General features: G+C 39.4%; 3 protein-coding genes across 5 annotated transcripts; 1 reads left to right on the forward strand and 2 right to left on the reverse strand.

Annotated features, from left to right (window-relative positions):
- Positions 1-38,384: 38,384 nt before the first annotated feature.
- Positions 38,385-147,590, reverse strand: PIBF1 (progesterone immunomodulatory binding factor 1). Of its 2 annotated transcripts, none has more exons than XM_060769414.2 (18): positions 147,440-147,590; positions 145,109-145,385; positions 143,552-143,652; positions 141,368-141,566; positions 138,899-139,018; positions 130,847-130,980; positions 129,424-129,532; positions 127,825-128,006; positions 126,317-126,442; positions 116,114-116,212; positions 83,472-83,637; positions 83,084-83,234; positions 74,290-74,380; positions 64,829-64,931; positions 61,520-61,650; positions 58,236-58,320; positions 40,011-40,184; positions 38,385-38,653 (listed from the first exon to the last, which is right to left on the reverse strand). In XM_060769414.2, the coding sequence occupies exons 2-18, from the start codon at positions 145,358-145,360 to the stop codon at positions 38,597-38,599; spliced, it is 2,280 nt and encodes a 759-aa protein (XP_060625397.2). In that variant the 5' UTR covers positions 145,361-145,385; positions 147,440-147,590; the 3' UTR covers positions 38,385-38,596. The 2 variants fall into 2 exon arrangements, with proteins under 2 accessions (XP_060625397.2, XP_060625396.2); XM_060769413.2 differs by having other exon boundaries at positions 145,109-145,404.
- A 205-nt stretch (positions 147,591-147,795) lies between these two features.
- Positions 147,796-168,396, forward strand: DIS3 (DIS3 homolog, exosome endoribonuclease and 3'-5' exoribonuclease). Its single transcript, XM_060769412.2, has 21 exons — positions 147,796-148,207; positions 150,421-150,578; positions 151,019-151,212; positions 151,780-151,853; positions 152,440-152,604; positions 153,097-153,267; positions 154,102-154,215; positions 154,306-154,443; positions 154,929-155,075; positions 156,220-156,336; positions 157,199-157,300; positions 157,785-157,849; positions 158,161-158,245; positions 159,153-159,280; positions 160,283-160,369; positions 160,934-161,090; positions 161,639-161,853; positions 162,924-163,092; positions 164,310-164,468; positions 165,529-165,651; positions 167,878-168,396. The coding sequence occupies exons 1-21, from the start codon at positions 147,956-147,958 to the stop codon at positions 167,944-167,946; spliced, it is 2,889 nt and encodes a 962-aa protein (XP_060625395.2). The 5' UTR covers positions 147,796-147,955; the 3' UTR covers positions 167,947-168,396.
- Positions 168,397-170,714: 2,318 nt separating this feature from the next.
- BORA (BORA aurora kinase A activator) lies at positions 170,715-197,723 on the reverse strand. 2 transcript variants are annotated; one of them, XM_060769417.2, is made up of 12 exons: positions 197,518-197,723; positions 195,582-195,743; positions 192,987-193,093; positions 192,749-192,794; positions 191,736-191,817; positions 179,288-179,353; positions 177,558-177,614; positions 176,020-176,243; positions 175,054-175,207; positions 173,741-174,336; positions 172,931-173,062; positions 170,715-171,536 (listed from the first exon to the last, which is right to left on the reverse strand). In XM_060769417.2, the coding sequence occupies exons 2-12, from the start codon at positions 195,732-195,734 to the stop codon at positions 171,447-171,449; spliced, it is 1,707 nt and encodes a 568-aa protein (XP_060625400.2). In that variant the 5' UTR covers positions 195,735-195,743; positions 197,518-197,723; the 3' UTR covers positions 170,715-171,446. The 2 variants fall into 2 exon arrangements, with proteins under 2 accessions (XP_060625400.2, XP_060625399.2); XM_060769416.2 differs by having other exon boundaries at positions 197,514-197,723.
- Between the last annotated feature and the right edge of the window lie 90,635 nt (positions 197,724-288,358).

Raw genomic sequence — 288,358 nt, forward strand, 5'->3', positions numbered from 1 at the left:
GGCGCAGTGGATTAAACCCCTGTGCCGGCAGGACTGAAGACCGACAGGTCGCAGGTTCGAATCCGGGGAGAGGCGGATGTCAGTTCCAGCTCCTCATGCGGGGACATGAGACAAGCCTCCCACAAGGATGATAAAAAACATCAAATCATCCAGGCGTCCCCTGGGCAACGTCCTTGCAGACGGCCAATTCTCTCACACTAGGAGTCCCTCTGAAACGACGGTTTGGACTTAACGTACATAGGCAAACTTGGGCCCTCCCTCCTGGGGTTTTGGACTTCAAGTCCCACAATTCCTAACAGCCTACTGGCTGTGCACTATAAGAATTCAATGCTGTTCCTAGGGGTGTGTGAAAATCCCACAGTATTATAATAATAATAATCATCATCATCATCCCAGATGACATTAGGTTTGAAGAGAAACAACTGGAAAAGCCGACACGATACGAGGATTTAAAGATCGAACTGCAAAGACTCTGGCACAAGCCAGTCAAGGTCCCATTGGTGATGGGCACACTGGGTGCAGTGCCTAAAGACTTTGGCCTGCACTTAAACACAATCGGCACTGACAAAATTACCATCTGCCAGTTACAGAAGGCCACCTTACTGGGATCTGCACGCATCATTCACCAATACATCACAGAGTCCTAGACACTTGGGAAGTGTCCGACATGTGATCCAATACAACTGCCAGCAGAGTGATCTTTTTGTGTTTCAAATAATAATAATAATTAAAGGTAAATGTAAAGGTTTTCCCCTGACATTAATTGAGATAAATATAACTTTTATTTATATTCCAGCCCCCTCTCCAAACAAGACTCAGAGCAGCTTACAGAAATTAAGTCACAGTACAAAACTTGGTGGCCAAAAGGATTGTTAATCAGGATTGTTGTTGTGTGCCTTCAAGTTGTTTCAGACTTAGAACCACCCTACGACTAAAGTTTAGTGTGGAGGATTGGTAAATGGCCTTGGAGGACTGTATCTAAACCATGGGCCTTAGTTTGGGGATCACTGGTGTAGAAGATGCACTCCCAGCCTTGTGAGATAATTGAGAGGTATAGATCAGGCTGTTATTTGGGGGATGACTAAAGGACAGGAGGCCCTCCCAAGTCTACGGATTCTGCATCCACAGATTCCACTCTCCACAGCTTGAAAATATTCCTCCAAAGTCCAAAAAACAAAACTTTATTTTCCCATTTTAGTACTCCATTGTATATAACGGGACTCTTGGGCATTTGCAGATTTTGTTATCCACAACGGTTCTGAAATCAAACGCCAGCAGATACTGAGGGCCTACTGTCTCTCTCGTCTGTGTATCGCCTGAAGTGTTTATATGTGCTAGAGGAGTATGTGCTGGAGGCAGGCATCAAATGAATGTCAAATACCACAAAGCAGAAAAATGGTAAACAAAGAAGGGTTTACTTTCTGTACACAATAATCAAACATGACTTGAAGATCATCTTTGAACACATCCCTCTCAGCTTGGACAGAGGCTTAGCTAAGCAACATGCTAGTCCTAACTGCTAAATCTTCATTTGGCCTCGGTCCCTATTTAGTGCTGTTAACTCAATAAGATAACATTAAAAATATAACTGTAATGAATGTGTAGTCGTTTGAGTGTTGGGCCAGGGTCCAAATTCTCACCTAGACAAGGAATTGCACTGCATGACCTTGGGAAAGTCATACTCTCTCAGCCTCAGAGGAAGCAATGGCAAACCCTGACTGAGCCTTCACTTTAACAGTTTCGTCTTAGGGTCACTCAGTAATGATGTAAAGGAACAGAAAAACAAAATCATTAATTGGACATGCAGGTAACTCCTAGCCCACATGCTATTTCCTTGAAAAAATCTATGTTTCAACTCTGTGGTTGCATTTTTTAAGGTTGCCTTATCTGTTGTCCATTTTGTACTGCTGTTGTTGTTTTCACTTAGAGGTGGAACTGTTTGTCCTCTGCAGGAAGACGAAAGGCACTGTGCTATTGCAAATGTAGAAACCTCTCCTATTGTGCCTGATGCAATAATGTGCTTTATTAAATGCTAACATTATCGATCAAAGCTCGGAGCAAAATATTACAGTATTCCCCCCTCACCTTGTACCAGAGTGTCCCTGGTTTAGAGCCAGCCATGTCTTCCTCCAAAATATTCCACTTCCTCTCGATACCCAGACTTTTCCCATTTTTCCCCCAGCAGACATTCAACATTCCTCCAACATCAAGGAGGAATCTCACTCCCACTGAGTTGCTGCATGTGTGTTTGTGTATAATTTCTTTTATTTTTTTCAAATATATACCCTCTCTTTTTTCATTCTAGTTGACACCCATCACCTAGACTTGCTATTAGGAGGAGTAAAAATAGTGGTATCCACAGAGATTAAATTGCCTTTCTTCCTATTAAAAATATGGTGTGAATGCTGTCTTTGAATTACAAGTATAGGTCCATTTCATGGTATGTAGAAACAGTGAGTTGGTCAGAAATAACCCAAGGGCATCACCACGTCTGTTCTGAAATGCACGCCCACACACAAATTCCCATCTTCTCTAAATATTGCCAGAGACACAAGCCATTCATAAGGCTCGATTTGGCCCAGTGGATCTGAAGATACGCAGTTATGACTGGAGGAACACATCATGCCCACTGAAACATTCATTGCCAGCAGAGAAATGAGGAAATGGAGCAAATGGTATACATTGTATTAGGAAGCCATCACACAGTTTCATGCTGACATGAGGCCTGGGTGTTGAAAGGTGAACGTATGCTAGCTCTGTTGTTCCCATCTTCCATATGCAGTGGGGACCCAACCTTGGTACAGACTTCTGAGTGGGTTTTGAAAAATTCTCTCTCAGTGCAAGGCCATTTCCCCCTTACCATTCACTACTGCCTTTCTTGCTGCTCCACAACATCATTATATACCTGTGGGGATACAATTATAGAGTTGAAAGAGACCATAAAGCCATGCAATGCATGAAAAGTACAATAAAAAGCACCCCTGACAGATGGTCATTCAGCCTCTGCTTAAAAAACCTCCAGAGAATAAGACTTCACCATAATCTGAGGCAGCCTATTTTACTGGCAAACAGCTCCTACTGTCAAGAAATTCTTCCTAATGTTTAAACAGAAACTCTTTTCCTGCAATTTGAATCCACTGCTCCATATTCTAGTCTCCAAAGCAGCAGAAAGCAGACTTTTTCTCTCCTCCATTTCTTTCAAATCTTTAAATTTCATCCTTTCAAATTTTTAAACGTAACTGTCATGTCTCCTCTCAATCACATTTTCTCCATTCTAAACATACCTAGCTCTCTCAATTGCAGAAGAGAATGGTACTGTTACCTCCCTCAATCTAGACACAGTGCTTCTATTGATTCAGCCTAGAACTGCATTGGCTTTTTAGCTGCTGCATCACACTGTTAACTCATGTTCAGTTTGTAGTCTGCAAAGACTCCTAAATCCTTTTCACGTGTACTGTTTTCAAGCCAGTGTCACCCATCCTATATCGGTGCATTTCATTTTTATTGCCTTTGGGCCCTTCTACACTGCCATATAATCCAGATTATCAAAGCAGATAATCCTCATTATCTGCCTTGAACTGGATTATCTGAGTCTACACTGCCATATAATCCAGTTCAAAGAAGATAATCTGGATTTCATATGGGAGTGTAGAAGGGGCCTAGGTGTATGTAGTACCATACATGTCTCCCTGTCTTGCTACTCATGAACATAATTATATACCAGTGACACTGGGAGAGATTCGTTTATCGCATTCCATCCTTGTTTACCAAAGGCAGGACGGGAAGTAGTTGGAAATGGTGGTGAGGAGGAGCGTCAGCGAGTTTGGGGTGCTTGGCAGTGGTCCCATTGCACTGGCATTCCCCTTAGGAAGGGTTCAAGCATGACTACCCACAAGTTCTGCATTTGTAGTTGGTATAACTGTCCCCTTTAGGTAAAGGTGAAGGCTTTCCCCTGACATTAAGTACAGTTGTGTCCGACTCTGGGGTGTGGTGCTCATCTCCATTTCTAAGCCAAAGAGTCAGTGTTGTCCACAGACACCTCCAAGGTCATGTGGTCAGCATGACTGCATGGAGCACCGTTATCTTCCCGCCAGAGCGATACCTATTGATCTACTCGCACTTGCAAGTTTTCGAACTGCTAGGTTGGCAGAAGCTTGGGCTGACAGCGGAAGCTCACGCCGCTCCCCAAATTCGAACCTGTGACCTTTCGGTCAACAAGCTCAGCGCTTTAATCCACTGTGCCACTGGGGGCCTTAAACTGCCCCCTTTAGGGCCACATAAAAGCGGGAGTCTGTTTCATTATATGTAATTCCTCAGCCCATTTAGGATGGGAAAAAAATCTGAAAGTCATGTCAAAACTAGAATCCCAGTTTAATGAGTGGCACTAAAAGTTGCGGTAGAAACATTCATCAAACTAACATATACACCCGAAGTCTCTTCTGCCAGAACAGTAAGAAGAAACTTCAGGTGGAGTGTAAAACCAGGATGAAGTATCAATACAGAAGTAGGACGAAAAGTGTGTGACAGTTGAAAGCCTGGCAATCTGAGTATGCGAAGAATGACTTCCAATGTGCTTAGTCACCAATGACAGAGCACCAATTCTCCCATGCGGGGGAAGAGAGAAGGGAAGCTACAAAAAAGGAGTGCAAGTGTTTGAAGATATTTCAGCGTTTGGGTGTGGGGTGGCAACACGGAATTGGACACATACAGTTACTCTGACATTTCTGGTCATTGCATTCCTCAGTACTATATTCATCTGTTAACTAAGTCAGGGCAAATCTCAAAGAAGCATCAAGTTTCATCTGCATGTGCCACCTCAACAGTGCTCATATCAAGTGATCTTGTCTAATTTCATAGCTACTGTCTATAAAATTGTGACAAAGGTTGCAGACTTCGCAAGTTTTGTTGCCAGGGGTGGTATGATATATTAGCTAGCATGATAACTAATATATCATACCATCCCTAGCAACAAAGGTTCACCATGAACTTATAAAAAGATGGTGGGTCATAATATGGTCCTACCTCAAAAGGTTATAGCATCCTGAAGGAATATATATCAAATTATATTATATATATTCCAGCAATTGCTATTGAGACATAAGAATATTGCTGATCCTTGACACAGGACATTCTATTAAATCTAGAAATTCCAAGGACTTCACTGGCAATGATCTATGCTTCATACTATGACAGCAATTGTATTGATGTAGTCCTATCTGAAAAGGAAAACCACAGGGCTTCCTATTAAATAAGTGAGTTTAGGATTTAATGGTTGAACTAAAAACTATATGGAAGTTTCATTGATTTGCTAAGCTTGATTAATCATCTGAAGAATGAGCAATTCATTTTCTTAATCTAGTGAATGAAATGGTCTGGTGTAAGACTGGTTGATTAATCAATATGAGTCAGTTTGAACTGTGTGAAAGCAATGACCTTTCAAAAATATATAGGAAATGTAATAGGGAATATAAACTCATTTTGAATGGCCTAATGATCTGCAACAACTTTGAAAACATTATTTGCAGTTCTTTGCCTACCTTGAAACCATATATACTGGGATTTTGATAATATGAACAGTTATTTTGAACTTCCTAGATTAATTGATTCAAAGATGTGCAATGCTTAATTTCATGTAGTTAATCATGCAAAGATAATCCAAACTTTTGATAAACGGGATCAATTTTTAAGTCTGTTAGCATTTATAGGGTTTACACAAAAATTGTTTGGTCCTAGGAGCCCCTGGTGGTACAGTGGGTTAAACTGCTGAGCTGCTGAACTTGCTGACCAAAAAGTTGCTGGTTCAAATCCAGGGAGCAGGGTGAGCTCCCACTGTTAGCCCCAGCTTCTGCCAACCTAGCAGTTCAAAAGCATGCAAATGTGAGTAGATCAATAGGTACTGCTCCGGCAAGAATGTAACAGAACTCCATGCAGGCATGGCGGCCACATGACCTTGCAGGTTCTACAGACAACGCCAGCTCTTCGGCTTAGAAATGGAGATGAGCAACAACTCCCAGAGTCAGACATGACTGGACTTAATGTCAGGGAAAAAGCTTTACCTTGTTTGGTCCTAGTAATCTAAGTATGTCTATGATCTAAAGAAGTATACATATGAATGCCTCTGTCAATTAAAATCAATCATTGTTTGGGTTTTGAGCTCTGTCTGAATTTGGGTTGAGAAGGGCGGGATATAAATGTCATAAAATAAATAAATAAATAAATAAATAAATTATTATTATTATTATTATTATTACCCTGCTTAATTCACTTGCATCGTCCACCTCCAGATGGAAACAGAAACGCAAGAGCCCATACAATCCAGTTAGTCTGCATAAAATCACTAGAAATGATTTTATGGAAATACAGATGTGCAACTTGGAAATGCCTTTCTAAAATGGTATCACTGGGAGAAACATCCCCAAACTACACTCATCAAGGAGATCCAAAAGGGACAGCAGGCTGTCTCAGATGCACTCTTCTCTCCATCGGCTCTGCAATAAAAGTCGTGTGTGGCAATATTTTTTCCAAATAAAGGCAAAATATCCAAGAGAGAATTATGAAATGTTAAAATAGACTCCCCACAGAATCAAACAAAACACATATTTTAACTGAAGGCTGCAGTTCTAGGCACACTTACAAGGAGTAAGAGCCAAAAATACACAATCAGAAGCCAGCTTGATTCCGTGGAGTGTGATAATCAAAGTAAATGTACAATTGATGGAAAGCATCATAAACAGAGTACTCAAGTATAATTATATTTCTACAGTTTGCAGCAAGGACCCACCAAGCAAGGCATGAATGCAGTTATACACACCCACCTGTGTTCTGGTATTTAGAAGTATTGTTACGGACACTTATGTGCCTTCAAGTCACTTGTCAACTTATGGTGATCCCATGAAATTCATAGGCTTTTTCTTAGGCAACAGATGCTCAGAGGCCTTTTAATGGTTTCTTCCTCTGAAAATATAGTCTACAGCATTATCCAAGTACTAGCTGGAGCTTACCCTGCTTAGCTTCCAAAATCAGACAGAATCTGGCCCCTTCTGGGTATTTAGGCCCTATTCAGTGACATGTCACATGTAAAGATGGAGTTAAAATACAGCCATGAGAACCCCATCTGCCATGATTTTGTCCATTTTAAAGTTGCCCAAGTTGGTGGTCATGCCATTGTTCAATTGTTTCCAGAGGAGGATGGCTAAAATGATCAAAGGTCTGGATCATCAAGCCCTATTAGGAGTGGCTTAAAGAGCTGGACATGTTTAGCTTGAAGAAGAGAAGGCTGAGAAGAGACATGAATGTGTGAGGGGAAGTCCTAGGGAGGGGTGAGCATGCTTGTTTTCTGCTGCCCTAGAGACTAGGATGCAGAACAATGGCTTCAAACTACAGGAAAGGAGAACTTCTTAACTGCGAGAGCTGTTCAACAGTGGAACTCTCTGCCCCAGAGTGTGATCGAGTCTCCTTCTTTGTAGGCTTTTAAACTGAGGCTGGATGGCTATCTGTTGTGGGTCCATTGAATGCCATATTCCTGCTTCTTGGCAGGGGGTTGGACTGGATGAACCACGAGATCTCTTCCAACTCTATGATTCTATGATTAAGTTGTGTGTAAAATGTTTGTCCTGAGTCTACCATCATCCAACTTCATGGGTGACCTTTGAATCTACTATTAAAACCATGAGAGAATGGTTTTAATGCCTTGCATAATCTTACATAGTTCTCAATAGGCCCGTAGCCAGGATTTTGATTCAGGGGGGGGGGGGGGGGGGGTGAGATTGATTTGGGGGGGGGGGGGACTCAGGATCTACCCTAGCAAACCTTTTGTATCATTATCCCAATACCCCCATGCATATGGGATATATTGAGCATGGTGATCAGATCATTATATGAATCAGCATAACAGTTTAAATAATGTACCAGTAAGACCTTCTTGCGGACCGCCCTGAGAATTTGGGGAGGGGGCTGAAGCCCCTCAAGCCCCCCCCCCCCCCCACATGCCTGGGTCTCATGCTTTATTTTTCTTTTTGTTGTGAAATGAAACCAACTCTGAACCTTGTAATCCTTCCTCATACAGGTGTTACAGTGGAATCCTCTGCTTCAGGTACTAAAATAACTTGAATGACCTTGAGGTCTTTCCTACCTTTTTGTGTGAAGAATTTGTTTTTCAGTTTGTTTCTTGCCTTCAGGATGTTTATACTGACATTTCTGAATGGCAACTTATCAAGAAGTTCAGGTCTATTCATCTGGGTCTGAATACAGACAATGGCCTCACAACAAGCGTTAATCTATTCAGCAATGTAAAGATGATTGAATTAGTACTGCTTGCTGCTGCCCTGAAGGATCACTTGCATACATTTCTGTCACAGATGAGACTGCATTCCATTGCCATTTAATTCCAAACATTACACTCCAGCAACCCTGCTTTGTATCAAATGTATTTTGAGTATCACACTCCATACATCTAATAAAGTTGGATCTCAGAAATGTAGGGGACACACATTTTTGGTGGGTACATTGGAATTTGGGGAAAATACCCTGGAGAACATGACAACATTCAAAATGTTGACACCTTCTTTATACACTCTCTATATGCATGTATATTTACTTTCTGTTTTCTCTTAAATATGCAGGTTTTCTCCCAAATCCTCAAAGTCCACCTTTGAAGTATTCCAGACTCTCTCCTTCCCATTCAGGATATGCACTATCACCCATACTGTGGACCTACCACTTTCATGATAGTGAAAATATGAGGTTCTTCACTGGCACTAAATGGTGGGAGATTCTGGGCCCAGAGAAACAATAATAGATCCTACTGTAAACGACCCAGTGTCTGAGGGTGACTTTTTCCTACTCTCTCGCTTGTCCTTTGTCACACTCTGCTTTCTCTGTCTCATATCTGTCTTACTCACAACGAACCACCATTCTCACGGTGGGCAGATAGTGCTGCGCAAAACCCAGAAGTGAGCAAGAACTCCCAGTCAGCACACACTTCTTGTGAGAAACACTTTCATTGACTGGAGTGGCAGGACCACGGCTATGTGTGTCTTGAAGTAATTCCCAATTTATGGTGAACCTAAAACAAACCTATCTTGCCAAGATTTGTTCATAGGGGGTTGCCCTTGCCTTCTTCTGAGGCTGAGGGAGTGTGACTTGCCCAATGTCACTCACTCAGTTTCCATGGATGAGTGGAGATTTGACCCTTGGTCTTCAAAGTTCTTGTCCAGTGCTCAAGCACTATACCATGCCAGCTCTTGAGGGGAATGATATTGAACTATTCTCACTTTCTTCCAATTCATCTATATTTCAGTCCTTAGGAATAGCTCACATTTATATAGTGATCATTCAATTACTGTAATATTTTGTGACTATTTTAAGGTGTGAATGAGTCATGGAGTGCGCTCCCAGCTCACTATGTTTAAATTCAAACACAACACTTTTGAAGGTGTTAATTTTGGTAGTGAGAAAAAAAATGCTTTATTGTCTATTTGGCTGACAATCACTCAGGTCTATAGCAAGAGATCAGTTAAAGCAGCGGTTCTCAACCTGGGGGTCAGGACCCGTAGGGGGGGGAGTCATGAGAGGGGGATCGGAGGGGCCACCAAAGACCATCAGAAAACACAGTATTTTCTGTTGGTCATGGGTGTTCTATATGGGAAGATGGGCCCAATTCTATCATTGGTAGGGTTCAGAATGCTCTTTGATTGTAGGTGAACTGTAAATCCCAGCAACCACAACTCCCAAATGTCAAGGCCTATTTTCCCCAAACTCCACCAGTGTTCACATTTGGGCATATTGAGTATCCGTGCCAAGTTTGGTCCAGATCCATCATTGTTTGAGTCCACAGTTCTCTCTGGATGTAGGTGAACTACAATGGCAAAACTCAAGGTTAATGTCTACCAAACCTTTCCAGTATTTTCTGTTGGTCATGGGAATTTTATGTGTCAAAATTGGTCAGTTCCATTGTTGGTGGAGTTCAGAATGCTCTTTGATTGTAGGTGAACTATAAATCCCAGCAACCTACAAAATCAATCCTCCTCCCCAACCCCAACCATATTCTAATTTGAGCATATTGGGTATTTTTGTCAAATTTGGTCAGGTGAATGAAAATACATCTTGCATATCAGATATTTACATTATGATTCATAACAGTAGCAAAATTACAGTTATGAAGTAGCCACAAAAATAATTTTATCGTTGAGGGTCAGCACAACACGAGGAACTATATTAATGGGCATTAGGAAGGTTGAGAACCACTGAGCTAAAGTGAGTGAATTTGCAAACTGAGTATTTTATGTGCAGGTATCTACATACCACACAATGGCGTTTAAGGTGGCTGACGATCTATTTGTCTTATGGAAAATCTCCTTTCTTGAAGGAGGACAGGGATGAAAAATTCTGTCTGTCTGTTCTGATGAGCATAACAAAATGTACACAAATGGCTTCTTAGTATTCCTTTACAGGAGCAGGTAAAGATTTCTCTGACGCAAGCCAAAAAACTCAGAAGGTACAGTCTGCACTGTACATGACCCAAATATAGATTATTCACATAAACATGTCTTCACAAAGGTCTGTACACACATTTTCTCTGGCATCATAAATTCAGACTGAGTGGAAGACTACATCCTTGCATAATTCTTCCTGGCTTTCTGTGACTCAAATGCAGTAATTGGGATGATTAAATAATATTTCAAAAGTATTCTAATTGTTCATCCATAATCAGATTGTAAAAGGACAAACTAGATTGGACACATACACAAAATAACCTGATCAGGATCAGGGCCAAATATCTCTTTTTGTGTGTGTGTATTTAAAAGGAAAAAGAAAAAGAGCATCGATAACACAAGCACATTATTTTTACAGATTTGGCAAATAGTTTCTGGGACTGACTATTGAATTCTCTTTATGGATTTTTTTAAAGAAAAGGGGGCCAAAAAAGAAGGGGGGGGGGGAGGTGAAAATGTCATTGTGAAACAAATGTCACCTAATAGGTTTTGTTTTTTTATCGTGTCAGAAGCGACTTGAGAAATTGCAAGTTGCTTCTAGTGTGAGAGAATTGGCCATCTGCAGAGATGTTGCCCAGGGGATGCCAGGATGTGTTACGATCATGTGAGAGGCTTCTCTCGTGTCCCCGCATGGGTAGCTGGGGCCAACAGATGGGAGCTCACCCTGTCTTGAGGATTCGAACCGCCAATCTTCAGATCAACAGTTCAGCACAAGAGTTTAACCCATTGCTCCACCTAAGAGGTAATCCATCTCTTAAATGAAGATCTTATAGTGCAGTGATCTAGCCAGAGAAAGTCAGATCAGACCCCTAAAGATGTTCAAACTATAAAAAGAAAAATGAGGATATTACTGAACCAGACTAGTAAAACAGAGAAAAGTAAATTAAAATTTATTTGCAGTTTACCTGGATTGACTTCTAATTTTTATAAAGTGCTAGCAGCTATGTATTAATGCATTGTAACAATGGACTTCTTTCCTTATGTTATCAGTACATTTTTCAAAGACTATTCATCCCAACCACTGCATCCCACCACCCCTGAACCACTGGTGCCACACAAAGCAATATGTGCATGGACTTAAACATTTCAATAGGTTTTCTGTAGCAATCAGAGTTACAATTGTATACAGTGGGCCTTTGGTATCCACTGGGATTTGATCCAAGTTGAAGATGGTTGAATCCATTAATATAAAGGGCTGAGTGTAATATTTTTTAGTTAAACAGAAGTTCAATGTACAGTTTACATTTAATACATGTAAATCACGACTTACCTTAACTAACTATCCCTCACTCATATTCCTAACCCTGACATTTGTATCAAAAGTAACTGAACTGACTCATCTCTGTATTTGACCCTGACTTACTCTCCTAACATCTCAAATTCATATTCTTACCTTTGAGAAACTTGTATCTTTCATGCTTCAACTATTTCATAGAAACCAGTCTTTCAAAAATCCCATGAAAATCAAACAACTACAGTCATCCCCAATATTTTTTATTCTTGCCTTATTACATTTACTATGTGTTACATACATAGCGCTACCTTACTAAAATGTTGCTAAAAAACACAACATTTATACAGAAATCCACAACATTTTATACAAATGCTCCCTGTTACAAATTGCTATGTGTGGCGTTTTTATTCATTTCCATCCTAGGCAATCTATGAATTATAGTAATGCCTTTCAATTCTCAGTGGAATTTAATATGGGTTTCCTCTGTGACTGATGCCATTTAGTAGTGTATCCCATATTCATTCCCCTAAATCTTAAAACCGTGCTATCTCTCACCCAGAAGCAAATCAACTGAGATTATTTGTATCGTATTTTATTATGGGCATGTTTCAGTAACTAGTTATTTAATAATTAATTTAACAATTAATTGCTAACACAAAAGGTGACATCCTGCTCATTTTGTCCAAATTTCTGAGGAGACATTGACAATTGTAGAATGGCGATTCAACATGAAGATTTATTTATTTCGTGTCAAAATCATTGCATAAATAAATTAGTATAAAACTGACAAAATAGAAGGAACGCAAACGGATAAATAATTTTAGACTAAAACCAAGCAACGACTACTGCATTGTCTGTAGCCTCCAACAATTCTTCCTCTGTACATGAGGCAGGACATTGCGGACAAGCATACAGACACTGAGTTGTTTGTTCTGATCCACAATCTCACAATTCTTTTAGGTTATGCCATTTAGCCAGGTTGTCTTTTGATCTGCCAACACCACTTCTGAGTCTATTCAGGGACTTCCACATTGCCCATTCTTGGTTTGCCTCTGGACATTTGGTGGTGGGGATCCAGTTGAAATTGCCAGATTTTTCTGCCCAGAGGGATACTCTTGCTGTTGTCGAGGGAACATTGAGAGGAGTGGTGGTTCTCATGAAACTTGATTTGGGAGGAGTCTGATAGCCATGCAGTGGGTGGCTTTCACAATGTTCAGCCCTATTTCTCTCACAGTTGGCAGCAACTTCCCGTTGCACATGGTGGGGGGGGGGGGGCAATGCCAGCTACCTTATAGAGTCTATCAACAGGTGTAGGTTTGAGACATTCTGTGATTATCCTACATGCTTTGTTCAGTGGTATATTTGCCTGCTTTGCGTAGGCAGGTGAATATAGTACTGAGTATACCTGTCCAAACAGGGCAGGTATACTCAGCAGTTAAATAAGACAAGGCCAGAACTGATGTTCTTATTAATGTTGGGCCTGCACCCCATGCACTACCAGTAAGTTTACGCAGGATGTTATTGTGCTTGGTGTTAATATAGTGTTTCCTAAATGTTAGTGTTTGTTCTAAGGTGACGCCGATATATTTAGGATGGGAACAGTGTTCGAGCATGGAGATAAACCCAATGGATTCAATTGAGTCGAGACTGAAAATTGGATTTAAGCCAATTTGAATGGCTCTTCTTTTTTGAGGGGAGAATCAGAGTAAATGTGAAAAAATACAAAGTCTGATGAAACAACAATGTAGGTTAAATATCCTTTATCTGAAATGCTTGGAATGAGAAATAGTCTGGATTTTTTTCCAGATTTTACAATATTTGCAAACACATAACGAGATGGGACCCAAACCTAAACATTATTATTATTATTATTATTATTATTATTATTATTATTATTATTTGAACTTATATGCCGCCACTCCCCTGGGGCTCGGAGCGGCTTACAAGAATAGCTAAAATCTAACAAAATTTAAAAGCAATTTAAAACAATTTAAAAACAGCGATATCAAACATTAAAAAGCCTGTCGAAACATGGCATTCTGACCATTATATTTGACAGACGAATTGTACATACAGGCTGGAGGTAATTTTATACACAAGACTTTTTTTTAAAAAAAAGTGCATGAAGCAAAGTTTATGTACCTTAAACCATCAGACAATAAGGGAGTCAGATTTTGGGGTATTTCAGATTTTGGAGTTCCAGATAAGGAATGCTCAACTTGTATAGTAGAAAGTGTCTTCAAGTTGTAATCAACTCGAAAGCCCACAACAATAAACCTTTGAGTACACATTAAAAAGACAGGGCTGTAAGGATTTTAAAAATCTTTGTGTCATTAATTTATAAACAAATCTTACAGGCTTCAGAATTATGAAAGTCATAATTTTACCTCTTTCTAATGGGTCTTATTTATGTTTTTTATCTTTTTTTTAAAGTCACTAAAGTACACAGATATCTTTGTTATGTTCTATAACAAGGATATTTGTGGACTTTAGTGATTTTAAACCACCTTACATCTGCCGGGAAGTAGCAGCCTATAGTGAAAGGACCAAGGCAGAGATATCTCCAGCTCATCCCTTGTTTGGGTATCAGCCAGCACATCAACGACTTAAATCAAGAAATAGTTTTCTAAGATCTGCAGAGACACTCACTGGAACACCTCAGCAAGTGGGAGTCCAAAAGTGGCAGGCTCAAACTCAGCACCTCAATCAATGGCTAATACCAAATGAGAGACTCCCCCCTGGGGACACAGAAAACTGGGTGACTTGGAAGGCGCTGAACAGACTGCGCTCTGGCACCACGAGATGCAGAGCCAACCTCAAGAAATGGGACCACCAAGTGGAATCCACAACATGCGAGTGTGGAGAAGAGCAAACCACAAACCACCTGCTGCAATGCAACCTGAGCCCCGCCACATGCACAATGGAGGACCTCCTTGCAGCAACACCAGAGGCACTCCAAGTGGCCAGCTACTGGCCAAAGGACATTTAATCAACTACCAAGCTTGCAAACTCTGTTTTGTCTGTTTGTTAAAAATTTGTTAAAAATGTAATACAATTGTCTGGTTGATACTGACACAATAAATAATAGTGACTTTAAAAAAGAAGAAAAAAACACTATGTAACAAAATTTGAAAAAAAATGCTGTTCATGATTTAAAGGTGTTATACCTGTTTAACTTTGAAAGAAACTATGTTTTTGTGGCTGTCACAAATTATGTTGAATTGGTTGAGACTCTGTGAGGTATTTATTGAAAGACTATAGAAAAATGTGCTGGAGAGTATCCCACAAAAACAAAAGTTTTTGCAGTTTAATAAACTTTTTCCATGTTTTATTTTAGAACCAATTATGAAATGACATTTATAAACCACAAACAAATGCGGTGTTACATGGTGTAATGCAAGGTTTCCTAATCTCAAAGAGCAATTTCATTTTCCCAGGTCCTTATTTCTTTTTCTTCTCTTCTTCAATATTTCCCCCAATTCTCCCCTTTCATCCATGGTAAAATTAATTATACCAGAAGCTCACAGTGTTTTGCTCTGACTGTTTGCCGATTAAGTAAACGGAAAGAGGAAATCAGAATGGGACATGAAAGATGTGGCAGCAACTCTTCCTACTTTCATCTCCTTACTCTGAATGAGGGCTAGTGCCATGGAGATGGCAAGAAGGCAATTGCTCTCATCAATCTACCAAAACAAATGTTTATTACATTACTGGAAGAATGTACTTGGCCCAGAGATATGCCCTATGCATGGAAACAGTTTTTAAGAAACCACCAGGATATCTTCAGTTCCAAAATGTGCCAAATGGAGATGAAGCTGTTTAAAAATATGAAGCCGCAGTTAAGTGGAAACTCAGTTAAATTGCGAAAAGAACAGAAAAAAAAGAAAAAGAAGGAAAAGCTCTGTCTTGAATGCCAGGCAAAGTGGTGCTCTTCAACCACTGTAATGGCATTTCCATCAAAAGACAGCTGTGCAACAATAAGCACTTTAAAGCAGGCTATTGATCTGAATTGTGGGACTGAAACCAATTTCTATGATTTTTTTTTTAAAACCATTAGTCCGGCACAAAACAAAATTGTAAAAATGTATGTTTTTTATATTTCTTACTCTTTTGTCAGTGTTTTGTCAGTCTATTAAGAATGATCTATAGGACTATAGGACCGCAACTATCTAAAGATGAGTTGTCATAGTGATGAAAGGACGATGGTTATTTATTTATTGTATCAGAAGCGAACCAAGGGTACAGTTGTAATGTATTTAAAAAACACAAACTAAGTTTAAACACTTGCCATTATACTAAATGTCCTTTGACCAGAAGCTGGCCACTTGAAGTATCTCAGATCCTCCATTGTTCATGTGGCAGTGCCCAGACTGCATTGTAATAGGTGGTCTGTGGTTTGTTCTTCTCCACACTCACATGTCATGGACTTTCCATTTTGTGGCCCCATTTCTGAAGGTTGGCTCTGCATCTCGTCGTGCCAGAGTGCAGTCTGTTCAGTGCCTTCCAAGTCACCCAGTCTTCTGTGTAGAAAGGGGAAAGTTTCCAGTATCAGCCATTGGTTGAGGTTCCGGGTTTCAGCCTGCCACTTTTGGACTCTTGCTTGCTGAGGAGTTCCTGCAAGTATCTCTGTAGATCTTAGAAAATGATTTCTTGATTTAAGGCATTGGTGTGCTGGCTGATATCCGAATAGAGGATGGGCCGGAGATGTCAATGCCTTGGTCCTTTCATTATTTATTTATTTATTTATTTATTTACAACATTTATATTCCACCCTTCTCACCCCGAAAAGGACTCAGAGCAGCATACAAGTAATATGTAAATGCAATATATTATATTATAACCATAGCACAGTATTAATATTATATATTACTATATTGTACTATACCATTATACTGTAATATTATTAGTAATATTAAATGTAATATGAAATATATATATTTTTTGTCATGTCAGGAGTGTCCTGTTGTGAGAGAATTGGCCGTCTGCAAGGATGTTGCCCAGGGGACGCCCGGATGATTTTGATATTTTATCATCCTTGTGAGAGGCTTCTCTCTTTCAGAATAACATATTTTAACCTGCTTTAGCTTGTGGAAATGATTGTATATTTGTGCAGCCTGCAAGTTCCCATGTGATCCTGAAACCCACTTTTATGACTCCCTGACACTGAAACCCCCAAATCTCTCAAATGCTCCAATAGTTGCAACCCAAAAATGCCCACAAAGCCTCCAAACAGCTACAAAGGTATTTTTTTTTCTCTTTCTCTCAAGCTCCCAGATCAGCCTGGAAACAGCCAATAATGCCAACCAAGAGAGATGCTGTGTTACTTTCATACCATGAATGGAGGTGGCAATTGCCCCCCGGTCCCTGTTAAGCCATTTAAATTATTTTATGGTTTCAAATTTGCATATTTTTTTTACTTGTTTAAATTGATTTGGCTCATCTACATGCTGAGATCTTTCATCAATATGGGGCAAGGTATAAATAAGTAAATGCATAATTAGGACTCGTCCCTTCCGTACTTATTTAGGTGATCCCTCCTTGTGCGAGTATGGTGGCCTTCCAAGTGCAGTGTCTTAGCAGTGGATACATAGGTGACTGTGGAGCCCTTTTCTTGATCCACATGTTCTTCCACAGTGAGGACATTGGTTTCCAGGTGGAAGGCAGTCCTGGCCAGGGTTGGCTCGACACACCTTCCTCTTGGCACATTTCTCCCTTTCACCCTCCATTCACGCCTCTTCAAATTCCACAGCACTGCTAGTCACAGCTGACCTCCGGTTAAGAGTGCTCAAGGCCCAGGCCTTCCCAGTTCTCAGTGTCTATGCCACAGTTTTTAAGGTTAGCTTTAAGCCCATCTTTAAATCTCCTCCCTACTCATTGCTGCCACACACCTGACAATCTTCCACTTGATATTTGTCAAAAATATTTCTCTGTATGTGCATTTATATATGTGGATAAGTCACATATGAGGATGAATCCTGTTTAGTCAGGATGCCCCCTAATATGTAGGATCTCTCCAGAGGCATTGGTTGGGAGAATGCACAGTCACAGCATTTGGTGGGTAGAATCACATAAAGAAGTATGAATCCCACTTTTGGGAGAGAAAATATTTGTAAATAAGCCAATACAATACAATTATCACCTATGGCCTGGTGGCCTCCTCACTTGTGACTTGTCATAAATGATGCCACAAGTGTAGTTTTGTAGATACATGTCACACTAGATTAAGATGGATGGCTACCATTTTTCATTAGGATTTCTAGCACAGGTGTTGTGTGTCCATCCTACTCTCCTCCACTTTTTATAATCATTCTCTTGTTTGTGGCCAAAGCCATCATTTTATACTGAAAATTTTCATGTTTTTATAGTCTATTTATGCATTAAGAACTTATAAACTGGATGCACAATTGGTAGTGGTTGCTGTGGTCTGGGAATGCTGTGAAGTATGTCCACCGCACCACCAACAAATAGTTTGTTTCTCAAACGCGGTTGAGTGTAAACCAAGAGGCAGACTTGGCAAGTCTCCAGGGCATCCCAATTTTGGAGGTACCTGGATGGGAAATGTCTCTGAAGGAAGCCGCTGAAGAAACCTCTCGCCCTCCTGCATTCCAGGAGATGAGATCTGAGACCCTTTTGCTCTCTATGCCCAGGGCGTAGAGACACTTCTAAATGGGAGAATTAAAGTACTGACAGCTGTTAAATAAAGAGAAATGACAAAAGAGTTTCCAAGTCTACTCCCGAAGACATTCAGTGTACTTTTGTAATGCTTCTTCAGCATGCAAACAAGGAAAGGAATGGGGCAGCAGACACTCTTTCCCATACACAAACACACTTCATTCAGAAAAAAAATTTGTTCCTTCTACTGCTTAAGTACTATGACTGTGTCATGGTGTTTTTGTTTTTTAAAATATCTATTAAAAGTCTCCCTTTTAAAATGCAGTTATTTATTTATTTGTTTATTTATTTATTTGCCACACTTATATCCTGCCCTCCTCAACTCAAAAGGGGACTCAGGGCGGCCTTACAAAGGCAACAATTTGATGCCATATGTATAGAAATCATGAATAAATATGTATTTAAGAGTAAAGGTAAAGATTTTCCCCTGACATTAGGTCCAGTCATGTCTGACTCTGGGAGTTGGTGCTCATCTACATTTCTAAGACGAAGAGGCGGCATTGTCCATAGACACCTCCAAGGTCATGTGGTCAGCATGACTGCATGGAGCGCCGTTACCTTCCTGCTAGAGTGGTACCTATTGATCTACTCACATTTGCATGCATGTTTTCAAACTGCTAGGTTGGTAGAAGAAATATTTATTTACTACTATTTTATTTACTATGTTAATATCCCACCTTTCTCGACCCCGAGTGGGACTCAAGGTGGCTTACAGCATAGGCAATAATTCAATGCATTAAACATACTATTAAATAAACATTTCAATTAAAATTTTAAACGAGTTTGAGAGCATTAAAACATATAAAACACTGCAATTACAACTATAAAACTACATTAAAACATTGTGGCTAAATAATTAAATAAACAGAGACATTAAGACATTAAAACCAACCAGTTAAAAACATCACATTAAAACAACAATATAAAATCACATAATCCAGGTCGTAATCCAGGACCATCCTGAGTTGTCAATGTTAATTCATAGTCTCTTATTGCACTGCTTCCATTACTGACCAAAGTAATGAACCACCTCGGAGATTAAGATTGTCTGGGGAGACCCTGCTCTCGGTTCTGCCTTCTTCGCAGGTGTGTCTGGTGAGAACAAGAGACAGGGCCTTCTCAGTGGTAGCCTCTCAACTCTAGAAATCCCTTCCCAGTGATATCAGAGCAGCTCCCTCCCTCCTGGCCTTCAGAAGGAAAGTGACAACCTGGCTCTGGGGTCAAGCTTTTGGTGATTACGATTGTGGATGGCGTGATTTTTAATAGTGATTGTAATGTTTTGTACATTTTAAATGTGCATTTGATTTTAATTTTAAATCTTTAACTTAATGTATTTCAACTGTTTGCTGTTCATAGTTGCCATATGTAAAGCGGCCTTGAGGCCCCTTCAGGGTAGAAAAAGGAGGGATACAAATAAAAAAGTAAATAATAAAAAAGGCCTGATCCCAGAGTCATGTTTTTAGTGTATTCCTGAAGACCAGGAGGAAGGGGCCCGATTTACTACATATCTTTCTGTTATGGTATAGGGCTAATAAGGAGTCAGACTCATGAAGCCAGAGTCCCTCACCTCACACTCATGAAGAATCAGAAGGGCTTTCAGAGTTCAAACCCATCAAAGCAACTATCTCAAATCAAGGAATCCATGGGTAAATTTTATTTAACCTACATTTTATATCCTTTATCTGCCTTTTAACACTATAATCTGTCTAAGATAGTTTATTATTGTTTATGTTTTGGGTTTTGAGATCAACTACAATTTAGGAATTTCCTGGCCAGACTCGTTCAGTGGGCTTCCCCATTGTCTTCTTTTAAGTCCAAAAGAGTCAGGCCTAGTGGGTTTCATGTCTGAGCAGATATTTGAACCCTAGTCTTCCAGAGTCATAGTCATAGTCTTATTTACTTAGGTGATCCCTCTATTCATGCCTCTTTGAATTCTGTAGTACTGCTGGCCACAGCTGACCTCAAGTTAGAGCGCTCAAGGGTCAGGGCTTCCCAATTCTCAGTGTCTATGCCACAGTTTTTAAGGTTAGCTTTAAGCCCATTAAGTCATATTCTAGCACTCAGGCTGCTATGTCACGCTTATCCCAGCTTGCAGTATAAATCATTAAAATAAAATATGAATGAATTATTAAACTCCCTTTTGATCTACAGTATGAAACAGTGAAACACAATGTGAGTGAATGATAACACTGCCATCAACTATTTTAAAACAACCCAGTTGAAATAAAATACTGCACAGTTCTAATTTGTAGCAGCAGCAAAAGCAGTTTAAAAAATCACTTAAAATCAAAGGAAACAAGCCTCCTCTAAAAACATTCAAGATAGAGCCAAGTAGGCAAGATCCTTGGCCATTTCAGTCCTTCCAAATGCAACTAGAGATCAACTACTGTACTTGCATTTAAAACACAAGAGACTTTTTGGCTAAGATAGTGCAAGAGAGGACACTATGTTCTACCAAATTCTACACTGAAACATACAACAGCAATAGTTCATTCACAGATGGTAAGACTACTTAATGGCTACATCTTATCTAGTTACATCACAGCTATCTTTCCAAGTCTTAGGATACCACTACCTGGTAGAATTAATTTAGTTTGATACCACTTTAATTGCCATGGCTCAGTAATGTGAAATCATCGGGCGTGGCTTTTAATAAGGAATTTAGCAGGTGTCTTAAAAATGACAAATCTCAGAACTCCATTGCGATAAGTCAGGGCAGTTAAAGTGGTGTCAAACTGCATTAATTCCAGAGTGCAGATCTTCTTTTGATTTCTTTATTGTGTTTTTCATTTTAATTAACAACTGAGACAAAGTATAAACATTATTTTAACTATTTTGATTTCTTCATCACCCACTGAAAACTATGACATTTGAATTGATATAATATCTAGATCAGGCATGAGCAAACTTGGGTCCTCCAGGTGTTTTGGGCTTCAACTACCACAATTCCTAACAGCTGGTGGACTGTTAGGAATTGTGGGAGTTGAAGTCCAAAACACCTGGAGGACCCAAGTTTTCCCATGTCTGGTTTATATAATAGGGACCATCCAGTTGTACAGATGCTAATAGCATTGGCTACATTGACAATGATTGAGAACTGTCATCTAACAGCACATTTCTCACAAGTTGTAATACAAGTATACAGGTTGTCATGTACAGATGAATAAATCTCCAAGTTCCGTTTCCATCTCTTTTCCTCCCTCTGTATTTTTATATCAACTCTCCAGGAAAGAAATCCCCAGGAGCACATGTTTAGAGATGACACAGCATACTGGAAGCACTTGCCTCTTCTGTACAAATAGAATCATATTTACCACAGTTTCTAGAAAACAAATGGCATGCTGGTTGACTTGTTTTTGTTAACTTCGTTCCCACCTGGAATGATAATCATACTGCAGATCCACAGTATGGTGCTTTTGCAAAGCCAAATAAAAGCTCTGCTTGAAAACAAAGATCTCCACAACCAATTGTATGCAGCCTTAATCAGTTATCTGTGCAAATATCATAAAAGGAGTTTGATAAGAAGCAATTGCACTGCAAGGATGATAGTGGGACAAGAAGCTCTTTACTATTTGTGTGCATTGTGATCAGAGTTAGTATTTGTTCTGAATTTTTTATGTTTCTCAGTGGAGCCCCTGGTGGCACAATGGGTTAAACCCTTGTGCCAGCAGGACTGCTGACCAAAAGGTCGGCAGTTAGAATCCAGGGAGTAGGGTGAGCTCCTGTTTGTCAGCTTAAGCTTCTCACGTGGGGACATGAGAGAAGCCTCCCACAGGATGCTAAAACATCTAGGCATCCCTGAGCAACGTCCTTGCAGACAGCCAAATCGCTCACACCGAAACAACTTGCAGTTTCTTAAGTCGCTCCTGTCACACACACACACACACACACACACACACACACACACATATATACAAGCAGAGTCTTTAAAATTGTATGTGTTTAATTGGCTTTCCAGACAAGTAAGTGTGGTGCTTTTTTTTTTGCTTTTTTTTTTTGGTGCTGCTGTTTGTAGTGGCAATTAAGGACATGTTTTTCTGGAAGCAAGGAAACATTTCTATAATTAAAGGTAGGAAAGGAAAATATTTTTAAATAGTTTGTTAATTGAAGAACATGTTTTTCTCCTCTTTCTAGACTCATGCAAAAATTTAAACAAAATCCCCGTTTTCCATAAGGCAGGGATATACCTTTCAGATGTCTCAGCCCCCATTTACACTTCTGTATAATGCCGTTTCAAACTAAATTATATGATCAGTATAGACTCATGTGCGGTCATTCAATGCAGTTAAAATGCATTATATGAGTATACACTGACCACAGAATGAAGTTTCGAACCGCATTATATGATAGTGTGGATGGAGCCTCAGGTTCCCCATTATAGATGCTCAGATTGGGATGATGTGGGAAAAACATTTGGGCCAGGATTTGCAGCATCAATCCATTTCTTGGTTGTCATATGAAGGTGCCTAGGCAGACATTTTAAAATGTGTCCAAATTAATTTAAAATCAAAACACACTGCTCAAATAAGAGTCATCACACATCTGTGGGGAAGACCCCTCTAAATATACTAATTATGTCTACTTCTTATAGATTATGTTTGTTGGAGTCCTCCTCCCTTAGCCAGCATAGTCTATGTTGAAAGATATTTATTTATGTATTTATTTATTGAACTAGCCGCCCCCTGCCATGCATTGCTGTGGCCCAGTCTGTGTATATGTGTTTTGTTTGTGTATATGTGTGTGTATATATTTGCGTATATGTGTATATACGTGTGTTGGCATATATATATATATGTGTGTGTGTGTGGGTTTTTGTTTTTTGTTTTGCTTTTTAAGTCTCTTCTGCTGTGTTTTTCAGTGTTTTTATGAGTGATAGTCGTTCGTTGGCCTGATAGGTGTCTTGTGTCCAAATCTGATGTCAATTCATCCCGTGGCTTCTGAGTTATGCTAATCCCACAAACGAACATTACATTTTTAATTATATAGATTTATATTCCACTTTTCTCATCCCGGGGCCGGGGCCGGGGCCGGGGGGGGGGGGGGAGGGACGGACTCAAAGTGGTTCACAACATAAACAGTGGCAAAACTCAATGCCTCACATGTATAAAAATATCACATATCAATAAGGAGACACTTAACGCAATGTAATACAAAAATACTGTATTACACACACATTTTAGGTTTTAATTGAAAGCATTGTTTCTCCCCTTCTTTCCCAGTTTCTTTGGTGTCTCCTGTGCCTTTGTTCCTCTAGATCAGGCATGGGAAAACTTCAGCCATCTCGGTGTTTTGGCTGTTTGGAATTGTGGGAGTCGAAGTCCGAAACAGCTGGAGGGAGAGCCATAGAAGCTGGCCCAGGCCTGTGTTAGAGGCCTCGCGAGGGGTTTCATCTGAGTACCCTTGTCCCGTTGACTACAGAACAGCAACACAAGGAAGGCCCCTCCCCTCTTCCCACTTCCTGTCTCATCAGAACCTTGCCTTCTCCAGGTCCTATTAGATCCAATGAGCTGCAGATTTCCTCTTTCTACAAGAATATGGAGTTCACCAGGCAGGCCCGTAGCCAGGATTTTGATTCGGGGAGGCTGAGTTTGATTTTTTTGGGGGGGGGCGGGATTCAGGATCTACACTAGCAAACCTTTTGTATCGTTACCCCAATACCCCCATGCATATGGGATATATTGAGCATAGTGATCAGATCATGATATGAATAAACATAGCAGTTTAAATAATGTACCAGTAAGGCCTTCTTGCGGACCACCCTGAGAAGCCCCTCAAGCCCCCCCCCCCCCGGCTACAGTCCTGTCAGCAGGCAATTGGCCAATTCCAATTCCCTGTGCCAGAGATATCACCGCCTTTGCTTTGGGAAGTAGCTCAAAGAATACAGATCTTTATTCAGCTGCTTATGGACCTTTGGATTTACCTTTGTTGCAGAGCAAAGTAGATCCCGTAGCCTTGAAACCTGCCTAGCTCTACTTTCCGAAGCACCGTTCTTTGCTATCTTATCTGCTTCACATTGGCATCATCCATCCACTCCTCCAACTGTTCTGATTTTGTTTTGACAACAAAAAGAAAGAGCACTACAGCAACAAAGGCACTAGATATACTGGGACAATGAAAGGACTATGTACTCATAAATATGTCGTGTTAAACTAAAGTACATGAGGAAGTATGTAGCACTGGTAATCATCTTTGAAATTATTCTTACTATTTATTATGTAGTCAATTATATAATGGTGTTCTCCTTTAGTTACCATGGCAATATCCTATGGGATGCTGGGGTTTTGTAGTTTGCAGAGGCACTAGAGTTCTCTGACTGAGAAGCCTAAGGACCCTCCCACAATTGCAAATCCCTGGATTCCATAGGATGCAGCCATTGAAATTAAAGTGATATAATTGTGATATAATTGTGTAGTGTGAATAGACCTTGGGATAAAAAGTAACTCAGAAGTGGACAGAATCTTACAGAGACTTGTTCAACCAAAGGACGACATCTCATTTTGTGTTGATAGCACCACAATTTCATTATTTAAATGGCTATAACTAGTGCTATTGCACAGATACAGAGTTTTGTTTTAGTACCCAGGATTAGCAAATAATTCGCCATTTGTGGTGTTTTGCTCTGCTATCAAAAATGCAGAAGTAGTGGTAAAACATAGAGGAGATTTCAAGTTGGGGTAAGGCTATTTTAAGAGAGTTTGATGGAAACTATAACATTAAAAATGTCTTGGATAAAACGTGAAACTCAGCATAGAAACAAAAAACAAACAAAACCAACACCCACACAATGTTTTCACTCAGAGCCTTTCCCCATTATAAGGTCCTAAATGAGGGTTTCTCAGTCAGGGTTCCCTATGAAGGTATCAGGGATGAGTTCATCTTCACTGTAGAATGAATGCAGTTTGACACCACTTTAACTGTAATGGCTTAATGCAATGGAATCCTGGCATTCGTAGTTTGGCAACAGCAATTTTTGGTAAAACTTGTAAAACTAGAACTCCTAGGATTCCAGAACACTGAGTCATAGTCAAACAGCATTAATTCTGCAGTGTAGACATCTAGATCCACCTCAAGAGTCCTGTGATATGTTGTGACTGAAAAAAATGTTTTTATATGAGATGACATAATAATTCCAAGGGTCTCTCTGGGGTAAATGGGTTGAGAAAGGTTGCCCTAACCTGGCACAGGGAGGGAGAAAGAATTATTACTTGCATGCTCCATGATTAAAGCAATATCAATGCCTGTCTGAACTAATTCCTCTTAAAACAGTGGATCTAAAATTATCTCCGTGGACCCCTGGCATGGCAATATCTCTGTGATCAGATCAAAGTGCTATTTTCAGTGAAAGTAATGATCAAACACCCCCATGGATGTCTAGCCTCTCTTAATCTTACCCACTTTCCAGCGCAGACAGGCGGTATTGATAGCATTGTTTGTTCCTCTCCTATTTGCATTTCAGTCAACATTTCAAATCCAGTTCATTCCTTTAAGAGCAAGCAACAGGATTTACATTACACATCTTTACGTTGAGCAGTGTTTCTTCATCAAAGCAGCTGAAAGTATGAAATCTCAGTAGGTATTAAAAATACATACCTGTCTTGAGGCTTTCTTAGCTCATAGCCCCATTCCACATTTTGTATTAGCATGGAACTTCTCTCACGGGGAATAAATAAGGCTAGCATCACTTTTCAGGAGGCTGTGAAGATTGTATCTGTAGAGATTGTATCTTCATTTGAATACAGGTATTTAGATGTCAAGCCCAGCTGCACTATCCCTTTTCAGTGCTTATAGGTTGCATCTGTACTGTAGAATTAGTGCAGTTTGACACCACTTTCACTGCCATGGCTCAGTGCTTTGGAATCATGGGAGTTGTAGTTTCATAAGGTCATTAACCTTCTCTGCCAAGGAATGCTGGTCCCTCACCAAACTACAGTTTCCAAGATTCCATAACATTGAGCTATAGAGCTAAAATGGTGTCAAATAGGTTGCTGTGATTTTTCTGGGCATTTTCCAGAAGCATTCTCTCCTGACGTTTCACCCACATCTATGGCAGGCATCCTCAGAGGTTGTGAGGTCTGCTGGAAACTAGGCAAGTGAGGTTTATATATATATGTGGAATATCCAGGGTGGGAGAAAGAACTCAGCCAGGCTTTGAAGCTGCAAGGCCATTAAATGTTAATCAAGGTGGTCAATTGCAACATTCACATTTGCCTCAAGCAGACAAAAGTTCTTTCTCCCACCCTGGCAATTCCACAGATATATAAACCTCATTTGCCTAGTTTCCAACAGACCTCACAACCTCTGAGAATGTCTGCCATAGATGTGGGTGAAACGACAGGAGAGAATGCTTCTGGAACATGGCCATACAGCCTGAAAAACTCACAGCAACCCGGTGATTCAGGCCATGAAAGCCTTCAACAACATGGTGTCAAATGGCATTAATTATACAGTGTAGATACCCCTCATATGTTACTTCCAAATTCTGGCATGTATTGTTCTAGGAAAAAAAAAATATTTCCAGACTCTGCTTTGCAAGTCAACATGCCGTCACCTCATGACTACTAATTGTGAAGTAAGCTTAACCCAAACCTTTTCTAGAACGGTCTAGCGTGGGAAGGATTTTGTATTTTAAAAAGGGAATGTGAATGCATGCATATATTCTTCAAAGTAAGGATATATTTATGGAGTGGCACTTCATACATCATAATGTATATTTATGATGTTCCTGGAATTCTGTCAGTCTTGACTGAAATGGAAAACAGAATCCCAGATGAGAGTCTGCAAATGTGGGTCTGTGGACATTCACATAAAATAATAATGATGATAAAGTACTGCATTTGGAAACAATACCCAAATATGAATTTCTTTTCTTTTTTTCTCTTTTGAATCAACACATTTATTTTTACAAAAGTCATTTTTTTAAACTTGAGTTTTCTGTTGTAATAAACTCAGCCAGCTCAGAAAAGCTCTTAACACTGCAATGCTTGTGTCCTATCTATCTATTTTCTTAGTTACCTACCTACCTGGCTTTAAATATATACTAGTTTGGGTACTCGGCCTTATCTGGGTTATTTTAAAAAGTCATTTTTTTTATTGTACAAAATGCATAAGGTTGTGGGTGAACTATAACTCACATCATGCCAGATTAACCCCAAGAAACTCCATCAATATTTAAGGTTTGTTATGTTGGACAAGTTTGCTCTAGATGCATCATCGGTGGGGTTCAGTATGCTCTCTGGCTGTAGGGTAAACTACAACTCCCACTATGGTGACTCAGTATCCTCAAATTCCTCCAATAGGTTGAATTAGTCATGGGGATTCTGTGTACCAAGTTTGGACCAGGTTCATCATCGGTGGAGGTCACAGTTGCCATGGTTGTGGGTGAACTACAATTCCCAGAATTCTATCATTGGTGGGGTTCAGAATGCTCTTTGATTGTAGGTGAATGAGAAATCCCAGCAACTACAACTCCCAAATGTCAAGGTCTATTGTCCCCAAACTCCACCAGTGTTCACATTTAGGCATATTGAGTATTTGAGCTAAGTTTAGTCCAGATCCATCATTGTTTGAGTCCACAGTGCTCTCTGGATGAAGATGAACTACAACTCCAAAACTCAAGGTCAATGTCCACCAAACCCTTCCAGTATTTTCTGATGGTCATGGGAGTTCTCTGTGCCAAGTTTGGTTCAATTCCATCGTTGGTGGAGTTCAGAATGCTCTTTGATTGTAGGTTAACTATAAATCCCAGCAACCACAACTCCTAAATGACAAAATCACCACACACACACACACCCAACCCCACCAATATTCAAATTTTGGCATATTGTGTATTTGTGCCAAATTTGGTCCAGTGAATGAAAATACATCCTGCATATCAGATATTTAAAATTGCAATTCATAACAGTAACAAAATTACTAGGGCTGGTCAATTCGTTTCGTTAATTCGTAATTCGTTAAAAAATTCGTTAATTTTTGAATTACGAAACGATTACAAAACTTTTTTTTAAACCTGGAAGTGTTTTTAAATATCGAAACGGCAGGCGCCAAAAAATTTTGTATTTCCGTCCATTTCGGAAATACGTAAGATGGCCGCCTGCCGATGCTTGCTGGGAGCTCTCCTCTCTCGGCGCCGGCTGAGCAAGCGAGCGAGAGGGCGAGCGAGCGGCGAGCGAGAGGGGCGAGCGAGCGGCGAGCGAGAGGGGCGAGCGAGGCATTCTCTCCTGACGTTTTGCCTGCATCTATGGCAAGCATCCTCAGAGGTAGTGAGGTCTATTGGAAGTAGGAAAAAGGGTTTATATTTATGTGGAATAATGACCAGGATGGGACAAAGGACTCTTGTCTGCTGGAGCGAGGTGTGAATGTTTCAACTGACCACCTTGATTAGCATTTGATGGCTTGGCAGTGCCTGGAGCAATCTTTTGTTGAGAGGTGATTAGATGTCCCTGATTGGGTTGTTGTAGGTTTTTTCAGGCTATATGGCCATGGCCTAGAGGCATTTTCTCCTGACTTTTCGCCTGCATCTATGGCGAGCAAGAGGGGCGAGCGAGCGGCGAGCGAGAGGGGCGAGCAAGGCATTCTCTCCTGACGTTTTGCCTGCATCTATGGCAAGCATCCTCAGAGGTAGTGAGGTCTATTGGAAGTAGGAAAAAGGGTTTATATTTATGTGGAATAATGACCAGGGTGGGACAAAGGACTCTTGTCTGCTGGAGCGAGGTGTGAATGTTTCAACTGACCACCTTGATTAGAGGGCCCGCCAGAGTGAGTGCCTGCCTTCCCTCCTTAATAATAATTTTAATTTCTCCTCCCTATTCTACTAAATTAATAATTAAATTTTAAAAATATTTAAAAAATATTGAAAAAAAAGGGCGCCATCTTTACAAAATGTTTTGTAAATATTTACGAAATTTTGTAAATACCGAACTTTTTTTTTGGAAAATTTTGTAATTATTTTAAATATCGAAACAAAAAAAAACCCCAATTACAAATCGATTTTAGAAACAAATTTTTGCGTTGTTACCCAGGCCTAAAAATTACAGTTATCAAGTAGCAATGAAAATGATTTTATGGTTGGAAGTCACCACAACATGAAGAACTGTATTAAAGGGTCACGGCATAAGAAGGTTGACAAACACTGCTTTAAGATATTTAGGTGGGTAGTTGAGGATTTATCAGTATGGATTTAACCCTGCAGCCTTTGGGAATTTGGGTTGTTTCTCTGTCCTCTACCTTCCTTTATCCTCCAAAGAAATTTGGCAGCAAATTTGCATAGCAAAAGGGTTCTGAATTTCTGTGGTCTTGTTTGATAGGATTAATCTTGGAGGAAGCTGAATGCCTGGGAACCACCTAGGAATTCAATTCATTATGCTAATAAGTAGATTTTGCCCCTATCCTGATAGAAAGGTGCATGAGTGATTGACTTGTAGAAAGCATCGTCATTTGGGACTGATAATCTTCACAATCATAGATCTGTAAAGCACAGGACACAGCAGTTGCAGCAGTAGTGGGGTTAATTGTCGAAACAAAACCTCAAAACCTCTGAGGATGCTTGCCACAGATGCAGGCGAAATGTCAGGAGAGAATGCTTCTAGAACATGGCTATACAACCCAAAAAGCCTACAACAACCCAGTGATTCCAGCCATGAAAGCCTTTGACAATACATTGTCCAAACAATGTCTGTGAGTCAAAAATGAATTGAAAACACCTTGCCCTTATTCTCTATAATTTCCCATGATGCCTGCCAACTAAAAATCAAGGTTGTTTTTTTTTTTGCTATTTTTAAAAACTTTATCGTGTCGTTCAAACATAGTCTTTTTCACACTACATAATCAAGCAGTTTGATACCACTTTTAACTACCATGGCTGTTTCATATGATACAGCATATTACACACAAGCCTTCAATCACTGGTTTCAGGAACGAGTTGAGAAACTGCAAGTTGCTTCTGGTGTGAGAGAATTGGCTGATGTCTGCAAGGATGCTGCCCAGGGGATGTCCAGATGTTTTACCCACATGAGACGCTAGAGCTGACAGATGGGTGCTCACCCTGTTCCCCGGATTCAAACCGCCGACTTTTTGGTCAGCAGTCCTGCAAGCACAAGGGTTTAACCCATTGAGTCACCAGGGGCTCAACCATTGGTAAGGTACTAGAACAACCTGGCAGAGAATTCAGAATGCCTACAAATTCTGAATACTGTACCTGCAAAATTTCAAATTCCAGGTTTCCAGGGCACTCAGTTATTTGTATCCCAGTGTAAGCACCAAATTCAGCTTTGGGCTTAAACAACACTTGTAAAGGCTATGGTTTTTGGACTTGTGGGAGATGGGAATCAGCTAACAAATACAAAGTGCTGCAGGCTATATTTCAGAGGAGGAAAGTGGCAAAACCACCTCTTGCATATTCCTTGCCTAAGAACACCCTATTGGAATTCATAAAGTCATCATAAGTCAGCAGGTGACTTGAAGGCATGCAATTGTATGCATATGACCCTATTAATTGTTCTGAAGCCAGGGGCAGGAGCAAGGTTAGACTGCAAAATTGCATGCATTTTGTGAAAGGAACTGGAGATACATACATCTGAATAGAAAGACGGAAATGTTAGATGTTGTAATCCGCCACTGTGTGAACGTGAGACGTGGCTATAGTAAACGATAGTGCAGTTAGTGTGCTTGTGTGGGCTTCTCCAAGAGAACCCACTGTAAAAAAAAAAAAAAAAAAAAAGAGAGAGAGAGAGAGAGAGAGAGAGAGAGAAAGCTTTCATTTTCAAGCCAAAGAAGAAACTTTCTTTGACTGTGAATAATCAAAGCCTCTCTATCAATGGTTCACTTAAAGGCACGTTGGGTCATCAAATGTAATTTAATTGCAGGAAAAGTCTTGGATGGTATCCGTGGCCAAATTTCACTGGAAATCATTTCATTTTTCCTTTCATTACACAATGCCGGATTCATTTAAAATCTTCCAAAGCAGCAGCTAGAACTGATTCCCTGTGCTGTTCTCTGTCAGCCATGTTCTTTCCACAGAGCAATTTTACAGTCCTCTGTTTCTCTGTCACGGTCATTCCCACACTATGTGCCAGCGAACACTGAATGGTATGACTGAATTGCTAGGTGCCATGATAAATTCATTAGAATTAAAAGAACTCGTGAGCACAAAGTCCTGATCAACCAAGAAAGGCTGTCTGCTGGGCTTCAGTCCAACTCTCTTGTGCCTTGTCTTCTTGGATTCATCGTCTACTCAGCATATACCATTTTCACAAGTCAGCATGCTCTCATGTCAACCTTGGGATCCAGTTTACGCTTACAGATTAAAATGCACCCTCAGGAAGCTTTTCTGTTAGAGAGGATTCCAGTGAGGGTGGGTACTCTTAGACTGCAATTCAATATTCACAAACCTGAGAGCAAGCCCTGTGTAGTAGGACTTCTTTTTGAGTAGGATTGTGATATTAGCTTTTCATGTAGCATAAGCATCCATAGATTTTGGGCAGTCCTGGAGCCAGACCCCAACAGAAACCAAGGATTGTCTCTACTTCATTTTTCTTATGGTGGTGAGCAAAGAGTCTCACCTGTCCTCCACTTACTTAGCACTAGGTGGAAATTTTAATTTCCCTTCCCTAGTTTTGAATTCTCATTTGCTTTAAGATTGAAAAATTGTGTATTACTACTTTGTATAGAAGCCCCCAATGGCACAATGGTTTAAACCCTTGTGCCGGCAGAACTGAAGACCGACAGGTAACACGTTCGAATCTGAAGAGAGTGCGGATGAGCTCCCTCTGTCAGCTCCAGCTCCCCATGCAGGGACATAAGAGAAGCCTCCTACAAGGATGGTAAAACATCTGAGCGTCCCCTGGACAATGTCCTTGCAGACGGCCAATTCTCTCACACCAGAAGCGACTTGCATTTTCTCAAGTTGCTCCTGACACAAAAAAAACCCCAAAACAAACTATTGTCGAAGGCTTACATGGCCGGAATCACTGGGTTGTTGTAGGTTTTTTTGGGCTGTATGGCCATGTTCTAGAAGCATTCTCTCCTGACGTTTCGCCTGCATCTATGGCAAGCATCCTCAGAGGTAGTGTGATCTGTTGGAACTTCCTGGACCACCCACAGCAGGAAAAGTTAGCTTTTCTAATTTTGCTGCCAGAAATTTGCAGCCAGGCATCCCTATTGCATTGCGTTATCATCTTCTGATACTTAGCATACTGCAAAGCTCTTTTTCTTCTCATTTCCAACTTTTTTCTCATTTTTTCTCATTTCCCTTCCTATTTTCATTTTAATAAGAGATTGTTCTGTCAAATGGAAATCAGGAAGGCAAATGCTTCCACGATTCTTCATTTTTCTCGGGTTTATGTTGTGCTCCCTGTCCTAACAGTTGCCCGAAAAAACCTACAAGCCAAAACAAACTGCTTTGCATGGGAGTATTTGATAAACATATAGAAATGTTGAAACACCACATACCTTTAAGTGGGAATATCTTTCAGTGACTTCAGCTTTTTTTTTCTGTGTTAGGAGTGACTTGAGAAACTGCAAGTCGCTTTGGGTGTGAGGGAATTGGCTTTCTGCAAGGATGTTGCCCAGGGGACGCCTGGATATTTTGATGTTTTACCATCCTTGTAGGAGGCTTCTTTCATGTCCCCGCATGGGGAGCTGGAGCTTACAGAGACAGCTTATCCGCGCTCTCCCCAGATTCGAACCTCTGATCTGTTGGTCTTCAGTCCTGCCATTGCGCCACCAGGGGTTCCAGTGAATTCAGCTGAGCTTACTGTTAAGTAGACATATATAAGATTACACTGTTGCCACATCTCTGCTTGAAATCAAAAGCATCTTGAGAAATCTAACATCTAGACCAGAATGGTGAGTGAAGTTCTTGGGGTATTGTTGGACTGCAACTCCTATCAGTTTGAGGCAACAAGCCAATGTTGAGGGATGAAAGGAGTGGCATTCAAATGCCACTTGGTTGGCCACATATTTCCAGCCTTTATTTTAGCGGTTCAATACATTTATGTAAACACTAGGGGTAAACACCTGGTGTCTATTAAGATATCCTCGAACTACCATTACCATCAGCCGATGATGGTTATGGATGATTGAGTGTGTAGCCCTACAATGTCTGCATAGCCAGAGGTTTTCTCTCTCCTGGTGTTTTATTATGTATTTATTACATTATTACTTTATGTCCTACATCTCTCCCAAAAGGGATTCAAAGCAGCTTACAGCACAAATTAAAACAGCAGTCAAAACAGTATGTGGTACAAAAATTTAAAAAGCATTACTTAGTACAATTAAGCTTAAATACTGTTTTAGTATAGTATTCATACTAATGCTAATAAAGCTTCCCAAAAAAAGCTGACCAACAAGACTCTGCAAGAGCAAATTGGGGGTGGTGGTCACTGTTATTATCCTAATTTAGTTACCTGTCTCTGGCAGTAATATGCACAATAATGCTTTGCTAAAGCCAGGTTGCAAAACAAACAAGTCTCTGATAAACAGTGATAACAACAGTCTGTTTGCACTCCTGTTGGATTGGATCATGCAGTCCATTCAAAGATTAAACTTCTCCCATAAGATCAAACTCTCCCAAACAGGAATAGCACAATTTTCTAAAGTAGACATTCTTACCTGTGGAAATGGCAACTTCCAAGTCCAGCCACAGATTCACACTCTTAGTGAGGCTTCCACAACCTTCAGTTGCTTTAAAATCACTCCAGTGTTACTTTTGGTCATGTGTTTAGGACTGCTGTCCTATTTGAAGATGAACCCTGGCCCACTTTCAAGTCCTTTGGTGTCTACCTCTACAATTTATTTAGCTCTACACATTTTGCCCTTGTCACTTTCCTGTTTCCTGTGTTTCCCAACCTTCCTAATGCTGCAACCCCTTATTACAGTTCTTCATGTTGTGGTGACCCCCCAACCATAAAAATATTTTTGTTGCTACTTCTTAATTGTAATTTTGCTACTGTTATGTAAATATCTGACTTGCAGGATGTATTTTCATTCACTGGACCAAATTTGGCACAGATACATAATGTGCCGAAATTTGAATACTGGTGGGGTTGGGGGTGTGTGTGATTTTGTCATTTGGAAGTTGTAGTGGCTGGGATTTATAGTTAACCTACAATCAAAGAGCATTCTGAACTCCACCAACGATGGAATTGAACCAAACTTGGCACACAGAACTCCCATGGCTAACAGAAAATACTGGAAGGGTTTTGTGGGCATTGACCTTGAGTTTTGGAGTTGTAGTTTACTTACATCTAGAGAGCACTGTGGAGTCACACAATGAGTCCCCCTATGGGTGAGAAAAGCAGTATATAAATACTGTAAATAAATTATGGATCTAGACCAAACTTGGCACAAATGCTCAATAAGCTCAAATCTGGACACTGGTGGAGTTTGGGGAAAATTGACTTTGACATTTGAGAATTGTAGTTGCTGGGATTTATAGTTTAACTACAATAAAATAACATTCTGAACCCCACCAACAATAGAATTGGGCCAAACTTCCCACACAGAGCCCCCATGACCAACAGAAAATACTGTGTTTTCTATGTTCTTTGGTGACCCCTCTGACACCCCCTCACAACCTCCCCCCAGGGGTCCTGACCCCCAGGTCAAGAAACACTGATGTAAAGGGAAATATCCTCACAATACAATGCTGCCACCACTATGATTCACCATGGGATGGTGTTCTCAATACAATGATCTCTGTTGACTCTGCCATCTATATGACTTAGGTACAGTTTATCTAAAGGGGAGTATCTTCTCATATCAGCCTGCCCAAATGCTAAGATCTTCAGGAGACACTTTGTTGATCCCACCACCTTCACAGGCAGGGGAAGTTCTGTCAAAGGATAGGTGATTGCTCGTGGCCAAGTATGATTGTTTTCCAAGGGTACAGTCTTGGTGTTCATGTCACATTTTTAACGTTAGCTTTAAGTCCATCTTTAAATTTCTTTTGTTGTCCAACAACATTGCATTTTTGGTTCTTAAGTTGAGAATAGAGTAACTGCTTTGAAAGACAGTGGTTGGGCATTTAGACAATGTGGCAGTCTTTGCTTCTTCCAGAATCGTGGCACTTGTCCAGCTGTCTTTCCAAGAGATTTGCAGGATTTTTCAGAGGCAATGCTGATGGATCTTTCCAGAAGTTGAAAGTGACGTTTATAAATGGTTCATGTTTTGCAGGTGTACAGTAGTTGGAAAGACAATAGCTTTATGAACAAACATTTTGGTATCCCTCCGAATGTCCTGATCCTCAAACACAACTGCTGCACTCGCAGAGCTCAGATGGTGTTGTATTTCAGCCTCAATGTCAACTTTTGTGAAGAGGTGGCTGTCTAGATAGCAGAAATTGTCAACTTTTCCTAGCATGACACCATCAAGTTCTCTGGAACATTTCAGTAATTGTGGGATAATTTCTCACATTTCTGCTGTGGATCTATCATTTCCTTCAAAATCACAATTGGCCACTTGGCTGCTTATCTGACCTATTTACAAGATTGATGGGTTTTTGTGGAGTCTTCTCTTCTCTTCCAGTTGAGTCATACTCTCGATTTTGCAATAATACATTTAATGGTGGTCCAGGGGATTTCATAGTTTGGGATTTTATTTTACTTTATAACTGGTGTTTTTGAGCATCTTCTTTTGATAGCTCCTTGGTCTTTGTGGAGCTATTTATTTGATAAACCCTATAGTTTATGAGCCCTTCCAGAAACACATACATTTAATCTGTGGCATTGAAATTGAGCTTATGTGGCACTGAAGTTACACATAGGTGTATGCCATTCAATTCTTTATGTGACTTCTGGAGACAGTGGATTGCAACAGAGCTTCTTTAAGCATGTCACAGTAAAAGGGGTGAATACTTATGCAACCAACAAGTTTATTGTTGATTAACTTTTGTGCCATAACAAAACTATTTTGCACCTTCACCTTGTCAGGTATCTGCCATACATCAAGTGATAACATTGCCAGTGAAATCTATTTCAGTTCCAGGTTGCAACATAACAAAATGTGGAAAAGTAAAAAAGAGGGTTAATACTTTCGGAGGGCAACTAGATAGTTTATGTTAACTAGACAGAAGATTCCAACTGCAGCATATCTTTCTTATCAAGTCTTGTGACAGTCATATGAGTTAATTAAATCGAAAAGACAACATGTAGATTTGTTCCAATATTCAGGTGGCACTAAAACATTATTGCCTAAGATACATTATAGTCATAATAAATCTTGTTAATTGGCATTCATGCCCACAAAGCATACCAATATCTCTTATACAGTTTTCCTTCCAGTGTACTTGTAAGCTCAACGTCCTCGGTCATGCTGGAAAACCTAGGGCCCTTCCACACAGCCATACAACCCAGAATATCACAGCAGAAAGTTCCACAATATATGTTTTGAACTGGGTTATCTGAGTCCACACTGCCATATATTCCAGTTCAAAACAGATAATGCAGAATTTTATTCAGCTGTGTGGAAGAGGCCCTAGAGCAGGGGTCTTCAAACTAAGGCTCGGGGGCTGGATACGCCCCCCCCAGGTCATTTACCTGGCCCTCGCTCAGTGTCAACCTAAGTCTCAAAGGACTTGAAAGCACACAACAACAACAACAACCCTATGCCATCAGCCAAAAGCAGGCCCACACTTCCCACTGAAATACTAATAAATTTACATTTCTTAAAATTGTCTTCATTTTAATCATTGTACTGTTTTAAAGTATTTTTTGCACTACAAATAAGATATGTGCAGTGTACATAGGAATTCATTCATGTTTTTTTCAAATTATAATCCGGCCCTCCAACAGTTTGAAGGACTGTGACCTGGCCCTCTGTTTAATAAGTTTGAGGACCCTTGCCCTAGAAATCCCTAGAAAGAATAAACACCCCCCCCCCCCGGAATTTCTAGGTACTCAAGTGCAATTCCATGGTCATTTCCCTCTGAAATTAACCATAGAGATAACATAAAATTCCTGAAAGTGTTCTCTAAGATAAAAATATAGCAATTTCTTTGTTCATGGCTTTTCACTTTCACGGGAGTCTATATCTTGTTGTATTTTGCTACATGGCCAACACAACTACCCTAAATATGTTTTGTGTAAATACATGGTGTTTCTTTTATTTCTATATTTGATTTTTTTGGGTCAGAGACCTTGTACTTGTCATAGGTGCATGGCAAGCAGAATTGGGATAGGTACTGGTATATAGATAAAAGTTTGGCTCCTGTTTGGATTACTGAAGTGATTTACAAGTGGGACTGGTTTGGCATCAGTCCAGAATGGCACCTTGGTCACTTAGTGTAAAGATGCAGTCTATATTAACTATTAACAGCACCAGGTTGGATTGTCCCAACAATCATTCTATTCTACATATGCCTATCCAGATTTTTTTTTTGAGATTCTTCTCTGGATGCCCCCAATGATATGCAGCAAGGGGTAAGTAGACAGAAGGCATTTCTACTTGTGGATCTTTAGAAAGGATTGCCTAATATCTCCAAAATGAGCTATAGTCTGTCTTCTATATGGTTAATGATAAATCGTAGTTTACCCACAGCTTCCTAATTTGGACGAGAGAATAAGAGCAAACAAGGAAATAAGCATACAAATTGGATCATGGAGAGGAGGAAGAAGGGAGGTGGACCAATGAGCCCGAAGCCTGCTCATGTAATGCTAACCATAGCTTGGTATTATGTCTGAATGAAATTATAAGGACAAGAAAAATGTATCTAATCTATTTCTGCTTACCACTAAGCCATTAAAAGTAAATAAGCCAGAAAAATCTGCTGTCTTACAGATTAACTCAAATTTTAGTATCAAACAAAAATATTTTGCTTTCAGCTGAATTCAACCTTTTGCTAACAGCTGTTGATTTATTTCTTACAGAGGATGTTAATAAATGTTATTCTATACTATATCACTTCCAGAAGTCAGAAAAATGGGAATACAGTCTGAATCACAATGGTTTGAAACTTATTAAATAAAATGAACTAAAATAAACACCAACCTGAGTGTGTATAAATATACATGTTTTATTAGCATTGTTTAGACATGTGGACTTATGTATGAATTCATAAAAGTCATCCTAAAATAGTCTTGAATATTGTGTTGCAGTGACCACATTAAAAGAAAGGGAGTCAAAATATTGGCTTGAAATAGAATTGCTGAATTAAAAAGTTTTCAAAACATGATTATGATACTTTATTTTCTCTGGGAATAGTTCTCTAGGATGCTTTTTTCTGTTTTGCTTTCTTCAACCATTGAGGTGGACCTTCATTTGTCTAGAAAGCAAGCAAGAAAAAAAGACAGAAAATAGAATGTTATAAATAAAATTGCAGGCAGCTGAGGTAGTATAGAAGTTGCCCAACAGTTCTTCTGCAATTACCATTTTGACAAGTGACAACTTGACAATTATATTGATAAATATAATTAACATGTATCTGACGAAGAAACCAGTTTAGCATGTTTTCCCAATCACCTTTGCTATCCCTTTTGAGAGATATTTTTCTTATGGTTGTATTGGTTGTTGCAAAACTGTTTCCCAGGATAGATGATTTATTTTGGTCACACCCAAAGCTAGCTAAGTTATTTGCAAATTACTTACAGCAAGATTTTTTTCTATTCACAATCACATGAAAATGACTAAATTGTCTCTTCTGTGTGAATCACAGAGACCTCAATCGTGGGGGTTTTTTTGGGTGGGGGGGAGGAGAAAAATGGCAATCCTGGGAGTGTAGAGGCTCTTGAGCCTCTAGATCAGTGGTTCTCAACCTGTAGGTCCCCAGATGTGTTGGTCTTCAACTCCCAGAAATCCTAACAGCTGATAAACACCTGGGGATCCATGGGTTGAGAACCACTGTTCTAAAGTCTCAGAAACAGCTGTGAGGAAGGTTACAGGCTACTTTGGGTTGCACTTTGTGCAACCCTGCTCTAAAATATCACACTGCTGAAAAACAATTCTTTTAACAAGAATAATCCAATTCTAAGTTTCAGCTTTCCTAACTCAAAATACTTTTATGCTACCTTTTGGGCTGCTTCTGAGACAGAACTGACTGCCACTTCTCCTACTGCTACCCTGCTTCCTGGACTCAGGTGGCCCAGATACACAAGGTGGCAGTCCCCTTCCCCACCATCCTAAGTGGTACAGTAGTCTGTTTGCTTTTGTGTGCAGTCACCCAGTCAGGACAATGGGGCACTCTGGAAAGGGAGGAAATAGAGGAGAGGAACAGTATTCTCTTTCTCCTCCCTTGCTGCCTCATTGCCCTGGCTGACATCACTGCATGTGACAGTGGACAGGTAGGGCCTGTGTCATGGCTGGAGTGAGATGGAGAGGGGGGGGGGGGGGAAACAGGAAGTGTGGCTACCCAGTGGCACTGGGGGGGGGGGGGGGGGAGCGGCAGCACACTCCCTCCAGTCTCTGCAGTGGCTGGGGGTGTCCGTGTGGCCGATAGACAGAGCCAATCTGACATAGAACATGACAGATAGGCCCCATATATATGTCAGTGTAGATCTGGCCCTTAGTAAGTCACATGGCTGAGAGGGGTTTAAATCCATATCTCCCCAGTCCTGCCATGTATTCATTCTACAAGCTTGTTCTGATTGATAAAAGTCACAGATCTTCAAAGTAATTGTACTTACAAACAATGTTGGTTTGGGCGCAAACACATCTCCTTCCTCATGCTCTAAAGGTAAACGGGCAGATGGACTCGACATAGATTTTGAAGGCAGATTTTTATTCTGTTTTTGAGGCAGACTATCTCCTTGGGGTTTACCATGAAGACTTATCAACATCTGTTTCATCACAGCAAGTTCCTTTAAAAATATACATACACCAAACTGTAAGACTCAACTGCTTGTTATAGAGCAAGCATTTTCTGTTCACAAAAACCAACCAATAAATGAAACGAGTACTGTATAGAAAGATTTACAGGCCACTCTTAAGCATCTTCCTAGCTGCTTTGCTCTTAAACTACCATCTATTTTAAAACAATTCTTTTTTAAAGGTGTGTTCTGAGAAAGAAGAACAGCTTGCTTAATCTAATTTACATGCTGAGAAATAATATTCAGATGGTCGAGATAGGGAAGCAACTATGCTTTTAAATCTATGTCTATTTGTCTTAAAAATCAAATAGTTATTATTCTCATAAAAAGGTGGCATCCAGTAAAAAAAAGGAAAGGTACTCCAAACATTGCAGTAAAAATGCAAGAGATGCTAAGAAAAGTGTATTTTCCTATTAAACAAAAAGATTGCTTTTTGAAAAAACTGTACAGGCAAGATGAATAGAACATTAAAGGTGATAGACCAGAGCAGATATTAGATATACTGTCAAGTTATCAGAAAGAAACATTCATGGCCTTTTAACAATACCATTCAAAGAAAAGGTGATGTGCACGATCAAATATGGCATCACACTAAAAAAAATTTTTCACATACCAGAGACAGCCACAAATTTAGTGCACAGCACATGTCCCGCTCTTAGCCGCACGAGAAGCATAACATACATTCAGTCTGGTAGTGTTATACTGATAATGGTTACCCAGCAAATTTCACAGAGAAGTAGATCTGAACTTGTTTCTTCACCACGCTATGTTATTTATAGTATTTATATCTTGCTTTCTTTCTCAAGAAAACTCAAAGCAGCTCTTTAATGACTTTGATAATCTAATGACCACATTGCACTGGTTCTCAATGATAGGTTTCTAAATGTGTGCTGAGTAGCCTGTTGAAGTGACCATCGAAGGTTTTCTCTTATGTAATCTTGTCACATTGCTATGTTTTCCTACTTCCCTTAGGATTCTTTCATAGTTCACCGTAAAAACTATATTGTCTTTAGAATGTTATGGGCTCCTCCACTTAACAATGTACAGGGTTACAAACAAGATAGGTTTTGTAGGATTATTCTTCAGTTGAATTTGTATGTAAATCTGAACAGATACATTTTTCAAGTACATCTTAGATAGCATAGAGAAGAGTTAACACCTCTGTTACATTTGCTTTGTTGTCTACAGCCCTACCTGAAGATTTCACCACACCTTCTGTCACTATGACAACTGGATTTTGAAAATTTCTGGTTCTTGAGGAAACAAGGATTCGTGATAAAGCTTCAAGAGATAACTTTTCCCCATGATAACTCCTACAAGGGTGAATTTCCCTTCCTAGGAGTAGATTTCTTCTCACTTCCTGTTGCCTCATTCCCGTTTGTAACTAGGATGTAAGTCGGATATTGGTATCTTGGGGACTGCCTATAATTATCAAACTGCTGGAACTCATGGTGTGTTGTTAAAAATGATTCAAATGTCAAACTCATCTCTGCTGTAAAAGAAATGTCAGTGTAACCGAAGAAATAAATTAAGGATTTTAAAACATTATAAACTGGGAAGAGATAATATTAGAAATGTATTCAGAAAGAAAAAATGAGAAGCAGACTGCAATGATATTTTTGGATAAAGAAAAGGCTTTTGACAATTTACACTGCACAATCGTTTTTAGAGTACTCGAGAAGCTATATTAGGCATGGGCAAACTTACAAGTATTTTGGACTTCAACTCCCATAATCCCTTATAGTTGGCTGGGATTTCTGAGAGTTTAAGTCCAAAGCATCTGGAGGGCCAAAGTTTGCCTGTGCCTGAGCTAAATGATATGGGCTAGATCAATTTACACTTTATAGCACAAATTATAATAAATGCAGAGTTGTCTAGCCCACGTGAGCTACACAGAGGAATTAGACCAGGATGCCCATTGTTCCCCATTATTGTTTATTTTAGCATTTGATGTTCTGAATAGAGATATTAAACAAGATGAGAAGATTTACAGACATTAGGATTAAGAAAGAATACTATATACTGAGGGCATTTGTGGATACCTTGTTGATTATCTTCATAAATCATCTAATGAGTGCTAAAAGACTGGTCATTATTAGAATTATGCTTCTTTCTTTCGTTAATTTATATACTGCCTTTTGCCCATGGCAGCTTCCAGAAATAGGTAATTAGTATACATTCACAGATGAAATGGGACTTACAATCAAGGTAGAGAGAGGAAGGACCTAAGAGTAAAATTACACATGCAGAAGAGATTATTGGATTATTTTTTTCTATTTCGTAAGTGGTAATGCTTACTATATATTTAAGCATTTTAAGGCAGTGTTATGCATTTCAGTAGTTTGTAGTAGGCTTATGTTGTGGGTTGCATTTCATTTTATGTATATAGAATTTTACTCAACAAAAAAAGAATTAATATTTTTTCATAAGCATAAGGCATTTCCTGGCAGATAAGGATGCTTGTTGTATCTCTGGGTGTTTTAGTGCTTCTGGCCATGTCTTTTCTTAACCTGTTTCAAATTGAAATAGGCAAAGCTGCTGCGTTTTCATTAAGTATGAGTGGATGCATTAATCATCTTCCATGAAAGTTATGGCAGATTTCACCACCCTAATGAGGTGGCTTTCCTTTGTATTTATTCTTTATATACTTGGTTTGGATAGAAATATATATTCAATATGTTTGCTTTATTGTAAGCAGATCATGCGAAGATATTCTTAATCAAAATATGAATACTTTTAGGTGTGAGAATAAAGTATATGTCCAATTTCAGTTTTGGAAAAAAAGATATTTTCCCTTTTCAAACCTTGGAAAAAACAGATTATCATAATCACCAAAACATACAGGTGTCACTTTGGCGCTCCATCTGCTCCATCTTATCTCAAAAGAAAATGTTTGTTCATTTGCTAAGACCTGCTTTATGCAGAAGTTGCATAAAGCAGGTCTTAGCAAAAAACGCAAAATCTCAATTTGTAAAGGAAATCCAGTTGTCTAAGCTTGCTTAATTTAATTTGCCCAGGGTTAATGCTTCAAATGAATCAGAAGATGACAAACACGGAGATCTCTACAGCTGCAGAACAAGAATGCAGATTAACAATAGATTTCTTAATTTTAAGCTGGACTGTACACTGAGGCACTGTTTTGGTTACAATAATGAACATATGCTTTGAAGGATGAAAGCATGCCATTCCTCATACATTACTGCTTATAAGCAGTTCTATAATACCATAGGATGTAAATTCTTTTTGCTCAAAAGGTAAAAATAGGCAGCCTTTGTTGTTGCGATGATTACATCTAGTAAATTAATGCTCAATATTTCAGTTATGAGCTCTTCGTGCTGCCATCTCAAACCTTAAAGCACACCAAAACCACTTCAGCCACTGGGTGCATTCTTCTTATTGCTCCGTCATTTAATATTGTAACTATTTGCATAATTCAGCCATGGGCAGTGGCATGTCAAAACAGCTCAACGGCAGAACAGCTGTTTCAAAGGACTGCATAACTGATACCAACATGTTGCTGAAAGTTGTAAACTCTGCAAAGATGTTGCCAAGGCAATGCATAGACAAAATGTCTTGATGAAAATAACTTGGGACAATTATGTTACAGGCACATGCTTCACCTTTAACGGGCCAGGCTTGCATATCTACTGCTTGGAAGCTGTAGAAATCAGAAGATTTTCCAAGTATGTTCAGGATTGGAATATAAACAATGCTTTTATTTGGCAACTACTGCGAAAGAATACAACTTGGCAGCATCTTATATCAACCAAAAAGATGTTGACATTATACTCTAAAAAGACAATTGTAAGAAATTCTCAGGCTGATAAGAGCTTAAGTTTCAGGGAAGACAAAGCAATCTTTTAGCAGTTATTTGGCTATCATATCTCCTGGAGAGAGGCCAACTGACAGGCAGCACAAAGAGCGAATTGCTTATCAGAAAATCACCTTAAGCCTTCTACCTTTTTGTAGGCCAGCATAAGTCTTAACTTCGACTATCAAAAAAATGAGTAAACTACACTAAAGAAAATAGCAGAAAATCCCATGTGTTTATTTTCAAAAGTGTACTTTTAGAAAAACACTAAAGATTATGACTGAGCGCTCCACAACCTATGCAGGGCCCTCTAGATATTTTGAACCATGTTTTCCATAATCTCTGACCTGTTAAGGTCCAAGGAAGCATGTAGTTTAAACTAGCTAGAGTGTGCCAGACTGTTGTAACTTATTCTTATGTAACTTCTAAAAGTGGCTCCTACCTCGACCATGTCTAGGTGTCTTCCTGCTTCTCACCAAATGTGCGGAACACAACCTTGTCATCACCAACACACTCTTTCGCCAGAAAAACAAGTTCAAGACATCATGGAAGCACCCCCGGTCAAAGCATTAGCACCTCTTAGACTATGTAATCACATGTGCCAGAGACCGCCGTGACGTGCTCCTCACAAGAGCCATGACAGGTGCTGACGACTGCTGGACTGACCACAGCCTTATCCGATCCTCGATGGCTATTAAGATCGCCCCCAAGAGCAGACTCCAAGGAAGAAAGACAAGGCGCAAAATGAACACCCAAGCCCTTCAGGAGCCCTCCAAACGAGCCCATCTCCAAACAGTACTCAAGAAACATCTACCCACAGAACACCGCGAAAGTGTTGAGGAACACTGGAAGAATCTGAAGACCTCCATCATCACAGCCTGCGAAGAAACTATTGGATATCAAACCAAGAAACATCAAGATTGGTTCGACAAAAATGACATAGAGATCCAACAGCTAATTGACAAGAAAAGGAAAGCCTTCCAAACATGGCAGAGAGACATCAACTGTGCTGCTAAGAAAAAGATCTACGCCAGCTCAAAAGCTGAGGTCCAAAGAAGGACAAGAGAACTCAAGAACATCTGGTAGACAAAGAAGGCTAAAGAAATCCAGCACCTGGCAGATACCCATGATGCTCAGGGATTTTTCAAAGCCACAAAGGTCATCTATGGACCAAGAAACCATGGCATACAGCCTCTACGCTCATCAGATGGAACCAAACTCCTGAAGGACCAAAAATCAATTGCACTACGTTGGAAAGAAAACTACCAAAGCCTCCTGAACCGCAGCTCCAATGTGACCGAAGAGGTTCTCTCACAAATCCCGCAACAACAAACCAGGGATGAGCTTGCAGCACTGCCTAGTTTGGAAGAAGTTAGCAATTCCATCAGCCAACAAAAAAATAACAAAGCCAGCGGACCTGATGGGATCCCTGCTGAAATCTTTAAAGAGGGAGGACCTGAGCTGACACAACAACTCCACCAGCTCATAGAAAAAGTGTGGGTGACCGAGAAAATCCTAGCAGATTTCAAGGATGCCACCATCATCACCCTCTTCAAAAAAGGGGAAAGAACAGACTGCGGAATCTATTGAGGAATCTCCCTTCTAACCTCCGCCGGGAAAATCCTCGCAAGAATCCTTGCAAACCGCCTTCTGCCCCTCTCAGAAGACACCCTCCCAGAATCCCAGAATGGCTTCCGCCCCTCCAGAGGAACTGTGGACATGATCTTCACTGCACAACAGCTCCAAGAAAAATGCAGGGAACAAAATCAACCTCTGTACCTGGCATTCATTGACCTTGCAAAGGCATTCGACACAGTGAATCGCAGCACTCTCTGGACCATCCTCCAAAAAATCGGGTGTCCAAGCAAATTTGTGAACATCGGCTCCTCCATTATGACATGATGGCAACAGTTTTGGACAGCAGTGGCTCCCAAAGTGACCCATTTAAAGTGGAATCCGGTGTCAAACAGGGATGTGTTATTGCCCCAACTCTATTCTCTATTTTCATTGCTATGATACTTCACCTTGTTGATGGGAAGCTTCCCACCGGAGTGGAAATTATCTATCGGACAAATGGCAAGCTATTCAACCTCAGCAGACTGAAAGCCAAAACCAAGGTTACAACATCAGTTATAGAACTCCAGTATGCTGATGACAACGTCGTCTGTGCGCATTCAGAAGAAGATCTACAAGCCACTCTAAACACCTTCGCAGAATCATATGAGAAGCACGGCCTGTCATTGAACATTGAAAAAACCAAGGTGCTGTTCCAGAAGACACCAACCAACCCCTCTCCAATGCCAGTGATACAGCTTAATGGTGTAACATTAGAAAATGTTGATCATTTCCGCTACCTTAGCAGCCACCTCTCCACCAAAGTCAACACCGAAATACAACACCGCCTGAAATACAACACCGCCGAAATACAACACCACTCTGTGAGCGCAGCATTTTTCCGAATGAAGCAGAGAGTGTTTGAGGACCGGGACATCTGTAGGGATACCAAGGTGCTTGTTTATAGAGCTATTGTCCTCCCAACCTTGCTATATGCCTGTGAGACGTGGACTGTCTACAGACATCACATGCAACTCCTGGAAGGATTCCATCAGCGCTGCCTCCGGAAAATCCTGCAAATATCTTGGGAAGACAGGCGGACAAACGTCAGCGTGCTGGAAGAAGCAAAGACCACCAGCATTGAAGCGATGGTCCTCCGCCATCAACTCCGCTGGACCGGCCACATTGTCCGGATGCCTGACCACTGTCTCCCAAAGCAGTTGCTCTACTCCGAACTCAAGAACGGAAAACGGAATGTTGGTGGACAGGAAAAGAGATTTAAAGATGGGCTCAAAGCCAACCTTAAAAACTCTGGCATAGACACTGAGAACTGGGAAGCCCTGGCCCTTGACCGCTCGTGCTGGAGGTCAGCTGTGACCAGAAGTGCTGCAGAATTTGAAGAGGCACAAATGGAGGGCGAAAGGGAGAAGCATGCCAAGAGGAAGGTGCGTCAAGCCAACCCCGACCGAGACCGCCTTCCACCTGGAAACCAATGCCCTCACTGCGGAAGAAGATGCAGAGCAAGAATAGGGCTCCACGGCCACATACGGACCCACAAGAACACTAGAAGACAATCATCCTCGGAAAGCGAGGGATCGCCTAAGTAAGTCTTCCAGAAAGGGATGCAAGATCCTTGCATTGTGATTAGGTACAAGATAGGATAAAATAAAGTAATTTAACTGCCCCTAGTGGTGCAGCGGGTTAAACTGTTGAGCTGCTGAACTTGCTGACCAAAAGGTTGGCAGTTCAAATCCGGGAAACGGAGTGAGCTCCCGCTGTTAGCCCCAGCTTCTGTCAACCTAGCAGTTCGAAAACATGCAAATGTGAGGTAACGCTCCGATGGGAAGGTAACAGAGCTCCATGAAGTCATCCTTGCCACATGACGTTGCAGGCATCTACGGACAACGACAACTCTTTGTCTTAGAAATGGAAATGAGGATCACCTCCCAGAATCAGACACGACTAGACTTAATGCCAAGGGGAAACCGTTACCTTTTTAATTTAACTGCTGGGTTCATGGTTGGGAGGTTGTCACCCAACCTGATGCTTATGGCAAGTCAGGGGAAAAAAACGAACAAGCAAAGCAAGAGCCCCACATATTTAAAAAGTCTTGCAGCAATAAGATGGATGAAGGGAAGGAATCAAAACGTCAATGCAAAACAAGCAATATAGCAGGTAGCATCTGTCTGCAACATTTGCATACAGCAAATGACTGTACGGCAACCCAATCACTCCAGCTTTGCAATGGTAATTAACAGCTGAAGTTAGATAGGAAACCATTTTATTTATTCGTGTTCAAACAATGTCCAAGTTCTTGATTAGTTTCAGAACACTGGGATTTCTCTTTAAAGCTCCTTTGCTGAAAATTGAGATAATTTAGATCAGCAATAGACTGTCCTAGAAGGCTAACATTTTCTCCTGCTGATATCTGAATGCTGTCATTTCTGATGTCGAATGCATATTCATTTACCACTTGCCCAAAATCTGACTTATTTGTCTATGGAAACAGTTGAAGGGTCATGTTGGCAGGTGATATATAAATAACATGGAAATATGAGAACTTCATTGAACCCAAGATAGTAATATCTCCTGTATTACCTGCCTAACTGGACTGGTTCCTGTCACTGAAAATAAGCTCTAGTGAAGATTGTGGAAAATGCTCAAATAAAAAATTGTAAAAAAGGAAAGACACGAGAAAGACAAAAGCTTCATTTATACTGCCATATAATGCAGTGAACTGCATTATATGAGTCTACACTGCATTATGCTGCCATATAACTGCATTGAATTGTATCATATGAGTCTACACTGAGCATATAATACAGTTTGAAACTGCATTATATGGCAGTGTAGATGGGGTCAAATCATCTTTCCTATTGATTCATCCATACAAATCACCTTCAAGTCCTTGCATTTTGTACTGTACTATCTCAGGAAATACAGGTTTCAGAAAATGTTTGCTGACATGACGTGCAGTTTTACCTACAGCCAAAACTACCTGTGTCAAATTCCAACTAGTTTTCAGTCAACAAAAATTATTTCCCTTGTTCAAAAAAATTGTTATGAGGAGAGTGTACTTGAGGCATATTTATAAAAAACACTGTAATGTACATCCCCCCCCCCAAAAAAAACCCCTTAAGTTTCATGCCAGGCCCCAGACAGCAATATATGAATGTTGGAGTGTATGTACTTGCACACCTTTCTGGCTCATGATCCCTGTGGTTAGGTTACTATTTCTAGGAACAGAAGGCTGAAAAGGAATGTATAGGCATTGAGGCACAATATGTAGCAGTCAAGAGCAGGTTAAATTTGCTGAAACTGTATAAGCCTTGGACAACTTAGACTTAACGTTGCTCATCAAAAAGCTTCCCGTTATGCCTTACCATCTGCAAGCAGCCCTGAGTCTTGATCACAAGTTACAAAGAGTTTAAGAAGCTAGGTTATGCCCATAATGTGAACCAGTCGTGGTTGTAAAAGCACAGTAGTATGTGCAACAATGCCTTCCCATCAAAAGCGCCCAGCACAATTTGAAGACCCTCTGAGATACCTAGAATGACACACTTTACAAAGTCTAATAGATCACAATTCGCAGTGGCCACTTATACACAAAAACAATGCCACAGCAGGTTATCTTTTGTAAACTGGGAATATGTAGTAGAATCATAGAGTTGGAAGAGATCACATGGGCTATCAAGTCCAACCCTCTGCCATGCAGGAAAAGCACAATCAAAGTACCCCTGTTTAAAAGCCTCCAAAGAAGGAGCCTTCATCAGACACCAAGGCAAAGTGTTCCCCTCTTGAACAGCTCTTATGGTCAGGAAGTTCTTCCTAATGCTCAGGTGGAATCTCCTTTCCTGGGATTTGAACCCACTGTTCTGAGTTCTAATCTTCAGGCCAGCAGAAAACAAGCCTGCTCCCTCTTCCTTGTGACATCCTTTCAGATATTTATACCTGGACATTATGTCTCCTCTCAGCCTTCTCTTCTGCAGGTTAAACATCCTCTGCTCTTTAAGCCGCTCCTCATAGGGACTCATGGTCTCCAGACCTTTGTTCATTTCAGTTGCCCTCTTCTGGACATATTCCAGCTTGTCAATATCCCACTTGAATTGTAGTGCCCATAATTGGACTACATACATAGGTAGTATAAATATGTGTAATAGTAGAATAATATGTAGTGCCACTGACACAGCAAAAGTAATGTTTGAAAAGTGCATAAAAGTAAAATTGCAGTTGAAAAGATGTCGGTTTTTCTATTTCTGGGATAATGATATTGAAAGTTTCTTAGTATAAATGCTAGGACATGACAATCCAAAAACTCATTTTCTGTGCCCTACTGAGAGCACTGATTCTTTTTGCTTCTAAAAAAGCAGTTCTCAGTGCCTAATTGGACTGTTGTTCAAGGACAAAATATATATGTGAATATATCTATAGTAGATCTTCTCATTCCAAATATTCCAGGACTGGGGCTGTACAGCTTGCCAGAAATTGCTGGACAGAAGCTCCCAACCTCTCCCCATTGGCTATCCTATCTAGGGCAGATGGATGTTGCAGTCCAACAACAGCTGGAAGGCCACAAATCTCCTAGCCTTTGTGTATTCCCCTTTTTCTGTTATGAAGCAGACAAGAAGGACTAAAGAGAAGTGCTCTGTAGAAGTCAGAAACTTGTAATTCTGTCTACATAACTGGTTTAATAAGAAACATTACTTGAACCAAAACCATGGACAAAAAAGCCAATTTGCAATAAAAGTACTCCCCTTAAGTTTTAATTCTGTCACACACACAGAGAAGTCTTTGAGGATGGAAGTATACAATAAAAGGTTTTTTTAAAAATAGCTTTGTAGTTATCTCTATTCCATAAATTATTTCTTTCCGTTTTGGTGGTTCATAAATATATTTCCATTCATATTTTATATCTGTTGTCAAAACTATGATAATATGCAGGAAAATGAAAAGAGGTTTACACAGCTGGATAGTAGCTACTGCAAAATGAGTGAAAGATTCAGAGTCAACATAGGGAAAATTAATGTAATTACACATCTTTAAAATATTTGGTCTTACTGCCAACTGTCTCTTACTAAAATTTCAGTCTTTAACAATAAATAAATATAAAGCATGGCTCTTTCCCAAGAACATTTCTTATAATATACTTTTCAGTTCAATCTTGCAATCCAAACAAACAAAATGAATATTGTCTGTTTTGTGGAACATTTCCCTTCTAAATCAAAACCGGAGGTGCTTACACTGTTTTCTTATGAATTTACATTACAATAAACCTTGCTCATGTTTGTAGCATATGTAAATTGTGTTTCCTGAAAGCTGAATTATATTCAACTTATGTTTATTTTACGTGACACGATGAAAGAAAATGTACTTCTTTGGTGTGAAAAGTCTAGTAGAAATCAGGAAGTTATTCAAAATGCCCCCTTCCCACCCATAAAAATTATGCATGAATCAACTCATTTGTTAAAAGCTTCCCAGGCAATATAAATTCAGTAGCTTTTTCATATTCATGCATAACAAATACAGATATCCAATGGATGATTAAAAAAAGAAAACTGCAAATAAAACAGCACAATAGGAACCAGAAATGTCTTGACAATCACTTAACAGTGTAATTGTTGCCTGCTTCTCTGAGCTTCAGAGAACAGCTCCAGGGCTTACTTGTAATACAGAAAATGTCCCTGTAATCTACAGGGGAATAAAAAAACCCTACAGAGCATTAATAGAAACTAGATTCTTAGAACAGTAACGTAGCTGAAGAAAAATGATAATTACCTTATGACTGAATGTTTAAAAGAACGAAGTATTGTTCAGCAGCAATTTTGTTTTTAGACATTTGAAACAGGTTATAGCACATTTGGAGACAAATAAATTATCTTAGAAGCATAATTCTGAGATTGCATGGATGTGCCTTCAAGTCACCTGACTTATAGCCATCCCATGATTGTCACAGGACTTTCTCAGTCACGGAAACTCAAGAAGTGGTTTTGACAGTTCCTTCCTCTGAAATATAGCTTACAGCTATGGGTTATTAGCTGGTCTTCCATCCAAGCGCTAACTAGGTCTGACCCTGCTTATCTTCCAGGATCAGAGACGATTTTGGACATTTAGGGTATTTAGGTCGAATCCTAAGATGACTGTGTGGTTTCAAGTTGCTTCTGATTTATGGTGACGAAGGCAAATGTTGGCTTTCCTCTGAGGTTGAGGGAATGTGACCCAGGGGTTTCTGTGGGTGAGTGAGGATTAAAACCCTGATCTCTAGTCATAACACAATACTGGCTGTCTGATAGCTACAATCGTGGCAACTATCTCTTTGGTGTTGAGAAAGTAATGTTTTGGGGAAGCTTTCTGCAGCAAGGAGGCAAAATGTGGGGTTTTGTTATCAATTCCTTTCCATACTGAAGCTCTGAGAAGAATGTGTGTGTAGCAGTTCCTTTTTAAAGGTGCACCAGAACTGGAAATCAGCCATTTCCAGTTCTGGTGTATCTAACAAAAAAGGAATGGTTGTTATTGTTACTTCCCATTAACCTCCACTCATCTCCACTAAATAATATTTATTAATTTGTTTATTTCTTTTATTTCTATGCCACCTTTCTCACCCCTTTGGGGGACTCAAGGGGGCTGAAACACCAGAAATACTATCATGGACACAATCAAGGCAGAATATAATTCTTACCAGAATAGCTGTTGTGACAAGTGTAAGAAAAAGGTGAAGACTAACGTGTAAAAACTACAAAACCCAATGAACAGAAAGCTGGCAAGCATGTGTACAGTCTCTCTTTATAGTATGTTTCATTTGAAAGCTCACATTCCATATTATGAACATGAATGGGCCCTTATAAAAAGCACCCATTTACTTCCTCTCTGTGTTTTTTAAAATATATAGGATTCTTCCAGTGGTTCAATAAAAAGGAAACGTTTGATTGCAAAGTTAACAGAGACCACACATGCTTTGGAGAAAAAGGTAATTTTTTTTCCAAAGCCTGTGATACATTCTTCTTTCTTGTGCATTGACATATTTTAACTGAAACTGGCCTGATATTACCATGCAGAACATCGTAAAACCTAATTAAGCTGTCATATATATTTAGAGAAGCGATTAGCCACTGTAAGGCCAGAAAACAGTTGAAAAAAGCTCTTTAGTGTAGAAGAGGAGTAGGACAGAGATAAGGTGTTTACAAACTGATGTGAAAGATGATGGATTGTTTTTTTTTCTTTTTTACAAAAAAGCCTTACGTATATGTATACACACTGTCAAACAAATACTGTTATCTGCACTGAACATCTGGGAGAACATGGGCTATTATTTTCACCCCGGCTCTGTCCTGCTGTACTTGAGTTGGTCTTTCTCCAGGAAATAGAAACCACTCATTCTGCCTGGCTCTGATAAAGCAAGGGAAGGCTGTTGGCAGGCTGACAGTTTACCCAAAGTGTTTCTGAACTTGCTTCTGCTTTTATCTTTCTTAAAGCCTACCTGCCTCATTCTGGCATCTTCCTTAGTTGAGTAAAGTAAGGAAGGTACTAGCAGACATATGAACTAGTATGACCCATATAATGACACTCATCCAACTTCACTGGATAACTCAGTGCCCTTGGTCTCAAAACACTGTTCGAAAGACAAAATTAAAGATGAACTCCATATGTCACCTTGCACTTTCTATGGGAAAGGCAGGATAAAAGAATAATGAATCAGTGCATTTCAAACTTCCATAGGTTTGCTTGTATATGATGGCAAAAGGGATAAGGAGCAGAAGAGCTCCTCTTCGTTTTGTATATATACAATCCTCTGAGCTCCTTATTTTATAACTAGCGGCAACATAAGCAGTTAATGATTATAGTTACTCTATGCACTCATTGCCTTCTTCTCTCACTAGTCCATTTAATTTGGATAAAGATACAGAATATGTGATCCACCATCTTAACTCAATGAGGACAGGACACTCAGAAGCCTATATAGTGCATCCTTCACATTTGCACGCTCAACTTACAATTTGAAAGTTTATTGATTTGATTAATATTTTCTTTCTAGGAATCTCTAGGTCTTCCACTGTAACTATGCCCACTGTCTGGTGGAGGATCAATAGATTCCTAAGGAGGTGTTTTCTCAGGCAAAAAAACCCCCACATTTCTTTTTATTTGCATTTTTTACACTTTTGTGGAGGTCTTACATACCTAGACCCTACAAAGGAAAAGGCCTACTGTATTAGTCAGGATGGCTATATGTCACCTCCAGTGAAAGGGGCAATATGTTTCTGTTATATTTGCGGAGGACGATGGTGAAAGGTGTTGTAGTCATCCTAAGGCAGTGGTTCTGAACCTGTGGGTCCCCAGGTGTTTTGGCCCACAACTTCCAGCAATCCCAGCCGGTTTACCAGCTGTTAGGATTTCTGAGAGTTGAAGGCCAAAACATCTGGGGACCTACAGGTTGAGAACCACTGGCCTAAAGGATCCCACAAGCAACTGGTTGGCCGTTCTTCGAACAGCATGCTTGGCCAGACTGACCTTCCATGCTCTTAATCTACCTTTGTACAAATCTGGTGTTGACATCAGTGCATCCTAATTATTCTTTTTTTAATATGAGAAGTTAGTTAAAATGTGCAAATCACGGAATTTTGAACATTAGCTGGCATTGTAGCGCAGGAGTTCAACTACATGACATTATCTGGGAATCTGTAATGATCCCAGTGTTAATTCCTCCACTGACCTTTATACACATTTTTCTTTAATGTGAAGAAAGCAATCATCTATATCTTTGGGCTCACAGATAAAGGTGCTCTAATAGTGGAGAAGATGTCTTTGTGTTTAGAAGAAGATCCATTCTCAAATGTAACCTCTTGTCACTCATAGTAGAGATTCTGGATTGTCTTCTCCATGAGGTCAGAAGCACATCAAGGAAAAAAATTGGTGGACAGGGAGCAAGAGAACTCTGGATCTAAACACCTCCAAGATCCTAGCAAAGTGTAAACATTCAGATCAGCCCTGGAGATGCTGTAAATGATTTTCCTGTGATTGCTTGCACAAGGAGATTCCTCCCATCCCCATCAATCAATCAATCACACATGGAGTGAGAAAAAATCAAAACATACTGGTTAATTCACTATCAACAAGAACACATCAAGGTACAATGAAATCCAGTGGTTCTGACAAAGGACTCTGTCAGAAATCATAGAATGGGTTCCTCAACTGCTAGGGATTGACCACCACCACCAGAGGTTAATTTTGATTCTTGTCTACTACAAACTCCAGGGGAAGTAGTATCTGCAATGCAAGGCAATTGTTTCCTCCTCCTGATGTAAGTTGTTTACAGATAACTGCTGTGATTTTACAAACAGGTTTGGAAAAAAGTTTCAGAACAAGGCATCACATAAATGGATCGTCCTTGGAACAGTTAATATGATAGAAGACAAATTCATACACTGTATGACCATTTTGGAAACCAAGCAAGCACCTACGTGTGCTGGAGAACATTTGAAATTCTTAAAGTGTTCCTTTTATTTCAATAGCATAAAGTTGGGTGCCTTTGTCTTTGCACGCATTTAAAGGTTTCCTCTTGTGAAACAACTCTTTCACAGAGAGTGAAATGAATGCTCTCTCTGTTAACACTGACTGAGACCATATATTAAGGGCATAATAAAAAGGTATCGTATACCTAGTGTACGTACTTTTGAAAGTAGTATGCATATCACAACTTAACAATTAATTACATATTCAAGACAGTGGCTTTCAATAAATGTATTAAGAGACAGTTGGTGGCATTTAATGGAAATGAATGTACAAAGTGTTCCTAACATAAAGTACAAGTTCGCTGTAATATAAGAGAACCTTTTTTTGAGAATCTGAAAGTACATTGCTGACAGTTATAGTTTGAACACATTTGTAAAGCAGGATAAAGGGTAATGCACTAATTTAAAAGGGAAAGAAATTATCAGCACAGAGAATTAACTTAATCGCTCAACTGAAGTAATATCTAAAATGGCACCAATATACCAAACATTGAGCTTGTCATATGTATAAAAAATCAGATCTTGGTATCTTTTGAGCATGATGAAGAAAGGCAATTCATTATGGTGAATTCATTGCCTGCATTCATCATCAACTTGTCCTAATTATAGGTAGCTGCTTCCTTCAGAAAGCTGCAAGGTCAGCATAATCTTGGGGAAGAATTAGATGGTCCCATGGGGTGACTTTGCCCCGATGGTCATCTCTTTCCTAGTGTAGTAGACTCAGGACTCTTGCAGTGAAAAGTGGGGGCGGGGGCGAGAAGAGCCTTCTTTGGCTATAATGTGAAATCATTCTGGCAAAGACTCAGTGATTGTCTCTCACATTCTATCATTTACTCCAGCATGACCGCCTCTGCTTCTCCTTATCCCTATTTAGTACCTGCCACCAGCAAGGGGGAGGCAGGTGTATGAAAATCTGAGGATGCATCTACATTGTAGATTTAATGCAGTTTGACACTACTTTAACTGTCATGCCTCAATTCTATGGAGTTGTGCAAGCTGAAGATTTACAAGGTCTTTAGCCCTCTGGAATTACTCTTACCTAGTAGACTGGAGTAGAAGCCTGGGATAACAGTAAGGCAAACCTCCATGTTGTGAGTGTAAGCCAGGGAAGCAGACATCTTGAGAGTGGAAAGTTAGAAGAGGGGAGGAGCTGGAGGTCTCCTGGGATTGGCTAGAGTAGATGGGAGGAGCCAAGTCCGAGGAGGGAAAAAGTGACAGCTTCTAAGAGAGAGGAGGAGTTGGGATTTGGGAACTGAAGAAAGAAGAGGTACTTGAGAGACTAGGTTTTACTGAGAGAGAGCATTTGTGACAAGCAAGGCTGCATTATTGGCCAGAAGAGTCAAGTAGCCTCCTGGTTTACTTGTGGGTGACAACACAAGTGGTTTGCTCTCTGGGTGGAGTAGATTAGCTGTAGAGTACTCTGGTTAGAGTGGGCTAATTGCTCTGTAGACAGCCTGAGTTAGGTTAGTCTGGTACTCACTGCTATTTTGTTAAAGTAGAGTGAGGAATTTTGTTAGTAACCAAGTCAAGTAACACTTTTTAAGAAACCATTAAGAAATTGTACCTTAGTAACAAGTTAAGCTTTTATGCCTCTTAGAAGAAGTCTAACAATGCCATCACAAAACCCAGGCACCTTTTTCAGCTGCTTCTCCATTCCAGGTGCCAGCATGATGCAAGCAACAAGAGTACTGAGGAGGAGAAGGAAGGCATAAATAAGCCGAGTCACCAGAGGACCTCTACCTCTGAGGATGCTTGCCATAGATGCAGGCGAAACGTCAGGAGAAATGCCTCTAGAACATGGCTCTATAGCCCGAAAAAACCCACAAGAACCTAGTGATTCCAGCCATGAAAGCCTTCGACAATACAGTCTGTTGTATGTTTGTTTGTTCTTATAAATAAATCTTTTCTCTATTCAACTTTTAAAGAAGCCTCTATTATTAGATCATAAGTGGGATTCCCCTGATTTCTTTATACTCTCTCTGCCAAAGAGTGCTAATGCCTTGCTAAACTATAATTCCTAGAATGCAATTGTCTTGAGACATTGCAATTAAAGTGGTGTTAAACTGGATTAATTCTATAGTTGTAGGTGCACCTAAAACTCTTCCTGGCTTGTTGATATGATACTAAACCATAAGATAAGTCAAAATCCCCTTGTTTCCCCAGTTGTGTTGGGGAAAACAAAGTTGTGTCTCTGCAGGAGCCTTTTGAGTAGCAAAAATCTATGGCAGGATACATTTCCCCAAATAAATACCCGTATATCCTCTAAGAATAAGCCAACCCGAATATATGCCAAGGCACCTAATTTTACCACAAAAACCGGGTAAACATATTGACCCGAATATAAGCCAAGGGTGGGAAATGCAGCAGCTACTGGTAAATTTCAAGATAAAAATAGATACCAATAAAATTACATTAATTGAGGCATCAGTAGGTTAAATGTTTTTTTAATATTTACAGAAAACTGTAATTTAAGACGGTCCAACACTGATTAAACAATTATTCTAACCACCTTCAGTGTAAATATGCTTACCTATTCTTCCAGTAATAATAAAGAGAGTAAAATAATAAATGTAAACAATAATAATAGAGTAAAATAATGGAAATGAAATAACAGTAATAATAAAGTAAAATAATAAATGTAATAATAATAAAGAAAGAAAAATAATAAATGTAACAACAACAACAACAGAGTAAAATAATAAATAACCCTGACTCAAATATAAGCCGAGGGGGGCTTTTTCAGCCTAAAAAGGGGGCTTATACTTGAGTATATATGGTAAATGCCAAATGGTGAAGTGATTACACAGAATAATACCCCTCTATGCCCCCTTGTTGTGATGGAATTGAAGCGTTTCTCTGATTTGCCCAAAGTAGGTGGGAACGAGGTGCAATGTTAATAGTTTTTGTATGAGCTACTATTTGTTATAGAGACTATCATTTTAAGTCAGAATGGCCCATGTTTCAATGCCAGCCACACTGAAATTAATAATTATCTTAAGAATACTAACTGAATTAATGGATTCAAGGGGTTGAACACGGGATGGGGGAAGGAATTCAATATACTATGAAGGAACCACTTTGCTGGGGATTTATAAAAGTATATTTCTAAAACTAGCAAAAAGGACACATTCATTTGACTAATAGGTTAGGGGGAAGTAATAAAAACAAGATTACCTCACTGTGATTTAGAAGTCTTTCTAAATCTGCTGCCATTTGATTCTTGACATGAAGCAAAGATGTCTTTTCTTTACTCAAAACACTGGCAAAAAAGGGGAAAGTATTAAGAAATACAGTAATAGCAAGGGTGATTTCTTTTAATCTTTTATTCTGGTTGGGACATGAATTTTTAAAGCAAATTGTTGGCAACTGTGAACACATGCTGAAGCAACAGCATAAAGAAAAACTGTCCTAGTTAAAAACTGGTATATTTATATTGTAAAAAGGAAGGCACAAATGCTTACTTTAGCTTGTGATCTACAGAACATTTTAAACTAATACCAGTGACTTCAATAGGCTAAAGTCATTGCAAATGTTCAGTATACTGGTTTAACTGGTTTTTTATTTGCTCTAAAAATCAAATGAGAAAGCTGACACAGCTGGACTAATTTTCTTTAATATAACTCTATCCAGAAAAAAGCACAATAAATTAAGCACAGTTTGATTTACAGCAGTATTCAAGGCACAATTCTGGCCACCAGAGTTCAAGGAGGATGTGAAAGGAGGGCTTAAAGGAAGAATTATGGCATTGATAAGAAGATATATAAGGCATACTGAACGAACTAAAATGTTTGTTTACAAGGAAAAATTGGATGCACATCATGATCATGTGTGATATATTGAGCACACAAATTTCCTGTTTGAATATTTCTAGATAAAAAAAAGACCTAAAGGCACTAAGGTGAAATAGTAAAAGGCTTTTAGACCAGAGGTGTCAAAGAATGAGAACATTTGGACAAGGTGCTATATGCCTTAAAGTTGACTCTAATTCATGCTAATTAGGTAAAAAGGCTTTTATGGCAAGCTGCATTTCGAAGTGGATTGACACTGTCTTCCTATCAAGCTGTAAATAAAAATAACAATAATAGTTATTAGTATTTTATTTTATTTCCTACCTGCCATTCCTAGTGGGGCACAACATAGATAAACACATCATCATAAAATATTATGTATATACATATATTAAAACTTATTTCTATGAAATGCATATATTAAAATGCACAGAACGAGATTAAAGTACAGTAAACACAGGGCATGAGTTTCAAATTCATAGTTAAAAATGACCCCAAGAACACAAAATCTGGACATGCCTGTCTTCCATCCCCAAACAATTCAGGAGACACCCGCTGTCGCCTTACAGTGAATTTCTGTTGCCTCCTTATTTCCCCTCCCCCCTCCATGCTTCGTTTTTGTTTAACCAATTTTAATATGAAAATCCAAGTAGTGTTGGAGAAGAGTAAACCTACATCAGGTTGATTGGGCAAATAAAAAAAAACCTTTTGGATTAGAAGAAAGTTCTCAAAGCTGTAATTGAAAAAGGAAGTAGTCCTACCGGGTTTGGCTGTCATGAGGGGATAAAACCAACCATGGTGAATTATTCCTTTGTGCCATCCCAAGATTTACAACTTCCAAAGGATGATTCCCTGTGACAATTTACTCTTCAGAAACATATATAAATTACTTATTTCTCCCTTATGGAAGAATCAAGGAGAAACAAGCAGATTGAGAGCTCTTGGCATTCCCACTTGCCTACCATACTTGTATCTCCATGAAAATGAAGACCCTTTCCCAAAAAAGGACTTTTTTGTGGCTACTCAAGAGAATTTGTGGGGAAAGACAGCCTTAATTCATAGAGGCACTGGTGTAATCAGAAGGCTGTTTAAGAAATTAATTGGGTTTATGGTTAATAGTTGAAATATCACACTGCTGCAAGTGGATACAGATGTTGTTTTAAGATAATGTTTGCCAGCCTACTATTGGAAATTCCCAGTGTCAAGACCTTGCGTCTAACAGTAACCAGACGCAGTGCCTTTACAGCAGTGGCACCATCACTCTGGAATACTCTGCCACCTGAAGTCCGTGCCTTGAGGGACCTATCAGCTTTCCGCAGGGCATGTAAGACATATTTGTTTCGACAGGCCTTTGATCTTTGAAATTGTTGTTTTTAAATTGTTTTAAATTGTTTTTAAATTGTGTTAGATTTTAGCCTGTTCTTGTAAACCGCTCCGAGCCCCAGGGGAGTGATGGCATATAAGTTTGAATAATAAATAAATAAATAATCTGGGTACTACAGAAGCTTCTAGAGAGTTGAAAATGCCTTACTGTCTTTGATAACTGCTCCCTCTAGGGAAAATTATATGTAGAACAGAGACTGAAAAAAGTGGTTTTATATATCACAAAAAGTCAGAAAAATACAGAGAAAGACCATAAACTGGGCTGGAGCTATTACAGTACATTCCAAGTCAAGTGACACTTGACTTGGAATGTAATGGCTCCCATCTTTGGACCTGTCAGAGTTGGGAATCATACAGCCACTAGCATTTCTCTCCCTTGCTATTGTTGACTAGAGCTGCTAGGAGTTGTAGTCCAGCAATATCTGAAAGGCCACCTAATACTCATTCTTGATGTAGGAATATTTAACATGAATAGACAGATCACTAATAAGATAGATGCAATCTTACATTTAGGTTGCTAGCATTGCGAAAAGGCGGCATGAGTAATTCATGCTCCTTGACTCTCAAGAAGGCACGTGAGACATGTACGTAACTATGATGACAATACAGCTTTTAAATGTCTCTGCTAATTACCACCTTGAAATGGTTATTTAATGCAGTATAGTAATGCTTTGTAAAATTGGCTTGCTCAAGATGAAAAGTAAAACTGTTTTTGCAATTAATGGTGCAACCAGCATACATAACAAATTGAAGAGCAATCTACACATGCAACAGTTTTTATAGCACTGACAACCAATAAAAAGGCGAAAGATTTATACGATCTGAAGAGAAACCAGAGTATGTCCTGCAGGACAGCTAGACTCCATACCGCATATTCTCCTGCACTGTCCACTCTACCAGGAGCTAAGATCCAGCCTGCTAACACAAGCTATAGATTCACTGAAGAACCGCAGCGATTCTGACAAAGTGATTTTGCTTTTAAATTGCCAGGACTTTAGCTGCTGCCTTTCAGTGCCAAGATTCCTGAATGAAGTCTGCAAACTGAATGTGTAGCAAACGAGAAGCCCCTTTTTTTATTACGTGTACTATGTTTTATACTCTCTGCCATGTTATGCCAATAAAGGCTTATTGTATTGTATTGTATTTTAACCAATAAAAAGATCAGTTGCAAACAAAGCTTGGGATCAAAGGAACTTAATATGTTCTGCCATTAAAATAGGGCTGACAGGTAGAGAAATAACCCCAAAATCCAACAAAAATCATCTCTGTTTAATTTCTAACACTTACGTAACATCCTTCTCAAGTTGTGCGATACGTTCTTTCTGCGAAAGTATCTGAGAATCTCTCTGTTGTACAGAATCAATGAGGTACCTATAAGGCTGTTGCACTTGGTTCAACAAAGAATTAACATTATCTCTCTGAGAAAAAAATTAAGAAAAACATTACTCTTTATATTTCAGGGAGCAAAAATTATTTACACTTAATATATAAAAACTATATTGCAAAACACCCCTGAACACTATTTTAAAAGGCATACATTGGACCTAAATGCACACAATATTTAGAATAAACCTCAACAGTAATTTCAGACATGAAGTCAGCACATTTTGACAGGCTTACTTGTTTCTGGTTCAGCCTACTGTTTACTCAGTAAAAATGCAATTCCCAGTCAGTTAATACTAGACAAAGAAGCATGAAATGGCTAAATGAAAAGGACTTTTCAAAACGGAATGTGCTACCCATGTTCACTTGTTCTATTTAATTCTGTCCTTTTACATTATTTTCATATTATGTGCACCACAGATTCTATATTGTAAAAAGAAAAGATATCAGATCAAATTTGATGCTATACTTCACAGGTATTTATGAAAATATCACTTTATCCATTAATTCTGAATCTCTGACCAGCTCCCATTAAGGATAACTAGGTCATGGCTCCCCCCCCCCCCCCCCGCAAAAAAACAAAAACAAAACCCCAGTAGATGGTCTTAGGCAAGTCACACCCCCTCTTTCAATTCAACTCTCAGAAATCCCAGCCAGTTTACCAGCTGTTAGGATTTTGGGAGCTGAAAGCCAAAACATCTGGGGACCCACAGGTTGAAAACTACTGTGTTAGTGCAAAATTATTTCATTCTGCTAGATTTGGATAGTTCTCTACCTTGATCTACTATTTTCAGGTGACATAAGGGCATAACCCAATACTGCATTTGGGAGAGCAATATTATCTTCTGTGTGTCAGTTGTCCAGTTAGTTACCCATTTTAAAGTCATGAAACCATGAAGAAGAATAACAGGATGCTTAGCTGAAACTGTAATTTTCTGAGTTATCTGTAAACTCACATAATTTGCTCCCTTTAATATTGACACATTTCATTTCCATCTTGTGGGTTTAAGTACTCAGGGGAAGAGTGGGAACCCCGTTCAGATATAAACACTCGTATGGGTGAGGTTCTTGTCCAAAATAATTTGGCCAGCACTCAGTTTCCAATAGGCTCTGCGCAGGCACAAAACAAACTATGTATGTGAATGCAGAACAACCACTTGAAGAATCATAATTACATATAATTAAATTTTTCGTAACAACTTCTGTCTGTGGAGGATCCATATTTAATCATCCACTGAAACATGATAATCTAATATGTGTGCCATATTTATTTATTTATTTTTCTTTCTTTTTGCAATAACCAGTTGCATAATTCACAGAATAATTATTTGGTAATATTTTCTCCAACATGTCAACATTTTTTTCGTAAAGAAAAATAATGCTGCAATATATGACTTTATTGGGTTAGATCCAACTAGTTCATAAATAAGAGAAATATTGTTGACATCTATGATACTTATGTTAGTCCTAAAGAATGTAAAAGGTTTCAGTTTCTCTAGCTGATAGGGCTGTGCAAATTTTTCGTTAACTTGTCGTAAGTTGGGTCAAATTCCCAAGTGTCATATGTGCCAAAAAATTAAGAATCAAAACTTTAGCCTAGTATTTTTTCTTAAGTTGCAAAGACATTGTAGCTCTCTGTGATGCAGTTTTAATTTATAGAGCAACCAATATCTACTGGGAGGTGAAGCCAAACATGTTGCTAAGACTCTCAGCCAATCAGGACTGGGGAGGGGGGGGAGGCAGAGGCATTGCTCTTTAAATTCCCCAGTGCCTCGCCACACCCTCCACTTGTGATCAGGAAGGGAAAGAGAGAGGAGCTTCACCCCAGGTTAGCTTTCCAAACAGGCAGGCAGGCAGGCAGGAATAGGAAACAGGGTTGCACCAGAGAAAAAAGAGGGGGAGACTCCATTAGCTGCTGCTTAGCTTATAGCTTACTGTATCTGAGGCTGACTCTTTGCGGTGGGAAAAGAGAAGGAGAGAGAAGCTTTGTATGCGGTAAAGATACTGAGGCAGGGGATTGCTTATTCTTTTTTGGAGTGGACAGGTGGGCACCTTTTGTCTTATGTCTGTTTTATATTTATGCTACATTTTAGGACATCTTTGAGGATTATTGCCTGGGCTACATTGTTCTCTGTGTACTGTGTGCACATAGAGCTAAAAAAGCACATAAACATTTTTTTTCACCCAGCCACAACTTGCATTGGCAGCATTTTCTAGCACTAGTGTGATCTCTGTGTGCGTAATGCAGCAAAAAAAGAACACAACTACTTGTTTAACTCTGGCACAAGTTACCTTAGCTGTTTTTTCTAGCACTAGTATAATCTCTAAAAACATTCCAAGAAATAGCTCATGTAGTCTGTTTTTTTTTTAAAAAAAAAAATCCTCAAAACCAATAGATGAGTTAAATGTTCTGATACTGGGGCAGTGGGGCACTGTGTTAAACATGTTCTACCATTCTAACAAGTTTTACCCCAACAGCCCTAAAACTGAGGGAGAAAAGAGCCACGGAATCCCCTCCCCCTTGAAATTACTTTAACAAAATAGTAATGAAATTTCATTACGACCATAATAGTAACATTTTTTTTTACTAATGATACTTTAGGAACAAAACATCAGTGCCCCCTAATTTTGTAATGACTTTCAAAACATTTTTAATTGATTGCATAGCCTTAGTAGCTAATCAAACTACATTACCCAAATTATCAATAAAATAATAGTCCAAAAAGTTTCACACAAAAACAGTAAACTCAGGAAATGCAAATCAAACTTTTCAATGTTATGAGTGATAGAAAAGGTGGGCTATAAAAATCTCAGAATACCAACAAGTTTGAATAAACAGATGGGTTTGCAGATAAGTGAAAGCAACTGAATAAAATAGCAGTATTACATGAAAAAAATACCCCAAGAACATTGAACCAGTTTTGCTAGTTCTTTTTCTGTTCAGAAAACAGAGACTTATCTGTCTAGTCTGCATTTTTGTTTAGTCTGCGAAGTAATCTATCTTTTCATCTTTGCTTTAATTCAATATAAATTGCTCTGAAACGGATTAGCATGTATGTGTTTTCCTCAATTGTCCAAACAAGTACATGTTAAAATGCTACTTTGAAATCCCAGTCCATTATACACTATATTTGTGTGTGTGTGTGCATGTGTAAAAGAGACGGGGAGAGTGCACGCATACACATGTGAGCCTTTATCTCAGGAGTTGTATACCTCTTGTGAGATCTGAGTAACTTGTTCCTTATGATGCTCCAGATCCTTTACAAGTAATGTGTTCTGCTTTTCAAGTTGCAATAGCCTTCTAGCCAAATGACAACTGTGTCAAAAGGAAAAAGAACAGCTCAAATGAAATGTCTTCCAAAAAATGACAAATGAAGGCATACAGAACTTATATTTAACTCGCATTAACATATTAACATGCATGAACATAGTAACATTTACTTATAAATGTTAAAACAAACAGAAATAAACAATTTTCTGGATATAATGAGGAAGAAAATGTTAAATTTATAGACAAACCAACAAAAGAGAAGAAAACAAATGTATGTATATGTTGGTAGTTTTAGAGTAAACAGGTAGAGGTGTATGTTTGTTAAGCAATTGTATGTGTATGTTTATGAACTTATAATGTTGGTGCTTTTCTTGTGTGTTTTTATTGTCAAAATTAATTAAAATATTAATAATGGAAGAACATTAACATGTGTAACAGGAAATAAAATATTTTAAAATTTAAAATAATCTTAGTTTATAGACAGTTGTGATCTAATAACACAGCTGCCCAGCATTTGTGTCACAATGTGAGAACAGACCGTCACCCATCTGAGCAAGGAAGCAGTAAAGAAAGGTATTTGGGTGGCTAATAATTTTAGTGAACTTACTTTGAAGATTTTCCTATAAAATTAATCAGAAATTTGAATGTAGGTGGACCTCATTTCATTTAGGGACCAAGAGGGATTATTTCCCTGCTCTCCAACTGGAAGGTGACAGCCTACACATGAAGCTTTAAGTGAGTTAGAAGTAGAGCAGTCTTCAATGCTTCTGTTCTTTCGGATAGCATAATCATGTCTCTGTGCTTTCATGAGCAAAGGCCACTATCTATTGCATTTCAGATAATTATCAGAGAGCATCATGGACCACATAATTACCTTTAGGCAATCATTACGAAAAAGCGTCTCTACTGCTTGCACTTATCTAAGCTATAGTAAATTATAAAACCACTGGAGTAAACATATGAAGTAATTTATTTTTATAAAAGAAAGAAAAACATGGAAGAATATTGAAGAAAACAAAGTTTGTTTACTCAGTACAGTATATGTTATTTTCTTTTTGCAAGTGATATGAATGTGAGGGATTTATTGTCAAATAAACACAGTCTGGAAAAAGGAGAAAACGTATTGTATTCAAAATAATGGGAGGTGTGGTAGTTATCTTTTTGTTTGAGCACAAAATATCTCTAGACTTATTCAGAGGTTTCTCTATAAAATATCATTTATGGGGCTGAACTTTATTATTTTTGTTGGGTATTTCAGTGTACAATAATGATAATACAGGCAGTCCCTACAGACTGGGTCTGTAGGTTTGTTCTTAAGTTGAATTTGTTTGTAGGTTGGAACAGGTACACCTTTTAAGTGTAACTCCAGATTCCTGTTTAATTTTATATAGCATATGGAAGGGTTAATACTCCTGTGGTGTTTGTTTTGCTGTCTGTGCCCCTGTTCAGAAGATTTCACCTCACTTTCTGTCCCTGTGACAATTGGATTTTGAAAATTTTGGCTTGTTGTGGAAACAAAGATTGGTAATAAAGCTTCAGTGAAGGCACCCTTTCCCAATAACTCTTGCAGGAGTGGATTTCCCTTCCTAGGGGTAGATTTCCTCTCACTTTCTATTGTCTCACTCCCATTTGTAACTAGAAGTCACACGCAAGTCGGGTGTTTTTAACTCGGAGACTGCCTGTGCATGTTGAACAGAACACAGACAAAATTAAACTTATTTAAGCCCTGACTGAGATACAAAGATTTTAATGGAAGCATGGCCCACTGTGTGTGAAGAATGCTTTTGTGCTCTAACCAATGAGTAATAAATACAAGCATGATAGTATCATGTGCAGACTGTGGGCATTCCATACACCCTTGAAGAATCAGTCTCCCTCATGTGAACATGACCAGTTTTGCTGTCCCTCTTGTGTGAGCTATTCCTTTCTGAGACATGGTTGGTTGCTATACACCATGGACTTTCTAGAGAAGGTATAAAGTTGGGAAAATCCCACAGCCAATGTTCAAGTATCTCAGTGTGCTGAAAATAGGAGAGAGGAAAATAGATTTCCACTAGCAGAACAGATTTACTCCAGTGTTTACAGAACTAACAGTTTAATAGTGTCAAGGAGATGTGTGTATTAAAAAAAATGTGCTGGAAAGTTTGAATGATCTGTACTCATGGGCATCTACTTCCATAGTCTAGAATGCTTATAGCTGCAAACAGTCTTGCAGATGGCAAACACGGTTTAAAACATGAATTAGCTCTGTAACAAAGAATAATGAAATACAGAATAAAGAGTGTGCTTGTAGAAAACAATTCAGGTTTTTAAAACTTCTTTTATGATGACTGTGATGTTTTAAATCAATTCTGAAAGCAAACTGATAAATAGAATCATTTTGAAATTTTCTTTTTCAGGTGAAGGCTAGTTATAGAACAAGCAAAATGCACAGCCAGGAAATCTTTCTGTTGTTTTCAAACCATTTTTCCTCTAAAATGAACACTTTATATGCTTTAGTGCAGTCAAGCATAGGTAAATTGGTTTTTTGTTTCAAACAAGAAGGCCTCTTGGAATGTGTACAATACTTCAGTGTGTCCCAGAAAGAGGGAGTTTATAGCAGTCATTACTTCTTTGGGAAATGTTTACTTGTACTTATTGCAGAAAGGCACACAGTACATGTAGGTAATGTGTATTTATTGCAGTGTGACCTGAGACTGAAATATTCTGTGTAAGAAACCGAATGTGGGGATGGTGGGCGGAGGCGAGAGAATGGACAAGCAGCTAAAAACAAGGTGAAGGCTGCTATTGGTTTCACTTTCTGAAGCTAAGCACAGCTTTCAGCAATTTGAGATTGCTGACTTACAGTAGCAGCTCTGCATTTTGAGTGTTGATCTGTATAAATGAAAAAGCCAGACATTTAGCCAAACAGATCAACTTGCTGTATCTGACTGATTCTTCATATGAATACAGTAATAGCCATATCAAGCAACGGCCATGTAAAATTGACACAGAAAGCCATGTGAGGCATTGGGAGGCTTTGAAACACACATGTGCACTCAATCACACACACACACACACACACACACACACACGGGGTGGGGTAGATGATTAAGATTTAATATAGTGGAAATGATATTCTCTCTCATAATTAAGAAAGTCTAGGCGAAGACTGCTGTTGGCCAATTCAATGGTATTTTGTTTAAGTAACAGAAAATTATAAAAAAAAAACAGAAAAAAAGTGTATGCATGTGGAGACATGTTCACATACCATAGCAAAAAAATATGCTAAATCACATAAAACAATGGTGAGACACTGTAGTGCAGTTGTTCTCAACCTTCTTAATGCTGTGACCCCTTAATACAGTTCCTCTTGTAGTGGTGACCCCCAACCATAACATTATCATTACTGTTACTTAACTGCAATTTTGCTACTGTTATGAATGTTAATGCAAATATCTGATATACAGGATGTATCTTCATTCACTGGCACACAGAACTCCCACGACCAACAGAAAATACTAAAACAATTTGGTGGGCATTGACTTTGAGTTTAGGAGTTGTAGTTCACCTACATCCAGAGAACACTGTGGACTAAAACAATGATAGATCTGGACCAAACTTGGCACAAATACTCCATATGCTCAAATGTGAGCACTGGTGGAGTTTGGGGGAAAATAGACCTTGACATTTGGGAGTTGTAGTTTCTGAGATTTATAGTTCGCCTATTTATTTATTTACGATATTTATATGCCACCCTTCTCACCCCAAAGGAGACCCAGAGCGGCTTACAAGATATATATACATACAATATATTATATTATATTATATTATTAGCATACAGAACCCCAGTGACCAACAGAAAATGCTTCCAAAAAGGAAGAGAAGGACAGGCAGAGAGATCTTCAGCCTCCTCTGCTAAAGGGGTTCCTAAGACTATTGGAAATATGTGTTTTCTGATGGTGTTTGGCAACCCCTCTGACACACCCTCGTGACCCCCCCAGAGGTCCCGACCCCCAGGTTGAGAAACACTGCTGTAGTGCATAGCAAAGTATTGTCTTGTTGGAAACTTGATTTTAAAAAAGAAAGGTGTGAAACAAAGATCATAATAATTCTTAAGGAGTGCCCCAAAGGCCTTCTTTGACTCAGGCTTTAGTGCTTCATTCCCCTTTTGGGTTTTGTTCTTTCAAGTGTCAATTTACACTGTCGTTCCTACCGAGAGACATTGGTGATTGCTTTTGATTAAGAATTACACTAAACACGATTTAAAAATAAACAAGTAAAACCATTAAAAGCCTATTCATATACCCAAAGCACTTCACAGCACCGCTTGTCCCAGTCTTAAGAACTTGCTTCTTCAAAGGCTTGTCTGAAAAGGTTGTCTCCTACTGTAAGAAGGACAGGAGGGAGGGGGCCATTCTGGCTTCCCTGGGCAAGGAATTCCAGAGTCAAGGGGCAGCCACCAAGAAGGCCCTCTCTCACAGTCCCCGAAACTGCAGTTGTGATGAAGGTGGAACTGAGAGAAGGGCTTCTCAGAGCCCTGTAAGGTTCTTACAGGAATATATGTTCTTCCAAATAGTCTGGACCTGAGCCGTACAGCTGTTTATAGGTCATAACCAGCATATTTAATTACGCCCGGAAACAGACTTGCAGCCAGTGAAGTTGTTGCAACAGTTGTATGTTCCCTTTAGCTAGCCCTGGTTAACAATGTGGCTGCAGCTCTTTGAATCAGCTGCAGTTTCTGAACAGTCTTCATATGCAGCCCTGCATGGAGCACCTTACTGTAATCCAATGAGATGTTACTAAGGAATGTAATGGGTGTTTTGGTGCATAAGTTTAAATGTGCAAAGGTGGTCCTTGCCACTGCAGAAACCTGGGCCTCCAGGTTCAATGCCAAGTCCAAGAGTATCCCAAACTGAACCTGTGTCTTCAGGAGTGCATCCCCATCTAAGACATGCTGGATCCCTACCCCCTGATTTGCCTTCCAACTAATTAGGAGCACCTCTGTCTTGTCTGGATTAAGTTTTAATTTGTTTTCCCATATCCAGTCCATTATTGATGACAGACATTAGTTTAGGACCAGGATAGTTTCCTTGGCTTTAGGTGGAAAGGAGTAGTAGAGTTGGGTGTCATCTCCATACAGACAATACTAAACACCAAATCTCAGGATTACCAGTCCTAGTGGTTTCATGTATATGTTGAACAGTATGGGGGCTCCACAAGCCAACATCCAAGGATTTAGACATAAGTCCCCTAGGTCACCCTTTTAGGAAGAAACAAAACCACTGTTAGACAGTGTCTCCAAGTCCCCTCTTAGCAAGGTGACCCAGAAGGATACCATGGTTGATTTAGACCCAAGTGTATACTTTGTACCTAAAATGTGTTCCTCAGCACTCTGGGTTCATCAAAAAGGAAAAAGATAAATAGAAATAACAACAATAACAACTACTTTTATTTGTTACCTGCCTCTACTCACAACCTGAGGTGGGGTACAATACAGCTAAAACAGCCAGATAAAATATAATATCATAAAACTCAGTACCATAAAATGGAAAACACAGAATGCAAGCCAAATAGATTTTTTACACCCATTTAGTAAAGACAAATGGGTATAGAAAACCGAGGGAATATAGCCACGAGACAGATAGTGTAAAGCCCTTAGATTAGATAATGTAGATTGTTTGTAGTTATTGGGGGGTTTTTTAATGTTAAAGATGTAGTAATATTATTCTAGAAAAAGCATTTTAATCTTTTCTTGTTGTTGATATTGTTTCATTTTTATATGTAGGTTTTGTTTTAATAGTTTAAATAAAAATAATTATTTTTACTTCTTTTTTCTGACTTATGCAGAGGTTCATGAGGAAGCAATAGTGTGTTATGTCAGAATTAGATCTTCTTGCTGTGTTAGTCTGATGCTACAAATTACACACACACACACACACACAAATAATACTATGTTAACAAAAACAGAATCTTGTGAAAACTTGAATGCTAACAAGTTGATTATGGCACTCAGCTTTGAAGAACCAGAGGCTATTTAAATGCATTCATTTAATTAGGATGGCATTTTATGCCTGGGATCTTCCCTATGGAAGCTTATGCCATAATAAATCTGTTAACTTTAAGATACAGAATTTCCAGATTTCTACAGTCTTTAGACAAGACTATGAAAAAAAGGACCCTTCCAGATGAGCTCACAAAGCATTAATTGTTCCAAGTTCTAAAATAACTATTGTCCCTATCCAAAAGTAGTGAGTACATATGTTTGCTGCAGGGGAAATGAGAGATTGGGGCTCACCATGAATGATCATTCTTGGAAAATTGCATGAGCAATCCAGACTCATGGGTTTCCCCTCATGCCAGCTGATCAAGGCAGGCATCCAAAGTTATTTTCTGTTTCTACACTCTCACTTATCAGTTTATTTATAAAGCTTTGCTAGATACGTTTGGTCAGATATATTATTCAAAGTATATTAGAACTGTAGAAAAGATTTACTGTCTTTAAAATTCTGAGTGGCAGTGGACTTCTCATTCAGTCATCTAGGAATAATAATTCATGGGATATACAAAGGCCGTATTTGCAAGTGTGTTCACTTTATACTACATATCAATGTTTTCTGCTTGTAATACAGTCCTTCCAAATACCACCTGAGCAGTTTTATACAAGTCTAACTTGTAATGCCTTATGGATCTGGCTGAATGTACCTACACATTATTAGGCTTCTGCACTTTCCAAGAGTCATAACATAGGAAAATGAAAGCTTAAATCCATCTTGCTAACATAATTTTGAAGCTTTATTACCGATAGTTGTTGGAAGACAGCAAACAAATAGGGCTTCTATATATTGTATTTAACTTGACCTCTTTATATACATTTTAGAGCTCTCCTAATATCTATGGAGTGCTAATGCATTTCTAACTGATGAGTTGGGTTTTCTTTTTACCAAAAAGTTGGCAAGAGTATAGTTCTATCCAAATGTTTAATATACAGACTTTTTAGAATGAATGTTGGACCTAAAGTCAGTGTCACTTTGTCCTCCTCAAATCTGCACAAGACAGACAGAAAAGTCATGTGAGACACTCTTCTTATTGAAATAACTGTGACTAAAGTGCTATGTTTAGTGCCAAAATCCTCAGCGTTGTTCTATGCAGTGGCTGAAATGGAAGTTTTGTTAATACATTTAATACTAAATCCAAATCTCCTTCAAAAATGTTTTTACATGAAGATAATTGGAAAGAGCCTGACTCCACTCACCAAAATAGTTGACAACACTGCCATTTGCTTTTTAAAAGTGTTTGGCATGAAACTTTGTCGTGTCAATCTTAAAATAATCCAAAACATTTCCTATTTGAATCTAAAATGGAAACTAGCTTCTTTCTTCATCACATCTTGAAAGATTTCCAAGTCATGTCATATACCCTTTGGGTGGATTGCCTCTTCAATGCTAGAATCAAATTCAATGGCATCAAATCAAAATATCTCAATCTTCTCTCAATCTTCTAAATGTTGCTGCTCAGTAGCCATGCAGTCAGCTTTGGTCATTAGGAGGATGAGCAATGCTTAGATTTATTCAGATATTTCCAATGTTTGTCACTCTTTTTATTATAATCTTGCTTAATGATTGCTTATTTTAAGAAAAGAATTTAATTTGATCATGATGATTTCTTAAGTACATTTACATTGTATGTAACTGAAGTCATTAAATCTATTCCTCCTCTCTATGAAAAATTGTTCATTTTTATTGAATTCATTAAGTTTGAATTAATTTAATTATAATTCATTTGATTGAAAATAGTATGTTATGAAGATATAATTTGTTCAGCAGTGGACCTTAAAAACCTCTCTGCTGGAACCTCATACTAGCTTGAAGCTTTTTTCATATTTACCTATTCATCTTCTCCTTAATCATTTTTTTTACAATTTCACTAATAGGTTTCTGGAGAAAATACAAAGTATTGATTATTACCTTTAAAGCACCTATATGGTTTGGGTCTAGGTTACCTGCAGGACTGTCTCCTCATACAATCCACCCTGCACATTTGAAGTTTATGTGTGGATGATTTTAATGTGTACTGTTTAATGTGTAATTTTAATATGTAATGTTTTAATCTATGTGTTTTAAATAGTTTTATGTGTTTTACTTTTATATTCTAGGAGCTGCAGTGGTGCAATGGGTTAAACCCTTGTGCTGGCTGAACCTCTGACCTGTAAGTTCGGTTGCTGACCTGAAGTTGCTTGTTTGAATTATTGGATGGGGTGAGCTCCTGTCTGTCAGCTCTAGCTTGCTAGGACATGAGAGAAGCCTCCCAGCTAACACCTCCGGGCATCCCCTGGGCAATGTCTCTATAGACGGTCAATTCTCTCACATCAGAAGTGACTTGCAGTATGTCCTCAAGTCGCTTCTGACACTATTTTAAAAAAACTTGTATATTATATTTTGATCTATGTTTTATCTCAACTTGAAGAGAGATGGGTAATATCATTACCATCATCATTATCATCATAGTTGTCGCTATTGTTTCAGACATGCCTACTTCCTGTAACTGTTTGTGGAAGCAACCCATGACTTTCCTCTTAAATATATTGGTTCTTTTGTAAACTATGCAGTTCATTATTCTTCCCTGCCATGTGCTGTTATTTCTCTTGTAAAGATTGATGCTACTATGATCTTTACATAAGGGCAGGCACTTAGAGAATTGTTTCTTATATCAAGTAATGTTCTGCAATGGTAAAGACAAATCAAACATACCACTTTTTCTTATGGAGGGAAGAAGAAATTCAAAATGGGTGAAGGAAGGGAAGACAGAATGGAATGCATTATTGTGAAGGCCAGCACGGTGGATTACAATATTAAAAGACTGGTTCATTATTGCAAATCCAATTTTCTATTTGATCAATGGTGTTCAAAATACCGTAACATACAATCTAATTAAAGGAGGAATTAAATATGATTCTAAAAAAATCAAATGCATATAAATGTTATGTTTGTTTAAAAAACCTACATGCCATTGTTTGTCACAGAATTAATCAAGTCAATCAATTTATCTTCAAAAATTCAGTATAGTAAAATATTATGGAAATTATGAAAAGGCCACTTATACTTGCTTAGAAAAAGTCAGATTTTTCCTTCCATGGCTAAAGCCTTCACTCATCAACTGCCTCTTCCTGCAAACTAGCCTTACATGATCTATGTCAGAGACACATAGCAAGCAAAGTGCTTCATGCTATAGATAAGCTTGAAAAATGAATATAAGCTTCAAGATGACTTTGATAATTGTATCTGATATTAGTGATACATCATATGGAAAACATGCAGCATATGTTTGGAGAATGGGTTTCCAAACAATGTCTTGTTATATATAATTTCATAACTGAATGGGAAAAAATATTGCAAACAGAACTGTGAGCTGATATAGATTTTACCTTTGCTTCAACCGTCTTTTGGCTGTGGTAGGAACATTTGCACCATATCCATAGGAGAAGAGAACTCTTTCTGCTTCATCTTCATTTTCAACTATAAACATACAAAGAAAAACAGAAAAACATCTAGGAAAGAGTAATGTAATGTTGCTGGACAAGAAGGGATGATCAAGGGAAATTTGTAGTAAACTGCTTTGAAAGCCTCCATGAACTATAAAAGCAGGATATAAGTATTATGAATGAATAAATAAATAAATAAATAAATGAGAAAATGATAGGGAGATAAAAACATGAGCTTCCTTTTTGCTATGGCTGTCTTATAAAACATTTTAAAGCATATTAAAATATAAATATAAAAAATATAGAGTTTATAATACAACAGTGACACTGCTATGCAATACAATATCATTTAGTACATCATGAATTTCTTTTAGACCTCACTTTTTCTTCAAGAAGCTCAGGTGGCCTATATGGTTATCTTGCCATAATCTCCCCAACACCCATTTTCTCTTCACAATAATCTTGTATGACTGGCTAGTTCATAACTTTCAAGGGCACACACACATTTAATTGAGTCACAGAGTCTAGATTCCCAAAAATCGTTACAAAAACCCAACATCCAAATACGGAACCCTTCTAGAACTTTTAAATTCAATGACTGTGTCGGCACTATTCCGCTATTGTTTTAAAAAAATGACACAAGACTTGTAGTATTTTTATTGTTTTTAGTAGATGAATGAAATCATAGTCACTAATAAAGGGAGAAGTGCTATTAACTACACCCTTGATTCCTGGAATGGAGAAATGACTAGGGCAGTAGACATAGTCGCCCCTGAGAGGATGACTCTGCAGATGCAATGACACAGAGTAGACGTTCCAATAGACTCCAGGCCACATTTGGTCGAATTTGCTCCGAGTTTCTGCCACTGGATGCTCTAGTCTCCATCTCACTAATTTCCCTGTTGCTGGCTCCCTAGTAAACATTCCCATGGGACAGAATACTCAGGGATGATCGCTTCTCCATTTCAGAGATGAACCAGAACTTTGGAAGCATCATCTGTCATGTGATTTCTGTTTCCCATGCTATTTAACAACTGAACACCAGGAGTCCTACATGGTTAAAAATAATCAATTTATTCAAATACGTGTGTATTAATTCAATCTAATTGCAGCTATACTCAATTAATATTGAATTAATATCATTGCTTCCTCTATGAATAAAGAAGTATTATTTTACAAGTCTGAAATAAACATGGACAGCTTCTCACAATCATGTCAAGGAGCATATACATAATTTCTATTTGGACATTTATTACTCTCAGCATTCTTAATGTATTAGGAATTGAACTTTGTTACACTATCCTGGACAAGAGGCTACTATTAGACCAGAATATAGAGAAACAGAATAATTTCAATTTGATATGAGCCAGAGAATGCTGTATTTTAACACCCTATCAGTTTAATGTGTATGTTGAAGATCTCATATGTAACACAGGATTAGACTCAGAGGAAGAAAATATGAGGAAGAGACACCAGCAGTTTAAGATATGCAAAGACTAGAAAAAATTACTGAAGAAAGTCAAGAAAGAAAAGGCAAATGCAAGTTGACAGTTGAGGATTAAGAAAACAAAAAAAAAATAACCACAGAATATTTACAGAACCAGGATTGTGGCGCAGCTGGCTGAGTGTCAGATGCATTAAGATCACTCCGACCAAAAGATCGTGAGTTTGTAGCCAGCCCGGGTTGGAGTGGGTTTCCAACCATTGTGTAGCCCGTTGTCGACCTTTGCAACCCAAAAGACAGTTGCATTTGTCAAGTAGGAAAATAAGGCACCACCTTAAAAGTGTGGGGAGGCTAAAATTAACTAATTTATGAGGCCATAAAGAAGCACTCCAGCGGGGAAGCATGCGAGGAATGCGGAGGTACTTAATCAGCGTGGCAGATGGACGATGAAAGCGACAGCTCCCCTGGCGGCCAGAAAAAGTTAAATAGCCTCTGTGTAAGTCTGTATATGTCTGTACGTCAAAATTGGCATTGAATGTTTGCCATATATGTGTACACTGTAATCTGCCCTGAGTCCCCTGCGGGGTGAGAAGGGCAGAATATAAAAGCTGTAAATAAATAAATAAATAATGATGAAGATATAGAAATAGTTCAAGATTGTCCAAACCTTCGCTCAGTCGTTAACCAGAATGGAGAAGAAATCAAAAGAAAATTAGGACTTGAAAGGATAGCTATGAAGGAACTAGACAAGATCCTGAATTATTATGACATTACCATAGCATATGATGGATTGTCCATTACATCATATTTCCCATTTCTGTGTATGCTTGTGAAAGCTGGACAGTGACGAAAGCTGACAGGAAGAAAACAAATTCATTTGAAATGTGATGCTACTGCTAAAAATACAAGTAAGTGGGTACTAAAGCCAATCAAGCCCAAGTTCTCCCAAGAATCCAAGATGACTAAGGTGAGACTGTTGTACTTTGACATATCATTAGAAGACAAGACTCACTAGAGAAGACAATAATGCTTGGTGAGGCACAAGGCAGTAGGAAACGCTGGTTCAAATCCGGGGAGAGGCGGACGAGCTCCCTCTATCAGCTCCAGCTCCTCATGCGGGGACATGAAAGAAGCCTTTCATCTAACTTTGAACTTGGTGAGGTCAAGATCTTGGTACAGTTCTAAATTTGTGAAATTCTGAGTAAACTATGTTGAATCATTTGTGTATATGGATGTGATCTTAATTTTTAAGCACATGCTTTGTCTCCTGGTTGTAATGGACCATGATAGCTTGGGGTGGATTTTAACCTGGATTAACCTGGATTTTAACCTGGGCTTCACTAGTCTTTGTGCAACATTTTAACCACTACACAACAGTCATGCTCGACACCAGTCTACTTAAGTCTAATACAGTAATGTTAATTAAGTATTATAATTATATAATAATATGAACAATATCAATATGGAGATACAGACGTCAGCCTGCTTGAAAGCTGAGATCCTCAGAAGAGGCCCTGCTGTATGTCCCAACACTTCATGAAGTTAGATTGGTGATAGCATCTTGACTGTGGAACTCCCTTCAACTCTTTTCCAGTGGGATGTCAAAACCGTATGCATGGCCTTCAATGACTGAAACCTCTCTGTTTTAAACATTTTTTAAAAAATTCTGACTGCTTTGAAAATTTTTAGAGAACATTTTAACATGCATTTACCATGTTTATATCTATGTACTGCTTTCTTTCCTTTTATTAGCCCATTGCATCAGGAGGGGAAAAGTGTCATAGAAAAATCTGAACTACATAAATAAACCAGATAGTATGATCTATGGCAATTTGTTCTGAATGGAATAATTACCTATATAGAAAGAAGGATAGAAAAACCAATTCACAAATCTGTATTGACCGAGAAATGTTCAGCTTTTAGAAATGCAGTACACCTAAAATAATTCAGGGATACGCGAAGTGAGAAGGGAAAATTGAGGTGATAGTAAGGTAACACAGGCTTTCAGCAGCTGCTTTAGGCATATCTAGTGACCTAAATCTCTTGAAGATAGTTTACTATTAAACATTAACAATAATTTTTTCAGTGCACAACTGTTAAAACAGTGGTAGAATGGGTGGTCTTCAAGATGCTGTTGGATTGCAATGCCTTTTAGCCATAGTACTGCTAACACCAAGGGAGGTTGGCAGTTGCACTCCATCATCTGGAGTGTCACACAGTCCCCATCCTTAAACTGATGTGAAGTCCACTGCTTTTCAGTACATGTGATAGGGATATCCTTTAGTGCAGGTCATCTTTCAAGTCAAACCAAATTTGCAAGAGAGATACACAGAGGCAAAAGGCAGAAATCCAGGCCAGCATGATTTCAACATGTTGCTTTTGCATTTTGCTCTCCAAGAGTGGAGGGGAAGTGAATGCCTGCCTTTCAGAATAGCAAGCAAATAAGAATAACTGACTGAGAGTTTAACTGTCTCACGGCAATATCAATGTATCATTTCAGGAAATGATTAGCATTGGTCTTCTTAATAGATTATTCATTCATTTATGAAATATATAAATAATCTCTCTTCTCTGCACCCTCCCTGATCTATGATATAAAAGAGCAAACAAGCACTATTTAGCCTTGGAAGTGAGTGTTCTTTTTTCCTGGCAACATATGCAACTATAATTATACACAGTTAGGAGAATAATTATGAGCACAAAATGTACAGGACAAAATATTTTTGGCAAGAAGTCTCTCAAATTTAAATGCAAACACAGAGAGAGGGAAAGAAAGAGAGGAAGAGGAGAGAGAGTACACTGTAAGAACATAAAGTTTATTTCGATAAGCCTTTTGACAACAGTAAACTCAAAGAAATGAAAAATGAACACATTGAAGTGATTTCTGAGTATTTTAAATCACAGTGGTAAATATGTTTTAGGATAATAGGATTTTTCTCTCTCTCTCACTCTCATTCACAGATAGAGTTGATTAAATGAGTACTAGGATAACAACAAAACAACTGCCAAGTTTGACAGGGGCTGATAATGTAACAACAAATGAAAAGATAGCTATGGTCCCATTTTATAAGTGAATATTGAATATGACAAAAGTAGTTTTAATAAAATCACTCAATTAGATTATAGCAGACTGGGGACATTAATCTAGATTTTTCTGCAACAGGTTTTATGAACTGTACTTACATCCAACACCTGCTGAGATTTACCTCAAGGAGCCCCAACAGAGAGAAGAAAGGAGGAGGATTCCACTTATACAAGGTTTCTGAATAAAGCAGACAGCCCAGATGCTTTCTCAGCTGTCAGCAAACTTCTCAACCTTTTAGCAAAGTAGCTAAAAAGGGATGGGAAAATACCTCTGTGTTTTTCACTCTCTCTGTGTTATCTACAGTCAGTGACCAATGGGGTCACCCCATGTAGGTCCTTGTGGCCATTTCCAAAGGGCTTGACCTATGGCACCTCTGGCAGGGTGGAAGGCAAGCAGACATGTGCCTGAGATGCCTGCTTTTTACAAGAACCTTGTATAAGTGGAGGCCTTCCCCTTTGTATATTCCCTCTGTCAGGGTTCCTGGAGGATAAATTAAGCAGGCACTAGATTTATGACTAGCCCCCTTTCCCCAAAGATGAATGTTTCGATTTGTATTTTATTTGGAGTATTTCAGATTTCCAGGTGAGGAAGACTCAACTTGTACTATGTTTGGGCTAACACACTCATTCTCTAAAGGTTTTGTCAGGCTTAAAACAAGTTTGATTTCTTTGATATCCAAGTAATATACCACTGCATGGCAAGTTCAATAGCACAATAAAGAGAGCACATGTGTTTATTCTGCCTTCCCAGAATAGGAAATCTCCAATACCAAGTCCCATAAGCACTTTATTAGAACTAAGATTGCCACACACTGCACACTGCACTTACCCTATATGCCTTATATACCTCCTGTCACATCAGCACTTTTAATCCTGTACCCATTACTCTGGCCCGGCCCAGTTTTATTGTGTCTTAGTGTATTGTTTATTGCTTGTTGTTTATATTGCTTTAATTGTTTTTAATTTGCTTTAGGTTTTGTATTGTTATATTGCGTGTTGAGGCCTTGGCCTTTGTAAGCCGCATCGAGTCATTCGGGAGATGCTAGCGGGGTACAAATAAAGTTTAATAATAATAATAATAATAATAATAATAATAATAATAATAATAATGCAGAAGGTCCTATGCTCAATCTCGACCAATTCTAGAAAGGGCAGTAAAGACTCCAGTTTTTCCATGTTGGACTGAGAGAAGAGCTTGCCCTGCAGACCTCAAAATCTGCACAAAGTTTGGATGGGCAGCAATTTTTCACAAATTTCAGTGATAGCCAGCACTTTGAATTGTGCCCAGAAATGGACTAGTTGCCAGTAAAGTTATAATGATAGGGAAGGTATGTTCTCCCTGCAGCATTCTGAATCTGCTTAAATTTATTGACTCTTCAAAGAACCTTTCATTTGAGATATGGAGACATTAATCTGAAGGTGATACACACATGAGGTAAATTAATAACAAAGACATTCAGGCAAGCGAAAGAGGGCCGGTACAAAGCAATGTATTATGATTATGATTTATTTATATACTGCTGTTTTTCTCTTAAGGAGATTTTAGTGGCAAAAAAACAATACAATATACAATTGAATACCAAAAGGCAATAAGCATTAAGATAGAATTAAACCTAGAACTATCTAAAAATGAATAATCAAAACAAATTTAAAATAAATAAAACACCACACAGCAACCCCTGACTCAGCCTTAAAAACTTTTTTGTTCAATAGTCTAAAAGGTTTTAGCCTGCCATCAGAAGGACAGCAGGAGGGGCAGCTATCCAGAACGCCTGTACATGAACAAACACATAACAGCCTTGTACATGTATAGCAAATAATGGAAAGAAACTAAAGTTTCACGTATATCAGCCTTCTATCCATTTCTGAATATTTTTTTTTTTGAGAAATTGCATTCTTATTCTCATGGATAAATTAGCATTTGGGAGGGAGATGAACACCAGCACCTCCACCACCTCAGGAAAGAGACTGCTCCCTGCCTGCCTGCTGCCCTGCATCTCTCCTGGTGGACTGCTTCCTGCTTCAGACATCTGTATTCCCAGTAGAACAAGGCCCCAGGTATTCAACCAGCTATTGGCTAACAATCAAGAAGACCACATCTCCCATTTTCAAGTATATAAAAGCTGAGTGCCTGCTGTGTCTGAGGAGAGTCAGCACATAATAATACTGATGATGATTATGATGATTATGATGCTTTATATATAGCCCACCCTATATCTCCAAGGGGACTCAGGGAGGCTTACAACAAAATAAAACACAGTAGCAAGCATTCAATGCCAAGGATAACATGTAACAAATAAAAAAGGTTAAATAAACGAGACAAAAATACATTCCACACATTGCGAATATTAAATAATTAAAAACTCTTAAAATTCAACTAAAATTATTGGAGTTAAGAGGGTATACAGCAGGTTAACAAAGGTAGATGTTGAACAATGAGGTGGTGTGTATATAAGATGCAATTAGTCCTCTTCCTCTCCATAGGCTAAAGTGCATATATGTGTTTTAAAAAGCTTTTTAAAGGAGAGGAGAGAGGGGGCCATTTTTAATTCTTTAGGGAGGGAGATCCAGAGGTGGGGAGCAATCATGGAGAAGGCCCTGTATTTCGTTCCCAACTGCCATACTTGAGATGGGGGTGGGACAGAGAGGAGGGCCTCCTTCACAGACCACAGCAGACCAAAGGCCCAAGGAAAGAGACTTTCTGCTTGCCTCTCCACATGTTTGCTGCTGTGCATCTCTTCTGGTGAATTGTTGCCTGCTCATATTTTAGCTACTGCCTTGGGTAATATTTTTCTACTCCTATCCATTTACACAAAGGATTGTGCCCAAAGTCTACATCCAATACTGTCAAAGTGATATTGCATGGACTGGTGCTGGTCCCTGAGCTATTGGCTGCTGGTCTATATGGTAGGTTTCCAGGAAAGAAAAAAAAGTTATGACCAATGGATAGAATTATAGTGCTGGTCCCCTGCAATTTGTGAAAAACAAAATTACCAGTTTCTCACATAAGATAATTTGAGATGCGCTGGTGCATATGACTCTCTGCCAGTACACAGAAAGATTCTATCATTGCCAAGGAGATCTTGAGTGGCTAAAAGATTGTTGGGACTTCCTTTCTAAATATTCACAAGAGAATCAAGTCTGTAAGACAAAGCACCCACCTTAAGTCTCTTTTGAAAATGGAAGTGATCTTCCAATCATATTTGGCTTTACTTTGAGGGACTGCTGCCATTTCCAAAAGGTCAGCAGGCTGCAAAATGGACCCTGAAGCTTGCCTACTCCTACTATATGTTAACAACTAGATGCTCCTATCCAGACATGCACATAGCCTGGAGCTTATCCTAATGAGTATAGTTAAGATGGCTTAAGCATTGTGGGCGAACTATAAGGCAGATGAAAGCATATGAAAATTGAGGTTAAAAAAATCCATCAGTTTAAAAAAATTCTCCTTATTTTCTCTACCATTTCATTTAAGTGTGAGTCCCTGTGGCAAACAAACAAACAAAAAAAACCGATCAGGATGTGAGGCTAGTGCTATCCTTTTTTTCTCTCAGTGCAAGAGACAAGCCAGAAGATTACAAAATGACTCAAAACAAGAACAACCAGCTGTAACATCTAAGATAAAATAAAACGATCAGATATCATATCAAAATAAAGCACTACATTAAATCAATTTAAAAGCATTACATGAATACAGAAAGAAGTAAAAGAACTTCCATTAAAAGATCCTTCCACAGGAGGAAATGAACAGGTATTTCAAAGGTGAGCACTTTGAATTGTGAAAAAAGTGGATAAGGGCAAATCTTTATGATGTTAAGGGGAAATTAAGCTATCGGTAACTTGAGAGATTCTGCTTGTTTTTCACTCTCAATACCCTCAATGCCACATATGCCAAACTAACATGACAGGAGAAACAAGCAAAATATTTGCACACATATCTGACAACCTTGCCTTGCAGGACTACAGCTGGTCAAAAGCATTGTACAGGGGACTTTGAGCAGATAACCAAATTGCAATAAATATTGTCTTTGTCAGTTAAGGCACAATAAAATAATACTTTGTGTTAATTTATATAAAACTTCTACACGGTGAATATATACTTTAAATTCCTGCAATATGTATCTTCTAAATCTCATTAAAAGTTATCAGATTTTAAATGTACCCCAACAGAGTTCTCCAGAAAAAACAAGTTAATTTAGAAGGACTTACTTTCTGCAGTTTGCATAATTATCTCATCAAGTTCTTTTTCCAGTTTTTCATACGTGTCAAGCCTTGTCTGGCATTCAGAATTTTGTGCCTGAAGTTCTGAAATCCGTTTCTCACTCATTGCTTGCAGATTATAAAATTCTTTGGTTAAAACCTATGCAGGTGAAAATTAAAGCAGAAGTTATCTAAGAGAGGACTAGAAAGTTGAAGATGGGATGTACAACTGGGGCACTGCTATAGTTTTTAGAACCATATTGCACAGATACAGCTTATCATCACTGATACAAAAGGAAGGCAATGTTCAGATTCCAAGGAGCCACATTACAATCTTGTTATTCTTAATTTCATTATCAACAGGGCTTTGCAACTGTCTGATGCTTTTCTTACATACTTCTAGTTTTCGCTGATACTTTTCACATTCGAGTTGGCACTGTGAAAGGTTCCTGGACGTTTCTTCTTGCAGGAGTTGCACGTGTTCACTTTCAAAAGACTTCAGTTTGCTCTGATGGAGAAGTTCAGCCACTTTGCTTTCTGTGCTGAGCTGCAATTGCCTGTACCTGAAAACATCCAAGGCAATGTCATGTAGAACTATTAAGAAAATGAACAAACATAACTAAACAGCTATCAGGATCATTAGTGTTACATGCCCTATGTGACTAAAATAAAAATAAATATGGCTCTCAAAGAATAAAATAAAAATAAATAAATTGAAACATCTATCTTTACCATTACTTCCAAATGCAGTTAATCAAGTTTTATATCCCCCTCCCCCAACCTAGGGTTCTCAGTTCATGTAGGATTGTATAGGAAGTATACAATCCTACATGAATTTAGCTGGGGATGTGATCTAATCAACTCAGTGTTAACTACTTCCTAGTAAAGATGCATAGTATGATGGCACGCCGGGAAGATTGATAAGAAACTATACGTGTCCGACTATTTTCCCAGTGACCATCGGTATGTCCTATATGTACTTTAATACCTCCAAAATAAAACTCTAGAGAAGAGACTAAATTTAATCAATTAAGTTTACTGAATAATCAAGGTGAATCAAAACAAGGTACACAAAAGTGTAGTTTGATTCTTGATGGTATAGAATTAGAATAGTAAAGTACAGGTATAAGGTAGAACTCTCAGGTAAAGGACAAAACTATATTCTATGAGGTATATACATCTATTTTCTATGGAAAGTACATCTATAAACTCTGGGACATGTACTGCTTAGGTCTTTGGCATGTACATCTATAAACTTTGGTCTCTGAGACAAATACGGGCTAAGGATTGCCTGTTCCAGACTGCCAAGCCAGACCAGACACTTTCTGGCTAACTACTACCAGCTCGGTCAAAGAAGAATGGAGAGAAAAGGTCCTTCCACCAAGCTCTGAGCCAGAATGGGCAGAACCAACAGAGCTCGGCCTCTAGGGGGATCCTAAGCTCCATTCTACTTAGCAGAATGGGACAGTCCACCTCCAGGGAGCAAACAGGGAAATAAGCAGAGGGGTAAAACTAGGCCGAGACTTCACACATAGCATCTAGCTACTAATCTTTAGTTACATCCACATATGAAATTGTATGCATGTTTGTTCCACCTCCACAAGTTTCTGGAAGCAGCAAACTTCTGCTTAGAATTGCCTGTTTGCAATAAAATATTCTTCCAGTGGAGAAAAATCCTCTAATCACTTGCTAGATATTTCTCGCAGTCTCATAATACTATGTAAAAATGAAATTGAAGGAATAATTTTATTTTCTTTATCGTATTAAAATCTAGTCACCAAGTCCTGTCCCATGCCCTCAAGATGCTACCAACAGTTGTCGAAAAATAGATAATAAATGATCAATCAGAGCATTCACAGGGATCACTATGCATTCTGTTCAAAGATTCTACGTATGGAATGTATGTTCAAATATTCACATGAGTCCATTAAACTTACATATACTTCACAAATGGTTCGTGTGAAGCACTAAGCCTAGAGAAGAAACTATACATCACAGCTTTCCTAAAGTATTGCCTTGTATGTATTGTCACTGCATATGCCAAATTCATTTATTCTATTATATGACATGAAGTAAAAGAAGTCTGTCTTCTAGGAAGTAACTCCGAATTACCAGGGAAAGGATACAACTATATAACAATCAAGATGTCTCACTGACAGTCTCTCATGAATTAATTATGTTCATATTTTAATACATATATTAGGAATACAAATTAAATAAAAATGTATTCACATTATATAGACATTTATGTTGGCATTGAACTTTTGCTATTAATATGTTGTAAACGGCCTTGTGTCCGTCGCCCCCCCCCCCCCCCCCCAGGGGTGAGAAAGGCAGTATATAAATAATAATAAATAAATCTGAATATAAGATAAAGTTCATCACAAGGTTTGTTTAGAAATGATAACATCGATAATATTTTAAATTATATATATCCATTGATGTGGATATGGTAAAATAATCTTAAAACTGCTGAATCATGACACTGGAATCGACATGGATGTCAATGTTATGGACATCAAGAAATTTAGGTAAGAAAAGCAGGGGAGGAGGAATCAGAAATGAACTTGATCATATGAATCTATTCTCAGGAAACCACTTATATCATCAAAACAAGTTGGCTTGCTTATTCCCACCACTAAATTAAGCATCAAAGTATTGCACTGCAGCTGAAATCTGTTCTGCAGCACTATTCCATTTTCTTTCTGAACAAATAAAAACACAATAATAGATAAATAAGAGGATAATTTATATAACTTAAATTTATTTATTTTTGCAACTCCCAATGGATAGCCAACTTTTAATGCATGTTATTCTCCTTTAAGTACTATTTCTTCTAACCATAACAATAAGTGTAATTTAAATAGATGTTCTTGCCAGATGTTGCATTTGCCTTCCATCTAGTAATTAAACTTACAGAATGCTTTGCAGTTCGGTTTAGTGAAATCTCTCTTTTAGAGTAAGACAAAGCTTACAGCTCTGTTTAAAGCTGCTTGCTTTAAAGCAGATTTTCCCTCCTCCCCGCCCTTGCCCCCCATCTAGGCTGCTTTATATTTTGTGCTCCATTTCTGTGCTGAAAATAAACTAAGAATCACTGGGTCAGAAATCAGCAACACAACCAGCATTTAAGAAATGAAAGAACAGGAAAACTGGAAATTGATTTATCTCCATCCAAATAGAATCACTGCTCAGAAGAAGGAATCTAATTTTGGAAAACTGTTAAATGGCTAAGGTTGTTACCACGTACAGAAATGTGCATGAGAGTCCCACTGAAAGAAAAGGTTTTATACAAGTCTAGAGATGTACAGGATTGCAATTACAAAGTGAAAGAAAAATATGAGAAATAAAATACTCATCATCTACTGAAAGTTATGAAAACAAACAGACAAATCAATAATGGGAATTATAATCCTCACAATGTCCTTATTTCCTATTTTTAACAAAAACATTTTGTGTTATACATTTCTATGGGTTACATCCTGTACTATCGGATGCATGAGCTCCAAGCACACATACGAGGAACTATAATTCAAGCCTATCTCTAGTGGTTTGAATACTTTTAAAAACATACTTTTCAGATGAATCAAGTCACCAATGCAAGGTTCTCTTTGTGGATATTCAATGTGAATAATAATTGCTAATCAGCTAATCATTACCTCTTTGTGGAGGAACTGGGAAAAATAGGGATAAGCAAAGTAATATTCCATAATCTACATTTGATGGACAGAGTAAATTCATAATCATTCTCTAGATCTCTATCTAAATGTAATATAGGCATCTTGAGCTTATTTGATGGGTTAGGGACCAGAAGCACTGTGAAAAAGTGGAATTAGTTGAAAAGTAAGCCAATAGTTCTTTTAGCTTGAAAATGCAAGACTGAACACAAGGCGGTGCCAAGTTAATCGAGAGATTTTGCAACCAGCATGCACTCACTAGTCAATCTCCATAATTTTCTCAAGGTTCTTACAACAAGAAGAAAAAATTAGAAGAAATGATGAAAGAGCAGAGCACACATTCAAAATACAAAATATGGTTATAATTTAAATCAGGTGTGTCCAAACTTTTGGTTTCCCTGGGTTACACTGGAAGAAGAATGGTCTTGGGCCACACAGTGCTGTAAAACTAAAGCCAAGATTTTGTGTTGGGCCACATTCATAGCCATCCCAGGGCACATACAGCAAGAGCATAGAGCATGCAGCAGAGCTATGTCTTGAACAGAATACACAATTGAATACTTTTTCGCAAATCATTTTATGCAACATTGCAACAGAGTCCTCTAGAGGTGGATAACTGGCTCCGCAGATGGTGTCAGGAAGAACAATTTGGTTTCCTGGACCAATTTAGTTTCTTGGTCTGCTTTTCCAGGAAGATGGGCTTCTGGCATGAGATGGTCTGCACAGAAGTAGGAACGAATGTTTTTGCCCAGAGACTGGCAATCCTGATCAGATAGACTTTAAACTAGGTTGTGTGGAGTAGGGTGACAATATCCTTGGAAACAGTAGTTTATCAAGGCCTGGAGTGAGGGTTGGACAAACACAAGAAGTACCAAGCAGCAGACAACAATATGAAATAAACAGCTAAAGGGAATGTCCCACAGGCTTAGATGTCTTTACACTAATGCCCAGAGAATGGGAAATAAACAATATGAACTGCAACTTTTAACACAACAATACAGTTATGATGTAATACTCATAACTGAAACGTGGGACGAGTCCTATAGTTGGAATGTAGCAATGGAAAAATAAACCAAACAGTAGAGGGGGTGGAGTAGCATTAGATGTCAAAAAATATTTACACCTGTAAAGTGATGCAAGACTTCAGTCTTGGAAACCAGGTTGAGAGCATTTGGATAAGAATGAAGGGAACAAGAACGGAAAAAGATGTGATTGTGGGGGTCTAGTACAAACCTCCAAGCCAGACGAAAGAACTAGATGAAGCCTTCCTTGACCGGATGACCAAACACGCAGAAAGAAGAGCTATAGTAGTAATGGGGGATTTCAACTACTCTGATATTTGTTGGAAAATAAACTTTGTCAAGAGTACGAAGTCCAACAAATGCAACTGTGCCAGCAAGGAGGAAAAAAAATAAGAGAAGGGTAAAGCAACTAGAATGAATATCCGAAGAACTTTTAACTGAGCTAAGATTTCAAAGAGACATGCACAAGAAATGGAAAAGGAGGAAAATCACCAAAGAGGAATTCAAATCAATAACGTAATTATGGAAAAGGTTCATAAGGCTAAAGCGCAAATGAGCTCAGAGCTGCCAGAGAGACAATAAAAAGGGCTCTTTGGTTAGGGAAGAACAAGGAAAGGGTAGGACCTCTGTGTGGAGAAGGTGGTGAAATGCTGACTAGGGATAAGAAAAAAACAGAACTATTCGATACCTTATTTGATTCAGTCTTCTCATAAAAAGAAATCGGTTTTCAACTTGAGCAATATGCAGTAGACAAACTAATAGGGGAAATGCAACCCACAATAGGTAAAGAAGCAGTCCAGAAATACCTGGCCACTCTAAATGAATTCAAGTCTCCAGGGCCAGATGAACTACATCCAAGAGTACTGAAGGAACTAGCACAGTGGTTCTCAGCCTGTGGGTCCCCTAGTTCAACAACAGTACATGTGAAAAAGATATTGGAGTCTTAGTGCACAACAAGCTGAACATGAACAAACACTGTGATGCTGCAGCTAAAAAAGCTAATGGGATTTTGGGCATCAGAAGGAGCATAGTGTCTAGATTGAGGGGCGTCATGGTACCTCTCTATTCTGCTTTGGTCAGACCTCACCTGGAATACTGTGTCCAATTCTGGGTACCACAATTTAGAAGCTATATTGACAAGCTGGAAGGTGTCAAGAGGAGGGCTGCTAAAATGATCAAAGGTCTGGAGATCATGCCCTATGAAGAGTGTCTTAAAGAAATTAGTATGTTTAGCTTGCAGAAGGAAGGTTGAGAGGAGGCATGATACCCATGTATACATATGTGAAAGGATGTCATAAAGCAGAGGGAGCAGCCTTGGTTTCTGCTGTCCTGGAGACTAAGACCTGGAGCAATGGGTTCAAATTACAGGAAATGAGATTCCATTAAGAAGAACTTCCTGACTGTAAGAGCTGTTCAGCAGTGGAACTCTCTGCCTCGGAATGTAGTTGAAGCTCCTTCTTTGGATGCTTTTAAACAGAGACTGGATGGTTATCTGTTGGAGGTGCCTTAATTGTGCTATTCCTGCATGGCAGGACTAGATGGCCCACATGGTCTCTTCCAATTCTATGATTCTATTAGTTAATTCCAACAGTTTTTCCATTCTAATTCTAGTTTTCATGTTTTTAATCACACCACAATTTAGTTTAGCTAATTCTGAATTAATTTTGCATACTGCCAATCAACACAACTAAATACAACGTATTTTTTTTTCTTGAAAGTCAGCTTATAACATTCCTTAAAATGCCTAATTTTGAAATAGGAAGTAGTTCTTTTTCTAACATGATCTAACAAAGAACTACTTAACTTGGTTGCTATGTTCCTCAAATGAAAAAGGGTGTATCAGGTTAGTGGTGGTAGTGAGGTACAGTTTTTTAAGCGTCCTTCCAGGATACATTACTTTGGCCTCGATGTACAAATAGCATTTCATATTTGCTAAAACGTCTGGTCCTACAACATCTACATATCTAAGTCGTACGTATGTATGTTAAGACATCAGATGTTCATGGTGTAATGAAAATAAAACAGAAATATGTTGTTTTGTCACTTCATAATGACCACTGCTGCCAAAGAAGTCTTGATTACAACATTGGTATGAGATTTCTTGGAAACTGGCCATTTTACTCACACCTCCCTGAGAAACTGAAAATCTTTGTGTCCATCAACATACTTCTAACAGTTTCATCCATGTTTGACAACAAGCACCTGCTTGCTTTGCAGAATGGAATGAAACTACATTGTAATGGAGGTGGGAAAAGTGGGAGAGGTTAGGACAGACACAGAACCTGTTGAGGATAACAAGACACATACTATAAACATTCTCAAATGACGGCAGAGACCCTAAAAGCAAAGATAGATAATTTTAGTATATTAGTAAGAGAGATCTGACTTTGTCTGAACTTACATACTGGCATTTGAAGTCAAGAAAAAATAGAATAGAATAAAAAAAATACAAGGAATAAATGGATTGCCTGCCTTTGGATGAGAATGCCAGTCACCATTCCTTTATCCCTCCAAAATAATAATACAAAAATAAAAATCTTCACCAATGAAAATAGTTACAGAACTACGAACAATCATAATTGTGAGGAGATAAGTACCTTAATCAATTTCCATTTCCTAAAAAATAAGAAGAGGGAAATATTATAATTTTCAACATCTTATTTCTCATGTGGGCCACCTTACTTAGACTTCCCTGTATATTGACATTTGGCAAGCGATTTTCTGTTGCTAAAATGAAGTACCCCGAACTGTTGATTATCAGTATTGGCTGTAACATTTGCCATCCTTATCTAGGAAACATCTGGTGACTATGCGACATATATAATAACGCTAGTTAACACTCCAGTCTCATAATGGCTGTCTTGACCATTTTATTACATCTCCTTTCTGGTTCCCCACCAGAATTCCAGTAACTGTCTCCATCATTCATATGATCACCCTGACTTTAGGAAATATCTTTCCTCCCGCCTTTGTTCACCAAACTGAATTTGTTAATTCATCATTGTTGTTTTTGTTAACTTTCATCCTATGGTAACCTCAAGGATGAGAGATCTCCAAGTCTTCTATTATCAAGAGCCCTGCTTACATTTTGAGTGAGCTTATCCATCTGGAATGCAGTCTTCCTCTTTTCCTATTGCCTTCTCCCTTACTAAACATCAGCATCTTTTCTAGTAAGCCCTGTCTTCTCATGATATGGCCAAAGTATGACTGCCTCAGTTTAATAATCTTGGCTTCTAGGGAGACCTCAGGCTTGATTTGTCTAGGGCTCATTTATTTGTCTTTTTAGAAGTCTGCAGTATCTATAGAACCCCTCTTCAGCTCCATATTTCAAATGAACTGTTTTTCTTCTTATCAGCTTTCTTCACTATCCAGCCTTCACAACCATATATTAAAATTGGAAATATGAAGGCATGAACAATCCTAACTTGAGTGTTCACCTATATTTCTTTATCCTGAAAACCATTCTGCTTCTCCTTATTCTGTCCGAACAGTAGTCTTTTGTCCTGAATAAAGGTTATGTACCAGGGCAATCAAAGAGCGTGGCATATCAATTTCTTTAAGAACAATCCATAGTTTTTCATTATCTATACCATCAGGTTTTGTATTTCTATTCCTATTCACACACACAGTCTGTATACATGTCTGCTGATGGGGACCTCAAACCATATATTTGATGAAGTGGGCTTAGTCTAAGAAAACCTATGCAACCAGCTTATTTTTTTCAGTCTCAAAGGTGCAACAAAATTCCCCTGCACTCTTGTGTTTTGTGAGACCTCTAGTTGCAGGTCAGAAACATCAAGAAAAACCCATAAGCCCTGACATTCAAGTCATTAAAAAAAAAAAAAAAAGCAAGTGAGAAAACAGGTGTTTTCTAGAGTTTTACACAACCTGCAATAGGCCTGACTGCCTGAAAATATGAATAGTTGCTAAACTGTTTAAGTATGTGGTTGCCTGAATATCCCACATTATGTGTACTGGGAAGAGATATCATATAAGTATTAATATTAGCATTATTATTATTAAACTTTATTTGTACCCCGCTAGCATCTCCCGAAGGACTCGATGTGGCTTACAAAGGCCAAGGCCTCAACACACAATACAACAATACAAAACCTAAAGCAAATTAAAAACAATTAAGCAAACTAAACAACAAGTAATAAACAATGCACTAAGACACAATAAAACTGAGCCGGGCCAGAGTAATGGGTACAAGAGTTAAAAAGTGCTGGTGTGACAGATGAACTATAAGGCTAATAGGGCAAGTGCAATGTGCAGTGTGCGGCAATCTTAATTTAATAAAGTGCTTATGGGACTTGGTATTGGAGGTTTCCTATTCGGGAAAGGCACATCAGAACAGCCAGGTCTTCAAGTTCTTTCTGAAGACTGCCAATGTAGGGGCCTGTCTAAGATCTTTGGGGAGGGTATTCCAGAGTCAGGGGGCCACCACGGAAAAGGCCCTGTGTTTATTAATATTATAATCTGGATATTGGGGAACCTATTTGTAAAGAAGCGCTAATCCCACTAGATGCCACCAAAATTATGCGAGGAAGTATTAATCTTCTTTAATGCCACCAATGTTCTGTGAGGAACCTTCTTTTAGATATCAATTAAGCTGCCACCAATATGTTTAGAGATGCTGGTTTATGTCTCTGTTTATCTTTAGTTGTGTTGTGAGGTGATTTTGGTAGTGTGGAATGCACCAAGCATAAAAGCAATGGAGGAGGCAGGTTTGAAATACAAAGAGAACAAGTTTTATTGTTAACAGAACGTAATTGTTGCAGTTTTGAGAATTTGAACTTGGCACAAGGCTTGATGTTACAAAATGGCTGGTTTGAGTTACATACAGGCTTCTAATGTTACAATTCTACAATCTCCTTCTTTAGTGAAGTGCTTATACTACTTCAGAGTTCCCTATTGTGAATGTCCACACTGTTTGCCCTATACTCGGAACAAACCACTGATCACCAGTCTTTCCTTACTGGCAATCCTTAAAACCCCCTCTGTTAGATTCTTTTAACCTAAGCAATCTAACAAGGTAACACCTTCAGCTCTCTTGCTGAAGAAATATTCACAAATTCTAAGAACTGCTGAATTCTCACAGCTTCACAACACTCTGAACCTCTTCCCCGGGTCTCATCCACCGGACTAAACTACTTTCCCCAGAGTCCTTTCTTGACTCTGCTATTTCCCAGAGCCCTTAACTGGCTCTGCTCTTCTCCGGGTCTCATCCACCGGACTAAACTACTTTCCCCAGAGTCCTTTCTTGACTCTGCTATTTCCCAGAGCTCTTAACTGGCTCTGCTCTTCTCCGGGTCTCATCCACCGGACTAAACTACTTTCCCCAGAGTCCTTTCTTGACTCTGCTATTTCCCAGAGCTCTTAACTGGCTCTGCTCTTCTCCGGGTCTCATCCACCGGACTGGAAATTAACTGACACTTTCAAACCTTTTTCTCCTTAAGCTCCGCCCACCTCCTCTGAGGCTGTGTTACCATGGCAACCTATCCCTCACAGTTAGGCCATAGCAACTAATGTAAAACCTAAATACAGTTTAAATACAGTATAATAAACACTCTATAATAAACATTTCTCTACACTATTACAATAGCATCTGTTGTTATTAGCAAAGGTGTTTTAAATCACAGGTTATTAGCTCCTTTCAATAATGTTCTGATTACATAGAAACAAATATTGTTTTCAAATAAATGATTAGAAACCACTTGCATATTAAATATATTCAACATAATTCTCCAAATTCCTCAAATACAAGATGTTTACAGAGGGACCAGATTTCCCATGAAGGCCAGTGCATACCCGGTCTCAGTTGAGATCTGGTATCCATTGACACACAGGGCAGGACTCTTTCTAAATTTATACTGTATTATATTGCATTTGTCTATTCGTGCTCTCCTTTTTCCTTCAAAGTTGTGGCTCAAAGCAACCTAAAAAATTAAACAGATACAAGTGAAAACAGTTAACAATAATATATATATATATATATATATATATATATATAATTTTTAAATTGTCTCTACAATGGACAAAAATAGTGAACTAATACAAACACATTCCTAGTTTGTAAAACTCTATGGGGAAAAAACCCCTTCGCTTGGTTGCCGTGAGGTTTCTAGGATGTATGGCCATGTTCCAGAAGCATTCTCTCCTGATATTTCATTCACATCTATAGCAGGCTTCCTCAAAGGTTGAGAGGTCTGTTGGAAACTAGGTAAGTGAAGTTTTTATATCTGTGGAATGTCCAGGGTAGGAGAAAGAAATCTTGTCTGCTTGAGGCAAGTGTGAATACTGCAATTGGCCACCTTGACTAGCATTTAACAGCCTTATAGCTTCAAAGCCTGGATGAATGCTGCCTGGGGATCCTTTGTTGAGAGGCTGGCCCTGATTAATTCTTGTCTGGAATTCCACTTGCCAACTGATGGGCAAGGAAGAAGTTTATCTGGCCTCTTTAGGAAGGGAGTTCCAGAGTCCTTAATCAGCCACAAAGGCAGCACTCTCTCGGATTCTCACCAAAGTGCAGGTGGAAGAATTCAGTAAGTTCTCCCCCAGTGATTTCATATGTAAAATGTGACCTAAATTGTATAGGGCTTTATAGGTCTAAGCCACTACTTTGAAGTGTGCCTGAAAACAGAATGACAGCTAGTAGAGCTGCTATAACAAGAGGGTTGTGTGCTGCCTGTAACAATCTGGCTGCTGTTCTTTGAATTATCCAAATATATCTGAAAATTTCTTCCTCTTGCAACTATTGTTTGCTTTTAGGCATTTTTACCTTTAATCTCAAGTGTGGGCATCTTTAATTGCTGGACTTGTGATCTAATTTAGTTCTTTCAACTGCAGATATTTAAAAAGCATATTCAGATGATATTTTAGTGTTATTTGTTTTTCTATATTTACTTCAACCAACAGCCTGTATGTGAAATATTCTCCCGCGCATTCCCTGATGCCTCAGACATTTAGCTTGCCAAAGCACTAAAGTCTAGCGCTCAAAAAAGAATCAGTAGATCCCCACTGCATATTTTTTGACTGAATGCACTCTTGAAAGATAAACCTAGAAAGATTAAATTAGGGAGATTTCAATTCCTAGTTAGACACACTGTGACCTTTCCTTTCCTCCACACAATCTGTTATTGTGGTGATACATTTCTGCCATTCCTATCCTCCCCCTTCCCCCTTGGCTGCATGAGGAATTGCTAGGCTCTATGTGTCAGTCCTAGATTCTGCTGCTAAAGAGGCTGCTGAGTTTGGGTTTATCTAGCTGCTTGCCTCCCATATTATATGATACAGATATTAAGAGAGCAAGCAGAATAAAGGAGGAAAATAGACAACCTATCTTCCATTCTATAATAGCTCACAGCAAATCAGAAAAAATGAAAAAGATGTCAAATTTTGAATTTGGAAAAATGCAGAGAAGGGAAAATTGAAAGGAAAACACACAGAGCAAAAGAGGTTGTGGGTGGGTTTTTTTTTGGGGGGGGGGCTCAAAGTACACACAAAATGCAAAAGAAATGTAAGGCTAAGGTCAAATGAATGGACGGCACTATTAAAATGATAAAAAATAGTCTTTATCAAAGCAGCATGACACCATTCAAAGAAACCAACACTAGAGCATCTGAGACTACCAAACCCATTTAAAAGGCATCCAGATTTGTCACCAATTCATACAATATTTTTGTTCCCTAGTCTGATAGAGTGTAATTCAATTGCTGCATAGACTCTCTGGCGCCAGCGCTGCACAATGCTGATGTCTGATACTCACTTGACACCTACTTTACCGTGCCTCAACCTAAATGCACCCACTATGTGACCCCTGCCCCCACTTTCTTGATGTAATGTCCCTGCATTTTACTGAAATCTTTTTCATTTCTATTGTTCTACTTCCACCTTAACACGCTACCTCATTTACCTCTGCTCTTCATACCCAATTTGACCATGCATTTAGTTCTTTCAAATACCTGACACAGATCATCTTCAGTGGGGGCATACTGAATGAATGAACTCACCATTAATTTAACCTAATACAGTGAGGAAATAAGGCTTTCTTATATCCAGCTAACAATTTCATACATTGTTCTAAATGTTTGGTAGAAGTGGCAATTCTTATTGCAACTACTATAAACACCAGCTCCTGCTAGTGAGGTAGTATGAAGATAATAAGAAGGAACTCTGGCCTACTGAGTATGAATGCTGTGTGCTGCCTGATCACTCTTGGCACTAAATAGTATCCAAACATTAGTACAGCTGCTACTCTGGCTTTTTTGAAATTGCTACGTTTCTGCAACCACAAAACTGTCCATGAATGAAACACTTACCCTTTTGAAAGGATGGAGCATAAAATTTCAAATGATTACTGCTTGATGCCTATCTCAGCACACAAACAGCTCCTCAGTCAGTGACAAGAGGAAGGCCCCACAAGATAATGCCCAATGAGATATTCTCCATTTGTAGTTATTTTTAGATAATAGGTTAGTAAAACTTGATAGCTTGATAATTCATTAAACTATTTGTAATTTCTTGTGTAACTGTAACACATTGGCATTGTGAAATATACTACTTTGAAATTGGGTTCATTATTTTGAAACACGCTGTATAATGAACAAGGCTCCATAAGTTAGCTTCTCCAAGTGCAAACAGGTCCAATTGGCCTATGTAGTTGTGGATACTAGCTGTACTCAATAATCCATAGTTTCTACAGTTCCCTGGCTTGTCATGATAGGTATCATTACTGATTGTTTGTTTGCATGTTGCCAGTCGCTTCTGGTGTGAGAGAATCAGCCGTCTACAAAGATGTTGTCCAGGGGATGCCCGGATGTGTTGTAATCCTGTGGGGAAGCTTCCCTCATACTGCATTATCACAGGATGTCTACGCCCTACACCACTTAAGAAATTCTACTGTTTAGCTGGTATTGCACCACCTGACATCCGCTGGGAAGTACGGAGAACCCAATAATGAAAGGACCAAGCCAGTGACATCTCTGGCCCATCCCCTGTTTGGATATCAGCCAGCATATCAATGACTTAAATCAAGAAATAGTTTTCTAAGATCTACAGAGATACTCACAGGAACACCTAAGCAAGTGAGAGTTCAAAAGTGGCAGGCTAAAACTTGGAACCTCAAACTATGGCTGATACAAAATGAGGGACTCCCCCCTGGGAACACAGAAGATTGGGTGACTTGGAAGGTGCTAAACAGAGTGTGCTCTGGCACCACGAGATGCAGAGCCAACCTTAAGAAATGGGGCCACAAAGTGGGGTCCAGGACATACGAGTGTGGAGAAGAGCAAACCACAGACCACCTATTACACTGCAGTCTGAGCCCTGTCACATGCACAATCAAGGATTTTCTTATACAACAACAACAACACAACTTTATTTATATACCGCTCTATCTCCCCAAGGGGACTCAGAGTGGTTTCCAAGTAACATAATCAATATATACAAAGAAAACAGCATAAACATAAAATTAACAAGACAATATAAGCATTAAAAACCACAATAGCACATATATTTAAAATAATCCTGCCTGTTCAAGGCAGTTTAAAAGGCCGGGTTGGGCAAGTGCAATTTTAGAGGGCCCAGGAAATTAGGTAGAGTACATTTCCAGGGCCTAGTAGAAGACAGTGACCTGGGTAATTGATAGAAAAAGACATGGCCAATTTCAACAGTATCTGGGGCAGAGCTAGAACTAGTCATTCTCAAAGGTTTGTTTAAACCACCAGGTCTTCAAGCTCTTATGAAAGGAGGGGAGGGATGGGGCCTGTCTTATTTCTCTAGAAAGGGCGTACCAGAGGCGGGGGGGGCACCACCGAGAAGGCCCTCTCTCTCATCCCCACCAACCGTGCTTGTGACGGTGGTGGGAGCGAAGGGAGGGCCTCCCTGGAAGATCTAAATTTCGCGCCAGTTCATAGAGGGAGATGCGATCGCAATGATAGGCGTGGCCCGAACCGTTTAGGGCTTTATAGGTCATAACCTGCACCTTGAATTTGGCTCGGCAACTTATCGGCAGCCAGTGAACCTGTTGTAAAAGGGGTGTTGTATGCTCCTTATAGTTTGCTCCAGTAAGGAGCCTGGCTGCTGCCGATTGTACCAGTTGGAGCTTCCGGGCCGTCTTCAAGGGCAGCCCCACACAGAGCGCATTGCAATAGTCCAACAGCAACACCAGAGGCACTCCAAGTGGCCAGCTACTGGTCAAAGGACATTTAGTATAGTGCCAATTTTAAAAAAAACTTTAGGTTTGAGAAATACATTACAACGGTACCCTCCGTTCACTTCTGATCTGATAAATAAATAAATATTACTGATTGTAAGTAAAGACCTAGCTAAGTGCAAATCATAGCTCAGCTCTTATGGGTTAGTTCTACTTAGAGAAGGAATCCCCACCTCTACCACACACACCCAAACAATGTATGAAATTGTCGCCTGGATACAAGGAAGCCTGGTCTGATCAAGCTTTCTACCCTCTCCACATATTAAAGTTAATAGTGTGAGGATTGAAGTAATTGCCAAACACTGAGTCAACACATATGTAATACTATGTGTATTCCAATGGGTCATTCTATGTAGGACTACTAATAGAATTCCAACCAGTATGTGCTTGTTCCTCTAATGGCCTCTTAATTTTTGACTACTCATGCTCGATACTTCCGATTTATTTAAGGAGTTAAGAAAATAGTATTTTATGAAAGCCCACTAAACTCATTGTATTGCATATCAATAAACAGGGTCAACTTCCCAAATAAAAGGCAACATAGGCTCAAAAATGCTGATGATACCCAGATGTTTGCACATATTGCTAAGAAAAAAAAGCATCTGGACCAACACTGAATCTGCAAAGACCAATAAAATAAAGCAGAAATCTCAAATCCCGAACAGAACATTTTAGCTTAATAAGTGCAAAGTTGCATTAAAATCAGTGAGAACTGGCCACATTTACACTATAAAAGAGTTCTGTTTAATCCACATCCAGAGTTTTAAATCTAGCACTGGGATAAAGGATAAACCCTAATTTCCTGAGGAGGTTCTGCACTCCTTAAGAGAACACTACAAAATATGTTTGGCCAAGCTCCCTCTTTTCCTTCTCTGCTCATCCAGTCTATTTCCCTCAAAGCACCACTTTTCTGTAACTTCTTCCATTCCACCACCCCCACCCCAAACTCTGCTCTCATACCACATATACAAAACAAAACAAAACTACTCTGGTATTACATTTAGGATTGCAACTTCAATGGCTTTTCCATTGAAATTGACAGAAACAGAAACAAAATAGAAAGCACACAGAAATCTTACAGGTCTATCAGAATGCAGCAATAGTTATAGCATATGTCCACCAGTCCCTTTTTTCTGGAAGAATCATCACATCACAAGATGGGCTAGAAAGTTGAGCATGGATTAAAAAAAGAACAATAGCAAACCAATCTTTTCTTCTTTCCACTTACTATAAATGCCTTTTCTTTTATTTGTGCTTTGTAGAAGAGACAAATAACAGACATGTTTATAACAGACAATGAAAACTTGTACACAAGATGGAACCCTGTAGGATTACATAGCACAAAAGGTAGATGTCTCCCATCTACATAGCAGATGAGAATGTACTTAGACACTCCTCCAAGTGTCTTGGGTTTATCCTGTAGGGCCCTGACAAATTATTTACTTAGCAGGTGACAAAAAATGTTAAACCTGGTTGTTATAACAATATTATTCTTGTCCTAGAATGATAGATATAATCATGATATTTTGATAAAGTCAAATTGCAGTGGCACAATGGGTTAAACCCTTGTGTTGCTGAACTGCTAACATGAAGGTTGGATGAACTACCGACCTAAAGGTTGGAAGTTCGAATCCATGGGACAGGGTAAGCTCTCATCTGTCAGCTCCAGATTTTGCCAAACTAGCAATTCAAAAACATGACAATGTGAGTAGATAAATAGATACCACTTTGGTGGGAAAAGGCAAAGAGATGCTCCAAGCAAGCTTGCCAGCCGCAGAACAAACAAATGACAACGCAGGATCCTTGGCTTGAAAACGGAGGAAAGCACTTCCCCATAGCCAGAGATGATCACTGCCACCAGAAGCCAGAAACGAAATAGAGAAGCCTCTGCCTTTGTTTGTATTTGTGTGTCTCATTGTATTTGATTGTAAAGGCATTGAATGTTTGCCTATGTATATAAATGGTATAATATGCTCTGAGTCCCCTAGGGGGAAAGGGCAGAATATAAATAAAGTATATTATTATTATTATTATTATTATTATTATTATTATTATTACATCGTATTTGTTTGTATAGTGTTAATCTGAATGCTGCAAGGCATTGTATTTTACATGCAGATCTAATGATCTGTTCTGTAACAGAGTAATATGCGTGATTCTACATAGCACCATGCTGAACTTACATATGCATTAACTCAACAAAATGCATTTTAAATTGTCATCACAGTCTGGCAAGGGCAGTGGGAAGAGGAGCACTGCTTTTCAGAGATGTGCATCTGTGGTTTACAAAGGACAGGTCTATAAGATTTTGCGTAGAAAGTCATGAACCTGTTTAATACACCAAGATGTTTGCTCAAGGCTCAAAGACATATACTGTAGTTGAAGCAGACATATATGTAAGCTCATCAAATGAACCACAGGCCTTGAAGGATCAAAAACTTTAATGTAAAAATATCTCAATTGCAAAGGCTTCAACAAAAAACTGTTTTCCAATGCATTACAGTCCTAGTCTATACATTTAAAATTAGTATAATTGAATGTTTTAATCCCCAGTAAAAGAAAATAATCCACATACTACTATGCATATATGTAAATTATTGAACATATCATTCTAAGATCATAATAGGTGGTTTAGTAACTGTTATGAGCGTAGAATTGTAGTCTGCCAGCCTGACAATAATGAAAATGAACTGAACCCACAACCAATGAAATAACTGAGAAGTTACTGAATCTAAACAATCTAGCAGTAAAAAAACCCCATAAAGATAGCAAAACACTTCACAAGCCCTTCACAAGAAAACTAATGTCTTGGTAGCAATTCTTCTAAAAAAATTAAACAAAAGTGCTGTCTGTACTTTATATATATTCCTATGTTTCCTGTTGCTGTTGTTTCTACTAATTAATTCTGAATGTACAATTATAATAATTTAATATGTCTCTGGGAAATTAATAGATAAATATGCTTTAATTCTTTTCTGTGAATTAACAGTGCCGGAAGTCACAAATCATATAAAAGAAAAATAAGTCTTGTGCAGATAACAAGAAATTCATGGTCCCTTTAATTTATTATAATTTCTATAAACTGAAAGAGTTAACAGCGACTATATATTTTTATGTTTCTAGAATAGGGTGCAACATTTACATATAGCCAACTGCCAATGTATAAAATGTTTTCAGACTTAAACTAAAACATGTATAAGATGACTCACTGTGGCAGGAGAAATAAGAGCTCATTTACAAGTGGGAGAAACATACTCACACTTCATTGGCGGTAATTTGTGGAACTTCCGTTCCAATAAACATCATTTTACAAAATATTTCTGGAACACATGTCTGTTTTTCCTGATGTTTTTACACACAGATGGAGAATGCCATTACAAAACAGATTTTATTGTTATAATTCTTGTTTTTAAAGCGGTTTGAAAATTTGCAAAATCTGTCGTTATGAATTTTCCTTAACTGCCTTTAAGATCAAATCAATATAACCTATATTTGAAGGAACTGGTCATTTTTTTTCAAGATAATGTAAGTAGATCAGGCTTTGATAAAAGAACATGATATAAAACTCAAAACTAAAATGTAAAGCTTTCATTTTTACATCAGTATAACATTAATTCTTGGTAAGCTTCCCTACTTGTTTCAAAGTTTGTCATTTGGCTCTAAAACTGGGAACCTCTTGAGGGTCTCATGACTAATTTGAATTTGGAGAACTGTCAGAGTTAGAATCCATTCCAGTGATTCTCTTGAATGACTATGGATCTTTATTTTTATTTTTTTCATTATAAGTGCATGGTAGCCATTTACTGATATAGGAAAAACTGTATGGGAAAAATGTATGCCATTCTCAGTTCCATGTGAGAAGGACATGCACAACGTTTTGGCATTACAAAAGCTTTCTCCATCCACCACAATGATCACTATCAAATATAGTCTATCATGGCAATTATGAACAAGATGGAAGTTAAACGTATTGCAGTATTGCTTTTCCCCACAGAAGCTCCCAATTGTTTTTAAAAGCATTTTAAGGATGGTGAAAAAAGACAACAACTTAAATCTTCTCTAGAGCATATTGGCCTAGTCTAGATATGGAAACCAAAAGTATATATCAACTAAGAAAACAAGCCAGAAGTGACCAAAAAGGGAGACATACTTTAAAAAAAACAAACCAAAAACTCCTTTCCAGCCAGTGGAACAAGATCCATAGAAACTGAGTAATTTGAATTACTATCACAGAGCATGAAGAAAATATATTCCATGACTTCACCTGACATTGACAAATGTAATTGCAAAGCAGAGAAATATTTTTTTCTTTTTGAAGACTTTGGTCTTAATCGAATGATGCACTCTGAGCAACTGTCATTGCTTCTTGATGTCTAGTGACACAATCACGGCCTGCTTTTTGTGTCAGCTCTGCCTAGTTTGGAAGAAGTCAGCAATGCCATCAGCTAACAAAAAAAAATAATAATAACAAAGTCAGCGAACCTGATGGGATCCCTGCTGAAATCTTTAAAGAGAGAGGACCTGAGCTGGCACAACAACTCCACCAGCTCATAGAAAAAGTGTGGGTGACCGAGAAAATCCCAGCAGATTTCAAGGATGCCACCATCATCACCCTCTTCAAAAAAGGGGAAAGAACAGACTGCAGAAACTATCGAGGTATCTCCCTTCTAACCTCCGCTGGGAAAATTCTTGCAAGAATCCTTGCAAACTGCCTTCTACCCCTCTCAGAAATCACCCTTCCAGAACAGCTTCTGCCCCTCCAGAGAAAGAGTGGACATGATCTTCACTGCACGACAGCTCCAAGAAAAATGCAGGGATCAAAATCAACCACTATACATAGCATTCATTGACTTTGCAAAGCCATTTGACACAGTGAATCGCAGTGCTCTCTGGACTGTCCTCCAAAAAATTGGTGCCCTAACAAATTTGTGAACATCCTGCGGCACCTCCATGATGACAACAGTCTTGGACAGTAGTGGCTCCCAAAGTGACCCATTTAAGGTGGAATCAGGTGCCAAACAGGGATGTGTTATTGCCCCAACTTTATTCTCCATCTTCATCGCTATGATACTTCATTTTGTTGATGGGAAGCTTCCCACCAGAGTGGAAATAATCTATCAGACAGATGGCAAGCTATTTAACCTCAGCAGACTGAAAGCCAAAACCAAGATTACAACAACATCTGCTATAGAACTCCAGTATGCTGATGACAATGTTGTCTGTGCCCATTCACAAGAAGACCTACAAGCCACTCTAAACACCTTTGCAGAATCATACAAGAAGCTTGGTTTATCATTGAACATTGAGAAAACCAAAGTGCTGTTCCAGCAGTCACCAGCCAGTCCCACTCCAATGCCAGAGATACAGCTTAATGGTGTAACTTTAGAAAATGTTGACCATTTCCGCTACCTTGGCAGTCACCTCTCCACAAAAGTCAATATCGACACCGAAATACAAAACAACACCGCCTGAGCTCTGCGAGTGCAGCGTTTTCTGAATGAAGCAGAGAATGTTTGAGGACCGGGACATCCGTAGCGAAACCAAGGTGCTTGTTTATAAAGCGATTGTCCTCCCAACCCTGCTATATGCCTACAAAACATGGACTGTCTACAGATGTCACATGCAACTCCTGGAACGATTTCATCAGCGCAGCCTCCGGAAAATCCTGCAAATCTCTTGGGAAGGCAAGCGGACAAATGTCAACGTGTTGGAAGAAGCAAAAACCATCAGCATTGAAGCGATGGTTCTCTGCCATCAACTCCGCTGGTCCGGCCACGTTGTCTGGATGCCTGACCACTGTCTTCCAAAGCAGTTGCTCTAATCCGAACTCAAGGACGGAAAATGGAATGTTGGTGGACAGGAAAAGAGATTTAAAGATGGGCTCAAAGCCAACCTTAAAAACTCTGGCATAGACACTGAGAACTTGGAAGCCCTGGCTCTTGAGCGCTCCAGCTTGAGGTAAGCTGTGACCAGCAGTGCTTCAGAATTTGAAGAGGCACAAATGAAGGGTGAAAGAGAGAAATGTGCCAAGAGGAAGGCGCATCAAGCCAACCCCGACCTACGGACCCACCCTGGAGGATGATCCTACTCAGACAACAAGGGATTGCCTAAGTAAGTAAGTTTGTGTCAGTACAAGGGGTTGTCCTTAGATCTTGGGTTCTGGCCCTAAAATCCTCACTTTACACACAGCACCTCTGACATTTTCAGTAATGTAAAATATTTTATTAAGAAATATTTCTTTTTACTGTATTTGAGATCTTTTGCCACACCCCTAAACAGAGGAGACAAGTTGGGAGAGGCTCTTTTCCGTATTGATCTACCTTTCTCTCCAGAGTATCTCCTTCCCTGCCTGGTGCTAGCTCACAGTTCTTTTTTTTGTCTACATGTTCCATCCATTTGACCATTTTAAGGCTGTGTTATAAAAAATTATTCTACTCCTCAAAAGCATCTTCAAAGCCATGATTTAAAAGATGGAAGAGTGAATAAAAATACTGTCATTTAAAAATATGCTCACTTATCTTAATTTAATAATTTCAGAGAGTTCTAAATGTAAAAAGCATGTCCTTGAGTTTGTGATCATTGGGACAATTAAGTCATTGAAGAAAGTCTTCATGATCACCCACCAGTGAATTTAAATACTTGTAGGGAACATTTCTCAAGCCAGTTTCCTTACTGGATTAGGCAGAAAGCCCACAAAGGGGTGGAGGGTGGGGGTAGATGTATTTGTGCAAAAAATTTCCACAGTGGCTGTCCAAAGAAAATTCTTGAAGCCAAAGGGGGGAAAGGCAGGTCCAGTCTCCTGAAGCAACAGTTAATACACAGGTTCCTGATGCTGCTCCGCTCTCCAGCAAGAGTCAGAAGTTGCTGCTATATGGAACAATAGGCACAGTATTGTTTTTAAGTGTGTAGGGATTATTTTCTCCTTTATCATTAAGATAAGGATTAGAGCAATTCACAAACCAATACCAGGAAGTCCATACTATTCGCCAGGCTGTCTCAGCAACAGGAACCTCTAGTAGAACCGTGATTCTCAACCTTCCTAATGTTGTGACTCATTAATACAGTTCCTGTTGTGGTGACCCCCAATCATACAATTATTTTGTGGCTACTTCATAACTGTAATTTTGCTATTGTCATGAATCGTAATATAAATATCTGAAATGCAGGATGCATTTTCATTCACTGGACCAAATTTGGCATAAATACGCCCAAATTTGAATACTGGTGAGGTTGGGGAGGATTGATTTTGTCATTTGGGAGTTGTAGTTGCTAGGACTTATAGTTGACCTATAATCAAAGAGCATTCTAAACTTCACCAAGGATGGAATCGAACCAAACTTGGCACACAGAACTCCCATGACCAACAGAAAATAATGGAAGGGTTTGGTGGGCATTGACCTTGAGTTGTGGAGTTGTAGTTCACCTACATCCAGAGAGCACTGTGAACTCAAACAATGATGGATCAGGACCAAACTTGGCACGAATACTCAATAGGCCCAAATGTGAACACTGGTGGAGTTTGGGGAAAATTGACTTTGACATTTGGGAGTTGCAGTTGCTGGGATTTATAGTTCACCTACAATCAAAGGGCATTCTGAACTCCACCAAGGACAGAATTGGGCCAAACTTCCCACACATATCCGCCATGACCAACAGAAAATACTGTGTTTTCTGATGGTTTTTGGCAACTCCTCTGACAATCCTTTGAATATGGAGTAGAGATTCCATTGCCTGCAGAATAAGAGACTGTCCTGAGCATGCTATAAGGGATCTGGCTGCTGCTCCTTGAACTCTTGTCGTTTTTGGAAAACTGGCTATATTTGTTTCTGCATGATTGCATTGGAAAAGTTTTGGTCTAGTTGGCTCTGGCTGAAAAATATCAATTGACAATGTGTTTTAATGATGGATGCTACCTATTTTTAATTATAACATTATAAAAAACAGTGATGATACTGTTAGGTAAATAAATTGTTTAGTTGTTTTTAGGGTGAGAGGCAATGATGTATTTATATGTATTCTTGTTTTTATATTGTTGTTCTTGTGCTATGAGCTTGTTTGAAAATACTGTGCAGAAGAAAGGGTTGTCTCTCTATATTTGTGGGTTAAGCATTTACTGATTTGTTTTGGTGTTTGGTATTTGATTGAAGTGTTATTTCCTGCCACTTCTGCTGTTGTTCCACACATAACAGTGGACATTATCAAATATCTACAAATGCTTAGAAAGAACACATATCTAGGCATTTTAGGTCCTCTAGTAACACTGTACAGTCTGGTTCTGATGGAAGTTGACCTTGGAATCATGCTGGAGGACTACAAATGTGTAGAGGAGTGCTCTGTGAAGTAAAAAAAAAGGTGGGCTCATATTAGCAGTTCTTTCCCTTTCAGAGAGATCTTGTGTCCCTAACCTCCACAAATATGGATAGGTAACTGTATATTGAACTAGTGATGATAATGATGATCACCATGGTATGGCAAACTCAATCACTCATAATTAAAAAAAATTCAAATTGTAACAAAAATTATCTGTACCTTTACTTTTAACTACATCTATGCTTGAAGATTCAATACACTTATTTATACTGAAGTGGCTGAGCAGAAACACTACAAAACCAGAACATTCTTACTGTTAGACGGTGCCAATTTTATTATGGAACCAGATCACTCATAAAGTAGTTAACAACTTGAATGCAGAGGTTAGCATAAGCAGAAATGTAGTTCTCGTCACGCAAAGGAAGAAGGGTCTCCTGGGTTCTACAACTTTCTCCCCTCTATCTGAAGCCCTTTGTAACACATTTTATACTATTCTTGAGGTCTCTCAAAACCTCAGGGTTGACTTTAAAAATATAATAAGATTAATATTTTTCCTATTCAAGACTTAGTTTAGGAAGCATTTTCTTTCATAATTAGAATATCGCCGTACATGGTCAACAACACATTTTTTCTTAGCTGGCAATTGTGAATCACCTCAGGCAACAGTGCTTGCAACTGCATAGGAACATAGCACACAGGTTGATGTAAGCAAATACTTGTTCCATGCAAAGAAAAAAAATCCAAGCTATATGACTGAAACTGAAGAATATGAAAGGGCTATTTATATTTTAAAATATTCAGAGTTATCATGTTACTAAAACAGTTTTAATTTAGATTAAATTGATCCAGTTTCCTTTCAGTAGCAGCTATAAAGTTATAATAATTATACCTGACTAGAAAAACAGGCGTTGGGTGAATTCTTCATTGCAAAGTTTTCAAGACATATTTCTTAATGACTTCTCAAGTTAGGCAACATTCCATATACTGTGTGTAATCAAATATGGGTGAAAGAAGTAGATTACGGGAATACAGAAATGGGCTGGTAACTATAATAACATTTTTGCCTTTGTCATGTGTTCAAGGAATGCTGTTATACAAATAAATAAAGGTTGCTTACCTGTAACCGTATTTCTTCGAGTGTCAGTCCGTGAAATCCGCACCTATGGGTTCTTCCTTGCGCATGCGCAGAAACTCGGAACATTTCTAAGTTTAAAGAATTAAAATTGATTATTTTGAGCCACCTAGGCCCCGCCCATTCCCCCGCCCCCCCGGATATAAGCGCCGAGCGGCGCCGCCATTATCTAGTTCCCAGCGCTAAACAGCAGCCAGGAGAATGGCATGACAGAGGGGAGGACGGGCGGGTCGTGCGGATTTCACGGACTGACACTCGAAGAAATACGGTTACAGGTAAGCAACCTTTATTTATTCTTCGTGTCGTCCGTGAAATGCGCACCTATGGGTGAATAACAAGCTACTGACCTGGAGGTGGGTCATGCCACACAGGAGAAAAGAACTGCTCTGCCGAAGCTAGCATCTTGCTTTGCCTGAATGTCAAGCTTGTAGTGAGAGGCAAACGTGGACGGTGTAGACCACGTAGCTGCTTTGCAAATCTGATCCAAGGGAATTCCCTTGAGGAATGCTTGGGATGTAGACACAGAACGGGTCGAATGTCCCACGAGGTGGGATGGAGGGTCTTTTCCTGCGAGTTGGTAGGCTAGACGGATGGTTGCAACAATCCAGGAGGCCAGTCCTTGGGAGGACACAGGCTGGCCAAGTACGTCTTTCCTGTATTTCAAAAACAATCCGGGAGACTTCCTGAAAGCGGAAGTTCTATGTAAATAAAAGGAAAGTGCTCTTTTAACATCAAGGGAGTGCAGAACTACCTCCAACTGGGAGGATGGGTTGGGGAAAAAGTTTGGTAGAACAATGTCTTGTGACATATGAAAATGAGAGACCACCTTAGGAAGGAACGTGACATCGGTGCGGAGGACAACCTTGTCAGGGTGGAATCTTACATAAGGAGGGTCTGAACGGAGGGCCGCGAGTTCGCTGGCTCTCCTAGCTGAAGTAATGGCCACAAGAAAGGCCGTCTTCCACGATAGGTGGGAGATATCATTAGAGGCCATAGGTTCAAAAGGTGGTTTGGATAACTGGGATAGCACTAGCTCCAGGCTCCACTGGGGGGGAGGGGGGGAGACAGGAGGGTGGATATTTTTGTAGCCTTTAAGAAACAATTGTACCAGATGGTCCTGAAAAAGGGACGGCAACCCGGACTTTCTTCGGAAAAATGAAATGGCTGACAGGTAGCATTTCACTGAAGAAAGGGAGAAACCCTTGGCGGAGAGGTGGACAAGGAAGTCTAAGACGAAGGGAACTGGAGCAGAGATGGGGTTGTGTCCCAGTGATTGAGCAAAGGATTTGAAAGAGGACCATTTATAGTCATATGATTTCTTGGTGGCAGGTTTATGGGCCGCCAAAAGTATGCGGGAGACTTCATCGGAAAGGCCTAGTGTGGTTTGATTCTCCACGCCGTCAGGCGTAGAGATTGCAGGTCGGGATGTAGGACCAGGCCGTTCTCTACTGTGAGAAGGTCCGGGGTTTGGCTGAGGTGGAGGTATTCTTTGTTGGAGATTTGGAGAAGGGGGGCAAACCAATGTTGTCGTGGCCACCAGGGTGTGATTAGAATGCAGTCCGTGTTGTCCTGAATTATTTTGGCTATGACTGGGGATAGGAGGGGGAGCGGTGGAAAGAGGTAGAGGAGGCCGGGCGCCCATTGGAATAGGAAGGCGTCCCCGAGACAACCTTGGGATGCGTGAGGGTGGAGCCGTGCGCAGTAGAGTGGACAGTGGTTGTTTACTGGAGATGCAAATAGGTCTATTCTGGGTTCGCCCCACTTGCGTGTGAGGGCTTTGAACTGCCTGGGGTGGAGATGCCACTCGTGGTTGTTTTTGGAGGACCTGCTTAGAGAGTCTGCCAGGATGTTGTCCTGGCCTGGTAAGTGGATGGCTGTGAGAAGGACATTCTTCAGAATGCACCACTCCCAAATTCGTTGTGAGATGTGGAGGAGTGTGCGTGAGCGTGTTCCTCCCTGTTTGTTGATGTAGTATTTGACAGAGGTGTTGTCTGTTACTATTTGTATGACATGATTGGATACAATGCGTGTGAAGGCCCGAAGAGCCTTCTCCACTGCCATCATTTCTAAGGCATTGATGTGGAGCTTCTGCTCTTGTGGGGACCAGTGGCCACTGATCTGGAATCCCTTGAGATGTGCTCCCCAACCTGAGTTGGAGGCATCGGTTGTGAGGGACATGGAGGGGCGGGGATGGTTGAATGGCATCCCCGAGAGAACATTGTATTGCTTTGTCCACCATGAGAGTGACTGGAGGACAGAGGGTGGTGGTTTTAGGACCCGTGACTGGGGTTCGTGAAGGGTGTCGAACGCTTTGAGAAACCAACTTTGGAGGGGTCTCATTCTTAGACGGGCAAAGGGTGTTACATTTGTGGTAGAAGCCATATGGCCAAGGATAGATTGGATAGCCCAAGCTGATGTTTGGCGGGATTGTTGTAGGGTTAGGATAGCCTGACACAGATTTAGGAAGCGATCTTCTGGGAGGAAGGCCTTCTGGAGTGTGGAGTCTATTACGGCTCCTATAAATTGGATACGTTGTGTTGGGGTCAGGTGAGATTTTTCGTGATTCACGACCAGACCCAGATCCTGCAAAAGAGATAAAGTATAATCAGTATCTTTGCACAGCTGTGACCGAGAGGATGAGCAAAACATCCAGTCATCCAGGTAAGGAAAAACTGTGATGCCTTGCTGGCGGAGATGTGCGGCTATAACAGACATGCATTTGGTGAACACCCTTGGTGATGTGGAAAGTCCGAACGGGAGAGAATTAAAAGAGAAGAGTTTGTTTTGGACCGCAAAGGTAAGGAACCTGCGGTGGGAGTGTCTAATTGAAATAGGGAAGTAGGCATCGCGAAGGTCAATCGTGGCTAACCATGAGTCCTTGGGAATGAAGGGAAGGATTTTGGGGAGTGTCACCATGCGAAACTTACGTGGTGTAATGAAAGTGTTGAGTTTACGTAGATCAAGGATGGGGCGTAGACCACCATCTTTCTTGTCCACCAGGAAGTAGCGGGAGAAAAAACAGATGTCTGAATCTTGTGAGGAAGTAGGCGAGATGGCGCCCTTTTGAAGGAGAGAGTGAATTTCTTCCCAAATGATTTGGGAAGGTGGTGTTAGCAGTATATTGCCCACTGGGGGATAATTGTCAAATTCTATGGCATAACCCCTTTCAACGATGTCCAAGACCCAGGTGTCTGTGGTTATGGACTGCCATGCCGGAAGGAAGGTATGTAATCTGTCAAGGTATGTAAGTGGTTGGGTGTGAGGTGGTGAGGGAGTGTCGGTAAGTGTAGGTGTGCTAAAAACGGCGTTTGTTGGTATTGGGGGGTCTGGTGCCACGGTACTGACCTCTGGAAGGCAGGGGTGGTCGTCTTGATGACGTGGAGGGGTTGTAAGGTCTCTGTCGTCCCCTGTAGAATGAGGTGTTGTAGGGCCTATTGTAGTATTGAGGACGGTAATAATAGGAGCCCCATCGTTGGCGTTGGTAGGAGTATGGCTGATGGTCATACTTGTATACCGTTTGTTTCATTTCATGGGAGTGCTTTAATTGAGAGTCTGTTTCGGGATTGAAAAGGCCTGCCTCATCCATGGGGAGGTTTTCAATCAGGGTGCGTTGTGATTGAGAAAGGATAGCTGGTCTTAGCCAGGCGTGGCGACGAAGGGCCACTGATCCTGCAATAAGTTTGCCTGCGGTGTCAGCAATATTTTTGGAGAGGTCTTTTTGTAGGGAAGCCAAAAGGAGAGCTTCTTGTTTAAAAGCTGTGGCTAGAGGTTGTTCAGTTGGTGGTAATAGTTCTAAATAGGGAGCAATTTTGTTCCACAAGGCAGTCTGGTATACACTCATGTATACTCCATAGTGAGCCATGCGTGCAAAGAGGCATGCTGAGGAGTAGAACTTTTTGGCCATAGCATCCAACTTTCTTCCTTCCTTATCAGAAGGAGAGGTTTGGTTAATTTGAGTTGGTTTAGGTTGAGCATCAGTCACAACAGAATTTGCTTTAGGCATTTTAGCAAGCCATGAAGCTGAGGAAAGATCAATACGGTATAAGTTTTCAGGCCTTTTAGGAGTTGCCGGGACTGAAGCCGGGGCAACTCCATTATTTTTGAGAATTTTTAGCAAATAAGGTAGAGTGGGCAACACAGTGGATGATGGTTGTTGTTGTTCAGTAGAAGTAAAACATGGGTCAACTACCGTATCGGTAGGCTCTGGGGTCGCTAAGTTTAAGGTTCTAGGTAGCCTTATTAAAAGAGCTGAAAATTTTTTGAATTCCTCCAAATTTTTGGGGGAAGGGTCAGGTTGGAGTTGGTTGTCTAAGATAGCTGGTGTATCATCATTGGATTCAATGTCAATGGTTTCTGGATCTGGTAAGGGTGGGTTGTTGGGATCCTGGTCTGTTGGATGAGTCAAAGCCTCAGTTTGGTATTCTTGAGGCTGAGAGAGTGTGGCCGTGGGAGGCGCACGGGGGGGCTGGGGATATCTAGGATCTTCAGCATGAGAGGCTTCAAAACCTCTATAATGGTCAGGGTGGGGAGGATAGTAGAAAGGATATGGGAAAGGAGGAGGAGGGGGATAAAGGTGGTAAGGGTAGTCTGGGTATCCATAAGGCTGAGGGTGGTCGGAAGAGCGAGGTCGGAGTCTCTTGGAAGGGGGGGAGGAGGGAGCTGCCGGTTCCGCTTCAGGAGAAGGGGATCGGCGGCGCCGGCGTGAGGATTGCGCAATCGGCGCAGGCGGAACCGGGGAAGGAGTTTCTCTCGGGCCCGAGGCTTGTGGAAGATTAGGGGATGGGAGGGGGGAGGCTTGGGAGAGGGGAAGCGGAGACGGGGAGGCTGAGCGGCCTGCGCAGGTCTGGGCTTCCAGCTCCGAGGGAGGGGCGAGGAGCTCGAGTGGAGGAAGGTGGGAGGGGTCATCCAGGTGGAGCATGGTGGGGAGCGGTTCCTGGAGGTGGATTGCGGAACCGGAGGAATGGAGCATCGGCTCAAGTCTGGGAGGGCTCAAGGACTGTGAGTCAGTGAGTTGCCGTCCCTTTTTTTGTTTAGTCAGTTTTTCTTTCGGTTTCCCAGGCCTCGTGGCCTGTTTGGAAGATTTTTGCTTTTTTGCAGGCGGCTCCACAGAGGGAGCGTTTGCCTGATCCAATTCCCGCCTTTCCCCAGCGCGTGGGGAGGGAGGCTGAGAGGGCTCCAGTATAGGGGAGGGGGTGGGGAGGGATTGAGGAGCCAGAGCGCGCTCATAAAGCAGAGCTTTTAAACGGGCATCTCTTGTTTTGCGAGCCCTTGTAGTAAAGTTAAGGCAAATTTCGCAAGATTGGAGGTTGTGGGATTCCCCCAAGCAAAGGAGGCATTTAGAATGCCTGTCAGCTTCGGGGAGAGTGGCTCCACAAGCTGAACAGTTTTTGAAATAGAGGGAAGACATTCTAGCCTGAGGGTGAAGAGGAGGATGGTCAGCCGGTCCGAGTCGAGGGTTGGAGAGAGGCAAGGTAGGTCAGAGTCAGTCCAAAGATCAAGTCCGTATAGAAAATCGAGGAGAGCTAATCCGAGATGCTGCACGTTTAGCGCGGAAAAAGGAACTAGATAATGGCGGCGCCGCTCGGCGCTTATATCCGGGGGGGCGGGGGAATGGGCGGGGCCTAGGTGGCTCAAAATAATCAATTTTAATTCTTTAAACTTAGAAATGTTCCGAGTTTCTGCGCATGCGCAAGGAAGAACCCATAGGTGCGCATTTCACGGACGACACGAAGAATAAATGTAATTTACTAATTTGATTTCAAATCCTACTTTGAAAATAATAATAATAATAATAATAATAATAATATTGTATTGTCGAAGGCTTTCATGGCTGGAATCACTAGGTTCTTGTGGGTTTTTTCGGGCTATAGAGCCATGTTCTAGAGGCATTTCTCCTGACGTTTCGCCTGAGGATGCTTGCCATAGATGCAGGCGAAACGTCAGGAGAAATGCCTCTAGAACATGGCTCTATAGCCCGAAAAAACCCCACAAGAACCTAATAATAATATTGTTGCAATCCCAGGCGACAGCAGGATTGAAGAGAAACAACTGGAAAAGCTGACACAATACGAGGATTTAAAGACTGAACTGCAAAGACTCTGGCACAAGCCAGTAAAGGTGGTCCCAGTGGTGATCGGCACACTGGGTACAGTGCCTAAAGTTAAACACAATCGGTGCTGACAAAATTACCATCTGTCAGGTGGAAAAGGCCACCCTACTGGGATTTGCAAGCATTATTTGCCGATAAATTACACAGTTCTAGTCAATTGGGAAGTGTCTGACGTGTGATCCAATACAAGAGCCAGCAGAGTGACCTTGTTTGCTGTGTGCTAATCTTTTTGTGTTTCAAATAATAATAAATAATTTTATTTCTTATTCGCCTCTCCTCAAGGCTCTTGGCGGGTTGCAATACAATTAAAATACATAAGCACAGGAAAAACACTACAAATATACACAACATACCTCAATAAAAGTTATATGTACAAAATACATACTAAAACACAGAAAACAGAGATCAAACAAAGGACACTTAAATTCATTTTTAAAGACTGCCTGGGTAGGCCTACTGGAAGAGATAGGTCTTTACATGGTTTTAAAATTCTGACAGCTCATTTAGCTATTTGGAGTTCTTCCTGCAGGTCGTTCCACAGTCATGGGGCAGCCAATGAAAAGGTCCTCTAGGTGGTAGTTGCCAGTCAGGTTCTGGTTGGTAGGAGCAGACCCCCCCCCCCCCCACAAAGACCAATGTGTGCAGGGCCAATTATATGAGAAGAAGTGATCCTTTAGGTAATTTGGACCCAAACCATGTAGGGCTTTAAAAGACAAAATCAACACCTTGTACTTTGCCAGGAAACTAATGCTGTGAGTAGACAACTGCAAAGGCAGTCCAGCACATTCGGATTTTAATTTCATCTTCTAAAAGAAGAAAATCCTTGAAAGAAGAGTACTGGTAAAAAGAAAGTGGGAGAGAAAATTTAAGAGGGTCCACCCTCTCCACAAACATGTGAGATATTTAAAACCACCACAACAGATGTTCAGCTAAAATATACACTGCAAATTCAAGGTACAACCGCCCAAAAGTTTGACAGGAGAAAAGTGTCTATGGCAGATAAGAAAGCTTATCTAGCTGGTAAGCAGGAAAATAATAACTTCAGTGGAAAGGAAAGGAGTCAGCAGGCATAATAGGGGGAAAGAACTTTGGACTAGAATAGATCCGAAGAAGGAAGATAGCTAGTTACAGGTTGTGTTAAGGTAAAGCTGATTGAATTATTTGTGTGTGTTTTCACAGTGAAAGTTAGAGGGCAGATACCTGTGCCTAGATGCCTTTTAATGACTAATTCGATTCAGATCATCTGAAAGACCATCTCTCTATATATGTACCTATCAGTGTCTTAAGATCCACAAAGATGGCATTATCCCAGTCCTACCATCATCATAGGCTTGTTTAGAGAAGACATGGGAGACAGCCTTCCCAGTGGCTGCTCCCACTCTCTGGAATTCCCCTCCACTGGAAGATAAAGTAGGCCTCTGCATGCTCTCCGTTGGCAGGCTAAGACCTGCTTGTTTAACTGGGAATTTTATGTGTGAGTATGCTTTATTTTTAACTTTTTATGTATTTTTAAACAATTTCATACAGTTTTAATGTATCATTTAATATGAATATTTTGACCATGTTTTTTGTTGTGTTTAGGTTATTCTTTTTGTAAGCCAAACGCATCACATAAATAAAATAAAAAGGTCTAAACTAAGACATCAACTGGTGTCATGAGATTATTGAGAAGTGAGTTTTTTGTGTGTCAAAAGCAACTTGAGAAACTGCAAGTCGCATCTGTTGTGAGAGAATTGGCCATTTGCAGGGGCATTGCCCAGAGGATGCCTGACTGTGTTACAGTCCTGTGGGAGGCTTCTCTCACGCCTCCACATGGGAAGCTGAAGCTGACACAAGGGAGCTCACTCCTCTCGCGGATTCAAACAGCCAACCTTCAGGTCAGCAGTTCAGCTGGCACAAGGGTTTAACCCATTGTGCCACCATGGTGACATTTCAGGGTTAAATAAGGTACTATCATAAATTACTATAGGTCATGCTGGCTAGAATTGATGAGAGGCAGCCCTGTCTTCTGTAGGGTAAGCAATGGGACTGTTTGAAAGGTAGGCATGCCTCACGTTTCTCTTTCACTTGGTATTTTTGACCTTTTGCTTAGGAGAAACACATGTACAGCACACTAGAAAAGGAGGAGTCACCCCTGTGGGTCTGGCTCCTCTTTCTCTTTCTGAGTCCTGCAGATTCAGTTTGGCAGGGGAAAAGAAGGCAGTTTTCAGAGGTAACCGCACAAGATGACGACAATCTGCATCTCATGGGCACCAGGGCATGGAAGGCACATATAGGTGAACACAAAGATTTGCTGGGATGCCTATGGTGGGTTTTTTCCTGCCTTAAAGTAATTCAAAAGAAATTTAATTATTTTTACAGGCGCCTTTCATCGTACTATACAGGATAAATACAGTGAAAAGAAAAAGCGGAATCCTAATTTACAATGGCAATTCTGAGTTCTCAGCAAGTCATTTCTTCTGAATTTGCGAGGGGATTAATGGACTATATAATAAACGTATACCTTAATTTTATTGAGTGTAAATGTTTTCTCTGTTTCAAATACCTCTGCAAAAAAAGTAGGGGAGGGTACTTACTGTTCCAAAAGTTGCTCATTCTTTCCTAAAGCATCTTTTTCAGCTGCCACAGCTCTCTCTTTTTCAGTCACAGCATTATCTCGTGCTTCTCTCAAATTTCTGAAAGTTAAAAAATGTAATAGAATAAACATTAATGTTATTGTCAAATGTGTGTTCATTAGTAAACTGAGTTATAACCTAATTTATTTCTTTTGTGACATAATTTCATATTGTGAATATTTTGATTTATATACTCCATTCAAACTTTCAACCATGACACATGCAAGGTATGATGAAAAAAATTCAACTTCATTGTTAAAATGTTATTTTTGTTATGCTTACAACCCAGTATTGATCTTTTTTCTTTTAAAATTATCATCCCGGAATATATTTCAAATGATTATTTAAATAGACCTTTTGTTGGTCTTAGGTTCTTCCTAGTCACAATTTGGGTATGAGAAAGCTCAAATAATGCTAATAAACATTCATATTTGTTAGTATGAGATACCAATAATAAACATGTTCAATGTATTGTCGAAGGCTTTCATGGCACAAGAACCGAATAAACATGTTGCAAGACTAAATCAGCACAAGTATTCATGCTTATAAAAAAGAAAAACTACATGAGATCAAAGATAATGTAGGAGGTATATGCTGCTAGTAGTGGCAAATAGGCCAATAGAATGTATAATAGCCAAAGAGAGTAAAAATGCAAAAAAGACAAGAGGTAGTAACACACAGGGGAATACTTATTTATTCATTTACAGTATTTATACCCTGCATTCTCACCCCAAAGGGGACTCAGAGCGGCTTACAGAATTTATTTATTTATTTATTTACGATATTTACAGCCTGCCTTTCTCAGCCATATGGCGACTCAATTGGTGCAATTCGATGTCAGGCATTCATAAAAGTGCCATTAAAAATAATCAACAAAAATAAAACATAAATAACAAAAAACATAAATAAAAACCGTTAAAGCATATAAACATCAGTGTCATCTTGTTAAACCGTTATCCAGTAACATTGTCTGGCCATTCCATGTCCATCATTCATAGTTCCATGTTATCTATTCCGCTGCATTCTCAAAAGCTTGCTCAAAGAGCCAGGTCTTTACTTTTTTTTGGAAAGTCAGGAGGGAGGGGGGCGATCTAATATCCCTGGGGAGGGAGTTCCATAGCCGGAAGGGGGCACCACTGAGAAGGCCCTGTCCTTCGTCTGTCAATCGCACTTGCGAGGCAGGCGGAATCGAGAGCAGGGCCCTCCAGACGATCTTAAGCTCCTAGATGGTTCATAGGAGGAGATACGTTCGGACAGATAAGCTGGGCCGGAATCATTTAGGGCTTTATAGCCTAAAACCAGCACTTTGAATTGTGCTCGGTAGTAAATTGGCAGCCAGTGAAGCTGACGTAACAGAGGAGTAGTGTGTTCCCTGAGCGCCGCTCCTGTTAGTAACCTGGCTGCCGCCCTTTGGACCATTTGAAGCCTCCGAACAGTCTTCAACGGCAACCTCACATAGAGCGCGTTGCAGTAATCTATTCGGAATGTATTAAGAGCATGGACCTCCGTGGCCAAGTCAGACTTCCCAAGGTACGGGCGCAGCTGGCGCACAAGTTTCAACTGTGTAAATGCTCCCCTGGTCACCGCTGACACCTGGGGTTCTGAGCTCAGCGATGAGTCCAGGATCACACCCAAGCTGCGAACCTGCGTCTTCAGGGGGAGTGTAACCCGTCCAACATAGGTGTAACTCTATGCCAAAACTCCAGATGATCTCCCCCAGCAGCTTCATGTAGATGTTAAGCAATATGGGGGACAATATTGTGCCCCGTGGAACCCCACAAGACAATGGTTGTGGTGTCACTCCATCTTCCATGCCGAGGAACTTTCCTCCAATTGATGCCCCTAAGGGCACCTTTATTACCTCCCCGCTAAAAGCGGTATCCATTTTATCTACTCGCATTTCTGCTTTCGACCTGCCAGGTGGGCAGGTGAGCTAATGGCAGGTGTTCACCCCGACTCGGGCTCCAACTGCTGACCTTCCAATTAGCAGAATTTTTCTGCAGCACAGCGATTCAGCGTGTTAAGCCCGGCCCCAATACATACCTTTTCCAGTGTATGTATTATTAATCTTTTAAAAATTGCATCTTATCTTTTCCCAATAATTGGATATTAGTTTTGTCTGGAATACCTGAGAAAAGAGGACTTTCTCACAATCATCTGTATACTAGTTACCTCCAAAGGCTGCTTTAAAAAAAAATCTGTAAAATGCTGCTGCCAAGATACCAACTGGAGTTGATTAGAACATATTATGCATATATTGTTTGATTTATGATACTTACAATTTAATCCAGGCCCAATTTCAGATACTGGATTTCATTTTTAAATTTCTAAATGGTCAGAGTATGAACTTCATTTATCACCTGACGTCCTGCTCTATTATCTGCTGATCAAAGACCCAGCAGGAAGTAACAGCAACAAAAATGAGGACCTTCTTTAATGATGATCATTCTTCTTGTCAAGATTCTGGATGACCCAATACTGTATGACATAAGGCCTTTGGTCAAAACATTATTGTTAATATGCTAATATGCCTTATGCTGAAAACTTTCATAATTTTTCTTATTATGTGAAGGATGTTTTATTTCCTCCATCTTCACTTTGGCTTTCTGCATTTATGTTGTTATGGAATGATTTCAAATTTAAAGTTTACAAAAAGGGCATGAAGCAACCCAATATCTTGTTTTTTGTTGTCAGAGGAATAGTGTCTGTATACATAACAATTCTATTTACCTATGATGATAAGTATCCATGAATAAGATTTATCTCTCATAAACACAGTTAATCATTCTTTTCAGAACTGGTCTAAGGCTAGGCAAAACCGTCATGATATTTTGACTCAAAACTTTGTTAAACAAATTGGCAAATTCTTTATCCATGCAATCTCCAATAAACGGGACAGGTTTCAGTGAACAGCATACCAAATATGTACGGCAAATAAATAAAAATAGCTATTTAGTTATAAAACATTTCTGTCACAGCCTATATTTAGAGATCTGAGAAAAGAATAGAGACCATAAAACAACATTAAATACTTGTAAACCAAATCAAGCTAACAGGAAAGATAAAACAAAATCTGGAAATCCACCAACCCAAACAAATCAACTCACAGACACCAAGACGTAAATAAAGAACCAGATTTTAACTTTATGCCAAAATTATGCCAGTGTTCATATGAACCAGGCTTTCAATGGCAGTCTGCTTGAAACTAATTGTCACAATGACGACCTTATCTCCTGTGACTACATATAATGTTTTGCCCTGCAGGTGCTCTCAAAGGAAAGTTTTGTGTTTAAATATTTGTGTTAAAGATATTTATTTTATTTAAAGGAATCCAGATACACACAAAGAATTGATACAAAGACATAGTTATCTATCAGAGCTGAAAAGAAGATACATCTCATGCCATGTTTTACAGTAATGTGAAAAAGGCATTTCTTTCATTGATTTTTTAAGGTTCAGATATGAGTAAAAGTGTTTGCAATATGGTTACACTGTTCCTGCTCATTCAGGCATGTTCCCAACCTATTTATTGAAGTGTGCGGCTGCAACTCTGCGAATTGACCTCTCCGCTGTACTAGTTTCTTGTCTTTAGAGATAATATTCACCGAAATTTTACTGGGTATTAGAAGAACATGGAGTTGTTAGAATGAAGATGGAAGGGGAGGAGAAATCTTGGCAAAACTCATCACATCAACTGAAAACTGTAAGGAAGGCAGGGATGGTGAGATGTCATAGAACTTTTCAGTTACAATGAAGAACCCCTTTTATACTCAAATATTTGTGGGGTTTTTTATAGGCATACCATCCTACTATTCTTATTCTATAACTTAACTTGGGGTTTATTTTTGGTGAAGTGGGCAGCATTTGATGGCAAGTAGAGTCCCCACTTTTAGTGCAAATTTATAACGTAACATCTTCATTTGTTGTATATCATGGCAGCCCTACAGACACTTCACCTTAGTTTCATTGCTTTTGTTCAGTAGGACAAATACTGCATTAAGAACTACTATTATTAGATCAAAAAGCTTTTCTCATTTAGCTATAAGGCTTTTAGCCTGAAAACAGTAGATTTAATTCTCACATTACTTTTTGATGAAGAGACTTCTTCACAAAGTCACTTTACAATATCAATGTCAGATGGTAAACATTTCATGTCAGTGCCATTTTCTCTGATGTGGTATGACATAGTATAAAATACAGGCAGTCCCCGAGTTACAAACATCTGACTTACAAATGACTCCTAGTTGAGAACAGGAGTGAGACAACAGGAAGTGAGTGACATCTGCCCTTAGGAAGGGAAATTCACTCCTGAAAGAGTTATTATTATGGGGAAAAGGGGTCTCCACTGAAGCTTTATCACCAATCCTTGTTTCCACAACAGGCCAACTTTTTCAAAATTCGCTTATTGGAGGGACAGAAAGTGAGGTCAAATCATCTGAACAGGGGGACAGACAGCAAAACAAACACCATGGGGGTGTTAAACCTTCCTTTAGTTAACCAAAGCTAATATTATATATAGATATAGACATAGACGGCTGAAGTTACACTTAAATAATGTACCTGCCTGGACTTACATACGGATTCAACTTAAGAACAAAGCTACAGAACCTGTCTTGCTCATAACTGAGGGATTGCCTCTAATAATCAAAGATTTGCTGTGGCCAATAAATAAGTTCTCAGACTGAGAAAAAAACAAACTACTCTGTGTAATTCATTTGCTCCTAAGATTTGTATTACCCTTCAAATGCTCACTTTGTCTTGTACTTCGCTTACAATATTCTGATACTAATTTATCTCAGCTCAGCATGAGGTAAGGCCACCAAATAAATCTTTATGTTGATATTCTGATATTTTATGAGTTTTAATAAGTTGGTTTACATTTGATATGTGTTATTGAAATTTAAATAATACAATGAGGAAAAAAAACCTGAAACTAGATTAAGACCTGTTTCTGACCTGTTAGGAAAATGTAGTGTATTATGGATTTGATATAACTTTATTTTAGAGGATATCTGAGATAGCAAAAATATGTTAATGGCAACCTACGTTTTAAAGTACAGAAATACATGCTCAGCTATGAGGCTGGGAGGCTGGGAAAGGAGATAACATAAGGGATGTGTTCTCCCAAAAAAATGTTCTCCCTCCAACCGAAACATTCTTTCAATCACCAAATTTCCAACACTGTAGAGGAAAAATTGTTCTCAGAAAATTATTCACACTTAGATCTCTTCTATTTGCTGTGTACACATTCTATTGGGAACCTCCCTGTCCCCATTTTCTTTTATATGCCTATACTGTATTCCTAAAAATGCTTAAGTGAAGTTTTAAAGTAAGTGTAATGCAAAAAAAAAAAAAAAAAGGAGATTGATAGATTCAAAAGGGGAGCGGTAGACTTGTTTTGCCTCTCTCCAAGTTACACCATTAAATAAATGTCAAAACATTTTAATTTGGCTACCTATGAGACACTATAAATAAGAAGATCTGTGTTGAGTTGGATGACAACTGCAAATCCAGCTTTTCAAAGACCCCCCCCCCCCCTACGAAACAAAGGGTACCTGTATAGGTCCAAAAAAAAGGGGGAGGGGAAATAACAAAACCAAAAGTTTCACCAGGTAATATCGTTAACATACCTGAATAATAATAATAATAATAATAATGTTATTTCTTACCCGCCTCTCCTCACAGTATGAGGCAGGTTATAATATTGCGAAACCACATAACCACCAAGACACGTAATAATTTAAAAGCCCTCTGTAAAATGCACATATTAAAACATATTTCCATAAAATACATATTAAAGTACACAGAACAAAAATTAGACATGGAATCGAAGTTTAAAACTAGTCATTAAAATTTTCTGGGTAGGCCTTTCAGAAGAGATAGGTCTTCACTTGTATCTTAAATTCCGACAGCTGAAGACCTTGAGATGCAGTAATGGTAATTCTTGACCACTAGCTATGATGCCTAGAGACAAGAGGAGATGAAGACCAAAAACATCTGGGAAGCCAATATTGCCACTCCTGCTTTTTTTCTGACAAATGCCTTTCCTTTTGATTCTCGTAACAATAGTTTGAAGTAGTGTATTGTCGAAGGCTTTCATGGCCGGAATCACTCAGTTCTTGTGGGTTTTTTCGGGTAGCATACAATGGGCTGACTGTGCCTGGAGCAAACTCTTCTTGAAAGGTGATTAGATGTCCCTGCCTGTTTTTCTCTCTGCTGTTTTAATTTTAGAATTTTTTAATACTGGTAGCCAGACTTTGTTCATTTTCATGGTTTCTTCCTTTCTGTTGAAATTGTCCACATGTTTGTGGATTTCAATGGCTTCTCTGTGTAGTCTGACATGGTGGTTGTGAGAGTGGTCCAGCATTTTTGTGTTGTCAAATAAAATGCTGTGTCCAGGTTGGTTCATCAGGTGCTCTGCTATGGCTGATTTCTCTGGTTGGAGTAGTCTGCAGTGCCTTTCATGTTCCTGGATTCTTGTTTGGGCGCTGCGTTTGGTGGTCCCTATGTAGACTTGTCCACAGCTGCATGGTATACGGTAGACTCCTGCAGAGGTGAGAGGATCCCTCTTGTCCTTTGCTGAACGTAGCATTTGTTGGATTTTCTTGGTGGGTTTGTAGATTGTTTGTATGTTGTGTTTCCTCATCAGCTTCCCTATGCGATCAGTGGTTCCCTTGATGTATGGCAGGAACACTTTTCCTCTGGGTGGATCTTCATCTTTACTCTTGTGGCTTGTTCTTGGTCTTGCAGCTCTTCTGATGTCTGAGGTGGAGTATCCATTGGCCTGTAGAGCCCAGTTGAGGTGGTTCAGTTCATCTTGGAGGAGGTGGGGTTCACAGATTCTTTTTGCACGGTCTGCCAAGGCTTTAATGGTGCTTCTTTTTTGACTTGGGTGATGGTTGGAGTTTTTATGTAGATATCTATCTGTGTGTGTGGGTTTTCTGTAAACGGTGTGACCCAATTGTTGATCTGGTTTGCGGATGACTAGGACATCTAGAAAAGGCAGTCTTCCTTCCTTTTCTTTTTCCATAGTGAACTGGATGTTAGGGTGGATGCTGTTAAGATGTTCCAGGAACCTGTTGAGTTCTTCTTCTCCATGGCTCCAAATGGTGAAAGTGTCATCCACATATCTGAACCATATAGTGGGCTTTTTGGTTGCTGTTTCAAGAGCTTGTTTTTCAAATTGTTCCATGTAGAAGTTAGCTATGACTGGGCTGAGAGGGCTCCCCAGACTACACAGAGAAGCCATTGAAATCCACAAACATGTGGACAATTTCAACAGAAAGGAAGAAACCATGAAAATGAACAAAGTCTGGCTACCAGTATTAAAAAATTCTAAAATTAAAACAGCAGAGAGAAAAACAGGCAGGGACATCTAATCACCTTTCAAGAAGAGTTTGCTCCAGGCACAGTCAGCCCATTGTATGCTACCCGAAAAAACCCACAAGAACTGAGTTTGAAGTAGGTTAGGCTGTGGGAGTGATTGACATAAGTATGCAGTGAGGTTCACAGTCAACTGGGTATTTAAACCTTGATCTTCCCAGTACTAGCTCAACACATTAATCAGGCACCATGATAGCTCTCATCTTACTTGGCAGTGGGTTTAAGGTTGGTATTTACTGTTCAAATTACTACCAAATACCTAAAAGATAAACCCTACCACATGGACCACACCATTGGAGTAGGTGAAAATGTCCTCTACAGTCATGTTGAACATAGAACAAGAGATGCATCAGATTGAACAAGAGGCATGATCTAGACAGTGGATAATGCAGTGAAATCGAATGATAGAGGTGACTCAATTTCCTGTTTAACCTTACAGTTTACCTAATGACCTTGGAGAAATATCTATTTCTTAGTTTAAATTACCTGAGAGATTTGTTATGAGCTTAAAACATGATAATTCTGGTGTGTCTCTGGTTCCCTTTTACACTAAAGTTTTTTGTTCTTCTTTTGGTTTAATGTATGAATTTTAATTGCTTTTATTTCTTGATATTATTTATTATCTTTTGAAAGTCATTTTATTTCATACAGAAAAGTGAGGCATAAAAGATGGGCAACTAGTAGCTTGTCTGAGGCTAAAGACTCTTAGAAGACTCCTAATAACATATTAAAAGGCGTAAAACTAAAAGTACATATAAGACTAGGAATAGAAATTTAAGGGAAGCATGAATGATTCACTAAATCACCACACCCTTTTTGTTCCAATAGGGATAAAAATAAAGCATTGTTTTCAAGATTTTTATTCATGAATGTTCTTTTAAATCATAAAGACATTCAGGATTTGGCAGTAAATAAGCCATAATTTCGAGATGAGGAACGGAATTTCTGCCAACTGGTCCCAGACCAATATTCTTAGCCATATTGCATGCAAACATTTTTACATCTGTCAAAGCTCCATAAACAAACAGACCTTAAAGCTGTTTTATGTAACCATAATACAAGTCAGTACATGGAAAGCAAAGGTTTCTGTTAACATCTGTGATGCAATTAGCAGTTGGCATAATTAAGCAGATTGGTGGAGGAGGACAAGAAGGGAAATAAGTTAAATACTATATATATTCTTGTCTACTTTAATACTTTATCTTTCACCACTCAATATAATATAATGCAAAATATGAAATTTCTACTGAATCCAAACAAAAGGAATTAATCGACCAAACCTGTGCATTGCCATCTACCTCAATTTCTATGAACTTTCCACGATTTTGGAAGTCTACATATAATAAGTACTATAATTGTTATACAACATAATTGTTTATATTTGGAATTGGGGTTTTCAGTCCTATCACAAAGAAAATCTATGAAAATGGGATTTTGGAAGCACTAGGAGTGATAGGAACATTTGTTGTGTAATACAACACAGAACTGAGCTCCGCAAACTGGACTGAAAGACTAGTAACTATTAAGCATAAGCTAAGAGGTTTGCAATTAATAATCAAAAACAATGTGACTGCATAGTCCAGGACTGTACAGCTTCAATACATTTCCTGGACTTCTACTCTTTGTCTTGTACTGCTGAAGCAATGAGGGACTAGACTGACCGTAACTTTTGAAATGGCAATACTTCACAATAGAACCAAACTAGAAATAAACATAATTTATCAGTAAGTTGGAAAAAATAGGCCAGACACTCCTTGTAACCAATGGTTTTAATTGTTAGGAGACAGACATGCATGACTATTAATACTGTATAGCTACTCAGGGCAGTGGCACTTGAAGTCTTACAGTCCTGTTTATACTACAGCAAAATCGGTTAGCGTCACAGCAATATGGCTTGCTTCAAATTTTTTTAAGTGGTGAACATAGTTGAGATTCACAAATGCTTTCTCAGAACAAAAAATATGATGTCATAAAATTAATTTATCACCTCCAGCCTTATACTGAAATCAGAAAAAACAACATTTTTATGGCCATATTTTGACAACAGTAATCTTAGCACAGTAGTTCAAATACCCATGTTGGTTCCCTGATTATTTTACTGATCATTTTAGTCTATGCTGAATCTGCACTGCACGTAGGTACTCATACTAGCAGGGTTTGGTTTTGTCCCATACACTTCAATGCAGCTCCAAACTGAATTTGGTTCTTAGACTGAAAGAGGTTCCTCACCCTTGTCATGGATGCTGCACAGGATCAAAATCCTTCTTAAGATAAAAGTTTGCTGTAGGAACCATTTCCATGTAAAAAGAAACTAAGACCCCAGGAGAAGAATCTACAATATAACTTTTTCTTTAAGAGGCAGCATTGGTATAGGAAACAGAGTCCTGAATCTGCTGGTGTCACTGTGGCAATGCAAGGTTTCCCCAAGTTAACAAATGGGAAGGGTCAAGCAGTTTCCCACTGCACCACCCAACAACATACATCTATGAAGAAATTCACATTATTGCTAATGCAACATTTCAATAACCGCAGTCTTTAGACCAAGCCATTTGAGTGTTACAATCTTCAAGGGAGTACTTCCTTCCTGCTACCCACCTTGACAGATGTAGGCATAATGTGATTGACGCTCTTTTCTCTAACCTTCATTCCCCCTTTCATCAAATTAGGAAAGAAATAGGGTGGCTAGAGTCTAAACAGGAATACTTTTTTCATTGGGATGTTTTGTTGAAGATCCATTGCATTCAATGGATACCTTTACTTCTAAAATAAATATTTTCCTACCTGTTTTCACGTTCATACATTTCCTTTGTAGCTGTCCGAAGGTGTTCTATTTCCTGGGATGTTTTCTGTCGTATTTGTTCCAATTCATTGTGCAGTTTGTTTTCATACTCTGTTTTATAATGATCTCTTGAAGACAATGGTGAAAACATAAGGAAATAATCTTTGAATCATCTATTCTACCTTCAATCAACCCTAATAATTTTACAAAGCAGAAGTGGGAATTAAGTGGCTGTCCAGATGTTAATGGAGAGTATTATCCAGCATTATGCACAGTTAACTGCTGGGAATTGAATATCAACATTTCAAGGGCTGTATGATTCCCAATCATGTTTTACGGGATCAGAACTCTCCTGTCCCCAGTTAAGATTACAAGCAAGACTAAGAACTTCACTCCTGACACGACAAAACAAAAAACAAAACAAAAAAACAAATGAAGAAAAATAAAAGAAACTGAAACAGTTATACTTTTAAATAATTACAAAAAATTAAATACAAGATTGGTTATTGAATCCTCCCCCCCCCCCCCCAAGAACCAGGATTAAACCATCCTTAAATACAGGCAGCCCTCCACATCTGCAGGGGTTAGCGGCACAGAATCCCAAATGAAAGTGAGAAAAAAGCAAATGACTATGGGAGTGTTTTTTTTTTTCTCCAGGGAAGAAGTTTTCAAGGAAAACAGCAGTTGCTGCCTCTTCCCGAGACCAGTGGGGATACAGTAGCTGTGATCCCCTGGTAGGCCTGCCTTCTGAACTCATAGCAGTAATGTTCAGGAAGCAGTTTCCAAGGTAGGCATTTCTACTAAAATCGCAAGGTGAAGCAGATCAGCTACAATGTCCCTGGCAAACCACCTCCTGAACTTGGATCAGCAAAGTTCGGGAAGTGTTTTTCAAGTGGTTTTCTGCCTCACTCCAACAAGGCAACTGTGATTTCCCTGGCAACCACCTCCCAATCTGAAGAATAGTGAAGTTTGGGAATGGCTTGCAAAGGAGATAGAAGCTGGTTTGCCTTGCCCTGAAACTTTGGGGGAGGCAAAACAGCAGCAATCTGTCTTGTAAGACCAGGGAGAGCAGAGCAGCAACACTGGCCTGCAAATTACTTCCTAACGACTCCCAGAGGTGGTGGCTGAGAGAAAGCAGTGGTGCTCTGTCTACCAAAGCCCAAGGCCGCTGCGTATACATCCAGAAAGCAGTCCCAGAAGTAGCTATGGTGGTCATGTAAATATGCATGAATTTAGAAGACCAACTGTATAGCTGTTTCAAATCCCCCCAGAAATAAATATGACAAGCCTTATGTGTAAATTCTCTGGAAAAATTAAGAAATTTTCTCATTTTTTCAGTTTACTTTAAGATTTTTCTGTATGTAGAAGCTCAAATCAGAAGACCCTGAACCAAACTGCAATTATATGTGCCTGTTTACCCCTGTTGAACTAACCATAAACAACATGTTTGGCACAACATTCTTACACAATGACTCGAGACAAAACTGAAAGCATAAATTGACCTATATACCTGGAGTTTACATATTTCTCATACATTTCTTCTCTAGCCCTCTTGGCATCCTCTAGCTGAACCTGAATCCTTTCAAGGCGATCTTCTTCATGAGCACAGCGAACATTAAGTTCCATATTCTGACGGTTGAGATAGTCCTTGTCCTTCTGTAGCAAGGTAACTGACTGCTGCAAAGTTGTAACCTTTAAATTGAGAAATGATGAAAACAGTATGCAGTATTTCCTAGGAGATTTCTTATTCTCCGTTATTATTTAACTTTAGTTAGTAGTTTTATGAGAGCCAGCGTGATCTTGTGGTTTGAATGTTGGCTAGGATTCTGGAGACATGGGTTCGCATTCACGCTTGCCCAAGATCTAAATGATCTTGATGGATCACACTTTCTCAGCCTCAGAAGGAGGCAAAGGCAAATCTATTAAACAAATTTTGCCAAAGAAGCCCTATGATAATTTAGCCTTAGGTTCTCCATAAGTCAGAAATATTATGAAGGCACACAGCACCCAGTTTTATGCAGGATCCTTTTTTGTACCTTTCAGGGTAGTTTGCAAAAACAAGATCCACACTTGAGAATCCTAAATTTCATGAGACAGCATATTATTAAATTCATACTGAACTGGGAATCCATATCCAGAGTATGTCCTGCTTGGATAAATGTTATGGCAGCCATAAAGTCATGCCTCAGGTCATTCCGGACACTTATCCTGGGTGTACTCAGCACCAAATCCATGACAAGCTCTGTCAACTCAAGTAGGAAGAATGATGGGAAATAGGCAATGCTAAATCAGCACAATTTATCATCTGTCCAAAATGCTTAACACAAGTTGTAAACATTCCAGTCTGGCACACAAATCCAGACTGACTAACACTATGTATCACTATGTATTACTATGAAGCTTAAACAAAACAAACCATTCTAGGCAAAAATCAACTATGGTTTAGTAGTCTTGAGTGTTGGACTAAGAACACCAGAAAACAGGAATGGCTATGGAAACTCAGTGGGTGATGTTGGGCAAATCACACTATCTCAACTATCTCGGCATCAAAGGAAGGCAAATGCTAATCTCTTTTGAATACATCTTCTCAAGAAAATCTTATGACACATTCACTTTAAGGTCATCACAAGTTGTAAATTATTTGAAATCACACAACAAATGACAAAGGAATGTAACTGTAACTGAAACAAAAAGTTAGGGACTCAAAGAAAGTATTAACACTGCTACTTTGAGTATATGCTTGAAATAATAGACTAGCACCATCTCTAATGGTATTCCGCAAAAAGGTGAAGACCTGGCTGTTTGAGCAGGCGTTCGAATAATTAGTGCAATGATTGGTTAATGAACACTGGAATGGAACAATGGATGACGAATCTGGAACATGTTTGTTTAATGACGAGACGACAGTGAATGGGTATTGTAGTAACTGTTTATTAATTGTGTAATGTGTTAGGTTGTTAACTGTTTCTATACTATAGCACTGAATTTTTGCTGTTCGTATTTGTTGTGAACTGCTGTGAGTTGCCTTCGGGCTGAGAACAGCGGTATATAAGTAAGGTAAATAAATAAATAAATAAAACTTTTGAATGAACTTTAAACATGGTTCTACCTCTTTTGAAAAATCATTTCGTTCTTTGATTAATGCTTTGTGAGACACTTCTAGTATTTCATATTTTCTTTGGAGTTCTGAAAAGTCGTGTTCAAATGCATCACGCTCACTGTTGAAACAAAAGCAAATTATGATCAGGACACAGTCTTGTTATGGGCATAATTTGTTAGCTGATGCAATTATGCCAATTGATGTAATAGTAGCAATGCCAAATGGATGTGGTCATCACAGCCAGAGAAGACACTGCATAGAAAGTCATCTTACTCAACAGAGAAAGACATTTGTGCCCAATTTGCTGGGAAGCCAGTAGAGTTACTTCCTTTGGCAATGGAGATGGTTTATCACAGCACAGCGCACCATGCAGTGCCTTCAAGTGGTATTATACCAGTGCAAGTAACAGACCCAATGGAGGTCAAATTGCACACCTGTTAGCTTAATTTAGCCTCCATCAAGTACAAAGATTCTTAAACCTTTTTGTTGCAACATTATAACATAGAAACAGTTGGGCACACATTCTTGAAAGTGCTCTGGTTGATACAGTCCCTTTTACACGTGAGAATTCCAACACAGTTTTTGGATATATGTTATTTAATTTCCTATGTGCATTTTCAAATGCAATTGTAATGTGGAAATAGGAAATACAGAATCCCAAAACAAGGAAGGACCGCAAAAGAAATCTAATCAGACCCCGGCCAATGCACAAAAGCCATTACTACAGGCCCCTTGAAAAGTGGCTATTCAGGCTTAAAAGACCATAACTGTATAGAACAGTTTCCTTTAATGCAGAGCATCTCCTACAGTCAGAGACGACAGGCAGGAGGTTCTGGAAGTTACAGAGGAGTGAGGAATTGGCAAAAATTATTTGTCCTGCATTGCTTCTGGTAAGATTATTCTGAGAAAACATCTGCTCAGGAGATATTACCCAAGCAGAAACAAATCAATCAGCCCATTAAATATTAAATATTTACTGAACCTACTAGATGGCTGATTTTTAAAAACTTAATTATTCAGTTATCAAACAGATAAGTCAATTAATAAGGGCAAACACTGAGGAAGCCCAAATATAATGGTATTTTAGTATTTTAGAAGGTTTTTTAGTATTTTAGAAGTTCTTTTTAATGGAAATGTTCATACTTTCATGCACATCTTATGTATTGACATTACTGTCTATTAAAATGTATATTCTGCCTTTTTCCCCAACATGAAAGCCGAGTGGGCTCAGAACACAAATTAAAGAAAAATATTACTATATATTATTATCATCATCATTATAATGAAGGGAGTTCAAAAACTATTATAAAGAGCAATTCTTTGTATGAATTGTTGCAAATTCATGAACAGGTTCCATTGAAAACACTATGTTTAAGATTATGTAAAGTAAAATCAAAATTCATTCTAGCATTTTATTTACTAAACTACATACCTTTTTACTTTATCATAATTCTCTTGCCTATAATCACCTTGTTGAACCATTTGCTTTGTATCAGCCAGTTCCAGTGTTAAACGCTGACATCTAACTTCCAGTTCTGAACGACTTCTTCTCTCTGCTTCATAGTTCTGAAAAACATCCATAAAACGTAAAAGGGTAAATGACACACTGATATTTATACTGCTCAAAAGTACTTTTGCTTGTCCTTTCATTATATTAAGCCCATTGGCAGGCAATGAATATCTGCTACTGAGGAAACAGAGTGCAAATTCAGAGTACCACCATGTACAAGAGGGCTGTGTGTCCTATAGAAAGTCAACATCTGTATAGACAGATGTTGTCACATAAATGGAAGTTGCCTAACATGACAGAACATCTTCTTTCTCCCTGTAGCCTTCCCCTCCATTTGCTGTGAGAAACTCCCAAAGAGACATACAGAGGGAAGAGAATCATTCCCTTCCTGTTCTAATGAAGAAAACAGTAACGTGAATGGGAAAAAAATAACTGGATGTTATCAATTAATTTTTACATAATTTAATCAAGTTATGAATAATACTGCTATAGTTGCTATAGTTGCTTGCAGTTCCTTTACTAGACATTATTTGGGTATCCACTGCTGGACAGATAATGATTCCACTCAACACACCCAAGTTTTCATCCACTTCAAAAATTGCTATTTGAATCTGAGGCATTAGCATCCTCTTCAACCCAGCAGCTATGTTCAAAATTTAGTAAAGAAGCCTCAGAGAAACACCCTGCTTTCAACCTGGAAGAAGAAGTGGTCTATTAAAAATAATACCTTTTTCGTAAGTACCAACAAAAAAGGCATGCACTTTCAAAACCTTGGCCATGCTATATTTTCAAGGTGTATCTGAATAATTGTTTTATTCTTGCAAAATATGAAAAATATATACAGGAAAGCCATTCATTTGTAAACACATATAAAGAAAAAAAATGTGCTATGAGAGATTTGATGAATATTTGGTAAGCAACTCACTAACCATCACACACCAAGAGAAATTTTATATTCCTGTACTCATGGCCCTCCCTTCAGCAACTTTTAACAAACTCAAGATTACATAAAATAAGGCATAGAGTTCAGACCCAGTAGCACAGGCATGGGTAAACTTTGGCCCTCTGGGTATTTTAGACTTCAACTCCCACAATTCCTAACAGCTGGTTGTAGCAGGCCAAGAATCAAATGCCATCACCACCCTTCCTATGGCAACGCTATTACAGGCCTCATTAGGGGCCTCTTAATCCACTTAACTTTCAACATGATATATGCCCCAGTCTGTCAGCAATACCTTTCTGTATTTTATACAGGACAAATAGTCTTTACACAAAAGAATAAATCCAACAAATCTGACAGTAGAAGATACAATATTCTAAAATTTTAAAGACTCACTGCAATGGTTACCATTAAGCAAAAGAATTTCAGAGGGAAAAGACAACATTAAAGCTTTGAAATCATTAGGATGTTCAATTCCATCTCCAGTGGTTTACATTGCGACAGGTAGCCATCAGCATAATAATCTGTTCATTGGTTTATCAGCACCTGAATATCTCTATTATTACTAACATTTGTTTTTTGTTCATGGTAACTGTTAACTTGTATCACTCTGTACCTTTCTGCAGCTCCTTTCTTTCTGATTTCAGTTTATAATCCGCTGTCCTACTCTAACCAATATATGATAAACTGAATTACAGTATACTCACTATATCTACTGGACTAGAACCATTCCCAAAGAGTGAAAAGACAGGTTTGTGCTATGACAAATGTATTAATATGTAAATTTTTGTAATATACTATTTTAAAAAAACAACAACCTTATTCGTTGATTCTGTTTTATCAAATAGTTGCACAAAGATTTTTAAGTGAGGAATAAATACAAGGTTCATTATAACATCAAAAATGTCAGAAGTTGTGTGGGGGAAAAGCAATGCAGGGCTAAGAGTGCTTAACACAAGCTCTGAAAATTCACTTTTCTAGACCTGTAAAGTTGTGACTTGCACACTGTCTACTTCATTTCAATATAAATGAAAAGGTGAAATTATGATACTATTTTATTGCACTGCCTTTCTTCTATAATCTTATTATTACTAGTTGCTATCAAGTTTCAGAACAAGATCCTGCAACACTGATGTAGCAAAAATGCTATTAAGATACCCATGAGTATTCTCTATAGTCACAATACTTTGAATCTGTTCCTAAAGACATCAGTAACCAATCACTCACATTCCCTGTTTTAAAGGACAGAGACTATTTCTGAGTCACTTCGAGCTTTCCCATCTGTCAGTGTTCCACTTTCAGAAGCAGCTGTCCAAGATGTAAAGTGTACCTCTGAAAAAGTCACACTTAGCAGACAGCTAGAATAAGTCTCATGTTTATAGCAGAAGACACTCAAACATGTTTCTCAAAATCACTGACAGGAAGCAGAATCAGAAGAAATAAGATACCTGCAACCCTTTTCAAGTAAAGATTATTGTAAAGATTTACATCAGGGTTTCTCTCTTTATTCTATAGCATGTGGTGGTACATAACAATACCTAGCACTGAGTTTTCCACTTCAGAATATTGTAGAATCAGAGCAAAAACAGTAAGAAAAGAAGTGCATGCACTGGTATTAACTGTACCTTCTACTTCTCCTTTTAGACTACAGTCTGCTAAAGAGCTAGCATTATATTTTTCTTGGTGCCTTCTTTTATTTCCTTTCAAAATGTTCTATTTATGGGACTTTGTTAACATTTTTGGTGACATCTGGCACTTTAAAATGTATTGTGCTTCATTTGAAGCTTTCAGAGCCATATCCCTACCATCTTCACAATCTCAATTAATCCCTGCACTACTGGCAAGATTGCTTAACACTATGTTCTCTGCACATATTACAAGCTCAATGAATATGCTATATTTTGATTTATTGTGCTTCTTACATGCTAAATCTCATCCTATGATTAGTTCACATATTCTATACAATCTTTCTGTACATCACATGTAGGGCCTTTAAAGGATGGGGTGGATTACTGACACACATTCAAATATTTGAACATTTGTCAGCCTTAAGCATTTAAAAAATAAATTTCACTAATCACCCTTAAAACTATGTACAGTCTACATAATTTCCACCTATTCGCATATGTGAATCACTAGTAAAACAGGTGGATTTATTAGGCCTCGCTTTTACACTTTTGTTTTTCATTTACATAGGAAATTGGCCAGCCACAACAAGTTTAATAAATGTGATTACTTTGCAATATTTGTGAAACTCCGAAGTTCTCTAGACATTTGCAAACAAAGAGTTCTTGGTTCAGTGAAAAAACACCTTTTTCAGACACAGAAAGGTCCTATCCTTTGTTTGGGAGCACAACCGAAACCTGTCATTCATTGCTGAAATCAGTTCGGAAAACAGGAATGGGATATAAATCTAAAAATTTAATTTCCATTTCACTACAACACATATGTGAGAGAGATCTATTCCTCGGAAGGGAAATTCTCTTCTGGGAGAGTTATCATGGGAAAAGGGGCCTCCACTAAAACTTTTATCACCAATCCTTGTTTTCACAACAAGCCACATTTTTCAAAATCTAATTATCACAGAGAAAAAAAGTGAGGTGGAATCTTCTGAACAGGAACAGACAGCAAAACAAATACCACAGGGGTGTTAACCCTTCCTTTGCTATCCAAAGCTACAGTGTGAGTGTGTGTCTGGAGCTACAAACAAATTCAACTTAAGAATAAACCTACAGTACCCATTCTGTTCATAACTTGGGGACTGCCTGTACTATACTTTTTCAAGGGATTTCCCCTTGTCCAAACTGACCCTATTTGAAGTTTCAGTATACAGGAAAAGCTCGAATTTATTCTTCCCAACCTCTTGCAAATCTTTATAAGTTTTATAATGCTGCTATATCTCTACACCACTAATTTTTGGTTAAAGTTATATATTCTATACAATTTCCTAATAAAAGGATTTTATTAGGCCTTGTTGATTTAATTAGCTATTTTAAAATGCTTAACCTCTGCAGTGTCCTTGTTGAGATAACTATCATATCAATCCTAGTGACAACAAATGGCAACCCTTGCCAAGTTAGTTATGCAGAGCAAAAAGGAAAAGCACTAAACAAGGCAACTCCATGTCAGATGCTAAATATGCCTAAACATAACAGAAGAAGGGAATTTGGCCATAGGATGCATAGCAAATCAAATCTGTCTTTTATTTTTTTTACTACTAAGGGGCTTTGCAAATCTCCTGTAAGCTCAAAAATACTGTACATAACATATCATACTATAACTGCCTAAAATACACATTAAATATGGTAAAGACAGCAAAAAACAAAAAACAAAATTAAAGATGAAAGAGTAGATGATGAAACAAATTTAAAAATAATACAATGATAACCTGTTATGATATCACCAAAACAATTCACTAAAAGCACTGAAGTGCAAGTTATAGGTTTTTTTCTTTTCCAAAACAGTTCAGCAAAATATAGGAAGTAACATGACACTTTCAATAATTATAGCACTCTTCTTATACCATATGCAACAGTAATAGGTATTCCACTATTGGTAAGCATTAGAAAAAGAGATTATTTAATGGGCAGACTGTTTTAAATTGAATGTTTATAATAGTTTTAATTGCTGTTTTAATTGTAACTTTGTGTTTTAATGTATTGTCTGGCATCTAATGGTTGCCTACTGTAAGCTGCCATAAGTCCCTCTTCGGGGGTGAGGAGGACAAGATATAAATGCTCAAAATAAATAAAAAATAAATATTTCCAAACCTATAGTTTAATTCATGAAGCAGCCAATATTTTTTCTAAAGGGGGTGTTACAAAAATAAACCCTAATTTGTATTAGAAAATATAAGAATTTTCTTTTTCAGGAGATAGACAGAACTCAAGATGTTCAATGAGCAGCAGAGATAGCTAAATTTTAGATTTGACACTTGCACAAGCTTTGTTCAAGAAATAGAAAGTAGGGAATCTAAGAAAAGCTATTCAGTTTTGGAACAACAAAATACATGTAGGAAAGTAAACAACTTTCACAGTGAATGAAATGAAGAGCAACTTCATTAGTATTCTTGATGGCACTACTTAACATCTGAAACTTTTGCCAGAAACATACCGAAACATTTTCTGCATTTTATGGACTAAAGGCAGGTTCAGCACCCTCTATTTTCCTCCAAATATGTCTTCAGCTATGATTATTTTATCCCTAAATATCAAGCATAGATTCTAGATGCGAGCAGACACAATTCTGCCATTTCTCAATAAACACTGACACCAAGTGGTAAGAAAAAGCAAATGTTCACATTTAGACATTTCTGCAACCAAGTCTAAAGGCATTTCATTTACAAAACACTTCCTGTAGATGTAGATCTGATGGCTAAAACATATTCTCAGTATTATTGGGTGTACACACACTAAGCAGTACCCTGGCACACAGAAATCTGCATTCTTTATTGTGCTTTAAGATAAGGCTATCATCACACATGATTCAAATACAGCTCTTGATATAAGGCTAAAATAAAGGGGTGTCGAATTGTTGCAATGCTCATGAAATCAGGAGGCATTGGTTGTGATATGAAAGGGACTTGAGTGGCCTGAAACTTAACCAGATGTCCTACTCCCATCCTATTGTTACGTTTGTTTTTTAAATGTTTTCCCTGGTTTTGGGAGGAGGGGAAGCCCATCATGACTTCGCAATGAAGTATGGGTTTGTTTCTTTCCATGGAGATACACACACACACACTCATATGAGGAGGATGTTTTAAAAGGAGAAGATGTTCTATGAAATCATCAACAGTAGCAAAATAATTTGGATTACAACTGGAAAAAAAACTCTGATGTGAAGCCATCAACATTAGGAAAGGGATATAAACTGTTACAGAAAATATGTGTTCTTTGCAGGAATCCTTAATGACACCATGAAGTAATTTTATATTTCCGTATCAAAATAGTCCTTTCTAAAGAAAATATCCCCCAAATTAATGTCTGTTCTTTATGCCTACTACTCTAAAAATAACCGACACATTCACTTAGTTGTTGCAGAGTTCCTTGCAAGAAACTCTCCCATACTTGGTTCACTGTCTCTTGATCTTTTTATTCACTGTCCTACTGCAGAGTACCAGAATGGAAAAATGCAACAGGTATTTGGACCATTTTTGTCATATTTCTTTTGGTGCATTTTAAATTTAAATTATCAGTATATGGCAGGTTCCTGTAAATGATAACTACCTACAGGTCTCAAGGAGATAATGTTATAAAAGGTCTAACTTGTAGGTCTAGTTGTATGTGACTTATAGTTCTGAAATATCTCATCTAGTAGCAGGAAGGTAAGCGTCACATTATCTAAATAATACCTGTAATATTATTTTTCTGGTTTATAAACAAGCAATACTTTTCAGGGGAAGTGCAGATCTTTTCATTATTGGAAGAACAAAATAATTCAAGTTATGTTTTTGTGTTTGTGTGTATGTTTGTGTGTATAAACCCAGTCTCTACTTTATGAGAAATAAGTCAGCTGTCTCAAATGCTTATTACAAGATGCACACGAGTTATTTGAAAAAATAATTGATTTATTGCAAAATTTAGTCATCATTCAACATGGGAAACAATTTCTCTAAGAGTAATAGGGTTGGGTAATATCAATTTAAATGTGATGGTAATATAAGACATGCAATAGTTTTATGCATACAACTTTTATTTACATATCATGATAGCAAGTAAGCTGCACAAAAACACCTATTTGCTTGCAGCTAGCAGCAGAGGCACTCATAATGCAGTGGCTTCACTGCTCTGTTCTGCAATACATTCACATCTCCTTCAGGTTCGTGGATAACCTCCTCCTGAAAAACATTTATCGGCCTTTTCTAAGTTTGTAAAAATCATCAACTAAAATGGGCAACTTCCCAGTCAAACTGGTAGTAACATGTTATAGGATAAATCTGGGACATTAAAACAGCAGCTCTATACCTACTTGCATATAAATCCTATTGTTATTCTCAGCTGAGGGAGGACCATTGAATCAAGTGGATTTATCCATATGTTGACTTATTACTCAACAACTCAGGGCCTACACATGGGCTAAATTCCCAGCTTCGCTTTAAAGTATCCTGTACCCATTCAATTCCTGTTAGTACTACATGCATCCATAGTAACCTGAAATCAGTTTGTTATTAGGCCACGCACTTTCTTCACCAGAAGTCAATTTGAAGCAAAAAGATTTTTTTAAAAAAAATACTAAACCTATCAACCAATAGCCTTTTTTGTTTTACTTTAAGCATATAAACTACCTTACACTCTGATTGGATGTTTCCCCCATTCAATCCCACCCCCCTCTTTGTGTCCCAGTGAATAGGTGAGGGAATTTGAAATGTCTCTCGATACAGACAGCCCTGAGGAGGAGAAAGAAAAACAGTATTTCTCTTTCTAGTTTAAATCTTTAATTAAGCCACATTAACTCTGCCGGCAAGAAGAAAGGGGGAACATAGGATTGAGATAGAAAGAGAGCGGGGAGGCTGTCTGCAACTTTTTAAGTTCAGGTATTAAAATGTCAGGGTATTATGATGTTTGAAGGAACAGCACCGTTTCAGAAGCCCTGCAAGCCTTCCACCATTTGAATAAGCAGATTGGATTGAATTTGCAACCCTACAAACATGACAATGGTAATCTACTCAATAATCATTAAAGCAGGGGTCACAGCAGCCAAATTTCCTTTTTGTATGAAGGGACCCAGCTGATGTCCTGGCTACAGCATCCAGATAGCCCACCAGGAAGAAGAGCATCCCCCAGCTATGAATCTGGTTCATCAGAAAAAATATAAGTCCATACAAAACAGGTTGTGATCCCACATCTAGACTCACTTGTTTGCTAGCCCAAATAATGTCTGCCTTTTCTGGATTCAGCATTGATTTGTTCACTGACAACCAATCTCTCAAAACTTGCAAACAGCAATTCAGAATTTCTTTAGCCTCCTAAATGATCAACAGGTTCTTTAAATTCCATTATGAGGGAGCATTTTAAATGAAACATTGACATACAAACCTCTGTCAAACGTTTCAGCTGAGATTTGTAATCATCCAGTTCTTCAAATGCTGCTTCCTTCTTCACCTGAAGTTCATTTAGTTCATTTTTTAAAGGATGTATTGCTTCATAGAATCTAATCTAGAAACCACAAGACAAATACACACAATTATTTTTGGGAAAAGGACGACATTTGAGATCATAACGTTTTGGAAAACCAGAATCTCCAAAACCATTTTGAAGCATGACCTTTTGGAGATTAATCGGCATTTACACCATCTGGAATATCATAACTTTTTGTAAAGTATGACCTTCCTAAGAAGAGCTAAAAACTCATTGAGTGAATCTTCTCTTTCGTGGTATATATGTACTAGTATTCATGCAAGGCAAATTAGGTTTCTCAGTTGTTAGAGTGATATAACTGGTTATCTCTTTGAACTGTTAGGACAAATATTATGCCAATGCACAAAATATATAGCAGATCTTCAGAAATGTTGTATCAGTTGCCAAAAACCATCTACACTCCCATAAAATATATCTGGTTTTAAATCATGCTCTCATGAGACAAAGATAAGTAGTCTTACTGAAAGATAACATAGTTGGTTTATTTACAAACTTCAAGTATTCAGCATACAGGTACATTACTTATCAGTTGAAAGTTTAAACAGTAAGTTATCTAAGGCATTCTGTTGCAGTCTCTTCTCTTTCTAATGCATAACCAGCACAGTACTAAAAACACACATATACACACTGACTTCTAAAATGGAGTCTTAGTCTGAATAGTCCCAGATCAGATCACATGATCTTCAGCGCCTCCCACAAACAAACAATATAGTTAAAGAAAACCGCATACCAAATCATACACATAAACAATCTGAATTATATACATAACAAATAACAAGTATAGGAGGCTTATAGGAGGTTGCTATTTCCAACCGTTATTACAACCCAAAGTAAGTGAATGAATTATAAACATTTCAAATCTTTCTAGCCTTTATCTTATTTTCTTATTATGATTTTGATTGTGAAAACTTTTCAGGCTGGGGCATATCCTTTAAAATTCAGCACAAAGCACTTGAAAATAAGTGATGGGGAATCGGTAGCAGACAGTTTTAACTTTGTCAAGTGTCACATTCTTTTAGGTCCCTTTCACACAGCTCTATAAAATCCACACTGAACTGGATTATATGAGTGTGGACTCAGATAATGAAGTTCAAAGCAGATATTGTGGATTATCTGCCTTGATATTCTGGGTTATTTGGCTACGTGGAAGAGTCCATGGTGGTAATCTCCCAAGGATTTAAGTGCCACCTCTTTTTCTCTATTTTTGCCACCCACTTTTTTCTTTACTGCTATTATAGCAATAATAATAATAATAATAATAATAATAATAATAATAATAATCTTTATTTATACACCATCACCATCTCCCCAAAGGGGACTCGGGGTGGCTAACATGAGGCCAAGCCCAAATTACAACAAAATAAAATAATCAGTTCGAAAATGACATGATAGAGAAATGGAACACAGTGGGCAGGCAAAATGTACTAGAAATAAAATTGATTGAGCTAGGTAGAATATGTTTCTGAGGGAGAATGTGTTTCTGAGGGGGAAACTCAAAAGGGCCGAACAGTGGGGTTAAACCTTTATTGGGGGGGGGGGGGGAGTGCATCATGAGGACGGAGATGTAGTTGGGACAGACTAAAAGTGGAATATATTGCTAGTCCCTTCTCTCTCACTTTCCTCTTTCCTTTCCAGCATATTACCATGGAAGCAACAATTGATTCTAAATAGAGGTGTGAACTGATCATTTTCACAGGGCTTTTGATAACAGGGCAAAAACCATGGGATATCCATTCTGATACTATACAATATAATCCCTGTATCTGTAGATAATACATTCCAAGGCCTCTCCTTGGACACCTGAAACTGTGGATAATAACAAACCCTATGGTTTTACTATAATTGGGCTGGGAGCATATCCTGGAATTGATCTAGAGAGGCCCACAAACACTTCTGAAGGGGGATATATTTGGAACATGATGAGTGAAATGGTGGATATCGAATCTGTGGATAAAGGGGTTCCACTAACCAAGTAATAAATAATTTCATAAAACAAAAATACATAAATCTTACAATACATTAAGATTATCAGATTGATATTTTGCAGGTTAGCTACATACTGGTATAATTTTGAACACACTATTAGGCACAAATTAAACAAGGCTTACTCTGTTATACGATTGCAGACACTTAGGCTAGGATTCAAACATACCCTTTAGTTTGAACCAACTGTTCCATACATCTTATGGCCCCAGAAAACTGAGAAACTTGCTAATGTTGATATATATTTACTACACAGGCAATTTTGCTTCATTGATTCATTTTAATGTCTTACTCCCCACAGTCATAGTGAGCCCTCTAGCTGACAGACTGACACGTGTGATATTTCACTGAACAATTCATTGCATTATGAACTCGTTTACTTACAGATACATATTGAGGAATAGAGAGTTCATCTTCTGGGAGAGATTTTAGTTTTGTATAGTTTTCCTCAGTCATTTCAAGGTCACGCAAACTGCGGCGAATGTCTCCAGACCTCTCTCTTAACTGGTGATTGTTCTTTTCGAGTTGCTTCTGCCGCAATAAGATGGTTTCCATTTCTTGTTTCATTAACTCTTGGTGTTTACTATGTAAATAGTTAAGAACATTTGTGACTTAGAGGAAATTCAGTCTATGAAAGTGTTAACTTTAATTCCTTTGAATTCAGTGTTTTTGATACTGTAACAATGAATCCCTAAAATTAGTACATCTAACAATACTTAAATGTTAGTTTTTCTTCCTTATTATAGTTTATATAACAGGTACAGCATCATTTTATTCTTGAAAAGTTTGCCTGTAAAAGAAAAATAAGTGCCGACATTGGGTTCTAATCAATGCTGGTGCTGATTGAATGGAAGGAATTTCAACTCATACGAAGAGCTTGTTTTTACAGAGTATGTATTTTTGGTCAATGCAGATGCATTTTCTTCATGGACTACTAACATCGGATACGTCCCACAAAAATTAAGTATGTAGTACTTACTTTTTTTTTTACTACATTAGCATCACCCACATTTCAACTTTTCATTTAACCATTCTGTATAATCTAAAATCTAAATTCTAATGTTTGTATCATTTGCCAGTCCAAGAGAAACATTGCTTCATATAGTCTGGTTTCCTTTTCAAGACAATCAAGGTTACTAATACTCCATGTCACCTGAAATCACCCAGACTATTGTACAGTGCAATCCTATGCATACTGACTCTGAAACAATTCTTCCTATTTTATTGGAAGTGTACACATAATTGCAAGCATTTACAGAATTCAGAGAAATGGTTCAGAAAATGCCAATAACCTAGAATTATGTGCACATGTTTTCTTTTCTTTATTGCTACTAAATATTTTTCTTTTCTTGGTTTAAAACAAATAATTGTTTATCTATCTCAGTGATGTTTGAGCATTTAATTTAAAATCATAATAAAAAACTATGATTTGTCTCATATCAGGAAAATGGGGGAGAATGGGAATCCCCAGGTCAGGGATAACCATAGTGGCTTGAGGATCCTATTAGGCTATTTTTGTTTTGTAACTGGATGTAGTTACAAAACTACTCAAGACACACATTAACTGCTAATATATAAGCTTTACTTAACAGTTTATCTATTAGTAAGGAAGCAAAACCAAACTCTAATAGTGTAGAAAAATTTATTGGTGGTAAATGATGCAGCAGAGGGTATACAGCAGAAAAACATTCTAGCCCTTTCAGTGATGGAGTACAGCATCCTTTCACAGCCAGTGGTGGAGCTAGGCCTCTAAAACACTAATTAAACTCAGTCTCTACTGCCAACTAGAGACCCAAGGCAGTGTAGTGGTTTGGGCAATTGGACAATGACTCTGGAGAACAGGTTTCAAATTTCCACTCAGCCATGGAAACCCATCAGGTGACCTTGGACAAATCACACTCTCTCAGCTTCAAAGGAACGCATGAACAAAATGCCTCTGAACAAATCTGACCAAGAGATTCTCACAACAGAGTCACCTTTGGGGTGCTGTAAGTCAGAAGCAATTTGAAAGCACAGAACAACAAATTGCTTCCTGTTACTTCAAGTTCCCATGGCTGTCTGTGGCATCCTGGATTGGGGTGATGGAAGGTGGGCTCCCTAGAGTTATATAGTGCGAAGGTAAACAAAGAAATGCAAAGCACACAGGTGTGATCCATTTCCCCATAGTTATAAAAACTGTGCAAGCAGGTTAGTAAGAGTGGAAAATTCACTGCCCACAATCTGTTCCCAGCTTTCCTCTCTTTCCCTAATTTCAAACCATCAGACTTATGCAACATGGATATAATAAGATCACAAATACAAATGCATGCCTCTGTCCCACTAGAGAGCGGGAAACCTTTGTCCATGGTGACAAGAACTCTTAAACCCATCTACTTGGTGGCAGAGATCCCACTCACTAAACAGATTCATTCACATAAATTAACCATGGTTTGGCATCACATTTGTCACATCTTGAAGATCTAAAATGTAAATATATAGCAATAATACCATTAACAAAACAAAACTTGCAAAAGAGATTGACAGTCAACTATGATTTAAAGAGTATACTCATTCATTTTCTATTCATACCGAGCATCTTCTTGCTGTAATGCCAATTGGTTATCTAGTCGTAAAGATAGTAGCTGCTTCTCATGAAGAGCATCATTAAGTTTCTCTTCCAATTCTTCAATCTAAAGCACATCATTAAATAGTAAGAAAACAGATTATTCTTTAAAGTACATCAAAAATCATTTCGTCGTAAGATTTCAGATTACCATATGTGAAAAATAGGATATTTGCAAGCTTAATTATAATACTAGTTAGTTAGATATCAAGCATCTCCACCTCATCAATTACTTTTTTCAGACTGGACACTGTCCATTCTCGGGTATTTCAAACCATTCACACTAGAGGAGAATTAATGAATAAATGAAATTTACGGATTCTGTACACTCATGTACAAATCTAGACATTTTAGTCAAAATATCAACCCCAAAATTCTGAGTGAGTATTGCACCTTAACTCTTATCAGAAAAGGAACCATCCCCTTCTTTGAATAGAGTGATGAAAGGCGTAAGTTTAGTCATAAGAAAAGTGCCAATTCTCTCTACTTTCCCCACCATAGTGCTGTTTCTGGCTTTATTAAATACCTGGATGGGGAAATGTTGGCAGCAGCCAGAAGGAGCTAGCCTCCTGAGTAAGCTGTAGTGCTTTTCTTCTCCACAGAAGAACCTTTGACTTATCCACAGATCATATCAAAATCCATAATTTTGACCTCAAAACTCACTTTCTACTTATTCATGAAAATAATAATAATCATAATAATTTTACCTCTTACATGCCTCTCCTCATGGCTTGAGACGAGTTACAAAACAATTAAAATATATAAACATATACATAGCTATTGTGGACTTACTAAGTTCTTAATAATTTAATGACATTACTCTAGTTTGAACAAAGAAAGGAACTGAGTTTTCAGTAATCTCATGCATGCAAAATTGCAGTTATTTCAAAATCCTTTTGCAGTTGTTTGTATTCAAAACAGGAAACATTGTGGATATGCTAATAGGGAAGACACTTATGTTGCTACAGTCCTATAATGCATTTCTTTAGATGTTCCACAAAATGAGTTATTATATAGAGTTTCTGTTTACAGAGGAAAAATAAAGTAATAAATAATATGATGGAAAAGAGACAAGGGGAGCCCTGGTGGCGCAGCAGGTTAAACCGCTAAGCTGCTGAACTTGCTGACTGGAAGGTCAGCGGTTCAGATCTGAGGAGCAGGGTGAGCTCCTGCTGTTAGCCCCAGCTTCTGCCAACGTAGCAATTCGAAAACATGCAAATGTGAATAGATCCATAGGTACTGCTTCTGCGGGAAGATAATGGTGCTCCATGAAGTCATGCCGGTCACATGACCTTGGAGGCATTGACTGATAATGCCAGCTCTTCAGCTTAGATATGGAGATGAGCACCTCCCCCCAGAGTGGGACACAACTAGACTTAATGTCAAGGGGAAACCTTTACCTTTTTAAAGAGACAAGAACTTATTTTCCTATATTTAACAATAACTTCTGAATATAGACACCAATATTAACTTTGACACATCTCTAAAATATGTGAACATGCACACACAAAAATAGCTCTTACTTTTGTCAGGTATTCCACCTTCAAGTTGTCTAACATCAAGTTCTTCTGGGAAAGCTCTATTTTCAATAACTGGAGATTATGAAGCAGCTCTTTCCGCTCAATAAGTTGTCTAGTGATTTTGACAGAACGTTCCCGATCTTCCGAGGAAGAAATATCATCTGTAGGTACTGTAGTCTCCAAACTAATATCTTCTGATTCCAAAGAGCTGGAAACATTAACTTTTTTAGACTCCTTGGACCCTTTCCGTGACATTTTCCTGACAACTTGTAAAGATTTCCTGCAAACAATTCAAGAACCTGAGAAGTTTTTTTTAAAAAAAACAAAACATCAAAACAAAATAAAACAGGTGAAGTGCAGAAAAGTGAAGTACAAATAAGAAAAAGGTTCTATATATTTCATTTGCCTTATATAACATCTGAAACATTGCTTGAGCATTTTCCACTTCAATCCCCTTTAAATACTGTGACTGCTGTTAGAGAAAACTACCCTAAAATATAGCAGAGCATACAAAAACAAACAGGATATTTAAACTTGAGCAACAGCTTATTAGCTAGCAGAGCATGAAGTGCTGTTGGTTGCAGCTGTAAAGTATTTAAGAGCAAAGATGCAGAGTCCAATCTTAAAAATCACAAAAGGCTTATTTACAATAATAAACAATAACTGTGTTTCTTAATAGTAAAGAACTGGGTCTGAGCTGCTCTAATACCAATCTCTACTAAGGTTTCAAGAGAGGGGAAAAACACCAATCACTACATCTCTCTCTGACACACACGTAGAGAGAGATCTCAAAGCACACAGTACATACACAGATGTAAGACAACAGAAGGCAAAGTAAAGGCTTGCAGTAGAAAAGTATTCTACACAATCAATCAGAATGAGAGCAGAAACAGAGAGGAGAGGAGAGATAAATTCCCAACTATCATACAGTAGACAAGGGGGGATGGGAAACCCTTAGCCCAGTGGTTCTCAATCTATGGGTCCCCAGATGTTTTGGCCTTCAACTCCCAGAAATCCTAACAGCTGGTAAACTGGCTGGAATTTCTGGGAGTTGTAGGCCAAAACACCTGGGGACCCACAAGTTGAGAACCGCTGCAGGCTATTCTAAACTAACTAACTTGTTCCTCATTGAGGACTTGAAATGGGGTTGAATTCCAATAACTACCTCCTGCAAAATTCTGGGGTTTGTAGTTTTGTATTTTGCCCAAGGCTTCTCTGGATGAGCAGTTTTAAGGCTTCTTCCTAATCGACAAACTCCAGAATTCTGCAGGAGGCAGGCACAGCATTTAAAGTGAACTAAGGTGAAAAAATGCTCCAGTGTGATAAGGCCCTCAGTCAAACACACAAATTTCTGGACTGCAAATTGTATGCCTTGTAAAGATTAAATTCAAGCATTGCAACTAGTGATTCTTATTGCTTAAAAGCAGCTTATTTGTTTGTCGAAAGTGTTTCTTAATAAATGTGTACGTTCCTATCCTGATGTTTGTTCATTTTTAATGCTGTCATTGACTGAGATATATACACACACATACACACACACACACATATATACACTATACACACACACACACATTTAAAGAATTTCTGCAGTTAAATAAACACGCCTTTGGTATCATGTTCATAAATTACCAAACACTGAAAACCCTAGCTTATCTCTCTCCCAACAAGAGAGGCATAAACCCAAGAAAAGAACATGGTTTTGGTTGACCGTGGGCCATTCCAGACAGGCCCTATATCCCAAGATCTGGTCCAAGATTGTCTGCTTTAAACTGGATTATATGAGTCCGCACTGCCAGATAATCTGGGATAAACAGAAAACCTGGTTGCTTCTGGAGTGTGGAGTGTGTGTGGGTGGAGAAGTGTGTGGAGAAGAGCACACCACAAGAACTACTGCAATGCAACCTGAGCCCTGCCACATGCACAATGGACCTTCTTATGGCAACACCAGAGGCACTCCAAGTGGTCAGCTACTGGTCAAAGGATATTTAATCAACTACCAAGTTTGCAAACTTTGTGTTTTGTTTGTTTGTAATGCAATACAACTGTTTGGTTCGCTCCTGACACGACAAATAAATAAACAAACAGAAAACCTGGGATATAGGGCCTGTCTGGAAAGGCCCTGAGAGGAAAACAAGCCAGAGCTTCTGCATCAAATTATGACCTGTGCCAAATATGTAATGAAAAGGGCCAGATGGTGAAGCTGGCCTCAAACCACCAAGAGGCAGTAGAAAAAGAGGAAGGCTGAGAATGGGGCCAACCAAGGTTTGTAAGACCTAAACAGAAATTGCGGGGTGCCTCTCATCTGCAAGGTCGCCTGTGTCGAAGCCCACTTACCCGCGCCCAGCATAGGAGTGCCTCGCCTCTCACTTCAGGGTCTGCCGAACAGCCCTCTGCGCATGCTCCACGGAACCGTCGCCGTGGCAACCGAACGAACGCCGCTGAGAGTGCTGCGAACCCTTCCTTATTCTCCCGCCCTTTCGCACGGCATGCCGGGATGCGCGCTTCACCCTAGAGATAGAGAGCGAGGGGACAGAAGAACATCACTTATGGAAGGGCGAGAAGACGAGGCCCGGTGCCTGAACAACCAAGGAATCTAACTTCCTATAGAGAGGAAACGTCAGGCCTGGCTCTCTCGGGACGTCACATAGGCGGTTCTCCAAACGCTTTCCAAAGGGAAGACGGGCTTCTATATTTTTAGGTCTATGTTGCCCTTCTGGCCTAGCGCTCTTTCTTTGGTGGGCAGTACCCCGCGCAGTGCATTCTGGGAGTCTCTTTCGCTTTCAGAGAGTAGAAGGGAGGGGGAGAGAGAGCCGGTCAGTCAGTCAGCTAGTGAGTCGGTTGATTGCGAGGATGCTGACCTCGCGCACGTTCCTGAAGCGCACGCGGGCCGGCGCCGTCATGAAGGTGGTGCGCGAGCACTACCTGCGCGACGACATCACCTGCGGGGCGGCCGCGTGCGGGCTCTGCGCGCCTCGGGAGGAGGAGCAGGAGAAGGGGCCGCCTCGCCAGGCCCTGCTGGAGGCCCAGCCCAGCGGCGCCGCCAGCAGCCTCTGCCCCGGGCCCCACTACCTCCTCCTCGACACCAATTTGCTCCTGCACCAGGTAGGACACGAATCCTTCCAGTCAGGACGGAAGGAATGGAGTTTGGCCCCATGGCTTGGCGGTATGGCATCCAGGGAGTTGTATTTTCACAAGGCCTCTTCGGCCTCACAAGGCACTTTGGTCTAGTGCAGGCATGGGCAAACTTGGGCCCTCCCTCCAGGGGTTTGGGACTTCAACTCCCACAATTCCTAACAGGCATGGGCAAACTTGGGCCTACCGGCTGTTAGGAATTGTGGGAGTTGAAGTCCCAAACACCTGGAGGGAGGGCCCAAGTTTGCCCATGCCTGGTCTAGCGCCTCCCATGTTTCCATAGTGTGGAACCAGGGCAGTTCAAGTTGTGTCAAAATGAGGCCCCATCTAGCATATACCCCAAATTATCAAAACAGATAATCCCCATTATCTGCTTTGAACTGGATTGCATGGGTCTACACTGCCATATAATCCAGCTTGACTTGATTTTATATGACAGTCTAGAAGGGGCCTGGGCCATCATCTGTTGGAAAGGATTGGAAGGCTCTCAGTCTGATTTTTCAAGATTTTCTCTTCTCCTTTGGAAAGGTAAACCCTTTCCTGTCTTTGGCCAGAAAGAGGTTCAGTGTTTTCTAAGAAAAGGTTAGGAGACCAGGGTTCCATTCCCTGCTTGGCCATCCAACATATTTATATTAAAAATTTTGTGTTTTTGTTCTGAAACTCTTTAAACTACAGAAAAGGAGATTGGCCCTGGATATGAGGAAGAACTTCCTAACTGTGAGAGCTGTTCAGCAGTGGAACTCTCTGCCTTCTTTTGAGGCTTTTAAACAAGGCTGAATAGCCATATTTCAGAGGTGCTTTGAATGTGATTTTCCTGCTTCTTGGCAGAATGGGGTTGGACTGGATGGTACAGGACACCTCTTCCAACTCTATGATTCTTACCAGTTGTAAAATCATTATGTGATCACCTGTGGTTTATCTGCGGTAAGGTAGTCAATGATTCTGGAGACTAGGGTTCGATTCCCTGCCTTGCCATCCATAAAAACCCACTGGGTGATCTTGGGTGAATCAACACATGTTCATCTCCAGAAAGCCCCATGCTAGGTTCATCCATAAGTCAGAAACAACTTGGAAGACTTCCAACAACAGCAACAGGGACAGCGTTCTGTTTCTTCAAGAGCTCCTAACCCCCCCCCCCCCCCCCTGGCCTCCTCTTTCCTTTTGAAAGGCTAATACTTTCCTGTCAGAAAAAAGGTTCAGCCATTTCTTAAAAAAAGGTCCATTCCAACACAATTCCACGCTGTGCTTCCCCCCAGAAGTCATACATTTCAATTACTTTTGCTGTTATCCAGAGTTGTGGGTTTCCTTGATAAGTCCAGGGACTGTATCTATTGATATGAGGAATTGTACTATATTTTCCCATAGCTAAGCGACTAATCTGTATTCTTCAAGTCATGTGAATGTGGGATAGCTGTGTTTATTTTGTTTTTAAAATGCATATTTAAGTACTATCTTAATATTAAATTGTAGCGATGGGAATGTGGAGTGAACACAATATTGAAGTCACATGTTTAGAATGAGGTACTGGCTTAAATCAGCTGAATTCCTGCATGAATAATGTTTACACTATATCCAATGTGTCAAATAAAAAGATGTAATAAGTCCAGGAATGTATCACCTATGGATATAAGGCCCAGAAAGCTCAATGAAATGGTCACCATCAGTCACAGACATCTTGGTAACAAACAACAGCCACAACAAATTGTTTCATTATCTGATCTGATATTATTATACCTAAATTTAGCTGATTAATTCTGTTGTGATGTGAGTGGGCGACTATGATAGGTCAAAAGTGGCATACATTGCCAATACTGAGCATCAGAGTTTTTAAATTTCATTTTTATTTTTCAATAACACAATAACCTTCCAGATTCCTATGACAAACTCCCTGTAGTTACCTGTCTGAAATGTCTTAATAGTTTGATCAAACATTTTTGTATGTATTTGGGTCTTGGTTGAAAACTTTTAAATATCATGCGTGTGTTCATGTAAGTGTATGTACTGTACTATGACAAAATGGATTGAAACTTTTAAAACACATGTGTAGAATAAAGATATATGAACAGCAATTTATACTTCAATGAACTATATTGTATACCTGAAGGTCCATTATGTACATCGCTAATCTTGGTTGATAGTGTGTAAGTGTTATAATTTTTTCATGTGGTATATTTTCTTTCTAGATTGATATTCTTGAAGATCCTGTTATTCGAAATGTTATCATTCTTCAGACAGTTTTACAGGAAGTAAGAAAACGAAGTGCACCGGTGTACAAGAGAATAAAAGATGTGATAGCTAATCCTGAAAAACATTTCTATGCCTTCACTAATGAACATCATAAGTAAGTTTGTAAAGTTGTATTCTCCTTTGTTATGTAGTACCTTTTTCTTACAAACAGATTAGCACTCACTTTGTTGCAATACAGAGAATTTTAACATAGCTCCTATGCATGGATGACATGCACATTTATGAAGGTTTCCATTGTTGTCTTCACGTTTTTGTAATGAGGAGCCCCCGCTGAACTGCTGAACTTACTGACCGAAAGGTCGGTGGTTCGAATCCGGGGAGCAGGATGAGCTCCCACAAGCTCCAGCTTTTGCCAACCTAGCAGTTCGAACATGCAAATGTGAGCAGATCAAAAGGTACCGCTTTACTATGCCATTTAAAAAAATTGAATATAGATTAATATTCTGTGTTCCAGTAATATATATGCTATAGGCATTCTTCAACTTCTTTTAAAAAATTGGTAGCTAAATTGTTCTTCTTTCCTTACATTTCCAGAGAAACATATATAGAACAACAACAAGGGGAAAATGCAAATGACCGCAATGACAGAGCCATCAGAGTAGCGGCAAAATGGTACAATGAACACCTGGCAAAGTTACAGACTGAAGAAAAGATTACAGTTATCTTGCTCACAAATGACAGAAAAAATAAAGAGAAAGCTGTAGAAGAGGGAATAACTGCTTACACATGTGAGTCTAGCCTTCAGCAAGAACACTTGCTTGCACACTTTGGCTGAGGTTATGTTTTATTTTGGTAAGAAGGAGTGTCCAATGGCTAAATGGCTGTGGATTGAAAGGGTTTCAGTTGATGACAGTAAAAGAAAGGAGAATAGTCAAAACAACACTGTAATGGTATTAATGGGGAACTGCTCTAGATTTGTCAGCCATCTCTCCCCTGGACCTTAATGGACTATACTCCCCAGCTCTCCAAATGGCAAACCCTCCCAAGATTTCAGGGACACAAAATGCATTTTAGATATAAACCTTACGCCAGGCTTAGACCGCAAAACAATTTTAATAAACAAAGTAGCCAGTGTGTGATTTTCTGAGAGAGGAATTTTTCTAGATTTCAGAAGTTTGGATGGGGTGCCAGGTCTGTTTGTGGAGTGAGGGTGCATGTCCTTCATTTGAATGTTTGCCGGTATCTGTTTATACTATAAACCACTCTGAGTCCCTCGGGGAGAAGGGAGGAAGATAAATAAAGTGTTATTATTATTCATGGTTTATGATTGCCATTTTCATTTTATTGTTCTGTAGGTGAAGAGTACATAAAGAGCTTGATAGCTAATCCTGAACTTGTGGATCGACTTGCTTGCTTGAATGATGAAGGGGTATGTTTCCTTAACGTTACTTTTCAGTGAAAATTTTTAGAGCATGAATAATACATAGTATGGCTTTCCAGTGTGTTGTATTTTATTTGTTATGAAGGTTTACAAAATGTGTCTTATTTTGTGTTTCCCCCCCATAAAGTTACAGTTGAATGCTATATTGTTGCCTGCTGAGCTGAAACGTCTGTTCACGTTACTTCTTAAACTTTTCCAGATAGCACCCTTTTTGGCCTGAGAAATGTTTATGTGACCTGGGTGTATAGGTATACAAAATAGTATAAAAATCAAACATTTGGTGAGAATAAATGAACATTTGCAAAGTTTGCTAAACAGACTTATTTTCCTTTTTATAAGGTACAACTGAGGCACTTTCTACAGTCTCCAATGTAAACACTGCACAACAGATTTGTGTAAATGTCTAAAACAGCCCTAGGTGACATTCAGAAAACATGTATTGTTGCCAGTTTGTTTTTTTTTTTTTGGGACCCTAACACTGAGTTCAGGTGACCCTATTTGTAGTTGGGACCCACAGTTTAAGAAGCAGTGTCCTAGCTAACCATTTCTTTGTTTGTGTATATGATTCTTACAGAATGAAATAGAAAATGGAAGGATCATTTTCTCAGAGCACCTTCCACTTAGCAAATTGCAGCAGGGTATAAAGTCTGGCCTCTACCTTCAAGGAACATTCAGAGCTAACAGAGATAATTACCTTGAAGCTACAGTTTGGGTTCATGGAGATGGAGACCAGAGAGAGGTTTGTTGCATGATTGCCTGTGAATGTCTTTCCTGGATAAAATATGTATCTTTTTGTCTATGGGTGCTATCATCTGTATTTTTGTCCCTTTAAATGAAAACAATACAGGATGGGAAGAGTGGCAGGAATTAAGTGTACATTTTGTTTTTATTTAAATCTCTAATGATTTGAATTCTAAAAATTCTTTCTTGTGACTAATTCATGTTAAGATTGATGGGGCTTCTAAATAAGCATTCTTGGGTTCATGTTGTAAGATACACCAGTAGATCTTATATATGAATACTGCTTGATTTTTGTTTCCAACACTTCATCATGTGCCATTTTGTATAAGCTTCTTTCACTTCAATCTCTCTTTGAAGGCATCATTTCAAGACTATGTGGTTAATTTAGTTTACAGCCAGGAATTTCTTGGCTATTTTTATTAGATTATTATGTGATTTCATAATCTTTCTTTATTAATGTTTAATTTTTTTTAAAAAATTATGATGACAGGTAATAGTACAGGGATTGAAAAACCTAAACCGTGCAGTGCATGAGGACATCGTAGCAGTGGAACTTTTGTCCAAAGATGCCTGGACTGCACCATCCTCGGTGGTCTTACTTGATGATGAGGGTCAAAATGAAGAGGATGACCAAGAAAAAGAAGAGGAGAAAGAAAGCAGTGTATGACATGAACATGCCAGGTTTCTCTCTTCTTCAACAATTCTTTGTCTCATTTGTGCAGTGAAATCAGCCATTAGTTATGCATGCATCCTAGTTTCATTTTGTACTTGGTTACAAGGAAGATGTGAATATCAGATTAAAAATGCCTCAGACTTTTCTGCATTGCTGAAAATTCATCCTGAGGATTGTTCTTAAAATATTTATTGTTTAGGTTTTAGTACCTGTGGGAATGGACTTGAATGTTTGGAAATGTTTGGTGAATCCTTTTAGATAGGTTCTCACTAAAATTCCCAGATTATGAAGTGTGTGTGTGTGTGTATATATATATATATATATACACACACACACACTGCATACATAAAACACACAAAATTTGTAAAATTATTTTCAATTCCTTTTATTAACATTACAGTTTTCCCACCTTAATATAGAAAAAATTCATAGAGATATTTATTTCATTCTCTGATATTCTTTGGAAGGTACTAGCTTGAAACTTTGACGCATAGAAATCTTACCCATTTGTCTTGTTTTCTTTTAATAGTCCCCACTCTCTTTTAAGTTATCTCTTTAGTTTTTATTGTTTTTCTGATGGAAGCATAATTCTTAACATATCGCATTTACAGCAAGTTCATGTTCTTATTGTCAGTACAATTAAAAATATGGATCTGGTCTTGCTTTGGATTGAATCATAAGTGATCAAGGTTTACGCTTAAGTGATGTCATAGTGTAGCCTGTGACATGAGATGTGATGATTTTAAGATTAGAGCAGAACATATATTAGCTGCCTGGTTTTCAAAGTCAGATGCAGATGTTTTACATCATTTTTAAATCTAGCTAAAGACGTCTGTGAGCAAGGCTATGTTGCGACCAACTGGCAAAGTGGTGGGAATTATAAAAAGAAACTGGAGACCTTACTGTGGAATGCTTTCTAAATCACAAATTAAAGAGGTAAGAACAACATTCATTGCAAACTTAATTTCATTGTTGGTTTTAATTCTTAATTTTAATTTTAATATAACACACTGCTGCTTTTTCCAGTCAAGGCGGCATTTATTTACACCAGCTGATCGCAGAATCCCTCGGATTCGAATAGAAACAAGACAGTCTTCAACGCTTGAAGGACAAAGAATAATTGTTGCCATTGATGGTTGGCCCAGAAGTTCAAGATACCCTCATGTAAGTTTGAAATAAAACATACGTGTTCTTTGCTGTCTCTCAAGGTCAGCAAATCAGCTTGCTAATCCAGTGGCTATGGGAGAAAGCACAAATGATTTTCATGAAATGCATGCATGGTGTAGTTGGCTTTGTGTTGCTGACACAGCCATTTCTCAGATCCTGTCAATTTGTCACTATTCTAATTCCACCTACCATGGAACCTGAGGTGTTCTGATCCACATGCATAGTAATTTATTGTACTCGATTAGCAAAACAGCCTGAGAGTATGTAGTTTGTGAGAAATTTTCACTATGTTAGCTCTGAGTCATTAAGTTTACTGTTAGCATCACTGATATTGGATCTAAACAACTTAGTTTTTTTGGGGTTTATTCCCAAATTAGTGCACATAGTTTGGAACTCAAACAGGCCTTTGCTTTTAATAGTTTTAATATTATTTTTCCCCAAAGTGGTTCTGTTTCAAAATATTAAGAAATATTTTGTTCCAGGGTCATTTTGTAAAGAATCTTGGAGCCGCTGGGGACAAAGAAACCGAGACTGAAGTCCTGTTGCTTGAGCATGATGTCCCTCACCAGGCTTTCTCACAGGCAGTTCTCAGCTTCCTTCCTCAGATGCCCTGGAGCATTACTGACAAGGTACCAGAACAAAGTAAAATAAAATATATGCAAAAAACCTAATTAATTAGTCTACAAACAGACTTCAAGCTTGTAATGAACAACTGCTTTACATTTTACTAGAATTCTGTAAGCATCTGTTTAAGGAATTCTCGGAAAAATATTTTTGCCTACCCAAACTTGATGTTCACAGCCCTTCTACATCACATGAATCAAACACTAGGCCTGTGGGCCAAATCCAGATGCTTGACTACAACTACTGTATTCCTCATCATTAGACATCATAACTAGAGCCGATAGGTTTCTCTTCAAATCATATAAATCTTTCGCCTAAAGATAGGAGTCATGATACAGTAGCATCTGGAAGGTACAGTTTGTTCTGTTTAGTTAGGAGAGTGGGATTTAACTTTAGATACAAGTCTTGTGGATATGATGTCTGACATTAAAATGCCCTTTAACTTTTCCCCAACCTCAAAGCCACAAGAGCTGTTGGGTTGTCTGCATGGTGGGAGTTGTTCAGTGACATCTGGAGACTCAAATTGGATAAAAATTAAAGAACACTGACCACTATGTTAAAAAAAATTATAGTTGGCCATCTTTATTGACAGATTCAATGGCCCTTTGAAAGCAGCCATAAGGCTGATGTGGCCCTCAGTCAAAATGAGCTTGCCCACCCATGTTCTATGCTAAGCTGTCTTTATTTGAGGGATATAATGTAATTAAAGGCAGACAGGAGTGGGAAAAAGTTTTATAAATATCAGATTCCACTCTTTTTTTGAATCTACTGTGTTATTACTTGTGCTTATTTGTGGTCCATCTTTTAATGTACTATACAGTTGGCCCTTTACATTCCTGCAGGTTAGGGGCAAAGGACCCCTGCAAATGTGAATATCTACTGGACCCCCTCAAAGGTGGAGAGGAACCAGTAAACTGTTTCTGTTCTCTTGTTTGGCCATTTAAACTAAGGTTGCACACAGCTATACTTTCCTAATGGCTCATGTCAGCCTAAGCCAAAATTATTTTTCTTAAGAATTTAATGTGTCACAAGATTATACCTCAGAGATTTCATGGTTACTTGTTCTAATAGTCAGTTTTATTTTAATTAGGAAAAGCTAATGGTGAAAACTTAGTTTTGTACTAATTTTTACTTGGGGAAATTTTTCAGGACATGAAATTTAGAGAAGACCTGAGATATTTGTGTGTGTGCAGTGTGGATCCTCCTGGCTGTACTGATATTGATGATGCATTGCACTGCAGGGACTTGGAAAATGGCAATCTGGAGGTACAGTCTTCTGAAATTGTCATTAATGTACACTTTTATATATTAAAACCGTCTGCTACATCTTGTGTATTCTTGTGTATTCTGTATTCTGTTTTCAGTTTGAAGAATAAAAACCCAGCTGTAGAAAATAACATCCATAACCCTCTAAGAAGTAGATAGTTTCTTCTCATGTGGCTGCATTGCCCACATTCTGTACCATGTCTTATGTAACTGGCAATTTTTCAATCAGTTAAATTCAAAGTACAGCAGGGGCAATTTTGTATGATGGTTGCCTTGCTTGTTCTTTTTTTCTCCTGCAACCTCCCATACTGCTGAAACCCTTTAGTGCAGTGATTCTCAACCTGTGTGTCCCCAGTTGCCTTGGCTTTCAACTCCCAAAAATCCTTAACAGCTGGTAAACAGACTGGGATTTCTGGGAGTTGTAGGCCAAAACACCTGGGGATCCACAGATTGAGAACCACTGCTTTAGTGTTTCTATAAAATATTTTTGGGGCCAATGTGGGGGGGGGGTGGAGTGGAGGAAGGGAAGAGCACCATTCTTCTCCCATTTCACAATTAGCAAATGTTGAAACCTGGAGAAGTACAGGAAACTTGAGCTTAGAGATGGGGTGAAGATCTGTATTTATTTACCTGTTAGTCTCATTGAAGTCCACGGGAATTTTTGCTAAGATGGCATGTATTGGACTACAGTTTATCAAAGATTGCACCAGTTACCCATAAATACTGAGCTCTAATGACTTTAGGTAGAGTAGAACATGTAACCAGTATGAGAATAATAAAAGCACTTCACAGATCACTTAAGATAGCCAGAGTTTCTATAAAATGTATATTTGGAAATACTGAATAATCTTTTATTTTCTAGGTTGGAGTACACATTGCAGATGTCAGCCACTTCATTCGACCAGGAAATGCTCTGGATCAGGAATCTGCAAAAAGGGGGACAACTGTGTATTTGTGTGAAAAAGTAAATTTTCTAATCTCTAGGGTTTTTTTTCTGTTGTAATTCGTTTTATTTTCTTCACAGACCTAAACTATATTCTAACTTTGAAATAACTTGAACTGAAGACATAGATCATGGTTGCCCTACAAATGGCATTGGGAAGGGAAGCTGTAGACATGTGTCTTCATGCTTTTTCTAGCTCAAGAAAACCTGTAGTGGGATTTTCTTGACAATATTTGTGTGTGTGTGTGTGTGTGTGTGTATGCCTTTGTCTTCTTCTGAGGCTGAGAGAGTGTGACTTTGCCCAGGGTCACCAGCAGATTTTCATGGCTGAACGGAGATTTGTACCCTGGTCTCAGAAATCATAGCCCAACATTTAAAGCAATCCACCACATTGGTCCTAGGGAAGCTGAAGTCAGAAGTAAAAGATTTCCATAACAAAGTATTGCTAAAGGATTACGGAGTAATACAGTTGGCATCAATATGTCTATTTGTTTTGTTTTTACAGAGAATAGATATGGTTCCAGAGCTGCTTAGTTCCAACTTATGTTCCTTGAGATCCAATGTTGACAGGTAAGCATTCACTTAAAAAAAACCCCTACTAGCCAAGACATTTACTTCGATTCAGTTCTGTTCATTAAATGGAGCTGTTCCTTTCCCACCCCATATATATGTATGTGTGTGTGTGTGTGTGTGTGTGTGAGAGAGAGAGAGAGAGAGAGAGAGTTGTAGCTTCCCTGGGATGGGATGAGATGTGGTACACTTGGAAATAAGTTGCCTGTGAGAACAAAGAGCAATGGTTTGTGCTCAAGAAAGAACACCTTAAAAGCTAGGACAGCTGAAAACATGCTTTCAAGTTTCATCAGTAACTTCTCTTTTCCTAGGCTTGCATTTTCATGCATTTGGGAAATGAATCATAATGCGGAAGTATTGAAGACACGATTTACCAAAAGTGTCATTAATTCCAAGGTATGGTTTTTTGAATTTTGGCGAGCTCTAAAAAAGCTGTAACAATCAGTCACTTAAATGTGTACAATATAGAGCCAGAAACAATGAAACCATATCTCCCATCTTCCTCCAATTTTAAAAAAGGGCAAATCCCATGATCATTTCTTTTTTCATTTCTACCTACTTCCATTCCAGAAGACAGGGCCATATTTAATATTAAGAAGATGGATGGAGAAGAATCCCAAAGAAATAAAGTGTTTTAATATTTTCCATGTATAGCTGCATAACAACATTTTTCTGTGACAGTTTCTGAGAGATCTATTTGCAGTGCTTACAATTGCTAATGCTTGGATGTACTGAGTTAGTAAATAGGGCAAATTGGTTATTACTATTGTCTTTGCTGTTATAAGATGATAAATGGCAAATCAAAATGATAGATAAAAACCTGTATTCAAAAATTGGTATACAATATACAAATGTTCTCTTTTTCCCAGGTGTGAATTACTTGGATCTTTATTTCATGCTCACTTTAGTAAACTACTTATATAATTGTTGATATGTTAAAGTGCCTCAGTAACCTAGCCAAATTATCATAATATCTCAGCCTTATTTAAATTTACATGTTGTAAGAGGAGGCTCTGCAAGCCAAAATATAAAAGTGACATATCAAATATGTTGTTTAATCATTAATCATTTCCACAAAAACAGAGTAGTAAGAAAGCAGGATTCAGATTATCAGAAAAGTTAGTATATTGTGTTATAAATTGTGTGCCTCAAATCAGGTGGCTATGCAAATTGCGACAGTTTTTGCAGGTTTTTTTTTTTTTTGCAGAATTGCATGTTTGAATTGTGCTGTTTTCAAAAGAGTTGCATTTAAGAATGGTCACTTTATATTTATTGTGCCTCATACCCTTTTTTTCATTTGAAGGCTTCCCTGACCTATGCTGAGGCACAAATGAGAATCGATTCTGACACCATGAATGATGATATTACGCTTAGCCTACGTGGATTAAATAAACTGGCCAAAATACTTAAGAAGCGCCGGATAGATAAGGGGTAATTGTTCAGTTTTCTTGTAATGCTGTGCATGATATTTCACTCTTACAGCCAGCTAACATTTGCCAGTGTCATCTGTACTGAAAGAAAACAAAAAATGTGAGATGTGCTTTCGTTTTCAGTCACTGTATATATTCAGCCATCACAGACTTGCCTCTGGAGAAATGCTAACTTTACAGACAAACAGCAGACTGAACCCTTTCAGCAGTATCAGCTGAATCATGGGCAGAAATGACATGGAATTCCAGATGTTGGGGATTTAACTTCCATCAGCAATGGCTAGCATAGCCTGTGGTGAAGGATGATGGGCGTTGCAACCAAGCAATATCTGGAGGAGTGCTGGAAAGAAACCAACTGGAGAACCAGTTCTCTATTGAGTTGGCACATCAAAATAAACAAACTATGAATCACATGTCTACTTTGATTAGCTCAAGAGTGAGCAATGTGTAGTCCTTTGAAGGTGTTTTTAGATTTCTGCATTCTGGAAAAAAGGATGCTTGACCTATACTGGCACAATGAATCAGGCAACACTTTTACATACAAACCCATAACTTCAGGCAACAAAAGGTTGTTGGCCCATGGTTTGTTTAGCCAGTTCCACTGCTACGTGCATTACACTGCTGGTTGGCTTGGAAAAATTGGTATTTGTAGCTACTGTTGTGAAGTTTCTTCAGTTTCTTAGCTTGGTGCTAAGAAGACAGCATGCATCTTCCAGACATTTCCTACTATATATTGCAAGAGCCTGGCTAATTCATATATTTCTGGGTCATGCACCTGGGTCAAATGAATTAGGTTAGTGTCCTGCACTTTCCATAAAACATGTCCGCAAATGTTCTCTAATGCTCTTACTTTCCCCTTGGGAGTTCCTTAGCAAATGTGATGAATATTTGGAAATATAACAGTAAAAATATTTCCTTAGGTTATATTTCCAATTTCAGGATCAATACTTTTCAAAATATGTACTGTAAAATGTTTATTTTGTTAACCTGTGTTACTTTCTAGGGCTTTAACACTTTCTTCACCTGAAGTTCGTTTCCACATGGATAGTGAAACTCACGATCCTATTGATTTACAGACAAAGGAACTCAAGTATGTTCACACAATTCCCAGAACAAAAATGCATTGACTTGTTTTGAATCATGTAACATCTCCACTTAAATTGCATGAACTGCATTCTAAAAATCTGTAAATGTGTCCACTGTTTTCCCATCTATGAAAGTGTTTTCCATCAGATCACTGCACTGGAATCAGGGAAAGGGGAAAGTTAACTCGCCTTTTGCTTCTAGAGATGTTTCAACTACCAGCAGTTCTTCTTCCTTAAAGTTGTGATAACCAGCACAACCACTGTGTTCATTTTGACTTGTGCTCTCTGCCAGTTGTTTGAATAGCTCCCCCTTTTGTTGAGAGTTGATGTATCTAGTTGTTCAGTACTTCATGTGACTAGTCCAAGTACAAGTCCTAACTTGAATCAGGTAGAAAATATGGTTTTTGTCATCTTTGCATCCCAATTTTGTGTGTGTGTGTGTGTGTGTGTGTGTGTGTGTGTGTGTGGAGGGGGATTGGTTTCCTTGTTGCTTACTTGTTGCTTTTGGAGTAAGAATAAAATTAATAATAGCTATTTGGTAACTTAAAATGTAATGTTTCTGTTGGCAGAGAAACCAACTCCATGGTTGAGGAGTTCATGTTGCTTGCTAATATCTCTGTAGCACAAAAGATCTATGATGAATTCTCAGAACATGCCTTGCTGAGAAAGCACCCAGCGCCACCTCCCTCTAATTATGATATCCTTGTGAAAGCAGCAAAGTCTAAGGTAAGTTCTTTATGTAATGTGATCATTTGTTTCTTTCTGTACTTAGCCTTTGAGCTCCAAGAGATCCTAGATGCGGAGTTTGTTTTCAAAACATACCAAATCAAAAAAGAAAAGAAAGATAAGTTATAGGTGGCAGCACATTGTTGGCTAAGGTAGAATATTATGTACAGATAAAAACTAGCAAAATGTATCAAATGACATCATTGAAAAATTGCATTTTATAGCAAAAGAATACATACCCTTGGCATTCTCCCCCCCCCCCCCCCCCATTTCCTATACAGTTTGTTCAGATGGTTTTAGTATCTTTTGGAAACAAGCTCTATATATGGATTCTCTTGTCTTTGTGGAGTTCCTAAGGTACATTCTGTATTTTGAAATTGATTTATAACTTTTGTGTATTTTGGAGTTATTTTATAACCTTGAGGTTCTATCTGTCCTCTGAAGAGCTGAAAATACGTAATACTTCCGATTCCTGGATTGCATCTGCATATATTCAGCAATGCATATGTAAACTATGGCAGACTTCTAAGCTATTTTCTCTTTCACAGGATTTAGAAATCAAAACTGACTCCGCAAAGGCCCTGGCAGATTCCCTAGATCGTGCAGAATCCCCTTCTTTCCCATATCTGAACACCTTGCTACGTATTTTGGCAACCCGCTGCATGATGCAAGCTGTCTATTTTTGCTCAGGAATGGACAATGATTTTCATCACTATGGTTTAGCAACACCCATTTATACACATTTTACTTCACCAATCAGAAGGTACTGTTCAGTTTTGATTTTTTTGTTTGTTTTAAAAAATAAAAGATATGTTGCTTTCAGCCTGTGGTCTGACAGAGATATGAAGCTTTCAGGTGTTTTTATATTATAGTGAAAAGACCATTTTTTAAAAGGAGGGACAGAGATTTTGGGAAAGAATAATACATATCTAATACCTATTTTCATATCAAATTTTATTTATTCGACAATATAAAATTTCCCATTCATCACTTAAGTTGCTATATTTGTTCAGTACTAAGACACTTTCCCCTCAAAAAAACGGTATGTCTTTAAATTGGAGGTGCTTGTGTGTGTGTGTATGTAGCTTTTTGGTGTGTATCTCACAATCAATGGTATCTTAGAATTGAAGAAATACGGTCGCATATAAAATTGTTTTATTTAGCATATTGTAAAATTTCAAAATATAAAACTTTACTTTCATACTGGCAAAACTGAGTATATCTTAACCTAAAGAGGGCTATAGACTGCTGTATTCTTTATTACTGGAGGGTTTTTCTTGGTCATCTAAGAAGTACAGGTGAAACGAGAGTGAAAACCACCGATAGCATGATAAAATAAAATATATTATTTGGACAAATAGTCCCATTTAATAACAATCTTAAGAGGTAGACAAGGAGTTTATTTCTTTATTATGTTAAAAGCATCATTGAAAATGATGTATTTTCCCATAATTTTCAATAAGGCTCTCCGCCACTTTCTTTTTGTGTGGAAATACTGCTTGGATTCGAGCATTGTATATGCCTACCCTGTGTCCATGAATTATTACTTTGTAACATTACAGATTGTCTTCAATACAGCCCTTTATGTTACGCAATTCATGTCCTTTTCTGTGAGCAGAACTCTGTCTTACAGTTCCCAAAGAAGAAGAATTTAGTAGATGGCCCCTCTAATGTTTTCAAGTTCTTACCTGTTTTTATCTCTCCGTTCTTTGTACAAAGTGAGTGTCAGATACTGATGAAATACGGTGGCCGAATCTAATACAGCTGTTTAGATGCCTGACAAAAGAGGAGAGTGAGCTCTTATTTATCAGTGACGCACATTTTTCCTTACAGATATGCTGATATCATAGTGCATCGATTGCTGGCTGTGGCTATTGGAGCAGACAGCACATACCCTGATCTTACAGATAAACATAAATTGGCAGAATTGTGTAACAATCTCAATTACAGGCACAAAATGGCTCAATATGCACAGAGAGCATCTGTTGCCTTCCACACCCAGGTGAATGGCTTTCGGTTTTGTTCCAGTAATCATATGAGAACTGAATGTAGTAATGTCTGGTTCTTTGTAGTACTATATTTAGGGGTGTATTATTATAATGAGCACTTTTAAAATAGTTTTATATTTTAGTTCTGTCATTCGGTGGGGGGTGGGGAACGACGACAATAATATTGGTGCTTGGAACTGTATAATTCCCAGCTCTTTTTATCTGGCTGCCTCGCCCTCTGTTTTAGAGTAGTCACTTTTATGTTAGTTTTGTGAGGGTTTAAGAAAAACCTTCCTGGTTTAAATCAGTAAGTTTGCCTGTCCCTTTGCCTGGGGAAAGGGAGCCATTATAGATCAGACTTATTACCACCAGGGAATCTTGGATGCAAGACATGTCTGCAGTTGGTGCCAGCAAGATCCAGGCTTGAACAAACCATTTCAAGTCAATTCAACCAATAATTAGTTAACCAAAAATGAATTAACTCCTTGGGCATTGGACACCCCAGAGGCCCCTATACCAGAGATAGCGAGCAAGGAAAACTTTCATTTATTCTCAGTAATCATCCATGACTGGCAGCTTCAGGAACAACCAATTATCCTTCAGATTTTAAGTATGGACTTTGTGGTAAAGAAATCAAGTTTGTGCCTGGATGGAGATAGACTCAAGATCAGTTAGTAAATCATTACCATTTCTCTAAAGCAATAGCATGGACATGGATTCTGTGGGGTTCCTTGCTCAAACAGGAAGGCAATCCAGCATCCCCCAAGCTGACAGAAAGTTAGGACATGTTAATGCTAAAGACATTTAAAGCAGCTTGGGTGCAACTGCACAGTTGGCCTTTTTTTAACTTTTGCCATGTATGTCAGCAAGGAGAGCACCATTTTGGGATATATTGTTGTCTGAGGCCCCATCTACATTATCATATAATGCAGTTTGGAACTGCATTATGCGGTCAGTTAACTCATACAATGTTGAAACTGCATTATATGAGTCATCACTAATTGTGTAATGCAGCTTCAACTGCATTATAAGGCAGTATAGATGGACTTTAATATAAAATTATGAATGTTACAAATATTCAAATTTTGATTAAGATTTAAAGATATATGGGTTTGTTATCCTGTTCTTTCATTTTCTTTATGACAAAAATAATGAGACCTTGTAATATACTGATAATGGTGTGGGTGGGAAAAGTGAAGAGAATTTCTTACAAGTTTATTTTTTCTTTTAGTTGTTTTTCAAAAACAAGAGCGTGGTGAACGAAGAGGCGTATATTCTGTTTGTGAGGAAGAATGCAATTGTAGTTCTGATCCCCAAATATGGGTTAGAAGGCACTGTCTTCTTTGAAGAAAAGGATAAGCCAAAACCATCACTACTGTACAATGATGAGGTAAAACATTTTGACTTAATGGAGTAGACCTTTTTTTTACATGGAAACTGCACTATTCAAAATATGTCTTACAAGTTTGGTGTTTAGATTTATACTAATTCAGACTAGTCTAATCTACCTGAAATGGCAATATGAAACAGAGAGCAAAACCCAGAGAAATTGTTTGGAAACCACCTGTCCTTGACTGATCTCTTTCTTGTGCTCCAAATGTAAAATTCTTTTTAGTTTGAGATACCTTTGATTAAAAAAAAACATTTGAAGTATTTGTTTATGCTATATGAGCATGCTGTGCATCTCTTGGCTAATCTGTTTGAAAGAAGTCATCTGATTGCTTTGATGCATTAGGAGATTCCACCTGAACATTAGGATGAACTTCCTAACTGTGAGAGCTGTTTAGCAATGGAACTCTCTGCCCCAGAGTGTGGTGGAGGCTCCTTTGGCGGCTTTTAAACAGAGGTTGGATGGCCATCTGTCAGGGGTGCTTTGAATGTGTTTTTCCTGCTTCTTGACAGAGGGATGGACTGGATGACCCACGAGATCTCTTTCAACTCTATGATTCTATGATGATGACCTGTATTACTACCCCATTTTAATCCCCATAGGGATTCAAGGCAGTGAACAAATAAACACCTAAGAAAACTTTTAAGATGATGCATTCAAAACAATTAAACATTTGGATGGATACAAAAGTTAAAATTAAAAAAATGTCATTAAAATTACGTTCAGAGCCCACCATCCCCCAGATCCCACCTTCAACGGCCCTAGCAGCATTCCCCTCATCCTTTATTGGTTTGCTTTGGTTCATGTTAAATTGTTTATGTTCTGTTGATCCCAGTTCTGTTGATCCTATGTAAACAAAAGTGTATATGTGTGAAACTAAGGTTTTTTTGTGTGCTTTAGTATATTTTTTTGTTTCTTAAAAGTTAAAACTTGAGATATTTAACTATGCATCTATGCTTCTGGCTTTGAACATTTAATATAAAGAATATGCGATACATATTAGCACATGTTTAATTTAATTTTTAAATGCCTCGTTAAGTCATATTGCCTTGGTTTTTAGATACCATCTCTTACTGTGGAAGGCATAACTTTTCATACGTTTGACAAAGTTACAGTGAACATCATGTTAGATGCCTCCAACATCCAACACCAGAAAATACGTATGGCTTTGGTAGAGCCAAAGGTAGGTTGCTGACAACAGTTGCTTGATAATAATACTGTAGCATGGAAAAGTCCACACATTGTCATAGTCTTAAGTAGATCCTAAAACAGTATATGACATTTGGTGATACGTTCCTGAAGAAAAAAAAACATCATGAATTCTTAAATGTGATGTCCATAAAAGTTCTGAGGTAGAAGACTGAAAATGTTGAGAGGAATAGAAAAAGAGGCATATATACAAGTTTTGATGAATCACCTAGTGAAAGTTGTCCAGTGGAGCAACCATTACATTTATGTGTAGATTAAGAAGTAATAAGATAAAGTTTCATCCTGACTATTTTCACCAGGAATAATTTTACCCCATTCATAAAAATTTGTAATTTGTCCATTGTACAACCTTAAAATTTGTCACATATGTTAGAATGCCTTCTTATATTTGCAGGTTGAGTTCCTTCTTTTTCTATTTGGATGCCCTTCTCACAAAGCTAGATATCAGTAACCTGAGACTCTGTGTGAGATGACTGTATGGCAGCCATGTTGGTGTTGCTCTGTTTTCTGGCCAGCATAGTGGTATCAAAGTAGTTGGCATTTAGACTGTTTTCATGTGACCGTAGGTTTTTCACTTTATTTTGAGAGTAGGAAAGACATTTGTTGCAGAATATCTGATACCATTGGCACGAAAAGGAGAGAGACAGGTGGTTCAGTGCAGTTTTAAATCAATGGATCTTACTTGCTGGTACACAACCAGTCATAATACGGTGGAATATTTTTAGAGTAGGTCTGTGTATAGGGAAGGTTCCTGTGATATATAGTATGTACATGCTTAGAACATCTACCTTGAGTCCTGTGTAAGATACCTGTCAGGAACAGCTGAGGAATTTAATCTAACATCAGAGTGGAAGGTGTTTTATTGGAGGGCACCATGGAGATTCCAGTACATATTGTTTCAATACATTTCATCAAGCAAATACCTGTCTGTTTCCTAAGTATTTCTGGATTACTCCAGGGACCTATTAGGGCTTCCAAAAACTGACTGACTCTTACCACATGAATAGGAGCAATGCATCATCAGCATCAGCATCATTTAATTACTTATTAATCACCCTCCATCCGAGAATGCTCTAGGCGATTTACAGCTAAATTGTAAAAGATAAAATACATATATACAAAAATTAAAAATTAACAGTGATCGAATGCTCTAGTAAAAAGTCAGGTCTTAAGTGCTTGAGTAAAAGGCCCTAAGTCACGCATGGCTCTCATGTAGGGCGGCAAGGAATTCCATAAGGCAGGGACAGAAATAGAAAAAGCCCTGCGTCTGGTCCTTTCCAAGTGCACTTCTCTAGGACCCGGTATATAGAGTAAGTCACGTTGGGCTGGAGAAGGAGAGGCAGTCCCTAAGGTACGATGGACCCTGGCTGTAAAGAATTTTAAAGGTCAGAACTAACATCTTATACAGGCCACGGTACTCAGTTGGAAGCCAATGTAAATGTTTCAGCACTGGTGTTATATGGCATTTCATGGGCGTTCTTGTGAGTAACCTGGCTGCCGCGTTCTGAACGATACGAAGCTTTCGGGTCGTAGACATTGGAAGGCCAACATACAGGGCGTTGCAATAGTCCAGCCTAGACGTGACCGTGGCATGGATGACTGGTAGGGTGCCAGTTGCCTCGCTTGTCGTAGATGGAAAAAGGCCTGTTTGCTGCACACCTCTGTTCCTTAACACCACATTGACTGTCTAGTCCTTCCCCACTGGCAACCATGCATTTGCTACAGACCTTTACAATGAGGCCTTTGATGCATAGGCTGCCAATACATGAGCTAACCTTCACACTACTAGGGTCCTAGCCATCATGGAAACTTCAATTTTTGTACTGATTTTTTTTGCTTTGAGTGCAAACATTTCAGAGTGAAGACTATACCTGAGCATTTTGGGACGGCACTTCGTGTTGTGCCATCCGTTCCTTATGCTAAGAGCACTAGTGGCAAATGTAATGTTTGACCATCTGCCATAACCAGTAAAGATGAATAATGGAAATTGCAGTCCAGCAAGATCTGGAAGGCCACATACCCCCTATCCAAAGCTTGGATTCTGGCATGGTCTTGGTTTTGGTTGATACAAGTAAAGATAGCATTTGTGCATTGAAATATAAATAGATCTAATCCTATTCTTTGAAGCTCACTTGTAAGTTTTCAACAGATTGTTAAATTGTCATAATATTTGAGTCTTATATTCTTATTTCTCTGTTAGGTACCAGGATGTAGTGTTCCAAGCCAAAATCGTGAACCAGAAAAAAAGAAGAAGAAGCTGGGGAAATAATTTTGTTACACCATTTTAGAGATTTTCCCGCTTTTAAATTATGTTTAAAGAAAAAAAAAACTTCTATAACTTTTTATACAGTTTTAGAGTTTCCTTAAAAAAATTGTACCTGTGCTTAAACATTTTTACCAGTATTCTGATACAATGACATTTTAAAATGCTAGTCATGTATTGTATTAAAGGCCTCTGTGCCAAAAATATGTGATCTTTTGGGAATTCCTTGGTTTGTCTGCAGAAAGAGAGAAAATGATGAGTTTCAATATGGAACATTTTGTGTGTATTTCATCTCTGGCAGTTAGAATTGCATCAACTTCTAATGTTTTCCCTTGTACATCTATTGCTTTCTTGATATATTTGTCTGCTTTTTTTTAAGAAAAGGGGGCACTGGTGCCACTACTATTCCTATAAAATGTGGACATTATATAAAAATAAATATACATCAACAACAAAGGCTTTTAACTTGCACAACACCAAAGGAGGAACACAAGAGCAAGTGGATATTCTATTTATACTAAACTTATATTCTAAAGTGTAACATTTCATGTCTGCTGGGACATAGCCAAAGAAGTGGGCTCATGTTGGCTTAAAATAGCAACTGATCTTGTGTTAAATGTTTCTGTTTTGTACAGATTTCAGTATTTGTCGTCATTGGGGACATGTTTCTCAACCTTCCTAATGCTGCGACCCCTTAATACAGTTCCCTCATGTTGTGGTGACTCCCAACCATAAAATTATTTTTCATTACTACTTCATAATTGTAATTTTGCTACTGTTATGAATCATAATGTAAATATCTAATAAGCAGGGTGTTTTTTCTATCACTGGATGGAATTTGACACAAATACTCAATATGCTCAAATTTGAATATTGGTGGGGTTGGGGCGGGAATAGATTTTGTCATTTGGGAGTTGTAGTTGCTTGAATGTATAGTTAACTTTCCGAACTCGGAGCATTCCGAACTCCACCAATGATGGAACTGAACCAAACTTGGCACACAGAACTCCCATGACCAAGAAAAAATACTGTGTTTTCTGATGTTTTTGGCGACCCCTCTGAAATCCCACTCGCAACCCTCCCAGGGGTCCCAACCCACAGGTTGAGAAACGCTGCTCTAGGCACTCAACTTTTATGGCCTTGTGGGCAATCATTATTTATTATCTGTATCCAATTACAGAATGACAAGCAATATATTGTGTAGTAAATTAAAGAATAAACCCTTCTGATTTAATAGATATTCTTCCCAATAACTCCAGTATCAAATGAAAGCTTAGTTAAGTGGTTTTAAACCTCTGTGGCACATTTGTGTGCTGTGAAAGTTGCATACTTATCTTACAGCAAGTTTTTCTCTTTACTTCGGCCTCCCCCTTCCTTTGGTGACTACCCCTTAGTTTGAATGGGATGCCATGCTCCCCTGCTATTGTCTGAGAAGTGGAGAAGCCAGCAACATGCATGCACTGCATGTGCCACATACACTCTCCCAATTCCCACCTGTTTCACTCAAGGTGACAGTAAACATCACTACCTGATGTGGCTGAATGAGCTCTTTTTCCTCCTTCCCCATGAAGTACAACATCCTGTTTGGAGTGAGAGGAAAAGGAAGAGGCTATACTAATTTCATTCCTTTCTTATCACTTTCATTTCATGAAGGAAAGAGGTTCATCCTGTCCAAGCTTGACAATTGTTGTTGCCTCACGACTCACAAAGATTGCAAATGGAGAAATGGGTGCAGATCTGAGGCAAGTGAAGATGGCAATGCTGTTATGAGGCCAACAAAAAGGTGCTAAAAGACTTTTGCTCCTCAGATAAACTGAAGAGCTGATGTCTATCAGAAATAAAAAGCAGTTTAGTGATAAAGACAAGACATAAATAAAGTTGAATTTACTGGGTTTCTGTGCATTTTCTGACCATGTTCCAGAAGCATTCTCTCCTGACATTTCGCCCACATCTACGGCAGGCATCCACAGAGATTGCGAGGTCTGTTGGAAACTAGGCAAGTGGGGTTTATATATCTGGTGCATCCAGGATGAGAGAGAAAACTCTTGTCTGTTTGAGGCAAGTGTGAATGTTGCAAGTGGCTACCTTGATAGCCTTGAAGCTTCAAAAGCTTGACTGATTCCAGCCATGAAAGCCTTCAACAACACATTGATGAGTTTACTTAATGTCATTAAATACAATTACAAGACTTGTTTCTTAAAATTAATCCTTAAACATTGATAGTATGCCTTGACTAGCTTAGTATCAATGTGTTGTGAGATTAAAAAGTTGAAAGCCACTGCCATATATTGTTGTCATTCTAGGAAACTGAAAATGTACCCTTCCAGCTACGTGGGGTTGCACCCTTCATTATGCTTTGCGAGGACAGAATACAGGACTGATACTGTGTAATTATTGATCAGGATATGGGTGTCATCCTCATACAGAGGTTCATTGCTTACACCATTGTACAAAACAGATCCATAATTCCCAAATACTCCAAAATGGTCTTCATATGCACATATATACCTATATTACAAAATACCTTGTCTCAAACATTTTGGATAAGAAATATTTAGCTTGTAACCTGGCAACCTACACAAGATCTTCCCTTCCCGCTTTCCACAGTACAGAACTAGTTAGTTATCCACTAGTATACCAACTGGTGAAGGGGAAACCTAATCCATAAACTACCAGCATACCGTATAAATTTGTAATAAGGTTCATAAAATAGATTACTACTCCACCTGAACACCTGGCTATCTGACTTGAGTCATAGACAAACAGCATTCAGCCCATTTGTGAGAAGTCTTTATTGCGCTGATCAAGTTTCATTCCATAATTTTAAAAGGTGGTTAGGACTTACAATGAAGTGTGGTAAAAAGGTGTCCATTAAAGAATTATGCTTTCTAGGTTCAGTGATAATAAAAAACAGCCATTGCAAGATCTGTATTCTATTAAATATTAAAATTTCTTTTAAAAAGAAAAGGACAAATGTTTAAAACCAGTGCAGTGTATCTTAAGTATTTTGCTTCTTTGTACAATCTTCTCGACATAAGTTTTGAAAGGGAGCAAGTGTCTGTAACACTAATTATTTTCATGGAAAACCGGATCAGCAAATTGTATGTCACTACAATTCTGTAAAATGTGGATGTCTAGGTCAAATGAGTAGTAGCAGCCAAGAAAACCTATCTGGAGCTTATGAGTTGGCATTATCAGTCTGCATATCTGGAAAATGTGTGTGCAACTACCACAATTTGCCCAAAGATGGCTGTCCCTTTTTGTGCAAGTCTTAATCCCAGGGGCAGTAAACCAAAAGCAACGTTTTTTTCCATGAGAAGTACTAGGGTCAAAGACCTAGGAGGTTTCATTGTTGTTGTTCATTTCCATTTTAAACGTTACTTATTTGCCAATGGCTTTTCTGCTCCTAGAGAGCAATTGCACCAATCACACCTTTCACATGTTTTTCAGTCCTCACTTCAGCTCCACCGTGCAGTTCTTCACACATTAATCATGCCACAAGCAGATCACTTTGAGAAATGCGTTTCTAGAAGACTGCTACTGGATTGATAAGCAGACTCATTTTCAGTCCAGTATCTAGGAAGGGCTTTTCCATGCTATAAGTGGGGAAAAACAACCCAATAACACTAGATTAGAGATTACAAATCAAAATCAATCCACTTTCTGTCAAACTTTAAACAGCAGGTACTTTTTCTGCCTGTCGCTACATGGGGAAGAATGGGACGTAGAAAAATGCTTACAGGACAAAATGCATGGGAGTTACAGAAAGTAAAATGGATTCACTAGTGTTTTTGACTGAACATTGGAAAGAGATGGTCTACACCTCTCAACTGAGTATAGCAATCTAATGGGGAGGAAGAGAAGACAAGTCAGAATTTCTGCCATGGCTTTTCTTTAAAGAACTTTTCAGTGGAAGTTCTGTGCAGGTCTGTATTCGTATGTGGGACAAACCATGAAGAACTCCATTTACAGGTTCAGCATTCATGGCTTGGATTATTAGTGGGTTACCATTCTCCTCCTTCTGAGGCTGCTGCATGCACATTGACGGCAGCGTTAGGTTTTGGGAGAGGCGAATACTGGTGTCTGCCACAGCTACTGATGACCACTCCCAAAGCCTGAGGCTGAACCACTGCAGGCTTTGAGTGCCGACGCACCAGCACTCTCCCTCACCAACCACCTCTAGAAATCTCTGCATGGGTTTCGGAAATTAGTGGGCCATCACTGTTCCTCAGACTCAGAAGTGGACTGGGCAGATCAAAAGATAACGCGGCAATAACCCTTAAAGAATCCTCCATCTTATGCGACTGTGGAGCAGAACAGACAACTCTGCATCTGTATGCTTGTCATAGCAGAGCACTTGATGAACCAACCTGGACACATGATATTATTTGAGAACACATAAATGCTGGACCACTCTAACAACTACCATGTCAGAGGAGTCGTTGAGTCACCAAGGGAGAAAGGCAGGGTATAAATAATAATAATAATAATAATAATAATAATAATAATAATAATAATAAAAATAATAATAATAATGAAGATCATAGTGCCCCACTGTTTCCACTGCTTTAGGGATACATAGCAGCAGCAAAACTTTCCTTCAAACTACTTCCTGAACTTTGCTGTTATAAATTTGGAAGAAGAATGGGGAGGCAGGACAGCTGCAATCTCCTTAGTCACCTAAACGTAGCGAGTTTAGGGAAGTGATCTGTAGGGCAGTTTACAGCAGCTTCATCTGTAGTTAGTCCTCATAAAATTGCTCTTTGCTAATCCTCTCAAGGTATGAATACTATACTCCAAGACCCTATAAATGCCACATTTCTAATTTTGCTAACTCAACTAGGCAACTTAGCTATGGAAAAGAATATAACTAGCCCATTAAATCCTTTAAGCAACAGATTTTCTTTTCAGCCCAACCACAGTTAGCCTCCCCATCCCCCCCACCCCCACCACTCCTTCATGTCTCCCACAGCCACTCAAACTGTCTTACCTTTGCTCTGAAAAAATGGGAATTGTTGTGACTCTCGCAAAGGTGCATGTCGTTTTCTTTGCAACTGGTCTCCGCTCCAACTGTGTCCATAAGACTACTGGAACAAGTCTGGCCATTGTAACCACTATCCACCTGGTCAAAATAAATTAGATTGGAGAATGCTTTTGGAGGGTACTGGCCTACAGAGAAGTGCCAGAGCCAAACAAAATTTTGTTACACATAAGTAATTTGATACCTTAAATTACTTAAAATGTAAATAAAATTTAAAATGTAACAACAGCCTTTCTGAAAATAATGTCAAAGTTGCAATTAATGTTCCTCAAAACACCAAGAATTACAATTGTAACACTTTAGAAAGACATATGTTTAATAATAATGATAATAATGATAATAATAATAATATTTCTAGACTGCACCTTTCTCCCAAAAGGGACTCAGGGTGGTTTACAGCACAAAAACAGGGAAACGTTCAATGCATTACAATGTAACGACCAACATCAGGAATAATAAACAATAATAGCAATAAACTTAGAATGAAAGAATTAAATGTTGAGATGGGGGATAAACCAATTAGACAATACATTAGGATGTGTAAACATTAAACATACATCATTAAAACAGTTAGACATGAGTTAGAAATTTCTGGATTTTGAGAGAGCGAAAATTATATTTTATGTCACTTCCATGCTGTGATTTTACATGCCAAAAGCTGGATCCCACTCAAGTTGCTCCAGGTGATACGTGCAAGTGGGATGCAATGCATGATATGTGCAGCTCAGAGTGCTCAAGCCTTCACACCATTAACCTTACCTGGAGGCTACTGTTCTCACAGGGAGTGACACTGCTTTCAGCAATAGGAGACATACAGATGCAAGAACCTTCAAAGTTCAAGCCAGTGATTGTCATGCCATTATTTTCAGCTAATCCTTTTACTGAGTTCTCATCCAAGATCTCGTCTGGATCATACATATCCACCGTATGGCTTTCCTTTAAATTGTGGAGATCATTGATCATTGCAAACTCCTGTCTGTTTTCTTCAGAATGGTCTGGTGAAAGGGCCACTCTGGCAACCACCAAATGGGTGCCATGTGTAGAGACATCTTCATTCAATTGGTGCAGGTTGCTTTTTGCCCGTACTGGAGATGGATTTTCTTCAGGCAAAACATTTGCTGTGGCCTCATCCACCTCTTCCTCCTGCTTTTCACTGGGGCTTTCAGGAGTAGAAGGCAAGCGAGTGAGGGAGGTCTGATACACTTTGCCTCCTCGACATGTCACAGTTCTCATGGGGGAATAATGTTCTAATGGAGAACATTCTGCAAAGGAACTCCTGGTACCACAAGGAGCTGGTCGGAATACATTCGAAACAGAAGGCACATCCGGAGACCGAAAAGTGAGGTGTTTTTGTTCTGCATTTGGAAGAAAAGAACACATAGAATAAATGGAATTTTTAATTACAAGCACTGAAAGGGTTAAATGGGTGCAACAACTCAGCAAAAGCTGTAGGTTCAATATAAGCAAGTGTGTCTGTAGCTTAGTAGGCCTCAGTGTGTTAGTGGGAGAAAGGCCTCAGTGTGAGATAGCCCTCAGTGTGAGAGAACACTTGTGTGTGAGAAAACCCCCAGGTTGAAGGCTTTGTGCGTAAAGCTAATGTTTGAAGGTCCAATGTGAAGGCTGCTCTGTGTAAAGCTACTATGTGAAGCTCCTTTGTAAGTTCGGTATGAGAAGAGGCTTTGTGAGAGTGGAGCTGTTTATCTGCATAAGAAAGAAACTTGGAATGGAAGCAAAGAAGGAAGTATGAAGAATTTTATTTGTGTTATGAAAACCTTGTTCTTGTAAATAGTGCAACCATATTATTTTGCTATAAAGAAAAGATTCCTATGGAAGAGATAACACTGGTATGCGTTTTTGTTCTTTTTATCACTTTTAGCTACTAGTGCTGAGTCATGCTGCTGCTAATAAGTTATATTTATGAAGAGGGTCTTTCATTAATAAGCCCACTCACACAACATTATCAACCTTGTTAAGACTGAAGGTATAAAATATAGCTTGTCTTCCACTTAAAGTCCACATAAGTCATCGCTCAGCATCAAATCAAGAATTAAATTGCAGTATCAAACACATACCTGATAGTGGTGTCTTTCTTATCTGAATACTAATTGGAGAGACAGTTGGAGAAGCACAATTTGCCAGATTTCTCTCTAGGAACGAAGGGCTGGATAGGCTTCCCAGACTGTAGGTCCTCTTACCTCCCTGAATAGGGCTGGAGGAAAACTGGCCCTTTCAACATAAAAGAAAATTCTCATTAAAAAAATTTCAAAAATGAAAATCAAATTGCCTTTGCTGACTGGAAACTCAAAATGGTATCCTTTACACTCAAAAGACTTTAACTAAAAGTTGAGCACGTTTGCCTGATTAAAATATTGTATTTCACCATGTAATAGTCATCACTGCTTAATCATTGCACCCCTGTTTTCCAATCCAAAAATTGATTTTTTTTCTTTCCTCGAGTAATCGTCACAATTACACCCTCCTTCCCTTTGGGAGGAAAGCTAGTTTTTTTTAAAAAAATGAGCTCTCCCTTCTGTTCTAACGAAAACAATTTTTGGACTGAACCAAAAATCAACTATGAAAATACTTTGCTTGTCCTAGTTCTACCACCGGTATCAACAATCTGAAACACTCTGGTATTTCTGGGTTATGCACCTATGAAAGATCATATCTTGGTAAGATTGGTTCAGAAAACATTTGTCGTTGACATCCTCTGTGTTGAGAGAGTATGATTTGGCCAACGTCACTGAGTGGGTTCCCATGGCTGACCAGAGATTCAAATCCTTGCCTCCTGGAGTTTTAGTCTAACACTTAAGTCAGTAAGACACACTGGTTCCTTTTCCCTGCCCCCGGATTCCTGGACAGAGGTGGGCAACCATACTGGTGGCAGGCAGCTCCCTTCAAGCCAAGCCCACTGACTTATGCTCAAATGCTCGCCAGACCCAACCTAGTTCCATCCATCACATTTCAAAGGCATATGGACACACTGAGAAAAGATCCCACCAGCAACAGCCAGTGTATGTCCAGTGCCAACTCCTTACCGAGCTTGAAGTATTTAGTGGACTTCTACAGCGGACTGGAGAGATGTCTATTGAATACAGTACTCCAAGGGAGGCTGGAACATTGTACGGACTATGAGGAGCAGGGGATGTGTTCCCAGAGGAGAGGCTCCCATCCTCATCTAAAAAGAGCTTTCTTCTCAATGAGGAAGAACTCAGGCTTTCTTGAGATTGATCGGCTAATTCATCCACCTTAAAATGTTCACCTGAAAAATACAGCAGAGGTGAGCACTTTTCTCTGAATCTAGAGACATTTTCCCTCCCCAGATTCTGGCAGGTTATACTACTCTGACACTTCCTGTAAATTGCCTTCCATGGCAAGATTAAAAATGTTTATGTGGGTTAACATAGGCCCGGTAGGGGGACTGTATTTAAATGGCAAGTCATCCTCAAAGGATTCTGGGAACATGATTTATCGTGTTCAAGACAAGTATTTTGGGGACACAGAGGGATCCCAGTGGGCTGCCTTTTCTATAGCCCCACCTGTAAACAGAAATTCAAAATATAGAAGAAATGCTATTCAAAATTCCAGTCACCTGTGAGCCCTTTTAACAGGCACATCCTTCTTATTCATTGGGTTCGAAATCCAGGCATTCTCAGAAGGCAGAACTGGTTGAAAAGCGGAACCCAGCACTTTGTAAGTTGCAAATGCATTTTGGTCAATGAAAAATATAAACAACATACCACAGTATATGGTAGCATGTGTGAGAGAGGTCCCAAGAAAGGCTAATAGCTTGTCTCGTATTTAGAAATACTGAAAAATGAGGCACCAGAAAGCGAGGTGTCCCTCTATTCCAGTGGTTCTCAACCTGTGGGTCTCCAGGTGTTTTGGCCCATAACTCCCAGAAATCCCAGCCAGTTGCCAACTGTTAGGATTTTCTGGGAATTGAAGGCCAAAACATATGGGGACCCACAGGCTGAGAATCACTGCTTATTCTTTTCTACTGTTATGTACAGCTTAAGACGACTGGAATCCCATTAACTTCAACTGGAGTAAATGAAACTTGGGTTGCAACCAATTCACAGCCTAACATTTTATTTTACAGAGCACCTTATTGCATTATTATACAGCCCAGACATCCTTGATCTGGAAACTTCAAATGTCCTGCACTGTAACTGTCATCAGTTCTAGCCAACATGACTAATGGAGAGAAATTGTGGAAGTTTACATCCAAAGTATATAAAAGGCACCAAAACAGGGAAAGCCAGTGTAGTGTTACTCATAAGGAAGGAAAGAGCTAGTGCAGCACATTAGGTAGGAGAACAAGCTACAAATCTCTTGCTTAGCCTCAGATCTTTATCTGCAACATGGGGACAGTAATGCTCATCTCTTTTACATTGTTGCTGTAACCATTAGAACCACCATACATGTTACACTCTTTGAGGTTGTTGTTTTTTTGTTTTGTTTTTTAAACTGCATGATATATTATCATCAGCGTTATTAATACCTATATCAAGCTCCCTTCCCTCATATGGCCATTTTTGCAAAGTTTCACAGCCATTTTTTCCTAGATACATACCTAATATTTTTTCGATGTCAAAATCTACAGGCAGAGACAATAAGGTCTGGCAAGAAGCTACAAGGAATAAAAAGAAATATGAAGGTGAATTCACAAGGATAAATGGGAGACGTGCAACAAAACTAATTCTTATGTTATACAGCAAGAATCCTCCATAAAGTTCTATCCCGCCTTAAGCTCAGGTTAACTACAAAGAGGCTCATCACCAAAAAATTAACCACTGGGTGGTAAATTGGCAATGCAAATATTATTACAACACTGTGGAATAGTTGCAATCTGTTTCACTCAAGGGATTCCCAGACTAGGAATCCCCACCCCAAGTCCTAGTAGCACCTTAGCATAACAAATTGTCGCTGCACATCGCACTTTTAACCTTACGTGCCTCCTGCCATTTCAGCACTTTTAACCCTTGTACCCCAGTGCGCCGGCCGAACCAGTTTTTAATAATGTCTTGATGTTCTGCCATTGTCGTTATTTTTGCTTTTGTTGATTTGCTTAGTTATTGTGGAGTTATGTTATTTTGTTCATTGTCTGATTTGCTTTGTTATTGTGATGTTACGTTCTTATTGTATTGTGTTTTGAGGCTTCGGCCTGTGTAAGCCGCATCGAGTCCTCTGGGAGATGCTAGCGGGGTACAAATAAAGTTAATAATAATAATAATAATAATAATAATAATTACCCTAATTAAGGAAATCAAGGATCTTCAAGGTATTTAAAATGGACTTAAATGTTTTCTAACTGGTTCCCTTTTCTCCTCCAGCAAGGCTATGGGAACATTGAAATCTATCCGTTATATTGAGTAACTACAGATTTGCGTGGAATTTAGATTCTAAATTCAGATTATCCTAACTATGGGTTGTTTGAACAAATCTTAATAATCTTGAGGTTTCTTGTTTCAAATAAAACGTAGTTCAGAACAACCAGTTTGTCAGGTTTGGACAAAAAACATTACCAGTTGAAGCCACAGGTGTGTTGAAGGACATAGGCACATATGAACCTACAGCATGTCTAGAGTTTTTCTATTATAAGATGACATGGTTTATTGGCACACATAAACATAAGATAAAGGTAAAGGTTTCTCATTGACATTAAGTCTAGTTGTGTCCAACTCTAGGGGGTGGTGCACATCTCCATTTCTAAGCCGAAAAGCCGACGTTATTCATAGATGCCTTCAAGGTCATGTGGCTGGCATGACTGCATGGAGCGCCATTACATTCCCACAGCAGTGGTACCTATTGAGCTACTCACATTTGCATATTTTCGAACTGCTAGGTTGGCAGAAGCAGCGCTAACAACGGGAGCTCAACCCGCTCCCCAGATTCAAACCACTGACCTTTCGGTCACCAAGTTCAGCAACTCAGTGGTTGAACCCGCTGCACCACTGGGAGCTCCAGGTGAACATAGCAGGTGCCAAACGTTAATCGACTATTTCCCCATTTTGCACCATTACCCCAACTCTCCATTTCCTCCTCAGCACAATAAATATATTTCTGAAACAATAGTTTCTTGAATTGAAAAATTGGACACCCAATTGTAGTGGGTTGCTATTCTGTTCCATCCCAAGAATGGGACCTTCTTAAAACCCAGTGTTAAAGCTTCACCTACTCCAATACCAAAGCAAACAAAATCTGATTTGGATCAGGTTAGCATTTTAGAGGGCCTTCTTTACTTTAGCACAGAGAATATACTTCACTATGTGTGTAAGCAATCTCATGTTGTTTCATACAAACCGTTACTTTTTCCAGGTTGCACAGCTATCTCTCTGCCAATTGGTGATGAATAGTTTATGTCCATACCTGTAAGATATTAAATTCTCAACTTAAAACTATCATAAAATTGACATTGTAAAGGCAATAGTTTCATATATTTAGTTCTAGACACAAACAAACACTACCAACATTTTAACCTTAGTAGATATTTTATAGGTAATCTCTGAATATTAAAGGTAAAGGTTTCCCCTGACATAAGTCTAGTCGGGTCCAACTCGGGGGCGTGGTTCAGCAGCCCAGCAAGTTCAGCAGCCCAGCGGTTAATTCTGCTGCGCCACTAGGGGTCAAACTATCTTTTAGTCAAATAGGAAAATTAGTTGGACAGTAGCAGGAGCTTGAACCAAATAGTAGTGCATAACAGAAGAGATTGGATTTGGGGGCGGGAGGAAGAAGATAATACAAAACCATTGGCTTTTAGAGAAATAATTTTTTTTATTATTCTCTTCAAACAATGATAATGTCAAAAAATTCAAACCTGTCACGAGAAAGAAAGGAAAGGCAAGCCATAATGGTAATCCAGGTTACAATCTGTTGACCTCTGACTTGTCAACCCACAACTAACTTACCCATGCAAAAGGAAACAGAAGAGAAATGAGGGAAAACTGGGGTTAGCCTGTTTCTTTGTGGAGCAACTCATGTCTAAAACATGCATAAATCATGGCATGGCATAGCATGTAAACATGACCACTAAGTAGGAGGAAGCAGGGAGGAATCAAGATGGCTCTACTGGCTACTTTTGTTGCAGTAATAGATCATGAAAGATCATCTTTCTTCACTAGGGAAAATACTTAACACACTGATAGGTAATTAAATTATTTTTCCACTCTTGAGGGCCACATTTCCTCAGGGTGACTGTTCAGGGGCTTATGATTGTAACAATTGTGGATCAAAGCTCAGTTATTTCAAGGGGTTAATTCACAGAAGAGGACATGTTGGCACCCAACTTTGTGTGTCCACCAATCTGTTCAACATTCTACTTTCCCTATCCTTTCTGCCACCCCACACATCCTCCTCCACTCCACTCTGTGCCTGGGCCACTCATATGTCCTCTTAACATAGCATATAGGAAGCCCATATCATATGGAAAGCCAAATCACAATGTGACTCATATGCAGCCCGCAATCCAAGGGTTCTCTATCATAGTCCTAGAAGACCACAAGAAGACAATCTAAACTATGAAATTCTTATTTAGATTAGGTTTATATAGAGAACTGTGTCTAAGATTTATTTCAAGACGAGTATGCACACACAAAAAAGTAAGCTGCATACACTAAGTAGAGCTCTAGAGGCCACATGAAATACAACCTTGAAGGAGTATGTCAGCAAGTCGTTCTGAAAAAGTTATCACACAGTCCACACAACATTTCAGTTGGTTAATAAATACTTAAATATGCTTGGCTCCATTTGATACAGGGCCAGATAGAATTTAAGTAGGAAAATCTGCATGGTTCTTAACAGAGATCTTAACCTTCCCAGTTTCAAACATGACAAAAAACTTACAGGGTTGCTGTGAACTTTCTGGCCTGTATGGCCATGTTCCAGAACCATTTTCTCTTAATGTCTCACCCACATTTATGGCAGGCATCCTCAGAGGTTGAGAGGTCTGTAGGAAACTAGGAAAGTGGGGTTTATGTATCTATGGAATGACCCAGAAGGGAGAAAGAACTCTTTGTCTGTTTAAGGCAAGTGTGAATGCTGCAATTGTTCACCTTGATTAGCATTGAAGAGCGTTGCAGATTCAAATCTGGGTGCTCCCTGCATAGAGGAATCCTTTGTTGGGAAGTGATTAGATGGCCCTGATTGTTTCTTGTCTGGAATCCCCCTGCTTGTTGAGTGCTGCTCATTATTTATTGTACTGATATTATTTAATTTATTTATTATTTTAAAAAATTATATTACACCCTTCTCATCCTGCAGGGGACTCAGGAATAGGAGGTGCAAATGTTCATCAAATTGGACATATGTGAAGCACTTTATAGGATTAGAATTCGCTCAGGGATGGCTGGAAAACAGCTTTCTTCCCTGGCAAGCAGAACCATCTGGCAGATGCCAAGTCATGCATGCCAACGGCAACATACTGCTTTCTCCTGTCTTGAGTTCAGTGGAAGAAAGGGAAGATAAATATAAAGATGACAATAATAATATGAATAATAACAATCTGAAACCACAACATAGCAATTTTTAATTAATATGATCACGGAATTTGTTTAGTTCTCACTTTCCTCTATTAAACAAGATTCAAAAATATTCCCAAAAGGAATTAAATAGTATATATATCAGCACAGGCGCTTTCAAATATAAGAAAGATACCTGCATCTCCCACATAAACACAGCATTATGCTAGCATCACAGCAGACTCCTCCTGAGGTCATAATATAGCCAGGTATGTATAAAAGTTAGTGTTTGTGGGTTTACATTTACTTTTTTGCAGGGATGTCAGGCAGAAAAGGTATCTTTCACTTCAGTCTCACTTGGGGCTAGATTCAGGAGAATCACAGAGAGAGATTCAGACAAAGATGCCAGCCTGGAGAATGGGGTCATCTTCACTTGGCACAAATCTCACATGAACAATAATTCTTATTATTTTCTTTCTTACAGGAAGAAAAGGAAAATCAGAAATTTGTCTACTGGAACCTAGGGATGGATGAGAATTTTTCTTCAAATTTGATCAAAATAAGGAATATTCTGGAAGAGATTTTGCCACTTCAACATTCCTGTGCTCACTCACAAGAATCCAGGAAAGTATCTCTGGTGCCTTCCTCACAGCAGGTAAGTATGTCCCAGCTGGGATAAGGCTGTTTTTTAGACTTTGTCTCCAGAGGGCGGCATCGTCTAAAAATCAGTGCTTCAGCTAATTTATCGGGATCCCATGACTACAGGGAGGGGCCCCATTGGGCTGAAGAGACGTCGGATTGCATGGGATCCCCCCCACACCCACGCACGCACACATTGGAAGGCCAAGAAACCAGAGAAGAAGATGGATAGACGGACGGATGGAAGGAAGGAAGGAAGGAAGACGGATGCCATCCTTATTTGGGCCTCCAAGTGGCCGAAACTGAATCTAGAGATGAAGCTGAAGACCTATATTCAAGACAAAGCGTTTCCTGGAGAGAGGAAGCCTACCATGAATGCAAGATGAACCTAGAGCTCAATAATCCCATCTTTTAACCCGACAATGCAGGCTGCAGCTGGTTGCCTGAATTGGGGCCGAGAAGGAATTTTTCCCCATTGTCCCCAAATTGGCTAAGGGTGGAAATGGGTTTTCGCCTTCTCTGCATTGCCTTCCTCCTGGATTGCTGCAAATGTCCTTTGATTTGTAGCTCAGGAGGAGTTAAAAGATCGGTTTTCCCAGGAAGAAGAATGGATCACCTCCTTTTTGTTCAATAAAGTTCATGAATTCACGCTCAATTCATACTAGTGTGTTGTGTTGTTGCTTGATGTAAACATTCAAAGACAAATAAAATAGATGGCTGCTGAGCAATCTGTTTCAGCCTCACTTCTACTAACACTCCCTGTGAGCAATTTGAAAATATTCCTACCATTTCCCTTTTAAAAATAATTTAAAAAGCACCTGATTTTGTCTCTGCTGGTGAGGAACTATTTAGCACTATCCTATTAGAAAATAGAGATGAAAATGGGAAACTTATTGGTATAATTAAAGGATTATTAGTATAATTTAAAACTAAGTTTTGTAGCTTCTTTTGGACCATGGAACACTATTTGAGCAGAGGTAATTAAGATTTTGGCACGGTCAAAGCTCAGTACCCGATACACAACCTAACCAAAAACAAATTCTTGGTGTCTTGGTTTTTAGGCCTATTCCTGGGAGTATTTGGAGCACTGATTCAAAAAAATAGCATAGGATAGACCACAACATGGTTTTGTTCATAGAGAAGGTTATCGTGGTTTACTAGGGGTGTGCAGACGGCGACTTGTAGATGCCATATGTTCTGTATCTCAAAAACTGGAGCTGATGCAGGAAAACTAGTGCCATGTTTGGGAATCAACAGGTCAAGCAGACCCAGGAAGAGGTCAAATATTTGAGGCACCAAAGTGTGTGTTGCCCAGTGATCCAGGTTTGGGTTTTTTTTTTTTTTTTTTGGAAAATGTTGCCACTTATGGATCCCTTATTTCAAGATTCTTTAGATCAACTTGTATTGACTGTGGACAATTTTTGTTGACAAACCTTTCTTTCAGATTGAGAAAATCCTCTAAAACAAAAATGAAAATGGAATCACACACAAAAGTGTTTTTTCCTAAAAATTTGTATCCTGTAGAGAAATTAGGAGTCCCTGCTGGACTGCCTCGTCCTTCATCCCCAGATAGTCAGGTGATGAATGAGGGGAAAGGGGGCCCAACACCATCTGGAGACAATAGCATGTGCAAAATACCTGAGTTAGTCAGACAAATATTACAGCTATTTAGATGAATGTTGCATATATGTATGTATGTCATATATATATGGGATATATATATGAGGCATATGCTGTATATATCTTTCTAGATATAAATCAGTGGTCCGCAATAGAGGAACATATATGGGGGAGGTATGGCTGGTCACTGATTGAAATAAATTAAGTTAGAGAGAGAGAAAGAGAGAGAGAGAGAGAGAGAGAGAGAGATACACACACACACACAAATATATAGGTGAAGGGTTCAATAGTACAGACAGGGAAAGAATGGAAAACTGGTCAGATATGTGGGTCACTTCACTCCTCCACCACCTCAGGTATTCCATTTTATTGTTATCTTATTATATGTGTCATTTCATATAATGTTGGCTATGATACTTCCCAATAATCTGCAATGTTCCCAATTTTGACCAGGATTTCTTCACCCTTGGTGTGGCAAATGTTCTGGACTTCAGCTTCGAAAAGTTGAAAATGATGAAGGATTCAGGGAGCTGAAACCCCAAATATCTGGTATTGTTTCAAATTAAGATCAGAAATTTCAAAATATCTTCCCGAGACCTTTTAATTTATTTTTTCCACAGCCAAATTTCTGGGGAATGAAAATTAGCAGCTTTTTTTTTTTTTTTGGAACGAAATGAAAAGGGCCAATTCCATTGCATTGTGGAAGAAACTTTATATTGTGAGATAATTCCAACAAAAGGTACTTTTTGTCCTATTATTATCACAGTTTATCAATAGGTATTCAGGTCATCAGATGCATATCTAAGAATGTAACCAAATTATGTGTATGTAACAGAGTATCCAGCATAGAATGTCACCGGTTACACTGTTGGTAAAGGCTACATGTCCTGTTTAGGGATTACTGTCTCCACTGAAGGTTTAGGCTACTCGTTCATTGGCTTCACTTGTGTGCAGGTTCCATGGAGTTTGGTACCATTTGCACCGTACAACGATTTGTACAGTGTACAAACACTGTACAAAGGTATGATCAAGATGGTTTTAAACGGTGTATTTCATGCTGAGATACATGTTTTTAATGTTCATATATGCATATAATGAATTCTTGTCCCAGAATGGAATGTTTCCCGTATATATGCTGCGCTCTGCCCTGAGTCCCCTTCGGGGTGAGAAGGGTGGACTATAAATGTTTGAAATCATATTAAATAAATAATTTATAGAATTATATCATCAATAGTGTTTTTCTCTTATCAGTGTGATAAATTCCATAAAATGCCAAATGTTACAATTAAATATTAATACTGAAAAGAACATTTTGCATTCATATTTGTAGGTATTTGCCTTGTTTTTGAATTTGATTATCTTGTGCCATGTTATTGTTAGCTGTCTTGAGTTCAGTGGAAGAAAGGGAAGATAAATATAAAGATGACAATAATAATAATATGAATAATAACAATCTGAAACCACAACATAGCCATTTTTAATTAATATGATCACGGAATTTGTTTAGTTCTCACTTTCCTCTCTTAAACAAGATTCAAAAATATTCCCAAAAGGAATTCAATAGTATATATATCAGCACAAGAGCTTTCAAAAATAAGCAAGATACCTGCATCTCTCACATAAACACAGCATTATGCAAGCATCACAGTAGACTCCTCCCGAGGTCATAATATAGCCATGTATAAAAGTTAGTGTTTGTGGGTTTACATTTACTTTTTTGCAGGGATGTCAGGCAGAAAAGGTATCTTACACTTCAGTCTCAGATTCTGGAAGAGATTTTGCCTTTGCTCACTCACAAGAATCCAGGAAAGTATCTCTGGTGCCTTCCTCACAGCAGGTAAGTATGTCCCAGCTGGGATAAGGCTGTTTTTTAGACTTTGTCTCCAGAGGGCGGCATCGTCTAAAAATCAGTGCTTCAGCTAATTTATCGGGATCCCATGACTACAGGGAGGGGCCCCATTGGGCTGAAGAGACGTCGGATTGCATGGGATCCCCCCCACACACACGCACGCACACATTGGAAGGCCAAGAAACCAGAGAAGAAGATGGATAGACGGACGGATGGAAGGAAGGAAGGAAGGAAGGAAGACGGATGCCATCCTTATTTGGGCCTCCAAGTGGCCGAAACTGAATCTAGAGATGAAGCTGAAGACCTATATTCAAGACAAAGCGTTTCCTGGAGAGAGGAAGCCTACCATGAATGCAAGATGAACCTAGAGCTCAATAATCCCATCTTTTAACCCGACAATGCAGGCTGCAGCTGGTTGCCTGAATTGGAGCCGAGAAGGAATTTTTCCCCATTGTCCCCAAATTGGCTAAGGGTGGAAATGGGTTTTCGCCTTCTCTGCATTGCCTTCCTCCTGGATTGCTGCAAATGTCCTTTGATTTGTAGCTCAGGAGGAGTTAAAAGATCGGTTTTCCCAGGAAGAAGAATGGATCACCTCCTTTTTGTTCAATAAAGTTCATGAATTCACGCTCAATTCATACTAGTGTGTTGTGTTGTTGCTTGATGTAAACATTCAAAGACAAATAAAATAGATGGCTGCTGAGCAATCTGTTTCAGCCTCACTTCTACTAACACTCCCTGTGAGCAATTTGAAAATATTCCTACCATTTCCCTTTAAAAAATAATTTAAAAAGCACCTGATTTTGTCTCTGCTGGTGAGGAACTATTTAGCACTATCCTATTAGAAAATAGAGATGAAAATGGGAAACTTATTGGTATAATTAAAGGATTATTAGTATAATTTAAAACTAAGTTTTGTAGCTTCTTTTGGACCATGGAACATTATTTGAGCAGAGGTAATTAAGATTTTGGCACGGTCAAAGCTCAGTACCCGATACACAACCTAACCAAAAACAAATTCTTGGTGTCTTGGTTTTTAGGCCTATTCCTGGGAGTATTTGGAGCACTGATTCAAAAAAATAGCATAGGATAGACCACAACATGGTTTTGTTCAGAGAAGGTTATCGTGGTTTACTAGGGGTGTGCAGACGGCGACTTGTAGATGCCATATGTTCTGTATCTCAAAAACTGGAGCTGATGCAGGAAAACTAGTGCCATGTTTGGGAATCAACAGGTCAAACAGACCCAGGAAGAGGTCAAATATTTGAGGCACCAAAGTGTGTGTTGCCCAGTGATCCAGGTTTGGGTTTTTTTTGGGGGGGGGGGGGGGGGAAATGTTGCCACTTATGGATCCCTCATTTCAAGATTCTTTAGATCAACTTGTATTGACTGTGGACAATTTTTGTTGACAAACCTTTCTTTCAGATTGAGAAAATCCTCTAAAACAAAAATTAAAATGGAATCACACACAAAAGTGTTTTTTCCTAAAAATTTGTATCCTGTAGAGAAATTAGGAGTCCCTGCTGGACTGCCTCGTCCTTCATCCCCAGATAGTCAGGTGATGAATGAGGGGAAAGGGGGCCCAACACCATCTGGAGACAATAGCATGTGCAAAATACCTGATTTAGTCAGACAAATATTACAGCTATTTAGATGAATGTTGCATATATGTATGTATGTCATATATATATGGGATATATATATATGAGGCATATGCTGTATATATCTTTCTAGATATAAATCAGTGGTCCGCAATAGAGGAACATATATGGGGGAGGTATGGCTGGTCACTGATTGAAATAAATTAAGTTAGATAGATAGAGAGAGAGAGAGAGAGAGATACACACACACACACAAATATATAGGTGAAGGGTTCAATAGTACAGACAGGGAAAGAATGGAAAACTGGTCAGATATGTGGGTCACTTCACTCCTCCACCACCTCAGGTATTCCATTTTATTGTTATCTTATTATATGTGTCATTTCATATAATGTTGGCTATGATACTTCCCAATAATCTGCAATGTTCCCAATTTTGACCAGGATTTCTTCACCCTTGGTGTGGCAAATGTTCTGGACTTCAGCTTCGAAAAGTTGAAAATGATGAAGGATTCAGGGAGCTGAAACCCCAAATATCTGGTATTGTTTCAAATTAAGATCAGAAATTTCAAAATATCTTCCCGAGACTTTTTAATTTATTTTTTCCACAGCCAAATTTCTGGGGAATGAAAATTAGCAGCTTTTTTTTTTTTTGGAACGAAATGAAAAGGGCCAATTCCATTGCATTGTGGAAGAAACTTTATATTGTGAGATAATTCCAACAAAAGGTACTTTTTGTCCTATTATTATCACAGTTTATCAATAGGTATTCAGGTCATCAGATGCATATCTAAGAATGTAACCAAATTATGTGTATGTAACAGAGTATCCAGCATAGAATGTCACCGGTTACACTGTTGGTAAAGGCTACATGTCCTGTTTAGGGATTACTGTCTCCACTGAAGGTTTAGGCTACTCTTTCATTGGCTTCACTTGTGTGCAGGTTCCATGGAGTTTGGTACCATTTGCACCGTACAACGATTTGTACAGTGTACAAACACTGTACAAAGGTATGATCAAGATGGTTTTAAACGGTGTATTTCATGCTGAGATACATGTTTTTAATGTTCATATATGCATATAATGAATTCTTGTCCCAGAATGGAATGTTTCCCGTATATATGCTGCGCTCTGCCCTGAGTCCCCTTCGGGGTGAGAAGGGTGGACTATAAATGTTTGAAATCATATTAAATAAATAATTTATAGAATTATATCATCAATAGTGTTTTTCTCTTATCAGTGTGATAAATTCCATAAAATGCCAAATGTTACAATTAAATATTAATACTGAAAAGAACATTTTGCATTCATATTTGTAGGTATTTGCCTTGTTTTTGAATTTGATTATCTTGTGCCATGTTATTGTTAGCTGTCTTGAGTTCAGTGGAAGAAAGGGAAGATAAATATAAAGATGACAATAATAATAATATGAATAATAACAATCTGAAACCACAACATAGCCATTTTTAATTAATATGATCACGGAATTTGTTTAGTTCTCACTTTCCTCTCTTAAACAAGATTCAAAAATATTCCCAAAAGGAATTCAATAGTATATATATCAGCACAAGAGCTTTCAAAAATAAGCAAGATACCTGCATCTCTCACATAAACACAGCATTATGCAAGCATCACAGTAGACTCCTCCCGAGGTCATAATATAGCCATGTATAAAAGTTAGTGTTTGTGGGTTTACATTTACTTTTTTGCAGGGATGTCAGGCAGAAAAGGTATCTTACACTTCAGTCTCAGATTCTGGAAAACATTTTGCCTTTGCTCACTCACAAGAATCCAGGAAAGTATCTCTGGTGCCTTCCTCACAGCAGGTAAGTATGTCCCAGCTGGGATAAGGCTGTTTTTTAGACTTTGTCTCCAGAGGGCGGCATCGTCTAAAAATCAGTGCTTCAGCTAATTTATCGGGATCCCATGACTACAGGGAGGGGCCCCATTGGGCTGAAGAGACGTCGGATTGCATGGGATCCCCCCCACACACACGCACGCACACATTGGAAGGCGAAGAAACCAGAGAAGAAGATGGATAGATGGATGGATGGCTGGATGGAAGGAAGGAAGGAAGGAAGGAAGACGGATGCCATCCTTATTTGGGCCTCCAAGTGGCCGAAACTGAATCTAGAGATGAAGCTGAAGACCTATATTCAAGACAAAGCGTTTCCTGGAGAGAGGAAGCCTACCATGAATGCAAGATGAACCTAGAGCTCAATAATCCCATCTTTTAACCCGACAATGCAGGCTGCAGCTGGTTGCCTGAATTGGAGCCGAGAAGGAATTTTTCCCCATTGTCCCCAAATTGGCTAAGGGTGGAAATGGGTTTTTCGCCTTCTCTGCATTGCCTTCCTCCTGGATTGCTGCAAATGTCCTTTGATTTGTAGCTCAGGAGGAGTTAAAAGATCGGTTTTCCCAGGAAGAAGAATGGATCACCTCCTTTTTGTTCAATAAAGTTCATGAATTCACGCTCAATTCATACTAGTGTGTTGCGTTGTTGCTTGATGTAAACATTCAAAGACAAATAAAATAGATGGCTGCTGAGCAATCTGTTTCAGCCTCACTTCTATTGACACTCCCTGTGAGCAATTTTAAAATGTTCCTACCATTTCCCTTTAAAAAATCATTTAAAAAACACCTGATATTGTCTCTGCTGGTGAGGAACTATTTAGCACTATCCTATTAGAAAATAGATATGAAAATGGGAAACTTATAAGGATTATTAGTATAATTTAAAACTAAATTTTGTAGCTTTTTTTGGACCATGGAACACTATTTGAGCAGAGGTAATTAAGATTTTGGCACGGTCAAAGCTCAGTACCCGATACACAACCTAACCAAAAACAAATTCTTGGTGTCTTGGTTTTTAGGCCTATTCCTGGGAGTATTTGGAGCACTGATTCAAAAAAAAAAAATAGCACAGGATAGACCACAACATCGTTTTGTTCATAGAGAAGGTTATCGTGGTTTACATGGGGTGTGCAGGTGGTGACTTGTAGATGCCATATGTTCTGTATCTCAAAAACTGGAGCTGATGCAGGAAAACTAGTGCCATGTTTTGGAATCAACAGGTCAAACAGACCCAGCAAGAGGTCAAATATTGGAGGCACCAAAATGTGTGTTGCCCAGTGATCCAGGTTTGGGGCTTTTTTGCAAAATGTTGCCACTTATGGGTCCCTCATTTCAAGATTGTTATGTATTCTATGAACATAAAGATGCAGTCACTATGGGGAGCCCTTTCAGTCTGGTTATAGCACATTTCTTCATGGAACACTTTGCAATATAAGCCCACTATATGTGGATGACACTTTCACCATTTGGAACTAAACATGTTCCTGGATCATCTTAACAGCATCCACCCAAACATGCAATCCAACATGGAAAAAGAAAATGAAGGAAAAGTACATTTTTTAGATGTCCTAGTCATCCGCAAACCAGGTCAACAATTGCGTCACACAATTTACAGAAAAACCCCCCGACACAGAGATAGATATCTACATAAAAACTCCAACCATTACCCAAGTCAATAAAGAAGCACCATGAAAGCCTTAGCAGACTGTGCAAAAAGAATCTGTGAACCCCACGTCCTCCAAGATGAACTGAACCACCTAAACTGGGCCCTACAGGCCAATGGATACTCCACGTCAGACATTAGAAGAGGTGCAAGACCAAGAACAAGCCACAAGAGTCAAGACAAAGATCCACCCAGAGGAAAAGTGTTCTTGCCATACATCAAGGGAACCACTAACCGCATTGGGAAGCTGATGAGGAAACACAACATACAAACTATCTACAGACCCACCAAGAAAATCCAACAAATGCTACATTCAGCAAAGGACAAGAGGGATCCTCTCACTTCTGCAGGGGTCTACTGTGTACCATGCAGCTGTGGACAAGTCTACATAGGGAGCACCAAACGCAACGCCCAAACACGAATCACGGAACATGAAAGGCACTGCAGACTAATTCAACCAGAGAAGTCAGTCATAGTAGAGCACCTGATGAACCAACCTGGACACAGCATATTATTTGAGAACAGAGAAATGCTGGACCATTCTAACAACTACAGTGTTAGACTACACAGAGAAGCCATTGAAATCCATAAGCATGTGGACAATTTCAACAGAAAGAAAGAAACCATGAAAAGGAACAAAATCTGGCTACCAGTATTTAAAACTCTAAAATCAAGACACAGTAAAGAAAGAGGAACACGCAAAAAACAGAGGAATTCCAGAAAAGAAACAATTAGGGCCAGCTAACACTTCCCAACAGAGTATTCCCCCAGGCAGGAAGCACTCAAGCCTTGAATCTGCAAGTCTATTCAATGCTAATCAAGGTAGCCAATTGCAGTATTCACACTTGCCTCAAACAGGCAAGAGTTCTTTCTCCCATCCTGGACATTTAACAGATATATAAACCCCACTTGCCTTGTTTCCCACAAATCTCTCAAACTCTGAGGATGCCTGCCATTGATGTGGGCAAAACATCAGGAGAGAATGATTCTGGAAGATGGCCATACAGCCTGGAAAACTCACAGCAACCCAGTGATTCCAGCCATGAAAGCCTTCGACAACAGAAAAAACTTACAGTTCGTTGAATTAAGTTGAGAAACCTGTTTCCCACTGTGATCTATCCATGGAGATGGAACAATGACGCTTTTAGTAAAGAACTAAAAGGAAAAATATAAAGAATGCACAATTCAATATATACAACCTCCTTCAATAAAGATACCAATATTTTTGTATAAGATTAACATGGATGTGTCGTGAACTAGTTTTCAACTGGAACTAGCACGAGCCTGCATGGTGTAGTGTTTTAATGATCCAGTAGTGGTTTAAATGTTGCAATAGGAAATTGGGAGCTCACTGTTTGAATCCCATTCAGTCATGGAAACATATTACATGACCCAGGATGAGCCACAATCTCAACCTCAAAGGCAAACTTGCTCCGACCCAAATTTGACATAAGATAGAAATGACTTGAAGACAGACAACAACCAAAATTAACTGAACATTCACACTTCAAAAATCAAGGATGAAGGTAAAGGGATCTAACTCTTTTTTTTTTCTTCAAGCCATCATCAGTTAACCATGACTAGAGAGCTATCTCTTTGTCGCATATGTATCTAAAGCGCAGCCCCAACACAGAACTCAATACACCCTGTCCCAAACACCTGCCCTTCAGACTAGGAGTGGAGAATGAAGGTATTTCGGGGCTCAATATCATTTGGAAGGCCACAGGTTCCTTGCCTTTATTTGAATAGTTTGGCACACAATAAAACTTCTGGATTGCACTTAGAGGAACTATATTAACCCAGCGACCTTGTAGTGGTGGCATGGAGATTCCCATTCTCCTCCAACTTCACTTCTTATGCGCAGGGAGCTCAGCTTTAAAAAATATTGGGACATTTCTATCATAATTCTTCCTCCCCGACACGCACATATCATACATTTCTTTCTTCCAGTTTACATTGCATAGAGCAGTTGGTGCAAATAGGACTTTGATTGCTTAACACCATTTCTTAGGAGAGAAATGTGAACTGCGATATCGCTGTAACTTTAAGATATTTAATTTAAAAGATACATAGTACTGATAGTTACCTCTTCGATTGCTTTTTGTCTTTTTTCTTCCATCTCTGCATCTATTCTGCAAAGTATGAATGAAACACAAAGTGAAACAATCTTGTTAGTTTAACTGCAATAAACAAAGGCTCCTCTGTAATCCGGGTGAACAAGGGATACATGGACTGATGAGCTTATGAAACAATGTAAAATGATAATTTGCTACTTTGCTCTGATCATGGGTTCAGTTTACTGTATGAAATAGAAATCAACAAACCTGGCTTGACTTAAATACAGTGCTTGACGACATATTTCTTCAGAGTCAATTTCCACAGGATTGATTAAAGCAAGCTTATCTATAGACCATCTGAATTTCCCAGGAGTCTATATGAGAAGGAGAACAACAAGAGTTATATGTGTTGTCAAAGGTTTTCATGGTTAGAATAACTGGGGTGCTGTGAGTTTCCCGGGCTGCATGGCCATGATCCAGAAGCATTATTTCCTGATGTTTCACTCACATCTATGGCAGGTATCCTCAGAGGTTGTGAGGTATATAGGAAACTAGGCAAGGGAGGTTTATATACCTGTGGAAGGACCAGGGTTGGAGAAAGAACTCCTGTCTGTTGGAGGCAAGTTTGACTGTTGTAATTAATCACCTTGATTAGCATTTAATGGTCTTCAGAAAAAGCAGGGACCACCAAATGCAGCACTGCCCAAACACGAATCAAGAAACACAAAGGGCACTGCAGACTACTTCAGAGGAGTCAGCCACAGCAAAGCACCTGATGAACCAACCTGAACATAGCATATTATTTGAGAACACAGAAATGCTGGACCACTCTAACAACCACCATGTCAGACTACAGTGGGAAGCCATTGAAATTCACCAGCATGTGAACAATTTAAAGTGAAAGGAGGATAACATGAATATGAACATAGTCTGGTTACCAGTATTAAAAAAAAAACCTCTAGAATCAGGACAGTAAAGAAAGAACAATACTGAAAAACAGGGAAATTCCAGACAAGAAACAATCAGAGCCAGCTAATCACCTCCCAACAAAGGATTTATCCAGGCAGGATGCACCCAAACCTTGAAGCTGCAAGGTTCTTCAGTGCTAATCAAGGTGATCAATTGCAGCATTCACATTTGCCTCAAACAGCCAAGAGTTCTTTCTCTCACCCTGGACATTCCACAGATATATAACCCCCACTTGCCTTGTTTCCAACAAACCTCACAATCTCTGAGGGTGCCTGCCATAGATGTGGGCAAAACGTCAGGAAAGAATGTTTCAAGAACATGGCCATACAGCCTGAAAAACTCACAACAGAACACTTAGATCTGTAGCAATACCAAAAAAAAGGTGGGTATCCCGAGGACGTCAGTGGATATGGAAGTCAGAAATAAGGGACTTTTTATCTTCTGCAGCCTTGATACTCTTTATTTATTTATTTACTTACTTACTTTGCTTATATACCGCTGTTCTCAGCCCAGGGGTGACTCACAGCGGTGTACAACATAGGAACCACAAAATTCAAAACACAGTATAAAAACAATTCATAATCCAGCATTATACAAAACATCATCATTACTACGAAAACTATTCAGCGTCGTCTCATCGTCCAGGCCACAATCCAGTGATACTGATAACACACTGATCTGAAAAACTAAAATATGGTTTCTCTATGCTGGTAGTGAATGATGGGCACCCTTCTAGAATGTAACAGTACCTCTTGAGCCATCCAGATTCACAGTTCACCCTTTTTTCTGGTGAAAAGGGGGCTCCTGGAAGCTTCTTAAATTAATATTTAAAATAGATTTTCCAAACCAATCTGGGTTTGATTAATTTTGGTCTCTTTCAGCTCTATGATTCTTAAGTCAACCCCCACATTCGTGGGTTTGACAATCAGATTTGATTATTTGCAGGTTTGCCAAAGCTCCTCTGAAGCCTCTCTCCTCCCTTTTGAAAGACTGAGGCCAATCACAGTGGGGAAGAGTCCAGGAGGACGGCTGGGACAACGGGTGGGAAACTGAACTTCAGCTAGCCTCCTTCTCGACCTCCCTTCTTCCTGTCTTTGCACCTGCAGCCAGAGCTTAGGTGAAGGCACATCACTGCAGTGAAAATGCTTTTGGGAGGGAGGCTATATAAACAGAGGAAAGCTGAGCCTCCTCCCTCCTTGTTCCTACTTTTTCTACCTGCCCCCAGGAGGAGATTAGCAGTTCCCCACTTAATGCCCCCCCCCCCCCCGGGCCTCTTGCCCGCTATGACCAGCTTTGGGAAGGAGAGGCTCAGATCTCCACCTGTTTCCCTAGTCGGCCTCTCAGACTCCTTTTCCCCTGCAAACTAGATGGATGGGAGAGAGGTAGGGAAGGAAGGTAGAGGAAAAAGGCAAGGAGAGTGAGCAAGTTCCTGGGGAACACAGAGGTGTGGCGGTGGAAGTGCCCCATTTCCCTTCTCTGGACCCTCACTGTCCCCCCAAAATGATCAATTAGATAAGTGGAGATTTTCCATATTTGCATGGCTTCTCCAGTACTAACACATGAAAGTGTGGACCGCATAAGTTACCTAAATCTCTAATAAGGTCAGTGCTAACACATTAAAGTATAAAGGAGACTCAGTCATAAATCTGGGTGCATTACTTGTTCAAAAGTAGGTGGGTCTGTGAGTCTTCCTTAACGTAGGTGACTTGTTCAACTTTTGCAAGAGATTAAAGAGCAGGAGCATATTCTCTTGTTACTTTCAAATGCTTACAGAACAATGTAAGAAAGCAAGCTCCCAAGTTTCTTCAAAATCAAGACTTAGAAGCATTGTGTATATTGTTTCTGATATGCATGGCATGTATGTAATCCCACACAAACAATAGCAAATCTTACCGCTGATTTTGTGGATTTAAAAACTGTTGGGCTGGACACAATGGGCTCCTGTAGATGGCTATAATCACTCGGACTTTCAAAGGGGTTATAGATCCTAAGTTGCCCAGGAGTCTCTGGAGTAATCTGCATGTTTGCTTCTTTCTCATCAGCCATCTCACTCAGCTGTAGTTAAAAAGAAATGAGAAAATTGTTTGGATTAGACATCTCAACTACCTTAAAATTTAGAAGAGCAGTTTTTTAAATATCCTTCCCACAGGAAACTCTTTTGTTGGTGACAGGTGTTTTGGAGCCCACTTTGCACCCATACACCCTGCTTGTTTCAGGAGAATATTTATTTATTTCAGACATGTATATCCCATCCTTGTCAATACGAAGGGGGATTCAGGGCAGCTTACAACCAGCAACCATTAAATGCCAACAACATTAATAAAAACACAATAAAAATTAATTAAAACATTATCATAAATTTAAAAGACCATTTAAAAGAGACAAGTCCAAGTCCAGAGTCATAATTCAAAATCCATCCATTGTCAATCACATGATTTCTTTTTATTCATTACTGCTGCTCGAAAACTTGTTCCCACAGCCATGAACATTGCACTGGACCATGCTTTTGCAATTGTTAAAATAATGGAAATGACTATATGATTGTATAACTAATGTTATTGTTTTCAATCAATTGTGTATTTACCATTTTATATTGTTGTCATATTGTGATATTTGTGGCATCAAATTGTTGCCAGTGTTAGCCATTCTGAGTACCCCCTCGGGGGTTGAAAGGTTGTAAATAAATAAATAAATATCCTCCTGAAGGACAGGAGAGGAGCACGCTGACCTGATTTCGTTAAGGAGTGTATTCCACAGACAGGGGGGCATACTATCTATGAAAGAATTATTCACAGATAATTGACCACAACTTTCATTTTTTTGCACTAAATAATAAGAGTAAGTAGTATGTATTAATATTAGTTGATCTTACTATGTCAGAAAACACTTTATACAATTGTATTAATGTCACGTAACACTTACAGACCCTACCATCAGACAAAGACTCTTATGTAGTAGTGCAAACCGGTTATGGACTAGGAGTGTACTTGTCCTAGAATCATAGAGTTGGAAGAAACCTCGTAGGCCATCCAGTCCAACCCCCTGCCAAGAAGCAGGAAAATTGCATTCAAAGCACCCCCGACAGATGGCCATCCAGCCTCTGCTTAAAAGCTTCCAAAGAAGCCTCCACCACACTCTGGGGCAGAGAATTCCACTGCTGGACGGCTCTCACAGTCAGGAAGTTCTTCCTAAAGTTCAGATGGAATCTCCTTTCTTGTAGTTTGAAGACATTGTTCTGCGTCCTAGTCTCCAGGGCAGCAGGAAACAAACTTGCTCCCTCCTCTGTATGACTTCCTCTCACGTATTTATACATGGCTATCATGTCTCCTCTCAGCCTTCTCTTCTTCAGGCTAAACATGCCCAGCTCTTTCAGCCGCTGCTCATAGGGCTTGTTCTCCAGACTCTTGATCATTTTAGTTGCCCTCCTCTGGACACATTCCAGCTTGTCAATATCTCTCTTCAATTGTGGTGCCCAGAATTGGAAACAACATTACAGGAAGAATTAAGAAAATAATCAAGGAAATTTACTACATTGTGAATGCAATTACTATGTATCATACTGTGAATGCAACAAATTGATTGTGATTTGTAACTGCTCATCTAGAATTTACATCCATTGATTGTACATAACATAATGCTTAATATTTAATACCTTGTTATTATTCCAATAGTGGATACTTGTCAGTTAAACCCTTGGGAACCCATTTTTTCCTATAGAAAATGGAGCATTATCATTATATCAATATTCAAAAAACCTATCATTAACAGTAATTAAGAATTATTAGCAATATGAGGTCCTTGCGAAGGCCCCAGAGAGCGTTTTACCTACAGCTCCAGCGACAACTCCTGCGGCCCACCTTCCTGTTCATTCAAACTCCGCTCCTTCCAAGCTTCGGCCTCTTCCCCCAGCTCTTTAATTCCCCTGGCAGCCAATCAGCGCGGACCACTGTCACGGGCTCAGCCAATCAGGGCTCAGAGCGGGAGCTTTTTTTTCAATATACATTTGAACGAGCCTATGCTTACCGACCCGTTCAGGAAAGTAAAGGGCACTGAGGAGGCTCCGAGGGGCGGGGCCTCATTCAAAAGAAATTGCATTTCTATTGGTCAACAGGACTTGAGGAAGCGGGGATGAGCGTGACGCTTAACGAATCACGGGCCGCGCGTGCGGCCTCAGCAAAGAGGTGGGCCGCCTGTCGGAGCAAGTGGTGGAGAACCTACACTTCCGGGGCTGAATTGAAAGCGGACTGAACCAAGTTTTACTATGTTGTTTTGCACTGTTTAGCGTTGGCGAGGAAACAAATCACGTTTCGGACTAAACTTAGACGAGGTCTAGTTGTCTATAGAGATAAACGCCCCTTCCCTTTTCGACATCCATCTCTCCCTTCCCCCCCCCGTCCTCGAGAGTGGTCTCGCCCGCAGAACGTACAGTGAAGCCTGTGCCTGTGTGCTCTCCGCGCCTCTTCGTTCTGCATCCGGGTCAGAGGGCGCCGCCATCTGTGAAGCCGCGGCAGCCCTGTTTAGTGTGGGATCTTTCGCCCGCGTCCCTTGCTCTTCCGCCATGGCGAGTCCCGCTGCCAGTTTGAACGCTGTGAGGGAGACCATGGAGGGTGAGTGAGGAGGGCACGCCATGGGGAGGGAAGAGGCAGAGAGACACCGTGAACCCGCACCGCCCAGGATTCCATAGCATGCAGCCTTGGTCCTTCAGTTGGGTTCAAACCGCAGCAATCGCACAGTGTGGATGCGGATGAGGCCTGTTTTGAGCCCTGCTCGAAATGCAAGGGGCGGAGGGGCCAGGGGCTGACTCCAGGCCTCAAATTGCTTCTATTAAAATCAATGGTACTCCACACTGCTTGAATTTATCAACACACACACATATATAAATGGGCCTCGGAAATGGGCCTCGGGGGCACTGTTCTGCAGTGGCTCCGGTCATTTCTGGAGGGCCGCACCCAGAAGGTGTTATTGGGGGACACCTGTTCAACGCCACAACCTTTGACTTGTGGGGTTCCACAGGGTTCCATACTGTCCACCATGCTGTTTAATATCTACATGAAGCCGCTGGGTGAGATCATCCGGAGTTTCAGGGTGCGGTGTCATCTGTACGCAGATGATGTCCAACTCTGTCACTCCTTCCCACCTGCTACTAAGGAGGCTGTCGAGGTCCTGAACTGGTGCCTGGCCGCTGTAATGGTCTGGATGAGGGCGAACAAATTGAAATTGAATCCAGACAAGACAGAGGTACTCCTGGTCAGTCGCAAGGCCGAACAGGGTATAGGGTTACAGCCTGTGCTGGATGGGGTCGCACTCCCCTTGAAGGCACAGGTTCGCAGCTTGGGTGTGACCCTGGATTCATCGTTGAGCCTGGATCCCCAGGTTTCAGCGGTGACCAGGGGAGCATTTGCACAGCTCAGGCTCCTGCGCCAGCTGCGCCCGTACCTTGGGAAGTCTGACTTGGCCACGGTAGTACACGCTCTGGTCACATCCCGCCTTGACTACTGCAACGCTCTCTACATGGGGCTGCCCTTGAAGACGGCCCGGAAGCTCCAGCTAGTCCAGCGCGCGGCAGCCATGTTACTAACGGGAGCAGGACGCAGGGAGCATACAACGCCCTTGCTGTTCCAGCTCCACTGGCTGCCGATCTGCTACCGGGCCCAATTCAAGGTGCTGGTGTTGGCCTACAAAGCCCTAAACGGTTCCGGCCCAAAATACCTGTCTGACCGCATCTCGGCCTATGAGCCCACGAGGACTTTGAGATCGTCTGGGGAGGCCCTTCTCTCGATCCCACCTGCCTCACAGGTATGCCTGGTGGGGACGAAGGATAGGGCCTTCTCGGTGGTGGCCCCCCGGCTGTGGAACACCCTCCCTGTAGACATCAGACAGGCGCCTTCCTTTATGACATTCCGCAAGAGACTAAAGACGTGGTTGTTTGAGAAGGCGTTTGAATAACTGCTACAACAATTGGCAATGACGATTGGAACGGAACATGGATAACGAGATTGGACTGTGATTCTATGATGAGACGTCGCGAATGATTTAGTGTAATTGTATTATTGATAGTGATGTTGTTATTGTTGTTTGTGATATTGCCTATATTGTAATTTGTTTTTTATATGTTGTACAGCGCCATGAGTCGCCCTAGGGCTGAGAACGGCGGTCTACAAGTGCAGCAAATAAATAAATAAATAAATAAATATAAGATCTTTATATAAATATAAATGTAATGTTCGTTTGTGGAATAAACAGAACTCAAAAACCACTGGACAAATTACCACCAAATTTGGCCACAAGACACCTACTAACCCAAGGAGTGACCATCACTCAAAAAAAATGATTTTGTCATTTGGGAGTTGTAGTTGCAGGGATTTATAGTTCACCTACAATCAAAGAGAATTCTGAACTCCACCAATGATGGAATTGAACCAAACTTGGCACACAGGACTCCCATGACCAACAGAAAACACTGGAAAGGATTGGTGGGCATTGACCTTGAGTTGTGGAGTTGTAGTTCAGCTACATCCAGAGAGCATGCGTGGACTCAAAAAATGATGGATCTGGACCAAACTTGGCACAGTATGAACACAGATGGAGTTTGAGGGAAATAGACCTTGACATTTGGGAGTTGTAGTTACTGTGGTTTATAGTTCACCTAAAAACACAGAACCCCCATACTTAAGGCCATCCAGTCCAACTCCCCTCACCAGGGCAAGAAAACGTAATCAAAGCCCTCCTGACAAAGAGCCATTCAGCCATAGATCAGCCATATGATTCACACACACACACACAGATATAGTATCCTAGATTTGAAAGGGACCCCTAAAGAAGGACAATTATATGTTGCATATTCCAGAGTAGGCAAACAAGACAATCTCCACTGACAAAGAAACAGCAAGAAATACTCTTTACCCACAAGCATAAAGAAATTACACATATTAGAAACCATTACTTTCTCATTACTTTATTTTCCAGATCACCAGACTGGGCTACAGCAACACATGGCAGGGGACGGCTTGTGTGTGTGTGTGTGTGTATATATATATATATATATATATATACACGGGGAAGAGAGAGATAACTTGGGACCTGTGACAATGTTTGGAAGCAAAAGTGCCTTCTTGTGTCAATACGGGTAGTATGGATAGAAAAAAAAACACCCCAGTGAATCTGACAATCAGCTAAATGAGTTTTCCCTCTGATGGAAGTTTTTTTAAAAGTCAGTGTCACAAAGTGCCATTTGAATATCAACAATTTGAATCTACCAGTCATTGCAGCTGCTTTCGTAGATCACAAAGCCCAGTGAAAGCCACTGTTTTGCTACAGTTAATCAAATCCTTTATTTCAGTCATAGACCAGTACAGGAAATAAAAGTCACATTTTCATACGAACTTGGTACATTTAGTACATTTAAAATGTAAATATAAATACTGAAGCACAATAGGGGGTGAGGGAGTGGACGGGGAAACGGCAAAAACATACAATGCACAGGTCTATCAGCAAATTATAGAATCAAGGAAGCGCTATAGTGAAAAATATATGGTGCTAATGTATATTACCTGGGTGTATTTGGGGCCACAGCCCGCCTCCTTCTTCCCTTCTCTAGCTCTGAGGAAAAGGCCTACCTCACAATGTCTCCATGGCAACATGCCCCTCTTCCTGGTTCTTTTCTTTCTCCGGCCCCTTCCACTCACCTTTCTTTTCCAGTGACATCAGGACTGCTGACCAAAAGGTTGGTGGTTTGAATCTGGGAAGCGGCATGAGCTCCCGTCTGTCAGTTCCAGCTTCTCATGTGGGGACATGAAAGAAGCCTCCCACATCCAGGCATCTCCTGGGCAACATCCTTGCAGACGGCCAATTCTCTCACACCAGAAGCGACTTGCAGTTTCTCAAGTCGCTGCTGACACGGGGGGGGGGGGATCACGGAAGGCCACCTCACCCAAAAACCGTCAATCCTTCACCTAGCAACAACCAATCCACTGACATTACAGAGGGCCATTTCACTTAGGGCCCTTCCACACAGCCTTACTTACTTACTTAGGCGATCCCTTGTTGGAGGAGTAAGATGGTCTTCCATTATGGATTTCCTTGTGGGTCCGTATGTGGCTGTGGAGCCCTATTCTTGCTCTGCATCTTCTTCCGCAGTGAGGGCATTGGTTTCCAGGTGGAAGGCGGTCCCGGTCGGGGTTGGCTTGACGCGCCTTCCTCCTGGCACGTTTCACTCTTTCACCCTCCACTCGTGCCTCCTCAAATTCTGCAGCACTGCTGGCCACAGCTGTCCTCCAGCTGGAGTGCTCAAGGGCCAGGGCTTCCCAGTTCTCAGTGTCTATGCCAGAGTTTTTAAGGTTGGCTTTGAGCCCATCTTTAAATCTCTTTTCCTGTCCACCAACGTTCCGTTTTCCGTTCTTAAGTTCGGAGTAGAGCAACTGCTTTGGGAGACGGTGGTCAGGCATCCGGACAATGTGGCCGGCCCAGCGGAGTTGATGTTGGAGGACCATCGCTTCAATGCTGGTGGTCTTTGCTTCTTCCAGCACACTGATGTTTGTCCGCTTGTCTTCCCAGGAGATTTGCAGGATTTTCCGGAGGCAGCGCTGATGGAAACGTTCCAGGAGTTGCATGTGACGTCTGTAGACAGTCCACGTCTCACAGGCATAGAGCAGGGTTGGGAGGACAATAGCTTTATAGACAAGCACCTTGGTCTCCCTACGGATGTCCCGGTCCTCAAACACTCTCTGCTTCATTCTGGAAAATGCTGCACTTGCAGAGCTCAGGCGGTGTTGTATTTCGGCGTCGATGTTGACTTTGGTGGGGAGGTGGCTGCCAAGGTAGCGGAAATGATCAACATTTTCTAATGTTACACCATTAAGCTGTATCACTGGCATTGGAGAGGGGTTGGCTGGTGCCTGCTGGAAAAGCACCATGGTTTTTTCAATGTTCAATGACAGGCCGAGCTTCTCGTATGCTTCTGCGAAGGTGTTTAGAGTGGCTTGTAGATCTTCTGAATGCGCACAGACGACATTGTCATCAGCATACTGGAGTTCTATAACAGATGTTGTTGTAACCTTGGTTTTGGCTTTCAGTCTGCTGAGGTTGAATAGCTTGCCATCTGTCCGATAGATTATTTCCACTCCGGTGGGAAGCTTCCCATCAACAAGGTGAAGTATCATAGCGATGAAGATGGAGAATAGAGTTGGGGCAATAACACATCCCTGTTTGACACCGGATTCCACTTTAAATGGGTCACTTTGGGAGCCACTGCTGTCCAAGACTGTTGCCATCATGTCATCATGGAGGAGCCGCAGGATGTTCACAAATTTGCTTGGGCACCCGATTTTGTGGAGGATGTTCCAGAGAGCGCTGCGATTCACTGTGTCGAATGCCTTTGCAAGGTCGATGAATGCCATGTACAGAGGTTGGTTTTGTTCCCTGCATTTTTCTTGGAGCTGTCGTGCAGTGAAGATCATGTCCACGGTTCCTCTGGAGAGGCGGAAGCCGTTCTGGGATTCTGGGAGGGTGTCTTCTGAGAGGGGCAGAAGGCGGTTTGCAAGGATTCTTGCGAGGATTTTCCCAGCAGAGGTTAGAAGGGAGATACCTCGATAGTTTCCGCAGTCTGTTCTTTCCCCTTTTTTGAAGAGGGTGATGATGGTGGCATCCTTGAAGTCTGCTGGGATTTTCTCGGTCACCCACACTTTTTCTATGAGTTGGTGTGTCAGCTCAGGTCCTCCCTCTTTAAAGATTTCAGCAGGGATCCCATCTGGTCCACTGGCTTTGTTATTCTTCTGTTGGCTGATGGCATTGCTGACTTCTTCCAAACTGGGCAATGCTGCAAGCTCATCCCTGGTTTGTTGTTGTGGGATTTGTGAGAGGACCTCTTCGGCCACATTGGAGTTGCGGTTCAGGAGGCTTTGGTAGTGTTCTTTCCAACGTAGTGCAATTGAGTTTTGGTCCTTCAGGAGTTTGGTTCCATCTGATGAGCGTAGAGGCTGTATGCCATGGTTTCTTGGTCCGTAGATGACCTTTGTGGCTTTGAAAAATCCCTGAGCATTATGGGTATCTGCCAAGTGTTGGATTTCTTTGTCCACCAGATGTTCTTGAGCTCTCTTGTCCTTCTTTGGACCTCAGCTTTTGCACTGGCATAGATCTTTTTCTTAGCAGCACAGTTGATGTCTCTCTGCCATGCTTGGAAGGCTTTCTTTTTCTTGTCAATTAGCTGTTGGATCTCGATAGCCATCGAGGATCGAATTAGCCTGTGGTCAGTCCAGCAGTCGTCAGCACCTGTCATGGCTCTTGTGAGGAGCACGTCACGGCGGTCTCTGGCGCGTGTGATTACATAGTCTAAGAGGTGCCAATCCTTTGACCGGGGGTGCTTCCATGATGTCTTGAACTTGTTTTTCTGGCAGAAGAGCATGTTGGTGATGACAAGGTTGTGCTCCGCACATTTGGTGAGAAGCAGGATGCCATTTGAGTTGCTGTTTCCAACCCCGTCTTTTCCTTTTTTTTTTTTTTAAAAAAATAATTTTTATTGTTTTATAGTGTATGCAGAAAACAAAACAAACCAACAAAAGGAAAAAAGTAAACAAAGAAAACATATGCAAAAACAAATTACAAAAGAATCAACATTCAGCGCTCATCAAACATATGTACAATCAGATTTGGTTGTACAGTTATTTATACCTTAACCTTACCTAACCCTCTATCCCCCACCCGTGAACCCCACCCCCTGACCTCCAACACCCCTCAAAACAGGATTGCATTCCAAAACAACAACTACCCAAATATCTTCTTTCACTGAATCCCCTTTATGGCAATCTTCAAGTTTACCTTTGTCTTCTTTTCCAAATACCCAAGTGCCAGCCTCCATTTATTTGCAAATTCTTCATTATCTCCTCCTCTGCTGCTATTTGTCAGCTTGGCCATTTGGATATAGTCTGCTAACTTATCTCTCCAATCATAAATAGATAACTCTTTTTCCCCTTTCCAAGTTTTGGCTATTATGAGTCTTGCCGCAACAAAGCAATATTGACAAATTTCTTCATCTCCTGCACTGATACATGTTCTAAATAATCCTAAAAGGCACATTTCTGGGTTTTTCTTAACTTTTTTGTTAATCATATTGTTTGTTTCCTTCACCACTTTTTCCCAAAATTCTTTAACTATATTACACCTCCACCTTACATGGAAAAATGAGCCCTTCGCCTTCTTACATCTCCAGCAAGTTCCTTGTCCTGTTTTCTCTATTTTAGCCAATAATTCTGGAGTTATGTAGGTTCTATAAAACATTTTAAACATATTTTCTCTAATTGAGCTGGCCACTGAAAATTTAAACCCCTTTTTCCACAAATGTTCCCATTCTTCCAAATCAATATTTCTGCCTAAATCTTTGGACCACGTAATCATAACAGGTTTTATCTGATTATCTATTAAGTTGTAATCTAAGATAAATTTATAGAGCCTGGATATGAGGCCTTTGTTGCCCTTCTCAAAAATAAGTTCTAGCTTTTTAGAGGCAATTCCTACCTTTACGTCCTTCCTAAATCTATCATGCAATTGATAGAAGCAAAACCAATCTTTTATCCCCAATTCTTCTCTACCTTTAAGTGTCCATTGCCCTTTCTCTTTAACTAAATATTCTTCATAAGTTCTAGATTCAGAATGTGTGGCCGGTCTCTGCACAGCTTCCAGTGGACGCAGCCATAAGGGGATTTTGGGCTCTATCCCCTTCTTGTACCTTTTCCACGTTGCCAAAAGGCTGGCTCTTATTATATGTCTATCGAATTCTTTATTCACCCTGTCCTTTTCATCCCATAGATAGGCATGCCATCCATATCTTAGATTATGTCCTTCTAAGTTAAGCAGTTCCTTATTTTCCAGTCTGATCCAATCCTTTAGCCAACTAAAGTTGGCTGCTTCATAATAGTATCTGAGGTCTGGCAGAACCAAGCCCCCTCTGTCTTTCCCATCAATAAGGTTCCTATAAGCAATTCTGGCTTTTTTGCCTTTCCAAATAAAATTGACCAAATCTCTCTTCCATTTTTTGAAAACCTTTACTCCCTTGATAATCGGTAAGTTCTGGAACAAAAACAACATTTTAGGTAATACCATCATTTTTATAACCGCTACCCTCCCTAACCAGGTAAGTTGAAGTCTTTGCCAGTTCACGAGGTCTCTTTTGATCTCCTTCCACGTTTTGTCGTAATTATTTTGGTAAAGTTTACTATTTTTGTTGGGGAGCCATATTCCAAGATATTTTACTTTTGGCACTACCTTACAATTAGTTAGTTTCTCCAATTTAGCAATATTTCTTGTAGGTAAGTTTTTAGTTAGAAATACTGATTTCTCTTTATTAATTTTAAAACCTGACACAGTGCTAAATTCATTAATAATCTCCAATAAGGTATGCGTGCTTCTTAACGGGTCCATTAAAAAACAAACCACGTCATCTGCATATGCTTTCCCTTTAAATTCATGCCCTTTTACCTTAACTCCTTTAATTTCACTTGCCTCTCTAATTCTTCCGTTCAAGATTTCTAATATCCAAATAAACAATAGCGGTGATAGGGGGCAGCCTTGTCTTGTTCCTTTTTGAATTTCTATATAGCTTGACATTTGGTCATTTATTTTTAGTTTAGCCCTTTGTTTTGAGTAAATGGCTCCTATGGCCTTTCTGAAGTACGGACCCACTCCAAAATGGTCCAATACTTTAATCAAGTAGTCCCATTGCACGTTGTCAAATGCTTTTTCCGCATCTAAGAATAATAATGCAATCTCTCTGCTTGGGTCTTGTTCAGCATACTCTAATATATCTATCACCGTTCTCACATTTTGACTTAGATGTCTGCCTGGAAGAAAGCCTGCTTGATCCCCATGTATTATTTTAGCTAGAATTTGTTTCAACCTGTTTGCTAAGATTTCCGCAAATAATTTATAATCGTTATTAACCAATGAAATTGGTCTATAGTTCTTTATTTGCTCCAAGTCTCTGTCCTGTTTAGGTAAGAGAACTATTGTAGCTTCCTCCCAGGACCCTGGCATCTCTCCTTTTTGGAGTACTTGATTCATTGTAGATAGCAATAACGGACCTAATTCTTCTTTATATTCCTTATAGAACAGAGCGGAAAATCCGTCTGGACCTGGGGCTTTATTTAATTTAGCTTTATCTATGGCTGTATTCAATTCTTCCCATGTTATTTGTCTATCCAGATCTAGTTTCATATCTTCTGTGAACTTGGTGACCTTTATGTCCGCTAGGTATTGGTCTATTTTTTTGATATCTATTGGATTATTTTTGTAGAGATTTCTATAATAATCTTCAAAAGCCTTTTGAATTTTTCTTATGTTCGTAATTGTCTCTCCTTTGTGCCTTATTTTGGCAATTAGTGGTCTCTTCCTATGATCTTTCACTTGCCAAGCCAGGAGCCTACCCGGTTTATTTGCATTTTCAAAAAAATTATGCCTATTGTACATAATTTTCTTTTCTAATTCATTTGATAAGAATAATTCATATTGCTGCTGAACTTTGACTAACTCTTGTTTTGATTTTTTCTTGTCCCCCTTAGATGTCTCTAATTCTTTTTCTTTCTCTCTGATTTTAGTGAGCAACCCCGTCTTTTCCTATGGTCCCTGGCCACAGGTCGAAGTCTCCCAGGAGGATGATTTTGTCCTCCTTAGGTATCCCCGATAGGACGGTGTCCAGCTGACAGTAGAATTTCTCCTTGATGTCTTCGTCAGCATCTAGTGTTGGTGCATAGGCACTTATGATGGTTGCCCGTTGGTTTTTGGCAAGATCGATTCGGAGGGTTGAGAGTCGTTCGTTGATGCCAGTGGGTGCTTCGGGCAGATGTTTCATCAGATCATTTCTGATGGCGAAGCCAACTCCGTGCATTCTTTGGTCTTTTTCGGGCAGTCCCTTCCAGAAGAAGGTGTAGCCTCCTTTTTCTTCCTTCAGCTGTCCCTCTCCTGCTCTCCGGGTCTCCTGAAGGGCTGCTATGTCGATGTTGAAGCGTCCCAGCTCCCTTGCAATGATGGCAGTTCTGCGTTCGGGGCGTTCACTGCCACTGTTGTCCATCAGAGTCCGTACGTTCCACGTACCGAAGTTCATTTTTCTTTTTCGGCCGCAGGGTGGTGACCCCACTGGACGCGGCAGTCCAGTCAGGGATAAGTGAGGCAGACTATGTTTAGGGCACCTTTTCTAGCCCCCTCCCCGTGTGGGGTGAGCAGAGTGGGTCCTAAAAAGGGCTGCTCAGTCGCGGATACAGCTGCCGAACTACTCAACTGCCTCAGACCTTGAGGTAGAACGACTGAGTCCGTACCCACCGCCCATGTGCCAGTCTGTGACTAGGGGCTTCCAGATTTCACAGTCCTGCCCCCGTCGCCACTCGCTGATCGCCATGGGACTTTGGTTGGTTGGTTTTTATTTTCTTTGGAAGATGCCTGTGCGTGGGTTTTTTTAATGTGTGGAGGTCAGTGCACAACTGATCAACACACAGACTTCACAGAGTGAGGTTCCACTGGTGATGTAGTTTAACACAATGACCGTGGCTTCTCAGTCTGTTGCAGCCTTCTTCCGCCTTCGCAGCCGTTGTAACATGTGCCATGTTATTCTCTGCCTGCTCCGCCGTTGAGGTCTTTGGGTCTTCGGACTGTACTTGGTCTGGGACCTCCCCCGCGGCCACTCCTGGGAGTGCACGACTCCAGTTGTTGTGCCTACAGGTTCATCGGAACGCGCAAGCCCCCTCACCACGACAAGGTGACAGTCCATCGAGGGGGGCCACACAGCCATATCACCCAGAATATCAAGGCAGATAATCCGCAATATCTGTTTTGAACTGGATTATCTGAGTCCACACTACCATATATTCGAGTTCAATGTAGATTTTATACAGCTGTGTGGAAGGGGCCCTAGTAACAGCCTTTGTGGAACAAGCACACAGACTGACTTTTATATATATGATAGATAAATGCATATGGGTCTCTGTCTTAATATAATAATAATTATTATATAACACTTCATTTATATTCCACCCTTCTCCCCCAGGAGACTCAGAGCGGATTACAGCATTTACAGCAGATACAGGCAAACATTCAATGCCTTACAATAACATACAATGACACGCATGAATACAGAAAAGGCAAAGGCTTCTGGCTTCTGGAGGCAGTGCTCATCTCTGGCTCTGGGGGAGATGTTCTTTCCCATTTTCAGGTCAAGGAACCTGCGTTGTTACCTCCAGGTCGTGTGGCTGGCAAGACTGATTAGAACATCTTTTGCCTTTTTCCCGCTGAAGTGGTACCTATTTACCTACTCACAATTGCATATTTTCAAACTGCTAGGTTGACAGGGTCTAGGGCTAACAGCGGGCGCTCACCCCATTCCACGTATTCAAACTGCCGACTTTCAGGTCAGCAATTCAGCAGCAGAAGGGTTTAAACCCATTGTGCCACTGCAGCCCCTATTATTAATATTAATAATAATGACAACAATAATATTAATAAATTTTATTTGCTGGCCACCTCTCCTTACAGCTATTGGATGGGGTACAATACAGTCAAAATACATCAACATACAAGACATATATAAAAACATACCGTTTATAAAATACATACACCAAAACACATGATTCAATCTGGGTAGGCCTTGCTGAAAGAGATGGTTCTTTTGTTGTGTTTCATATTCTGACAACTGGTTTAGCTGGTGATTCTCTTCTGGCAGATCGTTCCACAGTTGTGCGGCAGCCGATGAAAATGTCCTCTGGGTGACGGTTGCCAGTCAGGTTCTGGCTGGTTGGAATAGATGACCCCCAGAGGACCAGAGTGTCCTAAAGGGCAAATTGTATGGAGAAGGCAATCCTGTAGGTTACCTGGATATAAACCATGCAGGGCTTTAAAGGTCAAAATCAGTACTTTGTCTGTCAATCAGTGGGTGTAAAATGCTAGGTGTTCCTGTAACTAGTCAAGCTGCCATGCTTTGAACCAATTGGAGTTTCTGTACTTGGTATAGAGGTAACCCAATGTACAGTGCATTGCAGAAGTCCAACCTAGAGGGTACCAGCATCAGAACTACCATCTTCAGGTCCCTCAAATCTTGGAAGGGGCATAGCTAAGGTATCAGCTGAAGCTGGAAGTAAGCACTCCTGACAGTTGCATCTACCTGGGCTGACATCTGGATAGACAGATCCAAGAGCACTCCCAAGCTATGTACACAGTCTTTCAGGGGGAGTGTAATCCCATCCAGAACAGGTTGACGCATCAAGGCTGATTTAGGACTGGTTGAGAAAAATTATACAGGGTGTTTCAGAAAGATGGACCCAATTTGGAAGTACAAATCTCTTCAACCACAAACCGTCTATGAACTGTTATCACTTGAAAGGGTGAGGTTTAGAGTTTCAAGGGATTACCACTAGATGCCTCTTATAGTCCACAAACAGCCCCTCAGTCATGCACAAGGTGACCCTGCAACATAACACATTTTATGTTCTTGTTTTATGAATTACTAAGGCTAGAGGCTGTTTTTTCAGTAGGAGAGGTATCTAGTGGTAATCTATGCCTCACCCTTTCAAATTATAAGAGTTTATCTCAGGGACATCGCTGCAGAGTTACAGCAATTTCAAATCGAATCCATCTTTTTTTAAGCATTCTGTATATGTCAGATTGGTTTTTCACATCCTAACAATCATTATTACAAACTAATCTTATTTATTTATTTAGCATGTCAGAAGCAAACTAAGGATGCAGTTATAATGTATTTAAAAACAAAAACAAGTTAAAAACTTGGCAGTATGCTAAATGTCCTTGGAAGCTGGCCACTTAGAGTGTTTCTGGTGTCGCTGTGAGAAGGTCCTCCATTGTGCATGTGGCAGACTTCAAGTTGCATTGTAACAGATGGTCTGTGGTTTGCTCTTCTCCGCACTCACATGCTTTGGACTCCACTTTCTAGCCCCATTTCTTAAGGTTAGCTCTGTATCTTGTGGTGCCAGAATGCAGCTTGTTCAGTACCGTCCAGGTCACCTAATCTCATCCAGTCTCAGCCACTGATTGAGGTTCCAGGTTTTAGCCTGCCACTTTTGGACTCCTGCTTGCTGAAGTGTTCCCGAAAGTATCTCTGTAGATATTAGGAAGCTATTTCTTGATTTAAGGCATTGGCTTGCTGGCTGATATCCGAACAGAGGATGGGCTGGAGATCTCAATGTCTTGGTCCTTTCATTACAGGCTATAAACAAATCATGTATCTTATAGTTTTCTGCTAACTGTGAAATCTCCTTTCCCTTTTAGTCAAGATGCATTTGAAAGTTTATTGATATGTGCAAGCAATTATTGGTATCCTAACTTAAACAATTGTCATTTCTATATCTTTTTCAGTGCTGCTTGAAATATCAAGAATACTAAACACTGGGCTAGATATGGAAACCCTTTCTATTTGTGTAAGACTTTGTGAACAAGGAATCAACCCAGAGGCATTGTCTGCTGTAATTAAGGAACTGCGCAAAGCTGCGGAAACTCTGAAGGTATACTAAATATATGGAGAAGCAGCAGAATCCATGCTATGCATTCAGGATAAACAGTGTTAAACTGTTGGTGAACTCGATGCTTTCCAAAACCCTAATTAGTTTATCCTCCTTTAAAAAACCATTCATATTTTGATCACTGTACTTTTCAAGCCCCAATTGCGCATTCTAATACACTAATGTATAAGCAAATACTGTCCTTAAAAATGAATACCTTTGTAGTTATCTGCTTTTATTCACATTGCGCGGTTTTATCCTTTATTGCTTTTTCTGTAGTTAAGGAGACAACTAACCAAGCAGATAAGGGCGTACATCCAGTTTTTAATCCCTGTTAGTGCAATACATTCAGAGATTTAATGAATTCAGTATTTGTGTAAGTCATACTGGTTCAATGTGTCTACTCTAACGAAGACTACGAATTGGATTTAGGCATGCCTGATTTTAACTGATAACCTTTTTGTGGGCATTCAGTACTGGGAAATGTATTACTTTCTAATTAAAAAAAACATTTTCTTTTGAACTTTATATCTGGCCTTCTACATGTTTACATGGAAGACAGTGCTACTGAAATCACAGTGGAGTTTACTTCTAATGCCCCTTCTATACTGCCATATAAAATCCAGATTATCTGATTATCTGGATTATATGGCAGTGTAGACTCATATAATCCAGTTCAAATCAGATAATGTGGATTATCTGCTTTGACAATCTGGATTATATGGCAGTGTAAAAGGGGCCTTAATCCACTCTACTACCTTGTCTCTGGGTCTTGATGGGCTGATTCTTTCACCACTGCATCTAACCTAATAGCACACCTATTTAGATGGAAATTGCTATAGTAACTGTTACTCGTCTATTGTTAATGAACCCATTATAATCAAATTACTCTTTCTAGGCAAATGAAAATATGGCGAGCTGACTGTGCGGGTGAAGAGTTTTACATTGAGCCGAATGCCCACATAGGAGTCTATCAAATGAACAGAAGATTGCCTCTTGTTTAGTACTATAGGTCATGATTATTGCTTATGTTGGTTTCCTTGCATTTCTAAAGTGTTTACTGAAAATGAAGAACTCCTATCATAGTGTTATATTTTTTAAAGAAATGTTTGGCAGCTAGTACTCTATCAAACTCTCTTTTTGTTTTTATTCCACATAATGCTTTTGGAATTTTCTAATTATGCATTTAACAAATGAGAGTCTTCATCATATTGGTACTCTTTCAGAAATGTCAATCTTTCCTATAGACACAATGTCCATAGACCTATAAATACTGGACTGCTATAGTGCTATTCTTTCACTTTAGCTGCCATGACATTCTAAGGTTTGTAGTTGAGTGAGGTTCAAGAGCTCACTGGCTGATAATTCTGTATGTCCCTCCCAGGACTGCAAATCCCAGGTTTGCATAAGGTGCTGCCTTGGCAGTTAAAGTGGAATAATATGCTGTAACAGTTTAATGAGTTTGGTCTCTGAAAGCATGCTGTGTCGTAACCTTTAGAAGGTTCTTTTTTTGTACTGGAAGAAAAAAAATCAATGAAAGGGTTAGAGAACAAACCTTTATTGATGTACACCCAATTTAGTATATAGTTTAAGTAATAATTTTCATATATTGTTTAAATCTTCCCCAGGCTATAATTCAGATTTGGGTTGCTGTCTCAGTAAACCTAAAAAACAGCTTTCTATCCTGTGAAGGAAGCTGCTTTTTGAAAAGGGATTGTTTATTTAAAATATATTCATGTGGTATGTGCATGGTATCCTGTAAATATGTAAAAAAAAACTTAGCTGTAAGGCAATATTGTGCAATATGGAATGTATGACTCTATAGTTAAGTACTCATCTTGATTTCAGTGGGAGTATTAAGCATTTATTCCTTCTGTTGACATTAATGTCAACCAAAAGTGCTCATGTTTGGCTGGATCATGATTTGTATACCTTACTATTATGTCTTGTTACTTGCTGTTAAAGACTGTCCAAAGAATAATAGAACTTTATTACCAAGTTCATGAGAAAGGTTATCAAACTTTAGTTGAGGTAGATCAAATTACGTTTTTATTTATGGACAATCTTGGTCTTTCAGTTTCACAGTGGAGTGTTGATTTCATGACAGCGAGAAGGTTGCCCATAAATCAGAGACAGAGACTGTGTGAACTCTTCTGGTCGTAATCATTACAAGAACATTTTTATGTGTTATACTTGCTTCAAGGATTGCCTGCGCATTTTTTCCTCCACTGTTCCTTTTTGTTTTTCTGTCTTTCGTGCAATTTTTGTACTGTCCTTTTTGAAATTTGTATCAGCAACATGACTTCTTTTATTATTAAGGTTTCATAACCTGATGTATTTCCTTTATAAGAAATAAAACTATTATACAGCTGTGGGACTTGTTTATTATACAGCTGTGGGATTTGTATTCTTAAATCATAAATGTTTGACACAGACATTTTCGTAATGAAATCTTTAACTTATATTTTGAGAAGTGTAAGACACAGCATTTCTATCTATATTTACTGAGCATGTATAGTGGTAGAGTATTTGGCACACTCAGTTGAAGCAAGGGAAATTTAGCATGTTAGTTGGTGTGTGAAAATAGGTATAGAAGAAATCTGAATCTGGGACAATGGAAGATGCTGAGTGGAGAGGAAGATTAAACAAAGGGCCAAGAACAATTGTGAGCAGAGTAGGAGGTAAGACCTAGGCCTCTCTTACACTGCCAGATAATCCAGATAATTTGCTTTGAACTGGATTGTATGAGTCTACACTGCTATAAAATCCAGTTTAAAGCAGACAGTTTGGATTTTATATGGCAGTGTAGAAGGGGCCCTAGTGAAAAATATGTGAAAATGAGATTTGAAAAAAAGGTAAGACAAGCCGTCTGAATTAACAGAGGGCTGTGAAGAAGCACCACTAAAATAATCAAGTAAGGACTATGTGAAAGGGGAAGAACTGGGAATGCCAATTCCAAGACATACCTAAAAAGAGAGTCTCAAAAAATCAAAAGCCTAAAGAAACAATGAGTGCACTAGCCCTTGCCCTGCCCTCCTAGATCTGAACACGCCCACTGTTCTTGGCTAATTGTTGGTGGTTATAGTTGTTTGTATGTTTTTATGATGTCTGATGTTCAGTTTTCTTCTTTTAATTATAGAAATACAAAGTATTTTGATTGTGGTATATTTTATTCTGTTTTTGTTGGGCTTGGTCCCCATGTAAGCCGCCCCGAGTCCCCTTGGGGAGGTGGTGGCAAGATATAAGAATAAAGTAGTAGTAGTAGTAGTAGTAGTAGTAGTCGTTGTTTTGTTGTTGAGATAAAGACATGACAGAGCTGGGAAAAGTAGGACTGAGACAAAATCACTAAGGCCTAGGCCCTTTCTACACTGTCCTTATATTCCAGGATCTGATCCCAGATTATCTGCTTTGAACTGGATTATATGAGTCTCCACTGCCATAATAATTGAATAAACAGATAATCTGGGATAAGATTATCACTTTGAATTCGATTTTCCTGCTTCTTGGCAAGGGGTTGGACTGGACGGCCCACGAGGCCTCTTCCAACTCTGATTCTATTATTCTGGGATATAGGGCAGTGTGGAAGGGATTCTAGACATAGAAGATACTGTGCATTATTATTAGTATGTTAGTGAATTAGAAAACAAAGAGCATTAGTATACTTGGTCTTATGTATCTGGACTAGAAGTCGACAACTAGCCTGCCAGTTTTAATTGTAAGGGATGATGGGAATTGCAGTGTCTCCACTCGGCTACAAGTTTCCACGTGGGAAGTCTCTGAATTAGTAGGTGATGCCAAAAGATCCTTTGGTGGTTTGGGGATTTTGGTAATTGGCCTTCTGCAGTAGAAATGTTTCATGATAGAAATATCAAAATAAATTGCACATTAGTTTTACAATATTAGTATGTCCAGTGTTAACACGGTAGCTAAAAGACCAAAATGTGTTGAAATGCTTTCTTTCTTCAGTGGCATTTGTGCAGTTACGGAAGCATTTTCAAAGCTACAACATTTTTTATTGTTTGGAGATCATGAGCTAATGGCACGCTTTTCATTCTAGCAATGAAAATGCTTGCTAAGGATGCTTTGTTTTGGTGGCTCAACACCTTCAAGCTGTGTGAGGGTAGGATAAGAAATTGCTAAGTTGCACTTGCTGTCTGGACAATCTGCTCCAAATTGAAGAGTAAAAACCTTTTCAACTTGGTCTACTTCCCAGTCCTTGTGACTCACACCTCTTTGTGCAATGTTTAATTGTCAGAATACAAGCTCAGGCTTGCTAGAAAGTGTAACAAATCCCCTTTCACCTGGCATCTATCTTCAGTAGAGCAGAGTTTTTGGTATGGCTAATCCACTTGTACAAAATCCTTAGCTGATCCCTAAAATAAAAGTGGATTTAAAAGAAAAACAAAAACCTGGGAACTTTGCAGTTTCATTTCCATCCAACCTGTGAATTACATGCTTTCACCTCTTCTTTGTTAGCATAAGGGCTGAAAATGTTTTTTAAAGATAGAAGTTTGGGGAGGGGACTGTCAGTGATCTACAGCTTTTGTGATGTTAGTGAGTTAAAATAAAACTACCTTCAGGCATTCTTTATAAGTTTCATGTTGTTATTAAAGGAGAGGGAGAAGAAGCACAGGAAAAATGTTAGGAAGAGGGGCAAATTCCAATTACAACAAAAAAGGTTTGACATGTTAAATTTCTGAGAAATTTTTCACTTTAACACTTTGGTCCTGACCATATTTTTTTCTGATGTAAAGAGCTACTGAGTTTGATGATGTTAACTTTCAAATAAAAGTGCTCAGGACTGAAGCCTTATTTTAATACTCAGATCATAAATCAAATGCCTTTGTCTTCGAAAAGTTGCCAGTGTGCTCCATCACTGGAGCAGCATGTGTGCAAGAGTGATATGTCTAGTACTTGGTCTTCCTACGTCCCATGCCTTCAAGTGCCTCTTAGAACCGATTTATGTATTACTGTTTTGTAAAACTGAATGGATCCAAAGAAATGATAAGTTACACGGGGCCTGGGAATGTTATTTCTTTGGATTGCAGCTCTCAGAACCCAATAGCCATTATGGCCAATGTCTATGATTGCTGGGAAACTGTGGAAGCTGTAGCCCCAAAGCCTCTAAATCTGAGAGCTGTAGCCCCAGAGCGATTTCAAGAGCTGATATCCAAAATGGAGGTGAATGCTAAGCTTTTAAGTCATACAAATAAATATGTCATGATCAATATGGATGTATAAACATGGATAGAATGTCTTTGCTTTTCAAGTGCCTCTAGCAATTATAATTGATCACTCTAGGCAGAGTATGATTGTCTTCCAAAGATAGAGTCTTGGTTGTAAGATTGAATCCATACCCTCCATCCATGGGCCGATCTGTAGCAAGGGGCTTCTGGATTTCACAGTCCTACCCCCGTTACCACTTGCCGATCACCATGGGACTTTTGTTTCTTTATTCATACCCCACCCTTCTCACCGCAAAGGGGACTCTGAGAAGTTTTACAAAACTGCAATGCCGCATCGTACACACCACAGAAACATACATACTACATTAAATTGTAAAACAATTACTTTTATTTATTTATTTACAGTATTTATATACTGCTTTTCTCACCCCTAGGTCCCTAGGGGGACTCAAAGCGGTTTAAAATTAAAGCATATATACGGTTATATTATATATATATGCTTAAATTAAAGTATATATATGGTTAAAAACATATAAACCAATAAAACAGATTAAAACATATAAAGTGCTGAGTCATACTTTCCAAATTTCAAGTTTTGCCATGGACATTATTTGGACTGCAAGGTTAAAATCAAATTCCCTTACCCTATTCTCCAAATGCTGATTCAAACCTTTGATGATAGATTGGATCCTCCGGATGAATGGTAACACAACTGTCTCTCCCTCTCTCAGATGCACTAACCCAAGCTGTAATAAATGTGTTATTCTTCAAGATGCCACCGTTCTTGGCAATTTTATACCACTCTTGATGGTTCTTCCTTAAACTTAGTAATTTGAACTGCCACCAAACAAATTATTTAACATTTGGATGCATCTACCTGAAGAGAATAACTTGGTGCTGAATTTTCAAAATCAGAACGTTTTGAACAAACTGTTCCACTAGATGGCAGCCAAACATCGAAATCCAAGGCAGTCAGGAGAGGTGAAATCCTCCCTGAATGTATGAAGGGCATTGTTGGCTTTTCACTTTTGTTCAGAATATGATCTTATTTTCAGAGGGTGAAAAAGAACTCTTTAATGGCTAACTATATCAAATATATTTTGTTCGTGTTAGCAAAACTGTCCCTAAAAAATAAAATTAAAGGTAATGAAGAAGATAAAGTTATGATTTTTTGGTTTAGACAGCAATAGTAATTGTTGCCACTATTGTGTGCCTTCAAGTTTCTAACAAATTATGGTAACCCTAAGGGCAAACCTATCATGGGGTTTTCTTGGTCAGATTTGTTCAGAGGGGTTTTTCACTGCTCCTGAGGCCGAGAAAGTGTAACTTCTTCAAGGCCGTCCAATGGGTTTCTATGGCTGTGAGGGCATTTGAACTCTGGTCTTTGTAGCTGCAGTCTAATGCTGAAGCCACTGCACCACACTGGCCCTCAGCAATAGTCATGCAGTGCCTTTTATTAGGTCTAACTGAAATGTCACATTCGTAGAAAGCAAAGCCTTGACCTTTTCAGGCCAATTTCATTCCAAGTATGAATTGCAATGTTGAGGATAATCACTAAAATCCTAAATGGGGAGGATCCAGGATGTTTGAAAGTTTGTCTCCCTCTTCCATCCATAAAGTCTGTTTTGTCAGAAATATTAAAAATCCTATGACATATTCAGAAATCAAGGCTGTCATTGGGATCATAAAATGATTGCTTAGTGATCAAAGGAGAAGCAAGGTGCCCTAGAAATTGAATACCACACAATGGTGGGTTTGAATCCCAAATACCAAAACACTTACTTTCTTCTGATGTCTTCCTCCTGCCCTCACTTAAAAAAAAATAATCAATAAACAAGAGCAAACTTATTTTTCTCCCCTGCTTTTTCTCACAAAATATACTAATTTGGCAATCATCCATATTTATAAATATCTATTCATTTGTTATGGGTATAATTTGTAACTTATCAGCTTGTTTGCTTGTTTACTGTAACCACATATAATGTTAATTATGCTCCTGATCAACTAAGGACCTCGTCAGATGGGTAGATTTCACTGTCTCTGTGTACTGTTGGTGCACTTCCAGGATGGAGTCTGCTAGAGCCCATCAAATGAGGCAGGACTACTTCCAGTGGGGCTCCATGCAAGCAGCATGCAGAAATAGAGCCCTGACTCTTCATAGAAGAAGCCGGGGACATCAAGGAAAGAAGCTGAGGACAATGGGAAAACACAGTGGGATGGCAGCCCACGACCCACAACAGTAAGGGGGTGAGGCGGAAAGCTGCCCCACAGTTTGCCTCGCTGTCCCCTGGCTTCTGGACCTCCATGTGATGAGGTCCTAAGTTATCCAAATAGTGGGTTTTGTTTTTTTTTGGGTTTTTTTTGGCAGGGGTGTGTTATTAAGGGCCCTTTCACGTTGTATAATTATAGCTTTACAATTCCACTTCCCACTTTAACTGTCATGCATAGAATGTCACAAAGGCAGTTAAAGTGGGAGAATAGTGCTATAATTGTATAATGTGAAAGAATCCTAATAGCAGTCCCAATAAATCAATGGGATATTCATAACTGTTGTCTTAACAAATGCCATTTATTCCATTGGTCTGGTGTAGCTGGAGCGAGGAACTCCAATTTTGTGTGCGTGCGCGCCAGGAAAGACTTGAGAAACTGCAAGTTGCTTCTAGTGTGAGAGAATTGGCCGTCTGCAAGGACATTGCCCAGGGGACAGGCAATTAACATGTCTAACTAGCCTTAGCCTTTTTGCCTTTTTGCTTTTGCCTTGCAAGGGAGAAGCAAAACATTTTGTCAAGCCACAACTGAAACACTAATCCGTGTAAATGCTTCTGGCATCTCCCAGGTGGCTTACTGTACAGCTCTTTTTCAGGTGTCTTCACATAAAAACCTGCAGTTGATGGGTTTACAACATTTGAAAACAAATTAGCACATTGTCCCAGTCTTTTGCTCCAAAGTGGGGCTGCCTTTCTAATGCCTTCTGTTTGTAACAAAGGGCTTGAATGGATGCTCTAAAACTAAGAAATTCCAGCTTTTCCTTCCCCTTTCTCTTCTGTTTTTCAGCTATATTTAGGCACAGATAATGTTACTATGATACTAGATGTTAGGATTATAGATTCATGCAGTTAAAAGGAGTGTCTAGAGTCCCAAGATAATCTAGTCCAACCCCATGCCAATATGGGAATCCACACCTAAATTCAAGAGAAGCCAAATTTGTGACAGTTATTGCATTGTGAAAGCCAAAAGCTATGCGTTGCAATCTTATCAAGCATGTTGTTTATTTGTTCAGTCACTTCTGACTCTTCGTGACCTTATGGACCAGCCCACGCCAGAGGTCCCTGTCTGCCATCGCCACCCCCAGCTTCTTCAAGGTCAAGCCAGTCACTACAAATATAACCTCAATCTATCTTGCCCTTGGTTGGCTCCTCTTCCTTTTTACTTCCATTTTCCCCAGCATCATTCTCTTCTCCAAGCTTTCCTGTCTTCCCTTTAAGTGGCCAAAGTACTTCATCTTTGGCTCTAATATCCTTCTCTCCAGTGAGCAGCCGGGTTTTATTTCCTGGAGTATGGACTGGTTGGATCTTCTTGCAATCCAAGGCACTCTCAGAGTTTTCCTCCAACACTGCAGTTCAAAAGCGTCTATCTTCCTTCGCCCAGCCTTTCTTTTGGTCTAAATCTAACATCCATAGCAGATTTGAGCAAAAAAAGAAAAAGAAAAAGAAAAGAAAAGGTTCTGCATTGATCTCCCTCCTCATGTGCTTCTCTCCACAGGATCTCTAGAAAATTCCAGAAGCTGCTTTTTACATACTCAGTTTCTTTTGAGGGAAAAAATACTGAAGTGTGATGATATTTCTGTAACAACTATTTTTTTAAAAAAAAATTGCTATGAATCTCAGAATATGGGAAGGTTCTTGGAGACTATAATTATCAGAGAGCTCCACCAAACATGGAAATTTCAGTCTAAAAAGTGACTTTTCCAAGTTGTAAGAGATACATGCATTCAGTGTGGAGTAGGATGCCAGTGTACACATGGCACTGGTCTTTCAAGTGGCACCAGCTTCCTTTAAAAGGAAAAAGTGTATTAGCTGTTTCCCCTTTTTGATCTCAGGGTTAAGTAAACTAGCCTCCTGCCTCCTCACTTGGTTGAATGAATTGCTTCTGGTCTTGTTCTACCCGCTTCATCCTAAGTAGATGACTACTTCTTGTCACCCAACAAAACAATTAATGAGAATTTCACAAGCATCTCCAAGAAACAGAAACGCTGGTTCTAACAATGAAAAAAGGCCATTTCTTACACTCAAGAAAGAGCCTTCCAATACTGAACAAGTATGTAAGTAATATAAAAATGTATACAGCTATAGTGATATGATTCCACTCTATCGGCCCTTGCTGCATCCTACTGAATCATGGGATTTATAGTTTCGAGTCTTTAGAGTTCTCAGGCAGGTAGCCACAAGTATCAAGATTTCCTAAGAGGCAGACTGGGCTATTAAAGTGGAATCATAGCGCTATAATTGTATAGTGTGCAAGGGCCCTATATTTCTTTTGGCTGGTGAAATAAACGAACACACAGAAAGAAGAAGTCAACAAGATAAATATGGAATTATTTGTCCACATCAAACTTTCAATTGCTCTAAATTTTGTTGCTGCTACAACCAGCAACAAAGCTATTTGTAACAGTATTCATTCATATGGTTTGGTCCACTGTTTTCTCTTATGAATATTGCTTCTGGCTTTGTTTCTGCACTTCAGTATCTGAAGAGCATATGGATTTGAATGTATGAATGTTAATGACTGCAAATACACTTTGGCTTTACATAACAAAGGATTATTACTACTGCTAAACAGGAGGGAAATCACATTTTGATATTTTACCAGCCAAGAATAGCTCCAGAAACTAGTATTGCTCAAATGAAAGAAAAGTGCATTTTATTCAATTTGAATATAAATTGCATTGGTGATGTCTTGATTTGGTCAAACACATTCATTTGTAGTCTGAAAATAAGTTCACATTTTGTGGAACGGATTGAGAAAACCAGTCTGGGCACTAGTTGATTTGAATACAGAGCCTGACATATTTATCTGTACTCTCAATGGTGAGTTGAGATATGTTGCATATTGGACAAGCATTTTGCTAGTAAAATACGTAGAAATATTATGCTCTTAGACTATAGTGCCAAACTCTCCAACATTTCACAATGGAAAACCAGCATGCACATGGCTAAGCAAATCACACTGTGGTTAAGATGGCAAAGATCATTAAGGAGAAAGAACTCTCAAGTAAAGGGCCCTTCCACACAGTCACATAACCCAGAATATCAAAGCAGAAAATCCCACAATATCTGCTTTGAACTGAGTTATCCAAGTCCACAGTGCCATATATTCCAGTTCAGAGCAGAAAATGTGGGATTTTATTCAGCTGTGTGTAAAGGGCCTCAGAAGTAGTAAAGCAATTAATGTATATTTGTGTATGAACCAGAGCTTGTAGCTGAGTAAAAATGGTCCCGGCCCAGTTTACCTGTCCAAACATATCTCCCTCTATGACCCACCTCGAGTTTATGATCGTCGGGGGAGGCTCTGCTCTCGATCCTGCCACCCTCACAAGTGCAATTGGTGGGGACAAGAGACAGAGCCTTCTTGGTGGGACCCCCTCCCCCCCATGTCCAACCAAATTGCTTTTGGAAAATCAACAGACAGGGCATGTGAAGAAAAAATAGGATTCCCCTGCTTCAGTTTCAGCATTATCTCCCATAGGATTAATTCCTCAACTCACTTTGGAGGCAGGTTTTGTTTAGAAACCTGATTGCTGAAAGAAGTCTGGAGAAAAGCAAAGGACAAAGAGCTGGGTGTTTATCCACAAGGGCATATTCTGCAGTAATTGAAAATGGAAGGAAATTGTGCTTGCTTTGTGTTACTCTGGAGGAGATAATTTACACATAGAATTTCAGCCACACTAATAACCCAAAAAAAGACCTTTCACCCTTGCAGCATTCCCAGAGTGAAAGCAGGAGAAGGCTTCTATGCTGATTATGCAGAAGTTACTTTTTACCTAGGAGCTCCTGGTGGCACAGCAGATAAAAGTGCTGAGTTGCTGAACTTATTGACCAAAAGATCAGCAGTTCAAGTCCAGGGAGCGGAGTGAGCTCTCGCTATTAGCCCCAGCTTCTGCCAACCTAGCAGTTCAAAATATGCAAATGTGAATAGATCAATAGCTACCAATCCGGTGGGAAGGTAACAGCGCTCAATGCAGTCATGCCAGCCACATGACTTTGGAGGTGTCTATGGACAACACTGGCTACTTGGCTTAGAAATGGAGATGAGCACCAACCCCCAGAGTTGGACACGACTAGACCTAATGTCATGAGAAAACGTTTACCTTTTACCTACTTTTTAACCACCTTCATCACAAGCCACATGTGTCGAACTCTCCTCATTTATACAGCCGTATGATACGTGTCACAGTTCATTGACTTGCTTTTGACACTTCTTGTCAGGATGGCTAGTGGCAATCGCTTTCAAGAGAGCAAAGTAAAAAAGAGATCTCACCCTCCTAGGGAAATGGCTTGAATTTGGTCAGAAGAAAGAAGATCAGTTTTGAGTTTCTATCATTGACTGTGAATTGAGAAGCTGCCAAAGTATGTTGTCGTTTTTGAGGATGGACACCATATCTATACCATTGTTGCCTACTTATGTGCCTTTCCTTCGTAGTTCTCCCAATCACCAGTTGTGCATAGAAAGTACAAAGGATGTCACAGATCTTCAGCATTCAAATAATCCTGAAATAGTAGAAACAATTCAGTCATAACATTGACAGATCTCTTATACCCAGAAATGGTGCAAATGTCCTACAAATCAAGCAACTGTACACTCAGCTTGAGCGGATACATCTGGAGGGCACACATTAGTGCATTAAAGCTGTACTGCACAAACGGTGTAACTTGAATCATAGCTCCCAGTCAGTGGGAACTTGTCTAACTCCAGGGGTGCTCTCTTGCTCTTACCCCCTGTGATCTTTGAAGTGTGTCACTCTTTCATTTTACCATTCAACAGGCTGACATGCAAAAGCTTTGTTCAGACAGTTTAATTTAAGTTCCGCCGCTGCTTCAACAAGATGATAAAATCCTCTTTTTTGCAGTACAACATCCAGTATCCAGCTTACCGTTATCTGATACTGTTTGAAGGCCCTCTCATGAATCCATGCTGATAGCACAAGAACTCCAAACATGTCATAAACTATGTATTAATACCCTTGATTGAATTCCATTAGGCTAAGAACTAGATGAAGTTTAGGCCAGCTGAACAGCCCGCTGCAATAAAACATAATTTGAACTAATCTTCCTGAGGAATGTCTCAGGCTTAAAGCTGACAGTCTGCTATCGCAAGCAAAAGTAATTGCTTGCTGCCTACGCCGGGGACTCTCTTCAATCCAAGCCTTTGTAAGCTCCCCACCCTCCTGCAGGTGTCCCTTGTAACAGACAATCTGCCCCTTTGTTTCAGGGGAACGATGTCAGAAGCACAAATAATGAGGCAGACATGGGGGGATTTTAATGAATGTGACTGATCCAGACTGGAATTTATAGAATCCTGAGACAGGCAGCGATGTTACGGCAAGAGAGAAATGCAAAGAATCTCGTCAGGTGGAATGCTAATTCAGGTGATCAGGTTTCTCCAGCAGCACCAGGTTTAAATACCTCTGCATCTTCTTCAAGAGATCATTTTTGACGATTCTTTCAAAGTTGGAAGGCAAATGAAATCCTGAGGTAACACAGGGCAAAACTGTTGCTACCTCCCAGATGAATATCTTCTTAAATTTTGTAGCATTATTTGGGAATAGTTGAATAGTCTGAAATACTCCAAAATTGTCCAATTGGGTGGCTGTGATCGTGACACCTTTGCGTTGTGATGGTTCAGTAGTACACAAACTTGGTTTTAAAATATTATTTAATATATTATGTACAAAATTACCTTCAGGATAGATGCATAATGTGTACATGAAATATAAATGAATTTAATGTTTACATTTGGGTCCTATCTTCAAGACATCTCATCCTGTATGTATTTGTGTGATGGCGTGTGTGGCGCCACCTATATGTAGAACTGTTAGTTGCAAGATTTAAACTGTCGTATCATGCCTGTCTGCCTTGTATAACTGTGGTTGAGTTTCATTGGTTGTTTGCAGCTGTCAATCTGTGTTGTTGTGCATCGGTTGGCTTGCTTCCCCAGCTCAGTTGTTTTGGCTCCACCCCCTTCCAAGGGAAAATAGAAAGGCCTCTCTCTCGCTTTTTTACCACATATAAAGACTCATTAGATGGACGTGCGTATAGTTTGGCTCAAAGCCCTTGGTCATGTCATTTCTTACCACCAATTCTAAGGTTCTTTACCCCTGAGACTTATGCTTTATGTTCAGATCAACCTGAACAACATTGGTAAGTCTCAGGCACCTTCAAACCATTTCCTTTGGCACCAGAGGAAGGCCTTGTCCCTTCATATATAGGCCATTGGGACTGGGGTTGTGAGTGTTCCGACCTCATAGCCATTGAGCAAGAGGGAACTTGGAAAGCTTCTCAGTTGGACCCAAGACAACCAGAGACTCTTGTGTATTTTTTCTTTACCCCCATTTTGGAACATCAAGTTTAATGCCTCAAAAAGATAACTTTTTGTGATCAATAAAGCCTATTTCGAATTATTTAGTGCCTTGTTGATCCTCAGGAGTTCCAGTTTCCCTAAAGGAAGGCAAGAAGCAATCTCCTGGGAAAAAGTTGACACGTCCTTGTTTTTTTGGCAAGAACTATAGGTTCCCAGGCAGCGACAGCACAATTTGCAAGTTGAGCATGAGCATGAATCCAACCTAAAGTATTTTTATTATATTATTATAATTCTCAGGGAGTACTGTATCATTTGTTCACTATACCTTCTGTGTCTTTGTTTTTAGTCTTCACGTACAAAACTTCCAGAACACAATGCCATCTCATAGGTTTCTTGTTACATAAAAATCCACATCAAACACTTGATTCAGACTTAGGGCCCTTCTACACATACATTATAACCCGGGTTAAATCAGGTTGAGAGGTGAAGTCAATCTACTTCTTGCAGGGCTCTGTGTCTGAAGAGAGGTTCAAGTGTTGCAGGAGGCAGCACCAGCAACACAAGGGGCAACACAAGGGGTTTTCTACACAACCAGATTATCAACTGGTTGTGTAGAAAACAATGAGGCGGAGGGGGGGGGGGGGGAGTACTTCATTTCTAATCAGGAAGAAACATGTTCTATCTGTATATGTTTATGTATGTTGTTGAATAACAAGCTGTGAGCAACTGTGGCTGTTACTTAAAGCGTGATATCACTAGACTATGCTCCCATGACCATCACCAAAAGGACATCCCTAGCTCTCAGGGTTTTGGCCCAGAAATCTTAAGGACTACAGTGATCCTGACTTGTCAATCATACTTTTCACCATAACTTTCTTCCTGGGAGTCTTCCAATGGACTTTAGTGAAGTCCCCTAGCCAATAATAATAATAATAATAATAATAATAATAATAATAAACCTTATTTCTACCCTGCCACCATCTCCCCGATGGGGACTCAGTGCGGCTTACATGGGGCCAAGCCTGGACACATAATACAATAAGGGAGACCACAACATATCTCCTTTCATGCTCTTGAGACCAGTTTACAACTATGTGTTATTTGTCTGCCTGCCCATTACCATTTTAGATGGCTAAGAAGTAGAAAGAAGCAAAACCTCGATATCTTCTTTTCCTTATTTTGTGATAAAGATTCCCAATAGAAACAAGAGGCTAGGAAATAACTGTTTGTCTTCCTTCCCTCAATAGATCCCTTCTACTCTTAATGTTTCCTGGAGCCATACCACCCTGGGATGGTAGGGTGAAAACCTATTGCAAACAGTGCTATTTCTTTGTAAAGTCATAGAACAATCGCATATGTACTGACTGGTTTTGAAAAAGGTTCAATATCTTAGCAAACTCCAGAGAATCAGAAGAACACCAGGGCAATCTTTTGGCTGTAGACTCCTTTTCAAGATGGTTTTGTCAACATGTTGGATTATCTATCTGGCCTGTAGTGCAAATGCTAAATATTAAACCTTTGTGAAATTCACAGTGATTATCAACTGGTCACAGAAATGCATTTTGGGGGGAAACGAAAGCAATCAATCGTTTCTTTTTAACATGCCTCAAAAATCAATCAGAATTCTTTTATAAATATGCCTCATATGCAGAGTGTTCTTGGAGGTTTCGTTTTTCTTTTCTTTTTTACAAACAGAATGTATTGGTCTTTTAAGGAGGAGGCAAGTAAACAAAATGAATTTTCATTTGTGTTATTTTATTACTGTCATATGGAATTACAGCCTATTATTGACTTCTTCAAGAATATTTTTACCCAAGGAGCTACACTTTAACATGCACAAATCAGAATCAATATTGGTTATGTATTCATGTTTTTCTTTCTGTAAAAATGCTACAAAGCAATTTTCAACAGAACTCCCATGACCATATTTATGTGTTGTTTCAAGTCTCATTGTGTCTAGGTTATAGTTTAGCTTAGATTTAATTACCAAGAGAGAGAGAAAGAGAGAGAGAGAGAGAGATTGTTATTTGCATTGTGGTTTTCCATACCAGGTATGTTATTTATGGATAACATTTAATTTATTTACTCGCCCTTTGAGAATGAGAAAGGTCTGTGCCATTTTCGCTGACTTCAGTGGCTTAGTTTCTTTAACCATTCTTTCCCATTAGAGATCACATCAAGTTTAAAGGCTGTAATCTGAACTCTTATAGCTTTAGTGGATACTTAAGAGGAGTCATTGATACACTTTGAAGCCAAGATACTTGAACAGCATTAGCAACAGCAGCATCCAGCCATTAGGCCATTAGGATCGTTTGTCAAGGCACTAAAATTGAATATAGGGTCTCTGGCAATACCTCAGCTCGATTCTGCAAGTTTAATGGCAAGGCAAGTTTTTCTTTTCAATCAGCCCCTTGAATATATCATAACTTTATTTGTTTCACATCCCACTCTGTGTGTGTATGTCTTCACGTTTCTTGTTGACTTATGGTGGCCCCATGAATTTCACCAAGGCCCAATCTTCACTGTCATACAATGCAGTTTGAAACTGCACCTGCATTATACCGCAGTGTAGATGGGGCCAAGGCAGAGAAGAATCACTAGATATCAGATATCAAAAACTTTGAAGCTTGAAAAAAGTAATTTTAAAAAAGGTGAAGGTGATATGACACAACTGAACTCTCATGTGGTGTATAGCTCCAGATGTTTTTGGATAACTTTTGAATTAAAACATAGTATTAGGCTAGGCTGGAGAAACTAGATTAAGCATTTACAGGATCCTAAAAGTATCAGATTGACATTCTTTGCCTGGCTCCTCAAGCTAGAACCATAATTTGCTCAGCTGCCTGCTCCCCTTATGTAGATTAACAGGAAGGGGAAACAAAACACATTGAGAGCATTTCAAAAAAACATGTGTTTTTGTCCCCCACCCCCACCCTAAGGGAGGCCAGTAAGGACAGCAGGGGAAGAAATCCCGGGACCAGCAGGTCTGTGTGGGAACTTGCTCTGAAGTTCTGTTTTTTGTCCCCCCCCCCCCTCTTATTAATCCCACATTTTGACACTGCCTGAAGCACACTGAGGTCCCTTCTACATTGCCATATAAAATTCAGATTATCTGCTTTGAACTGGATTATATGACAATATCGAAGGAGTCTGAGACGGTGCTTCCAGGAGCTCTGGTTAGCATTGGCTAAGAATGCTTCATTGTCCACTTCTTTACCCTTGTAGGAAAAGGTGGGGGGGGGGGGGAGAAGAACATCAGCTGCTTCAAGCCAACACTTTGTGGAGCTCCTTGGGAACACAGTTTAGGAAGCTAGCTTTATACCTCTGCCCCTTTTCTCCTGTGAGGAAGTGGTCTGAGGGGCAACACACTCATAGCTAGAACTTCCAGGAAACATTGAAAGTCCTGGCTGAAAGCACAGAATGAAATTGCTGCTATCTTCAATGGCCAGAGGTAACTGGGGTTCCCACTCCCATCCAGACAGGAGCAAGGACTTGGGAGAAAGGAGTGAATAATCCACTAGCTAGATTATGAGTTCATTGTGGACCAGATTAGGTTTATGAATTTATCCATCCTCTCTCACACTTCAGTTCGTGTCAACATGCATCAATTAGTCTTTAACATAACACAAGATCCTATGCTTGAGACAAGGACGTAAAATTATTCCTTGATCACCTCCCTTGTCTTCCTCCCCCTTCCTTTGTGAGCTAAGTCAGAAAAAAGATCTGGAAACAACAAAAATATTCCATCTTTCACCCAACTGTATGGACAGACTGAGAGTAAGTCCTCATCCCAAAGTGTCTTGATTGTAGTCCTCACTTTCTACTATCAATATGGATGGTTTTCTTTCACTCCCACAGGGGAAAAAATAGAACATTGTTGTGGGGATAACAAAATTTTCCATTTATTCCTGACCTTCTACATGGTGTGCTAATGCTCACTAACAATGACTCTGTAATTCATTGTACTTATGTTTACAGCCAAAAAGCACAGTGATACTACATTTCCCACAGGAATTCTCTCAGAGTGCAAGTTCCCCTTTCATCACAAACTTCCTTCTTATAATCAAGCAACATAATAGTAATTGCCCAACTTTCAGGTGTTTTGGACTTCATTCCACAGAAGCTCCCACTTGAAAGACCAATAGTAAGATACCATCTGAGATATAGCCAAAACATCTGGAAAGCTTGATCTGTCCGTACACTCCATATACTATCTCAGGCTAGATCTACACTGCTCTATATCCTAGGATCTGATCCCAAATTATCTGGCAATGTAGACTCATATAATCCAGTTCAAAGTAGTTAATCTTGGATCAGATCCTGGGATATTGGGCGGTGTAGATCCAACTTACATTACGTAGGAAAGTGCTGTTACAAATGGTGAGCCTAATGGCTTGTGAACTCATGCCATTAGTTAATTAATGATTGTTGACAACAGTGCTTAGACTATAGATAGGAGCAGAGAGATGCATCTTATCTAGCTATTGTTCTTAGAAGGCTACAAGGTGGAACTTCAATTTGAATTGCTCAGAGAATGGGGTTTATGGACCACTCAGTCATGACACAATACCATCTGAAAGCTTATTCCTTGCTCATCAAACTTCTCTAATATGGAGGTGCATCCATCATTTCACTTCATAACTTAAAAATGGATCTCACTTTTCAGTGTAGGTCTGTATAGGGAAAAGGAACAGAGAGCATATTTGATCAGATACATTGTTGTCATGTTACCATGACATGTTGCCCCTGGTGGCGCAACAGGTTAAACCCTTGTGCTGGCAGGACTGAAGACTGACATGTCACAGGTTCAAATCCAAGGAAAGTGCGGATGAGCTCCTTCTGTCAGCTGTGGCTCCCATGCGGGGACATGAGAGAAGCCTCCCAAAAGATGGTAAAACATCAAAAACATCTGGGCATCTCCTGGGCAACATCCTTGCAGACGACCAACTCTCTCACACCAGAAGTGACTTGCAGTTTCTCAAGTCGCTCCTAGCATGAAAAAAATGTTATCATATGCAATATTGTATGAAAAATACACCTGAATCCCCAATACATAGCAAGTGCAAACATATATTATGAAAAATATGATATTTAATTTATTGAATGCCCCCTGTGTTTGAAGCAGTTCACAAGAGTTTTTCACCATTTTAATTATCCTGTTCCCCTAAGGCTTATAATTTAATAAACCATTTCACCATTAGTGGATGAGGGTATATGGACTGAGGTCCAAGAAGGGTACCTTCTCCTCCTCCTCTCAGGTTTGGACTCCTTTACTACCTTTACAGATTTTGGCCACGTTTGGGATTCCTTGATCGTGCTATCCTTGTATCCCTGATATATGAATAAAAAGGTTATAAAGTCAAATAGAGGTGGGGGCAAATATTTGAACAAATGCAAAGCTGTGCACACATGCAGCTGTCCTAAAATAATTACCCTTCTTATTTGACTTTTGGTCAATCCATTGACAGGAGCCAAGCACAGATCTAGGGCACATTGTATCAATGGGTAGGCCAGGGCAGGTTGTGTGCATCCTTTATGACCAGTTCAGACCCATCAAGAAGTGAAGCAAGGAGTTCCAGCCTGGTTCTTTTTTAATGTCACAGTTCATTTGCAGAACCATAACTGGAATCAAGAATTAAAAAGCCCGGTATAAAAGTCAGTAACATTAAACCTTTAAGACTTGTGTTTCATGTGTCATAAAAAGCCTATGAAAGGGTTTTATATTCTGTACAGTGTTTTAGCGCCTTCAATCATTTTTTCCCCCAACATAACTTTTGTGAACACTTTAATAGCCTCTAAATGAAAAACTAAACTATGTGTCATTCAAAAAGGGGAAAAAAGTTTTATGGATCACAGAATTTAATACAAGTTCTGGACCATAACAAGGAACTGATAAACCTATAACTGAAATTAATTCTAAATGTTGCAAAAATATTTTAGGAGTATATGTGTTACACATTGGAGCAATGTAGGAGTGAAACCATTTACCATATAGAGATTTTCTACAGTGGTAAAAGAGTATATTAGAACAGCCGCTTCCATTTATTGAGGTTTGCTTTTGTTTACGGTTCATCTGTTCCACCTCCTGACCTTCACCATTTGCCTTCCGTTGTTTCAGCTGTCTGCAGTCAGGATGGTAAAGTACCCAGAAAAATCCTTCTGGCCACAAATGGTTTCCAGCATATATTTAAAACTTCCATTTTAATAAAGCCTATAGGTAGTACCACTTTGAAAGGATGTTGCCATATTGCATTTTGCCATCTTCTGTGTTGTGATCAGAAAGTATCTGCATTACCATTTGGCTGCAGTAGATCAGAGCTCATCCATTGACATCATATTTGGATATAAGGCAGAACAGGAGAGGACATTCGTCAGCTGTAGCCTGCAGAAGTTCAGCATCCAGCCCACATGTTTTGAAGCGGATTCCTCTGATCAATCACTGGGGAGAAGCTGATATTTAAAAGTATAGCATTTTTTTATTATTTAAGAATATTTGTATCCTACTTTTCAGCCACAAGGGCTCTTAAAGCAGCTTACATTTAAATATGTTTAATATGTTTAAGTTTTAAATGACAATGTTGTAAAGCAATGCTTTTGGGTCGGAAAAATTAACTGTTTACAAGAAACATTGCCCAGGGGACGCCCGACTATTTTTACTCAGTCTTCAAGGAGACTCTTTCCATGCCCCCCCATGTCCAGGGGCAAACTAAAAATAGGCAACTTGGAAGTCCCTGAACAGACTCAGAAGCAGAGTGTGCAGATCAAAAGACGACCTGGCAAAATGGCACTACCTATAAGATTCTTCCACTTTGTGCGACTGTGGAGCAGAACAAACAACTCCACATCTGTATGCTTGCCCACAATGCCCTGCCTCATGCACAGAGGAATAATTGTTTAAAGCTACAGACAATGCAATCACTGTTGCCCATTTTGGGTCTAAAACTATCTAGCAGCTTATGATCTCTTTATTTTATCCATTTTAGATAAACTATTTTATCAGTTTTAGATAAACTATTTGACATGAAATAATAAATAGAATAATGGATAGAATTATGCAATCACTTTGCAGGCTGAAGCATGGATAAGAGCTTTGTGCTTTGTGAACTGAGAATTTTAATACTTGGTGGGGAAGTATCCAATTTAGTAAAATGTGCATCTGATCTCACTCAGACCCTTTTAACCATGGTTTCTCATCTTCACCTAGTGGAGCTTTAATGGCAACCCACAGTCCTAGGCACATCTGTCCAGAAGTAAACTCCATTGAGTTCAGTGGATATTGCCAATTGCATCCAATTGCAGAAGAGAGCATGAACTGAGGTCCAACTGTAAGTTCTGTACACTTCTGGAGCTTCCCTAACATTTCTTGGAGCAAAATTGCATTAAATCTATATAGTGTTCCTCTACTGGCTAGAGTAATGCAATAAAAAGACAATGGCTTTTCATTTACTCTAAATTAACTTCACTGGGACAGTATTGAAAGAATATGTGTATGAATAGTCACAATGCTTAAAAATATTATGAAATATTAAAATGTTATCCTTTTCTCAAAATACATTCATCACAGCATGAAGAATAAAGGACTTGGAAATATTGAACACTACTTTGCTTCACGTGAAAAAGACATCTTACTTGTTACTATTTTTCTTTATCCTTTTATTTTGCAGAAGTTTCATGTTTTTGTATACTCCTTATGACATACAAAATTCATTTTTTAAAAAGTGTACAGTACTTATTTTAATTAAGAATATAATCACAGTTATTTTACCTAAAGAGCTACTGCTATTTTTAAGTGAAAAATTTAGGAGAACACGTAACTTATAATTGATTGTTCATTGTCCTAATAGTTGCATGGTTGGAAAGTGTTGTAATCTAGAACCATTATCAATATTCTTCTCAATTGGATTTAATGGGCAAAATTGGGGGGGGGGGGATCTCAGTAAGTACAATAATTAGTTATCCTTACTTACTTACTTACGTGATTCCTCGTTGTCCGAGTATGATAGCCTTCCAAGTGTAGTGCCTTGGCATTGGATCCGTAGGTGACTGTGAAGCCCTATTCTTGATTTGCATGTTCTTCCACAGTGAGGATATTAGTTTCCAGGTGGAAACAGTCTTGGTCAGGATTGGCTTGACACACCTTCCTCTTGGCACGTTTCTCCCTTTTGCCCTACATTCGTACCTCTTCAAATTCCACAGCACTGCTGGTCACAGCTGACCTCCAGTTAGAGCACTTAAGAGCCAGGACTTCCCAGTTCTCAATGTCTATGCCACAGTTTTTAAGGTTGGCTTTGAGCCCATCTTTTCCTATCCATCAACATTACATTTTCTGTTCTTGATTTAGGAGTATAATAACTGCTTTGGGAGATGGTGATTAGGCATTCAGACAATGTGGCCAGTCCAGGGAAGTTGATGGCTTAGGAGCATCCTTCAAAGCTTTTGGTCTGTCACCAGCATGGTGACATTTGTCCACCTGTCTTCCCAAGAGATTTGCAGGATTTTTTGGAGGTATCACTGATGAGATCATTCCAGGAGTTGAATGTGATGTCTGTAAACAGTCCACATTTCGCAGGCATATAACAGTGTTGGGAGGACAATAGCTTTATAAACAAGCACCTTTACTACATATATTACATATTTTTAAAATTTCTTAATCATGTCAGAAGTGACTTGTGAAAGTTGCTTCTGGTGTCAGAGGATTTGCTGTCTACAGAGACGTTGCCCAAGGGATGTCCAGGTATGTTACCATCCTGCTGGGCGGCTTCTGTCATGTCCCCGCAAGCTAGAGCTGACAAATAGGAGCTTGCTCCATCTGGCAGATTCAAACCGGCAACCTACAGGTGAGCAACCCAGCCTTCAGGTCAGCAGTCTAGCTGGCCAAGGGTTTAACCCATTGTGCCACTTCAGCTCCATTACATGTATCACAATATGTAATAAATACCAAACTGGTAATCATTTTCAGATAGGATTATCTGGTTTATTTGATTCTGCAGTAACCTCATTTTAAGATTTTCTTTGGCACTACCTGATCTGCTTCTTTGGATTATATTATTGTGACAATTAGGGTATGCATCTGGTATCAGCTCACTAGAAATCCAGGTTTTGTCTGTAAACGTTTGCTACAAAAGAAGTTAAATCACCTTTAAAAACTCATTATAAATATGTGTGATAATAAAAGCAGAAGCTAACTATGTCCAACAAATATACAGTCTGGTATAAAGTCTAATCTTTCTCAGGAGAAAACCCCGTTGCTCCCCTGTGTCATTAACATTTATGAATTATGACATCTTTATGAAATGGCAAAACTAAATGATCACCTTGCAGTACAAACCCTATATTATACATCTGTTTTGCGCTAATGGTGAGCTCATCTTTGCTTTAATGCACGTTAGTAACATCGCTGGTTTCAAAGGGAGAAGTATAAAAATAATGCCAAATTTATCTGTAACTATAGCAAATGCTCTACGAGTGCTAGACTAATTAATTGACTGCAATAGCCTTTTGCAAGGTGCCTAGGTGGTTATCCATTTAGATCAAGAATGAGTGATTTTTCTGTAGCAACAGGATACACCGGACTCTCCCTGATCCATAGGGGAGAACCACAATACTATAGCACCAAAATTAATCACAACAGCATAAATGAATGCATTTTTGAATGAAATAAATAAGAATAAGTGGAACACACATCCTGTTTTAAGCAGAGTCGCATTGTGGAAGAGAGTGAGTACTGGGGGAAGCACAAATCACCTTTGGCTCACTTTTTAACATTTGCATGAAACCACTGGGTGAGGTTATCCGGAGACATAGAATGGGGTGCTATCAGTATGTTGATGATGCCCAAATATATTTCTCCATGCCTTCAAAAGCTACCCCAGCAGAGGATAGTGTATATACTCTGAATGAATCCCTGGGGGAGGTAATGGGCTGGATGAGGGGAAAAAATAGAAACTGAATCCAGACAAAACAGAGGTTCTTGACATCAAGGGTCCTAATCTGGGGGTGGAGGTGTGCCAGGCAGTTCTGAATGGAGTTACACTCCCCTGAAAGTCTGTGTTTACAGCTTGGGAGTGCTCTTGGATCCATCCCTCTAAATGTCAACGGTTAGGAGTGCTTACTCCCAGCTTTGGCAGATACCTCAGTTACGCCCCTCCCTAGAATCAGAAGACTTAAAGATGGTAGTATAGATGCTGTTAACCTCAAGGTTGGACTTCTGAAATGTGTTTTATATTGGGCTACCTCTGTAGGAAGATTGGTTGCTGGAACATCTAGGAGTGAGCATATCACACCCGTACTAACGCCTCTCCACTGGTTGTCAATTTGAATCTGGGGAAAGTAAAACAATGTTGGTTTTGACTTTTAAAGCCCTACATGTTTTGGATCCAGGTTACTTACATGATTGCCTTCTCCCATCTAATCCTTCCCTTAGGACACTGAGGTCCTTGGGGGAAGCTTACTCCAACTAGCCAGAACCAACTGGCAATTGGCCTCTCTAAGATTCTGGAATGACTTGCTGGAAGAGCTCTGGCAGCTAAATGAGTTGTTGGAATTTAAGACACAACTGAAGACCCATCTCTTTCAGCAGCCTGGTCAACCATGAGATTTGAATTTACATTCTACTGATGCTGTGTTTTGATCTATGTGTTTTGGTGTATGTATTTTATAGCAATGCATCTTGATATATGCATTTTATTATAAGTATTTTATATTGATGTATTCTGACTATGATATACCCCTCCTTGAGCTGTGAGGAGAGGTGAGTAACAAACAAACAAACAAATAAATAAATAATAGATTTGTTTGTAAATAACAATACAACACATATGCATATTAGGTCCAAATGTCCAGGATTTGTCTCTGAATATCGGGCTCTTCCCAAGGGCCTAGGACACTAGAAGGATTTTTGCAGAATGTGCACAATTCCAAGAAGTGCTGCCTTCTGCAGCATGTGGATTGATATTCTGTCCAAATTAAGGCTTTTGTAGTGCTTTTTGAGGCTTCTTGGAATGCCTCCAAGCACACCAACCACTGTTGCTCCCTTTTGTCATTGTTGTCTTTTATCACCTTCAAATATGAATATTTCTTTAAAGTACTGGATTTCTTGAACAAAAATGCATTTTGTATAATAATAATAATAATAATAATAATAATAATAATACTTTATTTCTTACCCACCTCTCCTCATGGCTCAAGGCGGATTACAGTATAATTAAAACACATTGTAAAAAATCCGCAAATACACATATTATAATGTATTTCTATAAAAGATACATATTAAAACACATTTCTATAAAATACATATTGAAATACCCAGAACAGAGATTAAACACAGGACAAAAGTTTAAAATTCATGCTTAACACTGGCTGGGCATGAGTGTATTCATACAAGTGCCTTTTATCTTTGTATTCTTCTCTCTCCGGCTATATAAATGAATCTTCCTTTAATATCAATTCTTCAGCATTGGTTCAGGGCGGTTTTACCAAGCAAACCTGCATGATGTTACTATGTAGGAAAAAAATGCCCCGCACTTTCCTTTCACTGTGTGCATAAGTACTTTCATGTTGCATGTTGACTTTTTGGTTACCCCACAAATTTCATATGGTTTTCTTAGATGAGAAATGATCAGAAGTACTTTTGCTAATTCTTTACTCTGAAACACAGCTTAAAATATTAGGAATGGATAAATATGTCTCAGTTTCATTCTGGTTCTCATTTTTCTGATCTTAAGTTTGTTTCATTGCATATCTGCATCAGTTTGCACAGAAATGTACATACATTTTCTGCCCATTTCCCCATGAGTTACACCATTTTTGAAAACAAACTTGTGCAAGTAATTTTCTAATATGTCCCCATTCTTTATTTTTATTATTTTTTCCATTATTTAGCATACTTTCCCCAAGGTGAACTTTCCACCTCTTAAATTAAAGAGTTATAATATAACATTAGGGAAGGCATGACTATTTGAAGTGTAAGAATTTCAGCTGACCTATTGGCTCATCTGGTAAACCACATGATTGCATCTGGTAAGCTACATTAAAGTACATAGACTAAATTAAATTGAATATGTGGACTGAGTTAAAGTGTGAATGAAATGAATTACTCCCTCATCCATATTGCTCATTTCAGGATTTGACTGTTGATAAAGAAAGAAATGTTCAGGATTTGGAAAGTCACCTCTTAGTAGTCTTTTTACTGTTCTTTGGCAGCTGTTTTTGTTTATTCGTTCAGTCACTTCCGACTTTCATGACCTTATGGACAAGCCCATGCCAGAGCTCCTTGTCAGCCATGGCCACCCCCAGCTCCTTCAAGGTCAAGCCAAGAGCACCATCCATCCATTCATCTATCCATCTTGCCCTTGGTCAGCCCCTCTTCTTTTTTCCTTCAATTTTCCCCAGTATAATGGAAGGAAAAAGGAAGAATGCAGCTGACATGCCTTCAGTGTTAATTGATATTATTGTCATTGTTGGTTCTGAAAAGGACCGTTTGTTTGTTTGATGGGTTGGTTGCATACTGCAAGTCACTTCTGTTGTGAAGAATCAGCCATCTACAAAGACATTGCCCAGGGAACGCCCAGATGTGTTACAATCCTGGAGGCTTCTCTCATGTCTCCCTGGGGATCACAACCAGACACAGTGAAGACATCTGCCCTTGTGCTTTGCTGCTCTGCTGCTGAATACGCATGCCTAGTGTGGAATACATCTCACCACATTAAAACAGTGGATGTGGCTCTTTATGAGACATACTGCATTATCACAGAATGTCTAAGTCCTACACCACTGGAGAAATTACACTATTTAGCCAGTATTGCAGCATTTGACATCTGCCAAGAAGTAGCAACCAATAGTGAAAGGACCAAGGCAGTGAAATCTCCTGTCCATCCACTATTTGGATATCAGCCAACATTCCAATGCTTTAAATCAAGAAACAGCTTCCTAAAATCTACAGAGATACTCGCAGGAACACCTCAGCAAATGAGAGTCCAAAAGTGGCAGGCAAAAACTTGGAACCTCAATCCATGACTGATACCGGATGAGAAACTCCCCTGGGTACACAGAAGACTGGGCAACCTGGAAGGCATGGAACAGATTGTGCTTTAGCACCATGAGATGCAGAGCCATCCTTAAGAAATGGGGCTACAAAGTGGAGTCCACAACATGCAAGTGCAGAGGAGAGCAAACCACAGACCACCTACCACAATGCGGCCTGAGCCCTGCCACATGCACTATGGAGGACCTTCTCACAGTGACACCAGAGGCACTCCAAGTGGCCAGCTTCTGGTCAAAGAAAATCTAGTATAATGCCAAGTTTTTAACTTTTTTTGTGTTTTTAAAAAATACATTATAGGTGTACCCTCAATTTACTTCTCACACAATTAAAAAAAGTCATTAAACTCTGGATTCTTGCATTGGCAGGTGTTTGCATTAGATCCCTTCCTACTTTATAATTCTATGATTTTCTAATCAATGCATAGTGGTTGTGAGTTTGCTTAGCAAAAAGCCTCATGGGTATCTAGCGCTCTTTTTCCAAACCCCTTTAACTACTACTTCTGATCCTGTCTACTTTTCATTCTCTCACCTTTCCCATTTCCTTTCTACATCATTCTTCATGGAGGGAAAAACACTTTGCATGTGCTATTTGTAGAATTACAGCTCTGTGGCAATTCATGGGTAGCTTGGCTGCACCTTAGTGCCATGTCTCTCTCGAAGGCCAACCTCGTAATGTTTACAGATTATTCACAGCCCTTATGCATTAACTGGTCCAGCCTTAACCTTAGCGATACCTCCAAAGTTTCTCATACACTTGCCAGTTTTCCCTGCATGTTTTGACAAATGAGATATTCCCCCTGGTGCTTCCTTGTGGGTAACAGTGTGTGAGGATGTGTGGTGGCGGCAGGCACAAAATTTATTACAGTTATTTTGTAGTTTGATATTAAAGAACATGATGTATTATATCAGGTGTCTGACCTTTAAAGATCTTAGGACCCAATTCATTACAACATAAAATTTACATATTATTCAACATTCCCGCAGACCTTTTATGAAGGAATTGTGGTGCAGACGTTACATGAGATTTAAGACAGAAAAAAGTAGCCTTGCATATGAAGAATGGAAACTGCATGAAATACTGGGCTTAGAAAGAGGAGGAGGAGACTGAAATCCCCTGAAATAATTATTCTTAGAGAAAAGTTTGCTCTCCCTTTGCAAAAATCTCTGGAAAAGAAGCAGTCAAAATGAACAAGTTTCAAGCACCATCTGCTTTTTGTTGCTTGTCTATCTTAACAGTTCCAATAATAATAATAATAATAATAATAATAATAATAATAATAATAATAATAACAACAACAACTTTATTTATATCCCGCTACCATCTCCCAAAAGGGACTCGGGTGGCTTACAAAAGCACATAGTAGTGCAGAAAAATATACAAAGTACAGTAAAATAATAAACTTTTATAAAACAATAACAATGTCAATTAACATAAAACAGATATACATAAAAACAGTATATAAAAAACTCTACTAATTTAAATAAAATACTTGACAACATGAGCCATAGCTGCAGATTAAAGTATACCGTATCAATTCCAGTCACATTAAAGTGCTGGAGTCAAACAATTTGCTTGGTCCTCAAATTTTAACTGTTTTAACCATGTCCAAAGACCTCCTTGAAGAACCATGTTTCCAAGTTTTTCCAAAAACATTGGTGTGTGAGGGCTAACCTAATTTATCTTGGGAGGGCATTATAAAGCAGAGGAGCCACCACCTAGAAGGCCTTCTCCCTCGACCCCACCAACTGCGCTTGAGACGGAGGTGAGACCGAGAGGAGGGACTCCCTTGCAGATATTAGAGCCTCTGGTTCATCTGGGGAGATGTGGTCACAAGGATAGGATGGACCTGAACTGTTTAGGGATTTATAGGTAATAACCTGCACTTTGAATTGGGACCGGAAACTTGTCGGCAGCCAATAGAGCCTCTTTAATAGGAGTGTGTTATGCTCCCTATAGCTATGGTTTATAAAACAAGTTCATTTTTATTTTATTTCATTTTTAGCAAATTGATTATATATTGCAATATGCAAAACTTCGTATCCCTGGATGTCTATACTGTTTCGATCTCAGGACAATAGAAAGCTAGAGAAGCACTTTGTTGTGGCAGAGATTCCCAAGTGTTAGTAATGTGCCAAGGATGAAAGAGAGTCACTTATGCCCTACAGAATCCCCATCCTCCCCTCTAATATTCTTTCATTTCAGTTCTCTTCCATCTTAACTTTCTTCATTTCTTATTTCTTTTGAAAGTCTAAAACGATTTACCTACTTCCTGGGTTTTATTGCAAACAGGAATGGGCAAGATTTTCATTTGAATGTATTTTTTAAAAAGTATATTAAAATTTGTCATTTTTTTTCTCGTCTAGGTTGAAAGGAATTTGAGATTTAAAACATTTGGATACTGAGGAAAACAAAATTGACACATTTATCCATCCAGATCTAGAACTTTTGAATGCTGTGTTTTCATTTCTGTATTTCATCGTGCTCATGTAGAGCCTAGGTTGTTTCTTTTTCTTGCCCCCCAGTGAGGTTTCTTCAATACCCACATGTCAGGAAGGCACAATAATGACCTTTCCATGATAGGAATTGCTGTACCTGTTGAAATTGGTCACGAGAGATGGGGCAGAATTTTATCTCAGCTCTTTTCTTTTTTGAAAAAAATTACCAACCTTGCACTTTTCTTCATATTTGGCAGGAAAGAAAAATTAGGAGTGAACATTAGAATCTGTATGCAATGCCTAATTTTAGACATCACATGGAAACTTTAATATCTCTAGATAAAAGACAATATGCATCTTTGTTCACTCATTATCTCCGTGATTCTATTAATTGCTTGAAAAAAGTTACATTTGGGAAATACAGCTTCCAGAATTTCACATACTAGATAAAAGATTCCTGGGGATGTAGTCCAGAAAGTAGCTTTTCTAAGTGAAAATGTTGGTCTGTGACCTCTAATTGCTTGTAATGTGGTCCCCTTTTGTGAGAGCAAGTGAGGACCCAGGGAGGAGGAGTTACAGAGAAACTGTTGCCTCCTTCTCTTTGTCTTCATCTGGGAGTAGGCAACACCAATTATCCAGAGTTATATGGTATGCATGTATGTTTCAGTATTTGTTTGAGTTTTAAATTGATCATCATATCTTTACAGCCCCAGAGCCTAAGTGCCTCATCAGATGGAGCAATTTAAGCATCCTAGGACACTTCCACCGTATCTTAGAGACGGAGCCCCATGTTGGCCATCACTTGCGTCACTTCCGGCACAGGCCCTGGCCCCAACTAGGGTAGAAGCGTTCCTGCCTGTGTTCTCACCAGGAAGGCAATGCTTCCTATGTGTGATGTGGGAAGCATCACCGTGAGGGAAAAGTGCGTAGGATGACAGATTTGCCCTACTGCCCCTTCTTGTCCAATGGAGAAGCAGGACACTTCACCTGACTTTTGTGATGAAGTCATAAATGTGACAGGGTAGAAAGGAGGCTGCTGCAAACTGTTATCTCACCCATGCCCACTTGTACTATTATCCAGTAAAACCAAGTTACAATACAGGGTTAGTCAAAATGCATAGGCCAATAAGCCATTCAATTGAATGGCTTATTGGCCTATGTATTGTATATTGTTGACCTGATTTGTTTTTCTCTAGCCTTGTGGCAGTTCACTTGCTGCTGATTGCAATAAGCATGGAAATGCCAAATATGATCATGCCTCATGTCACATCACACCTTTTTTATTCTGGAAATGTAGATGAGCATTAGCCTTCCATAGCTTAACCCACCTAGAGAGTGGTTTAAGATGGGTTGAGCTGGGTCTTCAATGGGACCGCAGAGAATTGGAAGCAAGACTCAATGACTTTGGCTCTCAATTCAAGTTGGCATTTGAGCAGGTAATGACTTTTCCATTTCTGTGTGTATGTGCCTTCAAATCCCCTGTTGATTTATGGCAACATTGTGTATTTCATAGGGTTTCCTTAGGCAAGGAACACTCAAAGGTGATTTCACCAGAATCTCCAGTGAACTATAGCCAACAGCACCTGACATTTGTTGGTAGATATTCATCCAAATACTAATTAGAATTGATCTTGCCTGGCTTCCAAGATCAGATGGGATCTGGTGCCTTTGGGATATTTAAACCACTCTACCTTTACTTAAAGGTAAAGTAATCTTAGTGCCCATCGACAGGTCTTGTTTTTTTTTTTTAATGTGACTCATGTTTCTCTTATCCAGATGCTTGCTCCAGATTATTAAATCTCCAATGTGTTACATTCGGTAACATTATAATAATAAAAGGAGCCCCCAGTAGCGCAGTGGGTTAAACCCCTGTGCCGGCAGGACTGAAGACCGACAGGTCACAGGTTCAAATCTGGGGAGAGGTGGATTCAGCTCCAGCTCCTCATGCGGGGACATGAGAGAAGCCTCCCACAAGGATAATAAAAACATCAATTCATCCAGGCGTCCCCTGGGCAACGTCCTTGCAGACGGCCAATTCTCTCACACCAGAAGCGACTTGCAGTTTCTCAAGTCGCTCCCGACAATAATAATAATAATAATAATAATAATAATAATAAGGCTTTTTTTGGTGGGGCAAATCTGAGAGGAATTGGGATTTTAAATCCCAGTTTCTCTTGGAATTGAGGCCACACAGCTGGCCTAACCCCACCCTTTTGCAGGGATAGTGTCAGGGGTGGTGTCCAGATCCTCGCCCCTGCCGATCTGGGATCAGCATGGGTGGCGTCATGGGAACTGCCAGCCTCCCCCTCCCTTTCCCCATTTTTCTATCAACTTACCAGAGGAAGGCTCTGATTGAGGACTGCAGTCTTCTTCTCTCCCTCCTTGCTCTCTTGGCAGAGTCAAAAGAGGGCTTTTGGGAGGGCAGGGGGATTTCTCCTCTAAGCCCTCCTGTTGTTCTTCCAGGGAGAGGGGAGAAAGGCTCCAGGCCTGCATTGCAGGCTTCCTCCAGTCAGTTGAGAGGGAAATGGTGGGGCTCAAGGGGGGAGGGAAGGAAAGCACATGTTTTCCATGCCTGCAGGGATATGCAGGCATGGAAAAGTGCACACCTTTTCAGGAAGAATTGGGTTTAAAGGACACTTTTTTAACATGTGTTTTCCAACCCTTAATTTAATCCCTCCTGATTCATCCTGCATTTTGGCTAAACATCATTTAGCCACCCCCACATGCATTATAACATGGGTTATAATGCATGTGTAGAAAGGTCCTCATATACTCCAATTCAAAGCAGATAATCTGGAATCAGATCCTGAGATATAGGGCAGTGTAGATCCAGCCTTCTTTCTGGTGGAAAGGGTTCATGTTTGTCGTTTGCTGCAGCTTGTTGGTTTGTCTTTGCTGTTTACTTTGAATCACATTTATTTCACTAGAACTTGACCTCAGTGCAGCCAAAACATTTTAAAGTTTCATTGATTTCAGTAATAGAACTGCGGCTGGACCTACACTACCATATAATCCAAATTATCAAAGTAGACAATCCATTTTATCTTCTTTGAACAGGATTATATGAGTCTATACTGCCATACAATCCAGTTCCAAGCAGATAATCTGGATTGTATATGGCTGTGTAGATGGACCTGCATTGTAATCCTGTATACATTTCTACCCCTACATGATGTCCTTCAATGTGTACACATGGTGGGTTTTTTTCTAGTTACCATAAAGACTGTTGATGGTGAGAATTTGTGGGAAGAACTGAAGGGCACCAGGCTGGGGAAAGCAGACTTAAGACCTCATCACATGAAGGTCCAGAAACTGGGGGATAGTGGGGGAAACCGTGGGGTAGTGCTCAGCTTCATCTCCATTGTGAGTTGTGGGCTGACATTACATGATGTTTCCGTGCTATCCTCGACTTCTTCAATGAGGAGAAAGGTAGCTCCTTGGGGTTTCCTAACTCTTCAGGGCTGCCGGCACAGAGTCCAATGGAGCCTTACAGTGTGTTGGCAACATGCTAAGATGGGAAAAACCACCAGTCTTGAAGTGGTTATTCAGTTTTAAATGCTCTCCTAAATATTCCCTATTTAAAGTACTAGGATTTAGAAGTGCTTGACTTTGACTGGCTTGTCAAATTAAAGTTTGATTAAAGTTTAAACATGAAGAGTCTTGAAAGATTAAAGTTGGCAGGATTCTTTTAATACTCTACAAGAAGTAAGGATGAACTTGGGGATAGATGTGAATATGGAGCCATGTCCCCAAGGAAGTTAGACATTTTTGGTGCATAAATCTAGTGACCTTTGGGGAATAAGAAGATGAGGGCAAAGAAAAAACGGGGTCCATGCTCTCTTTGATAATAACCATGGCAAGTGTTTCAAAATGAATCATTCTTCATAGGCTTAGTTTTCAAGTTTGTGTGACCCCATTAAAAGGAACTAGTCTTATAAAGAACTGTGAGAATTGCAACATTACCAGCAATGTAAACAAAGTGTCAAATTTTATGGCTGAATGTAATACAGTACTTCTAATCCCTCTTTCGTAGCTAAGAATGAAAGCAGCAAGCTGAGAAGTCGTGAGTTGAGTTGTCATTTCTTCTACTACTATTACGCACTATTCATCTCTTCCGCTGCCTCTGTGCCTTAGGATTGCAAAGGTAACATCAGAATTAGGATCCTGCTCCATGAAATTACAGTATATATCATGACATCTTTCACCAGGACATGTCAATTCTTGTTGAAGGGGAAGTAAAAGGTTCTGACACAAGGGCAACAATACAGTTTGGAAACTGCACATTGAAGGAATCACTACTTACGTTTCAGCCTATATGGGAAGTTAGCTCTTGAGCACTACAGTTAGTGATTATTACTCTGAATGTCAAAAAGGCCCCTTTCATAGCTAAGAATCCAACACAAATCTCCTCTTTCTGTTTCCTTGCTAGGTTGTTAATAATGATGCATTCTGGGTTACTGTGAGTTTTCCAGGCTGTATGGCCATGTTCCAGAAGCATTCTCTCCTGGCATTTTGCCCACATCTACGGCAGACATCCTCCAAGATTGTGAGGTCTGTTGGTCTGTTGGAAACTAGGCAAGTGAGGTTTATACATCTGTGGAATGTCCAGGGTGGGAGAAAGAACTCCTGTCTGTTGGAGGCAAGTGTGAATGATGCAATTAGCCACCTTGATTAGCATTGAATGGCCTTGCAGCTTCAAAGCCTGGCTGCTTCCTGCTTGGGGAAAATCTTTTGTTGGGAGGTGATTAGCTAGTCCTGATTGTTTCTTGTCTGGAATTCCCATTTTTGAGTGTTGTTTTTTTATTTACTGTCCTGATTTTAGAGTTTTTTTTAAATACTGCTAGCCAGATTTTGTCCATTTTCATTGTTTCCTCCTTTCTGTTGAAATTGTCCACATGCTTGTGGATTTCAATGGCTTCTCTGTCTAGAGTGGTCCAGCATTTCTGTGTCTCAAATAATGTGCTGTGTCCGGGTTGGTTCCTAAGGTGCTCAGCTATGGTTGACTTCTCTAGTTGAATTTGTCTGCAGTGCCTTACATGTTCCTTGATTTGTGTCTGGACACTGTGTTTCATGACAGGGGTATTCCTCACGTGAAACAATCAGGGCTGTCTAACACCTCCCAACAAAAGATCCCACAGGAAGGAAGCAGCCAGGCTTTGAAACTGCAAGGCCATTCAGTGCTAATCAAGGTGGCTAACTGCAACATTCAGACTTGCCTCCAACAGAAAAGAGTTCTTTCTCTCACCCTGGACATTCCACAGATATATAAACCTCACTTGCCTAGTTTCCAATAGACCTCACAACCTCTGAGGATGCTGGTGTGGGACTGGTTATGGTCCAGCATCTGCATTGCCAATGGGTTTTTTTCTGATTGAGAGATCCAGTATTCTCTCAGGCCCCTTCTATATTGCCATATAAAATCCAGATCATCTGCTTTGAACTGGATTATATGGCAGTGTAGACTCATATAATCCAGTTCAAATCAGATAATCTGGATTATCTACTTTGATAATCTGAATTACATGTCAGTGTATAAGGGGGCTTAATCCAATTCAAAGTCGGTAATCTGGATTATATAACACTGTAGAAGGAGCCTTAATCCTACTTGGAGATATGATTAATTCTACCTGGCACCTTCTGCACCTAACACATGTACTGTATTATTGAGTTATACCCTATAACAGGCCTCTTCAACCTGCAGCCCTCCAGGTGTTTTGGACTTCAGCTCCCAGAATCCCTAACCATTGAACAAGCTGGCTAGGGCTTCTGAGAGTTGGAGGCCCAAACACCTGGAGGGCCACAGGTTGCCTGCCGTACAGCCTACCAGCTTTTCAGCTTTGTAAGAATATGACATGGGATTTCAAGTCAAGTGTGGTGGAGTTACAGGTTGTGTATCTCTTATCTAAAATGCCTGGGACCTGAACTGTTCCATCTTTTGGGTTTTGGAATACCCAAAACCCAAAAGAGGTACCTTGGAGATGGGACCCAGGTCTCAACAGGAAATTCATCTATGTTTTATACCTTATAAATGCATCCTGGAAGTAATTTTATACACAATATATTTTTCTTTTTTTTTCTTTTGGTCATGAAACAAAGTTTGTGTACACTGAACACTCAGAAAGCAAAGGGGTCCCTAACTCAGCCACCTATATGGACAATTCTGTAGTATTTTGGATTCCTGCATAAGGGATCTTAACTCATATAATGATTTTCAGTTTTTGTTCCAGCAGATCTTTCCTGCTTCAGCATCAGAAAACTTTACCATTGGCCATGCTGCTTATGTCTTATAGGAGCTGCTTGCAAAAACATCAGGGTGATCAGATATTGAGAGCTATTGATGTAGCAGCCACTCATAACCAAACAGATGTATGTTTCCACCTAACATGTAGTGTTTGCCTCAGATTAATCACTCTTGTAGTAAAGCACAGGCAGGCTCAATCTGGATTTTTTTTTTGTTGTTGTCAGATGTGACTTGAGAAACTGCAAGTTGCTTTTGGTGTGAGAGAATTGGCCGTCTGCAAGGATGTTGCCCAAGGGAAACCTGGATGTTTTAATGTTTTGCCATCCTTGTGGGAGGCTTCTCTCATGTCCCTGCATGGGGAGCTGGAACTTACAGAGGGAGCTCAACCAGCTCTCCACAGTTTCGAACTGCTGACCTGTCTGTGGGTCAGCAGTCCTGCCAGCACAATGGTTTAACCCATTGCACCACTGGGGGCTCCAATCTGGATGAGAAGTCCATATACTGTATTTCTTTAATTCTAAGGCTCCTTCAACACTGCCCCAGAATCTGATCCCAGATTATCTGCTTATCACAGATTGCCTAGCAGTGGAGACTCATATAATCCAGTATAAAGCAAATAATCTGGGATCAGATCTTGGGATATAGGGCAGTGTAGAAGGGACCTGAGATGCACTTTTTCTATATAGAAATATTTTAAAATAGGGTGCTTCTTAGAATTGCAGGTGTGATTCTTATGTCTTTTTGTTGATGGTGGTGGTACAATTAATGATGTTTTACAATTGAACAAATACAGTATGTTGATTTTTGTCACCGAGAAATGTGACAGGCCGATGATGTGAGGAACCAGCCCACTCCCATGTGGGAAATGCTTAAAACATTGGCTAGGTCAGGGTCACACAGTGAATTTGTTTGCAGAAGTGCCTCATGCGCCCACTAGAGAGAGCCCTCTCCATATAGTTTTGCTGTCTGACACCGAAGGTCATTTCGGCGTATTGATAAATCACCCCGCCCGTGATTCCTAACTGACAGCTCAAACTAACATCAAGCTGGATGAGAGAGAACAAAAGGCTATCAAGCAGCCATTTTCTTGACACTTTTATTCAATCACCAGCAGATTGCTTACGACAGCAATAGCAGCTGTTTTGTCTTCATCTTTCCACATTTGATAAAAGGTGTCAACTCAAATTTTTGTAAATAATTCACTTATACCCCTCCAGCCCTCACTCTGTATTACACACACACACACAAGCACACAGACCCGATTCAGCTGGGGTCAGGATCCGATGGTATCAGCTGAAGGTCATCTCTGATCTGCACCAAAGTGCGATAACGCTACAAGCCTCTCAAGGTCAAAGATAAGAACGACCTCCAGAAATTAGTAATGCAAAGGGAAGGCCGAAAGAGAGGCAGAGAGAAGCCCAGCATTGTTTCACTTAACGCACTTAATGATTTTCTTCCCCCGCCTTCAGTATTGTTCCTTTGGAAAAAATAAAAGGTTCTCTCCGCTGCTGCTGATTCAGCCAGTTAGTGCTTTTCAGCAGCAAAAGGCTTCCAAATAGTAGATGCAAAAAGGACTCTGGTTTCCCAAAGTTTTTGGTGGCACAGCAGTTACTAGATAAGAAGGTCCCATCTATGGTGCCATACAATACAGTTGGAAACTGCATTATATAATCAGTGTAGACATGTAATGCATTTTTACTGTATTTGACTGCATTAAATGGCAGTGTAGATGGGGACAAAGTCTTTTCTTCTGATAGCAGAAGCAAATTCTGCCCTCCCTTCTCTTGTTTACTACCAAGGACATTTTGCTATCCAAAGCAAGAAAGTAAATGGTGACCTCACCTGCCAAGTACCTGCCAAGTTCTTCTGGCCCAAGCCAGAAAATGCCCCAAGGGGCTCTTTCCATTCCCAAAATTACAAATACAATTGTGGGTTTTGCTGGATATTGTCACCTGTGCACCTACTTGCTCCATATTTTCTCAATCCCATTGAAGCCATTTCTTGGGTCTGTGCTAGGGTTCTTCCAGTGTAGAGCATGTAGGCATTGCAGATTGACACCACTGTTATGCAAGGTGTACTGAGTCTGATACGTCCTGACTCTCCAGTGTCAGTGGATGATCCTCGGTTCTACTACTATGGCAATTAATAAGTATATATATATTTATCATATTTCATCTTATTTTCTTATTTCCTAGCTTGAACAGCCCCAAATATTGCAACCTGTCCTCATAAGGAAGTTGTTTCAGTCCCTGGGTCAATATGTTTGTAGTTTTGTACACATTTCCCCTTTTTAAAATATCCTGTGTTATCAAAGTATGCCAGTGTGTAGTGGTTTGAGTGCTGGACTATGACTCTGGAGACACAGGTCTGAAGCCTTGCTCAGTGATGGAAACCCATTGAGCAGACTTGGGCAGGTCACACCCTATCAATCTCAGAGGGAGAGAAAGGAAGATCCCCTCTAAACAAATCTTACCAAGATAACCCTAATAAAGGAACACAACAACAATCAAAGTGTGGTGACCGGAACTGTAAAAGTTTTTCAGATGTGGTCACAATGTGGAAGGACAGCATAATACTGACATTTTTATTTCGGATTCCTCTGCTGATTGTGACCAACCTGTAATCTGCCTTTTTTTAAAAACATCAGTAACAGGCCCCATCTACACTGCCATACAAAATCCAGATTACCTAATTTGATAATCTGGATTATATGATAGTGTAGAAGGGGCCTCAGAGTGGGGTGACCTTTTCATTAAGATATCAACCATGACCTACAGATCTCTTGCCAGTTCAGGTTGCTTTAGTGAATATGTGGAGTTGGTCTTTATTTTATTTTATTTTTTTGCCCCTAATCCATATTATTAAATTTATTTTCACTGAATTATCCTTTACCATTTTAAATCTCCTTTTCTCTGTTTGGAGAAGTCCTTCTGGAACGTTTCATGATCTATTTTTGTTTTCATCACTCTTAATGATATATCAAGCAGAGGGAAATATATTTAAGAACCTTATATAAGATAACAAGTTGTTATCACCCAATGTGATCACTTCTCTAGGCACTTCTAAATTGAGATTTTGTACTAGGCACGCTCTACACCTCATCCTTGCTAGGTATACTTATCTAGCATTCACTTTTGAAAGTACAGTCAGCGCTTCACATTTGCAGGTTCCACACTTCTGATTTTGATCATTCATGAGCTTGTACTACACCTCATCTGCCTTCTGAAATTGGGATCTCCGTGTGAACATTCACACAGCAGCCATGCCCTTAGGAGGTAAAGGGGGCAAGATATAATTGTCCACACTGTGTCCAGCTCCCAAAGGTGGGGCTGCCATATAAACATTTCACACAGCAAGCTCCATTCTCTAGAAGGTAAGCACCCTTCTCCCAAAGATAGAACTTCTTTATGAACATTCACATGGCTGGCCATCCTAAGGAAGTGAAAAGTGAAGCCTCTTGAGGGCCCTTCCAGACAGACCCAAAAATGCAGGACCAGTTGCACTGTTACAAGAGGTGTCCAAATAATGGTAAAAGGGAATTAATTCAGAATAACTGCAGTTAATCTGAATTAATTAAATACCCCATTAAAGCTGGGCCTTCCTGAAAGGCCCTGGTCTAATGGGGTATTGGGCTGTGGGGATTATAATGGGGTATTGAGCCTGTGAGTCCCCACAGCCATGTTGAACTTTTTGGGTTCCTGAAACCCAAAGGTGTGAGATAACACCCATCCTCTTCCTCCAAGCCCCACCAACATCACAGTTAAAAGCTTACCGAGCCACCATTAAGGTGGTTCTGGTGCATAGAAATGATGTGCCAAGAGATGGGGGGCAGGAGCGATTTTGCTCCTCCCCCATCTCCTGGCACATCATTTCTATGCACCAGGAGTACTCCAGGCCCACTGTAATGGCAGCTCAGTAAGTTCCTTGCCCCCATCTCCTGGTGCATCATTTCTATGTGCCAAGAGGACCTTCAATATTGGGGGAGGGGGTGGGTGCCCTGAGATGGCTATGTGGATTGGGCCCGGGGATTGTGTGACACAGTCCTCAGGCCCAAACCACACAGAACCCACATCTGGAAGGTCCAGATCTTATCTAAGACCTGAGTCTTACCAGGTATCTAATTAATCTGCTTTGTTCTGTATTAATTTGGGTTCACCGGAGGCACAATTTGGATGCCTTCAGTAAAACTGAGACAAGCCTGTCTGGATAGGCCCCTAGTTAGGTCTGTGGAGATGAAATCATTGATTTTTTACCATTATGCACCCCAAGAACAGCTCCCCAATAATTTCTGCATTCTGTAGGTGCCAGTGGCAATCCCAGAGTTTGAAAAACTCCTTTTAAAAAAGTAATGCACGACAATTATGATTTCAAAGTTTGAAAATGTTATTACAGGCTATAAAATTATTTTTTATTTCTTGTTTCTCAAAAGTAACTAAATATTCCCTTCTGTTTCTTGGAATTCCACATGCTGCAAAGTGTTGGCTTGAGATTCAAAACACACACTCTTCCCATCCACTTCACCATTGTCTTGGCATTCACAACTGAGCACAGGGCAGCATCTCAAGGCAAATGTGAGCCAGTATTTGATCAATGTAGTATTTCTTTTCCATCATCTAATCTGGCCTTCCATGTTACTGTAAAAGTAATTAAAAATTCTACCCATGCCATCAAAGGAGTGACATCTGTTATTAAATTACAATTGAAATGTGATATAGCTCAGTTATTGTGGAAATGAAATAGCAAATAGAATCACAGCATCATAGAGTTGGAAGAGACCTCATGAGTCATCCAGTCCAACCCCCTGCCAAGAAGCAGGAAAATTGCATTCAAAGCATCCAGCTTCTGTTTAAATCATTATATGATTTGTAATTAGTTACTGCCAAGCTCTGTAGCAATCTATGGTACACACACATAGATTAGGAAGGTTGATAAACACTGCTCTAAAACCTGATGTTGTGATAAAAACTGTGGTTGGTTCTCCCCTCAGTAACTGAGGGGAAAACCAACCACAATTTTTGTCACAACATCAGGTTTTAGAGCAGTGTTTCTCAAAATTCCTAATGCCGCGACCCCTTAATCTATTTCCTCATGTTGTGGTGACCCTCAATCATAATATTATTTTCATTGCTACTTCATAACTCTAATTTTGCTACTGTTATTTATTTATTTATTTATTTATTTATTTACTGTGCTTATATACCGCTATTCTCAGCCCGGGGGCGACTCACAGCGGTGTTATGAATCCTAATGTAAATATCTGACATGCAGGATGTATTTTCATTCATTGGACCAAATTTGGCACAATACCCAATATGTCCAAATTTGAATACTGGTGGGGTTAGGGTGGGGATAATTTTTGTCATTTGGGAGTTGTAGCTGCTGGAACTTATAGTTAACCTACCATCGAAGAGCATTCTGAACTCCACCAATGATGGAATTGAACCAAACTTGGCACACAGAACTCCCATGACTAAGTGAAAATACTGAAGGGTTTGGTGGGCATTGACCTTAAGTTTTGGAGTTGTAGTTTATCTACATCCAGAGAGCACTGTGGACTCAAACAATGATAGATCTTGACCAAACTTGATACGAATATTCAGTATGACCAAATGTGAACACTGGTGGAGTTTAGGGAATATACACTTTGACATTTGGGAGTTGTAGTTGCTGGGATTTATAGATCACTTACAATCAAAGAGCATTCTGAACCCCACCAATGATAGAACTGGGTCACACAGAACCCACATGCCTTGAAGAAACTCTCTGGCGTGAGCCTTCCTCCAGCCTCCTATGGTCTCCCTTGCCCTAACATGTGCATCATGCTGCCATGTGTCGCACACGTCTGCTCTCCCCTCCCCACTTGGAGTCTCAGAAACAGCCTTCCCCTCACCTGAGGGACTGGTCAATCACAGCAGGAGGAGGGCTTTTGGGGGGAGGATTTGCTGTCTGTTTCCAAAAAGGAAGAAAAGGAGCGGTGGAGAGATCTTCAACCTTCTCTACTAAAGGGGTTCCTAAGTCCACCAGAAATATATGTTTTCTGATGGTGCTTAGTGAACACTCTAAAACCCCCTTGTGACCGCTAGGGGTCTGAACCCCAAAGTTGAGAAACACTGCTTTAGAGGAACACTGCTTTTTTGGGATGGGAGTTTCACTAGATGCTGTGGCTAATAACTGCTCATACTTTTCAAATAGGGGAAAACAAACATAGCAGGGTATTTACTGCTAGGGAAACAAATAGCTGCATCTTGTACCAAGCAGCAATATATTTTTTAAAAGGGAAAGACTAATGTAGTTAAGTGAAAAAACATTTCATTTTCTGTTCTTTGGTGAAATATGTTTAGGTCTCAGCCTGGAGGACAATTAGAGAACACTTCTAATGTGTCCTGTTGGAACAGCTTCATTTACTTTTAAGAGCAGGGAGAAACTAATAGAGTGGCCTTTGAATTATTGCAATATGACGCCGTATCTGGCGTTGGCAGTAGCCAAAGCACCGAGATTAAAAATGATACATCTTCCAACGCTGCCCCACCAGCTGTATTACAAAATATATCTAAGCAACAAATAGTCACTGTTTATCATGACTTGGTTTATACTTTCTAATAGCTAAAGTGTCTATGTGTGCATTTGAGATCCTGTCTCTTTTCCACCAGTGGAGAATTTATAGTAGGTAATTGATGTGCAGGGGAAGAAGAGAGTAGCCGCTTTGCATTTCTACTCACTGCCGTTTCCCTTGCAGCATCATGGCAACAGCACTTCTTATCACACAGGCCGGCAACATTTGTGACACCCCAAAACGAACAGCATTTATCAAGTTGGCCATTTTGGTCAGCATGATTTGTTGTTTGTATGTGAGGGGCTGGCCCTATTATTGGGTAGGGTGAAATGACTACTTCAGGTGGCAGATGTTGGGAGGGTAGCAAAGAAAGCCCCCAAGTGTTCCTCCCAAACATCCTGGCTATTCCCCTCTTTTGGAGGAAGGATGTATGCATCCCCTCAAGTATCCTGCTGCCTCAGAGCACTCCTATACCAGCATTTAGTCCAGAGCAGGGGTCCTCAAACTAAGGCCCGGGGGCCAGATATGGCCCTTCAAGGTCATTTACCCAGCCCTCTCGAACAATCCAGATCAGTGGAAAGTTCTCCATCACCATCACCCTTCCACATAGTTGTGGAGATGTGCTGCTGTGCATGTGCAGGAATACCCGAGGGTTTTAAAATGCTGTTATGTGCTGATGCCACACCAGCGCACCACATTCTGTATAAAGTATTTAGGCAGTATATATAAGGAACAAGCAATTAGCGGAACCCCTGGTGGTGCAGTGGGTTAAACTGCTGAGCTGCTGAACTTGCTGTCTGAAAGGTCGGCAGTTCAAATTTGGGGAGCAGGATGAGCTTCTGCTATTAGCTCCAGCTTCTGCCAAACTAGAAGTTTGAAAACGTGCAAATGTGAGTAGATCAATAGGTACCGCTTCTGCAGGAATGTAAGAGCATTCCATGCAGTCATACTGGCCACATGACCTTGAAGGCATCTGGCTTAGAAATGGATATGAGCACCATCTCCCAGAGTTGGACATGACTAGACTTTACCTTTAGGTAAAGGGAAACCTTTACCTTTACAGATGGGGCCTCAGATGTAATGAAAGAGTCCATTACAGGGAACAGCTCTTAGACAATATAGTTCAAATCAGATAATGTGGATTTTCTGTTTTGATAACCTGGGTTATCTGGCAGTGTAGAAGGGGCCTTAACCTGTAATAACTTCATATGTTGCATGTTTGTTTGGAGGCAAGCGAGACAATGGGCCCTTCCACACAGCCTTATAATCCAGTTCAAAGTGGCTGTTATACAGCTGTGTGGAGGGGGCCAATGTTACTTTGAAAAATAACATCATAGCTTGTAATATTAGGAGGGTTTGGAAGTGGAATTATGAATAATGATTGCTCTTTACTTGAAATGACATGGGTGGTTAATTAGTGTGAGGTTGATGGGAACTTTTTGTATTTTTAGAGGGTTTGTAAAAGTCAGTATAAATGTAACACATTAGTGAGTAATGCACTACATTTAAACTGACTGTTAAGAGTGAATAATGTTACCAGTGAGTTTTCAATAACCACCACCACATTATTTTGAGAAAAATTAATGCCAGTTTAGGACCTTCTGATTTGATATCCATTGTTTCACTTACCAATGCTCCAAAAATATTCTCTCCCGAAGTATTTCTGGGAATCTCTAGGCTCTCCAGTGCAACTTTATGGCATGCTTCTGATCCAAAGACAGTCAAAACATAAGCTTCACTTTTATCGGTGGTTTTGAAGAAGGTCTTGGAACATGTTCCCCATGAATACAGGGAGCATACTGTATATTAGTTTTTTGTAATAGAGCTTCCAAGGCCTTTGTGGAAGCTAATGTGAATGGCCAAGCTATCTTTGAGCCTGCTGAGGTCTCAATTTTTTTGAAGGTAAACCCTTCTCTCAATCCCACCACTCTCATAAACACAGCTGATATGAACACAAGGGAAGGCTTTCCTGGGGTCTGCTCTCACACTTTGAAACTCTTCCTAGGGAGGACTGACAGTCTCTTTTCTACTTGACCTCTGAGAGGTGTTGTCCATTTAACAAATAAATACACAAACCCAGGTTTTGACTAATTTCATAGTATAGTTAAAAAATTGAGCCCTATTTACAGAGATATCTTCAGGAGATGAGAAACCTCCAGGTGACTGCAGCTCCCTGCAAAACAAACAGACAAACAAGATCTTTCCTACTTTTTTGCAGTTTGCATATTTAACTCTCACCAAAATCAGTTTACTTAACATCAGCAGGAGTATGCCCTTAAAATTGAGTTGAAATTGTCATATATCCAGAGGCTTTGATTTTTATTCTTTTAGGAAGACACACTTAGAAAGTCTGTTTTCAGCAATATGACAAAACTAGTTGTAAAGGTACCTGTTTTCACAAACAAGAATGGAAAACTTACATACCATTTATAAGCGTAGCAACATGAAAGCCTGCTCTAAAAGCATTAAAACAACAAACCTGATTCATGTAAAACAATTCTTTCCTCTTCAGTTGTTTCCTGCCTGATTTCAATAACCTCTCAGCCTGCCTGTGAAGAATAGAAAATCATACATGATGAGCTTTGAGAAGAATTCCATTTATTTCTCCAAATACAAATAGCTGAATTATAACCTGCATGTACTCACTGTGGTTAGCACAGAAAAAAACAATGGACTGGTTTACATCATTAAGGTATGAGACCTAGGGCCCTTCCACACAGCCATATAACCAAGAATATCAAGGCAGAAAACTCCACAATATCTGTTTTGAACTGGATTATCTGAGTCCATACTGCCATATACTCCAGTTCAAAGCAGAAAATGTGGGATTTCTTTCAGCTGTGTGAAAGGGGCCCTAGTTTACCCTAAGAGGTGTACCACTTCAGATTGCAAGCAGCAGGGTGGTTATGTGTCCTAGACAGGTAACTATTTGCAGGTATGTTTTCTTACAGAGGTGGAAATTGCATTGCCATTAAGATATTGAAATACAACTCTCAGGCCCCATCTCTACTGGCCATTTCATGCAGTTCAAGGTCAGCTTCAAACACTGGCGGCCAGACAACAAACTCCAACAAAAGTGCACAAAAGAAAATTCTTAATGGCCATCAGTGCTCTGTGGTAATCACCATTCAGACTTCAAACTGGTTCCAGAATTTTCCTGCACGATGAAACCATACTGGTTTGAAACTGCGCAACAGCATAGCTGGCAGAACAGGTACACAAGTCATCTAGTGAAATGCATTGTATTTTTATTTACATTTTTACAAATGCATTTAAATATTTAAATTGGAATAAGCCCTTCTATATGGGCACATATACATGAAGCATTCATACAAATCTTAATCCCTCCTTTCTGATGTCCCAAAACTGCTGTATGACAATTAGGTTGTGTTTCCAGGGTAAACCTTGACCTGTTTCATGTCCTGGTTTTTGGTGAGGGCCCCAATTTGTTTTTGGGAGCCTCCCAAAATTGGGAGGGCAGATATCTGTTTTTGCTCTGGGGTGCTGAAAATCAATTTTTTATCAGCCCACCATGGGAGGTTGGCTTCCCAGGCTCCCCTTCCCATCATTTCAGTCATTTCAGCTGTTTTACTCTATTAGAGAGCCACTCGGCTGCAGGCAGGTGCATACTTTTTACCCAACTTTTTACCCAACTTTAAGGAGGCTTCTTACCTGTTTCCTACTCTAGAGGAGGTGCTTGGCTGCAGGCAGGCACATGTGCTTTCCGGACCTGCACACCATACACACTTTCCAAGACAAGGAAGCATCGGGCATGTTCTGTTACTCCAGAGGAGGCGCTCAACTGCAGGCACTCGCACACATTTTCTGGGTATGTTGCACGCCACACGTGCTTTCCAAGGAAAGGTGCTAGGCAAGTTCTCTTACTCCAGAGGAAGTGCTTAGCTGCGGGCACTCGTGCACGCTTTCTGGGCCTGCACACCAAACATGTGCTCTCTTTCCAAGGCAAGGCGACTGCTCTCACAAAAAGTAGGCAAGGAGCCGGCATTGGATTCCACTTATTTTCGTGTTGAGCTGATTTTTGTACCAGGAGGGGCTTCTTGTTACGTGCTCCCGAAGGTAATGAAAGTAACAAAAGAATGGATAAAATAAAGGAAAACAGTTCCACACACAGCTCTAATGAGAATGCATGCTTATTGAGGATGAGACATTTAAAACTATATTTTGTCCTGTTACTGGACATTACTGTCTCCATTTTAGTCTTCATATACACCCATGTTCTAGTTAGATTGCTTTGTTTAAAACATTTTGGTTAGGTCTGATTATTCAGATAAAGTTTAGTACAATACTTTCATCTTATTAATATTTAGTGTATCTGATCTCAATTAATGATTTAGAATATGGCCATTCTTTTGGTGCTATGTTTTGACATGTTGCTTTAGATCTACAGTAGCAGACAAGAAATTGCATTTATATGTTGTGAGTGGAAATCCAGCACAAAGAACAACTCCAGCTAGAACCTTTCTTCATAATGCGTTGTTGATTTCACATTTCTTCTCCAGACTAGCTCTGGATTAACCGGCCAGTGGAGATGAGGCCTCAGACACATTTTTCTGACTTCAATCAAATATTTCTCTCACCTTCGGGCTGAGAAAGATGGTATATAAATACAGTAAATAAATAAATAAAGTTGTCTTTTTGAAAGAAAATTACATAATAGCGAATGTATGAAATGCTTCCTGGGCATCAGTTTGTGGCATACATTTTGTTTGTAACTGCATTGCAAATAGCTGGTAAGGCAGAGCATAATTTTTGCTTTTCCCAAGATCAGGTGTAATTTCTAAAGCTCCATAAATCTGCACTTTCTCAAAAGATTTCCTAACTAGAATTTGTTCTAGGAGTATTGCTGTGGTGTAACTTTGGTTAAATTTCCTGTGGCTGATCCCTGTCATGAATATTTATTTACATCCCAACAGAAATCATTGCTCATCTGAAGGGGAGTTAACAATCCTTAATAGCCTCTTCTGATATGATTGATGCTTTTGTCACTTTCTCCAGTAAATAGGTTTATATTAGCATACAAAATATGCTTTCTGTCCTTTTTACCTCCACAGGCATTTAACTGACCACTCACTTAAGATGTAATCTTCCACCCGAGGTTTCGCTGTCATTTCAGGGTCAAATTTTTTTCCCAACTCTTCAGAGGAACCCTCAACACCTTTTAACAAAACCTTCAAGTTTATTTATTTATTACAATGATTTATATGCTAACTTTCTTGGAAACAAGCTCTTCCATGGCAGCCTACAAGTAACACCAACATAATACAAATTACAATGAACAATTTTAACAAACAATAAACCAATCTCTCTCTCTTTCTCTCATGCAAATACACACATACGCACACCAAGTAACAAACATACTTTCAGCACCTTCAAAGCCAAACTGTTTTGGCAAGTTCACAATTCCAGTGGGCACTACAGTATGATCCCCATATCCACAGGACCATGAAACATGGTTTCACTTACATCTGAATACATATATTATAGGTCCTCCTACATGTTCCTATGGTAGGCTTCCATTGGAAGTTTATGAGCCCCCAGTGGCACAGTGGGTTAAACACCTGTGCCGGCAGGACAGGTCGCAGGTTCAAATCCGGGGAGAGGCAGATGAACTCCCTCTATCCACTCCAGCTCCTCATGCGGGGACATGAGAGAAGTCTCCCACAAGGATGATAAAAACATCAAATCATCCAGGCATCCCCTGGGCAACGTCCTTGCAGATGGCCAGTTCTCTCACACCAGAAGTGACTTGCAGTTTCTCAAATCAATCCTCACATGACAAAAAAAAAAGGAAGTTTATAGACTTACATTGAAGGACCTGGAAATAACAGAGAAGTGTTCTTTCTAGACATTTATAGGTACTCCAGCCTGAATATGTGGCATGATTCAACTGGAAAATATTCGTTTTCATGGTAAACCCAAGAACTTATTTTCCCATAGATATGGGGATCATTCTAGATTTCATGAAATTTTGTGTAAAAAAATTGATAGTAGTTTTAAGGAAGTACACAATTATTTTTAATGGGAAAGGGGGCATGATCATGACCTAGATCAGAGCCATATTGTTACTCTTTCAAAAGTGCAGAACACGTTACTTCCTACCTGTGATTTCCTCTGCAGTGAGACCATTTGCAGTTTGCACTCCAACTGTTCCAATTTCTCAGGGATAGTTCCAACTTATATTTAGTCTTCCTACTCTTCCATCTGGTTTTAAAATCTCCCCGGGCAGTTCCAGGCAGCGGAAAATCTGCGATGACCCAGGTTTAAAAAACCCAGGTTGGGGTGGACTGTAGTCTGCACACCAGCCTGGAAAATGCACACTTTTGGGGCTAGGTGTCCAGATGCTTTCCCAGAACCTTCCGCAAAGTCAGCGAGACACTCAAACCCCCTCCCCTGGAATTATGCACCAGAAGAAGGGGGGCAGGAGCAATTTTCCTCCCCCCTTCTCCTGGTGCATCATTCCAATGCACCAGGAGAGGGCAGGCAGCAAGGAAATGCTGGCCCAGTAAGTTACTTTATTTTTAAAGGCTTTTGGGATGGGGGTGGAAGTGGGGAGGGGGTTGATGTCCTTGCAGTTTTCCAGGTTGAAATAGCCTGGAAAATGTGAGACTGCTGTATGGACTGCCCTCTCAGAAGTCCAGGACAGTCCAGACTGGCCATAGCGAGTTCGACCCATGACTTTCAAGAAGGTACGGATCTAACCCACTATCAAATTATCTCGGCACAAAGCAGAGTTTTCCTGCTTTGTGCCGAAACCAATTGTTTTTCCCTGAGACATTGTCTGGACGTCCCAGGGGAAAACATGAGAGGGCATGCATTTTGTGACCTATCTTGATGGGCCCCTGGTTTTTCTCTCCACTTTTCCCCTTCACTCTCAGCTTCCTTTGGTTCCTGCATATGTGATTGAGAGTGGAAAAATAGTTATCATTCAAATTTCTCAGTAGAGAAGCCAGGAGGAGGAAGTGGTGGTGGAGGGTTAGGCACTATTTATTTTCATGATTGTGATTGGTATAAACAGATGCTGCCATCCATCATAAAGCAACTTTAAATCGATGAGTTTTGTATGGGGATTGTGCCTTTATTTTACAACCTTCTATTAAATTAGCCAAAGTTCTGCATTCAGACATCATTAGATTACTTAAGTTGTGGACTGCTGTTTTATTTAAAAAGTATTTTTAGCTGTAGCTGTAGTTTTCAAGGAGGCTAACAATAACAATAACAGTCATTGTATCCAGAATCAATGCAACCCCCCCCCCCCCCAAATTGACAAAATAGCACTCCACCCAAAACTAACAACACTGCAATGAAAAGTATAGCAACAACAACAACCCTTTGGACAAAAGTTACTTTTGGGACTACATTCCCCCATCCAGCAATGCCATTGTCAGAGATGCTTGGAGTTGTAGTCTGTAAAAGTTCTGTTTCTGAAGAGTTTCCTGTGGAGGAAGGTTTCAGGTGTCTGTGCTAGAAAGGTAAAGCAGGTGCCAATTGCATATGTGCACCTTTCCTCCTCCACCATCACAACTGCTGGAGCCCCCTGTGGTGCCATGGGTTAAACCCATGGGCTGGCAGGACTGCTGATGAAAGGTCGGCAGTTAAATCCGGGAAGTGGGGTGAGCTCCCATCTGTCAGTTCCAGCTCTCATGCAGGAACATGAGAGAAGCCTCCCACAGGATTGTAACACATCTGGGCATCTTCGGGCCAACGTCCTTGCAGACGGCCAATTCTCTCACACCAGAAGCAAATTGCAGTTTCTCAAGTTGCTCCTGACACACACATACACAAAAATCACAACTGCTGTCACAAGATTGAATTCAGCCCAGTGGCTAGCTTTCTTCTAGTTCTTCTGTGTATAAACATTAAAGGAGACTAAAATCTATGGTGATTCTCATCCCACATGGTATTAAAGTCTCAGGGTAAAAATAGAAATGTCAAATGATGACCCTCCACTGCATTACTCAAGTTGATGCAGTTTCAGGTTTTCCCGGCTCAGTCTTTGTTTTTCAGCAGGAGGCCCTCCCTTCTGCCCGGTAATTGGTACTTAGTCTAAGAGATAATCTTATAATTTTCATATAAAATATTGATAAGGAAGAAACACACAGCCTCCCTGTTGTGAATGCGCTGGACTTCACAAAACACTAATATATGGATTAAGGAAAGTTAACATAATCCTTTTATGGAAACTAAAATCAATTACATGTCAGCTTTGTAGCATTATAAATGTATTTAGTCAGCACACATTTTTTTTCTATTCCTTTCCAGCAGTATGCCTTACCAAGTGACTCGCCAGATGTTAAATATTAAATAGAACTAATCAAAATACTATTTTAGAGATTTTGAAAAAAAACAATGATCAAAGAGAGCTGTTTATTACCTGATCTGTGTTTCTATTGAAATGCCAGTTTCTGTGATGTTACAGCTAATTTAGTGGAGCTCTTGTATTTGGCTTGTTGTGAACTTTATTTTTTTTTAAATTTACCATGAATGAAAAAGAGAGTTAAGCCTCTGCATCACTATTTATTCAAACCAGCCCTAAAGAATTTGCCATTGTTTGGAATGTTGTCTCTAAAAGTAATTCATTACTTGTTACTCTCTTTTAAAATATCAACTTGTGGTAATTGTAGTAGTAGTGGTTGTTGAGGTGTTATCATTATAATATTTATTTTATGCTGCTCCCAATGTGTTGTTGTGTGCCTTCAAGTTGTTGCCATTTTCAAGTTGTTTCTAACTGATCTTGGCAAGATTCATTCAGAGGGGTTTGTCTTTGCCTTTGTTTAAGGCTGAGACAGTGTGAATTCTTCATGGTCACGATGGCCAAGATTTAATTCAACTATTACATGATCCTGCCTTCTGAATTATTAAAACTAGTACAGCTCAAAAACATTGCCAACATGCTATCTATCTACCTACCTACCTATCTATCTATCTATCTATCTATCTATCTATCTATCTATCTATCTATCATCCAGAACTAGCCAGATAACTGGTTTATGGCAACCCTTCAGGGATGAGAAATGTATATCCATGGCTCTGTAAATCCCAGAATTCCATGTTATCTAGGGCTATTGGAGTTGCAGTCTAACAACATCTGGAGAGCCACACAATTTCTACATTTATTATAGTTGCACAACAAATCCTGAAACCTCCAAACAAAGACTCTTCAAGTCATTGCACTCTTGAGCTTGACTGATGGATTTAAAAGCTTGAAGGAGATTTGTGATTCACTGAGTAAGCTGCAGATTTCATGTTTCGAGTCAGAAGGTTGCTTTTAAATGACAGAAAACTTTTGACTAACATCGGACTCAGCAGGTGACCCGCTGTTTGCTTAGATTTAGAATGGCAGCTTTTCACTGACATAATGTTCAAAGTGGAATTTGTCTTTGCATACACCACATGCATTTTATTATGCTGAAAATATGGCAGAAGCAGAATTTTCAGGACATTTGGTTTTGCAGTTTGAAAGCCTCAAATAATACTAGCTCAGTCTTCCATAATTCATACTAGTACAATGGGTGGCTGTAGGCACCAAACAAGAATTAGAAAATATGCTAAGACAACAATTCAAGCACATGGAATCCCACCCATAGCGACAACATTTATGACATGCTCTTTAGTAGTATGCTAGCAAGGAAATAAGAATGTATAAGATGTATAGGGCCATAGCTTGTGATATAGCTCAGAATTTATATGAGAAAGGTTGCAGGTTCAGTTCCTGGCATCTCCAGGAAAGGCTAAGAAAGAATCTCTCTGGGAGGCATAATGACTGGAATGCTCTAACTAGACCAGAACTAATGTAGCTGCCATTGCAAAGCAACTTCTTACGTTCTCTAGTATAGACTAGAAAAAAATGCCCATTTTACAAAGAGTAAACCCTAACACAATTGAATATTCGAAATGTTACTGTTAGTTTCTTTTAACTTAACAGGCGAAATACCGAGCTGCCAAGATAGTAATATGTAGGTCTCCACATTAAAACAACTAGAATGCATGTGTTCCTGAAACCCAGTCTTTTGCATGTGAAGGGCAGATGCAGAGAAATTCAAAGCACAGATTTTTTTTTTAATTTGATATGGTCCTACAACTCCCATATCTGCTGGCGAGATGTTCTACGAATGAATATACCTATAAATATCTAAAACCATGAATAATGACAAACCTATGGAGGTATGCTGCAGACCAGCACTAGAGGATTGGGAAATGCCCACAAATGTTAGTTGGGAACACTGTTTGGAGTGAAGGTAAGTGGAACCATGGATATTGAGTCCATGGAATTTGTAGAGCTTAGTCTTCTGGGCCCATTCTGAACATGATTCACTAGAAAGTACGTGATCTGGGCCATTTTTCAGATATAGAAATCTTGCCTCAAATGAGTTAAATAATGGTTCCTCTGGGATTTTGGGTTGGGGGGTAGTTTGTGACACCAGTCCCATCTAGCCCTGTGCCTCAGATAAATCAGGTGGGAGTGGCTATTGAGAATGTTGGTGTTTTGGGCATTTCCCTGTGGTTCCTGTGAAACTTTTGTGGTACTTCTCCTATCTAGTCTTGTGCAGCAAGTCAATTTGAGGATCCTGACTACTTGGAAAGTGTGCATTCTGTCTCCCAGATTCGAAATGTTTTTCCCAGTGCATGTACCAGATTTAATGCCTCCCCATCACCAAACTTTGTTATGACTAACCCTCACTGTATGCAGTGGAGCCCCTGGTTGAGCAATGAGTTAAGCCCTTGTTCTGGCAGGACTGCTGACTGAAAGGTTAGCAGTTCGAATCCGGGGAGAGCAGGTTGAGCTCCCTCTGTCAGCTCCAGCTCCCCATGCGGGGACATGAGAGAAGCCTCCCACAAGGATGGTAAAACATCAAGCATCCAGGTGTCCCCTGGGAAACGTCCTTGCAAACGGCCAATTCTCTCACACCAGAAGCAACTTGCAGTTTCTCAAGTTGCTCCTCACATGAAAAACAAAAACTGTATGCAGTGAAGTGCTTACGTGTGTTTTAGTGGGATTTAACACTAACTGGACTCATGACCCTTGACATTAAATCAAATAAAAGAGCACAGAGACCAATTTCAAAACTTCGACAAAGGGTTGTTTTTTTTAATGATGTCACCTAGGTCCTCTAGATGGTGTTCAAACTTTACATATTGAACGTATGTATTATTCATTTTAATGTGTTTTGCCTTTGATATGTAGTGCAATTTTCAGAGATTAAAATGGCATGCTCTTAATTCTTGAATGTTCTTTGATCCTGTTTATTTCTTTCCTTCTTTAAACATGTGCATTCAGAACCTGACAGCACATATCCCATTTGAAGAGATAATTAAGGAGGAAAGCTAGTCTTTTCCTAGTTAAACTTTTAGCTAGGCTGAGTTACAAGACCAGTTTTTATCTGCACTCCCTTTTCACCAAAATAATGAGTGCATCTCGAAATTCATTGTATTCCCTTTTTTATGGATATATTTTTAAAAAGATGAGAAATTGCTTTAATGAGAGTATTTTAAAGAGGGAGAAAAGCCTTTCAAACTTGTAAAAATAACATGCAATATGCCATTCTTTTTTTTAAAAAAAACTTACTTGAAATTCTGTATACTGTTGCTTCTGACAAAAACATCAGATTATATTTGAGGTGAATGCTAACACAAAACACAACTATTCGAACTTCAGTTAAGCACTTGTAGATCCCAAAGACCAAAAACACTTGGGAACAATGTTTCCAGATCTCAGTAACTGGCCCTGTGTCTCAGAACCGGGCTGTTTGCTCTAGTTCTCATATGATATCACAGGGTGTTATCTGTAAGCCTCAGGTTTTATCGTTGAAATCTTACAGCCCTTGTAGTCCTGACTTGACAACTGTACTAGGGCATCCCCATTGTTTCAGTAAACTGATTGGTTAGGCTGAGCTCATCTCCCACCATGAGAGATAATATATCAGGACCATGTGTCCAATACAATGCTTGCAACAACACACTATGAAAAAGGTTGGATGTAATAGATATTGACAGAAAGTTTCTCGTGAAGCAGCTACTTTCACAAAAAAATTAGTGCAGAGATGGGAATCCTCACTTTCTGACTAAACCTGACCTTCCAGAGTTCACATTCTAACCCTCTGAGGTCTCCCAGAAAGCCACATCCCTTTCCCCTTGACACCATCATTTGGTGACTTTCCAGCTTTTGTACATTTTCCCCATTTGAGAAAGTTTGAAATGGCTCTCTAAGACTTTGTTATTGGCAGGAAGAAACTTAAACTGAAATATGCTAGGATTTATGACCCCGTGCCTTTATTGTTCACTTCCTCCACCAATGAAATGCACCTCTGAAGAATCGGAAATTGAATCTAGACCTTTGAGTGAAAGAGCTCCTTGCCTTTCATTTAGAGTGATGTGAACATGAAATTCTATCATACAGAAAAACCCTTTGCTACATCAGATTGCTTGAATGAATGTAGGCTACAGATCCATGGGAGAGTAGCTATGGCACTAATAGAAACAATTAGAAATACCCCATTGTGGAAATACCCCATTAGGGCGGCTATGTTACAATGGAACTTATTCCTACCTTCTTCTGCATGGTCCCCATGTATAAATATAGATCATATGGGTAACAGGATATAATAATAACAATTTTCCAATGCTCCCATCCATAAAACAATTGCTTAATACATAGTGTGTTGAACAGTGTTTTAGCACAAAACAATGTGTATATGCAACTGTGATTTCATTATTTGTGTATTTATAAAGCAAAGCCACATGTACTTAAGAGTGCCGATGTTTGTTAACAATTATTATTACTATCGCTGGAGTGCTAAAGCATGTTGCTCTTGCATGAAATTACATAGCATTAGCCAAATGTTATCAAGCTGGAGATTAGGTAATGGAGCAGAGATTTTAGGATGATTCAAAAGAACATAAGGTTATCTCTCCACACTTTCCCCCTAAAAATAGAGGAGGAGGAGGCAATGGAGGAGGAGTGGGTGGGGAAATATTTTTTAAAGACAGCTGTGGATTTAGGTTTTATTATTGTTTTTCCTTTTGCTTTCTTTTTTAGTTACATTATTTTTTTTTTCAAATGATTGCTGCTGTGACTATTATTAACTTCCATCAAGTCGACTTTGACGTATGGCGACCCTATGAATGACAGACTGGCAAGTCAATCTTTCATCAACAGCCCTGTTCTAGTCTTGCAAACTCAGGGCCATGGTTTCCTTGACTGAGACTATTCATCTGTAGTGGAGTCTTCCTCATTTTCTATTGCCTTTACCTTCCAAGCATAGTTGCCTTTTTCTAGTGAGTTGTATCTTCTCATGAAATGACCAAAGTACAACAGTCTCAGTTTAATCATCTTGGCTTCTAAGAAAAAAATGTGGTTTGTTTTGTTTTAGAACCTATTTATTTGTATTTTTAACAGTCCACATATCTACAGAATATTTTCCAGCACTTAGGACTTCATCACCCTTACCAATTTAAGTGTCCTATGATGCTTGCCTGCCAGTTGACGGATGTATAGGCACATAGCTCATCACACAATGTCCCTCAATGTCTGACAAAGGCCCCCCTCCCAATTGGCATTGAAGCATCCTAGGATGCTTCCTCATCAACATGGGAATGCTCCCACCACACCTCTGCCCCGGTTGGGTGACGCTTCCTCCCTCCCATGTGATGGGGGAAGCATTGGTGCAGGAGTTGCCCCATGCATCTGCCATTTCACCATGCTTGCTGGCAAAATGTCACAGGGAGGGGTGCTATGATAAGGTCTGAAGTGAACATTGTGGTTTGTGATCTCTAACTGCTTCTACAGTGGTCCCTGGTTGTGAGAGCGAGCACCCAAGGAGGAGGAGTTACAGATAAACTGTTGCCTCCTTCTGTCTTCATCTGGGAGTAGGCAGATTATCCATAGTTATATGGTATGTGTATGTGTGTTTCAGTGTTTGCTTGAATTTTAAATTGATCATCATATCTTTACCACCCCAGAACCATTTGCTGGCAAAATGGCACCGTGTGTGTGTGTGTGTGTGTGATAAGGTCCTATGTTTTGAATGAGTTGATTTCCTTTACCTCAGCTTTCTTAACTGTCCATCTTTCATTGCTATATATAGTAATGGAAAATATGATGGCATTGACAATTTTAACTTTAATATTCTATTATATAGCTTCACACGTCAGGATTTTGTCTAGTTCTTTCATGGACACCCTTCCAAGTTGTAGTCTTCTGATTTCTTGACTGCAGTCTCCATTCTTATTAATGATTTAGCCAAGTTAGGGAAATATTATTTAATTATTTCATTGCCTTCATCATCTGCTTTAAAGTTATCTAACAATCTTTGGACATTTATTTGTTTTCTTAATGTTCAAACCTGCCTTTGCACTTTCTTCCTTGATTTCCGTCAGTAATCGTTCCTCATAATCGAATCCAGTTTTGTGTCTAATATGTTAATCATACAAATTAAGCAGATAGGGTAATAAACTGCAAGCTTGCCTAGCCCCTTTGCCAGTAGGAGACCATTCAATTTCTCCATACTCTGTCCTAGCAGTAGCTTTTTGTCCTGAGTACAGTTTAATTAGGATAATCAAATATTGTGGTACACACATTTCTTTAAGAGCAATCCATAGTTGTAGCACCTGTATTCTCTGTCAGTGAAAGCTAAAGACCTTGTGAAATGACAATGCCCATGATTCCATACCATTAAGCCATAACAGTTAAAGTGGTGTCAAAACTTCATTAATTCAAAGTGTAGATGTATCCTGACCCACAACCAGCAGCAATGGGATCAAAGAACATTGATAAGGCAGCTACTGAAACAAAGATAGTTCAGAAGTTGACATACTAAATATGCAAGAATAATATCTTAAAATGTAGGCATAGAAACAAGTTTGGAGAATGGTTTGTTACTTTGGAACCAATTTTGAAGGTTGGTCTTTTAAATCTCTGTCTCTCTTGCCCTGTGTATTTAACATGTACTATTTTAATGGTGACTGTGTGGTTAGTTATTCTTGGGCTTTCTTGTTTTGTTTTGTCTTTTTCAGAAAGCAAGGGCACCTCCCTGATAAGGCATGACTTTTCAGTTGAAATAAGTCAGGAATTTAATGAAGCTCCTGTGCACATTTCCTATACAGCAAGACTTTTCTTTGAGAGATCCCAGCTGTCTCTGACATAACCCTGAATAGTTTCCAAGTGGAAATAATAGTCCCTTTGATGCTGCAACAGGTGTACCAAAGGACAATTGCATTTTTCCTTTCATAAAGCCCTTCCACGTATGTGATGAAAGAAGCCAACTTAGTTCAATTTGACTTCTCAGGCCATTTGCTACCATGCAATTCCCTACTAGAATGGTGATTGTTTTTTGAATTTAATCACACATTGTACCCCCATCTGCCAAGGTCATTGAGAGACTGCAGGCCAGATGATTCTTGAAATGAAAGGTTTCAACTCAGTCCTTGTTTGACATCTATTTGTTTAAATGACATTCATTTACTTCATGGGAGGGGAAGAAAGGATCCCACACAGGTCTATAATCGAGGGAAAAGGAGGGAATGGATGTATCTAGCTTGCCTTGAGCTTTTAAGAGAAGAGGCAGAATACAAAAGTATCAAACACACCTGATGATATTACTAAATCCAAAGTGCAACTTGGAAAAGATTGTCTTAGTGAGAAGATGAGCAGCGATCAGCAATCTTCAAGACTATTGTTATCAAAGAATTGACCCCCCTCATAATTAAACTTGAATGGACAAAGATGAATTAAGAATTGTATTTTTATTTTTAACCAATTTCAGAATGTCAAAAGGCTGTACCTCCTCAATTCCGGAAAAGCCTAGCCAGCGTTATCTTCCCTTGTTTATAAAATCCACCTTCATAAAATTGTACAAATTGTACTAAATGAAATTAATCTCCAAATGTAACTAAAACTCCAGATCTATAAAACTGCCTTGCTTAATTCTCTGCCTTGGGACAGGAAATGGGCTAAAGCCAGTTAATGTGTACAAGCCTGAAGGCACCCGGGTCTCCTTGATGGGATATCTATTGCATTTCTGTGAACCAACACTCCTTCCTATTGATAAATCTCTTTCCCATTGATAAATCTGCTTATGTGCATTGGGAAACTTTCTGACTTCCATTGATAGAATTAGAGGCATTGGCTGATATGCATCAACAGATCTGCTGTGGCGAGATCAGCCCATTATTTCAGCAGGTAATTCCAATCACACTTTTGTGTTTTCTGGACTACCTCTTTGTGTGTATCTGGATTGGATAGTAAGTTAATCATGGGGCTGTTTGAATTTTACGTCAACACATTCCTGGACTCACACCCCTCTTAGGGGTAGACCTTTATGTGGACTTGGACTTTAAACTACCCAACCACATCTGTTCCTTTTTCCTGCCACTGGGGGAACTCCTACAAGAGGAATCCCCACCCAACAGAAGTGGGATTCAAACCAGGCCGCCTTTTCATCCAATCAAGGGAGGATTTGCATGTTTTGAAGATCAAAATGGATAAAATGCCTGCTTTGTGTTGGTTCTTTTGAGCACAGACTCTGTACTGACATAATTTCTAGCTGGAAAGAACAAACTGTTCGCTTTGCCTTCAAACTCAGTTCATGTCTTGATTTGGCTTTGGAGTAGCAAAACATGCTGGGTTTTGAACCCACACTTTAGTGGTTAGCTTTTTTCCATCCGTGTCAGGAGCAACTTGAGAAACTGCAAGTCATTTCTAGTGTAAGATAACTGGTCATCTGCAAGATCCTTGCTCATGGGACGCCCGGATGTTTTGATGTTTTATAATCCTTGTGGGAGCTGGGGGAGCTCCCACATGGGGAGCTGGAGCTGATAGAATGAGCTCATCTGTGCTTTCCCTGGATTCAAACTTCCAACCTGTTGGTCTTCAGTCCTGCTGGCAAGAGGGTTTAACCCAGTGGTTCTCAACCTAAGGTCCCCAGATGTTTTTGGCCTACAACTCCCAGAAATCCCTGCCAGTTTACCAGCTGTTAGGATTTCTGTGAGTTGAAGGGTAAAAACATTTGGGGACCCCAGGTTGAGAACCACTGGTTTAACCCATTGCACCACTGGGGACTCCTTAGTGGTTAGCTGAAATCTCTTAACACTATGCTTCATGAAAACTGAGCAAGGGCACCCTAGAAAATGGGTCATGATCCTTCGCAGCATGAAGGGTTCAATCCAGAGTTTAGGAAGTTACTTTTGAAAATGAATGCTCTCCATTGTTCCTGCATGGCAGAAGGAAGGACTGGGTGGCCCCTGTTCTCTCTTTTAACTCTATGATTCTATGATCATTACAGCTGGACCTCTATATCCATGGATCCTGCATCCACAGATTCAATATATATACATCTAAAAGGCAAATCTTGATTTTGCTATTTATATAAGTCATGCCATTTTACTAAACAACTATATATAATGAGACTTGAATATCCATGGATTTTGGTATCCATGTGGGAGGAGGTCCTGAAATCCCAGCAGACAACAAGAGCCTGCTGTACTTGCTACAGTGTTCAAAAAGTAACCTATTGTCATTATTTGTTATGATGGCGAAACAAGTAACTTGTAACATTACTTTTCCTGCTGCTTGTTGTTTAGTATTAATATTTTGTATAATTTGTTTAGAGGAAAATACTTTAAGAATCAAAAGAAACTGGGCTGAAATGAAATATTCTTGCGAAAAACAGTAGTCCTAGGAGATCTAATTGTTCTCCATGGTGTCATTGTTCAATAACATGCTGTATGAGAGAGAGAAAAAAACTGCCACTTTTAGCTTCAAAAACTGAGAGTATGAGTGCTGGCATTGTTGGCTTACCCATGAGAGGCCAAATGGAGATGGACTGGAAAAAGACAGGACCTAGTATGTGTTTTTGTGTATCTCTTGTGTATTCCTCCCTGAGTGCTTGAGTATGAGAGGGAAAACACATATCACTGTGCTTGAGAAAGACATGGAGAACTGTGTAAGATATAGTACCTCATCACATTGATGAGAGGCAGTGGAAGGATTCAACATCTTCCGTGGCAAATCCACAGGGCAGTGGGGCAATCCCATTGCCCCATGCCTGGCATTGCCTGCAGCAACACTTCCTCATCACATGTAGGGAAGCGTTGCCACATGGCTTGCTCCCATGCTGGTCTTGTTGCTTCTAATGGAACATAGGAGGCCTTCCATGTTCTGGGTAGACTGCTATAGGATGCTTGTGGCACAGTGGATTTACTTAGCCCTACTGGAAGTAAGTATGCATCGTGGGGCTGTGCAGATCAGCTGTGCTGCAAGTGTCCTACGACGTTTGCAAAAACTCGTGTGATTAAGTGAAGAGAAAGAAAGACAGGTGGGAAATGTGTGTGCACTTCTATATGTGAAATGGAGGGAGGAATACAATCAGCCCTCTGCATCCATGGATAAGAATTCATAAATGCAGAAGGTTGATTGTATTTCTCTTTGATCGATGGGTTCCATCATCCATCATGTGTGTGTGTGTGTGTGTGTGTGTGTGTGTGTATGTATGTGTGTGTATATATGTGTGTGTGTGTGTGTGTGTGTGTGTGTGTGTGTGTAGCTCACTCCTGGATTTTGCCATTCTATGTAAGGGGCACTATTTTACTATGTCATTATATACAGTATAATGGGACTTGAGCATCTAAATATTTTCATATCTAGTGGGGTCCTGAAACCAAACACCAGCAGATATCAAGGGCTCACTGCCTCTATGTGTATAGATGGGGAAGATTCAGCTCTACAGATAATTAAAAAAACAATGCTCCAAGAATAATACTTAGAATGAATCCCCAATCCATTCAGGTGGATTTAGTCTCCCTAAATGTATTTCTGTTTCGGCTTCACTTTGATATCAACCCGTGCCTCAATTTTTGTCAGTGAAAAGTTGAGAAATCTGTCAAAATGTCTCTAAAATTGAAAAGTAACACTTGGAAGTAACTAGAAATGATAATCATTCCATCACTAAGGTTAACCATGCTCTCGTGAGTTTGAAATTATTTTTATTGTCCTCTTTCTACCTATAAAGCAGGGCACTTCAGAAGGACTGAGAACAAATGTCTTACCCCCAAGATCCTTTGAATAAAAAAGGTGGTGGTGGGGAAGTGCATAACAACCCACTCTCCAAAAAATAAAAAATAAAAAAAAATCCTGAAGTAGCTGAGAGTCCCTGGTGGCACAGTGGGTTAAACCGCTGAGCTGCTGAACTTGCTGACTGAAAGGTCACAGGTTTGAATCCAGGGAGTGGTGTGAGCTCCCGCTGTTAGCCCCAGCTTCTGCCAACCTAGCAGTTCAAAAACATGCAAATATGAGTAGATCAATAGGTATCACTCCGGCAGGAAGGTAATGATGCTCCATGCAGTCATGCTGGCCACATGACCTTGGAGGTGTCAACGGACAACTCCGGCTCTTCGCCTTAGAAATGGAGATGAGCATCAACCCCCAGAGTCAGACACGACTGGACTTAATGTCAGGGGAAAACCTTTACCTTTACCTAGCTGAGAGCATTGGGTTTGTTTCCAACTTATATTTTCATATAACTCATATTTTCTTTAGGCAGAAAGTGGCTGTCCACAGAACATGATGAGGGCTGCCAAAAGTCTTGGAGGAATTCAGGTGGCTCCAAAGACACGTTGTCCACCTCTGCCCTCCAAAGGAATTTTTTAATGTAAAGTTTATTACTTTCAAGTTTGGGGTGCATTCTAGATATGTATTGTTTATTTTGGAAGACACATTATTTAGAAAATATCCCCTGGCCTAGAGGATGAAAGTGTGTTCCAGCAATCCAGAGTCATTGGATCACATCTTACAATGAAATAACATCATTGGAAGGTGAAACCAACTAGCAATGATTTGAACATAACCCACATACATAATATCTGCAAAACATTTTATTGAGCCAGTTTGGTGTATTGGTTCAAGTGTTAGATTAAGCATTTGGTTGAAAATCATTTTGTCTCCTCTGGTTCCCCATAGTGTCAAGCAGACATTCTGCATGTTTCCCAGTAATAGAAGCTGGGTAAATGAACATTATGAGAATGTCCTCCTCACTCTCTGGGATGTGTTTGGGATTTTTTCTGGGTTTTGGGCTTTTCTTTTTTAGATGTAAGAGATTTTTTTTTTCCAAAACAGGAACTAACCAAAGTCCTTTGGTCTAAACCAGCCCAAGAGCAAAAGAAGAAAGAAATTGTTCACCTCATTCTAATAGCCACTAGACATTTTGAGTAAAATATGTTATAAAAGAGAATATTTAAAGCATAGGTCATGTCATGGGAGGGAGCCCTCCCAAATGGCTCTTATTACTATTTCCTTACTAGATAATATTGTCTTGAGTTGGAAGGCAAATCTGTAGCCATATGCCTGATATGGAGGTAGCCATATTGCTGGTAACTGAAGTTGCTAGTTATATGGAACTATGTAGAGCCCTCACTATTTCAAATTCAAATAGCTGGTTTTAAGAATCTAGAAGTGTGGATCCCATTACTTTTTCAAGTTGTTTTCATGCCACGAGAGTCCTAGATAATTGTTGTAGACAATTCTGAAATGAAATATTGTTCATCCGGTTTTGACTTTGCCCTTCTTCTGAAAGATGTAAAACAATCTTTTTTTCCTGTGTGTTTTCATACTGAACTTGTTTAAAAGGGAACTGCGACTCCATTATGAGGTATCAGCTTTCCCCATGGGATCCTGCCTTCTGATCCTTGTAAGGATGTTGTGTTTCCTAATGCAAAGACCTAGAGGCACTTTAGTGCTTCAAAAGAGGAAAGAGAAGCTTTTATGCTTTGGGTTTTACATGTACAGTGCATAAAGAACCAAACATTAATCCATTTCTGCTTTTCCCCAGTTCATAACGGTAGTAGATGCTTTCACAATTTTTCCATATCAAAGACCTGACAGTAATTATGATCCCATCTGGTTTCTAGCATCGTCTTTTTCCTATGGCCAAAACTAGTGCTAAGGATGGCCTATGAACAAAAAGCAGTCAAGTGAGGAGAGGCAGCAGGATTTTGAATTAGCAGCTCAGATGTCCTGGATATATATTTCAGAGGAGAAGAGGAGAAAGATAACTGGAGAGATGAAGGGCAAAGAATCCATAGTTCCATGTTGCAAGTGGATATGCAATGTTTGTCTTCTTGCCAGAAAACTTTACCAACTAGTGCAAGCACAAATTGGTAGCTATTCATGCACTATGGCTATGTCTTGAGTCACTGAAGAATATGTAAGAACATGAATACTTCCTGGATAGAACACAGGGAGAATTGATCTTCTGGAATGAACAGAAAGAAACTGGCAAAGAAATCAGATTTCTTTAACATTGAGGAAAGACCTTAGAAGACCGTCACGGTCAGGAGCAGTGTACAGAAAGAATTCATAACACATCTAACTAAGCAATCACTTCCTATGGACTTTATTGCATGAAACAGACAAAGACCCATCTACACTGAATTAAATGGTCAGTGTAAACTCATTTAATACAGATTAAATACATAGAACTGCATTATATGAGGCTACACTAAGCATACAATGCAGTTTCAAACTGCATTGCCTCACATATGGCAGTATAGTCAGGGTCAAATGGCACTTCAGCAAAATTATCCCCTTAGTGCACTTCAGCAAAATTATCCCCTTAGCCACCATGCACATCCCACCGCCGATCTGCCTGCCCCTCACAATTAACCTGACCTCCACCTCTAATGAGAGAAACATGTCAATAGCTTCCATTCCAGCAACATCCCTGTCACTTACCTTGTGCAATGGTGCCTTCCTGCTCATGTGCTGACATGCTGGCAGTGAAGTGACATCAAGGAACAAAATTCTCCTCCTTTCCCATTCTACCCTGCTCCCCTTTGCCTCTTCTAGCTGTTTATTTAATATTTTACAGTAACATTTGGCTCTAAAAACATTGCTGGATATGCAGAGTTGCTTTAAAAATAATAAAAGTACATTATGGAGCAACATAAGTATGTGAAGGTGGGACTGTATGTGTGTGGAAGTACAATTGTGACACTCAATAGTGGTGAAATAGTGTAATTGTGTGAATGAAGAGTGGTGAAATAACAAGGGTGCTTATGCATCCAGTATTGATGATCCCACAACTGCTGTGGAATAGCAATGGAATGCTATAAAGTCCTACATCTTTATAAGGATAGTAGCAGTAAAGATGTTCAAATAAATAAACAAAAACCAGCAAAAAGGGATATGCATGCCAAGGAAGGAATCAAGGTAACCATTAACCACAACCAGAAGAAAGAAAAGGTACTGGTGGTTGAGGACTCATTGCTCAGGGATATAACAACACCTGTGTGCCAGCATCGATAGAGAAGTTACAGGAGATGAAATTTCAACAAAACGTTAGAAGGAATTTCTTGATGGTAAGAGCAGTTTGGCAATGAAACCAATTTCTTAGAGAGGTGGCAAGTTCTCCTTCTCTGGACATCTTTAAAAAGAGACTGGACAGCTATCTGCTGGGGATGATTTAGTGGAGATCCTACACTAAGCCTTGAGTCACCTCTGGGCTGAGAGGGGTGGTATGCAAGTATAGTAAATAAAAATAAATAAATAAATAAGCAAGATATTGGATGTGATGGCTCATGATGCCCCTTTCAACTTTATGGTTTAATGAACTGAGTGGAACTGTGCATACATGAACACTGGTGCACTATTGTTTACTTCTGAGTTTAGGAAAATAAGTCATGCTTTGTATGCCAGGAAGCTGTTGATTTGGAGTTTACCTCTGGGTAGAAATGCCATGAGAGGTATCATGATGGTCACTTTGGGTGGATGCCATATATGTAATATTGGGGAGGGGGGAGGTGCATGTTCAAGTCACCTGGTGACTTATGACAACCCTCTTCATTACATAGTGCTTTCTTAGATAAGGACTATTCAGAGGTGAGCCTGCCAGTTCGTTCCTCTGAAATATAGCCCAAAGCACTTGATATCCATTGCTATTTTCCCATTCAAATGTTAACCATAGCTGACCCTGCTTAGTTTCCAAGATCAGAATCTGGTGTTGGGTATTTAGGCCTTTACAACTCTTAAAATACCTGACACAGATTTGAATTCCTCAGTGTGGTGGAAGACATAACCTAGCTTTATCTATGGACCTCATAAGATGGCCCTTTGTAGACAGAGGGGAAAATCATGGGGCAGGGCAGGAAACCACTTCATTGTGTTCCCTACCATTGAGGTCCATGCTATCCCTTCCTGCGAAATTTCCTTTCTGTATGCCATTTCCTCTTTAGCTCCTGTTGCTTTTTTCTGGGCTGCATTTCTCCTCGCTGCCACAACACTGCAGGCACAGAATACCACACTATTACAGAAGACTTTTAGAAAGCAATATGCACTAGTAGCATTCATTCAATAGGAAAATGTGGTCTGCTGACATTGAATTTTAGAATTACAGAGAATTCTGTAGTAAATATAATGTTCTTATTGGCCCTATTCATTTAGTTGGTTTCTGACTCTCACAGATATGTGTGCATAGCATGTACCTGAAGACTCTACTTCACTTGCCATTTTTCTGGCCATTGTGTGAGAGGAAGGCAGCTAGCAAGACACAGCAACAACATGTTTTATGTCTGAAATCTTATTTCTCTTACGTAGACTGTAAGGCTAAGGACAATTAACCTTTTGTAAGCTGTTCTCAGTACTTTTGTGACTGAAGAGCAAGGTAAAAATTATCTCAAAAACCAAGATAAATATAAATACTAGCTCTGTCCCCATTCTTGTCACTTTCCGTGAGTAGACAATTACTTCTGCCTTCCATGGTAAAATATAAAACTTACAAGAAGTAGGACCCTGATTTTTCAACCGCAATTCCAAATATTACCATTTATATCTGTTTCCTTTTTGAAGTCTCATTGGGTTATTCTTTTTGCTACCATAGTGTAATATGGTTACACCTCCTGGGGGGAGAACACAGTTTGTGATATGCCCCTTCTTTGTTTTTCTAGTGCTCTGTGCTTCATGTATACACAAACATACATATTCTGAAATTATTACTACCATTGACATTTCATCCGCTTTCATTTGTTTTGATTACAATGTCTGTTTGCTCAGTTTCATTATTATCAAACAGCTCTTCAGTGATAGACCGCTGTTCTTCATCTTCATCTTGATTAATTCCACTTCCAAATGCATCATTCTGTTTTCAGCAGCTTCAGGCCAGTTTTCAGAAGGAGAGTCATTTGCAAAAGAATGACTTTCATTACCAGGGCCATCTTCAGAGACGCTCTCCATTGGTCTATTCTTAGGATATTGTTTGGGCTTCCTTGCCATTTGTTATCTCTAGGAAAGAGATGAGCCTGATATACTTGCTCACTCATTATCCAAGCAATTAAAATCAAACATATTTGTTTTGCAGATTAAACATGATCATTTTTGTTGTTGTAGATGTTTGCCTTTGAAGCTTAAAAACTCCATATGAAATGTTGAGTGTTGCATTGTTTGCTACTTAAATTAAACATTTAATATGAGGATCATTTCCATTTGGAATGCAAAATGTTCCATTAATATTGCAACACAATCCCTTCAATATATACATATGTTGACATGTCATTTTGTAACAGTGATAGTAAATGCTCATAAGCTAGCTTTGCAAAACATGTGAAACACTAAATTGAACATACTCAAACTGGAGATTTTATTGCAAAAGCCGCTATTTCATAGCTCTTGTGTGATAATCAATAATGAGTAGATACCAGCATGAATATCCTTGTTATCATACATCTCTATTCATGCAATTGTGATGGTTTGCTGATCCATGGCTCCTTACGTGTATATATGCATAGTCTTAATTCTGCCCCTCCCCATTCACACACTTCCACTGCTCTGTAATTTTAAAATAATTTTAAAGCACTTTCTCAATACTAGGAATGATGAATAAAAAAGTGCTACAGACATTTGTGGAATATACATGTAGGAGCAAAGATACAATACAGGTTCAGGTTCTGCAATTAAAAATGAAGTTGGTAGGAAATCTGCCTGCTTGAACTTACATGAGATCTTGATTTTAGGGGCCACATTCTGTATTCATTCTGCTACATGCATAATCCTCAGGCACTCTGGGAGGGTTGCTCCATTCTGCATCCCACATTTTAATTTTATGTACTTCAGTACGCGAGAGTTGTTTGATACTATATGCCTTGCTTTCTTACTATGTGTGGGTGGCACAGCTTTGGGTACAAAATTATCAGCACAGCCCACAAAAGACCTGTGACAGAGCACTGATTATAATTCTCAGATAATCCTGGAGTCTAGTTCAATTTGTATAAAAATATAGGCTATTTAGTGATAGTATGTTATCACTTGAAAGGGGCTGTACTAATAACTCACATGAGAATGTTTTTCTGGGTATGGTTGGAAAGGTTGTAAATATTTTTGGGAACAAGGAGAAGAGTTGTGGCTTTCTAGTATTTGTTTTCATCCACATTTGTGTGTGCATTTTAAAGAGCTTTTTGGATCGGAGAGAATAATTGTTCTTGTGTTTCCTTTATGCTGCTTTACATTTTGATTTGGGAGGGGCTGAGTTTGATTGGGGGGGGGAGGGGCTGAGTCTGAGTGAAAGAGGGTCTACCCTAACAAACCTTTTGTATCATTACCCCAATACCCCGTGTGTATGGAATATATTGAGCATGGTGATCAGATCATGATATGAATAAACATAACAGTTTAAATAATGTACCAGTAAGGCCTTCTCGTGGACCACCCTGAGAATTTTTTGGGGGGGGGGGTGAACCTCCCCCCCCCCCGGGCTACATGCCACAGGGATACTCTGGGGCAAATTTGGGCCCACTGTAGATGAGCCCCAGGGCAAATGTCCTTCTGGCCCAATTGTCTGCCGGAATGCCAGTAGCATTTTATTATTTTTGTTTGTCCAGGAGTGTTTTAAAAGATCTGCAGGAGAAACATTTATCCACCATAACTGTGTTTCAAGCACAAACCATAGCTTAGTTTATGAAATTCAGTTCTGAGCATCATAGGTTATGCACACCTGATTCTGAATTACACCCATGCTTTCTAACTATCTACTGTTGTCTATTCAATTATTGTTGGAAGATAAGGCATGAATATGAAGCCTCCAGACTTACCACCTCATCAAAAAGCCCAGGTGAAGCATCCCACTTTGCTGGGCTTCTGCAAGAAAGAGGGAGCAGAGGGGCTAATCTGTTGCCTTGACTGTAGTTCCCTCTTTGCAACGCTTTCCCCATCATATGTGGGGAGGCCCCGAGCTGGCTCCATTGGAGCCAGCACATCACAGGATTCCTCCCATGTTGGGGTGGAAGTGTCTGTCCGGTGACACTTTCAACCCTGGTTGCAGGCAAGGCATCCGCCAGATGTCACACAATGTTGTGAGATGTCTGGCATCGGCCTCTGTCCCCCACAAAGGGTGAAAGCATCCTAGGATGCTAAAATCACACCACCTGATGAGGTGGTTATACCCACTTACTCCCAAGATGAGATAGTGCTTCTGACACACTGTAATTCCTGATGAAGATCCACCTATTGATTTTATCCATTGAATGAGTCATGAATTGGCTGTCATAGGTAGAAGGGTTTTGTTCACTGAAGTGACTCCAGTTGATTTTGTTGATCCCTTCCTTTCCCTTAGGGTCACCTCTTTTTAGCAAAATCTCTTCATAGCATTTTTAAGGGTCTGGAGGATGCAAAGGTCCAGGGAAATCTGCATCTGGTAGCTTGCTTGTCCTGGTTGGTTCATCGTGAAATTCTTATGTCATTCTGACCTTCCATGCTTCCATTGGTATATAGTAAGAGCACAGAGGCATTGTAGTTAATCCATTGATTGCAAAAAAAAGAAAGAAAGAAAGAAAGAAAGAAAGAAAGAAATCCTTACCAGAAGCGTGAAGACCAAAGATCTCTTAAAAGAACCCTGGAGAAGGAAAGTGTGAAACGATTATAAATGCTTATGATACTTCCACATACTTGGGAGTAGGTCCACTGACTAGAGTGTCATTTACTTTTGACCAGGTACGTGTAGGATTATAGAATATGGAAATTTACCTTTTCAAAATTCTCTGATCTAGGCCCAACCTGTCATTATGGACGTTAGCCACATGGAATGACTGTTTTTGAATAGTCTGGGTGAAGAATCTGCATAAGAAGCACATATTTCTGGGGGGGAAATGTAATCTTTTGCTTTCTCTATATGTATGTGTGTATGTTGAGGGGTTGGGGAATGTTATGCAGAAGAAATACCGGTATTGTTTAAAAATTATACAAACCTGCTTGTGTGGTGGGTGTCTTATGAACTGAAGAAAAGTAGAGTGTTTACTTCCTTGCATGTGTGTCATTGTGTGTATTTGCTCCTAGATGGTGAAACAAGTTGTGTAATAGTTATGTATTTTTCATTTGAAAAAGAAAATTATTACGAGTATAAGGAAAAAATGATATCTTTTGAAAGTCTCTCAGTAATGCATTGTATCCGACTACATTAACTGCATTAAACAGATACTTGTCTTTTCCCATGGCTCTTTTAAATTCTTTCCACAACCCTCCATGAAAGCTGATAGACTCGTACCAACTTCAGCAGAAGTTTTGAACATCCATGTCTCATCACTGTGTTGAATACTTCAAATGTCAGAAAAGTGTTACCTCAGTAGAATAAGTTTTGGAAGCTTGTTTTTCAGCGTATATATTAGACTCATCATTCTGTTTAATTATTCGGCCTGAATACAGAGCTCTGAGCCCATTTCACAGTGATTGATATGCTTGTTCCATCTAAATTACCACCATTTGGTACATTATGCCTTTTATTAGCAATTCTACAAATTTAACAAGTAGGGATGTCTAAGCAAGTTGCAAAGTTAGATCAAAAGACAGATGTTCCAATCTGTTTCCTACTCCCCCAGAGATAGTATCATTTTTTGTTTTTGTAATTCAAAAAGAAGATGCTCAAAGTGTCAAAAAAAGAGACAAAGAGTGTATTAAGACTGAAATTCACTCTCTTGGGTTGAAGAAAAAGGTACATATTAGTACAGAAAATCAACTCAAATGGAAGGTTCTACAATTAACCACCAAGACTGCATTTTGACATCTACTGCGTATGAAAAATGGCACCACCATTTAACAACTGGTACTACCTATTATTGTTAGTCAAATGGGATGAAAAATATATGTAGTAATTGCCCAAAGAATGGGAAGTATGTGACAAGAGTGGATTAGAGTCACTGCAGTGTGTAACAAATGATTCCCAGCAGAGACTCTTATCAACCTTCTTGGGTATTTTTATTTCACTTGAGAAGTTCCTTTGGGCAAGCAGGCATATAATTCAGAGCTCAGGAGAGACTATATTTAAACTCATAAATAGGAAATAAAGGCAAAATCTCTGATTGGCTAAATCTATCATTCTTTAAACCCAGCTAGCTTTGAGTTGTTTCATTATGAGTGGGGAAAACATGTTGCTTATCCATTGAGGAAAGTAAAAGAAATAATGAGACATGCCAGTATTTATGTACAGCAGAGATGGGTAAACTGTGAGCCACAACTGGCCCTTGTTCTGTGTATAGGATTGTTTCCTATAAATATGTAGACAGCTTGATTTCTCTAATTTGAATTTTGAATGTGTGAATTTAGTTACAAGTGGATTCCACTGAAAAACGGTATCCTATTTTGATTTCTTTGCATTTGGTTATATTTCTCAAGAAATTGAATGTGTGTTTTCCACTGTCTCCACAGCATGTGTCAAATTAATAGAGTGGCAGTTTCTGGGTTGATTGGAGACAATGTGAAACTTCAACCTGTGCTGTCCCATTCACACACATAAGCTATCATTTGAATGTCTAATCTAGTTCCTGTCCCTCCCCCACCCCAGCAACCGTATGTATTATAACATGAGATGTGCTGCTCCTGCATGACCCAGAAGAAATCATGATCCAAACCATCATGATATCCAATGCCATAGTGCAGTCCATGCTGGCATGGGGCACTGGAGGAGAGTGTATCTTCTGCCTAAGCTTGCTGAGATCTCTTCATTGTTGTGTGGTTGAAGGGAGAGGACTTTGTGTTATAGGGTATGGGCAAGTTGGCTGCATTTAGGCCTGTCATGTAGCAATTTGAGCCAAGAGAAGATGGTGAGGGATGTCATTGCTCTGAGTGTGTCAGACTCCAGCAATTCAGATGGTTTCTTCAGCCCCCCCATCCCGGGTCATGAAGAAACCTCCCACAAGGACGGTAAAATACCAAAACATCTGTGCATCTCCTGGGCAATGTCCCTGCAGACATCTTCCTGCATTATTCTAATCTTCGTCTTTCTCTTTCCTCCATAAGACCCTATATCTGATTAGACACAAATAATTTGTAGGTAAAGATGCATCTCCTTTTACAAAAGAGTAAGCTTATTTATTTCCCTACTTGCTAGACCTATTTGTGTGGATGGGACTGGTTGTTGTTGAGCTTCTGATTTGCCATTTGATTATGCTGCTCAAGCGATCCAGTACTATCTTCCACATTTCCCAACACATAGAAATGCTTTTTGGTTAATTTCTGTCGAAATGAAAAAAACACAGGGAAATTATAACTTCAAAACAATATCATTTTAGCAGACACTTATATGATCAATCATGTTCATTGTGACATATTTCAAACTCTGAAATTGTTGCTTGTATTTTTATAAAAAGGTTTCTAGAAGAAGTTAAAAATAGAATGTCAGAGTTAATAGCACAAATTGAGATCAAAACTTCAAAAGACAATTGTAAATGGGGCGCAGTTATTATATGCGCGATACTTTGGAAACATCCAAGTTTTCAGGCAGGGGTGTGTTTCCTACTGAATAGAACCATTGGTTCATATTCCTTTCTGCTAAAGGCATAAAGTTTAGTTGGGTTATTGTACAAACCTTTTTTCTTTTTTTAACAGTGGATTTGTTCACCAATCCTAACTCTTCAGCATATTGAATGCCAGCTCACTCATATAAAAAACATCAAAACATGCTCATGTTCTTTTATTAAACAAACGTATCTTTGTCTCATAAACTATTTTTTTCAGACTGATACACAATGCTTAAATTCAATAAATATCCTAATGAATAATTGATTAGTAAATTAATGCTTGTTGAAGAATACAAATAAATGAATTTTGCTCAGAGGGTCCCAATTCTGTATAGAGACAAAGGTTGTAAAATCCTGAGATTGCTCTGCTGGCAAAAACATCATTTGAATTTACTTTGTTTATATGATGTGTTCTAATCCTATGAAGGAGATGAGGCAACTTTCAGCAATTTCTCCTGTGACCCCAACACATCTATTTTGGAACGGAGACAGAGGGCAGAGAGACTGGACTATTGTTTTGCTTTTGTTGGCTGGTTTGGCCACTCAGTATTGGTCCTGTCTTTGAACAAAAGGGCCCCTCATGTTCATAGAAGCTTATTAGGATCCAAGCATATCTGTGGACCCAAGGATATACACCTAGTGAGAACACTCCTATAATCAGCCTCAGGACTTCCAAAAGCCACATTGTTCACATTGATTCAACATGTTCACAGTGATTGAATAAGAACTCTTCTACACATGCCTAAAACCCAGAAGAAACTGGGATAAAAGGATGTGTGTGTGTGGCTAAAGGAGATTTTAGGAAAGTCTGCTCAGAATTGGGTTAACAGCTGAAAAACATGTTTAAAAGATGCACTTAAACCCCATTCTGCCCAAAAATCCACAACATCGTATGAATGTATATCCCTGCAGTCATGGAAAATACATGGCTTCCAGTGCACATGTGTGTTTTAAAAGCCCAAAACAGCTAATTGGGCTGTCAAAAAGGAAGCCACAGACACACAGGTGGCTCAATCTAAGTACAATTGTAAAACAATTAGAACTCTCTGCAAGCATTCCTTTGTTCTGATCTGTATAATATTAAACAGAGCTTGGATTTATAGTTGAGTGAGGAGAGAGAATATGAAATCTGCTTGTGTGTACATTTAGATCTCCGCATGAGTACATATAAGGTCCAGCGCCTCGCAGAGAGTCAATCTTTTTTTTAAAAAAACTTCCACCAGATGTCCCCTGTCAATCTTGTGGATTTGGAAAATCTACGTCAAAGGAAAATGTGAGGATGGTGGGGGAGCATTTCCTGGGACTGACAGGTCTGCGTCTGGACTTTTTGTCAGGTTCCAGGATTTTTATAGCCACTTCTTTAAGCCCCATTTTGACCCTGTCTGGAAGCTCCCTAAGTCAATTCCAGTTAAAGATGACAACTGGATTGAGATCTTCAACTATAAATCCCGGAATTCCCCAGTCAGTATATATTCAAATTCCATGTTGGCTGGGAGATTCTGAAATTTCTAATGAAAAAAATGAGAATGTTTTCAGGCTTTGTGTTTATCCACATCTGTAGCTTTAATCACTGAGATATCATACTGGATTTTAAGGAATCCAGATGGATCACTTTAAAACATCTGCTTCTTCATTGTTCCAATGTATATTTTATATTCTTACTGCTTCGTTGTGTTTCATCCTGCCTTTTCCCTTGAGATTGTATTCTCCAAATGTTCCCCTTACTTTTTCTATGTACTTCTATCAGTAATTCACTCCCTCCATCAGTTGTTTGCTTTTAATGTGTTTTTTTAAATTGAGGGTGGACTTTTGACAGCTCCAACATGCTCTCCTCCTTTCCCAGACCCCCCACCCCTTTGCTGCCAGTCACAAATCCATGCTCTCGCATCTTCAACAACACCTCCATCACTTTCCATTCATTCGTGTGAAGGAAAGAGGGCACATCTGAATCAGAAAATATGATTGTGCCTTGTTTGTTATCTTTCCAAGCTTTTTTCCAGTGGCATATACATCAACAACATTGAAATACTCTCTTTAAAAACTCTCATAGTGTGGCTGCCCTGTGCTTGCTGTGATGCTGCGAAATCCCATCAAAAATGCTGGAGTGATGGGAGGTGTGTTCATTAAAGAAAATGGTGTCTTGGAAAGAGCAATGAGTTTTTGGAGAGACTAGGGTGGCAGCTACTAAACCTGCAGAGACAGTCCTTATATCAAGTTACATTGCTAAATTGGATCGATATTTCAAAATATGCAGTAATCTGCCAGTTAAAAGAATTTATTAAGAGGAATGGATACATTACAAGATGATTTTCAAATTCATAAATAACCAAACTATACTAAAATTAAGAGAAGAATTGAAGCAAGAAAGGTTAAATATTGAATGAGAAAATTAAACAGAAATTTAAGCAAGAACTTCAATTTGGCTTTGAAAAAGAAATGATGGAGTTGGAAAAATATTAAGGCCAAAAAGAAATAAACATATTAGAAGGATTCGTCAGTTTTTATTGAAATATGAGAAAAGTGAAGAACAAGTATGGTAAAGTGGGCCATGAAATAAATATGAATGTATGGGAAGTAATGTGGAACAAAGGACTTAAATTTACACAGGCAAATGAACTGAAATAAAACTTTTATAAAATGTTTCACAGGTGGTACATCACTCCAGTAAAACTTGCCAAGATGAATGAAAATAGAAGAATGAATAATAAAGGTTGGAAATGTAAGAGAAAAGAAGGGACTTCTTTCCACATGTGGTGGACCTGTCATAAAGCCCATGCATTTTGGACAGCTGTGAAAGAAACATTCCAAATAACTTTGTAACAGAATATACCGTTTTCACCAGAAATATTTTTGTTGGGACTGGAAAATGATATAATCAATAAGAAAAATATTCTTTTCTTTCAAAACGCTGTAACAGCTGCTCAAATAATTTATGCCAGACATTGGAAAGAAACTATTGGTTCATCTGTAAAGGAATGGCTGACCAAACTGTTACATTTTGCAGAATCTGATAAACTAACTTGCCTTCTTAGTAATAAAAACAATACAATGTTTTCAGAATAATTGGAAACCTTTCACAGAATATATAGGTAGAACATTTAAAGACTGGTCTGTAATAGTGTTGAGTAATTAAAAATACATTGTCAGAAAGAAGAGCAAGATTACAATAAATGTTTTACAACTAGGTAATTTTTGAATGATTTACATAAAGTTTACCTATATGAAATATACATTGCTTGATAGGACAAATTATTGAAATACTATCTTGCTGTAGGGTAAGGAAGTTTTCTTTCAAATAAGACACATATGTTTTACTATTATTAGAAAGTGTAAAATTGCTACAGTTAATTGATGGCTTCATATACCAATAGTTATGTTATAATGTATAGACTTTGGAAATAATAATAATAATAATAATCATCATCATCATCATTAAAAAAAGAAATTATTTAGAAATGCTCACTTTTTAACCCCCCCCCCCCCATGGATTTTGAGAGGTGTGAGCAGATGAGATAGCACGCATTTCAGAAGCCCTTCTCAGGTTTGTCTTTTCTTAGCAGCAAAGTTCTCCCTGACCGTGATCCAGCAACCATGGACCAATGAACTAAATGGACAGATGTTGAATCGGGATTTCAAGAGTTCTTGGAAAAGTCTAAAATACTGCTGGGGGCACTATTGGTTGTCTGGATAAGAGAGCCCTTGGAGTTATAATGGGAATAATGAAGGTTGCTTCAGTGAATGAAGGCTCTATTTTTGCTTTACAGGGATAGCTTCCTCTGACATTCATGACTCATTTTCCATCTCGACCTCCCAGGCTGCTGCAATACTATTTCTTATTTTGGACATGCCGGATTACTGCGAAAATAACAGGCAAGCTGGATGCATTAAGCATTTGTCATAGTATACAATCTTCTCGTTCTCTGTCATATCATGAATACAGTGCTAAGAAATATTGGCTCATCTCTTGACAGTTGTGGAGTTTTCCAGTCAAGTGGCCTTGTGCTGTAATACAAATTTATCAAAGTACAATAGACGGCCTGGTGCCAGAAAACTTTATAATACACTTCTTGATCACCTATCCTTTTTGTTAACGGAGTTGCAGGCATGTGGATACCATTTTCACAAGCTTGATTACCACACTGAAATGGCTCATTTGCAAATTTCTGATTTCTGAAGCCCTACTTGAAGTGAGTCGAAGGGTTGAATTATCTGAAAATATTGGCATGACAGAAAGGAGCAACTCCCTTCCCCCATGCAACCTGACATCATTAAAGGCTTCATGATCATTTATTTGATATGGAAAAGAGCATCAGATCGAAGCTGTACTATTAACCTTTTCAAGGATCTTCTAAGATGTTCTAAACAATGTTTTTAGTCATAGATATTATTTTTTGTCTCTTTGCCATCAGTTGTTCACCTAGAGACAACACTAATGGTTGAGGAAGAAAGAATTTTTTTGTTTACACAGATAAGTCTCCCTTCTCAGATAGCCTTTATAGCTTAAGAGCCAGTGAAGAGTGAAGTGCTCTTCATTTCTCAACTATGAAGGTAAATCAAAAGCCCTAGGCTATGTAGGAAGAACTCATTTATCTTTGCTCACTTCCTTTTGTTCTTTGTGAGCTAAACTACATGATACATTAAGTGCTTTGCATGCAACTGAGACCTCTCTATCATTTCTTACATAATGTCCCTCCCTCCCATCCAATTTTGAACAAGACCTCTGGGCATGGGTAGGGAAGGTTTAAGCCCAGAGTTGTTTCTTTTCCTTGTGCTAGGACTAAAAGGGTTGTGTATGTATTCAGGGCAATGAAGGCTTTCCACTCCCTCTTTTCAACTCTTGTGTTGGCAGGGGAGGAAAAAAGGTGGAACAGACTCAGGAAAGTGAGTAGTTGGAGGAAAGTTTTCAATGTTCTCCATCTCCACAGCCACTTCTGGGATCTAGACTAGTTCCCATACATGACCTGATATATTGTTGCTGATTGCTGTCAAGTCAATTTTGTTTTATGACAACTCTATGAATGGAAGACCTCCAGAACCCAGGTCATCAAGAACCTTGCTCAGACCTTATAGACTCAGGATCATTGCCTCCTTTGAATCATGTTTTTAAATTGGTTAGATGTAAATAATTTGTAACATTGTCATAACTGCATATACACAACAATATATTATTATTTTTTACCTCATATAACACATTGTGTTGATTACATTTTATCTTTTACAGTACGATATATCTATTACTTATACCTATCAATTTTCCTCATCCCTCTTCCTCCCACCCAGCTCCCTCTGGGAACAGATGTAACTCTACTCATTGGTTTATACTATATGTTTGATCATGAAGATTGTTTGGTTCAGATCCTTATATTTTC

The sequence above is a fragment of the Anolis sagrei genome, chromosome 3 (assembly GCF_037176765.1).
Source record: "Anolis sagrei isolate rAnoSag1 chromosome 3, rAnoSag1.mat, whole genome shotgun sequence".
NCBI lineage: Eukaryota > Metazoa > Chordata > Lepidosauria > Squamata > Dactyloidae > Anolis > Anolis sagrei.

What these genes read in the sequence shown, in the direction of transcription:
- PIBF1 (XM_060769414.2), bottom strand. Translation starts at nt 145,360, where the DNA reads ATGTCACGGAAAGGGTCCAAGGAGTCTAAAAAAGTTAATGTTTCCAGC. An exon ending in AGCTGAAACGTTTGACAGAG is followed by an intron (nt 130,981 to 138,898) that starts GTTTGTATGTCA and finishes GATGTTTTTCAG; the next exon opens with AACTATGAAGCAGAGAGAAG. An exon ending in AATTATGATAAAGTAAAAAG is followed by an intron (nt 129,533 to 130,846) that starts GTATGTAGTTTA and finishes TTGTTTCAACAG; the next exon opens with TGAGCGTGATGCATTTGAAC.
- DIS3 (XM_060769412.2), top strand. Translation starts at nt 147,956, where the DNA reads ATGCTGACCTCGCGCACGTTCCTGAAGCGCACGCGGGCCGGCGCCGTC. An exon ending in GAAGTTCAAGATACCCTCAT is followed by an intron (nt 154,444 to 154,928) that starts GTAAGTTTGAAA and finishes ATTTTGTTCCAG; the next exon opens with GGTCATTTTGTAAAGAATCT. An exon ending in CACTACTGTACAATGATGAG is followed by an intron (nt 164,469 to 165,528) that starts GTAAAACATTTT and finishes CTTGGTTTTTAG; the next exon opens with ATACCATCTCTTACTGTGGA.
- BORA (XM_060769417.2), bottom strand. Translation starts at nt 195,734, where the DNA reads ATGGCTGATGAGAAAGAAGCAAACATGCAGATTACTCCAGAGACTCCT. An exon ending in AAGAAAGACACCACTATCAG is followed by an intron (nt 174,337 to 175,053) that starts GTATGTGTTTGA and finishes TTCCAAATGCAG; the next exon opens with AACAAAAACACCTCACTTTT. An exon ending in CCCATTTTTTCAGAGCAAAG is followed by an intron (nt 171,537 to 172,930) that starts GTAAGACAGTTT and finishes CCCCACTTATAG; the next exon opens with CATGGAAAAGCCCTTCCTAG.